Raw genomic sequence first — 230000 nt, 5'->3', positions numbered from 1 at the left:
TGGAACAAACTTGGAGCAAAGCCTAAACGATACAAAGATAACGTGAAGTCACCTAAAATACAGCTCACCAACAGATTTTTACCACTTTCAGAGATGGAATTAAATGAAAAAAGGAAAGATGACGTGGCCAAAATACAGCAAGGAGGAACTGTGCCACAAGCCAAGGTCACGCAGATTGTTTTAGTTGGGAACGGCGCGATAAGTCACGTGACGCATGAAAAGATAAACACACATTCTTTTCCAAGCGCCACTGTTTCTGAGATAACGTCACTCCTTCCAAATATTATGGCTAAGCATGGAGGAGCTAAACAGCTGATTGTGCACGTGGGTGCAGTGGACATGCGGCGGAAACAGACTGAAGTTTTGAAAAAAGACTTCTTGAAGTTATTCGACGTGCTTGATAAAATGGAAATCAAAACATTCATAAGTGGACCTCTTCCAAACATCGACAGGAGGATAAACAAGTTTAGCCGGCTTCTTCAGCTGAACACATGGCTGTCCAAAGAGTGTTCCCCGAGAGGACTACACTATATTGAGAACTTCTATCTATTCTGGAAACGAGAGGACCTGTTTAAGAGAAATGGCCCCCACCTATGCAGAGGTGGAGTGAGGGTGCTGACAGAGAACCTGCTCCACGCTCTGAGGCATTGGACTGGGCCTGGACAGGGTCCTGAGCAGATAGTCAGAGAAGAGAGGAATGAGAGAAGAATTCCTGCTCCATCAGCCAGAGACCGAGCCAATGTTTCAACATCAAAAGCACCACAACCTCAGCCTCCACCAAAGGATTCATCAGCAGCTGCTCCACCACCACCAGCAAAGGATTCAGCTCCAGCTGCTCCACATTCACCTCCACCGCCTCCAGCAAAGGAACAATCTTCAAAGGCCTTGGACCCATCTGTGACAAGCCCAACAACATCCCTGTCATTGCCCCTGCCTTCACACCAGCCCTGGGTTCCCCCTGCAACATCTACTCCCACTAAAGATTCATCATTCTCCTTCTCATCTCCACTCTCACCCATGGGCCTTCCCAGCCATTTTGAAAGTCTGATCAAATCAGGCATTAAGATGGCTCCACTCACGCCCAATATAGCAAGGGCTATGTCAGTACCGACTACACCAACAAAAGCCCCACCACCCATCCCCCCTCGCCTCTCACCTGGTCTCAAACTCTCCTTGGCTACAAAAGCCCCACCACCCATCCAACCTCGCCTTTCACCTGGTATCTCCCATAGCTAGGATGCACTGGGTCTCAGCGTTGCCGGGACTTATTGTCACATTAAAAATCAAACCAACCCTAGTGCTATTTCTGTAGTCACATCATCACAGAGATGGAAAAACAAAATGCGAGTCAGGCCCAATCTGAGAAATGTGATTCATATTCCCTGTGAAAAGATAAAGCCCAGTCTCACTGAAACTAGACTGAAACTTGCTGTGCTAAATGTCAGATCCTTATGTAACAAATCTCTCTTAATTAATAATTTTATTTCTTCTTATAATCTTGATTTTATGTTTTTAACTGAAACATGGCTTGACAAAAACACAGGAAATGTAGTTCTGATAGAATCTGCTCCACCCAACTTTAAGTTTGAATCTGAAACACGAGAAAACAAAAAAGGGGGTGGAGTCTGTGCTGTCTTTAGAGATGAAATAATTACCCGCAGGTTGTCTTTTGGGGTGTTTTCATCATTTGAGTATGTATCCTTTAAAATGGAGCTAAAACGGTCTCCATCCATTCTCTTCATTGTTTTATACAAGCCTCCCCAGCACTGCCAAAGTTTTATTGATGATTTTACTGAGATGCTTTCAGTCATATGCACAGACTTTGATGGTTTGGTCATTACAGGTGATTTCAATGTGCATGTTGATAATATTTGTGACAGAAACGCTAAAGAGCTTGATGCTGTCCTGTCTTACTCAGCATGTGAGAGGCCCCACCCACAGCAAAGGACACACTCTAGATCTCATAATTACAAAGGGGGTAAATATTTCAAATGTTAATGTGATCGATGTTGCTCTGTCTGATCATTTCTGTGTCTTCTTTGACCTGTCTGTTTCTCCCAAACCTCCGGTTGGTCCTGCAGTTGTTCAGAGGAGACACATAAGTGATGGCACAGGTGCACTGTTTATGGAAATGATAAACTTTGAAAATGTCTCATGTTCTAATGTAAATGATTTGTTGAACTCTGTTACATCTAGTGTTTTGAATGTTCTGGACACCATCGCCCCTATAAAGGCTAAAATGGTTAAAAATAAGCAGAAGGCGCCGTGGAGAAATGATGATTCGGTCAGAGCACAGAAAAGGGAGTGCCGCAGGGCCGAACGGAAATGGCGCAAGTCAAAGCTCCAGGTTCAAAAAGAGATTTACAAAGAGAAGCTGAACATGTACAACCTAATCTTATGTAGAACTAGGGAAAGATATTTTTCTGAAATAATTGGAAGCTGCAGTAACAACTCGCGTGTCCTGTTTGCCACAGTAAACAGATTAACAAACCCTCCAGCTCAGCTGCCGTTAGAACTCATTTCCACATCCAAGTGTAATGAGTTTGCATTATTCTTTAATAACAAAGTTCAGGGCATTAAAAATGCTATAAATCCCACAATGCAAAAAATTACCCTAAAACCACCAAGACACTTAGAGCTAACTCACTTTGCACCAGTAACTGACAAAACTGTCCATGAGATCATCACCAGTCTGAGTTCATCTACATGCTGCCTTGATGTGTTACCCACCAAATTTCTAAAGTCTGTGCTGAACAGTTTGTTAGCACCACTCACTCACATAGTTAACATGTCGCTTCAATCTGGAACATTCCCAATGTCTTTGAAAACTGCGGTCATAAAGCCTCTCCTAAAGAAGAGCAGTCTTGATGCCGCAGTACTGAGTCATTACCTGCCCATCTCTAATCTGCCATTTTGGGGCAAAGTCCTTGAAAAGGTTGTTTACCAACAGCTCACAGATTTTTTCCTCTTAATAAACAACTCATTTGATGTTTTTCAGTCAGGTTTTAGACCTCATCACAGCACTGAGACTGCTCTTGTCAAGGTGACAAATGACATCCGCCTGAACACTGACACGGGCAAAGCCTCAGTCTTAATTCTGTTAGATCTGAGTGCTGCTTTTGACACTGTCGATCATGGGATCCTCTTACAGAGACTAGAGGACTGGGTGGGCATCACTGGCACTGCCCTAAACTGGTTAAGGTCCTATCTGGAAGACAGGAAGTACTTTGTTGAAATTGGTAGCTGTGTCTCAGACCACATGACCCTGACCTGTGGAGTGCCCCAAGGGTCAGTCCTGGGTCCCCTTCTGTTCAACCTCTACATGCTGCCGTTGGGTCAGTTGATACGCAGTGAAAATGTGTCCTATCACAATTATGCAGACGACACTCAGATCTATGTTTCACTATCGGCAGGTGACTATGGACCAGTAGATTCACTCTGTCACTGCATCCAACAGATCAGTTTGTGGATGCAAAACAACTTTCTCCAGCTGAACTCAGACAAGACTGAAATAATCGTTTTTGGCCCACAGAAACAAAGAGAAAGTGTTAGCGGTCACCTCCAGAGTCTCGCTCTAAAACCTACAAACCAAATTAGAAATCTGGGGGTAATAATGGACTCAGACTTGAACTTTAATAGCCACGTCAAATCAATAACATCAGCAGCTTTTTACCATCTAAAAAACATTGCCAAAATCAAAAATATAGTGTCAAAACCAGATTTAGAGAGACTTATCCATGCGTTTGTCTCCAGTAGATTAGACTACTGTAACGGCCTGCTCACTGGCCTCTCCAAACGAGTTGTAAAACAGCTGCAGTACATCCAGAACGCTGCTGCTCGGGTCCTGACTAGAACCAGGAAGTACCATCACATTAGTCCTGTTCTCAGGTCTCTGCACTGGCTCCCTGTGGCTCAGAGAATAGACTTTAAAGCAGCTCTGCTTGTGTACAAGTCTCTCCATGGCCTAGCACCAAAGTACATCTTGGATGTGTTAGTGCCATATGAACCATCTCGGACTCTGAGGACCTCAGGGACCGGCCTCCTGCTGGTGCCAGAGTCAGGACAAAACATGGGGAATCTGCGTTTCAGTTTTATGCAGCTAAAATCTGGAACAGTCTTCCTGAAGATGTGAGACAGGCTTCTACTCTGACAATGTTCAAATCTAAGCTAAAAACAGTTTTGTTTAGCTGCGCATATGACTGAAGGGATTTTTTCTTTGCACTCTTCTCTTTTGTTTGTGATTTTATTAGTTTAGAAAATCAGTTGGATTGATAATTTTTAATTTAGTTAATTTTATTGTAGTTAATTTTTATCTTTGCACTCTTCTCTTTTGTTTGTGATTTTATTAGTTTAGAAAATCAGTTGGATTGATAATTTTTAATTTAGTTAATTTTATTGTATTTCTGTAATTTCTTTGTGATTTGAATGCATTTTTCCTGCTGTGTGAAGCACTTTGAATTGCCTTGTGTATGAAATGTGCTCTACAAATAAACTTGCCTTGCCTTGCCTTGCCTATATCATATATTTTATAGTCCAAGGGTAAATGCAGGATTAACAATTAACATGTAAAAGTATTTATGTGTGATTCACAAAATAATCGGTACTTCTACCTAATATCCTGTGTACATGAAGGACTTTCCATTGGTTAAGGAATTGGAACTATCCCCACACAAAATTGTTTGAGTAGTGTTTCATAATTTCCTATAATTAAGGCTGATTTAGAGAAAAATGAGAATTCAAGGATTGGAGGGTTAAGGTTCAATCTTCCTGTGGTTTATAATGGAATTTTGAATCCCTGGAAAGGTAGACATATAGGGCATTCGGATGCCCTCTTCTCAGGGAAGAGAAAGAGAGAGACTGGGACAAAAGGTAAACAAGAGGCTAGCTTGATAGAAAACAAGAGGGTAAGTTTCCACAAAACAACCTTTTCTTCTACTTCAGAAGGGCCACAGAATATAATAAATATCTGAGTTCCCGGTCTAAATTCGCAAATTGACAATGACTCTTGGATTAGAGTCGAAACGTCTTGTCCAGATGACAACAACTGAACCTTTTTCTACTATGACATGTATGGACAATGCGTTTCTCTAATCCACCTGTCAATGCCCTTTCAATTATACTTTGTCTAGTTTTTTTTTAGAAATATGACAGATTAAAATTTTAATTAGTTCAGATTGTATTGCTTTTATGGCAGCTACCACCCTCCCCATAATGCTATTTTGACAGTAACTACATTTTCCACCATTAATTTGCTGTGTGTTCTCTTGTGCTGCCTTTGGTCTTTTACAAGAATTTATAGATTTCCGGTGCTGTAAGTTCTTTACATTCATGATCCATCTTCATGTTTGTCTTTGTATTGATTTTGTACATGTCCTCCCGCTGTGCCTGTGAGCAGAAGCTGTTAGGTTCCTCTACAGCACATATAGTATCAATGTATCTCACCATGTGGTTTTGTTGAGGGATTTTCTGTAATGTACGTATTTGTACTTTTAGTCAATAAAAGTATTTATAATGTTGAAAATAGTTTGGTAGACCAAATAAATAACCCTGACAGCTAGCACAAGATTCATTGTATTTCATCTGCTGCCTTGAAACCAACTGCTCTGTGTATGTTATATGCAGATTGCATGTTACAAGTCATTACATCAGCCGTCCTCTCACCATGTTACTAGATATGCAGAAACATGTCAGCTCCTTTGTCAGCCTATCGAAGATTCAGGAAAAATTGGCTCTTCAAGATGTAATTCCGCATGCATTTTATTATTATCTGACTATACATCTGCAAGGCAGTTTATGACTTAATCAAACCAGCGTTGTTTTAATTTGTCCCCTGGGATTTTTTTTTGACATTCTGTCCTTTCTCTTTTGCTATTGAAAGGCATCCCAATGCTCGTCACTCATTCTCTCGGACACAGCGGCGCATACTGTATAGGCCCCAGATGTAATGGTGGGGGCCCCCAGAGAGTCAGCAGAGGTATCAAAATTGTGGTGAGATGCACAAAGAAGAGAGCGTGCAGCTATACACTGTTGTGAGTTTCATAAACGTGGGTATACATTTCTTAATGTTTCTGTTTACTTTTTAGCATTTACAGAACTAAACAGTGTTTTAAAACTGCCACAGTTTTTTTTAGTGATGAATCAAAATGTATCCTCAGGCAACTATCAGAGTTGCTCTTAAATTCAGATTCCGGTACATGTTTTTGGCATGAGCCTTTTTGTTTTCCATTTAATCTTTGTTTTGTGTTTCTGTAGTTCTTGTGTTTGTGTGCCATGTTCAACCAGAGTTTTATAACATTAACAGAAGCAAAATCAATACAATTAACCCATTGGCCTCAGAAGTGTTACGAACCAAATAAATGATAAATAAAATATGAACAAAAATGAGAAAAGAAAAAATAGACATTATATATTTACAAGAAACACTTTCAAGCAATATTGACTTCAAAAATGAACCAATTCTGTTTAAATTTTTTTACTAGTCATCATACAAAACACAGGGGAGGGGAGTTGCAATATTAATTTCAAACTGAATAGCTTAAAGTTTTGAATGCATTTGAAGACAAATATGGCAGATGTGTACTGGTTACTGGTACTATTAATGGAAAGGTTTTTACTCTATTGAATGTGTACTAATATTATGGACCTGATTGCAAACCACTCTGAGGGAACCCTAATCTGTAGCAGCGATTGGAATCTTCACATTCAACCTACATTAGATGTATCAAATTCAATTGGCACTGGGGGAGCAATAAATAGCAAATTCCGTAAATTAAAGAATGTTAGACTGATTGACATCTGGGTGGGTAGATCAACCCAGTATACCCATTTTTTCTAATTCACATACAATCTACACCAGAATTTCTTTATCTTCACTAAAGACTAATTCAAAGTCACTCACGCAGATATAGGTGCTCAAAACACACTCAAACGCATGGCATGATTTACCTCCAAACCCTTACGTTTTTTTTCCCTTTTTTTAATGGATATAATTTTTCATTCATTCATTTTCTACCGCTTGTTCCCTTTCGGGGTCGCGGGTGACTGGAGCCTATCCCAGTGAATTTGGGCCTTAGGCGGGGTACACCCTGGACAGTGGCCAACTCGTGTACATACATACATACATACATACATATATATATATATATATATATATATATATATATATATATATGTATGTATGTATGTATGTATGTATGTATGTATGTATGTATGTATGTATGTATATATATATATATATATATATATATATATATATATATATATATATATATATATATATATATATAAAATGTAACACCCAAAATCACAACAACAGTTGCCTCTGAGGACGACAGTGAAAAATTTACTAAGCAATGTCCGTGGGGGCGAGGGACGATGTTCCAGAGTCCTCTGTCCTTAGACCCTCCTTCTCGGCCAGGAAAAAGTACAAAAAACCTCCTTGGGAAAAAGTAGAAACCTAGAGGAGTTCCATAGTGAAGGAGAGATCTGACTCCTACAGACGGACGCGAGGGAGACAGTGGAGCTGGACCCACTTTAGGAGGAGAACCAGTTCTTCAGGAGGAGAACCAGATCTTCAGGAGGAGAACCAGATCTTCCAGGCAGATGAAGCACCGTCCATACGGGGTAGAGACCGCTTCACCAGGAGAGGAGCATCTGGGTCCACAGGTCCTCAGGGATAGAAGGGAGTGAGAAAAAGAAAAAGCAATGAACAGTTTGCAAGTGGAATTAAATATTAAATATTGTTTGAGATATATATATATATATATATATATATATATATATATATATATATATATATATATACATTCCAGTTGCCGCCACTGACAAGGGTTTCATCCGAGTGGTTTGCAATCAGATCCATAGCGTCGCTTCCTGGGGATTTACATTTATCAAAGTAAATACATAAATTGATAGTTCCTTTGACCAGTACAAATATGCCATCTTTATCTTTGTGTTCAAATCTCCATTCAATGGCTTTTCTGCTTGAGATCAATATAGCTTCTCCCCTCTAATGTTTGACTAATAAAGTCTAATATAATCAAACTCAATACATCTTTGATGTCTTGATATCTTTGAGTAGTAGTTAATTGGACTAAATATGGCATTGACATTGAAAGATGCTATTCATAATTTTTCAGATGCCATTTTATTAACCATGTTACACATCTCTCTGTTTGAACACAACACATAACCACAGAACACAATGGAAAATGCAACAACAACAAAAAAGAGTTCATGCTAAAAACGGACCACGGACTGATCCAAAAAGAGAAATTATTTCATTTCCTAGGTAAAAAAAAAATGCCATTATCCCACCTGATTTAAGAACTATGTATTTGGGCCTCAAAACCCGGGTGTGGACACATTTAATGGATAGCTTTGGATACGCCTTCCCACAGGAAAATGGATGACTCAAACTGTACCGTCATTCAAGGACTGGACCCAAATTATAACAAAAAATTGCATTTGTACTTCATTTGAAAAACAACCTATTTGAAAGACCCTGGACTAGATGGGAATAAAAAAATGGAAAGTTTGACACTTACAAGTGCTCGGGGTGAGGAAAACACACCCTTAAGTTAAAAAAGTGTTCTATTGAAAAACCTGCTGTACCCCAAGTGCCGAGGGGTGAACTGAAAAGGCGAGTCTCGGTTTGAGTAGTGATCAAACTGTGTTTGTTTATCACTGTGTTGGCAGTCAATGGGCGTCATGTCGTTACACAATCAATACCAAAGGTTGAGAGGTGCAGATGATCTTTTTGCAGTGCTACTAAGCTGGGCTCTCATCTCAAACATTTTCATCTAAAATAAACAATAGCATTAGGTCCAATTATGTTTTTCATTAGTCCGTAAGCCACAGGTGAGTTAAAAGACATCATGACTTCAATACAAACAGCGGTGGAGGAGAATTTCTAATGCAGATTTATAGGTGGCACTACTTTTAAAGTCAAGCCATACTAAAATGTTCACAATGTCTTTGTCAGATCCCGCTCTCATTAATGATCACATCTCTCCACATGTGCCTTCGCAGTCAGTGTGTGTGCTCACATCTATCTTGGTGAGAAAAGGAGGAGAAAAAGCATGCATTTTGTTCAAAGCGGAGTGTATTTTATGTAACACAGTAGATCAGAGTACAGAGCATGACCTATTTTTATGGCTCTGCGGAGACAATGTTTTCTGTTGGAATACTGAATCCATGACTCCTGCCCTCGGTAAACACTTTACACAGCTTTAGACATGTTCAAATGTATAGGGCTGATAGATGTTAGCCTCATAGATGTTGTGATAATTACATGCTATATATATATATATATATATATATATATATATATATATATATATATATATATATATATATATATATATATATATATATATATATATATATATATATATATATGTATATAAGTGTATATATATATTCATTCATTCATTTTCTACCACTTGTTCCCTTTTGGGGTTGCGGGTGTCTCAAGGATCACTGCTGCTTGAGTTGTGTATCAGCTCATTGGTTTCAGTGATGGTTGTCATAGGGATAGCTGTCAATGCTACATTCACATCCTCTAGAAAACTTTCTGAGAGTACCTGCTTCTGTAATGGGCATTTGTCATCAAGGTGCTCTGGTTCACCAGCACCTGACGCAGACCTTGTTTGGCCGGGCGACGTCTGAGCCGGCATGTCCTTCATTTAATTTCCTCTCATCATGGTATGAGGTAGGCTGTCTAAGGACCCACACTGGCACTTATGGGCTTTAATAAGAAAAAAAGCACAAAATACTGTAAAAAATTAAATAGAATGCGAAAAAAGTTCAGAGCTGTGTCACAAAGTTGTGCCCAGTTTGACTTTGCAAGGGAATTCCAAAAGCCCTGCTCTATATCACATTGAAAACCTTTGGGAATTTTACAAAAAAATTATAAATTCCAGGCTGTGTCATTTTTTGATCTTCATCGAATAAAGTATTCTCCCATTTTATTGTCCCTTCATGGGAGATTTCTCTAGGGCACGTAGGGCTAGGGTGCGAAGTCATAATGAAATACAATCGTAATAACACATTCATCAGATGAAAATCGATACAATCAACGAAACCATAAAGTACAAATGCAGAAAAAACTAAAGTGACATGTACACCAATAGCTTAGGTCTTGGACGTCAGTCTTAGATCTCAAACTAACTTGTCACATCTAAACAGAGTCAACAAGGCTCACAGGCCAAAGTTATGTTTTTTTCTTAACTCATTGTACTGTATTGCTATTTGCAGACCTCCCAGTGTTAAGCTTTGATTTCCTATAATTTCATAGAGACACTTTTATATGCTTTCTCTCTATATACCATACATATTGCATACAATGTTATGCAGTAGGCGTCTTTGAATAGCTCCATTATCCCTGCAGAATAAAATATATGAACTGTGAAGATGCAGTTTCATATGCATACTTTTATCTATCATCTTTCCAGCACCTCTTCATCAATGTCCTCCTCCTCCTCTTCCTCATTGTCTTCACTTACATGGTGTCAGTGTGAGGCTTCTCTGCGTGGGCCACTCTGTGGAGGAGGGCTGTGGCACTTCAAGAACTTCACTAACTTTACTAACCCTTCCAATGGCCTGCGTATATGTTAAATAATTGTTTATGAACCACCTCCAGTTGTTTGCACATAATTGTAAATGTACCATAGTTCATATGACTCTTTCTCTCAGAGACAATAGAGAGTTATTTTTAACATTTATTCTTGCAACAATTTATCCATATAATCGGGTTCGGTTGCCTGCATATGCAGGCTGCGAAATAGACGGGGGCCCAGGGCCTGTAGGCCCTCAAATCGCCGGCGGGCCCGGGGTTTAGATTAGGAGGGGGCCCGCCGTGTCCCTGTATCGAAATTCCTCGAAAAAAACAAGATTTAACTAGTAATTTGTAAGTTTCGTTTTGACAGACATGCCACTTCGCAGTATTCTCGCTTCTCAGTAGCCGAGCGGTGTCCGTGATCTAATTTGCGTGAATCGGTGTTCGGATGTACTCGGAAATGCCCGGTCTAATTTAGTCCCAAAAGTGATATCTAGGTTGGCGGGCGTCAATCTACTCAGTCCACAATTCAGTCTTTTTAAAGTTGTTTGCAGCAAAAGCTGTGTCAATGTGGAAGTATCCAAGGGCCCCAAGGGCCCCGCCCCCTTTGGAGTTGTTAGCATCGGGGCAGTGTATATATTATGTTAGTAGTTTATTTTGTAGGCTATGATTTTATATATTCCACAAGATCTCCTTGTGTCAAATGCTGTAAACAGTATTTATTTTGTATCTAAGAAACATTATTATATTGAATTATACAGTATTGAAAGATCATGATCTCTGGTTTATATGATTCAGTATTTGTGCTCTTCATATCAAATAAAAGATAAAAGTACTTTAAATTGTTTTACATGCTAATAACGAGGTTTAAAACAACAAATGTATCTTGTTCTTATGACGCCGCGATGCCGTGCGCGCTTGTGGGCCCCTGAAATTGCTGGGGGGCACCTCATTTTTTTAGATAGGGGGCCCCCCTGGCCCCTAACTTTGAAAATCTATTTCTCAGCCTGATTTGTTTCATTCATAGTCTCCTTTGAAAATAATGTATTCATATACATGCATATATTTAAGAAGAGAAGAGAGGGAGAGAGAGAGAGGGAGAGAGGGGGAGAGGTAGACTTTATTCTTTAGGCTTTATTCTTTAGTAGTTATCGTGATGGAGCCAGTCGAGCGAGAGAGAGAGAGAGAGGGAGGGAGGGAGAGGGGGGGAGACGCAGACACTCCAGCAATGGCTTCAGCCATTGCAGATTTTCTAGTTGATCTTGGACTATTTATGTAGCTTAGACATTTATGTCAAACCTTGTTTTATTTAAGTACATTTAACTGTTAATCCTTTTTTTTAAATTTTTTTTTTACTAAAAGCATATTCCAAGTCAAGGCCCTGATTTTCTCCAATGCTACTGTACACCCAGCCCTCCTCTTTCTAAATTGACTTTTAATCAAAGAATGAAAGATTTTTGTCTTCAGAGCATTACTGTCATATTATGTGTTCAGCTGCTGCACAGATGTGGGTAAGTGTTAAGTTAGAGAGAGCTCCTGGTTTGAATATGTGTCAGCGGTGGTCCTGAGGAGACAGCCTGCAGGTCCAGATGAAGACAGACTGTTTCCATGTAACCTGGAGGATTGGATTAGTATCAGCACTTAACAAATGAACAACATCCTTCATACTAATCTGTGAGCTGTCACACAGGGAGCATACAGCAGCAGATCAGCTTACTGCTAATGACACACCCACTTCAGAATTTCAACCCACGAATACAAGGACTTTACAGTGTCTTAGAAAAGTGGAAAGTAAGGAGATACCTCAACTTTAGTAACATTTCAAAGAGCCTATATCAACGTTTTAACTTATTTATGTTTTACTGTAATGATGAGGAGTACAATTACACTACATACATGTTTTTCTTTTCTATGTGTTAAGCTTTACAACATTGCAGTGGCAGTAATAGCTATGTTTGCAGTTTGTTTAGAGCCCACCCATCTGCCCAATCCAAGAATCTAATTTGTGCCGCAGATTCGAAACTCCATCAAATACTTCATGCTTTGTACTTGAAAATGTCTCCATTCCATCCCCCCTTTTAAGCTTTCTTCACCCAAAGGAATTTACAAAGATGATTTAATGCTTATGTTTATTTCTCCCTGCCTATGGTAATCAATTTAAAGCACTTAGCCGAGGAGCAATATCAATCAGTGCATCGTTAGTCATCAAACAAATTCAAGCGAAATAATTCACAGGCGAATGATGAAGTGGCGACATTTTCCTTCCCTTTGTCACTAGGGGCTAACACTGCTCTCGATCTGTCCTTCTCAGCCCAGGACCCAGACATTTCACACAACACAAGTGATTATGGCATGTCTATTGGTCCATAGTTTACAAAAAAGGTTTACTAAAATAGTGTATCATAATAAAAGATGCCATGATTCTGAGCACTTTTGCTGACAGTGGTCATTATGTCCAAGAGCCGTGTCAACCAGCAGGTCGTAAGTTAAGTAACCTCTCAAAGTTGGGCTTAGCTACACCCAATGTAGTATCTAAAGTCAGGGCCGAGTGCGCCGGCTCCATTTAAGAGTAGCTGCGCCTGGTGTTTCACTGACGGCAGGTGAATATGGACCAGTGGATTCACTCTGTCACAACTTTCTCCAGCTGAAGTCATCGTCTTTGGTCCACAAAAATAAAGAGAAAGTGTTAGCAGTCACCACCAGTCTCTTGCTATAAAACTCACAAATCAAGTTAGAAATCTGGGGGTAATAAAGACTGGAACTTAAACAGCCACATCAAATCAATAACAATAGCAGCTTTTTACCATCTAAAAACATTTCCAAAATCAAAGGTTCTGTGCCCCCGGACTGAACGTTAGCGGAAGATTTTCCTTGGAGCAGTTCCAGGGTGCTATTTTGCTACCTTCCCAATCTTAACACTGGTGTAAAGAGGCTGTACTTGTTTACTGGAGGCTGGAGTGGGATAGTGCCTGTCCATATAGTGATAGTGTTTTATCCAATGACTGATAACTGTGGCATTCAAAAGCACTATCTGTGTAGGAGATGTTTGTAGTCATAAACAGGCAATGAAAGAAGTTCGCAGTAACATTGTTTGATTTTCCATTTTTCAATTTGTTCTCAAAATTGAAAAAATAAAACAAGCGTAGCGGAGCTTTGTTTCTTTACTTAATTCTTGTGCACAGACTAAACCCAGAACCTAAAGGTGCAGAATGCTCCTCAGTCCACGCGCACATATCTGCTTATAAACTTGAATTGTGCTCCATAAACAAGGGCAGGCAGCAGCAGAGCCACAGGAGCAGATGATCCAGAAGCGCACACCCCCAGACTGCTGCAATGACCCGCATTAGTCCCAGTGCCAGGCCTCTGAGCCTCCAGTGATGGTTGTCCCCCAGCGTGGAGAGTTTACAGACAGAGATGTGTGCACGGACTTCTTGTGCGTAACCATGTGGCACTTGCCCTGCTGCGAGCTTAGTCCCAGTTTCCCCCGTGATCGGAGCGTATGTCCTCAAGATGGGCTTGTGCCAATTTAACCGGACTAACAACCCAGGACAACAAGGTCTGCATGACTCGTGCATTTCGGCACTGCACCAGTACGCACAGAACGGAGCGAGAACGGAGCGCACACTGTGGTCAGCTTTGTCTGATCGTACATGCGGATCTCGTGTTGTCAGACTGTCCTAGTTTTACGCAGACTGGGACAAGGATTTTGGGTAAATGGGACGGTGGGGATTTATCCGGTTTCCCAAATAGACGGTCCTCTCTAAGTTGAGCACATGCAAGAGTGCAATGTCTGGCCCGGACCACGCAGTACCATGTGCCCAACGCCGGAGGTGGTAGTGTCCAGCAACGAGCTTTAAGAGCCGCAATGTTTACGTGATTGGCAGAAAAAAAAATAACCACGTAAATTTTGAATTTGCACATTGAGGTTGAGGAATTTTACACATGAAGGTTGTTATATTATGATTATCTCATCCATAAGGGGATATTGACATGACTCCAGTGCACTCGTTTTAAAGTTAATTAGTTACGATTCTGGCCATTCACAGATTCCCCCCTCCACGCCCTCAATTTGCTTCATTCCATCTCATATTTTGTCATGAACACACCTCTTTTTTAGAATTCCATGCCCTGTGCTGTCATCAATTGCACCAACGCAATATGTCAGGAAATGAGCTCCGCAGCGGCCAAGTTAACGCTGAGACCGGGGGCAAAAACATGGCCTATAGTTTCTAAACCAGACTTGGAGAGTCCGTGCATTTGTCTCCGGTAGGTTAGACTACTGTAACGGTCTGCTCACTGGTGTTGTATAAAGCATTGTGAATTACCTTGTGTACGAATTGTGCTCTACAAATAAACTTGCCTTGCCTAATGCTTGTAACCTAAACAGCACAAGAAGGGTGTCACTTCTGCAGTCTTTTGCTCAAGAGTACCTCTCACACTTCCACGTCCTTATCTGTTCTGGCAGCTTTCGAAGGGTTAGTCGTGTGCAGTATATACATTAGAACTTATTACGATTTTAGCATACCTAATTAATCTTCCTTTTGGCAACTCCTCTCCTGAATATAAATGTATGTTGTTGTGATTTGCAGTTTAAATCTTATCTGAAAAAAGGCCTATTGAAATTGTAAGGATTTAAAACCATTAGATGGAGATTGCACATTAAATAAATCATTATCTGAAAAGACAGACCAGTAACTGTATTAAAGGTAATTTTTAAACATTTTAATTCGAGCAAACTTGTGGTTGGGGGTTAGTCATCAGCAGATGGTGAACTCACATGTTACAGGGAAGGGGTTGGGTTAAATGGAAGAGGTTGAACACTTGCTGATGTGATTTTGAGTCTCAAACCTAGAATAGAAGATGTTGAGTTGCTCAGCTAGTTTCCGGTCATTTGCAGCATGGGGGACTCTGGGCTTGTATTTGATGAGAAGCCGGAGCCCTCTCCACACAGAGTTGTTGTTGGAGAACTGCTGCTTCAGACGCGTATTGTACTGTGATCTAGCAGTGACACCTCTCTGCTGAATCCATACTTCGCATCATTAGAGCGCTCTCTGTCACCGGCCCTGTGCGCTGCCTCCTTCTGCTGCCTTAAAGATGGAATGGACGATTTTTTGGCCCAAATCTGAGTCTCATTTCCTGGTTGCGTGGACTGCCGATTAGTCCTGCCACATATCAATCATAGGATGCACCTACTGTTGGCTCGTCCCCAGGTGAGCAGCATGTTTCCCTGTGTCTAAGCGCATGGATCTATCATAATATAGTTATTTCAGTGTACGGGACAAAATTAAAACAGAGAAAGACAGTTCGAGCTGGCTCAGAAGAGACTGAAATCTACGGGAGACGAGAGATGCGATACGATCCGTCGTGCTAATAAACAAACGCATGTGTGGCAACGAGGCTTTTCTCTGCTTCCGCACTGGGGGGAGTGCGCATGCGCACTTCTGCTTGAATTCTCAAATCGGCGAAAAATTGTCCCTCACGCCTTTAACTGCCTCAGTTTCTGTAGGAACGAGGGTTTGTCTTTATTGAAAGTGACTTTGGTGTGTGTTGGTATAATGCTGTCCTCACAGAATAGAATGTATGACGTCACAGTGTCCGTGTTCTCATCCAAACTATCTGTGGCAGCTCTGAAAACCTCCCAGTCTGCCTCATTTGTCCACTTCTTAGATGTCCTCACTACAGGTTTGGAGAGCTTCAGCCTCTGTCTCTACGTGGGGATCAGAGGAATCATGACTTGATCTGAAAAGCCCAAAGCAGCGCCGGCCACAGCACGAAATGCATTACTTACTGTTATGTGACAGTGATCCAGCGTGTTCTGCTCTTCAGTCGGGACTCTAATAAACTGTCTGTGCTTTGGTAGATCGTGGCTAAGATTCCCCTTGTTAAAATAGCCCAAAATAATACACAAAGAGTTTGGGAAGGTCCGCTTCACACTCAAAATCTGGTCCGTGAGCGTGTGCTGTGCCTCCTGCACGTTTGTGCTTGGTGGAACGTAAACAGCAGCCAAAATGAATGAGGTGAACTCACATGGAGAGTAGAATGGTTTGTAGTTAATGGAAAGAGGGCTGCCTCTCCACAGATCTGACTTGTGGTCTGGTGATGTCACCTGCTTGTCTCCATGAGATGGATATGTTTAATGTCATACAGTGGGATATTCCAGGCAAAGCACATTATATCTCTATGGAGACAGAAGGTGGTGTACCCCTCACCAGTGCATCTTTAACACGCTGTGTATTGTGACATTGTGTACAAAGCCACCATAGATTTAGTCTTTCATCTGTTTTCCTTCACTTAGGATGAGTCTGACCAATCTATGTATGAGTAGATTGGCAGTGAATTTAAGGACTGGCTTAATGACTGACTCTTGGCCGACCTTGTGTTCCGAACTTTGCTTTAGAGCTTCAATTGCTGCTCGTCAATTTCTATGTTAATGAATACTAGGGGCGATAGGGAGGGACGGACAGGAGGCTTTTGTTTATGCACAATTTGTCATTATATACTTGGAAAGTAACCTTCTATTCTAAAAATGCTTTTTAGACATTCCATTTAACTTGACTGCTTATGTCCAATCCACCATTTAAATCTTTCGAGGGTCCATTTTCCTGTCTTACTTAACTTTTCAAATCACCCCTTGATACTATGTATTTTTCAACAATCCAACTGTGCACTGTTCACACTTCACGTGAGATGAAGGGAGATTTCTCTATACCACCTTAGCTTTCTCTTTGTAAAATGCTGATCCAGCTCCAGTCTTTTGATTAAAAAGAAAAAACTCAGTTGGGAATAATAGGAAATGTCCCCTGATGACGACGGCTCTGATTGGCTGCTTGATCTATAATTCAAGGTTGGACGTGAGAGCTGTAATGAGACAGTCTAATGATGTTGATGAGTGAGTGATAACTTAATGATGTTCACTGCTTTGACTTGATTTGACAGTGGGTTTTGTAATATTGTACCTTCATTTACGTTAGCAATGACGTCCATTTATGGGGCCCTAGTATAAAGGCAATTAAAACAAAGATCACATGTGTCAACACTGATAATCGGTTATGTCTTTCCAAAATATCACTTTTAAATCCAGATTTTCCCCCCTCTTTTGTTATTTATTGTATTTTAATAAACTTTTTTCAATCATATAACTAACATTATATTGTTATTTAGCAAAATCTCTGCCCCAGGGTAGCTGTGGCTACAATAGTTGCTTATCACCACTGTGTATGGGATGAAAAATAATGACAACAGAGTAGCGCTTGGAGGGATGTGATAAGCCTTTAAAGCGTATTATAGATAGTATATTAAGACATTATTATTATCATATTAATGTTCAAATGAAAACAGTTTTTTCAGGAGAAAACACAAATGTTATTGCTTCATAAGGGTCCTTTAGGGAAGGAGGCTGATCAGATATTGAAGTACAGGAGAAGAAGAATTTCTGAAGATCCATTTGAAAACTAAGAAGAAGTCATAAAAACATAAAAGTATAATATATACCTAGTCAAAGCAGTTAATAGCAGGAATAGGATCAAATCAAAATAGCAGGAGATTATCGTCTGTCTGGAGAATGATCTTGTGATGATTGTCTTTATTAATTTGACCCCATGTAGGTTAGGTCACATGAGATACCAGAATATGCAATAAATATGATAATTTGCCGTGAAGCCAGTGCTTTTACTAATCATAATCCATACAAAATATGTTATGCTATGAAAAGTGCAATAAATTGAACACACAATATCACACATGAAGCCTGCGTAAATTCAGCCTGGAAGACCTGACTCCACCCATCTACGTCAAGGCCACCATGGAAGGACCCCTCTCCCCAGCCCCATCATCGCACTCAAGCGGCGCCCGCCTGTCCGTCTGTGAGAGTCAGATCCCTCACTTCACCATGGACTCTTCCAGGTTTCTGCGCTAATCCCAAAGAGGTTATGCAGTTTTTCCCGGCCAAAGAAGTAGGGTGAAAGGTCAGGGGGCGTCTGCACCATGGCCCTCCTACCTGCTCCTCATCCCCAATCAACGCTCCCAAGTCACTCCTCCCCGCTCCCAATCAGTACCAGGCGGTCACATTAAAGCCCTGAGGCAGATGGCTCGGCCGCTTCAAACTGTACTGCGACCCACTACCTCCCCAGCTCCTCCTCTGCATTCCCCTCATCCTCTACCTTCTCTTCACATCTACCACCACCAGTCTCCAGGCTCCGGGGGGAGACATCTAATTCAAATAGATCATGGAGTGCCCATGATCGCAACGTCTTCCGCCGGGGTCTGAGCGCCAAATAACCCACGAATAAAGCTTGCTAAACAGTCCTTTCTCGTGGTCTCTGTGTCTCTCCAGGGTGAAATAGTATTGTCTCGTGGATTTAATTTTTTGTCCGACCCCTAGTTCAAATGTATCATCAAGTGTTGAAACAGTGCTTTTTATACTGCATTTGTGACAATACCTTTACTGCTACACTGACAAGGTTGTTTTGAAAACACTATTATTATTAGAATTGACCAAACAGTGTCAAAATACATGCGTAGCTCAAGGCGATTTAGCCTTGCCAAACCCCAGAGTTGTCGAATCAAGGCAAGCCATTATCATTACCTTTTCTGCCAAACGGTTCGGACAAAGGCCCCCTCAATTTATGTTCTACTGATTTGCAAACCAATATATTACATTTTCAATATACTGTAGATGTTCTTTTTTTAAATTAAGATTGTCCATTTATTTTACAAAAAATCCTACAAGACCATATTTTGCCTTTTTAATTGTTTAAGAACACCGTCTGGACACTTAAATCTGTGATCATTTCGAGATGATTTGTTGAGGCACTGCAGAGGGAGTAATCTAGTTCCCTGTTGAAATATTTAGTACTACTCCGCATGCTTAAAATTCCAACTGCACAATTCGATAAATGTTGCTTCCAGTACTAAGCACATTAGCAAGTCGGGGAAATGCACTGGCAGAAAAATATGAAATTTAGCAGTACAGTTTGCAACTTGCTTTATCCCACCAAGACAAGCATGGTATTTGGATGCTAATTGGCTTGGTTATATGCTGCACAATAAAGAATAACCTTATATCCTTGTAATTAAATTGCAATTTATCCAAGCATCCTGGATTGATTATCTATGTGTGTTTTGTCAACTTCTGAATTGTTGGATATATGGCATATCAAGCACTGTTACCTTGCAGAGCTAAGATACTAGGGTCCTTTGTTAAGATGTGGGCTTGGAGCTTGTGCTGCTGGTACTGTCGCATAGGCACAGATGTGTACACCATGAAGAGGATAAATAGCATCATCTCTGCAATTATGGGAAGGTCAGAACCTGCCGTCACAGCAACCACTTGGCATCCACTATGGAAACGGCTTGGCACCCATAACCTGCGGATTTCATAGACTTGCAATAAAGCAATGGGCATGTATCATTCAGCACGCTCTGGGAAACATCTGCTTACCATCACAGGAGGGTGTGAAAACGAGTGCATGTTTGTATGTGTGCAACACAAAGATGGATCACGAGCAAAGTCGGACAAATGACAAGGATAAAGAAAGAAGACAAGATTGATATTGTTAAGCAGAAAAAAGAAGAGAAAGGAGCTGTGAGATATCAGGATAAATTATTGATCTGATTCTTAAACTTCAACTCTCAATCAAGATCAATATGAGCAAAGATATCCTTAGGCAATGTTTTGAAAGAAAAAGGGTGAGGTCTGGACATGTGACTTCAAGGAGTGGTAATGAGGAAACAATAAAAAAGTCGGATCGAACTAAGAGTGTAGCGCTTGTGTTGTAGTCAAGTATTAGGTATCTTAAGCATATTGCCCCAAGTGCGGATATAAACAACAACATCAACATTTAGTAAAGATTTCCCTTTGTTTGACATGTTGGAATCATGCTATCACTTGTGCATTCTTGATTTCTATCTCCTACCAATTCTAAAAGGTAGTGTGTAGGCTTGGTCTCCAGACTGCAGTCCTTAGTTGTATGCATTGCTTTGTTGTGTTTTTTTCCAACACAATGGGACACATTTTTTTCTTTTTGCTGTAACCTCCCCCATTCTATCTATGCTGTTTCTTTGCTAACAGAAAGTACAGCTTGTGATTCGCTATAGCTTTTTATACATACAGGACAATAATTCCCCTTTCTATCCAGAAATGAAACTACACCAAAACCAGAGCCAAGTAAACCAGGATGTGTTGGAATTAGATGTTTTTGATGAGTAGTGATTCATCCAAACGTGTTGTCACCAGCTGGCGCTGCATGTGCCAGAGAGAGGAGCCAGAGTCCTATTTTCTGTTGGGCTGCTTCTGTTACCTGGATGTATCCCTGTATTTGAACATGCTCTGAGCAGGCATCAGGAGTAGCTGTAGCCACAGCCATCATGTTTTACTATGGTTAGTATCAGGTAGATCTTAACTTTGCAGTAACCAAGCTGACATGTGTAGCTGTAGTAGTTGATTTGAGTTCTACACTTCATCAATCTGGGATTGCTTCTGGCTGAAAGTGATCAGAAAAGGGTATTATGTTATAAAAGCAGAGCAAATCAAACTTTCACTGGAACAGTTGAGAGAAAAGTCCAGACATATGCCCCATTCACAAATGCTCAAAGCCCTGCTATATTTCTGCAACAATAGATGAAGTATGTCTATTGGTGTTGCCATCTTTGTCCTGGCTTCTGCCCAATCTACAATGCTGCTCTGTGATTGGTCCAATATCTGCCCCATTTGTGGGTCTGGGCTCAAATGCAAACAAAAGTATGGGACAAGATTAATTCTAATGAGTTGGGAACTCCCAAATATCTCAAATTCATCTTGCTGAGAAAGGTATGTGTGCTTTGGTTTTCAATCAACACTATACACCGTTCTTTATATACGTTTACCTTTCTTCACAAAATAATTTAACTTAGAGTGATTTAAAGTCACGCAAAATCAACTGCATGAAACCACAAATGGTTTGATTAAATTTAAAATGTGTGGTCTCCTGTCTTTTGGTCTGTTTTTTTCATTGTATAAAATTATTGACATGTCGACTGAAAACACTTGAATTAATAAAAAAAACAATAAATTTCAACTCACAAAAATATTAAGAAAATGTTTTTTTTCAAAAAATTATATATTTTAATATTGGTTTGAGTTTGACAACGAAGTGGCACAGAATTTTACCATTCAAATGATTGCTTATTTTAAATGTAAGTCTTATGAAGGTTTCCCACCATGTTTTAATGACTCAAGTTTTGTCAAGACTATCAGAGAGGCTGATGTGTCGTTTACTGAACAGAAGGCGTCTGGATGGACAGCACCGCAGCAGCAGTAAAAACATCATGAGTAGGAGGGAGAGGCGATGGATCCTATGATCTGGCAGCAGTTTCTATTGCTCACTAATATATGTGATGTAAGATATCAACTGTCTGTTCAACTGATTGACCAGGTGAGACTTTTTAAAGACGAGGATCAGAGCTTTGTCACAGTTGGAGCCTGTGTATTTATCCAACAGTTATCAGGTCTTCATTCACGACATGTTTAATACAATGAAGTGATGCAGTGATTTCATTAAGCAACACACAATGAACTTCAGGGCACCAGGCTGCTGTGTGGTAAATTAATCCAAATGTATGGTGTTGTTATACTTTTACCCATGTGTGCATTCATGCATTCTTTACAACGCCGGAAGATGCTTCAAAATGTGCCAATAAAACAAAATGTAGTTTCACTTGCAGGAGAAACATTGGACATCTTTTTTTGTGCCTTTCATTGGCAGTAAAACGTACAGATTTTTTCTTCCACTGTTCTCCTCAAAGAAATGTTGATGGCCATTCAAACATGTCGCTGGGGTAACGGTGCAGTGCATGTTGTTGCATGTGTTTCTAAATTAAACAACAACAAACAGTCTGTATATTTTCTATAATACACTACTACTTTTATCATATATATTTATATATTTTAAAAAAAACTTACTCTAAAGAAATAATTGAAATCCAACCCACAAATTCTGAATTCCTGCCACAGGGTGAATCGTTTTATATTTCATTGTGCAGTGTTATGGTAGGTTGAGGGTGTTTCTTTATAACGGGATACGTTCAAACATGAGCTACTTCATGTTGCATCAAACCAAAGCGGAACAATGTTTAAGTTCAACAGGAATTTCTAACATTTTACATCTGCTTGTGGAATCCAGCACAGCCACTTGTTCAGCATCATCCTCGTGCCATAGAGCAGCATTTCGTGATTCTGTGAGTAGAATCCATAGTTGTCCGCTCCACCTTCTCTCAGCCTCCACTTGAGTCGCACGCGTCTGCAGGAATTCTCTCCGCTCCGCCACCATTTCAGCGTCAAATCGATGAGTGCAGATACAGCGCGTGTTGGGCCCCGCAGAGGACGGTGTGTGGTGCACTAGGACCGGGGAGAAGAGGAGAGACAGAGCAAACACAGAGAGGAGAGAGAGAGAGAGAGGTACTGCGCGTCGTGTGCATTTGCAACTACAGAGCGGAGCAGTGGAGGAAACCCCCATTGGATTTGGCCCTTATATCCATATATTTCTTTTCGCCATCTCTACAGCGGCGAGTTGGATGCGCACCAACAGGAGCGGCTGGGGAGGTCCAGCAGCACCGGCCCGGATTAGGATTCGATTGTAAAAGTCTGCTGTCACTAATGTTGGTCCCTCAATTGACAGCTATAGTGTTGTCAAGCACATGCCTTTTTTGATTCGGCAACTTATGTTTTTCAATCTTTCTATCCATCATTCTGGTTTCCGAGCGCGCAAGTGACATCTGCGTGTAGGAGAGAGGTTGGCGCACTTCTTCAAAAGGGACTGTTCCGTTCCAATTGGGATTTTAAACCGGACCGTTTGGCTGAATGGGTGATGCTGCCGAGTTGCTGTCTATTAGTGGCTCGCTTTATCGCAAGGTGTTCTGCTCATTGTTGACCTGGAGCTGTGATGTCCAAAGCCCCCCTCGTTGACTAACAAGAGACATTTTTTGGAATCGAGTTGAAGGTAAGCCGGTTTCTGTCAGATGTTCTACGCGGGGCTCGTCAAAGTTCGGCCCTTTCAATTGAAGTAACTACTTACGTGTAGACCGCACAGTTAAAAAGTCAGAATCTAGATGTTTAGACACGAGTTAAACGATGCTTATGGTGAGATGTCAGAGAAAACGGTCTTCAAAGACCCGCAAATAGCCGGTGGAATAATGTCGGTGGACTGGACATGTGTGCTTTATTAGACTATTTGTTCATGAGCTCAATCATTGCGAGAGGAGCTGGAGAAGCCCTCTGCAGTGCAGTCTCTCTCTCTCTCTCTCACACACACACACACACACACACACAAACACACACACACACACACACGCACCAGCCGCCGGGCTCACTGGAGCTCACTAAGGAGAGGATTTAGATAAAGGTGCAAACCAAGCGGCAGCTCTCCCTGAAGGCAGTCTGCCAGTATAAGCCTTATTATGCGCACGATCCCGCCTTTATACTCCAAATATAGGCTACTGCTTGTGCCGAGGTGACGATTTAGCACCGGCTACAATGCACTCCTGTTCATGGATGCACCACAATAACTTATCAATTTCTCTGAGCGTTCACGTGAAGCAACATTCTGTCTGTTTGATGTGGCTGTCACGTTATCATCATTACCCTGTCGTGTTTAAGTCCAGACAGTGACACATGTGCACGTCATGTATGTGGATACTGTACTGTAGTTTCTCAGAGCGCGCTGCGCGTTCTGCGGGGCGGAACGGTGCTAAATGCCGACGCATGACGCAGGAATTTGACTGGATGATGATTGATGAGATTTGAAAAAAAGAACCTCCTCCTAAAATAAAACGTTTAAACTGTTGGGATATGTCTAACTAAAATCATTTAGTTATTTACCAATGGTAGAGTTTAGGAAGGGGCATGAGATCTTTTATGGACTTCAACGTGTGCGACTCTTTTATAGCCTACTGTTAACTACAGTCTCCAGCCTAGTCGTTATTTGGTGTGCACTGCTCGTGAAAGCAGTTTCCCCTACTCTGTCAGGTGACCTATATCCCTCGGTGCTGGCAGGGGTGACATACCCGAGGCCAGCTGGAGGTGAGCCACTTCCCAGTTCACGTTGTTATCCAGCCACAATGAAGTCCAGGCCTAGAGGCCACAGGTCCGAACAGCAGCTGCAGCCGATCATCGGGAAGGGATGAAGGGAACTGTCTGTGGTGCTGAACTACTCGACATACATGGCATTGTTGCTCTTTGCAGTACAGTGCCTTTTTATTTAGTTGACCTCATGATTGGAGCCACAGTTACATGACACACAGCACTTTTTTTTGATTAAGCACTAGCAGACAATATACAGCTATGTAAAGGCAGATTAACCCTGTGGGAGTCATAGGCCACAGTCTGCAGACCTCCCTGTGGCCATTGAGCCACAGTATCGTCCAGCGTAGCGCCATAGATCATGTGCTTTGTGTGTTACAGTCGTCTGAAAGGGATTGCTGCTGGACTGTGTCTGCTTGTATCTTGTGTTGGTGATGAATGATAAGTGTGTTTTCTCCTACTGCTGATTGAATTAGTCCAACCCAGAGACCCCTCACTTTCCCAAGCAGCACTCCAGGGCACTTCTGCAGCACAGTGTATCAATAAACGGGTGGATGAAGTGTAAGTGATGGTGGTGCAGGGACAGCCGGTGTGAGGCGGGGGACATGCTCAGGGAGAGCCCGCTGATCACACAGCAGATTGGAGCCCTCAGTGTGAGCGTCTGTCAGTCTGTGCCGTGGGGGAGAGAGTCTCTGCTGACCCACAACACTGGGTAAACTCCAGCTTCATTGTGCCACTAAGGCCAGCTCAGACTTGTATTATGAGAGGCTTGTCAGATCAACCTGGATCTGTGCATCAGTGGCTCTATCTGCTGCTGACCGACATGGCCGGCCTTTTGATGGCTTTGTTTTGAAGGCTGCGCGCTGACGCAGACCCCATGAGGCCAGTGGCAGCTGAGCTCCTACTGTGGCAGATTGATATTTGTAATTTAAGAGAAGCTGTCACACAGCATCCTCCAGATGGAAAGACCCGAAGAGGCATGCAGTCGATTAAACATGGTTTGTTTAGAAATAAACATTTTGATGTGGGAGCTGAGATTCATTGGAGGCATATTGGCTTAAGGGTTCAGAATGTTCAATTATACAAAGATGCATATACAATTACAATAGTAATGTGGATGAGAAGAGTGCAGTGCTCTGAGGGAGGGCTTTTAGCTTGTCTGTCAATGCTGAGAGCAGAGGGGGGCCAGTGATATGTGTGTGGGGTGCAGGGTGCTTTAGGCAAGTTCAGAACATAATTCATTTCTCAGCAACCGACCTGCTCTCATAAGCACAAGGCTCCAATCATGCTTCTAGAAATTGATATTTGGACGATGGGCATGTTTGAGAAAGACCATCCCCTCCTCATCACATTGATTGACAATAAAATAAGAATAAGCAGCACATGAAGAACAGTACTTGATTAAGTGCCCTTCAAAAGCATCTAACAAGTGCAATAAATCAGCTTTCCATTTCACAAATGAGGACAATGGTATTTAGATGCTGACCTGAAAACTCCGACATTTCAAGGTGTTAACTAATATTCAGTGCATGTACAATAAACCATGATACAGATTATTTGTAGGTTAAACTTTATGTTGAATTCTCCACCTTTACTTGCAATGTACTCCATAAATGGACAATGCACAGATAGAAATGTGATTTGTACAACGTTGGTCACCACGGAAAAAAAAATACCAGGAGAGTAGAACCGTGTGGATGATTCAATGAGTTTCCACTGGTGCTGATGATAATAAACATGGCCAGGTCATTTTATAATTCAGTATTTCTGTCTCCTTGTATCTTTTAAAGAGACTCAGAGTGGCCCCCAACAGCTGCAATGGAATCATTCTCTGAGCTGTCATTTCGAATAGTTCAGTCCCAGTCGTCTCTCTAACCATGGGCCATAAGGAGAAGATGACACGCACACTCAGCAACATGCAGTCCAAAAAGGCAAGAGGCTTAAAACAATCCTACAGACTCAAAAACATATGAAACTTATATCTGTTTGAAGTAAAAATACAATCGCTGTGCCGCTTGGTGGTGATTTTCAGCATATCCTTCCCCAGTCTCATCCCCATTTCATGCTGCACTGCCCTGTAAATAAAGCTTATGGGCCAAAAAAGAAACAAATTCCCCTGATGAGCTTAGAAATTACTCACTTGTGATTTGTAATTTGATCTAACTTCTTTACAGTTTAAAAAAAAAACTCTTGCATTACGTTTTACAGGGCCCTGGCCTCAATCAAAATCTATTACCTGAGCAATCTATTGGTGGTTTTACAGATACGAGAATGCACCTATGTCAAATTCTCAGATGGGGAGCAAGAGCAAGTTTTTGCTATTAATTACATTGTACTTTAATTAAAAAAAAAATAAATGCAAAATTTAGATTAAAAAAATGTTGAATTTGCAAATTTCTATTAGAAACTAGATCTCATAACTTCCTATATCACAACAAAAGCTTACATTTTAACACTATTCATTTCAGCTGCCCCCCCATCTGTATAAAACTGTATTGGCATATACTATAGGCCAATATTCATATTATGACCTTATACAGATGGCCCTATAAGATGTCATATGAAACCCATGCTACACTTTCAATCGAGGAGTTAAACTATGAACTCTAGACCACACACGAGTAACAACAGGGCCATGTTTGAAAACATTACCACGTATTTCAGCTCTTATCGTTTTTTTTTATTTATGTAGCGATTAGCGCTGAAAATAGCATACAAGACTTCAGTGGTGTTTGAAGGAATTGGCCTAGCATTTTATTTTCACAAAAAAAAAGCAAAATAAAAACAGCCCCTGTCAAACTGTACAGTGAGACTGATACTGAGAATGTACTGATACTGAGTACATTTGTGTGGATGAGATGATGAGATATTTCAAGTGTTTCTTGAACCTCAGGCTCCTCCTTTATTATGTTTCTGGTTCTGGGGCAATGAGTCCCTGTGGAGAAGCCCTGCACAGCTGCCGTAGCCAGATCGTTTTGTTCAGAATGTGGGCTATTAGCACCACTGGTCAGTAATAAGTGAGCAACAAGTCCTAAACGCTTGAGCTCAGCCGTGGCCTGAAAGATTAGCTCAATTATTAGAGGCTGTTTAGGAGAGCTTTTAGGCTGTGTTTATTTGCCTTTTCTAGAGGATGTTTAACAGCCAGCATTTTGCAAGTTATTTCTCGAGTACACTACCTACGTTATACTGTATTTGTATGTCACAAAGTCATTGTAATTCAATGGCGTGAGAATTTACCCTGGTACAAGTAAGTCAAGTTTGAGTCCAGTATTTGGTTTGATGCTTTTCTTACGCTTTTTTCCAAGACTATGATTACAAACTAAAAAAAAAACAATGACATTGTCCATATTGTTTAGCTTATACTCACCCTTTTCTTAATGACATTGTTTTTCATCACTCTTAAGCTCGTTTCCAGGCATACATAAGATGCGCCTTGATTTGCAAATGTCTGATCCAACACACAGACCCAGTGAGTCCTGGCTCCATGCCGTGACCTGGCTCTGGTCCTGTTTCTGCGGTCTCGTACCGTGCACCCCCTCCTCCCCCCTCCTCCCCCCCCCTACATCATCTCCTTCATTAGACTGGACTTCTCAGCACGGCTCCGCATGTCTGCTCTGATCCTGACATGTTCACATCACACCAGTGTCCATGCCAAAGCGACCTAGTGAGAACTCCCATTGGCATATTACAAGACCTACATATGTCGGGTCTGCATTTCATGAACTTGGACTCTTGATACACCAGTTTATCCTCTTCACACAGCGAGGGTCACAGTCATACATTTCAGTTTTACAGTCATTGTGAAAAGAAAGATCACAGTTTGACGATTATTCACACTGATTTACACCATGACCAAATAGCAATGAAATTCTTATTCTTTCATTCTCATTACCATTCCCGAGGTTTCTGAAATCAAACTTTGAATGATAAAGTTAAGTGAATGTGACAAAAGCACAGATAAAAAAGTACATCACATATTGGCTACTTTTACTTTCTTGTAAAGATTGAACGGTGGAAAAAATCAAGTACATCGTTCATAGCAAAGAAAATACTACAAACAGAGACATTTCACTGTTGTCTAGTTATTAAACCTCAATTAATGCATAGACATGTTTAACACATTTTTATTGGATTGACATAATCAGACTATTGTTAACAGGATTCAAATAAAAGATTATATATTCATTTTTGTCCATATTGCCCACATTATAAAATATATATTATAATAATAATACTATTATTGAACTTGATTTAATTAACTGAATAATTGTCATGGAATTAGAAAATGTCCTTGGGAGGAGACATACACCGATGCTATTCCGCAACACATTGAGAACACAATTCAACTTAGAATATGAAACGACACAGAAATATCAGACATTTGTATGGCAAGCTTGGGAGAAAACGCGGGGACTGATCACGCAAGCTGTTGTACGCAGTCTGCGTGATCCTCCTGCGTCTCACCCCGTTTTTTCCCATGCTGGTTGGTTTTATTAGATATTCTGGAATAGGCGGGTCACATTTCTCATTGGTCAGCCTCACATCAAGGCACTTGGTATTTTTCCGTTGAGATAAAGCCTGCAAGGGGGGGTGCAACTCCCCCCCTGGGGCAACATTCTTTGGCCCATCTTTACGACCCCGTCACACACCCGTTCTTCTCTTAGACTAATGATGCAGATAAAATATCACTTGTTATGCAGATAAAATACATCACAGAAATATAATCATATATTCACATTTTATCACATTTCCCTCCTGTTTATCAAAGCATTATTCTACTGTCTCATATGCCAATCACATTACTCTTTTCAGTTTTCAACATGTCTTTCATATTGTTGTTAAAATGACACTTTTACACACAAAAAGTTAATGTACATTTCTCAACATTGAACACACTCCTTTTCTCTCGGCCCACAACATTTCTACATGTCTATATTACTGTCCTAAATTTTGAGTCAGATTGGTCAATCTCTGTAATTTGACAGACAGACAATTTATCTTGTCTATAATTTGTGCGGTGTGATGGGAAATATAGAAGTACAAGCGGAAAGCCCTTAAACCCGCTGCTCTCTGGTCAGTCACTTTGACTCGTCAGGGACCTCTCTGGACACCCCAATAGAATCAAATACGTAGTATCAGGTGCTACTGGGACCAGATTGTCCACTAACCTCTCAACCTTGACCCTGCGGTATGGTTCTGGGTGATGCTGGTCTTTGTTATGACCATGGCTGGCCACAAAAGGGATACATAGGCACAACGTCCCACAAGTGTCCCCACATCACCATACGTCCTCGCTTGGTTTCTTAAGAGACTTTCTTCCGCTGCTCGCTTCGGTCACACCTAAGACACATATGAACTGATAGTAGAAAAAGCTTCAGTTGTAGTCATCTGGACTCAGTTTGAAAAAATAGACGTTTCGACTCTCATCCAAGAGTCATTGTCAATAACAGAATTTAGGTCGAGAACTCCGATATTAATACTGTTCAGTGGTAAGACCCGCCCATTGGGAGGAGCCTTCCTGAAGTAGAAAGAGTTGTTTGTTTCAACAGAAACTCCCCCTTGTATCTACCGAGCCTATTCAGAATCTTAATGGGCTATTAGAAACCTCTTTGTCTTTGTGAGACCCTGGCTCAACCACCCTGAGTACCTGATTAGCATCTGAATGTCCTTTACCTTTCCAGGGGTTCAGAATCCCATTATAAATAACAGGAAGATGAAACCTAAGCCCTCCATTTCTGTTTAAAGAAGGTCTTTCTTTTTTAACAAAAATAGCTTCCTTGACTCCTCTTTCAAACCATCTTTTCTCCCTGCTTAAAACCTTCACCTCACCGTCTTCAAACGAGTGATTAGAGGCTTCAAGATGGAGATGCACGGCGCTCTGAGGTCCTGAACTAGTATTTCTTCTGTGCTGATAAAGCCTCTTGTGTAGAGGCTGTTTCGTCTCACCTATGTAACGTTCTTTACAACTTTCTTCACTGCATTGGATCGAATAAACTACATTGCTCTGTTTTTGAGTCGGCAACTTGTCCTTTGGGTGAACCAGTTTTTGTCTTAAAGTGTTTCCTGGTTTAAAATAAACAGGGACTTCGTGTTGTCTAAAAATTCTCTGCAGTTTTTCCGACAGGCCAGACACATAAGGGATAGAAACACCCTTCCTTCTCTGTTCAGTTTCCCTTTTGTCCTGCTTCTTGGTTCTCTTCACTCTGTTGAGAGCCCAAGCGGGGTAACCACAGGCTGAGAGGGCATTTTCGGACATGTTTGTTGATCACATCAATGCGGTGGACCCACATATTAGGTTTACAAGAGAAGACGCTAAGGAGAATCGCTTGGCCTTTCTTGATTGTTCCACGATCAGAGGAGAGGACGGGAAACTCCAAATAGAAGTATATAGGAAACCTACACACACGGACCAGTATTTGCTCTTTGGTTCCAACCACCCACTACAGCATAAGCTGGGGGTGATCAGAACCTTACAACACAGAGCTCAAGGTGTGCCCACCAGCTCAGAGGGCAAGAAGAAAGAGGAAAAACATGTCCGAAATGCCCTCTCAGCCTGTGGTTACCCCGCTTGGGCTCTCAACAGAGTGAAGAGAACCAAGAAGCAGGACAAAAGGGAAACTGAACAGAGAAGGAAGGGTGTTTCTATCCCTTATGTGTCTGGCCTGTCGGAAAAACTGCAGAGAATTTTTAGACAACACGAAGTCCCTGTTTATTTTAAACCAGGAAACACTTTAAGACAAAAACTGGTTCACCCAAAGGACAAGTTGCCGACTCAAAAACAGAGCAATGTAGTTTATTCGATCCAATGCAGTGAAGAAAGTTGTAAAGAACGTTACATAGGTGAGACGAAACAGCCTCTACACAAGAGGCTTTATCAGCACAGAAGAAATACTAGTTCAGGACCTCAGAGCGCCGTGCATCTCCATCTTGAAGCCTCTAATCACTCGTTTGAAGACGGTGAGGTGAAGGTTTTAAGCAGGGAGAAAAGATGGTTTGAAAGAGGAGTCAAGGAAGCTATTTTTGTTAAAAAAGAAAGACCTTCTTTAAACAGAAATGGAGGGCTTAGGTTTCATCTTCCTGTTATTTATAATGGGATTCTGAACCCCTGGAAAGGTAAAGGACATTCAGATGCTAATCAGGTACTCAGGGTGGTTGAGCCAGGGTCTCACAAAGACAAAGAGGTTTCTAATAGCCCATTAAGATTCTGAATAGGCTCGGTAGATACAAGGGGGAGTTTCTGTTGAAACAAACAACTCTTTCTACTTCAGGAAGGCTCCTCCCAATGGGCGGGTCTTACCACTGAACAGTATTAATATCGGAGTTCTCGACCTAAATTCTGTTATTGACAATGACTCTTGGATGAGAGTCGAAACGTCTATTTTTTCAAACTGAGTCCAGATGACTACAACTGAAGCTTTTTCTACTATGGAACACGCCTGGACGAATGAGGGATTACACCGACATATGAACTGATACATTTCCCATCTCAATTCATAATCTCATTAACATTGCATGTAGTTATGTTGTAGCAGATAAAAAACTCTCTTAGTTAGTGCAAACAACAGTGGCTGTGGTGTAATATGCCATTGTGTTTCTTCAGCTACTGTCATGTCAATTATACATTGTACATTATACATTTCACATTACCTTTCTTCAAGTTGATCACTTATTTTCTTCCCTCTGTTTTCCATTTCTGTGTATGTTGATCGATTGTCCCGATTGCATAATGCAGGTGTTCAGCACCCATATTACCGTCATCGCCGTGATGATGATAACTCGTTGATTCTTTTAGTAGAGTATGGTACTCTGCGCACCGTAGCCTCTGGCTCTCGTTCATCGTAGCAGAGTATAGTACTTTGCGCACTGTAGAATCTGTGTTCACATCCATTGTAGCAGAGTATCGTACTCTACCGTAGACTCTGGACAAAACGCATACAAACGAAGTCCTGCGTCTGCGATGCTATGGATCTGGTGCTGTGTTGTCCAGACATTTCTCTCACTTTCCCATGAGAGCACCCATGTTCTCGTCCCTCCAATGGTCGGTGTGAGGACGACACGGTGTGGCTCCGTCCACTTGGCTTGTCCACTTGGCTCGTCTCTGTAAACACCACATCTCCAACACGTTTTGCTGCGGTGATAAACAAAGTCTTTTCGACAATTCAGTGTATTTCAAACAGTTTTCTTGTTTACAATTTTTTTTTTTTTTTAGTAATTATTGATTCGGAATATTTGTTTACTAGTACATATCCCTCCTTTTTGAGATATGGCTTTGCCCATTTCTCAAACTACTACACAATTCTACATTTAAACAAAATTTAATTAAAATTAAAATTAATTCAATAATCCAGATAGTTTACAACGTTCACTAATCCAGGATGTAATCAAGGAAGAGATGGAATTGCGTCTGTCACTCCAACTCCGCAATGTCACCTCTTGACCTTTCACAGTTCAGTGGTCACATCCCTGGCTGAGCCCCCCCTGTCTGTGTCTGTAATCCGACCCTGCCAAACCTATCTGTTTTACCACCATTTGTTTCAAACTCTAAATGTTTCAAACTCTAAAAGTCTCAAACTCTAAATGTTTCAATCCACGTGTGCGCGCGTATGTGTGTATGTATGTATGTATGTATGTGTGTGTGTGTGTGTGCAATTCAAAATACATCAAACTATAATAATTATCTCAATAATTCCCCCGTTGAGCTGGCCATAAGGGTCAGTTCACAACTTAGACCTTCACATACTTAACATAACATCTCCTCTGTGGGTGTGGCCTGAATAAGGTCACACATCTAATGTAATATGTTCTAATCTTCTATATGTGCTTCAGGTGAGTTTCAAAGTCAATCTCTCACACCTGCTCATGTGATGCTTTACAAACATTGTGTATTAGTTTGTTCTAGCAAGTCTATATGTGTATTAAAAATCAAAATGATTCTAAACCTTCCCCTTGTCCATAAGGCACATCTATTGTATCAACCTGTTTTCCCCTTGTTGCCTGCTTTCTTGTCTTTTCTTTGTAACGCATCATCTTCCTCTCTGTCTTCCTCTCTGTCTTCCTCTCTGTCTTCCTCTCTGTCTTCCCCTCTGTATTCCTCTCTTAACGGAGGAAACACCCATTTCCAAATTTCTAAACCTGCTTTTTCTTTCTCTCTTTTCACTTACTCTTTACCCTCACTTGTAACCTGCTTTTACTTTCTCTCTTTCTTGTAGTCTAACCATCTCTTGCCTCCGTCCTGAGTCCTATAATGTTTAAGTCCTGTTATCACTGGTTTCATAACTTCTATAGCGTCTAAATTTAGATGATATTGTCTAATTTAAATCTATTCAATTCTTGATTGAATCTCCACAATCCTTCAGGCATTTACTTTAGAATGTCAAATTCTTTCCCTGTTAATGTTAACTTTTCCCATTACTCATCAGTCAACCCCCCCTAAGGTGTAACCTCTTGGTGTCCCTGTGATGCGTAAAGATAACAACATCTGCTCCATCCTGAGTCCTCTCCAGATTCTTTGCCAGTCAATAGCCCCTTATCTCTGACTATCTTTTATGACTTGATGTCCTGTTGTCACCCTGTTAGTTAATAAACACATGTATGTCCCATGTCCCCCCACTTCTGCGTCAATTGCCCTAGTTAATGACACAGTCATGTCTTTCCTGGGTGGGCATTGGACGTCACTATTTAACTTATTCCCTCACTTACGTCTACATGCAATACGAGGTTTCCTCATGATAATACAAATAAATAAGTTACTGATATACTTTTACTATCACTTTACTTACTGCCCGTTCTATGTCCAAAAACTTCAGTAGTCACTAATTTACCCATATTATCACTCCCCAGGCCTGTGCCCGTATTTGATTCTAAATTTAAAAACACTTCTGTCTTTTCGTCCTGTACTTTCATCTAGTCATGCATTAAGTCCAAAAAGATATTTTTTGTCAAGTCCAAAATTAAACAAAACAAAACAAAACAAAACGTAGGTTTGTTCTGTGCACTCAAAAAACACGATACCGTAAAAACACAACTTTTGTATTCGATGTCGGGGACAGGAAGTGTCCTGTCTGTGATTACATTCCCCCCAAAAAATTGGCCATCTATGAAAATCTGAATTCATCTTCATCTCTTATCAAGTTTAATACAATCTTTATAATTTATTGTTGTCAATCAAAACAAAACCCTTAAAATTTGTTCTAATACTAAAATTTAAAACCATCTGGGTTTAGTTCCTAATTTATTCCTTCATTCAGAGCGTCCTCTGAACTGCTTTCCCTTCTCCTGTGTTGTTGACCCCCCTTATCTCCCCCTCTCTGCCACGTCATCTGAGCACACTGGAAGTCTCCCTCCAAAATCCTCTTATGACTTTTCCTTTGTCTTTTTACAGTTTGGGGTGATAATTTTGGCATTATGTGGTCTCGATCGTCTGAGAGAAATGCTACTTGCTTTACAGTCACGGTCAATGTCAAGCTTCTAGAGAAAATTCCATATTAGATTCCTCCGGACATAAACGTGGTGTTTAAAGATTCACCCGTGACTGCAAATTTTAGATCTCTCAGAATAACGCCTTGTGACCCTTGTATGATTAATTGTGATTCACACTTGTTAGTTAATCACTTATTAATCCTCATTCACACATTCACACTTCTCTCTTACTTACTTCGCTCGTGCACAGCGCTTACATTCACACATATTTCCTCAGTAATATCAAACTGGGCATTTCCTCAGTAATACCTAACTGGGCATTTCCTCAGTAATACCTAACTGGGCATAAAAGCCTACGATATTTCCTCAGTAATATCAAACTGGGCATTTCCTCAGTAATACCTAACTGGGCATAAAAGCCTACGATATTTCCTCAGTAATATCAAACTGGGCATTTCCTCAGTAACACCTAACTGGGCATAAAAGCCTACGATATTTTTTCCAGTAAATATCAAACTAATGCATAAAACGTTTTATGGCTAACTCTTTTTCACACACAATGTTTTGTCTGACCTTCTTTGTCGCCTGTGTTCTCCTGCTGCTTCGAAACGACGCGCTCTCCTCGCGGAGAATGAGGTGCGATGGGCGGCCACGGGGAAAAGTGGACTTCTTTCAGCTGTGCACAGACTTCACCGATTCACCCGTCAATCTCCGCGAAGGGCAGCTGGTCGTCCGGCTCGATAGGACCAGAAAATGTCATGGAATTGAGACATGTCCTTGGGAGGAGACATACACCGATGCTATTCCGTAACACATTGAGAACACAATTCAACTTAGAATATGAAACGACACAGAAATATCAGACATTTGTATGGCAAGCTTGGGAGAAAACGCGGGGACTGATCACGCAAGCTGTTGTAAGCAGCCTGCGTGATCCTCCTGCGTCTCACCCCGTTTTTTCCCATGCTGGTTGATTTTCATTAAATATTCTGGAATAGGCGGGTCACATTTCTCATTGGTCAGCCTCACATCAAGGCACTTGGTATTTTTCCGTAGAGATAAAGCCTGCAAGGTGGGGTGCATTCTTTGGCCCATCTTTATGATACCTTCACAAACAAATGCAGTTTGTCACACACCCGTTTTTCTCTTAGACTAATGATGCAGATAAAATATCACTATTATGCAGATAAAATACATCACAGAAATATAATCATATATTCACATTTTATCACAATAATCTAAACCTCCTTAGCCTCTCCAAGTAGGCTGGTTTCAACTACATTGTGAGTTCATTTGTTAAACTTGCATTTATAAATTACAGATTAATTATGTCCTTATTTTAACTGATTTTGTATACAGGGAAAATAACATTTATTTTAGCACATTTTATGCAGAAAAAACTCAGTGGAAAGCACATTTACACTAACTATAAGACCATTTTGTCCAGGTTTTGTCCCAGTTCCTATCATAATTATAAATATTTTTTTATTATTGCTTCTTGTAGAACTGTAATGAATTTTCTAAATGTTTAAGGTCTCTTTTGGAATGAAAGGGCATGACTACATTTGAATACGGTACATCAGGAGAATGATCTATGTTGGATTTTAAAGTCCGAGAGATAGTAGTGAGTTAATCGTAAAACGGATGCTGTTTGCCAGGCTGTAGTGAGGGGAGGACCCATAATAAATACAGATCTATCAATACGGACAGAGCTACCAAAAAGTATCCATACTTTAATGAAAATGATGATATTTAAATTTTCATACGATACATTATGTAAAATTCCAATGTATTTTTGCACAAAATTCATTGGTATCAAAATCAGATTAATATTGTGATATTTGCCATAGTTTTAATTGGTATCGGAATGGAATGAACAATCAGTGGTATTGCCCATCACTACCAGGCGGTTTAAGACCAAAATGGAGATTTGGATGTTTTGAAAGACAACAGTTAGGTTTGTTTGAGAAAATATATACAAGAAGGTGTAGGCAGGTGCTTTTGCTGTGGCAGCCTTTGAAAAGGAAAAGAAAGATACTTTATTGATTATTCTTTATTCTTAGAAACATTTCAGACTGTCAAAGAGTCATACACCACTACATAATTAAAACAAATACTTGTCAGCGTTGCAAATTGAACAATCTAGAGAGTCAATCTGCAGTACAACCCAAAAATATGCTCAATTTATAAGTCTCAAGAACATCAATATCCCCCTAAAGACACAATGTGCAAGTGCAACATCCGTCAATTTATGGCCCTGGTCCTTGGGCTAATGGTGAAAACTTTCAGACCGCTGCCTCTGTAACGATCGCAGTCTCTCCAACTTACTGTCCCACAATAGTTTCTGCTCACTGAATAGGTCATAATGAGATTTCATCTGAGGTAACTGTACTGCTCCCTTTAGGGCCCTCTCCCATCTCTGAGGCCCTCCGGACTGTACAACTGAGGCAGAGCTGGTGGAAGAGCAATCAATGAGGCTCTTTGTGTGTGTGGGTGTGTTAGATTGTGTGTGCGATTGTGCCCTGCTTTGGACATTCTGTTTTTTTATTATTATTATTTTGAACTAAAATGTAGGTGTAATGTTTTCAGGAAAATCTATCAACAGTTAAAAGTTGGACACAGAATCCATCTCAGTTAGTTTAGTCTGTTAGATTTGGAAAAGCCAAAGTATAGCTGGTTTGACAAGGTGCAAAATTCTTCGCTCCGGTTGCCACTGGAAGGGCTTAACAAAGTTGGCAAATAGCTGAAATTTGTAGCATCACTTGATTCAAAATAATTTATAGTAACATTTGAACAGGCAGTTAATGAATACTAGATCATTTGGAAAGCATCCAAATGTTGTTCTTATTATATCTTATATTTATCTTAGTCTTCATTGTGTTTTCCCAATATAATTCAACATCTTACATTCAATACACGCACTGTCCCTCTGTGGTTTCAGCACAGGTTTCAAGCAACAAAAATATCGCAATAAATAAAAATATAGCATTACACTGATGAAATATTGATTGTTGTCTGGGTTAGCTTTTATTAGGCCCGAGCGCCACAAGCTGGCGAGAGGCCTATTAATCTCGTAAGGCCGTGCGAAGCACGGCTGCGAAAGTGCGCACGTAGTGCGCACGAAATCGAGCGCGAAGCGCTCGCCCACTTCCAAACACTCACTAACGCACTCCTCCACTCATGCACGCCCCGTGCATACTAATTAGTTGTAGGAAAATGGAACATTACCGTTGTAAACGGGCGAAGCCCGTGCAAAAGTTCGCACTAAACGAGCACTTTACATTGGGATGACGACCGCGAAGCGGTCGTCATCCCCATATAAAGCACTCATTTGCGCTAAGTAGCTCACGAATACGTTCCCCATCTCTTGCATGTTCCGTGCATATAAGCATGTAATGCAAAAATTGAACATTATTACTGTATAGAGGGCCAAAAACACAAAGTGGGCGGAGCCCACTCAAAATTATCGAAAGTACCCGTCAGTGACCAGGGACCCACACCATGAGGTAGGAAAGCGCGAGCGCTTTCCGAAAATGTATAGTTTATGATATTTGAAAAATGGGAAACATTGTTTTCGCATCGGAATATTATTCTTTCTTTCTTTCTTTCTTTCTTTCTTCTTCTTCTTCTCGGGACCAACCCCCCTATTTTTCACCCAGTGAACATTGACGAAAAGTCACAAAAATTTGCACACCTCTAAAAATCGTGCCTCTCTACATTCTGGCTATTTCCCTTTTCTAAAATAAAAAAAATTGGCGCGTCAGCGCCACCAAATGTACCAAAAATGCATTGAGAGATGGGAAATGACCCAAAAAACATCTGATCGTAGAATCATGAAATTTGGCGCAGAGGTAGATGGTGACAAGAGAAGTAAAAAATATTATTACGGCAACGCCGTCCCCCGAACCAAATGTCGGCCATATTGCTTCAAAAATGGCTAAACATGACTTCGGAGTTTTTCCAAACGTCGTACTTTTACGAACTCCTCCCAGGGCGTTGGCCCTAAAAAGCTGAAATTTGGTGAAAATGCTACTGAGGAGTGGGACATCAAAAGTTATCCAAATTACATTGATACCTCTCACGGTCTCGGTGCGGCGAAGCCGCAAACTGTAGCTAGAATTTCAGAAATCTCCCATATTTAAAATTTCTGCCGTTTGCGCAGATAAAGTCCAAATTGCGTCAAATTAGAATCAGTTGTTAAACTCTTTGCCCTAAACCTACTTGAAGTGAAATAAATTCATTTGGCGCCACAGCGCCCCCTACAGCTTTTATATGGAGGTTAAATGTTTAGTTTTGCGAAATTATATGAAATTTGACACACAACTCAATTTTGGCATCCCCATCAAAAAATTCAATGAGACCCATGTCATAATTGTTATGGCGTTGCCGTAACGATGATCGAAGCCTTTCATGTTATTCCAATGGGGAAATCGCCAGAACATGTTTACACTTTAGACTTTCACAAACTCCTCCCAGGGCGTTAGACATATTAACCTGAAATTTGGTGAGACTCATCTTCAGGACCATCAAAAGTTATCCACATTTTCATTCAAAGAGTCACGGTGTCTGTGCGGCGAAGCCGCACATTTTGCCAAGAATTCAAAATAAAATAGCTTTTTGATGGTAAAACAAAGGGGAGAAGATGTGACAGCGTCACAGATTCAGCAGTAGGCGTAATAAAAGGACAATTGGGGCACGTTAGCGCCCCCTCCTCTTGCGGCGTGGCGGCGGTGTGGCGGCGGCGTGGCGAGGGCCGATCATTGCCACTTGCGGCTATATTTAGCTTTTATTTTTAAACATGGCGACTCAATAGACTCAACACAAAAAGTCTACATTGCTCAAATTACAATTTACCAAACTCAATATACAGTGAAGTATTGATCAACCAAACAAACCCCCAACAACACCCCCATATTTTATCTCTAGAGACGTCATTCTAGTACATCTGCTTTTACTTCTGTTTGTATGTTTTGTCCTAATTGGCCCTTATTTTTGGGGCTCCCTTTTCTCTGTGGAGTCATAGATGGCTCAAGGTCCTGCAAACATGCCGTATAGACTACCACAACACTGTGTAAACAAACGCTCAAAATGAAATATTTATTTAATCCCAAATCACTTGAGCTTGAAACTTTTGATTGGCTGCCACTATTGTTCCTCCCACAAGTCGCTCTGACTGGTCCTGGGTTAGAAACAATGCCGTATATATCTTTAGCAGCCAAAAGTGACAGGCGTTTCTGGCTCCTTCTCTTTCGCGAAGAGACGAATGTTCCACCTCGTCCTGCAGCTCTGTTTCTCTGATATGCAGTTATAGCATCGCTTTGGTAAGTTGCCATTGTTTTCTGTTGTTTCCTTGCTTTGTAAATAGGGGCCTGTTTAGTCAGTTGAGATCTTAATGAGTAATTTTATTGCCACAGTTTTGCAGCGCATGACTTGAATGCTTGGCTCACTTCATTTTCTCCAAATCACTCAGAGCACTTTTTACAGTTAGGGTCTAATCCATCACTGCGGGCTGCATTGTCAGAACGGCTATAAAGTTCTTGGATGTACTGTTTTATTCCAGAAAAAGTTTCTTAATAAGGCTCATGCAGAAGGAACAATGAGAGAAGGCGCAGACCAACTTAACGTTTGCTTTTTGCTTAATTGATTTCATTGTCTATGGTTCATCAACAGCCCAATAAAAAAATACAATAATGGCTTTTCGCATATAGTGCAGCTATGTACTTATACTTGCATTAAGTTCTGTTGTGACGGCGTTGTACAACCATATTGCTGGTAAATGAATCTAACTCTCCATTATTCTATATGATATTTAAATAACATCTGGTTCACTCAAAATACTACAGCATAAGAGTAAGTAGAGGCAGTAAGGAAAGATAAGATTGGGAAACTCATTGTCTTATATACAAATGATGTGAGCCTTTTGTTGTGATGGTGAGACAATGTACAGCATGATACTTTGGTAAATAGTATACATCAGCTTTCAGAGAAGGATTAAATCATTTCTTTCTTTGAGCGATACAAATATGAACTATAAAAGATAAAAAGACGCCTGAACCATCTAATATTTAACTCAAAGTCTGTGCAGTCATAAGCATAAGTGTAATTTAAGGAACAAGGCCAAATTGTGAATTGGCCTTGTTAAAACTCATTGTAGTAAATGCAATAATTTTAACATATCCACAGGCTGCAGCTCATAACATCACGCACTGCCTTGTACCTGGCCCAAACGTGTAGCTGGTTGTTGTTATGTATCTGTATCTCTTGCATGTCTTGTAACCTTTGGTAACCCTCCTTTCCTCTCTATTTCTCCCATTGCTCTCTATTCCCAGCTTGTCCCCAGTCAAGCAGAGAATCGATTTTTAAACAGGCAAGACTCTGGGGACCGAGCACAGGACCATTATTGGCCTCATTTAGGCTCCATTGCCACCACGATGGCTTCTCTACACAATAGAATAGACTGTGTCACGGATACCAAAGCGTAAATGCACATTCCAGCTGAAAAGCGCTCAGGCAGACATTTCCTATCTACTGTGAACTTGAAAAAAGCAAACAAAAGGAAAGAAAGGGAAAAAGGCTGTTGGTTTGAAATCACGGACCACCCTGCTAATGTAGGCACATTTCACAGCCAGAGGCAAGAGCAGACTATAGAAATGTATGGCCTTTTCTCCAAGCTCCTCATGACAAGCCACCTTTACATTTTAACACTACTACTTTCTGCAAAGACAGCAACATATGGCAATCTGTTTCCAGTGCAGCTGATGACTTCTGATTCTTCATCGGCAGCTGTGCCCATCTCAGGCAGCTGTCAGGCTGTGAGTGTGCTCTGAGACCGTTCTCCAGGAGGGAAATGTTTCACACTAGGACCTTCAGCGGCTACAGTGAGCTTTGGACAACTAGTTCAAATTGAAGATCTCCTTCTGGACTCATCTCACCCATTGATTTCAGTGCATGCATGAAGAGTCACTAAGCGTTTAAAGATGCACATTTGTGATCTCTCTGGTTTCTGTTAAGCTTCTGTTCTGTTGTATTTGGGACATTCAGAACGTAGATCAATATTAAACCAAATATTGTACAGTACAGTATTTTTTTCGAACCATAGTTCACTTGACAAATCTAATTTTGAGCAGATGTCTTAGAATTGAACAATGTTTCTGGATGAAAAAGTCCGTTTGAAATCATTTTTAAAATAGTGTTGCCCATTGGTCGAGTGGTTGGGGCGATGGCACTGGCTGTGGCATTGTGGGTTCGGGTCCCGGCTGTGACGTTTTGCTGCATCTTCCCTTGCCCTAATTTCGCATTGGGGCTGTCCTGTCTGGTGAAGCCTATGGGCCAAAAAAGACTTCATTACAAAATAAATTGCCGGTAAATTTGTTATTCCAACCCTGTAATTCATGCTTAATTTATAAATTATATATTGCCAGAACAGGAAGTAGCTTTGGGACCAGGGTCAAAATAAGATCAAAATATTAAAGAAGACCTATTATACTTTTGTCTGCTCTACAGTTCTTATCTATGACATTATATTTTGGACACCTCAAACTGCAATATTGATTTAAAATGACTTAAAATAACTTCCACTTCCAGCTTGAAAATCTCTGAGCTGTTTTTTGCCGGCCCCTTTACAGTACGTCACTCTACGTCGCCCTATTGAGAGCTGGCGTTCATGAGCAGACATTTTTTTTTTTTCGATTTGTGCCACACCGGCTGCACGACGCTGGTAAATCCCACGTGTGTCATTGTTTAAGGAAATCAAATTGCAGAAGGAAGTAAAGAGCAGTGACCGTGACACGGGGAGCGGTGAACATGAGGACTGTCGGCGCATTGGCGTCTTGTCCGCTGAAGAGTAGGAAAATTACTGAAATATTCATGAATCACTCCAAATACAATGTTGAGTGGTTAAATTAGACGGGGAATCTTAATATGGCTAAAAGCTCCTAAAAGTTGATTTTGCATAATAGGTTGCCTTGGACAGAACCCAGATAAAAAGTGAGCAGTTGGTACTCAGAAAAGCTGAAATACAATGTAACTTCCATTCTTACAAAATATTTAACAATGTAAGGTGTATTTTATTTGTCATACACGCTTTAATGCATGTGTTGCCCCAGCATTTTCAGTGATTCTGTGACACGGAAGTCACAGAAGCACTTGCCTTCTTCTGAAGCCCATTCACAACAGGATGCTCTTTCTCCGCACCAGTGCATCAGCGCCTATAGCAGCAGTGCAAGCCAAATGTGTGACTTTATACCTGGATCACCGTCTGTTTGAAGGTCTATAGCTGCAATGTGAGATTTCCTCATATCCTTGTCGGTCCCTCTTTGTCATCAATTCCATTAAATTTCATGAAATGCCAAAATAATCCTGCTGTTTGTGAAAGTTTATAGCCTTATTTACCCTCACACCAGTCTGCACTGGAGCGGGCAGAACCGCTTTCACAGACCGAGGACAGTGGAGCAGGCCTGCACTTTGATTGACAGAGTTAAGAGATACGGGTCAAATCTGCACATATAAATGTGTTTTGTTGGTTTAATTCTCTATGTCTATTTTATACAAGGCCTTTAACAATGGCATGTGAAGTGTGACAGGATGTGAAAATGGCAGGGAAAAGGTGCCACTGAGTCTGGGCCCAACCTCTGGAACATGAGCAGTGTCGGCTGGAGTCAGACTGCGACATGCTTCTCCTGTGTCCTATGGTGGAACTGGGACAACCTAAATGGAAAAGCAGGAGCAGTGATTTGTTTTTGAATACATATTTAAACTGAGTATCTGATCGTTTGAGAAGGCACCACCTAAACAGGGTTGGTGTTAAATAATGTGTGCTGTTGGCACTCTCTGGCGCCGCGTGTGATGTGTTTGTCAGCAGTGGTCCTCTGTCCCAGTGGGGTGTGTACACTAAGTGGGCAAATGCTTCACTGGCCTCTGCTCTCCATCAACACAGGCATTGAACAGAGGCAGGCCACTCTGAACTCAACAAGCCACTAAGTCTCCTCACTGATCTCAAGTATTTACATGCTCAGTAACTGTGCTTCTGGGTGAACAACACAAATCGTCCTGTTGTGAGAACTTTAACTACTAACATAGAAATACAAGAAGTCAGTAGCTGAGTCAAGGGGAATGCTGGAGGTTTTGACCATGCTTTGTTTTAAAAAGCCTTTTGGTGTGTTATGGTGGCCAAACCTGCATTTGTATGTCCTTGGGCAGCTGTGGCTACAGAAGGTGCGTACAGTGGCAAACATTTCCACATTTTGTCACGTCACGACCGCAAACGTAAATAAACTGTATCACCATTATTTGTGACCAACACCAACACAAACTGGCACACAATTGTGAAGTGGAAGAAAAATTTGATTAGACCAGATTTGTTTTATTAAAAAAAAAAGTTTAATAAAAAACGGAATACTGCAGAGTGCAAAAGTAGTCAGGGCCCCAGAGTCTCTTGGTTTGTCTCTAACAGCTTTACACACCTACAGACTAAAAAAATGGCCAATTATTCTTTAAATAAAAGCTCAAGCTCAGTCAGATTTCATGGAGAGCGTCTGTGAACACGAGTTTTACGATCTTGCCACTGATTCTCAATTGTATTTAGGTCTGGACTTTGACCGTTCCAATTTAGATCTGGTTTTATTTTTAGGATCATTGTCCTGCTGAAGGTAAACCACTGACCCAGTCTCAATTATTTTCCAGACACCAACATGTTATTTTCCAAGATTGTCCTGTATTTGGCTCCATCCATCTTCCCATAAGCTCTGAGCTGCTTCCCTGTCCACGCTGAAGAAAAGCAGTCCCACAGCATGATCCTGCACCATGTTTGACAGTGGGGATGGTGTGTTCAGTGAGTTAGATAGTGCTTTCCTTTTAGGCCAAAAAGGACCAGAGCACCTTCTTCCACATGTTTGCTGTGTCCCCCACATTACTTCTGGCAAATTGCTAACATGGCTTCTCATGGTTCTTTTTCCACAATTGCTTCTTCTTGCCACTCTTCTATAAAGATTTGTGTACAATTCCCTGTTCATTTGAGCTGTGGATCTCTGCTGCTCCTCCAGAGTTATCATGGGCCTTTTGGCTTCATCTTTGATCAGTGCTCTCTCTGTTTGGCCTGTGAGATTGTGTGGTTTGTAGTTGTGCCATAATCTTTCCATTTCTGGATAATGGATTGAACAGTGCTCTGTGAGATGTCCAAAGTGTGTGAAATCTTTGCATAAACTAACCCGGCCCTCCACATTATTCCTGACCTTTCTGGTGTGTTCCTTGGACTTCATGATGTTTGCTCACCAACATTTTCTTAACAAACTTCTGTGGTCTTCACAGAACAGCTGCATTTATACTGATACAACCTTAAATCCTCCAGTTATGGTTGTGGTGGTCCCTGAGCGCTGCTCCTGAGGAGAGGCCCCAGCGGCTTTGAAGAAAGAGGACAAATTTCCCTACTGGGACAATAAAATGCACCATACCTTACCTTACAATTATGTGCCACTTTGTGTTGCTCTTTCACAAAAAAAAACAGTACAATTTAGTTTGTGATCATGACAAAATGTGTAAAAGTTCCAGGGGTGTGAATACTTTTGCCTGTAAACCAGCGTTTCACTTCAGAGAGAGTGAGTAAAAGCACTCTGGAAAGCTGTAGGCTCAATGCTAAACTAATCCATTATTTCATTAACAGTAGTCATACCAGATAAATAATAAGTGCCACTGACATTTAGAATTAGGTTAGATTAGGATTATTGAACAATACTGTTTTGATAATAGTTCACTTTAAGGGGCCAACACTGACATGTTATTCAAAAGTATTTATCCCAACCATGTTATAACAGCAGGGAGTGGGTTGGCTCAGAAATGTACGACAATTAATCTCTCCTGGTGAAGAGGTGCATGTTGGGACTAAGGCTCGTTAGCTCTCCCACCTCTGACCAGCCTCCTGAGATTAACTGGAGGGGCCTATGGTCAAAGGCAGTCAGGAACATTTAACAAATGCACAGCCTACACCACCAAGTGCATTTTTATTCTGTGGCAGGCGGCAGCCACTCACATTATACTGCCACAAAGTAGTCCTCTGGGGGCTTGACTCACACAGTGACACATCTGGCAAATCACAAACAAAAAACACAAAACAAATGCACTCACACAGTCATGCACACACACACACACACACACATGCATGCACACACACACACACACACACACACACACACACATGCATGCACACACACACACACACACACACACACACTGGTGCAGGGGCAGGAACAGGTTACCATACTAATGTGAGTAAGCGAGTACAGGCCCCAGCAGCTTTTGACACTGACACTTTTGCTGTGCTGCCCTCAGCTAAGGGGGGTGAGAATATACTTTAGTGGCAAGTCAAGCTATCACTTGAGAGAATTCAATTTCAAATCATATAATTTACACAGAGGTCTATGCTATTTCTAATTTTCATGGTTAAATTTGATAATTCGGTTGTAATTGTTTTTTACTTACTTGTTTTTTCTACCCTTATAATACATGACACTAAAAGACATTTCACAGATTACGGCAAACACAAATAAAACAGAAGGAGGGCATCGGAGATAAAAAAAAAAAAAACAGTAACACTTTCCGTTTTATTTCTGCAATCGGAATTTGAATTCATTCTTGAACCTGAATAACTTACTGAGTTGGCCATCGCAGTCAGAGCTTCATAGACCCTCACTGTTGTGATACCATATGAATTATGTATTTAATCGATCTATGGCTAATTACTCATCTAAAATGTATCAAAATCATATTACGTCATTAGCATTAGGTTTTCACAACTCCGAACAATGCGGCAATCAACTGTCTGACACAGAAACATTATTCTTTCCTTCAGCTTTTCATGAGGAATTCACCACATTGTCAGTGAGACCCCTGTACAGTATGTTCATCATTTATTATATTATAAGAAATGGACCAGAATCCACAATGACTACTCCCTGTCTACCACTAGTTCATTGTGTACTTCATTCTAATAACAGGGCAAAAACACATAACATCTGTTCCATTACATTTGCATATTTGCTCCTTCCTGGGGACTGAGCTACATCTAATGTAATAAATGCTATAAAGATATACTTTTTCATAGACTGCTGCACTCAAATTGGATTAAATCGCTAAATCACATGATCAATCATCTACAGCTCACTTGGCCAATACGGCACTGCATTCCCCTGCCTCAAAATGGTACAACTGCTCCAGAGCTTTGGTCTTCAGAGCCTTCTAGACACAGAATAATCTTGTGCTGTTGCTGAAATGTGCCTTGTGCAACATAGGCAAGTCCAAACAAAACAATTACTGTTAGAAACCAGATGTTTGGGACTGCTTAATGTGTGATTTAGTATTAGCTTATATAGACTACATCAATATACTTTACTTATTTCACAAAGATTGATGTTTCAGTTTGTCCAATTTTAAACTAAACATTTTGTCAGGTCTTGTCACCTGAAGTGAGCAAAGTTGTAATTGTCTTGGAGAAACATTAGTAGAAGTCCGACACATTCCCATCCCTGGAGCTGTGGTGCTGGACCAGGGGCCGCTGCTGCTGACAGACAGTAAATTCCTGTGCTGTGTGTGTGAGGTGAGTCAGCAGCAGGCAGAGCAGGACCTCACTCTCACTCTGAGGGTGGAGGGCGGAGGGTGGAGGGCGGAGGGCGGAGGGCGGAGGGTGGAGGGCGGAGGGTGGAGGGTGGGCAGACGGTGAGTGCTACAGCGGCTGATGATGTGTAACTTCATGCATGGCTGAAGTTTCCAACTCAAGCCAAGCTCTGCATGCGCCTCTTCAAACACACCTGTTCCCGAGGCCTTCGAGAAAAAATATGGCTGCAGTTAATGACACAAGTAATGGCTGTGGCTTCGGAGGAGCACCCAATCTAAACACACTGAGGACAGGACGCTTTCACTGGAGGATTTGATTTTCATATTCATCACTATTGTTCAGCTGCTTCAGCTTAGTATTGTACTATTTGACTCATATATACAATATTTTGAGTATGATAAGTTCACTTTAGAGTATATTTATGACGGATTATTACTAATTTATCGAACTTGCAAAGAACTGCTGTCAAACTGGGCCTAATCTGCTTTTTCACACTGACACGCTTATGTGCATTAAACTAAAAATATCTCTAAAGATTGTTGAATAGTCAAATGTTGTATTAAATAATTCACATCTGAACATGTCAGATGAGGTTGGGTGTCGCTTGTTGAAGCAGTAAACGCAATGACTCAAAAAACATCCATCAGAGACCTCCATGCTTGCAGAGCTCTTCAATTAGCCTCATTATAGCTCATGGTGTTTGACCGGATTTGGAGAAAGTCACGGAAGACCCAGTTTGATTTTGTATGACAACAATGCTCCACTGTCTGAGGGTGGCAGGTTGGTGATGTCATGGCTGGCAGCACCCAAAGGCTCTGAGCTCTTGAAGGCACAACATGGCGGCGACACACTGGAAGGAGGACTGACTTTGTTCGGTTTAATTAGAGTGTGACCGAAGCAGAAACACTCTCTTCTAAAACCTGTCAATCATTACGACTAGCCAAGACGATTACAGAGCTTGGGCACTGTGGAATAACTTAAAAAGAATTTCTCACACAAAAAAAGTTTCATTGCAAATTGTCAGAAGCTTAAAGTAGAATGGTGACATGTTATGATAAACGCCTCTACTATGCAACGGAGTCAACAAGCCCATTTCTCTTGCAGCGCGAGTATGACACAGAGTTGGTGGATAATGAAGCAGCAGTCGGTGTTGGAGGGCTAAATGATTGAGGGTTTTTACACAGGTGCAAGTTTGTGGAGAACAACACGAGAATGAGAACGTAGTTTCTTTACAATTGTCCTTTACTGCATGTCCTCTGTCTCTGCCCAGGAAAGGCCCACTGGCACGTCAGTATGAAAAACGCCAGTCCCTTTCTTGCAATTTCCACAATTATGCTAAAGCGCTTAGAAATGGTTCTGCAGAGACAGGGGAAAATGTTTGTGTGTAATGAGGGATACAGTCATTAGGAAAGAAAACCTCTACGATGTTTGGACTTCTGAGGCTGCTTAAAGTCGATGGAAAAGTTCCAGCTACAACTAACAGCACCTGCTCACATTTATGTACTGTAAGAAATGCTGCTTGAAAGTGGTTTGAATTCTATCCTTATTTTTATTTGACTAATAATGTCCTGTGTTTCTGCCCTATCCATTCAATTTCATTCATGGTTAATTTATTTTTCATCTGGACAAAACATCAAACCAAATTGGCATTTCATTGTAACAAACAGAAACGCAAGAAAAAAACAAAAACACAGACAAACTCATACTCATCTATTAGAGAGGTTTTCTTCGCTTTCCAATTTCCATATCCCAACTGTACTTTTAAAATGGTTGTCAGTTTCTACACTGAAAAGGTGGTCTTTATTAGGACTGGAACATGTTAATAGAATAATTGCTACTTTAGCAATTGTATAACTGTTATTTGGACTATTCACTGACTCCAAAACACGTCATGTGCTGAGAGAAGAGGTTTTATGACTCAGACAAAGCAAGATTTACATCCAAAAAACAAAAACCTTTGTCTGTTCATATACTCCATCAGGATGTCCTCAAGTGACATCACTTCTGGGTCAATCTTAGTAAAAAAAACAACTCATATTTGCAGGTCTTTTTGCAATCCAAAGGACAATTTTTTTAATTGAGAGAATATTTGTTAGATTTATTAGATTAATTGATTAGAAAAATAATCATTAGTTACAGCCCAAATTATTATTTTAGTTGCAAACAGTTGCATTTAGAATTTCAGTTACTGTGTCCCATTTTGCTACTGTAGTTTTAAATCCTTCCAGTGTATTGAACGGCACTTTTGACAAAATTAATTGGCTGAAAGACGTGCGTTCAGGTTTGCCAGAGTGTTATTGGCAGTGCCGCTGTTTGTTTCCAAAACACAGGGAAGTGATGGAGGAGGAGAGAATGGAGGCCCTTGTGAGTGCGGTGTAAACAGGTCTGGAAGAGAGGCCCCTTTCATGAACTATGCTAATCTGCAGCCGCTCGTGACTGACCGCAGCCTGCCTCTGCCTCGTGTGAGATAGGACAAGGTGCTCTGCTTTCTACTTCACTGCTTTCATTCACTCTTTTCGTCTGGTTATAAATAAATGATACGTTGCTTTCGGCCGGTCTCTTCTGGGGTTGCTACAGTCAATTGTCTAGCTTCAAGTGAGCAGTAATTGATTTGGCATGTGCAATGTAGGTTTGCTCTTGCTTTACAAGTTTTCAGAGTTTAATGGTGATACAAAAAAGCCTTGAGGTATGTTTCAATTTAGTTAGTTGAAATAATGTTGCTTATAATTTTATCATTACCTCTCAATTTATTTTTATTACAAATGGTTTCTCGTCTCCCCGGGGTCCATATACTATATTAAATATTTTTATGTTAAAAAAAACAACAGATATTTATTATAGTTCAGTGTTCAGAATTTAAATTACTGAAAGTGTTATTAATTTTGTCACGCACACAATTATGGATGTAAAAAAAAGAACAGTGATTGTAAAAGTCCTGCCCTCACAGCTTTTATGAATTAATTTATTTCAAACATGCAAGCGTAAATCTCGAGTCGTGTCACAAATATTGACATCACAAGAGCTCAAGTCAAAATAAAAGCTGCAGGCTACAGAGCTTTAAGTTCACATGTTCAAAAAGGAGTGGGAAGAAGTATAACTTATTTAATCTAACCCCCTTTCCTTTCCTTTCATTTTTCTTTCCCTTCAAATATTCAGCTTCCTGTTACATGTTATGGATGTATTCAATAAATTACAAAAACGTTTCATCGTTTTCATAATTCATAAATATAATGTCTTTATATTTCTTCTTAAATGTCATATGTGTTGTATGGGTGATATGTATTTGTTGACATTTCCACTAAAGGTTGTAGATAATGGGATCCAGGCCAGTGTTGCTGTTTTCTAGGGCCGTAATCCTTCAGTCGCCAAGTCGATTAATTGATCAACGGTGTCGAACATTCATATTCGTCGATCAATTTGATTATTAAAAAAAATCTATGGGCTAATCTAATAGCAGTGAGCTGAAGATTTTGGAGTGAATCATGAGTTTAATCTATTTTACACTTCTCTAGCATATATACCCACACTGTGTACGAGTACTTTTCTGTATAAATATCTGTTGTCTTTAGTCAACCACATCCTTATTGTTTTGTATAAAGAATGTTGCTGTACTCTGAACCAAATTTGAGGGTTTGTGTTCAGGTTAGAGTTGCAAATATACTGCTGTGATAGATACCAGATCGATAATTCTTTATAATTGATAAAACACCCAAAAGTGCTCTGACTGTTTCTTGCTAATGCTATCGGTCTCACCCTTCACAAAGAGCTGTGTTAACTGCATCCTACTTTATAATATGGACTGGCTGTTAAGAGACAATTGCGCCGTGTTGGATGCTGCCTTCAATCTTGCAGGATCCGGGTGCTGCAGAATGAGTCACCTTCATCAATTACATGGATATACTGTATGTACAAGTGAATAAGGGGCAGGGATGTGCCATTCACCAGGTGCTCATCTCAAATCTCTTAAAAAACTGTCCGATTTTTAATGAAGCTGATGTTTCTTACACATGTAATTATTTCTTTATTGATTTGTCAACTTCCCGGGGAACGGTTTTCATAAAATATATCCATGCTGCGATAACCTGTCTCAGTTGCAATGATGAGAGAAAAATCATTAGAAGGACGGCCCCCCAGGGGGAATGGAGGCGGCTGTTTTGATGTGAGCTTGTATCCTAATGTGAATAGTGGCTTTGTGGCGCGTGTGTGTACGATCCTCTCACTGACTGTTCCTCTGTTTCTTCTTTTCCTGTGGTTGTGTGTGTGGTGTAGGTTTGAGGAGCGGGAGGAAGATGAGACCTCCTAGCCCTCTGCTGATCCTCTTCTACGTCACGCTGTCCAAGAGCGTCAAGGTAGTCTCCAAGAGGGGCTCAGGTATGGAAACGCACACGCCCGCACTTACTGCTATTTTGTAACTTGCATAGTATTCAGCCGGCAGCAACTCGTGTAAGGAAAACTTTGACTTTTTTTGACGGATTAGATTAGATTTGCAATTTATGAAATTAAATTAAAAAATCAGGCTTTTAACTATGAATTCCATGCATTCAAGAATACATTTGCAGAGGTTTAAACTGCAGGATTAGCAGGTTCGATACATAATGTCATCATAAAGATATTATAAAGTCATCATTAAGTTAAATAAATGCAGTCTTTAAGATTTGCTGTGCAACCATTTAAGTTGTGATTGCTATTTGATTCAATTGCACGTTTTGCACTGTTCTTTTTACTGTTATGATTATTGGCACGAAGACAACCTTGAAATATTTAATTTTCTCTCATTCAATTTGTATCACAACTCCTCTAAATGACCAGTTTTATTAAATCAAATGTTCTGAATGATACATTTAAGTTAATTAGAAGTTACAAAAGAACTGAGACAAATATTTTTGTTTCTGAAATGTTCACAATTATCAATTAATAATCTTGACATGACACTTCACGCATAATGCAACAGATTACATTATGATTACATATTTCCTAATTGTGGTTCAATACAAAATCCATGTAATTACAAATCAATACGTCGCACACTAAAAGCAAAGGCCAATATTAATTTGTCCATCATTCCACCATTGGCTTGTGTCGCCTCGGCCCTCGTCACCATGTGGTATTTGGGCCTCACTCCCTCAGACGTGGCAGTGGAGCTGAGATGAGTGAGGATATCTAAAGACTAAAGACCTTTAGCTGGGGTTGTTATTGAAGGAACAACACTGACACGAAGAAAACTGATGGCAAACTTATGAACGAGAATGCAGTGAGGCCAAGACATGGAAAACTATGTGCAATTTGTTCAGCTTGTCTTATAGAAAGAGCACACTGTGTAGCGTTAGATAAATGCCACTCAAATAACATTGATTCTGCAAGGTTAGAAAATCAATAGCATAATAAATACAATGTATTCAGTACGTTCATTGCAAACGGGATATTAATTGTATAAACAGGCTGGCGGTCTTTACAAGTACTCGCTAAAAGACAGCGTGGCAGAGTTGTGTAACATTATCTGCTGCAGCTCCATCACTCGTTCTATTGATTGAGTGCCTTTGTGTTGGGCCCATTGTTTATCCTTATGAATTGGCTCCTTGTTGTTGTTGTTGTTTGCTTGTATCGCACCTATGTGGCCGTTGTTTTCGGTCTTTTGAGGATTTCCATATAGATTGGATCTCCGGACAGCACACGGGATCAATCAAGTGGGTCCACTGGGTGCTTCACTCAAATATTGATAGCAGCGCAGTCAATATTACGGCCCGGCCAAGAGGTCAAAGGTGATGGAGTGTCAGCAGGCAGTTTAGCTATTTAATGGCTGTTTGAGAGGCTTCAGCGTCAGTCTGAGAAATCGTAAAAGAGGCGTGTGATGGGTACAACAGGCTCACGTGATAGTCTACATGTATTTTAGGTTAGGGTTAGACTTGTGTGTCATTGGTCAAACAAAATGCAAAAGTTGTACAATCTACTGAAAATCATCCAGTTGTGCTCATAACAACACAGACAGAATCCTTTTTAAATCAAAGCCTTCAATGACAAAGATTGTGGTTGCTAATTGCTTGCCTGAGACAAATAATTCTAAATTTAGCAATTTAGCAAAAAAAAGGAAAGCTAATGCTATGTTCAAAATTATTACTTATTTTTAAGTTATTATCGTTAATGCTTCGTTAAAGTGTACTATGTAACATTTCTGGTGTATGTTTTTGTCGCTTGAAAATATGCTGAAAAACATGCATTCTCACTATGAGCAGGCTCTCCGCATCAAAGATCTGACCTGTAACTTGGCCTGCTTGTCTCCATAAAGATAAGTAAGTTTAATGCCATCCAGTGGAACGTAACAGGCAATTTAAGTGACGGACCCTCCTCTAGAAAAGTTACATAGTTCACCCTTAAGGCCCCAAGAAAGACAAATGGATAACATTTATATTGTGCGTTGTGTCTAAACAGGTTGTGGAGCTTTTCCTCATTGTTCTATACTGCCTTGTTCTGTTGCTGCAGTATTAGCTTTTGACAAATTGAAGTGGATATATATGAAGTGTCAGTGCCGGGCACAAAATGCAGCGGTAAAGATGATTAATTGCGGGATAGGGCCTCGGGTGGGTGATTGTTTCTGGGTCAAAGGTTTGGGACATTACTCTTCATGTGTTCGGGGTGAAGGAGATGAAGCAGTTGGTCTCTCATGGCTGCCATTATATTAACTTCCGATGACCGTCTTTTGGAGCACCCAGCCGTCTTGTTGAAAGAGCCAAAAAGATTCTTATATATTTTGTGCCTCACGTGGGACTAGTTTGTGATTTCTTGCAGGTTTGGGTAAATACACGGGAGTTTCATCTCTCAACCTTGAGGAGGTATGGATAACGGATCAGCTATAAGGACTTGATTAGCGAGGCACTGGATAAAGCTGCACTTCAATTGATTTTCTCCCCACAAGTGTCCACGGCGGATTCCTAGAGTTGTAGCTTTTTGAAATCCTGTAATTATTCAATGTGGAGTCAGCCCGGGCCTGTATTACCTGAATTAATGAGTTTCCCAAAGGTACTAAGAGGCACTGCATGTGCCTCTTATTCCCTCATTGTTTGTGCCACACCTTTGCACCGCTCATGTTTTTAATGACCACTCAGCCACTGTGGGATAGCAATGGGACTAGAATGTAGAGCTGCACAATCGAGGCAAAACTACTGAGCAACAATAACAGCTATACTGTTATTGTCTTTATATCTGGATATTGTTAAGAATGGAAGTTGTTTTTTAAACAGCGATCACGACTAAACTGAATCAAAAGACTGAAACCAAACTAGTCCTAAATATGGAATTGAAATGACCAGTTATGTTTATTTATTTGTATTATTTTTTTTTTTAATTTCTTTTTTTTTCTTTTTTTTTTTTCTCTCCTTCTTTCTCTTTCTTTTTCATTTTTGACAATGTTACTGGACTGTATCTTTATTTACACACAAGTATTGATTGGTCTGTGTTTATTCTTTCAATAAAAAAATAATAATACAAAAAAAAAAAATACTAGTTATGTTAATGATTTTTGTAGACTACCTACCTTAAAATCTAAACCCTAACCTTAACCTATTTGATATTGTATCTTAAATTTAAATCATGTCGTTGATATAATGACATAGAATTTACGTCAATGGAATAGGGCTGCAGTCCATTAGTAGTTTAGTGGTCTAATTATTTTTATTTGGGTTTTAAAAATATATTTGACTACAATCCCTTTGCGTTGCTCCTTCACACACAGCAAAAAAGGTAAATCCTGATGCTAAACGAAACCACACACAAGGGGGCGGGCCTGGCGGCTTGGCTTTCCGATATAATAATTAACATTAACATAGCAAATAAACAAGCAAAGTAAATGTGTTTGACAGAGCTTTATTTATCTTTTATATTGATTACCACAGTACACTGCCGTACAATAAGCGAGTGTAGGTCTGACAAAATTAATGGATTAGCAAGAGCAGAGACGCACAACAATAGAACGCACATATTTTAGGCCTATAGCTCATTTTAATCAAACTCACTACATGTACTCCTCAGATACAAAATAGCGGTTATAACGACGGATAAGGAGTTTCTCAAACGTGCATCTGAAAGTTTATTTCTCTTTGGCATGAATCACGATGCGCATGCTCACAACATGCCGAGTGTTTGCTGCTGCGGCTCTCACTCGACTGCAGCTGGGAAACAAACCTGGCTCTGGGAGATGAGACCGGCACAGAGATGATGACCTGACCAAAACTAACGTGTTACTTTATTTGAAAAAGTAAGATGGGGAGTACTAGATTATGTGGGTGCACAAAACTAACGTGTGACATTCCTCGTTTCTCTAAAAAAGATAAAATAAAATTTAAAAATAAAATAAAAAATATGAGCACTCTGCAAACAATACATACACAATTAGCGTTCTAGTGCTTCACTCACTTCTCTGTCAGTGGTCCAAATTTTACGCCTGGCCAGCTTATTCTGTGTAAGCCCATATACTACATACTGCCCATATGCTGCCTAAGTAGCTGAAATGTTTGCTCGGTACTGCTGTGAAATGAATGCTTTAAGGCGGTTGTATTTTCGCAGTGCAGTGACCAAGGCCTCACTGACTGTGTGAGATTTACTCCAGGGGACTTTGAGGACAGCTCTGACAGAGACAAGCTGTCAGGCCCCATCCATCAGCCTCCAATAGTGTCTATCTCTGAACCAGCTTGGCCCAGTCAGACCTGAGAGGGCCAGTTCCAGCCTCCTCGGTCCCACTGATAAGACCTGTAGTCAGAGGAAGTGTAATGAAACAGGACAGGCTCTCTTTAGTGCACAAACACAATTACCAATTTGCAGAAAGCTTGACGCCCAACTATGTGTAGGAACCTTTTGGAACTTCTCAATATCAACTTTTAAATGTGATAGTTACAAAAAGGGACTTCTGAAAAAAATCTGATAAGGCTTAAAAATAATGATTACACTTTTGAGGATAAATTGTTTTTCATTAACTTTTGCAGATTTAATTTGACATATTTTGTTTCAGGCAAGTTTTAAATGTAATTTAATACAAAAAATATAACAAAGAAATCAGGGGACACTGTTAAAAATTTAGTGAATTAACCTTCAGCCGTTTGAGGCTACATAGTTGATGCTATTAATACCAAGATTAATTTGGCAAATAAATATGTTTGTTTGCCTCAGGTTTTCATGCCATTAGCACATTATTATAGCAAGTTGCCATGGAGACTGTGGTGGATCTTTGATAATTGGTGATAAAAGTTAATTGTCCTGGAAGAGCCACATTCGTCCTGGAAGAGCCACATTCTAGAACTAGTATATATATATATATATATATATATATATATATATATATATATATATATATATATATATATATATATATATATATATATATATATATATATATATATATATATATATATATATATATATATATATATATATATATATATATATATATATATATATATACTAGTTCTAGATGGATATAATACCAATGGTACCCAGTATATTTTACCTTAGTTTATTAGTTTTGCCTTAAATAATGTGGGACAGTGTTTTTCCCAAGGCTGCCATTGCTAAAATGGGAACAGTGGTTACACTAAACATTTTGCCTTTGGACAAAAATGATCATTGCTTCTCTAATCTTGTTGGGAAACCATAAATCCAGGGCTAATTGGATAATTTAGGACCAGCGCCTTTTACATTGCCTCTGTTAGCAGCTGCAGCGCCCTTAAAAACACACTTTCATGCTCCACTTCTACCTGAGGGTTTCCCCATTAATCACTCCAGCTCTGGGACACTAGCACTGGCTCTCCCCGGGGTCAAAGGTCACATGTAGTGTATCATTGTGGGTTTGCCCCATGGGTGCTGCTTGTTTGTCTACCACCAACAAACGTCCCCTTTCACACTCGAGCGAAAACATCTGAGTCCATCTGATTCTGATGTATTGAACACTGTTGGTTGTTTTTGAAGGTATAATTTATTTTATTCATATAGTCTTTCATCTTTAATGTTTTTTGTTATTACTCAAGGGTAAATGTTTGGAACTACAATTATTATGTTGTAATAGTTGCAGACAGCGGTGTAATGATAGTATTAGTGACAGCTTTGGTAATAAGGCATGGAAATCAATGTAGCTGTAGCAAGAATTATAATAAAATGGCACATAGTAGATTTTGCAGTAGTGATAGTAGTTTCACTGTTCAAATAAGAACCGTCTGATAAATATGCGACTCACTACTCACCATACATCGTCTTTGCACCACTTCAAGATGCCGTGTGCACATTTGGTTACTTTCTGACTGTGCGTAGTGCGCCAAGCCGAGTACATTACTAAACACATCTATGGCCTGCTGGCTGGCCTGTTAGCTGGAGTAATGGCTTTTAAACTCTGCCTGCAGGGATGAGTGCAGTGGAGAACCAAGGCATTTAAGTTCAACAACAGAAACCTTCTCACTTAATTTGTCGAGGGCTGGAGAGTTTATTCAATTGCTCCTACATTTTTTTATTTTTTTTATTCTTTAATCAAACCCACATTACAGGTACAATGTAAATAATAGGCTCGTTCAACAGCGAAAACTACTGAATTTGAATTTTCTCCCTCCAACCTTTAAGTGTTCCGTGCTGCTTTTGTAAATATGACTTGTAAACACTAACACTATCTTGTTTTAGTCATGCTTTCTATACTTCAAACTATTGTTATCTTGTAAACAGAGCTGGGCTTGTACAACTTATGCTGCAGCTCATGTTCAAAGTACACAACAGAATTGAAAATAATGTTCATAACATCAACATACAGAGAAAGTTCATACCCAGGGAACATATGGTTGGTTTGAAATAGAATAAATAGGGCTGTTTGTAAGAGTAAAATAGAGTTTGAAGCGGTCTTTAATTGTAGTTTATTTAATTGTAGTTTATTCAAGGTTGTATAAACCTGTTAAGTAATGTTGTTGTTCGTAAAATGTAGTTGGCAATGCTGGTGGAAGTAGCAGTAAAATAAATATAGATAAAGATAAATATTTCAGTCCAGTTTGTGACAAACCTGTTCAATGTTCTGCAAAAGAAACAAGGGCTGCACAACCTGAGCAGAGCCTGTTAAAAATAGAATGGACTTAAAGAGTGAAACCAGCTGTGATGTTGGTGTAATGTAGCATAGTGTCCCATAAGCCGTGGTGCTGTCAACTCACTACGTGCCCAACGATCCCCACAGCACACGTCATGGAAGTGTGTGTTATATTGAAGATTTCCGTATGTGTGATCTGGCAACAATGACCCCCTGACTGTTTCTCTGATATTGCGACGACGCGGCAAAATCGTGCACCAAATCTCTGATAAGGGGCTGTCAGGGATAACTGTAAATCTGACATGGCCCCGCGGCATTGTGGGGGATGAAGTTCGGTAGCGCTGACGCTTGGATAACCCCGCAATAAGTGCAGCGAGTCAGTCATTCACTTAATTTATTTGTCAAGGCACTCTCTTCTCATTTCACAAATCATTTTGGCACGGTTTCTCTGACACTTTTAAAAACCAAATGTGTCTGTGAATAGGTCTGTTCTGTCAGGCAGATGTACAAAATGACACACACAAATAAGATGTAGAGGCTCTTAGTTGTCATGCCTGTCTCGTCGCCCTAGTCCTACAAATGGCTCTATTGGAGGTTAAATCCTCCAATTTCTGGTGAAGGAAAACACAGTAATAGTTTATTGACAGATCAAGTATCCACATTGACATTTGTCCATGGTTCTATGGTCACAGTCTGTCTCAGGTTACATGATTGATCACCCAGAACCGTTAATGTGGCGAGTCTACTGTCATTCTCTTCATCTATGTGTTTACGCTCCGACATCTCCATAGAACACGCAGTCGGAAACTATAGTCAAGAGTAACTCTATTTACTTTGAGGTCATCTGTGTTTGTCTTAGTCAATGGTCTTTGTAAGTACTTTCTCTTAATGGACAGTTTTTCTGAAGTACTGTAAAATAATGAACGCTTTTTCAAGTAATGTTAACAGTAGTTTTGATCTGTGATGTAATCGTGCAATAGGAGACTAGGACAAAGTTCAGTTTTAATAGCACCTGACCACTGAATGTTTTATGTTTATTCTTCTCTTTTAAAGATGCACTATGTAACTTTTCTGGTGACAAGTCCGCTGCCTCCTTGTTTCTTCTGATGTTACAGAATGTTCTACCGTATGGCAATTCACTTGTCGATCTCCATGGACATAGACAGGTTCTGAGGAGAGGCAAGCCCACTCACTAATTCAACTATTTTTTAAATCAATAAAAACACCTGGAATTTAAAAAATACAAGATGGACTGCTCTGGACTATTCTGGACAAAGCAATAACATCTCCTTGACAACAAGAAGGTGCTTTTTTGTAAAAAATAATATACATTTGCCTTGACTAGTAAGTAGTAAGTTGAAATTGAAACTAGGCACAGCATATTTTATACTGTGTGGTTTCTCTGTGTTATTGGTTTGGCCTTTGCTGGAAGGAAAAGAACTCTAAAATAAGTAAATCCATTGAAACCAAGCTTACTCCAGGCAAGGCCAAAATGTATTTACATGTATGTTTATGTATCTCTCTCTCTCTCTCTCACACACGCACACGCACACACACACACGCACATGCACACGCACACGCACACGCGCACGCGCACACGCACACACGCACACGCACACACGCACACACGCACACACGCACACACGCACATGCACACGCACACGCACACACACACACACACACACACACACTTAAATTCCCAATGCCCTGAATTTACTGTACACATGCCTCAACTTTTACTGTGGGTTTACAAAATCCACTACAGAGGCTGTCTTGGACCAGTCAATAGCTCTCTCTCTAAATGATGAGGAATGGGGCGCGCTGCAGTAACGCTGGGGCCGGAGATTGATCACATGCAGACTACTGAAGATTAAATGGCTTCTTGTGGAGAGCCGGACTGCCCCTGGATGGTGCAGTGAGGAGGTAGGAAGCCTTTTTGCCTTTTCTGCTCTACTCGCCACAGCTGCACAGCCTTGGGACAGAGCAGCTATGCAGGAAATCAAGCACCAAAAAAACATACTATATAAGTTTATTGAATCGCTCAGTATGTGTGGGCTTTAGGAAATGCTGGAATATATTATGTAAAGTAGTCTGGGGTAATGTTATCGTCGGTGCAGTTTTGCTGATTTGCTTGGCTGATGTGATCACTGGAAACAATTTGTATTTTTGATTAACCCTGTAATTTTTGTAGCTACATATTTTCACATCTGAATTATGAAAATAGACATACTTTTGCCTTCATTTGAATGATTGCTTGGAGTCAGCAATAGCAATGATACCGGTTCAAATCCAATTTAAAAACTGTGAAAAAAATCTGACTCAAATTGCCTCCAAATTAAAAATATGTATGTTTACATTGTATTGTATTAGATGGTGCGGTAACTAGCGCTTTCTCATCAAAGCAATAATATGCAGTGTGTATCATGATGTGTGTGTGTATGACTCTATTACGATGGGTATGGACTAACTGCATATTTTAATAGCCAACATATGAGGAGGAAGAGGCTTAAAATTCCTGTGCTGCTCTCGGCTGATAATGGAGTAATTATATTTATGTTATCCACCGCAGCGTAAATATGTCGATCTATAAAGTGAGGGGGTTAATCCAGAAATAGTGTTCCAGGTAATTAAATGATTGTAAATGAGGAGAAGTGCAGGGCAATGCCTTTATGAAGATTAAGGTAATTTAGTCATCAAAATGTGATATACAGGCACGTGTGTTCCTCCATCCCACCACAAGTATGTTATGAAAGAAGCTGCAGACGGTGCAAACATGATGCCAATCTCATTTCAAATTCCTTCCTATTGATTTCAATATTCAGTTTTTGTGGTGTGTAGTGGTGCCCAGTTATTTTGGGAGGACTCTTGAACATTTATCCCGGCTGCAATGTCACTATTAGGCAGTTCCAGGCCAAATTGTATTTTATGGTATTATAATATTATACGAAATTATAAATAGGATTGATTAACTTTTTAATGACACCATATTTTTTCTTTTGAGGTTAATGATTGAGAGCCACCACAGTGACATTTTTCAAATTACAGGGGGTTACAAAAATGATCAATTAATTATAGGCACTTGAATAATTAATGCGAGCCAGCCGGAGCGGCAGCTCTACCTGACATATGGAGGTGTGCTTGATTGTGCTTTGACAGTGATTTTAAATGTGGCTTATTACATCAGATGCCTTTGGAAAACCCAGAGGTTAGACTGCAGGCGCTAAAAACTACAAAGACCAGCGTTCTAGAAAGCCCTTCAGGCCATTTAAACTACAATTACCCGCAGTCCTGTGTCATCTCCTGGTGTCAAAGTGATCCACCCTCGCGCACTGTTGTTAGACCATCACAGGCACAAGCCGCACACATCGGAGTAAACGCTTTGCTCTGTGTTCTGGTGCTGCTTTCGCTCATTAGGCAGAAACTTCGAAAAAAACCTGCTTCATGCTGAGAATGTGGGGGAGGAATCTGAGTATGTCTCCAAATGCTAATGAGAGAAGGCTCTTCAAGAGACTGCTTTGTCTTTGGCTCTATTCATCCTCGTATGTCAGTATTGTTTTGTTTTTTTTCTGCTCGCAAAGGTAGGGCAAATTCTAAACCGTTATTTTTATATGTCATTAGTAAGTAGCCTAGTGCAGCCCCATCACCCTGACAACTACATCCCTTCTGTTTCCCTTCTGCTTATCACCATAACAACTAATCTGCTGTAAATAGTGCTGTCTCCTCGTCTGCCTTTATGCTTCACTCCACCAGTTCTTGTCAGCTTGTTTGGACCATGGCACCACCCTGCTCCCCCTGTGCGCTCTACCCGTGTTCCTATTTATTGCTACTGCTTTTGGGTTCATTTTTTCTGTGCCACTGCAGATGTGGGTGGTTCTGGTGACTGCACAGTAACCTTTCCCCTGCCTCCCCTGCCTCACATTGTCAAGTGCAGGAACTCTGATAGCGATCAATAAAAAGAAGCTGCAACAAGCAAACTTGGAAAGGCTTGATTTTATCCTCTTCGCTAAATAGATTTTCTTTTGTCTCTGCATTGGGGAAAGTGCCTGTGCTGGTGTGATTGTTGGTATTTGATGTGCATCGAGGTGCGTCTCGGGAGGATCAGGATTGGTACATGCCTTTGTGGTTGACCTAAATGTGTTATTGACAGTGAGCCCGGCTTGACAACTTGATTGGCCTACTACGCACCCGGATTAACAGCTCCGGCTGGCAGGCTTTTTACAATCAAAGATCAAGCCAACGCCACGCAGGTTGGCTGAGTAGCGGTGGGATTGACTTAACAGCCTGATGTGCTAATGCAGAGTTATCCCAAGGTGGAGCACGATTGCAAGGACACACAAAAACTCAGGAATAGGCATGGAAACATTAGGTGACAAACTCCATTATCACACTGGGGCAAAACAACATTCAAATTGATCCCATTTTGAAATCTCCTCTTCTTCCGATCTTCTAATCAGCCGCACCAAACATCCGACCCTGCAACACCTCTCAACCTATTTCATGTTTTCCCACCATCGTCTGATTGGATTTGATTATTTATTTATTTTTCATGGAACGCTCAAGGGAAGCCCTCCTGTATTGCAGGTTACAACCGCCCACCCCTCACCTACTCTCCTGATAAGTGCATGTTCAAGCACTGCAAGCCTTAAGAGGTTGTGAGAATATTGATATCACTGCTTATGAATGTGTAGGAGGTGGATTAGTTTTACATAGTCACAGAAATGGACACCTATCCCGCAGAGTCCATAATTCAAGTGAAGATTCTACAGTTCCAGTGTAAACACTTCTCCTTTAAGTGCATATTATAGCAGGTTTTTATGTTTTCCTAGTTATGACTTTGTAAGGTGGGATAGTACATCTGGTAAATACTTGTCACAGCTTTACAGTGAAGTGGTTTGTGAAGAGAAGATTTAGTTGAATATTACAAGAAGTGGTGTTGAGTTTTAAAACACAATCCCTCTATCTGTTATCAAAAAGCAACATTTCGTCCAAAATGCCGGGACAATTTACATGTTACAGAGACAGTTGAACAATCATTTCACCGAATAAAGGTGTTATCGTGTATCATTATTTGTCAAATCCTAACTTAACATAATCTAACCCAATATGGTTGCATGTAGTAACAGTTGTGGAAATACCTCTACTTATGTCACATCTGCTGCTCATGTCCAACCAGGAAGTAACATTATATACTTCACCAAAATTGTCAAACTGAGGAAAATTAGGCAAAATGTCCAAGAAATATTTTATTTATTCTTCTTGCTGACACCGTGTGGCTATAGTTACAATTTGAATCTATATCTTGTCATGGTAAAAAGCTAACAACAGACAGAGTAAGGGTTAACCCAAAACTAACAGGTCTAACTGTCAGACCTGAAAATCTTGAACCCTATTAACCTTCTTCCAGTAGTGCAGCGCAAGGAATACAAGGTTTAAAACTGTAAAATAATTTTCATCTTTCTAATCGTTATAATCTATCGCAGTAGGACTCTCTCACAATTCAAGGCTAAGTGTTTTAAAATATTGCCCTTGAACCAGTCAGAGGATTCATTACTAGAAACATTTGAAGTCTCTTTCAGCCGTCACACAAACACTGCACTTTAATTTTAACGGACAAGCAAGTGAGCCACATTGAAATGTTTTTTTTATCCTCGCTCTGATATCCCAACAAAGGTTTGTCACGCTGTAGCCTTGATTTCCTGCAATGTCCTTTCTATCTCCGTTTCCCATACATCTCCACACACGCTCCAGTGCTATGATGTTGAGTGATGTGTTCGTCGTGATGGAAGGGCTCTTTGCTTCTAAAAATGCACCCGCGCTCGCTTTTTTCATTCCTCTCACTCATTAAGAGGTTGTCTTAAGCCACACAGCTTAACGCTATTTACATTTTCATTATTGCTGCGTTGCCGGGAAGAAATGGCATGAAATCCAGCAGTGTTGAGGACATTAGACAAGCCTCATTCTCACTGCAAATGGATTTACATAAATAAGGGGCTTGATACATGGGAGTGAAGGGGAGAGGAATGCTTTTTAAAATGGCTCAAGCCGCTCTACAAAATGGGCAAAGGGAGATGTAAAAGTGCTAAATGAGTGGGGTTGTTGTAGCGCTGTAAAGTGGGCGCTGAGGGACTGGCAGAGGTCTTCTGATCCACTGCGTGTGATCAATACGGCTCTGCATTGGCTCATTACTGGAGCAGACCTCGCCGTGTTTACCATACAATGGACTAGGGGGATCACCAGCGCTTCGTGTGCGTACGCGGCTTTGTGTGCACTCAGGCATAATAAGGCACTTAAGTTCTCCCTCTGTTCCCTCGTTCCATTTTATTTGCCCGTGGATGTGGTCCAGCAGTGAATATGAGTTTTATAGTCGGACTGGACAGTGAAATAATGAAGTATTAGTAAAAGCATACATATTAAAAGTTTTTATCAAGCAAGTTTTTGTAATTGTTTTTGTTTCTTGGGCTTGTTTGTATTCGAGCAACTCCAAGGATTTTGCAGTGGCTCAAACACCCATGTTAAAGACAGATGTGTACTAAAACCAGCAAAGTGAGTCCATACATTCTTTGCCATTTTGAGATTGAATGCCTTTGTCATAAAACATACGTAACATTTACCGCTAAATTATTATAAGAGTTATGATTTGTGACCAGGCCAAAGAACCTTTCATTGATGAATAATGATCTAATAATGCCTCAACAATATGTTCTACTTTTTATTTCTTTTTTTAATATATTCATCAACCTTTTTACCAGTTGAAGTTAATATTTATATTAAGTTCAAGCTAATATTTCTATATGATATGATCTGAAAATATTGATCAAGTGCATTTACCAAAGGTTTACAGTAAATGTATTTATGTTATTGTGTACTGCTTGAGTTGCCAATCAGACTCACAGCAACGTGTGAGCAATTCTGTGTTTTTTTTCAGCCTTCACTTCTTTAGAATGCTAATGACAGACTTCGCCTTGGAGGTTTCTTCCTTGAGCTTAAGTCTCTTTCCTTCAAGCAGAATTTCAGCCAATCAGATGCAAGCATTTCCTCTTTCCTGTTTTCTCTTTTCACTTCAGATTCCTCTGAGCGGTGACCCCAAGACCTCATCTTAAAAGCATGAATAAAGAACAAACAATAAGGAAACAAACACTTTTAGTTAACACCTTTTTTGAATAATTTTCCAGTCTTCTTATTTTATTTATGGTATTCTTGGTTTTATATGTTCTATGTATAAGGACATCAGTAGGAGCATTCTTAACCTATTCAAGAACTCAAATGTGATTAAAATGTTATCTACTAACATTACACCATACAAACCCCTCTTGGACTTGGCGTTATCTTACAGAGAATTACTATTGCATCAACACATCATCAGACGGATAAAACTAGCCTGTCTCCCGACGGCCTAAGCAGAGCTCAGATCTGGATCAACCACAGAAGACAGTTTACTGAACGGGTGAAGGCAATTCATTTTGAGTCTAAATTTAAAATCCTTTATTGAAAAAACATACCATTCGTACACTTTTTAGCTTGTGCTAGCATCACAACGGTACAAAATCCTTGTTCAAGCTGAGTGCAGTTGGTTTTCATGAAGTATATAAGTATACTAGCAATATAATTATTCTCTCAAAGAAAATTGTCTTAAAAGCTATTGAGAACATTATTGGTGAAGGTAATTACATTTTATTTCATTTCACTGGATTTTCTCCATATTGTTTGATTATGATGAGTGAGCAGAGTAGATTATAATGGAAAGTGAACATTATAACTATGGCTGCTGTGGGTTTTATAGACACATCTCCTGTTTTAATGAAAGGTAAACAACATGAACACACAGTCGGGAGGCATGTGTTGTGTGCTCAAGGGCTATGTACACAAGGTTGCGCCGCTCTACAAACCCTCTAGTATTTGAGTTTGGGGTCGAAGGTCGCTCCTTTTCGCGCACTGGAAGATTGAGATGAGAGTCTGTGTGTCCGTGTGGCGGGCGCCTCTAGGACTCGTGGTGAACAAATTATCAGTATTTACTTTGAAATAAGTCTGACAATGGGTGTTTTATTCATGCCATTTCTGTATGAACAATGTGGAGGGAAATATTTGAGGGACATATTGAAATATCATCCTATCAACATTTTGATCTAGAAAACGCAGTCAAATTCAGTTAATAAAGCATTTATTTGTAACATATTTTGCCCATAACAGGAATTGAATCACAATGTATCACAATCACAATGTAATGGTCAACGTTGGAAAATCAAGAGATCTTCTAGTTTAAGGTAGATTTACTCAATCTGATGAAGCTGAACCGTTTATTTTTTAAATCTAATCTTTACAAAGCTAGGAATTCCTAAGCTAGGAAATGCATTTAAAAAACAATTCTGCATCTACCACTGTGCAATCGAAGCTCCGGTAGGTTTCATTTCGACCTTGTAACGTAGTGGACCAGAACTCTAAACACATTTATTTACGCATCATTTTCCTGAGTACAGTCGATGTTGTGCTTCTTTAATAACAGACATTCTAATTTCTACACCCCCAGACCCAATTGAAGTTTGTAATTCTTGTTGAAATTGGACTAGGCCAGAAATCCAACTCTCCATCAAACTCAGAATCAGAAGAGGGTTTATTACCATCGTCAGTGAACATGACTCACAAATCAGGAACTTGCTTTAGCATTAAAGTACAACATACAACAATGAATACGTTACTTATAGTAGCAAAATTAATCAAAAAGGGCATGCATAACATTTCGAATTTACAAATAAAATAAAATAGATCTGAATATATACACGATTCACAGTTATCAACGTAGTGGATGGAGAAAATGCATGGACTCACTTATCCTTTTCATTCTTAATCCTAATCCAATACTGGTAACTGAAAGTAAATCTGAACCTAACCTTTTGACTGAGGTAAAGATTTCCCGGAAACGTCTTTCAGTGAATTAACTGACTGATGAACTCGGTCAGAAAATGATGTGTATTAAATGTGGCTAAAATCCTTAGATCTTGCGCTCTACAGCTGAGCGCTCGTGCTGAACTGAGTCTGTCTGTGTCACCTCAACTCTTCCTCCATTCATCTATTATTGAACCCACAGATTTCATCCAAATTAACTGAAGTCGCTCGATGCTGACTCTTTTACTAATGGGCCTGGTGCTTTTGGGCAGATGTTTTATTGAGAAGCAGAGTTTTTAATTCACTTTAAATGTTTGATAAGTGGTGTTACTTTTAGATTATATGCAAACACATTTTCCTTGTTGAATAGATGGGGAAACTGTTGTATCAACTTAACAACAAACACTGAATGCTCTGGGGCTGAAGCACTTTCACTGCCGCCCATAGAGTGGAAAATTTCTGTTTTTGAAAGATTGTAAGAGACAGTAATGACCATAATTGCCTGCCAAGACTCATTCACATCCACAGCTCAATATCCTGCAGTTTGTATTTGCTCCTCTGTGCTGATCTCTTTTATATTTATCCTGGGCCTGTAAAAGTACTTTTCCTCTCGCTGCAATGCATTAAATGAAAGCTTTATGTTTACATTGCGGTGTAGTGTCTATGATGCTGCTGAATCCCAGTTGCGTTGTTGCATGTTGGAGCGAGCGAGGTGCAGCTGCAGTGGAACAGAGCAGGCACGAGTCCAGCCGTGCTAGCAACTGGATTAGCGTCGCAGGCATTAGCATTTGAACTCCTGTAATGTGACAATATGACAGGGATTATGCCATTTGAGGGTGAGTGGCAGGAACAGCAGAATGGGGCTGAACTGGGAGGCAGGTACTTGTTAGAAGTGTTAGGTAGAAGTGTTCACACAGGGAAATCAAATCAAATTGTAAAATGAAAGAGCCTGGATCTCTAAAAGAGGGCACAAAAGGTCAGGAAACATGAGGACGTTGTGATGTAATTTGCAATATTTTTTCCCAAATATATTAATTTACTTAAACAGACGACAAACATGAAAATAAGAGAATATTAAAAGCCCTCATAAATGTCCTGTTACATTTCGATGTACTTTATTTTTCTAATGGGAGGGCAAATAACACCTGTTCAAATGTAGGTTTATAATAAATCTTGATGTGTCCACGAGGTCACAAGGGTCCGCGATGTGAAATGTCGTTGGCGTCAGAGCAAAATGTGAAACTATGCGGACGGTTCCGTGTGGAAATGTGCAGAATTTCCCCAGCAGCGAGCTCAGATTTCTACTGTCGACATCATATGAACTATGCACAGACTATAAATACTGCCAACATCATTACTATGCGGAATTTACATGCTGCAACTATAATCCAAGCTTCATCCACTTTCTTGAAATGGGTCAATGATCTTAACACCAATAGAACATGTATTTGTTCTCAGGCCTTTGGGTGATGGTGATATTTTGGTTTTCTCCTTTATGTTTGACTCATTACAACATCTTATCCATGTTGATAGGTCTGTGCACTCCTATTAGACCAACAAAAAGGGATAGTAAAAAGGTTAAAAATAACACGAACCATGATTATTCTGTATAACTCGCTATATACAAATGTCTTTTACAAAATCAGAACTGTGTGGATGTTTGAAGTGGAACTTGAGAGAGAATACAAAGCCACATAATCTTGCTTCTGAATACTTGAGTAGTGACCTTTCCCGTTGAAGTGCTCAGTAGTTGCTGTGGAGACCAGTTCTCCTTTTGGCCTCCTTGTCCTCTGCAGAAGTGGGTCAGGTGAACTTTGGACTGCAGATGCCCCACGAGTGCTGCACTGGCCAGTGTGTGATTGCTAAACACAGACTGACTTCCAACTGTATCTGCCATGACACTGAAAATCAAACCACTTAAGCTCTGCCACCAGTAAACAATGTACAGTATTGCGTTTTATTTTATTTGTGACACTGAAAATGTTGAGGAAGCTGCAGTTTTTTTTTTTAATCATAGATTTGCAAATGTATTAAATCTACATGAGATAACACTTTTTTTTTTTTTTAAAAAGCTCAATAAAAGGGCATTTGTTTCATTGATAGGTCTGCCTTATCCACTAACAAATGACTAGTTTTGAGAGTTATTTTGACTGCATTAAAAGTTTCATTTGAGTATTCTACATTATAGAGTTGATACATGCAGTGCAGTACAAGTACAGCAATATAGCAGTAGTAAACATTTTACCAATGGCAAATGAATAAGAATAATATGAAGTAATAAGATTCTTATTACTTCTCATTCACCGGATTAGCATACTAAGATAAATTAAAAACAGAAATACTTAATACAGAGACTGGCAGCAATTACTTCAGTGTTTCTAGGGGGCAAACATCAGTTACATGTTAAACTACTTCTCCCTGCCCTTTTCTAAATCTCATGTCTTCCAGTCGTGTGTGACCGATTTTCGTCTTGGGAAGTTACTGTTAACATCTTGATCCTGTATGTGAATAATGTCCAAAGTCACTTTCATGTAAAAGTCAAAGCAATGATACGTAATCTTTTCCTGCACGCAGTTTGAACTTCTCCCATTCATTATCTTTTCAGTTGGAATGTGGCAATAACCTTACAATGTCAATGCTATTAAATTACAAGGATGAGTGCATTCTTAGATACAGTTCCTTGGCGCTTGTACCTGACCGATCCCGATCCGTTCATTCATCTCCTCTTTGTGACCAGTTGTCAGTCCCGACCTAGTAGTGGCTCTCGTGGCTGCTGGCCCGTTTCCCCACATCCCCGCGGACTCCAGCGCTTGTCCCAGGCACGAGCTGCATTTAGATACAATGCTCCATTACATCAATTATGAATCTGGGGATGAAGGAGCAAGACCAAATGGGATGGGACAGCTCACTCAAGAGTAGATGACAAGCGAAGATGAGTAGTGCTCGTGTGCGCGCTCCGGTCTACGGACAAGGAGCCGATGTAAGTGCACAAGATGACAAGAACTAGAACGCAGAAAAATATTGACTGTACTGGGTTTCTACAATGACGGCAACATTTAGGATCAGTCTGACCCACTTCCGGGAGAGCCCATACATTTGAGATAATCCCTGAGGAAAATGTAGTTTGCACAGTCGGCCTGGCCTTGACTTGGTTTCTTTTTGTTAGCGTGCATAAAGGCTAGTGGCAGCTGTGGAACTAAAAATGACTGGATTCCTGGACAGGATTGGATCTCTCCTTCAAATTGGATGATTTTGGACAGTACGTTATCCATTAAAAGTAATATGTCATGAGCAATTACTTGACTATTTTTAATTTAAGCTGTACATTCACCTTCAATTGAGTATTGAGGGATGTAACCACATTTTGTCATATAATTTTATTGCGCTTTCCATCTCTGACAAGTGCAAAAATGGGGCTCCTAATGCTAAATCACTTGGTTAAATTGAAGACTTTCATTTTTTAGCTAAAGTGCCCGTCCCTTGCTTCCTTCCAGCTGGTGGTGGTAATATGGCGTCATGCGTCAGCCATTTAAATCATTACCTTTCCCACATTGATCCAGGCAGAAGGTAATTGACTCAATCAAGAGAATTAAAAGCCCGGGTAAGATGGAATAATTCGGCTCACAGATCAAAAGAGGGAGAGAAAAAAGAGCAATGGGGGGAGGGGGATGCCAATATTAGCACTGCAAGTATAGAGGAGGGCCAAGAGGAATTAAAGCAGGTGATTAGCATATGAATGAAAGTGTAGAAATAGGTGAATCAAAGTGGGGCAGGATACAACAGACTGACAGAGAAATGATTAAGCAGAAGAGCTCGATTGGGCAGGGGAAGATAATGGAGCAGCGGCAGGCAGGTAAAAGATGTAGAACAGGATAGGACTTCAGTTGTATTCACATATTACATTATATAAAAGACACATTTGGAGCTGGATATGAACTGAATGTTTCACTATAACATTAAAGGCCTTGATGGACAGTAAAAGTCCTTGCAAGATCAGAAGTCAAACAGGAAATCTTCTAGTTAAGCAAGTGGTGTTCTCTCCATAGGCATATGCTCCATTATCTTCAGCTAAAACACATTTCATTCTTGGCCCATTGATCACATTTCCTGCAAACACCAATTATATGCAATGAAAGCCTTATGATTGCGGTAGTTCAATCAGATATATTGTTCTTTTGAGGTACTTTGTATTGAACTATAACACAAGTAGATCAGTACTGTAACCATAAAATGTATTCAAAATAGTTTAGTAATAGAAACGATCCATTGTGAGACTTCAGGTTATGGTGGCGCTTTGGGTGACAGCCCACAAGTCTGAAGGTTCACAAGTCCGAAGGTTCACAAGTCCTAAGGTTCTCTAGTCCGAAGGTTAGGGGGTAGGGTTAGTGTTAGGGTTCGGACTTGTGAACCTTCGGACTTGTGGGGTGGAACCGCGCTGTGAGCAGACGCACCTCACTGCTGCTGCAAAACATAAAAGAGAAAAGAGCAAAGAAAATCCTTTCAGTCACATGCACGGATAAACAAAACTATTTTTAGCTTAGATTTGAACATTGTCAGAGTAGAACCTGTCTCACATGTTCAGAAAGACTGTTCCAGATTTCAGCTGCATAAAACTGAAACACAGATTCCCCATGTTTAGTCCTGACTCTGGCACCAGCGGGAGGCCGGTCCATGTTTAGTCCTGACTCTGGCACCAGCAGGAGGCCGGTCCATGTTTAGTCCTGACTCTGGCACCAGCAGGAGGCCGGTCCATGTTTAGTCCTGACTCTGGCACCAGCAGGAGGCCGGTCCATGTTTAGTCCTGACTCTGGCACCAGCAGGAGGCCGGTCCATGTTTAGTCCTGACTCTGGCACCAGCAGGAGGCCGGCCCATGTTTAGTCCTGACTCTGGCACCAGCAGGAGGCCGGTCCATGTTTAATCCTGACTCTGGCACCAGCAGGAGGCCGGTCCATGTTTAGTCCTGACTCTGGCACCAGCAGGAGGCCGGCCCATGTTTAGTCCTGACTCTGGCACCAGCAGGAGGCCGGTCCATGTTTAGTCCTGACTCTGGCACCAGCAGGAGGCCGGTCCATGTTTAGTCCTGACTCTGGCACCAGCAGGAGGCCGGTCCATGTGTATTTACAAATAAGTAGTTACTGTCCTGGGATGGAGACATACACCAATGCCATTCCTTAACACACAGAGAACACAATTCAACTTAGAATAGGAAACGACACAGAAATATCAGACGTTTGTGTAGCATGCATGGGAGAAACCGCCGCGCCGGGTCAACAAGGCTGTTGTAAGCTGCCTCCTGCGTCTCACACCTTTTTTTCCCATGCTGGTTGGTTTTATTAGATATTCTGGAATAGGTGGGTCACATTTCTCATTGGTCAGCTTCACATCAAGGCACTTGGTATTTTATGACAGTTGGTATTTTTCCTTAGAGATAAAGCCTTGGTGAATGTTTTACCCATTCTCCCCTAGGGTTAGGGTTAAGGTTAGGGTTAAGGTTAAGGTTAGGGTTAAGGTTAAGGTTAGGGTTAGGGTTAAGGTTAGGGTTAGGGTTAAGGTTAGGGTTAGGGTTAAGGTTAGGGTCAGGGTCAGGGTCAGAGTTAGGGTTAAGGTTAGGGTTAGGGTTAAGGTTAGGGTTAGGGTTAGGGTCAGGGTCAGGGTCAGAGTTAGGGTTAAGGTTAGGTTTAGGGTTAAGGTTAAGGTTAGGGTTAGGGTTAAGGTTAGGGTTAGGGTTAGGGTCAGGGTCAGGGTCAGGGTCAGAGTTAGGGTTAGGGTTAAGGTTAGGGTTAAGGTTAGGGTTAAGGTTAGGGTTAGGGTTAAGGTTAGGGTTAGGGTTAAGGTTAGGGTTAGGGTTAGGGTCAGGGTCAGGGTCAGAGTTAGGGTTAAGGTTAGGTTTAGGGTTAAGGTTAAGGTTAGGGTTAGGGTTAAGGTTAGGGTTAGGGTTAGGGTCAGGGTCAGGGTCAGAGTTAGGGTTAGGGTTAAGGTTAGGTTTAGGGTTAAGGTTAAGGTTAGGGTTAAGGTTAGGGTTAGGGTTAGGGTCAGGGTCAGGGTCAGAGTTAGGGTTAGGGTTAAGGTTAGGTTTAGGGTTAAGGTTAAGGTTAGGGTTAGGGTTAAGGTTAGGGTTAGGGTCAGGGTCAGGGTCAGAGTTAGGGTTGGGTTAGGGTTAAGGTTAGGGTTAGGGTTAGGGTCAGGGTCAGGGTCAGGGTCAGAGTTAGGGTTAGGGTTAGCCATGAGGCTATATGGCAGTGCCGCGGTTCCTGAAACTGCTGGGCCATTTGACTGCCCCGCGGCTCTGCAGCCACTGCCTTTGGGAAAATGTGTGCACATTATGTGTGGCAGATGTGTTTTGAGCAACAGAAAAATGGCCAGTACCAACATGGGGTTAATCTCTAAATAAGAGAGAGCAGTGGGTCAGCCTGCCTCTGTGCCCCTCACACACGTCTGCCGCGAGTTTAGAACGAGTCATGGCTTTGGCTTCTATATAAGCAATATGCACTCTGTCTCTCTGTGCACCTCTGTCCCTCTGGCCATGCTTCTGTCGTGGTTTCTTTCATGCCCGTCTCCTCCCTCCCCTTTTCGAATTTAACTTTTAAACTTGCTCTGTTACTCACCGCTCATTTGGCAAAAAAGCATATCTGAAGAATATAAAAAAGAATGTCTGTGCATTTGCTTGCTTCCTTTCTGCTTTGCTCCCATGCGGTTTTCATGTTAAATGTGTAATATTAACACAGTGGTATGAGTCAGCACAGTGCAAATAGCAATCTGTGTGTGATCTACAGCGAAGAGAAGTAACGCAGGTGCGTCTTCTCCTTGAAACGCATCATCAATCGCAGTGAAGAGCCAATTCTGCACCGTCCCACTGCAGCCAGGTGACTGACCTGCCTTGTCTGCGCAACAGAGCAGATACAGAGGGAGGGGAGAGCACTCAGAGAGGCTCATATATTTGTTGAGCAATGAGACTCTGTGTTGTGCTATTCCTTAATAGCATCATGCACAAACCAAAGAAAGACAGAAGAAAGATTTAGCATTAAATGTCACCTTTAGTTATGAGAAGTTAGTAGTTGTGACCCGCCACAGAAAACAGAAAATGTAGTTTTCATAATCTCTTGGATGATTAAATAATTAGCAGAAACAAATCTACTTCATTCTATTAACATGAAATAACAAGACAGATTGAATGATAATATCTCCACATACAGAGTCACGAATTGTCTCTAAATCTTACAGGTCTAAACTGCAAACTGGCCACTTGTTCCACTGCATTGCTTTATATTGAAAAAGTCTAGTAATATTCTTCCTCCATATCTTATCTACCCAAGCACAGTTGCAGCGTTTAGTGATGTTGTCTTTCTGTCCATCCGCTAAAGCTGTGGTTTTATCTTGAATTCGGAAACAGATGCACAGACTGGAAGAAGCCATTTGAGCCTTGAGCTGCTGCTTTCATGTGTAAGGCTTCTGTTCCTCCTCAGCAGATCTGCATTAGACTCACCGGAGTCTTCCTGTCGACTTAACTGGGCTCCCCTGTTGTTCATCGCTGCCTGTCAGGAGTCCCCCCCCCCCTTTTTTTTTTCCAGTAGTAGTAGTGTCTCATGTTCCCCCCGCTGCGTTCCCCTGGATGCTCTTCACACACCAACACAAAAACCTCCAGTAGAGACCTCTGCTCCTTCAAAGCGCCATCCAGCCAGTCTGAGAGAGTTAGCACAATGAGATAGATAAATACACCACATACCACATAAACAGCGGCTAATCCAAACAGGTTATGTAAGCCTTCACGAGTGAGTGACGACGAGGATAAGCGGGTAATGCTAAATGGGTTCTTGTTTATGGATGGATTTCACTAACTCGTGTAGTTACATCAGATCGTTTTCATCAGATCGTCCTCACAGTCCTCTGCATCCAGCCCTGCTCTTGCACCAATCAGGCTCAAAGTTAAGTCCACTGTAACTGACGATCAGTACTTCAAAATGTCATCTATTTGTCAATTGATCAAGCATACTGGAAAAATGTTATGGTAAATATAAACATTTTAAATATTTAATAGCTCTAATAAAGCGTTAACAACAACAGTTTGAGGCTTAGTAACTACTTAATTAATTTACCAACCCCTAACCCCTTAATTACTAAGCCTGAATCATTCTTAATAAACTATTTGTTAATTATGAATTAAGTATTAATTTTGTTTGTTTAATTTGTTCATGTTTGTTCAAGGCTAATTAAAGTGTAGTTATTTTAATGTGTTGCACGATTTAATCTTAAAGGTGACTGGATTCGAACATCTCCAAAACAGCAGCTCTTAATTTATAGTGTAGAACTAGCAATTGTGGTCCATTCTACAGTAAATTGCTAAAGAAACTGATCCTGGTTTTGACTGCACCAAATTGAGTTCCAAATTGGACACTAACCAAAGATAATGTCCAGGTGATCATAACGGCAAGGCAAGTTTATTTGTAGAGCACAGGGCAATTCAAAGCACTTCACACAACAGGAAAAAAGCATTAAAATCACAACGACATGACAGAAATCTTAAGACCGTCATTTCTATTCATTTAATTTAACAATTTTGCTGGCATGAATCATACATTTTGTCCGTGGTTATCCGCCAGATGAAAACCAAATCTATTGGACCACACTGGCACACTCCAAGCAGTCTTTAACATATTCATGGGGCATTGCCAGCGTGACAGGCGTCTCTGGGATGGGCACATCGCTTTAGGTTGAATCTTTCCCTAATGGTATAGATGATGTCACAATGCTCTTTTTGTTTGGGAGATCAAGTAACCAAGTCGACGGAGATAGAGAGAGTAGAGGTGGGAAATATATCCAAAAATGAAGTTGTTGGATATATGCAAAATTATACATTAAGTATATTGTCGATAATTAATCTATAGGTTCACAAGCACATTTAAGGACATTCCTGATGCGTTCATGACAGTAGCCAAAAAATGTGTTGAGTAGAAAAAATGCTTAAACAAAAAAAAAAAAAAAATTGGGAAAACTACTCAAGTAAGGGACATTGTAACATTTAATTTCTAATTTGAAGTTAATAAAAAAAAAAGATATTTAGGATTCTGCAAAATCTGGTATTGTCAAATAATGAAACAATAATATAATAATAATACAAATCTGACATAAATTACATCTGCTGTTCAAGATATCAAGATAAAACTTGACTCACAATGTGAAGAATAACCAAAACTTTGACACAAGTTAATAGTACTGTTAAGCAGTAAAAGTACGGCGTCTGAACATGTACAATTCTACTACACCATCTCCTCTTCATACAAACCAGCATGGATACATTGAAAGGACATCCAGCCGAGCGCGTCACCCTTATTTAATATTTAAGACTGCACTTACGATGCTCTTGTTGTTCCACTTTCCCGAGTCTGCTGACCCAAAATGTCCCTCCTTTCTGCAAGTATCAGCACAAACTCGATCGTCGATGTTAGTGCAACTTGTCAAACGAAATGGCTCATGAATTATGGACACGCTTCATACATCATCGACAGTGTTCACAGTGTCTGGTGCACACTCACAAATTTACATAGGAGATTAGTTAAAGCTGCTTGACCTCTAAACCAAGGGCGTGATGGGTGGCTGGCTGGCTGGATGGCGGGATGTGGGAAGATGAGGTGCTAAAATATGAGTCAATTTCCTTTGGGGGCTTATCGGAATCGTTTGACTGGCGGGGGAGCTGCGAGCAGGCGTCACTTGTCAGGATTTAAACTTAGAGAGGAAATGAGCGACTAGGGTGTGCTCAGAATTCGCTCCGATGATAGGCTAAAAATGTCTGAACAAGGCAGATAAAAGCCATACGTTTTATACAAGAGCGAGCTATAACTGTTAGCATGTTCACATCATTCGCACAGAAGCGGTAGGCTAATCTGTGGCGAGGTATTAGCGCGTTAGCTTTTCCCCCCAAGTGTTTTGAATAGATCCAAGACTTTAGCGGTTAGCTGTGGTGGTGGTGATGCTGGTGGTGGTGGCTGAATGACAGACACATCTACCCCCTTCATTAATCTCCGTTTAGTTCTGCTCTGGAGAGGAGACGAGGAGCGGAGAGAGGGCAGAGGGGGAGAGATGGGGAAGCGGGAGATTATAGATATGTCTAGCCATGAAATCAGAGAGGAGATGGCGGACAGGGCAGGAAGGAAGGGCCAGGATTAAAAAGGCGACTACAGAGAGGTGAATAGGATATTGAAGGAAACTCGGAGATGTCAAGTCAATAAGAGAGATTGCGATGGGGAAAGTAAATCAGTCTTCTAACAATCAATTCCACATGTATATCAATGGATCCAGTGTGAGGTGTGAGGGCCCTGATGTTAGATAAAAGTGCAAATGTATTGTGACATCGTGGCAAAAGTAAAATTATGAAGATGAGTTGTGTCATTTATTGTGTCATTTATGTTGTTACGTCAGTTGTCCGCGTTCTTGCAAAAGTGCCTCAGCAATTATTTTGTAGTTGCACTGCTTTATTTTTTTTCTTGAATTCTGGTAATTACTCTTCAAGAAAGATGGCAGACATTTGAAAGGGGCCACAGTAACATATTGGTCCAAAAGTGATAACAAAACTGCTGAGATAAAGCTTGTAATGCAGACTGCAGCTCTAAAAAGTGGAAATATTGCAGCAGGAAGAGCCTGCTGTTTGATCTTTAACAGGATTACTTTCCCCTGCTGTCCTTATTTGCCCCCTTATTTATTTGATTTTGCCTCATATTTATTCATATGTAAATGTTGGCAGTGTTCCAGTGGAGGAGCCATATTGGAGCGAGGCAGTGCTGAGCCCTCCCTGTGACTGTGCATCAGTGATACTCACGCAGCACACAGCCAAACTACGCCACACCCAAACTACAGGCCACTCCTCAATGACTGAATGAGATTGAATTTAGATTTATTCATTTTTATTTTTATTTTTTTCTTAAAATCTTCATTGATTTCCAAACAATATGGTTCTTGCTTCATCAATTTTCAAACTTACCTTGAGTCGTTAGTCTCTATCAATCCATGTGTGAGGGATTTGTCTTGTTGGCCTCCAGGAGATTTTTGAGTCGGTAAACCTTCTCCTGAGTGCAAGGTGCTGGCTTGTGTAGTGGATATTGATTTGGCCTTTTTCTCGGATTATACAAGCCTGGCTCTGTCATCTTGTCAATAAGACCATCATTAGAGGACAATACACGATCTGTGTGACCTGCAGCTCCAACATGAATTTGTAATTTGTATCCCTTTGTGCTGGTTAGGGGATGATATAAACGATGTTGACAAACTGGTCATTAAGGCGCCTCATTCTAATATAGACCATTGTCCATAAATAAAAGTACAGCTCCAAAATGGTTTATTTTATTATTTGTTTTCAGTGTAAATATGTTTAAAGTCACAATTTGTTTGTTCCTCTTTCCCAGGGAGGTTTTTTCTCATTTTGAGAACATATGAAATGTTACAATACAGTTATTGTGATCAAGTAGCCTTTTATAAATTTCACTTGTTAAGTAGTACATATTGTAACATTATATGCCATCTTCCATGCTGCTCCTATAATTGACTGTTTTCTGTATGCATTCTAGCTGAGTGCATATGTTCTATTCTTAACCTCTCATATGGGATGCACTGTGTGCCATTCGGGTCACTAAGCAGCAGCCAAGAGTGTTGTCCTCTGTGCTGTAGCGGCATGCTAGCAGGCTGTGTAAAAGATTCAGCATACGCCTGCACTGAATGGAGCAGTCCTACATACATACATACATACATGAATAGTCTCTGCTGTGACCTGTAGACCCACATATGTGAGCTTCGTTGCATCACTTGACTGCAAAAGCAAGCAACCATCACATTGTTAGGTCTATAAACTGCTAACTTACTGTATTATTCACTGACATATAGTTAGAAACACAGCCATTAGAGTGGCATTGTATCATAGGCTGCTTGAGGTCACAAAATACAATTAGATCCTTCTATAAAATATTTTTTTCCTCAACACCTACAGCGCACTGAAGAGAAGTCTTTTCCCGCTGTGCACTTAAATATGAAAATGCAAGTACCGCATACAGAACAGACCTGGGGGACGAGGATACGGCTCGTTCGAACAAAGAGCCTGTGCGCCGGCTTTTGTGTGCCGCACAATATTAAGGGCATGGTAATATGTGACTCCAGGGTGAGAGTTTTCATCTGTATTTGCATCTGAAGGATTGGAATGCACTTTTGCCTCAACAATGCGTTGTGTACTATAGTGGTTCGAATATTGTATAAGATCTGGTTGATTATACAGATCACATTTAAATCTGTAAATACACATTTCTTCAGCTTTGCATACAATGTTTTTTTTTGACACTTCCCTCTGCAAGTCCTCTTCATCATGCAGTTATTTTTCACACAAAATTGTGAATACGATTATATTTGTATGTTTATGCTTTTTGACATGACATGCTATAGTTTCATAACACAGGTTGTTAATGTTGTCAATGAATCCAAATAGTAAATAGTCAAGCTTTCTTCCCCAGAATTATGTCATGTGTCACTTATATTATATCAATTATATTAATTATATCAATTATGTCACTTTTCAAATTGTTGCTGACATACCAGGTTATGTGAAAATAATATCTAAAAGTTGATGAACTTCAATGAACAATCACAGATTGCTGAAATATATACTGTTCTTCAAGCTGAGAGTTGGTAAAATACACCGAGTCCTTTATAGCTGAGAGCTGCTGCTGCTCAGAGCCACAGCACCATGTGCCTGTGTGGGCGGCTGAGGAGAAAAGGAGGGAACAGTTCATACAGAAACCACACTCTGGATGCCATAGTTACTGTAATCACAGGTGGCTATAGAGCTATTACAGTGCCCATGATCTATAGTGCTGTTGCTTATGGATGGCTCTTATAAACCAGAAATAGCCTGTGTAACGTTGCATTGTGCAGTGGTGATGACACTTTTTTTGTGTAAGTATATGTTAACCGTCTTTTATCAGATTGATCAGAAGTATTGTGGTGGTAACGTTCTAGTCTTGTGTGACTCATGAAGAGAATATTCATCAGCAGAAGTCCAGCCCTTTAACACCAGACTAATTTGCCCTGTGCACAATAGTTGGACATACCCAAGTGGCCCTCAGGCGCTTGGTTTATCTAAAGGGCTGTGCCAGACAAACCTGTGAATGGAAAAACTCATGGATGGTCTCATTCTGTAGCTAAAAGTGTGAGGAAACAAACATGTGTGACACGCGTTTGTGAAAGAAGGAGAGAAGTATCGGACATATTTGTGAGTTTTTTCACCGAAGAAAGCGCTGTTTACTGGACAATTCCGCCAAATGGGATTACTTCATGAAAATGCAAATTAATACTGTTTTTCTGTGGATTATTACGGACAGAATGAGTACAGCTACTGATGGATAGCAACCCGTTGTGTCCGTCAGAACCGGAAAAGTAGATTTTTATCACAAACAATTGGTAATTGTTATTAATAGGCTGAAACAGCTTATTTAATGCCTATTCTACATTCTAAAAGTTTATACTGAAACAGCTTTACATAAACAGAAATTAGCATAGCATAGAGGATTTTCATTTTAGATAAATATTTTTTTTAAATCTAGTCACTGATGCATTTCTTTGAGACTTTAATTTTAAGATAGTGGTACATAATTCTAATATAATAATACATTATATATATATATATATATATATATATATATATATATATATATATATATATATATATATATATATATATCACCTTATCACCTCACTCTCCGCGGGTGGACCCTTGAGGCCTGGGAGCTTGAGGGTTCTGCGCAGTATCTTTGCTGTTCCTAGCACTGCACACACACACACACACACACATATATATATATATATATATATATAATGTGCATTCAGTACATTTCTATTACCTTTTTCAGTTTGGTGTACTTGCAAAATACATGGACAATAGACATAGTACTTATGTGTTGACGTGTACAGGGAGGATTACTATAGATTTACATGGCCACAGTAACAATGAGCTGTCCCACGCTGAGGACCCTCTCTCAATCACAGCAACAATGAAACACTGCTAATTCCTCTTTAAAGCTGCCACACAGGCTCTGACCGCCCCGCTTCCACCGACCACCGCCGAGCCAATCTATATGATAACTCCATCTGCACTGTCCCATTCGTCCTATTCACATCCTAATCTCCATTGTCTGCATTTCTTTTACGAGTTAACTTCCTCACAGTAATTTCTGTCCCGGTCAAGCGCTGCGCATGTTAGTGTCATCCTTCTCCAAAGTGCTCACCCAAAGGCGCTCTGCTCTTCTCTCTGGCGCTGCATCTTGTTGGCAAAGCATTGAATAATTCAGCACTTTGTCATGTAAAGGAGATTGCTTTAATTCAAGGCGGGCAGGTTAATGTGTGGACTCAGTCACTGCATTAACCGCTGGCAGTCATTTACCATGTCGGCACATAGAAGGGGCTGTAAATAAACACACAGGAGGGATATTTCTGTGCATTTGTATTGGTGTCGTTTATGGGCACAAGGTGGACCCCAATGTCATTTAGGGAAAGTCGACATTAAAACTGCAGAGCAAAGTGCAGTGCTGTGTTTGCTACATTTGCCGACAGTGGCAGCTTCCCTTTTCTGGCGTCTGCACACCAGCAGCAAATGCACATTCATTTAGAGAAGAGCTTTAATTGGGCCCTGAATTAGAGACGGCAATCTTGAGCTACATAAATATTTTAGAGGAGCACATCAGACAAGGCTGCCTATCTGCTTTTCCGTGTTTTCCTTCTCTTCGCTTGCTTACTGCGTATCCTTTTAACTTCCATGGATGCACATTCACAAACACATGCAGCTGCTGCATATGCGAGCATACAACATTCAGGCGGACATCTACTTTGGATAATAGAAAGGCGATTAAACTGGTAGTTAATAATTTCCTTTACAAGATGACAAGAAACCCGGGATGTTGCAAGCAAATGCATGGCATGTATTTCAATTGGGTCAGTCCCGTAATAGGTCTAATGTTTTCTGCATTAATAATAGAGCAGCCTTCGTACCCATGAAATCTTTCATCTTTGCTCATTTATCTTTTTCCCTTTATGCATGTATTGTAATACTTAGCAATATTCAGTGATATTAACCTGACCACATTATTCATAACATGAAAAATACATAATGCTTTTTCCTTGTGGAAAAGAACATACAATCCCATCGAGGTGGACAATTATATCACATTTTATTTAATAATGTGAATGTTGCAAACATGATTATATTTCTGCACTTCTGTGATTCATTTGACAGACTTTTCACACGTCTGTTGGATTGACATAATAATCGTCTGACTGTCGTTATCAAGAGACTCAAAATTCCAGGTTACTCCAAAGCATTTTACTTCTAATTCCGATGTCACAAGAATTCATCTGCTTCCCAATGTGCGACAGTTTGATGTTATCACATGCTCTTAACAAAACCTCACAATGTTATGTGCTTGGAAAAGAAACTAGTTTGATAATCTGTTTGATGACATACATCTTGGAATTGTCTGCATCAATTCTACTGTTGTTATATTGTACTGTTTGTTTGAATGCTCAGATTCTTTTCTTTGTTAATGTGACCTTGAAGAAATCAGTGGCACAGCAGATTACAATGGCGCTTGATAGCAGCGGCCCACCTGCTGTTCAAATTGAAGTGAAACGTTGTTCGGGGCCCGTCATAATACGGAGTACGCGGAGGCAGAGGGAATGTGAGAATGACAGGCCAGTATTGACCTCTTCCACTTGTTATCAGTCAATGAGCAGCACGTCAGGTGATGTCAGGCTGGATGTTTGTGGTTTTCCTCCCTTGACTGCAGCTCAGTCCTTCATGGTACTTTGGTTTTGATAAAGGGCACATCGGTAAACTGTATGTGCACGGTGTTCCGCAAAACGTATGGGAACGGATTGGCAGAGGTCAGTTCCATCCAAAGGTAGATAAAGGAGTCAATAAAATGATATGTTGAGAAAAACTGAATTTGAGTTGTTAAAAATAGAGCGCTCATAAACTGGTCAAAAGAAATACTCCTAAATGTAAAGTAAAGTAAAAAAAAGCTTCATTTTGTCATTCAGAAAGTTCAATTTTCATAAAGCTGGTCACAAACTTGAGGAATAAAACTATTTGGTTTTGGTTTCAGTAATCATAAACAATGTTAAATCATAAACACTAACATTCTATATGATGACATCCCTACTTTTTGTTAACTGTTGAGTTGATTCCCAAATAACCATACACATATTAAGGATACATTTAAAAAAATAGATCTAATATCCAATACTTGTGATTTTCATGGAGATCTCAAACGGTGAGCGAGGGCCAGTGTAACTCTACGGCGAATTTACTGTTTTTGAGAGAAATAGAAATCCATACATTTTGAATATCATATTTTTTTAATAATACATTTTAAATGAATCTTTGGATTTATATTCTGCCTTTAATGACTCTCAAAGCTCTTTATAGTACATTATCCATTCACTTCATATTTGGTGGTAGTGACCTACACTTATCATTATTTTTATGGGATTGACGCCACAAACTTGTCCAAACAATCTCATGGTTTAATGTCCCTTCCACTGTCAACAATCACACAACAATCACAGTTGAATAAAGGCACCACATTCTGGGGCTAATGTGAAAAAAGATTCACTTATATTTATTTACACAGAAAAGACTTTGTACTGTGCTAGTTTTTGTTTCACATTGATCGGCCCAGTAACTACAGAGAAATCAACCACAAAAATGATCAGCAAACCTGCAATCTTAACAGTTAAGCAGTGAATTCCCCCATTAAACCTGACCTGTTTCACTCACATGAACATCGGACATTTTACACAAATCAATCGAATTTATTGCATATTTTCGTGGCCTCGTTCAAGTGGCTGGAGTTCCCGCTCGACCGGAAGTGCCGTTACAATGGAAGTTCTGATCCCTGGCGAAAAGAGGCAAAAGTGGGCGGGGCAGAATAATGTCAGTAGGGATTCTAGAATGTCTTTATGTCATGTGATCAATAACATCTCCATGGAAACAAGCACTCTCCCAGTCAAGTTAGATATTGCACCTATAACTCTGCTTTATGCCATTTTATTTTCCCTCTACTGAATTGTTCGACCATGTTTTCTGGAGATGAACTGAATCTGTTGCCTCTGTCCCTCCCTCTGTCCCTCCCTCTGTCCCTCCCTGCTCCTGTATTCCAAGTCTTCTCCATCATCTTCACTCAACATAAAAAGCCATCGTTCAGGCGCGCACACATTTGAGTTCTTTTTGCCCACATTTCCTGCTTTGCCTCTTCTCCTCTTATCTTGGATCAAAATAAACAAGCAATCCCTTCTCCTGCCGTTGAAAAAAAAACATTCAATGGCATGATTTAAACATGAAATCACTCGCGCATCAGAATACAAATCTGTAAGTAGTCTAAAGAAGTGGACAAAATGGGGACATGCAGAATCCCTCTTTAGAGTTGAGTGAGTCCATACATGTCGTATCAGTAAGACGCTTGATTTCTTACATGAATAAATTATCATAGTGTATTATGAAACATGGTAAATAATGCACCGTGATCACTAAAGTAACCACTGGATGGCAGCTCAGCGAAGCCGCACACACATCAATGAATATTACATGTGTTTGGCCTGTATACAACCCATTACACCCCTGAGGGTCCGACACACTCACTGTGCTCCCGTGCACTGAGGGCCGGTACGCGCCGCAGATATCCTGACTGCTAACAAGTGTATTGCGGTTTTCCACTGTAAGTAATAGAGGCCAAGGGAAGCAGTCTAAAGCCCCAAGGATATAAATCTCAGTGGCCCACTAAACTTCTCAAGAGGAGACGCAGTTTGTATAAGTTTGGAGTTGTGTGCTACATTCTCGATTGCCCAAGTTTTGGCCTCTCCTTACATCTACTTTCTTTTTCTCAAACGTTACATAAAGGTTACAAATAGAGTTGCTCCAATCTGATATTTGGGTCGATCACATATCTGCTGACACCGATCACATTGACTTTGTGTCCTTTTTTTAAAATATTAAATAGACGTAACGTAGTTCATTATTTATTTATTTTAAAAGCCTTTGATAATATAAAGTTCCACCAAATCTATCTAGTTTTTAGGATCATTTTAGGCACTAATGTGCTTCTGCTCATCAATGAAGCGCGTGGGCTAAATGAATACTTGCATCTGGCGCTGCACGAGGCCAAACAAAGTGGAGATTGGATCAGGCTTTCATCCTCTGAGGAGTTTGGACAGTTGGAGGAAGGATAACGAACAGAAGAGAGCATTGAGGACGACTAGTGTTTGTAAGGTGCCACTTTTAATCGCAACTTTGACAAAACCATGATGTGCTTTGCGCTTTCACTTTCTATACGCAGCCATTTGGCAACTGTGCAACTTCTAAAAGCACATTTTCTCAGCAAAATTAGATACGACCACTTTCACAGTCCCATGGCTCTTGTTACATTTAAGGCGTGCATTAAATCATGGCTTTTATTGAGTAAATCACCAGCGTGTGCGAAACGTCCCCACATACGGCTGATAGACGACACATTCAGCTCTGAACCCAACAGCTTATTGTTTTCACTCAAAGACCAGAGGGAGAGTTTGTAGTGCCGGGCGTGGCTGCTCCGTGTGGTCCGCTCCGTGTGGTCCGCTCCGTGTGGTCCGCTCCGTGTGGTCCGCTCCGTGTGGTCCGCTCCGTGTGGTCCGCTCCGTGTGGTCCGCTCCGTGTGGTCCGCTCCGGGAGCAGGCGAGGTGCGACCACAGCAGAGCGTTTTAACAAAGAGGCTTTCATAAGGTGGGTAAATGACACCGCAATAACTTACAGATCATCTAACTCAAGACAAATGTAATGAAATTATACAGCGTGATCGTTGCGTCTGATTGGCCCATTTGGCAGATCACAAGATTTTTGCCATGATCATGATCTAGGTACAATTAATTTCAGCACAAAGAATGATGGAAAGAAGTACTAGAAAATAGAGGTGGGCAGTACGTCAATATTTGGTTATGTTTTGAAGAAAAGTTGAAGATCAAGAAATAGTTTATAGTAAAAAGTGCTTCAAAAAAGAGCCGATTGAAAAATAAAAAGTTAAGTTGTACACTTTCAAAAATGTGTATGAGGTTAAATGTCTGCTATTTTGTGATTTCATTTCAACATTGTGACATTTCAAATTTGTCTGATACTTAAAGAAATGTTCAAACCCATTTCGGACATAACATCGACATAACATCGTCTGACTATCGTTATCAGGAAGTATGAACATTACATATGTTTATGCCATTGGTGGTATTAGTAGAAATTAAATGTTCGATTTAAAATACACGGTTTGTCCTTAATTCATGGCAAAGTGGGCTACAACGCACATCTTGAGGGTACATTTTCCATTTGCAGACTCTGCCTACAGGATTTACCTTACAAAGCAGCCATTGTACTTAAGCCTGTCATTGTGAAGAAAATCAACTTGCTGTTAGAGATTCTTGTATTACGTGATTATCCAGAACCAATAAGCGCAATGTTTTGTCTCTTCCATTCCATCTCCCCTTCTTTATTTTTACGTCTGGGTCCCGCCAAGAGGCAAGAGACTGAGGAGCGCCAGTGATAATGACTTGTCAAATTAGGAGCGATGGAACCTGCAGCGAGTGTAAACACGATTCCGAATGTTGGGATGACATTTTCCGCGCTGTATTTCTACTGGGGGAGATTAGCCGAGTGACAGCTCAGCCTGAATCTCATAGATCACAGCTGCACAATGCAACCGCACACACCCAGTCAGAGCTAGAAGAAAATAAAGTCTGGCATTTTCACTCACTGAGGACGGACACCTGCAACAACAAACAATGAGATTTCCCCAAAGTCAAATGTGCTTGAAAACACTTAAGGGATTTAAAAAGCGTCTACTTTATACTCTTTTCTCGACTTGCTTCTACGTGATGGATGCTCATGCTGTACTGACTTGCAATAAAAATATACAGAATTACCCAAGCCTTTCTCCCCATAGATTATTGTTACAGTGCAGGGACTATTTTGCCATGTGGGGAAAGCTGCAGGAGTGTCGTGAGATTTGACTTCACCAACTCAGAAAAATCCATCTTGTTGGGATTACTATATTGGACAAATGCAATAATCCCATCAGTGGACGGATTTTACATTTTCTTTCTAAACATTCACGCCACACACACACAAAAAATGAAGGTATGGTGCTTAGAGCTGCTAAATTTACCACGTTTTAATCAAAATGACCCTTTATAATCAACATTAATACAATTAGCAAATCACAAAGACTGTATTATTCAAGTAAATCAGTTTCCTCTGCAAACATATCCAGTTTTATTCTGTATAAAAGTGACATATCCTGTATTTTAAATGTCTGAAATGCTTGAATAGTTAAGCATTTCAGCTTTCAGTCTTTTCGCAAATACAGATGTTACTGCTACTCACATAAAATATGAACTCTCAGCAGAAGTATACGATTAAAACATAAGTCAATATTGACTCGTAATTGCTACGCTTATCAGGAAAAAGACTAAAATAATGAGTTACTCAATAATATTTTGTTTTTAGGTCCAATTCTCACAAATAATTTCCTTGGGAGCAAATTCAGTGTAACTAGCACATTTTGGGGAATTCTGAAAAGCTTCTTGCTTACTTTACACTAACCCTACTCTAATATTTTACCCATAAAGCCACTATATCTCACAATGGTATATGGACCTTGGACAAACTCAATTCAATCCAAATGACCTCTACCGCTTACTTTTTCTCCATTCATTCTCAGGGTCCCATGAAATGTTCACAGAGCTTGTCGACTTGATGGATGTTGTGCTCATGCATTCCTGATTTTATAACTTATGGGCATCTGGATCTGCATGTGTTTCCATTTCCAGTAAATATGCATGTAACTGGATTCTACTTGTTAACATTAAGAAGCCTATGTTTCTTAGCTTTCTATTTTACGCTCGACTGTGCCGCAAAGTCACAAATGCTCAAGCTCATTCCCTTTAGCTTCGGACTATGAAATAAAGCACCATTTACAAGGAATAAAGTCCCGGTTGGTTGCCACTTCTTCCCTCTATCCCATTCTGCCCACTTTTGCCATTGGTGAGATAGTATTGAGAGTCGAACAGCACATCAATTTAGGGCCTCAAATGGCTTTATCCAGCTGGCCAAATCCTGACAAGCTTTCTGTTCTCCTTAAAAAAGAGCCCTTTATTGTCAAGAGAAAAGAAGAAAGGATAAGAGAGACGGAGGAGTGGAGGAAGAGGAGAGCAAAGTCAAAAGCTAATGTCTGTGTGACACCCTTTCACACACAACAGGGAAATTTCTGTTCTATTACGGGTCCTGCTTAATTTGAAGTCATTTGCGTGGGAGTTATTAAAAGGAAGTGAGTCGAGCTAAACTTGGTCAAGGTCAACAAAGCTTTAATTTTAGAGTGGAACGCGTGAAAACAAACCTTCAAGGTGATATGAGTATCGCTTAAAAGTATACCTACCCACTTCATTTTGTTTGTATTTGAATTCTTTATCATTGCAATTGCAGCACAAGGAGTAGAACTAGCCGTAGTTGTCTGTTGCTATAAAACGATGCTTGTTATTTCACAAGATTGTATTTTCTAACGCCGCCTGTTTGGATCGCTTTGCTTCCGTGTCGTGCCTATAACAAAAGAAGCATCGATACATTTCTTTGCCAATAATAATATCCATGTTTTAAATATCAATAGTTCAATCCCTTATATCTGTTGAAGGTCATACATAACACATGCAGTTTTCTTTAACATGGTGAAAATGAACTGGTTTATTTTCACATAAATGTACTGCAGTGTGTGACAATAATCCTGTCTATTACATAAATCAGATGAACTGGGCATTAACAAGCCTTATATGCCTGTAACTTGGTCTCCTCTGCTGTTCCCATCTAAACTCCCATTTTGATCGTTCCTTGTAAATCTGGCTTTGACGGATTTGCTACAGTTGTAGGTATAGCTTCTATTTTATCTCTTGTAGCTTTAAGATGCTTTTGAATTCGCTGGGCCAATATGTATGCAAATGTCAGCCTCGGCAATCCACAAATTAGATTTAGTGCATTTCCCTATTGTTTTTGCAGTGGTGTCGGCCGTACACATGCAGGTTTAATGTTGCGCTGATGCGTTATGGGACAATTTGCTGTGTGTGCACAACAAATAAGTGGAGAATGGGGGGGGAATTATAGTTGAGACTGCAGCAAAACACAGGCACTAAAAGAACCCACCTGCTAGATCAAAGAACAAGCTGATGTGTTTTAGAAATTGTCTGGTATCATGAAATGGTACAATACAAATTTGTAAACTGCGACATGGAGTCCATGTTATGATGAGAGCGCATCGCTGCCATGTATCGTTCAATACCTCATAACCATAGCTACATATCAAACATAAGATCTTGATTATCATGGGGTAGTAGAAGGCTCAAAAAAACTATTTCTATTATAATATATCTGAGTTTTGTGGTTCACTGAGTGCGTTTACATGCTCACAAATGTCCCAAATATCATATCCTATAATATATATAATATATAATATCCTGGTTACTGGGATAGTCCGATAGTATCCAGAGTACTGTATGTGAACGCAGTATCCTGATTCCTACTGCTGAGCCTGTGAGAACAAAAGAAACACATTTTGCAGAAGCAGAATTTCCCAAAGTTATTTAAACTTATACCAGAACATTATTCATTTGTATTTTTTTTTTATCATCTTAAAGCATTAAATAAGTCTACTGTACAGTACAGTTTACTTTTAAAACACTGTTGAACTGACGGTCCGGGACTGTGCCACATTTTTACACTGTTAAAAACACCTTTTATTGTGCTCTTCAGTATTATTCTGTTCCTTGAATGTATCTCGTACTTTTGCTGCTGGAAACATGTTTGAATTATTAAAGTTAGTTTGATGTTCAGCTTCATGTCATATCTGTACTATAGTTTCCATAGTTACGACTCTAAATAACCAGGAGACAACTGCATCTGCATAATATACACAGGGATATGAGTACCCTTGTTTCTCTGAGCAATGTAAATGTCATATCCAGAATACTGTAACCCTAACCCTAACTCATAACTGGGATACTTCTCATAACTGGGATACTTCTCATAACTGGGATACTTCTCATAACTGGGATACTTCTCATAACTGGGATACTTCTCATAACTGGGATACTTCTCATAACTGGGATACTTCTCATAACTGGGATAACATGGAAACGCACTCATTTACTTTTACCTTCAGTGCTGAATAAAAAGATTAGAGATTAATGTTGCCTCCTATAATTCATTTCAACACAAATGTATAGTAAGATTAGATCTACCCTGACCTCTCCAGGGTTAATATCCTGATGGTAAAATAATGGTGCATTTAACAACTCAGTGTTATTTCATGTGAGTGGTAAATACTCACAAACTCACAATATAGGCAAGGCAAGGCAAGTTTATTTGTAGAGCACATTTCATACACAAGGCAATTCAAAGTGCTTCACAGCAGGAAAAATGCATTCAAATCACAAAGAAATTACAGAAATACAATAAAATTAACTAAATTAAAAATTATCAATCCAACTGATTTTCTAAACTAATAAAATCACAAACAAAAGAGAAGAGTGCAAAGAAAAAATCCTTTTAGTCATATGCGCAGCTAAACAAAACAGTTTTTAGCTTAGATTTGAACATTGTCAGAGTAGAAGCCTGTCTCACATCTTCAGGAAGACTGTTCCAGATTTTAGCTGCATAAAACTGAAACGCAGATTCCCCATGTTTTGTCCTGACTCTGGGCACCAGCAGGAGGCCGGTCCCTGAGGTCCTCAGAGTCCGAGATGGTTCATATGGCACTAACATATCCAAGATGTACTTTGGTGCTAGGCCATGGAGAGACTTGTACACAAGCAGAGCTGCTTTAAAGTCTATTCTCTGAGCCACAGGGAGCCAGTGCAGAGACCTGAGAACAGGACTAATGTGATCATACTTCCTGGTTCTAGTCAGGACCCGAGCAGCAGCGTTCTGGATGTACTGCAGCTGTTTTACAGCTCGTTTGGAGAGACCAGTGAGCAGGCCGTTACAGTAGTCTAATCTACTGGAGACAAACGCGTGGATAAGTCTCTCTAAATCTGGTTTTGACACTATATTTTTGATTTTGGCAATGTTTTTTAGATGGTAAAAAGCTGCTGATGTTATTGATTTGACGTGGCTATTAAAGTTCAAGTCTGAGTCCATTATTACCCCCAGATTTCTAATTTGGTTTGTAGGTTTAGAGCGAGACTCTGGAGGTGACCGCTAACACTTTCTCTTTGTTTCTGTGGGCCAAAAACGATTATTTCAGTCTTGTCTGAGTTCAGCTGGAGAAAGTTGTTTTGCATCCACAAACTGATCTGTTGGATGCAGTGACAGAGTGAATCTACTGGTCCATAGTCACCTGCCGATAGTGAAACATAGATCTGAGTGTCGTCTGCATAATTGTGATAGGACACATTTTCACTGCGTATCAACTGACCCAACGGCAGCATGTAGAGGTTGAACAGAAGGGGACCCAGGACTGACCCTTGGGGCACTCCACAGGTCAGGGTCATGTGGTCTGAGACACAGCTACCAATTTCAACAAAGTACTTCCTGTCTTCCAGATAGGACCTTAACCAGTTTAGGGCAGTGCCAGTGATGCCCACCCAGTCCTCTAGTCTCTGTAAGAGGATCCCATGATCGACAGTGTCAAAAGCAGCACTCAGATCTAACAGAATTAAGACTGAGGCTTTGCCCGTGTCAGTGTTCAGGCGGATGTCATTTGTCACCTTGACAAGAGCAGTCTCAGTGCTGTGATGAGGTCTAAAACCTGACTGAAAAACATCAAATGAGTTGTTTATTAAGAGGAAATCTGTGAGCTGTTGGTAAACAACCTTTTCAAGGACTTTGCCCCAAAATGGCAGATTAGAGATGGGCCGATAATGACTCAGTACTGCGGCATCAAGACTGCTCTTCTTTAGGAGAGGCTTTATGACCGCAGTTTTCAAAGACATTGGGAATGTTCCAGATTGAAGCGACATGTTAACTATGTGAGTGAGTGGTGCTAACAAACTGTTCAGCACAGACTTTAGAAATTTGGTGGGTAACACATCAAGGCAGCATGTAGATGAACTCAGACTGGTGATGATCTCATGGACAGTTTTGTCAGTTACTGGTGCAAAGTGAGTCAGCTCTAAGTGTCTTGGTGGTTTTAGGGTAATTTTTTGCATTGTGGGATTTATAGCATTTTTAATGCCCTGAACTTTGTCATTAAAGAATAATGCAAACTCATTACACTTGGATGTGGAAATGAGTTCTAACGGCAGCTGAGCTGGAGGGTTTGTTAATCTGTTTACTGTGGCAAACAGGACACGCGAGTTGTTACTGCAGCTTCCAATTATTTCAGAAAAATATCTTTCCCTAGTTCTACATAAGATTAGGTTGTACATATTCAGCTTTTCTTTGTAAATCTCTTTTTGAACCTGGAGCTTTGACTTGCGCCATTTCCGTTCGGCCCTGCGGCACTCCCTTTTCTGTGCCCTGACCGAATCATCATTTCTCCACGGCGCCTTCTGCTTATTTTTAACCATTTTAGCCTTTATAGGGGCGATGGTGTCCAGAACATTCAAAACACTAGATGTAACAGAGTTCAACAAATCATTTACATTAGAACATGAGACATTTTCGAAGTTTATCATTTCCATAAACAGTGCACCTGTGCCATCACTTATGTGTCTCCTCTGAACAACTGCAGGACCAACCGGAGGTTTGGGAGAAACAGACAGGTCAAAGAAGACACAGAAATGATCAGACAGAGCAACATCGATCACATTAACATTTGAAATATTTACCCCCTTTGTAATTATGAGATCTAGAGTGTGTCCTTTGCTGTGGGTGGGGCCTCTCACATGCTGAGTAAGACTGAAGGTTTCAAGGACAGCATCAAGCTCTTTAGCGTTTCTGTCACAAATATTATCAACATGCACATTGAAATCACCTGTAATGACCAAACCATCAAAGTCTGTGCATATGACTGAAAGCATCTCAGTAAAATCATCAATAAAACTTTGGCAGTGCTGGGGAGGCTTGTATAAAACAATGAAGAGAACGGATGGAGACCGTTTTAGCTCCATTTTAAAGGATACATACTCAAATGATGAAAACACCCCAAAAGACAACCTGCGGGTAATTATTTCATCTCTAAAGACAGCACAGACTCCACCCCCTTTTTTGTTTTCTCGTGTTTCAGATTCAAACTTAAAGTTGGGTGGAGCAGATTCTATCAGAACTACATTTCCTGTGTTTTTGTCGAGCCATGTTTCAGTTAAAAACATAAAATCAAGATTATAAGAAGAAATAAAATTATTAATTAAGAGAGATTTGTTACATAAGGATCTGACATTTAGCACAGCAAGTTTCAGACTAGTTTCAGTGAGACTGGGCTTTATCTTTTCACAGGGAATATGAATCACATTTCTCAGATTGGGCCTGACTCGCATTTTGTTTTTCCATCTCTGTGATGATGTGACTACAGAAATAGCACTAGGGGGGGCTCTTTTTACATAGGGCCCCGGGTTGGTTTGATTTTTAATGTGACAATAAGTCCCGGCAACGCTGAGACCCAGTGCATCCTAGCTATGGGAGATACCAGGTGAGAGACGAGGGGGGATGGGTGTGTGTGTCCATACACATGGACACACACAATTTTAATGCAACTACCAATCTTACACCAGCTTGTGCACATTCACTTGATAGTTGCAGCTATAATAATGACAGCGGCCTTATCTTATGCCATGACTGACACATGGAATAATTTGCACACAAGTCGTCTTCACAAATTTCCCACAACGTAATGAATGAATTAGAAAAAAACTGGCAGATTTATACCAAGCAGAGTGACGTTCCCTGTCGGGCCGAGAAAGTTTTTGGCGAGACAGCCAAGGTGCTTCATCACCTTCTTTAGAGAGAAATTATCAATAATGGTGTGCATTTGCATATAAATGAACTATGGTGAATTGTAGGACGGAGACAATGATTTGGGTTTAGAGGAATGTGGAGTGGCAGACCCAGAAGAAAAGATTCAAAAAGCTGATAGAAAGTCAAAGTACATTAAGAAGAGAAGGACATTATGAAGGCTATATTAGACAGCATCACGGTGTTTTTTGCTGCTGGTAGTAGTTTCTAAAAGTTGAGGGATAATGTTGGACACTTTGTAATTCTACTGTAATACTCAAAATGCATTATAGTTTAGCAAATGTTCTTTCCAGTGCTATATTAGTTAGCTTGTTAACTTTTCCTACAGCGTTTGCAACAAAACGTGAGGTAATAGAAGATAATGAAGACCACTTCTGCATTAGTCCATTGATGCACTTTACAACTGTGACTCATTCACACATATCCAACAATATCCACTCTGTGAGATTCCTCTCCTCACTTTCACTTTCACTGGCAACAGCACAGGTCACGTTTAAGGGCTGCATTAAACACCATTCTAATACAGGGATGTAAATATATTGTGACAAATTGGGACACAGTTATAAGTAAAATACTGGAGCCGACTGGGCCCATGTCTGTGTTTCCGAAACAGCTCCATTTGAAAGTGTCAGATGAAAGGCTGTGTGAATTCAAAGTCCAGGCACAGAACAGGGACGCATCGTGGAAGTGTGCGCTCCAGACAAAGATGGTGATTTAGAAAGACAGCCCAGATTCTAGCGTTTAGTCTTGGCCATTTCATGTGTAGCTATCCTTGAAGTGTCTAATAATTTTGCTGATCCTTTTAGATATGCTTCCTATTAGCTCCTGATGTTTCTTTATAAGGGTGTGTTACTTGTCTGGTTTGTTAGTGTCATAGCAAGATAAGGAAGAATTGTCTGTTCCGTTCGTGGTCCTGTGGATAGCACACATGCCGAACCATGTGGGGCAGGCCACAGCGTGAAGGGCACAGAAGTATTTGGATTTGGCTCTTTACGACAATTGATAATTGACTGCACGTCCTTTCATTCCTCAGTCCCACCCTCATTTCCCTGTTAAATACAACCAAAGAATCCTCAAAACATAAAAGGAATAATTGTCTGCAATGAGATCTCTTTGTATGTCTAGAATGCCATTTAACACAAAAAAAATGACTTGCAAGTAAGTTCACACAATAAAAGTTTAGGTCAGTAAAAGTATACATAATTATATATTGTTGGGGCTCTCTAACAATTTATTTCTCTTAACATTTCCCCTTGTGAGTGAAATAGCCAATCACGAGCCTCATAGTGAGAAGTGATGAGGAACTATGTGTCCAAATGTTTATGCTAGAACTATTTCTTGTGGCTTTGTTCTTTCCATGGGCTTTTTTAAATCCTATGTCCAATTGTGTGACCGCCAGTGACTTCCTGCTTTCTGCTTGTAATCTTTGCAACATTGGAATGAATCACCGCATAAACATGATCTGAAATGAAGCTGATTAGGGAGCTGGGGAGAGATGTTGATCGCCGATAGTGGGTGTAAACTGAAGGAGAGCGAGATGGAAAGTTATTAACAGTGCTTATCCACATATAGTTCATTGAATATCTCCGTGGCCTGCAAGAACCCAGCCGCCCACCCACCATCTGATCATTACACTTCATTAAGAGAGCAGGTAGCCATGAGGGAAGTGTGGATGAGCACCGCGGCTGCTGGGAGACACGGAAAAAGGCACGTAAACATACAGACCAGGCAGGCTACAGGGCCGGGATGGTAAGAATTTGACCAGAGGGGGAGTCTTGCTGATCCAAGGGTGTGGGTGGACATTTGTGTGCTTCATGCATTAATACAAGGAAATGTATTCTACCTCACAGCGCTGTATTTATTGTCGAGGTTTAGTGTCACACAGAGAGTGGCAGGCCTGGTCTGAAACATGTAATAAGCCCTAACAGGCACACATCCATTGGCTTGACATGTGGCCATTGCTGTTCTACTCAACTGTCTAAACCACATCATGTGTCGGAAAAGCGCAGAGAAGATGGAAAAGGGGCTGGAAAGAGTTCAATATGTACCATAAGTAGAAAATCCTTGTCAGTGATGTAGAATCAAATCAAAACACTGAGCATGTTGTGGCTTACGGTTATGGAATCATGATCTGATCCTGTGACAATCTGCTTTTTTTGTGAAATCGCCTTATTTTGATTCACAAATTTTCAGTGTAATGCAGCTCGATGCTAAAGAAAATCTCTTTTCCACACACCCAAAGCAATACAACTATAGTAAGTACATGAATGAAATACATAAAATTGTTGAATGTTGATATTCATTTATTGTCATACCGGCTACCCCAATTGTGGCTCATGCTAATACCTGAGCAGCCATAATGCTGGCTGAGGAAGAGCTGTCAGCACTAAATACTAATAATTACAGATAAAAACAAGTTATATTTGTTCAAACTGGGACATCATGTAGTGTACCGAGCACCATTTTACAAAGCAAATCAGCCCACAAACTGTGCTCAGCAAAAAGATTGTTGACTTTCATGAATATTTCACCAAAACACTTTGTCTAAGCACTGAACAAAACTGTTTCTGCCAATATGAGTCCTCACAGCACACTCTTAAGTATTATTTTAGCTACTAATCATACTACTAATTCATTTTCAATTGCTTTAACTACTTCCCCATTGATGTCTAATTGTTTTCAAATTAAAGTAAAATTTTCATTCCAGGTTAAATGTGCTCTTTTGAATTTATACAGTAAGTCCATCATGTAGTTCATAAATGACTTGAGTATTAAAGCAGTATCTTGTTACATCGTCCCTCTGCAGTTGTGCTGGTGTTGCTTGTGTGTATTGAGTCAGAGGAGGGGACTGCAGTATTCCTCCAGTGGGATGCATCGATTTTCCTGGGCCCAGTGTAGGGATGTGGGAAATGTCAGCCTCTAATTGAGTTGATAAAACCGTTTTGAGTTTCAGACGTAAATATGGCTCTCCCACCGAAAAGCTTTGGCGCGGACAAGTCCCTTGGGTGGGCTGAGGATGAGTGAAAGAGCCCCTTGTGGCTCTGTTGTGTTAACATGTGCATACACTTAGCACGCACTGTTTATATTGCACCAGATTATATTATAAACAGGACACGAGGGTTGCTCCGCATTGACAGCACTTTCATTGTGAATCCGGACACAAGCTCATCAGATTGAATGGTTTTGTTGTGGGCAGAAATGGACAGGCAGAGAGAGAGCGGCAGAGGTCATTTCCATTAGAAGTGCAGTGAGTGAATAAAGAATTGGCTGAATGGGGCCGCGCTGCCAGAGCTGATTAGCAGATTGCTATGCATAGAGAGCACATAACTTACCTACTGCCGTCAATAGAAATCTCCTCCTAATATCAGCTCAAAGTGGGTCAGAGGTGCTCTCTATTTAAGCTTTAAATCATCTGACATGATCGTTATTGCAAATGATAAGTAAATAGTGCTGTCTTCATCCTTGTGAAATAACATATACACTGCTGCGAGTTGTACAAATGTATTCAGATTCTCATTAGCTTTGTCAAGAAAATCTATGCTATCTATGCTTCTATCCTATTATCACACAAGGGAGTATAGATATAATACTACAGTGAATATAAATATTGCATTGTTTACTACTTTAGTGGAAACATCTCATGTTGTGACAGATACAGCTACAAAAAGTTGTAAATTCAATTCAATTCAATTGAACTTATTTTTGTGACACCCCAACTCACAACAGCGGTTGTCTCGGAGGGTGACAAATATATCTATATAAAAATGTTTGCACATAATTATGGTTAGTTGCAAGTATTTCACATTATTTAAGTTATAATATATTCTATATATATATATATATATATATATATATATATATATATATATATATATATATATATATATATATATTATTCAGATATTTTGAATAAACAATGGTGTTATTCATTGTTACCTCCCACCGAATCACCAAAGCAAGTTTTTAGCCTGTGAATTTTGTTCACTGACAATGCCAATAAACGTTTTCTGATTCTTATTATGATTCTGGTTATGGTGTATTGTTAGATTTGTCCTCTGGAACCTCATTTTTACTTTCTACAGAAATGACTCGCATCAAGGGACTTTTAGCCTCATTGACAGAGATGAACTAAAGATTATCTTCTTCACTTCATCATTCTACCATTATGATGCAGCCTTTTCCCAATCAGATTTAAAGTCGCAACACATCAACACATGAGGTGGTTTGTATCTATAGGGCCTCCTCTCTAATTATTCGTTGGGATAATGAGAATTTCACACATTACTCCATCGCACACACAGCACAGCTCTGCTTCTCTCACTTTCATATGTAGGCACACACACTTGTGGCAATGCCTACTGGTAATTAACTGACATAATTAGGCAGACAACCATTTGGATAGGCACACACACACACACACACACGCATTACCTCCCTGGTAATTAAGAGTATTAATTACCGGCGTAGCTGTCCCTGTGAGGCTCCGTATCACTCTCTGCCTTGCACACAGCAGGGCTCTTATTGCCTTATCTGTGCTCACCATCACGTCTCTCCTGGTGTCGGCACTTGCACACATGTACTCTCAAATACTCTCCTGCTGGTGAAACAAATGGCGGCTAATTAGTCACAGACTGATCGCTGGCCATAGGTTAACTTCCGGTGGCCTGGGACTCTGAGAGATGTGAAAGAGCTGAAAAGAATAGATGAGGAGCATGAAAAGAATAGATGAGGAGCATGAAAAGAATAGATGAGGAGCATGAATTTGTTTGTGTTTTCAGTATTTGTTAATAATTTGGTTGCATATAATTGGCAGTGAGCGTCGAACAGTTCTTTGAGACCAAGTTTTTCTTACTTGAATGGGATGTCAAAGTCAGTGTCAGTTAAAGCTTGTTTTATAAAGCACAGCTGCCCATTCCATTGTCACATATTTGCTTCTTTTATTCATAATTTGTTTAAAATGCCTTTTAGCATAACTATCTTTTCATGCCAAGGATGTATTTTCCCATATTGATGACAATAAATGTCATGGATTTTATTATATGATACTACAATTATTCATATCTGAAGGTTTTAAATACTTTTTTCTATAATTTTTATTCTGAAAAGTTATACAAGCCATTGATTTCATACCACTAAAGACCCACAGTTGAATTAAAATACTTTCTTCCCTGTTTGTTTTCCAGTTGACGGCTGTACAGACTGGTCCATCGACTACCTGAAGTACCAGGTGCTGGTGGGAGAGCCTGTCAGACTGAAGTGTGCTCTGTTCTATGGCTACATCAGGGCTAACTACAGCCAGGCGCAGGGCGTGGGGCTCAGCCTCATGTGGTACCGCAGCTCTGGACTGGGGCACAGTGACTTTGAGGAGCCCATCTCCTTCGACGGCGTGAGGATGAGCAAAGAGGAGGACTCCATCTGGTTCAGACCGGCTGACTTCCAGGACGTGGGGCTCTACTCCTGTGTGCTGCGGTAAGGGATAAGGCATTGAATGGATTCAAGCACAATTAACTTTTGTTTTGATCGGTTTGAATTGAGTTCTGCTTAGGATATGGCTTTTACTTTTGAGCCCAGCTGGATGGTTTACAAGCTAAAGTAGGGTTAGGGTAAAATGGGTATCTAGCATCTACCTTCCACAGACATTGTCTGACTCCACAGACATTGTCTGACTTCATCGCCACCACAGACATTGTCTGACTTCATCGCCACCACAGACATTGTTGATTAATTTCTCCCTGTGGCCCTCAGAGGCAACTGTTGTTGTGATTTTGGGCCTTACAAAAATAAATTGATTTGATTTGATTTGATTTGATTTGATTTGACCTTGAGAACCATTAAAAACACTTAAATTTAACAATATTCCAATGTAATATCCCTGTTCTCTGTGTTTAAGTGTCCTGAGGTACTTTCCATATAAATGCCACGTGAGCACAATTCAAACACACACAATACTGTATATTAGTAAGCCGTTGCACTGCGAGTCTTCTAATACAGGATGCATAATTATGTGGCAGTAACTTATTAACCTTTACAGTGGAGAACATCCCTCTGTAAACGGCTCATTGCGGCGCCTCATCTCGCAGAGTTTTTAATAATGCCATTAAAGGCCCCTTAAAGAGCTGGAGATGCTTAGAGAGTACATGGAGTGTGACTGGAGCCGGGTGTTTGTGTACAATGAAACTCCAGCATATACTGTGTTTCATTACAGCTCTGTGTTGGAATAAAGGCCCTTCACAAACATTGTACCATCCCCATAGTAAGCCTTTCTCTATTCATGCGTTTTACATTCAAAATGGCACAAAGAGAAGAGGAGGAGTTTAAAGAAAGAAGAAATTAAATGCTGGATAGAATTGTTGAACTTACACTGAACATTGTCATCTGAAATGTAAAGAAACAACCCGTCTCAATTTTTTTTAAATTAATACTAGATACGACCACATTTGTCAAATTCAGTCCAGATTTCCTTATTACAAAATAAATGCTTGCTCTGGGTTTCTTTAATATTGTCCACACTTGTCCAATGCCAGAACATTATTCCGACAAACAGTGACACAATGTTGCAGCGCACTGCATTATTTTGTCATGGTCCCCAATGTTTAAAAATGAAAAAGTGCCTCTAGCTCTCTATTTAGCTAAAAGTAAGGTTTCAGGCTATACCAACAAATCAGTCAGGTTTATTTAAAATGCAGGCTGTATTTTACGTATTCAAGCTTTCCCTCCATGTAGTAGGAATTGCTTTATAATGTGCATATCTTGGTTTAGCTTTCAGTTTTCTGAATGGTAAACAGCTGTTTTTTGCATCCTTTTAATATTAAATACCCTGAAAGGTCGATATAACATAGAGACGGATGCACACACAGTACAGTTTGTACAAGATACTGTATGGGCTGCATTTTCACCTTGTAGTACCTTCTTTCAACTTGTGTACCATATGTAATCGAATCTCTTCATGTCAAACCATGTGAAACCTTCCAGATGTTTCCCTGGTTAAGAGATATAGGGGTGCATAGAATCTGTGAAGTGTATATTCTGCCGACTGTATGTGCACGGTCACACTTATCTTTGTCCTTCTCTGTCTTCAAATTTCACTCTAATCGCTGCTTTCGTGTGAAGGTGACTTCATTTACATAGCAATCTCTGGGCTTTTCTTTTGCCCAGCCTCTCTCTACTCCTTCCTCCCACATGTCAGCTCTCGAGTGAGGACCAAGGGTGTGTACCGCACCTCCAGATCCATCAATCTTACTTCTTCTGTAATTCATATGCCATGGTACTTCCATTTTTCACAGGATAAATAATGTTCTAACAATTCTGGTAATAAGACACAGTTGAACCACTTGTATTTGCTTCCTGTGATCATGCAATAGGCGGCATAATGCGTGGAGGATTACAGCTAATAACTCCACGGAAATAGAATGTGACAGACGTGAAAGACTTCCACAGAAGCGCGCGTCCACCCCCTGGCTGTCCATCAATCAAACACCACCTCTGACATGTTTCCCACAATGCCACGGGGGGCGCCTGTTGTGAATATTTAACATTCAAACGCCGTTTCACCGTTGACTCCCGGTAGGATTTGGACAGCTCAGGTGTGCGACTGTGAGAGGTCAGTCCTGAGCGTCAAAGATTGATTCTGGTGGATTTGCTTCTGCATTAGCGCTGCACAAAATTGAAGATTATCGCAATATGTGATATGTCTGTTAGGGGCTGTGACATGAAGTTTATTGTGATATTTGATTTTACCTTATGACACAAAAATTCCAGTTACAGTAAAACAATCTCTTAATGTATTCATTGCATCAACCGCTATCAAAATTAAAATGTAATGGAGACAAAAGCTAAGGTCTTCATTGTGGTCATTGCTGGTTCAGGACTAAAATGAGACCAAATCCAATTTATATCAGAATTGAACTGGGCTCAAACCCGGACCAGAATAGTAGCAGTGTGAATGTCGCCTAATCAACTTAGACTGAATAAGAAAAATCATGGGAAAAAATCTGCCTTTGTCAAATATTTCCTTTTAAAAACAGTACATTCCTCCCAGATACATTCATGTCATTTTGATGTATTTAGTTTGTTGCGCTTTATTTTTTTGTCAGCCTATTGCAATATCGATACTTTTGCTGTCCTATTCTTTAAGTATGTCCAAATGTGGTCAATGCAATACCACACTTTCTTAGTTAAAAATATACTCAACTTCGCTATCCTTCCACTGGGAATCTTCCCACTCTGTTCGCTTCAGATAGCATTGGAGTCGATACCGTTAGATACCAGCTCCAGGAGGGCCGTGCTCTGTTGAAATACCTGCATCTCACTTTTGCTTCCCACAGCATTTTCAAGATGTCCTTTGAGGCATCTTCTCTGTAGTAGACGCATACACTTACTTCTTTCCGTTCCCTATATTATCCTCCCCGTGTGCTCGATGCTAGCTCGTCTCCAGCAGCTCTGCAGACAGCCGTAACATTAGTCAGTGAAGGTGTAAGGTGTGAGTGTGTGTGAGTGTGTGTGTGTGTGTGTGTTTGTTTGTGTGTGTGTGTGTGTGTGTCTGTGGTTTATGGCCGCTGGGGTCAGAGGTGCTTATACGACTGGGGTGACTCCCTTATTGCTTCCATAACCTGAGTAGATCATATGAAACCCTGTCATTTACACTCAATGGAAGCATCTGGCACACTGCAAATGTAATGTAATGAAACTAAAGCCCTTATGGCCGGAGCACACAGGTTGCTTGTACACGCTGACCAAGTCTTGACACATCCAAAGACCACACACCACATTCCATCTGTTTAGTGCGGGATCAGGGTTATATTTTGACTTGTTGGTGTGATCGTGACCTCTTACTGTTCTTAAAGCAGTACCGCTATGTATTTTCTGGATTGTGAAGAACCTCAATGCACTCAACTGTCATTCTTTATCATTATGTAATTCACTGTGCAAAGCAGGCTATTGGCTAGTACGTAAGAAGGGCTGAGCTGACAAGGCATTAAAAAAGACAGCTCCATGGACTTAGTGGTGAGTAGTGCTTAGTCACGTTTTCTTTACTATTTGCACTTCTCTTTTAATTCTACTTGAACAATATATTTGACAGTCTATTAGTACTCTTACTTGACTAAATGTTTTGGTTACTCCTCCTACTTTGAGTAAGTCTACAATGGACAAAACCTTTACTGTATGTTGACTATTTTTCTTTTTCTTTTTAGAATTTTTTTTTACACCTCCTTCAGCTTTGATTAACTTTATTCCTACTCAATGGCTTTGTCCTTCCAATTGCATTAATGTCAAATTATAAATCAATGCGGACAATACATTATATTTAGGTAATGTTACACCAAAAATGTTACATGTACAGGTTGGTCCAGCGGCATTGAAGGTTGGTTCGAGGACAAATTTCCGGGGACAATAAAATATACCTTAAACATCAAAAAACACTCTTCAAACAAGATTACCTTTTATTGCGAGTCATTGTAAAAATACTGTAATCTGTCCTCAAACGTCAACCAGAGAGGGGCCACGGACAGAGCAAGTTACATAGTGCTGCTTCAACGAATGAGTCATGACAAGTGATTTATTTGGTCTTTTTGTCACTTCCGCCATGACACGGATCCGCCATGTTGAAAAAGGAGCATTCACCGCTTCTCCATCACGGCACCTGAAGCCGGTTTATCACCTTTCCCATTGACTCTTAAGTGTGTCACAAATATAATAATGTCCCATGGGGAATGCCATGTCCTGGCAGCACTGGGACAGCGTTATGTCAGCACTGATGAGCTCTCAAATGATAATGATTGCAGCCGCATTTATAAGAGCATCACAAAGGAGGGGGCGGCTGTACCTCTGCCTGCGTGAGACAGTTGCCCAGAGATGATGCATGGAGTGGGGGGGGGTGGTGTGATGATCAAGCTGCTTTTCTCGTCTTGGATGAGGCCATCTAGTGTTTCTGTGATTAGCAACCACCGGCCCAGATAACTCCCCCCATAAATCCAATAGAGGCTGCCCTGAGCACGAGGCATTGACTCAGTTAAGCTGCTGAACGTGTCATTATTGCTAACCCAGCAAAGCAAACCTTAATGTTCAAGGCAAATGCAGGAGCAAACATGAAAGGATAAGGCAAAAGAAAATTCAATATGCAGTTTGTACAAACAGCAAACAAATCTTAGATATTATCAACATCCAGATATCAATGGACTCAAACACAGATGCATTATTTATGGTTAAATGTGTCAAGATTAAAAATAATCTACTGGCATTAGCCCTACTTTTGCCAAACATCAAATAATCTAAACTCCAAAACAAATGCATTGTTCCATTGCCCTTTACATTTTCCAAAAACGTCAAAAACAAGAATTCTGTTCAAATCACTCCTGGATTCATTTTTCACACTGTTTCATCTCTTTGATAATATTTTAATCAGACGTAAAGTTTATAGTGAACGAATATAGAACTGATGATTTGTTTCTATCCTTAGGAACTCTACTTACTGCATGAAGGTCTCCATGTCTCTCACTGTGGCGGAGAATGACACAAACCTGTGCTACAACTCCAACATGAGGCGCATTGAAAAGGCTGAGCTGAACAAGACCAAAAACATCACCTGTCCCAACATCGAGGACTACGTGGAGCTGGGCAAGGAGCTGGAGATCACATGGTACAAGGTGGGCAAACATTAAATATAGTGTGCCCTTTAGCTTTTTAGTAAAGACTATTATTTTAAGCACATTTTTAGCCTCATTAATTATCTTTTTCTTCAAACATCGCTTCTGTGGGGAACTAGAACGGCTATGGTAAGGTTAGGTGTCTATTTGAATCCATTTAAAATCCCACTGGTTTTTACTTTATGCAGCATTCATTGGTATTCATACTTGTAGTTGCATAGTTGTAGCTGTAGTGGTAAAGCTGTTGAACTAGTTATGTTAAAATAAAATAAAAAGTACACTGATTATTTAATAATCCCTGGTAAATACTTTAATCTACGTACTGGTGCTAGTTTTGTGTACTTTTTTCCTTTTCCAAAATCCATTGTAGAGTACTTGCAACTAAATCATTATTATTAGAAAAATTATTACTATTTTTAATCATTGTCCTTCCTCTAGTTTTCCAGTCTAAATTAATTAGAGCCTACCCCAGCATGTATGGACCTTTGTCATATTGCCATTCACTTCACTAATATCGGCTATCGACCGTAAATCTCCAACATAGGCCAATATTTACCGTACTTTTGACCAGGAAAAAAAACATATCGGTCGATTTCACATTTTCTAGACAAAGGAGTAGGATGGATTGTATGTAATCAGACTTTGACTTTATAGTGGTATGTTTATTACCATATTAATATTTTCAGTCTTTAAGTAATGAAATGCTGTGGAAACCTGTTGTCATCATCCGCCCTGAAACGAGTGCCCTCTAAAAGCTCCTTGTCCCTTATTGTCCCTTATATCTATTCAGCCTACACCTCCCTCATGTCACCTGGCTCATTCTCCCTGGGTCAGATATAGCCGGCGGTCAACACCGAGTATTCTCGAGTCAGGCCGAACTAATCACAGGTAGATTACCACTTGATTAGCCTGACCTCTAGATTTTCCCCACAATTCAATTAGGTCCTGGGTAATGACTGGGAGCATTGGAACATACAGTTATTCGGAACCAGCGTCAAACCAGAATGATTGAATTTAAAGGATTGCCTGAAGCGGTGGTGGAATAGGATACACTGAGCCATCGTCTTGGGGCTGGAAAGAGGATCATACTTCAGCCCACACTCCGGAAAACACACACATATCAATGCAACGGTGGCGCATCTATTTTGCCGATGGAGACCTTGGTAAATAACATTGCACGTCCTGGGTGGCTTTACCGGATTATTGAAAGGAGAATATTCTGTTCAGTGCAATACATCTTAATCAGATAAACCGGATAGTCGCCTAAGCGTTATCGTTTTAAAATATAGGATTTTACATAATAGTATCCTTACTCCAAATGGTTTGTGACATTTTATATGCTTTGGGAAATGCTCATGGGCAAAAAGTCAATGGTGGCCAAGTGTGGATCAGCTGCCGTTCTGTTTGGATGACAATTTGATGGATTGTTCAATTGCTAACTATGGTTTACCTGTGTGTGTTTGTGTGATGTACAGGAATGCCGTCCGAAGCAGTGGCGTGCCAGCATCAGCTATAAAGGAAGCAATCTGACTTTTGAAGAGGTCACGGAGGACGACATTGGAAATTACACTTGTGAGGTGCAGTTTGGAGGCTTTTGTGTCAGAAGAACAACAGAGCTCATAGTTACTGGTAAGTCCCAAGAGTTACTGGATGCTAATGGAAGACAATCCACACATTTCTTTAAAATGGCTTCATAAATTTCAAGATTTCAAGATTAAGACTTTGGACAAAATAGTTGGACTACACTGTCAAAGTTTTACAGTTTGTGATGCTTAAATAAAAGCTTGCATGTGATAATGGGGCTATCCATTGCCGCAACGCACTCAGTGGAGGACACCGCAGTGACATCCCGCAGCTCTGTTAATTGCTGGGGGAAGTTGAACGCTGTGGTCTGGCTTCTATCACTTCTCCCCAGCTCAGCACTTTGCAGCCAGGCGAGCTACTGTGAAATATTTAAGGCTATAAGCTAAACCCCCTAACACATAAAGCTAAAGAGTCAGGACCAAGGTCAAAAGATTTACAGTACTCTGGCTTGTGTGTGGTTTCTATCCATCTCTCTCTCACACAGCGGGAAGGTGAGCAGAGCGGCCGTAAATGCACTTGTTTGTGTTTTTCAGCATGAGTGGCCTCCAGAGCTGGGGCTCGGACCAGTGCTTTTAGCCCTGGTGGTCCAGATGGTCAACTGTTATGAATAAGATATCTACTCTACTTAACAGTGGCCGTGGGTATTTTGTAGCAGGGTAAAAAATGAAAGAAAACAAATAATATTCTTGAAAGCACTGCAGCTATAACAGTAGGCATCAGGTTAAGTAGTTGTGGTAGTAGCAGTAGTTCTTATGTACTTATTCATAGAGAAAACACACTTCTAGAAATGAAATCTGGCATTTAATTTAAAGAAGAAAAATATTGCATGCCTATGTTTTTAGCCTAACCAAAGTTTTCTGATATTTATGATGTGTTCAGCCCAAGTGCTTTTGTGTGATGAGTATTTGGGCTGGTGTTTATTAGGCCCGAGCCCCAGCAGGGCGGAGGGCCTATTGCTCCCGCAACGCTGCAGGCAGCGTTGCAACTGTCTGACCAAACATGTTTGGTACCCCGTCGCCCCTGGCAAGTACAGTGAACTAGCCCATGCCGAAGGCATGGATCATGCATACTTACTCCTGCTATGACAGAAATAGTCAACAATGAGTGAATGGGCGTAGCCCATTCACTCATTGTTGACAACAGCAGCGCAAAGCGCTGCATTCCTCCAAAAACCCTCCTGGCATCGTCCCGCACGCGAGAATCCATGCCGCAGGCATGGGCCATGCTTGTATCTGCTCAAATCAATGGAAGTCTATGGGGAGTGGGCGGGGCATCCCGACGGAATAGGGAGTGACGAGCGCGTAAGCGCTCGTAATGATGATTCCACCCCATGGCGGCATGGGGAAGGCTTAGAGCTTTCAAACGATGTATAATTTGTTGTTATAGTGGAAACGGCTATATTGTTTTTGCTAAAAATATTATTATTAGGCCCGAGCGCCACAAGCTGGCGAGAGGCCTATTAATCTCGTAAGGCCGTGCGAAGCACGGCTGCGAAAGTGCGCACGTAGTGCGCACGAAATCGAGCGCGAAGCGCTCGCCCACTTCCAAACACTCACTAACGCACTCCTTCACTCACGCACGCCCCGTGCATACTAATTAGTAGTAGGAAAATGGAACTTTACCGTTGTAAACGGGCGAAGCCCGTGCAAAAGTACGCACTAAACGAGCACTTTAAATTGGGATGACGACCGCGAAGCGGTCGTCATCCCCATATAAAGCACTCATTTGCGCTAAGTAGCTCACGAATACGTTCCCCATCTCTTGCATGTTCCGTGCATATAAGCATGTAATGCAAAAATTGAACATTATTACTGTATAGAGGGCCAAAAACACAAAGTGGGCGGAGCCCACTCAAAATTAACGAAAGTACCCGTCAGTGACCAGGGACCCACACCATGAGGTAGGAAAGCGCGAGCGCTTTCCGAAAATGTATAGTTTATGATATTTGAAAAATGGGAAACATTGTTTTCGCATCGGAATATTATTCTTTCTTTCTTTTTAGGCCTGAGCCCCAGCAGGGCGGAGGGCCTAAGGCAGCGTTGCGGGAGCAATAGGCCCTCCGCCCCTGGCAAGTACAGGCAAGTACAGTGAACTAGCCTATGCCGAAGGCATGGGTCATGCATACTTACTCCTGCTATGACAGAAATAGCAGGAGGGCTACGCCCATTCACAAATTGTTGACAACAGCAGCGCGAAGCGCTGCATTCCTCCAAAAACCCTCCTGGCATCGTCCCGTACGCGAGAATCCATGCCGCAGGCATGGATCATGCTTGTATCTGCTCAAATCAATGGAAGTCTATGGGGAGTGGGCGGGGCATCCTGACGGAATAGGGAGTGACGAGTAATGATGATTCCACCCCATGGCGGCATCGGGAAGGCTTAGAGCTTTCAAACGATGTATCATTTGTTGTTATAGTGGAAACGGCTATATTGTTTTTGCTAAAAATATTATTATTTTTATTTTTCTTGTTCTTCTGCTTTTTGATCTCTAATTTGACCCCCTGAACATGCTCAACTCAAACTTTGCCCAAAATTCAGAATCGGCGAAAAATTTTGTTTTTTCTGGGCCATTTTTTTTTCCCTAAAAAAATGGCGCAACAGCGCCACCGACAAAAGTCAAAATACATTGCGCCTATGGGAGACGCCCCGAGGTCAACTTTGGCGTAAAGCTACGAAATTCGGGACACGCATTCCTCTCGTGAGGACAAAAAAAATAAATCATTGTGGCCACGCCCCCAGACTTACCCTATGGCCGCCATCTTCCTTTGAAAATGAAAACACGCTGTGTTAGCCATTTTGTTCACGTCAAACTTTGACGAACTCCTCCTAGGGCGTTTTGCCCACCAACTTCAAAATCGGCGGACGTCCTCTGGACAAGTGGGGCATCTAAAGTTATCCAATTTTTTGAGATACCTTTTACGGTCTGTGTGCGGCGCAGCCGCAAAGTTGGACAACTTATTTTGGGATATTGCAGATCTAAAAATTGCTCCCATTTGATCAAAACAAGTCCGATTAGGACCAAATTTGAATCAGTTGTTAAACTTTCTAGTTTGGACCAGTTTATGATGACAAAATTGAAATGGGCGCGATAGCGCCCCCTACAGAGTGACCTTTAAATTAACATTGAAGGTCAATGTTCTAAACTTTACCCAAAATTCTATTTTGCCGTCCCGATCAAAAAAGCCAATCAGACAAATGCCTTAATTTTTGCGGCGTAGTCGTAGCGATGACAGAAACCTCCCATGTTATCCCTATGGGAAAACCGCAAAATCTCTCAAATATCCACATTTTTATGTTTCACACTTTAATGAACTCCTCCTAGTGCGTTTTGCCCACCGACCTCAAAATCGGTGTACGTCCTCTAGACGTCTAAAGTTATCAAAATTTTAAGGATAGCTTTTACGGTCTCTGTGCGACGGAGCCGCAAACGTTTCCCAGAATTCTGACTATTTGGCCTTCAGAGTGGCCTATAAACAATAGAGTTTTTCCAAATTACATGATATTTTGAACAAAATTCTAATTTGCCATCCTGATCATAAAAGTATGAGAGCCAAAGTCATATTTTGTACGGCGTAACCGTAGCGTTGACAGAAACATCCCATGTTATCCTTATGGGAAAATCGTAGAATCGCTCAAATCACCACATTTTTACGCTTCACACTTTAACAAACTCCTCCTAGGGCGATTGCCCGATCAAGTTCATATTTGGAGAATATCATCTACACAAGCGGGGCATCAAAACTTACCCATATTTTGATTCTAAGTGCTACGGTCTCTGTGTGGCGGACCCGCAAATATATGTCAGAAATGGGAAAACAGCGAAATCTCTAAAATGACCACATTTTTACGCTTCACACTTTAACGAACTCCTCCTAGGGCGATTGCCCGATCAAGCTCATATTTGGGGAGAATCATCTACACAAACGGGGCATCAAAAGTTAGTCATATTTTGATTTTAAGTGGTACGGTCTCTTTGCCGTGGAGCTGCAAATATACTGTCACAAATGGGAAAACGCCAAATCCTTGAAATGTTCACATTTACGCTTCACACTTTAACAAACTCCTCCGTGGGCAATAGCCCGATCAAGCTTTACTTTGGGAAATATCATCTACACAAGCGCGGCATCAAAAGTTATCCATATTTTTATTCCAAGTGCTACGGTCTCTGTGCGGCGGAGCAGCAAATTTGACTGACACTTGTGTTCATTTGCACTGGATTGGCCATGTCCAATGTGTCGCCGTCTGTCAAGTTCTTTTTTAATTCAACACAATAAGGGCGCCATCTTTATCAAGTCGAAAGCGCAGAGTCGGAAGGCCGGCGGCCGGCGAGGGCCGTTGGATGCCGCTTGCGGCTTTAATTTTTATTGTTCTTCTTCAGCGCTTTGAGCTCTAATTTGACCCCCTGAACATGCTCAAAAACTCACCAAACTTTGCCCAAAATTCAGAATCGGCGAAAAATGTGATTTTTTTCTGGTCCATTTTTTTTTTCGTTGAAAAATGGCGCGACAGCGCCACCGACAAAAGTCAAAATACATTGCGCCTATGGGGGTCAACTTTGCCGTAGAGCTACGAAATTCGGGACACGCATTCCTCTCTTGAGGACAATTTTTTTTTTTTTTATTGTGGCCACGCCCCCAGACGGACCCTATGCCCGCCATCTTCCTTTGAAAATGAAAATACAAGCTGAGTTTTGTTCACGTCAAACTTTGACGAACTCCTCCTAGGGCGTTTTGCCCACCAACTTCAAAATCGGCGTACGTCCTCTGGACAAGTGGGGCATCTAAAGTTATCCAAATTTTTGGTATACCTTTTACGGTCTGTGTGCGGCGCAGCCTCAAAGTTGGACCACTTATTTTGGGATATTGCTCATCTAAAAATTGCTCCCATTTGATCAAAACGAGTCCGATTAGGACCAAATTTGAATCAGTTGTTAAACTTTCTAGTTTGGACCAGTTTATGATGACAAAATTGAAATGGACGCGATAGCGCCCCCTACAGAGTGACCTTTAAATTAACATTGAAGGTAAAAAATATTAGTTTTACCAAAATGTTCTAAACTTTACCCAAAATTCTATTTTGCCGTCCCGATCAAAAAAGCCTATCAGACAAATGCCTTAATTTTTACGGCGTAGTCGTAGCGATGACAGAAACCTCCCATGTTATCCCTATGGGAAAACCGCAAAATCTCTCAAATATCCACATTTTTATGTTTCACACTTTAACAAACTCCTCCTAGTGCGTTTTGCCCACCAACCTCAAAATTGGTGTACGTCCTCTAGACAATTGGTGCATCTAAAGTTATCCAAATTTTAAGGATAACTTTTACGGTCTCTGTGCGACGGAGCCGCAAACGTTTCCCAGAATTGTGACTATTTGGCCTTCAGAGTGGCCTATAAACAATAGTTTTTCCAAATGACATGATATTTTGAACAAAATTCTAATTTGCCATCCTGATCATAAAAGTATGAGAGCCAAAGTCATATTTTGTACGGCGTAACAGTAGCGATGACAGAAACATCCCATGTTATCCTTATGGGAAAATCGTAGAATCGCTCAAATCACCACATTTTTACGCTTCACACTTTAACAAACTCCTCCTAGGCCGATAGCCCGATCAAGTTCATATTTGGGGAATATTATCTACACAAGCGGGGCATCAAAACTTATCCATATTTTGATTCTAAGTGCTACGGTCTCTGTGCGGCGGCGCAGCAAATTTGACTGACACTTGTGTTCATTTGCACTGGATTGGCCATGTCCAATGTGTCGCCGTCTGTCAAGTTCTTTTTTAATTCAACACACAATAAGGGCGCCATCTTTATCAAGTCGAAAGCGCAGAGCTGGAAGGCCGGCGGCCCGCGAGGGCCGTTGGATGCCGCTTGCGGCTTTAATTTCCCATTGCTTTTCTCTGATGTGAAACTAGACAACGTGTGAGGTCGATAATGTGTTATCTCCCTAAGATCCAACATGAAGATAAAGGTTCTTGTGCAGGGTTCACAGACCAAGCTAAAATGCCAGCACTAATACAAGATTATCATCAGAGTTGCAAGTAACTAGATCTGGACAAAAGTTAGAGTTAAACACTAAAAATTCTAAAACTATACAACCACAACTAGTACTTGGCTATTTGCCGCGTAGCATTCCTGTGACTGACACAAACTGCAATTACTGCACTTTTTGGGCTATACAGCGCTCCTGAATAAAAGCTGAGCAGACGAAATTTACGAGGAAAATAGAACTTGTACATATACGCACCTGTCAATAAACCGCAGGTAACATTGTAACATGAGATATTTACACAAAAATAAATGCGGTGGTGATGCGTCTTTTGAACCAAGGTTCTTGCGGTGCACCTGCAGTCCGCTGTGCTGCAGGACTAATTAGATTATATTCTCAGTGAATATAAGTTGGATTGTAATAAAACACACAGCAGTTTGAAGTTTAACAAACAAAGAACAAATCACATCTGTCCCTAATGTCCCCTCTGTCCTTGATTACTCTGTGTGATCCGTATTTACCTGTGTTTGTGTTTTCACATCTGGTTCATCTGCTCGTACTTATCGAGGGAGTGTTGTGTTGTAACATGAGATATTTACACAGAAATATGGGCCACAGCAGTGATGCACAGGCCAAGAAAGTCTCATTTCACTACAGCAGGTTCTAAACTGCAGACCGCCATATATCGCAAGTATGGCGGTCTGCAGTTTAGAACCTCAGCGTCTATCTTTGTACTGCAGGGCTATTCAACATAAGGCCCGGGGGCCAAATCGGGCTCTCCAAGCAAATTAATCCAGTCCAGGACCCATCGTCTAGGTATTTAAAAACAAAAAAACTTGTTCATTCATTAATTCTGGGATAGCGCTAGTTTAGACCTGGTTTGGTCTTGGTTTAGTCTTTATTTTATTCTGCTTTAGACCTGTTTTGATTCTGGGCTAGTCCTGGCTCATTTTGTATGTTATTTCTCACACAAATCTAATCTATCAGATGTTGTTGGGGGCATTGTGTGCGACCCAAAATGTTGTTACAGTTTTGGTGTGTTGTGTACTTGCCCAGAGGCCTTGGCCCTCCAAAAAATGTGTCCCTCTTGAAATTAAGTTGAATTGCCCGGCTGTACTAGGTTGATTTGTGTGGTGCTCTGAGCATGTTTGTAAATCCATTCCACTGTCTCTATGACCCCAATGTTCTGTAATGACACTGACCATAAAACTTTATCGGGTGATAAATTTATTGTATAGCTCATGTTCCAAATGCACAATATGGAGGCGGACATGGGCAGAGGTGAAGAGTACTTTGTATACTAGTATTGCTTTATTATGAATACAAATTAGCAATGAAGGGTAGTAAATACATTTATTTGTAGTTTTTATTGTCCTTGCTGGCGGCTTGACCTAAACTGGAGTACCCAGTTGAGAACATGCAAACTCCACACAAAAAGTCCCAGAAATAGTAATAAATGATCAGTCCAAGAGAAAACATGTCTTTAAATGTATTAGTTTAAGGTTTAATCATCAGACAAATTGGTATTTTTGGTGTGCATTATTTACTACAAACAAACAAACAAACAAACAAACAAACAAACTTATAAATAGACACACAGGCCTTTATTCACCCTTACATTAGATTAGATTGATTCTCAATAACCTATGTATGTATTTGAGTAAACTCTACAGCCTGCATCCAACACAACCCCCTTGTACAGCCTTATTGCGTGCATATTACAGCTTGTTTTGGTTCCCACATACACACCTGCAGTCCCGAGATAGACGCATGTTCTCCATAATGAAACATCAATAAGTCATCAAACTACAAAAAGTAATTTTACTTGACAGCCACATTGCTATGCTCGGCTGCTCGAATCCTGCAGAGAAATCCTCCGCGTTGGCCGTGTATGTTGCGCAGTGTGATCCAGATTGAACTGTTTACATAAAGAACATCATCTCAAATATGAAGTTAATACTGCTCTCTCCAACAAATATTCTTATCGACTATTGACCCTTTTTCTTCCACATTGGTTTGATAACTTGTTACCCGTAATTAAAAAAGCAATTGTGTTGAGGAAAATACGCCAATTTTGCTTCAATAATTCTGCAGCAGTCGCAATAAGAATGTACCCATGCTTTATCACTAGAGCATTCTACCTGATTACGATAGCAGATATTCTTTAAAGCTGGAGTTTCTCACTTGAACCGTTTTAGGCCCGTTCTGGCTTCAGGCTCATTTACTTTAATAAACCTACACATCATCATCCCCTCAAGTGGGCGTGAGATTACCCACTTTTTATAACGGCCTGTAAAAACTGACACTGCCTCTGCCTAAAGCATAAAACTGAAAAAAGTGTAGTTTTGTTTGATAGGGCAAAGAGGATGAATGGGGTTGTTAAGTTCAACTGATCTTAAATATAAGGCAATAGACACTGGCCTTTAGCGTGACCCGCACTGTGCTGCATATTGCACTTGCATCTTCAGCTCTGATCAGGCCACACTATGTAACAGCCCCCATTAGGGAGGATGGAGAGGACGGGTGCGGCGCTATGGGCCCGGGTCAGCAGTGTAATAGAGGTTAACTATGGGCATAAACAGAGCGCACTTCTGCAAGCAGCTTAATCAAGAGTTGATACTTGGCGACTTAATAGAAATGTAGAAGAAACACTGACCTCTCTCCCCTCATTTCATGTACTCTCACTTTATTACCTGGAAGCTAAATTTGTACAATATGATGTAGCGGAAATAAATTGATAGATTTCTTTATCTAAAGTACATGCTTCCTGATAACTTGGAGACCTCTATTTGACCTCAAATATCTTCTAGTGAAGGGGGAAATGATTCATAATAGCACTTATATTTGACAATTTTAAAGAAATGTCCAAAAGAGGTCCACCTTGCCTGGGACTACAGTTTTAAACTAGCTAAACTACAGCTAATACGAGCACATTTACAGAAATGTTGAGTAATGTGCATCGTCCCAGTTCAAACTAATAATAAATGAATAAATAAATAGGGTGCCTGGTGGCAGAGGGGTGAGAGCTCTCGCCTCCCAATAAGGACATCATGTGTTCTATTCCCGAGCCAGACCAACATCACATGATCTCTCTGTGTGGAGTCTGCGTGTTCTTCCTGCGTTACCCGTGTCTTTCCTCTGCCCAAAGACATGCATGTTTTAGGCAAATTGGCAACGCTAAAAATTGCCCCTAGTGAATAAATGTGAGAGGGAATGGTTGTCAGTGTGTCTATGTCTCCATGTTAACGCTGTGACGAGCTGGCCCCTGTCCAGTGTGAGGTCGCTCGTGGCCCCTAACAGGGACGAGCGCGGAAGATAAATGAATGTGCAGCCGTGTGATATTGACAAAATGAATGTCACACTTTTTGTTTGTTTTGATATTTTAGTGCTAAATCAACACTATATGTATGATTTTAATCAACTTTTTGCTGCATTTTCTCGATTTGCACATGATTTTTTATTTTTTTTCACTTAAAAACATCATGTAAATTGTTTTGCAAAAGCAGCTCTTATGGACAAAATGAGGCCGTCGTGTGCATCTTATTATAAAGGGTTTTATCATTGCACTATTAGGTCTACAGTATGGTCGGCAAGCAGACTTTAACGTAAACTGTTCTTATTGGCTACTCGCGATAGCTGTCAATCAATAAAAAGCACTTCCTTTGTGTCATTCGTTCTTTGTCTTGCGCTCTTCCTCAGTCCCTCTGTGTCGCTCCATGTCCTCCGCTCTCCAGGTAGTTATCGTTGTCTTCTTTAGTTAAGTTTAATAATGTAGTTTGGATCCTGACGTGAGGTTCAGTGTGTGATCTCAGCTGTTGTAGGGATAGCTGTGCTCTCACTGTCATTGCCCCGCAACGCTAATGTGGTACGCTCGGGGCTACAAACCTTTGGCGCCGGTTTGGTCATGGGGTTGGCTGTTGGTTTCTGTTTCTCTGCTCTGGCTTCTGAAACTATTGGAAAGCACTTGAATACATTTATCATGCTGAATAACAAGGATAGGAATACGTTACAAAAGTGAGCAATATGTTTGAATTGTTGCAAATTGTTTAAAATGAACTTGTTTTTCAGGTTATTGAGACCGTAAATACCTGGTACAGTGCCTTTGTAACACATCTTTCTAACTTTCTGTCTGCTTTGAAAGTAAACATTCTCACTTCAGCCTTGATGTTCCTCCCAGGCCTCATTCTTGTGTTATGATCTGTATGCTGCAATATTTGAATGTCAGAAAGGCACCTTTATTCAGCTTATGTACAGTATAGTGCCCCCTTTGCATTCTATAAAAACGGACCAGAAAAGGACGAATGGAACAAGGGAGTGAAAGAGACTGATAATGGGGAGGTGGAGAGAGACGTGACTGAAAGAATGAATAAGACAAAGAAGTGACTTCTCCTGTATCTTATCTGTATTCGTCTCCAGTGTTCCCCAGCACAAACAGTGTGTCTGGGACCATAAACACACTATTATCCTGGTGTTTATCACAGTGCACATTACCGTTTGCCTCTGTCCGACTTACTGTAATGGAGTCGTTTGGTTTGATGGATGCCTCAGGCGTGGCGTTCTATCTATCGCTCGTATTATACCTCGGCCTACACTCGCTCACCGGCTTCCTCTTTAAATGTCTGTGTGCACATTCACCAGAGCCCTGAGCTGGTGATTGAGGTTACGGACAATGAAAATGTACCATTTGGCACAGAGAATTGGAGGTGCAGAGGGCAAGAGGAAATGGAGGGGAAGAGAAGGGATAGTCTACTTTTTATGTTTATGTGAGTGCAGGGACTTATACAGGAACCTATCTTTAAAACAACACAATTAGAGAGCACATTACACCTCACTCTTATCATTTCTCTAGTGTTTATTTTTATATTTTTTTATAAAATTGTATATCTAGATTAAATTATTGATGCAATGTTAACAAATAAAATATACACATGGACAATGTCACCTTCTCAAGTGAACTTATTGTCTATTACAGAAGAGAAGTATTTCTATTAGATTTCTTTGCTTTTGCTAAAACCTTTTTTTAAATCTGCTTTAGTTTAATATATCATTAGATTTCCAGTTCATCTATTTTGTTTGACTGTCTAAACACTGAAACTTAGGGACTCATGAACTGCAGAATGTACCAGACTGTTATCATTTGTCCTTAATATGATCGTGTCTCCAGAGTCACTTGTTTCTGTCTCATGATAGGACTCCTGCTTGCATACAGTATTTGTAATCAGTATGTGTTATGGAACTTGTGGCTGTGAGGGGATCTAGGACATGGTCTCATTGCAGTAAAAGGCTCCATGTGTAGGGTCACCTTCAGCAGCATGAAGACTTGACAGCCTTGTAAAACATTACTGCCTGGCTTACAGAGCAGCATACATATCTGCGTGTGCTGTGTATTTATCTGGCTCAGGCTTTAGGCTGGAGCTCTACCTGACCAGCTGGTGCAATAACTGGAGGGATGCAACACCAGGAAAGAGAGCAGCGGCATCCACACCTCCCCCGTGTGTTCCCCCGTGCCGTTCATCACACCAGCGCCAGAGAGAGGCAGAAAAAGGCTGCGATCAGTGCAGATATTATCCCAGAGACCGGAGTGAGGAGCAAGTGAGGCTAGATAACACAAAATGAATGAATAGTTTTACTCCTGACTGAAGGAATCTCTCAAGCCTACACACTGTAAAAACAAGCATACTAAAATGAGTAGGTTCATTGGGTTATGGGAGATAGTTACAGATTGACAATGTACAGTTCGAGAGATCTTCATCGCACTTCTAGGCTTGTCGGAAGAAAAGTAAAGATCAAAGCATACAGAAAGAAATCAGGCTTACATTGATAACTTGCATGTCATTTGTACTTGTAAAGATGACGTTTTGTGCATATTTTTGGGGATTTAATATTAACATACATCATTATTTCATATTTTGTTCTTGGAAACCGCATCATTGATCTAGCATGGCTTAATAACAGAAATGGGTTTATTGAATTCCTGATGAAAATTGCAGTTCAGATGGAAAATTCATTGTAGCAAGCAGCAGATTGAGTTTGAATTTGAATCAATAGTGATGAGTAAAAACAAAGCCGTTTTCGGCAATAGAATGACCCTTTCCCTTCTCTTTTGAACATTTATTTACTTCTATTTAAATTTTTGTTACTGAATGTTTGACTTATAAAATGTAAATGTAAAATGTAAATGTATACATAAGTGAACAGCCTGCATTGGAGCTGAATCATTATGGTGATGTTTTTTACAGTGCATGTCTGAGCCGCTGCCATTTACCGTGCTCTCTATGTGTCACGGTCATGCTAAACACCGTGCGGCCTGGGTACGTACAGCACTTGTCCTTGGGGATCACATGATGAAATCACACCTGTGATAAGTGTTACTCCAGAGTCTGGATGTGTCCTCCTGCACATCCAGCCCTGACACACACACATCACTCACACCATGGCAGACACCCTAAAGACCTGAGCAAAGAGAGCTCCGCTATCTTCCTTTCAGCAACGCATTTAGAAAAGATGGACTGAGAAGGAATCTTCAATCTACCATTTGTATTGGAGAAAAGTAATGTAACAAACACAGTTTATTACTTGGAAAATACAGTAAAGATGCTTCCTGTGAGAAATTGGTTATCAGTCTCCTGGGATTACTTTATCTGAGGTCCTTGCAGCTGGACATGAGCCGTCCTCACTTAGGAATGTCCCAATATTGAATTTTAGTGAGAAACATCTAGATATAGCGATTATTCCCAACTATTGACAAATAACAAAACAAAAGTGATGCCCTTAATTTTAGTATGCATCCCTATAGTATAGTAACATTCTGAAGGCAAAAGTGAAGATATTGTAATACATACTACAAATGTAGGTGTACTTTCTTTGTACGGATTGAACAAAATGATTTAAGTCACGATTATTTGATCATATCGCAAACTAAATAATCACAAATAATCTTAACATCCCCATCCATCCCCAATGGTTGAATAACATTTTTTATTGTAAAATGATGATCAGATTGTTGGAATTATTTCAAATTGTAACCTTTATTTATTAATGAAATGTTTACATCAGCATGAATTTTGAATCAGAAATAATAAGGATAAAGATGTCACAGTTTGAAAAGCACTTTCTGTTCATTTATTAATCGTCACAGTTGCTCATAAAACAGTAGTATAGCAGTAAAGGGTAGGGCAGAATGGCTCATTAGCTTAAGGTCAGCCATAACTTGCTTTCATTAACTAATCTCTCTCTGTGTGTCTCCGTTAGTCACCCTCACCTCTCTCTACCTCCCCTCTTCAGCTCCCTTCATCACTATTCACCAGCTGTCCTCCTCGACTCCAGGCAGGCCAGGGTTCACATTGTTTTAATTCAATTAAAATCGACATCAATCTGTATGTGACGAATTAAATTTACATCCCGCACAATTAATATATTCTGACCTCCACCACTCCACCCACACAGACCCTCAATCTCTGCGTATTATCGTTATGAGCTGGCACTACGGCACAAGTAAAATTAAAACCATAATTCTGTGTTCTGAAGCCGTTAGTATAGGTCAATAATTAAACAGTATTGTACCAGAGTAGCTCCGTACATCTGCTGCTGCAATTTTATGAGACAAGAATTACGTCTTTTCAAACAAACCTCAATTTTCACTGTAAACTCTGCTGCCACTTGGAGCTAATCACAATTCTTTTCAATACTTTTCTTAATGCAACGGCTCACAAAATAGTTTATATTTAAATGGAAGTGGCAAGAATGAACTCATTATGACTTCACAGTATAATTTAACTTAACAGACTCAGACTGATGTCTTTGTATTCAATGATTTCAGTACCAGCCCTGACTTAGGCTGTGTTCGGATGTCCACACTCCTAGGCACTATTTAGGGGTCATGCCATTTTTTGTGGCGTCCGAATGTCCAGCAAGTGAAAGAGTAGTGCACTCAAAATTTCCCACAATGCATCTTAAAAAGTAGAGTAAAAAAAAAAAAAAAACAACAGCAGACAGTTTTTAAAGGAAACTGTCATGTAAAATCACCTTTTAACCATGTTGTAACAAAGTTGTATTTTGTTTGATACATGATGACTGAAAAATCCTGAAGTGTTCTATATTTGTGGTTTGAGTTCTTGTCCCAATACTTGCACATGTGCACTTCAAGACGAGCCGCAGTGTGTGCAGTTTCTTTAGAATTCTTGATCTGCAATTGACCACAGGCGTATCTCTGCACTTCCAGGAGGTGTGGAGCGATATGATCTTCAGGCCAGTACATTCCCCACAATGCATTTCACTGTAATTGTTTCAATCGGCGCAGCGCTTCTGCCTTAGCAACTTAGCAGTGCACGCTAACAGGAAACAATGGAAAGGACTGTCTTAACTGTTAAATAAGTTAAATAAAAGTGACTCTCCAGCCAACAACACTGTAAAAAAATTGTTTGTGGCCAATTTAGCAAATGATCATGTCTAAACTGAGCTGTGGCTTTGTGATGAATTCAAATGCAGTTTAACAACACCACGACATCTATTTACGTTGCTTTTTTTCTTTACTGCATCCACAACAATCGTGCGGACTGTAAACCTCCCCTGAGCATTTGTGCACATAACGACTTTGTACACTTTCAGAACATGCACACTTTAGTCAAGTGTGTGGTGGGACAGGGCCTCTGAATCATTTGGGGTTCTAAAATGTCAAGTAACCATTTAAACAATAAAAGCACGTAAATGACGGTACGGTGAAATGCCACATTAAAGAGGTGATGCTTATCAGTTTTGTGGTCAATTTCTATTGTATTATTAGGTCATTTGGATCAATTTGACAGTTTACAATGAACAAAGCGTAAAATGATGATTTGATTATTTTATAGTTCAATAATACTTCAAAAAAGCATAATACGTCTCATTTAACTATAGATACTGCAAGGCTTACATAAAGATATGTAAGAAATAACACTTTTTAAAATGTATTATTCAATTCTGGCTGTCATTTGCAAACGTTCCATGTATTAAGGTTCTGAGAGAGAATGCGGGCCTGTCTTCTGGTTGGAACTTTGGACCTGAACTCTATGTGAACAGAAGGACGTGAAGTCGATCAGAACAGTTTTGGCTACGGTTCCCATGACAAAATATGAAGAGGCTGAAGGTCACTGCTGCGGCTCTAAATAACCCACTCATTATGCAGTGTCCTTAAGAGAAGAACACTTGAGAAACCCTCCTACCAATTAAAAGATAAGAATATGACCATTAAGCACCACTGGGGAAGGTGACAGGACATAGAAAGGTTGTTAGACATTTCATTTCGCACTTGTAACCAGAATACACACTTTTCATTTATAGACCTTTGTGCACAACCAATTCAAACATGGCATAAAACTGATAAGTAGCAGATACACATTTCACTAAAACATAGTGAACATATTTTAGATTTAAAATGTTGCCTTAGTTTGATCATTTTGGTGATGTTTATAATTGTATTTGCTGGTTGGAAATGGGCAGCAAATATGACATAGGTCGAGGTAATTCCACAAAACAATGATTTAACAAATAATATAGCATTTAGGCGTCTGCGGTGTGTACGTACCGTCACATATTGCCTCAGCGTTGTCAATTGATGCCAGCGCAGGGCGTGGACATCTAAACCAGAGGTGGGATCATGCCAAAATATGAACTGGAGTGAAGCAAATTGAGGGCGTGGTGTGGTGCGTTCTGTGAATGGCCAGAATCGAAACCAATACAATTCAAAACTAGTGCACTTGAGTCATGTTACTATCCCCATATCATAATCAGAAAAAGGTTTATTGCCAATTGTCAGTGCACAAAATTCACAAACATAGGAACTTGTTCCACATTAAGGTGCAACATAAAACAATTAAAATAATAGCAAAGAATATAAAATCAGATCAAATAGAGCATGCATAAATTAAGAATTTACTAATGAAATGAAAACATACTTGGTCTCAATATGTTCACAAAATGTATTTGGCAGAAATGGTGCAAAAGTGAACAGTGCAATGTATATGTCGGTGTAATCCCTCATTCGTCCAGGCGTGTTCTATTGTAAAATTCTGTTATTGACAATGACTCTTGGATGAGAGTCGAAACATCTATTATTCTAACTGAGTCCAGATGACTACAACTGAAGCTTTTTCTACAGTGCAATGTATAGTTATAAATGAATTTGTAGCGCTCTCTGTCACCGGCCCTGTGCGCTGCCTCCTTCTGCTGCCTTTACTGCCTCAGTTTTGGTGTGAACCAGGGTTTGTCATTATTGAGAGTGACTTTGGTGTGTGATGTATAATGCTGTCCTCACAGAATAGAATGTATGACGTCACAGTGTCCGTGTTCTCATCCAAACTATCTGTGGCAGCTCTGAAAACCTCCCAGTCTGTAATGTCCACACACACAAGTAGCTCCTCCACTGCCTCATTGGTCCACTTCTTAGAGGTCACAACAGGTTTGGAGAGCTTCAGCCTCTGTCTGTACGTGGGGATCAGGTGAACCATGACGTGGTCTGATGAGCCCAGCGCAGCTCGGGCCACGGCGCGAAAGGCGTTATTGAGCATTGTGTAATAGTGATCTAGAGTGTTCTGCTCTCTGGTCGGGACTTAAATAAACTGTCTGTAGCTTGATAGTTCGAGGCTGAGATTTCCCTTGTTGAAATCACCCAGGATAATAAACAAGCAGTCCGGGAAGGTCTGCCAGCACGCTGTGCCTCCTGCATGTTCGCGCTTGGTGCAGGGGATAATCATAATAAAACACCCATAATATAATTATCATAATAAAACCCTTTATGTGCATAAATAACACACATTATAAGTTATAGAATAATTAATATTATAATTAATAATGAATGAATACAGTCCAATTTTAGGAGATTTATATATTTTTTCTCCCACTCATGTAAACAGCGCAGCACTGTTACGCAGAAGAAGTTTGTGCAGTACATATCTGCCTGTAAACTCTCCATGCTGGGTGACAACCATCACCGGGGGCTCAGAGGGCTGGCACCGGGACTAATGCGGGTCATTGCAGCCGCCCAGGGGTGTGCGCTTCAGGATCATCCGCCTCCGTGACTCTGCTGCTGCCTGCCCTTGTTTAAGCAGAGATGTGTGTGCGGACTGCACACACATCTCGATGCTCAGTGCCTCCGGGTTTTGGACCTGGTTTAGTCTTAGTTTACTCCGGGTTTAGTCCGGGCAACCCCGGTTATTGCTCACTTCTGTCATTGCCTGTATATGAGGCATGACTGCAAACATCTCCCACACAGGTGCTTTTGAATGCCACAGTTATCACAATCACCATAATGGACAGGCACTATCCCACTCCAGCCTCTCCACATCAACGTTGAGGTTGGGAAGGTAGCAAAACAGCGCCCTGGAACAACCCCCAGTAAAAGGCTCGGGGGGGCAAAATACAGCCCTTAGAGTTGCCGACAGCAGCCCTATTAATAATATTTTTAATTACAGAGGCAGTGATAGGGCGATGACTGGTTTAAGTGACATGGTGCCAGCAGGTATGTGGGCTGAAGTGTGGCTGTTGTTGATTAATGTCTTATCAGAGCAACATTATTTTTCCTAATTTCAGAAATCATGTATCTAGATTTTTTTTAATTCACAGAACAGACCAAACTTGAGCCATAGGGGTTTAAAAAAACTTTAAAATACTTTAAAATAGACTTTTAAGCTTCATGTTACCATTTTGGGACAAATGGGGAGCATAGCGTGACGCTTTGTTGTGACCAGAAGCAGCAGACATGTTTCTTTATTGATTTAAAATGTCATTTTTTTTTCACAGGTGTCTAAATATAGCAGACAAAGGCATAATATGTATGCACAGTGTCACAGTGACCCATATTAACAATTTGCTTGTACAAAACTCACAAGTCGTACTAAACCAGGAGCTCATAGACATTCGTGGAGTGGTGCACAGTTTCTTACAGCCTTGTAAAGCGTTTATACGTCTTCCTTTCAATTCTCAATAGCAACTCAATGTGTTCTTGAGAAATCAAAGCCGTATGATGTTCGTAGAGCTCATTGTTCTCTAATGCACTGTGGAACATTTCGAACGCACGTTTACATCAGTCCTACTGACAACACAGCCGCTGTAAGTCTTGTCTTTGTGCAACTCGAGGCGCTGTCAAGTCGTGCTTATAAAGACCTTTATAAGTTGACATTCTTGCGGTGGCTATTAATGGCAGAATAAGCGCACTTTAGGGCTTCATGTGGTTAAATGTGTTAATGTTTTACCTGCGTATCTCCTGTGTCAGAAGCCCTTGTTTCCTCTCTTGCTCTTTTTTGGCATCTCGTTTGGACGGATAACTGTGGCGCTCTCGCTCTCCTCCTTTAAAATAAATACATTATTTTTTGACGGCGCCACATTTTTGTTGCTTGATTAGAGAAAGGAAACTTGTTTATGCAAAACATTTGACATGGTCACACTTTTAATTATTACATTTAAAAGTTGTGCAAGTTGTGTTTTAACAAAGAAAAACTTTGTCATTATGTATTGGGTTCTTTAAAAAAAATAGGAATATATCATAAATCATCATGAGCAATATATTGATAATTGCATGCAACACTGTAGGAACAAAAAAATCACTCGTAGACTGTTCGTACGGGCCATTGTTAAAGGTGCAATGGACGATTTTTCGGCGTTTTGAGAACGCAGGCGGAAATGCGCATGCGCACTCCCCCGTGTGGACCGATACAACACACACGTGTGTTTGTTTATTAGCGCGACGGAGCGCATCGCTTCTCTCGTCTCCAGTAGATTTCTGTCCACTTCTGCGTCAGCTCGAACTGTCTTTCTCCGTCTTCATTTTGCCCCGTACACTGAGGGAACTATATTATGATAGATCCATGCGCTTAGGCACGCGGAAACGTGGGGACGAACCGCACGCGGCTGCAGGTGAGCGATAGGTGCGTTTTATGATTGATACGTGGCAGGACAAATTATTTATACACGCCACGAGGAAATATGATAAAAAAAAATTCTGAAAATGATCGTCCATACCACCTTTAAGATAAGTATTTTCCCCAGAACTACTGAATACTAGATACCTATTTTATATATATATAGATTTTTTTTTTTCTCGACTATAAGTTGCAGCGGAGTATAAGTCGCACCAGCCAAAAAATGCATAATAGAAAGTTGAAAAAAACAACAAAAGTTGCACTGGAGTATGACATGCGGTGTGAAAATAACAAATAATATCACATATAAGTCGCTCCAAAGTATAAGTATAAGTATATAAGTATAAATATAAGTATAAGTCGCACCCCGGCCAAAATTATGAAAAAAGGTGCGACTTATAGTCCGGAAAATACGGTACTTCTAGTTTGGATAGTTTTACTCAAAAGTAGGTCAGAGCGATTGTTAAATCCTGACTTGGCATTTTTCTTCAGAATGATGTGAAATGACATCCCTATAGTAAGTCCTCATACTGCGGGAGGTAGACAAGTAATTACAGCAAACAGTTTTATTTTTGTTTGTACAGAATATTTATATTCTCTCTGAAGCTGTTACTATTCTGTTTTTCAGACGCTTTCACTAGTTAAGTTAACTTTAAACTTTAACACATTGCATTGACAAAAAATCTCAGACAAAATGTGTTCTTAGTATAATGATTATCAGTTTTAACTACAGTCCATTCAAAAAATAATACATGCATAGCACCGTGAAAAGAGTCTTTTTTGCAGTTATTTAGGATAGTTCATTGAAGTAGACTTTATGCTAATTAACTGCACACATTAGATGGATTCTACATGACCTTTGACCTCTCAAAGGAGTTCGAGGCATCTCTTTTTAATTAGGCAGAAATTGGAAATCTATTAGTGCATTCAGAATGGGCTGCGCTCTAAATGAGAATGCCTCTTGCTACTGTGTTCATAGTCACTGAATTGTCATGGAAGAATGAATGTTAAAGCTAAAACGCCACATGTACTCCAGAAATAAAAGTATACTATTACTTTATAACAGTTATTACAAATACTACTACACACTAGCTGCCTGTGCACACCGAGGACCACACTGAGCAACATCAGATGTGCACGCTGTTCAAAACCTTGCATCATAGCAAGTTACATTAAAAGAATCAAAGTACAGCAGCAATTTTGATTAGTTCACTTTTATTACAAGAAATTAGGCCCACTTAAAGGTGGTATGGACGTTTTTTTTCAGCAAATTTTGTATCATATTTCCTCATGGCGTGGATAAATCATTTGTCCTGCCACGTATCAATCATAAAACGCACCTATGGCTCACCTGCAGCCTCGTCAGGCTCGTCCCCACGTTTCCGCGTGCCTAAGCGCATGGATCTATCATAATATAGTTCCCTCAGTGTACGGGGCAAAATGAAGACGGAGATAGACAGTTCGAGCTGACGTGTGTTGTATCAGTCCGCACGGGCTGCGTTCTCAAATCGCCGAAAAATCGTCCATACCGCCTTTAAAATGAAAAATACAAAAATCCTGTTGTTCATGAGATGTATAGTAGTTATTTGTGAGAGTCCTGCTTTGGCCTGGCTGTGGTCCAGTGGCACAAGCCATTCCATCCTAAAAGAACCGCATTTCTTTTTTACTTTGGCTTGGTGTCCCTGGCGCTGCCCGTTCGTTTCGCCATGATAAGGCGTTGCGTCTTTTAATTCCCTCGCATTATTGTTAGCTAGAACCTGCAAGGTGTGTGTGGGCAGGGCACTTATGCACTATCAATGCTCTGATTGGCTGTGTAGCGAATGTAAACCGTATTGTATCATTGGCTGGACAGGTGTCACTGACAGGTGTCACTGACAGGTGTCCAGCCAATGATACATACAGCGCTCCTGAATAAAAGTCGCGCACACAATATTTACGAAGAAAATATACGGGCCGCAACTGTCAATAAACCGCAAGTGCCCACGTTGTAACATGAGATATGTAACATGATATTTACCCATAAATAAACGTGGTAGTGATGCGTCTTTTGAACCGGGCGCACCCGCCGTCCACTGCGCTGCGGGACTAATTAGACTAATATCTCAGTGGATATGAGCCTGATTGTAATAAAACACACAGCGTTTTGAAACTAAAAATATATAGAACACGAGTTACACGACGTGTCCCCTGGACAGTGCTTCTACTGTCCACTAGAGTCTTCTACTGTCCACTAGAGTGTTCTACAGTCCACTAGAGTCTTCTACAGTCCACTAGAGTCTTCTACAGTCCACTAGAGTCTTCTACTGTGCACTAGAGTCTTCTACAGTCCACTAGAGTCTTCTACTGTCCTCTAGAGTCTTCTACAGTCCAGTAGAGTCTTCTACTGTCCACTAGAGTCTTCTACTGTCCACTAGAGTCTTCTACTGTGCACTAGAGTCTTCTACAGTCCACTAGAGTCTTCTACTGTCCTCTAGAGTCTTCTACAGTCCACTAGAGTCTTCTACTGTCCACTAGAGTCTTCTACTGTCCTCTAGAGTCTTCTACAGTCCACTAGAGTCTTCTACAGTCCACTAGAGTATTCTACTGTCCACTAGAGTCTTCTACAGTCCACTAGAGTCTTCTACAGTCCACTAGAGTCTTCTACAGTCCACTAGAGTATTCTACTGTCCACTAGAGTCTTCTACTGTCCACTAGAGTCTTCTACTGTGCACTAGAGTCTTCTACTGTCTGCTAGAGTCTTCTACTGTCCACTAGAGTCTTCTACTGTCCGCTAGAGTCTTCTACTGTCCGCTAGAGTCTTCTACTGTGCACTAGAGTCTTCTACAGTCCACTAGAGTCTTCTACAGTCCACTAGAGTCTTCTACTGTCCTCTAGAGTCTTCTACAGTCCACTAGAGTCTTCTACAGTCCACTAGAGTATTTTACTGTCCACTAGAGTCTTCTACAGTTCACTAGAGTCTTCTACAGTCCACTAGAGTCTTCTACAGTCCACTAGAGTATTCTACTGTCCACTAGAGTCTTCTACTGTCCACTAGAGTCTTCTACTGTCCACTAGAGTCTTCTACTGTCCACTAGAGTCTTCTACTGTCCACTAGAGTCTTCTACAGTCCGCTAGAGTCTTCTACTGTCCGCTAGAGTCTTCTACTGTGCACTAGAGTCTTCTACAGTCCACTAGAGTCTTCTACTGTCCTCTAGAGTCTTCTACAGTCCACTAGAGTCTTCTACTGTCCACTAGAGTCTTCTACTGTCCTCTAGAGTCTTCTACAGTCCACTAGAGTCTTCTACAGTCCACTAGAGTATTCTACTGTCCACTAGAGTCTTCTACAGTCCACTAGAGTCTTCTACAGTCCACTAGAGTCTTCTACAGTCCACTAGAGTATTCTACTGTCCACTAGAGTCTTCTACTGTCCACTAGAGTCTTCTACTGTCCACTAGAGTCTTCTACTGTGCACTAGAGTCTTCTACTGTCCGCTAGAGTCTTCTACTGTCCACTAGAGTCTTCTACTGTCCGCTAGAGTCTTCTACTGTCCACTAGAGTCTTCTACTGTGCACTAGAGTCTTCTACAGTCCACTAGAGTCTTCTACAGTCCACTAGAGTCTTCTACTGTCCTCTAGAGTCTTCTACAGTCCACTAGAGTCTTCTACAGTCCACTAGAGTATTTTACTGTCCACTAGAGTCTTCTACAGTTCACTAGAGTCTTCTACAGTCCACTAGAGTCTTCTACAGTCCACTAGAGTATTCTACTGTCCACTAGAGTCTTCTACTGTCCACTAGAGTCTTCTACTGTCCACTAGAGTCTTCTACTGTCCACTAGAGTCTTCTACAGTCCGCTAGAGTCTTCTACTGTCCACTAGAGTCTTCTACTGTCCACTAGAGTCTTCTACTGTCCTCTAGAGTCTTCTACTGTCCACTAGAGTCTTCTACAGTCCACTAGAGTCTTCTACAGTCCACTAGAGTCTTCTACAGTCCAGTAGAGTCTTCTACAGTCCACTAGAGTCTTCTACTGTCCACTAGAGTCTTCTACAGTCCACTAGAGTCTTCTACAGTCCACTAGAGTCTTCTACAGTCCAGTAGAGTCTTCTACAGTGTCAAACACGTGCGCTTCATTCTAGATTGCTCCCGGTGGCCGTTTGGTAATTAGATTAGATTAGGTCTAATATTAGATATTAATTAATAGGTTTATGGTGAATACAATTTTCAGCTTAGAGGGAACAGTGCTTGTACTGCTAAATCTATTTCATCACTAACAATTAATACTGCTTTTACTGTCTTGCAGAGGCCGGTAGAGTAGCAATAATATGTTATTAAGTAAGGGTAATGTTACTTTAAAGTATTAATACTCAAGTAGAAGCAAAAAATGTTGGCCCAAATAATTACTCAAAAAGTATTAGGTGAAACAAATACTTCTGTAGTTCAAATGTACGATTTAGGTTCATGTCAGATTCTGGTATTTCCAAAGAATATGCACAAAAAAACAATCTGAGGTAAGATGTAAGAGTTGCAGGTGTTTAATTTTGTTCATAAATATTCAATATAGAATTACTCACACTGGGAAGAGTAACCAAAGCTATTAAGTAAGAGTACTGTTACTGCAAATTAATATCACTCAAGTAGGAGGACAACTATGGTGTTAGAAAACTACAGGTTACTCAAGTAAACTGAATAAAGAGGGCGGGGACAGGCTGTCATGCATATTTTAAAAATATTGTATTGTCCTGCAGCTGGGGCTTAAGTACTCAGAATCAGCCTTCACCTTCTCCCTGTACTGTGTCTTCCTTGCCTGACAGACCAGTCACTCCTACATTCAATTCAGTCCAACCACAGTCGCCAATTTGTATATGTTTCTCAAATGTGGAAGAATTCTCCTCTGAATAGCCTCGTAATATTCACAAAAAATTATAAAACGTGTTTCACCAGTGTTTAGTGCATCCGGTGTTGACTCTGCAACAAGCAGTTTCTCAGTTCTTTGTTATTTTTCTTTCCCTTTCCTTGTAAAACACCATGTTTGTTTAGACACGAACAAACCTTGTGTTTCTCTGATGAACGAATTTTCTTTTAAATCATGAGACTTATGATTCTTGACCAAAACGTCTTTGTGAAGTATTGTAAAAGCCTGTGGTCTTGGCTGGTCAGGCAAAATACCCGCTCACTTCCCTATACTAACTCGCATTTGTAGGGTCTCAAACTACATGTATTCAGTTTATGATTAAGGAAGATTTCTTAGCAGAAACGAGACAAGACGGGGCACCAGGGTTAAACCCAAAGAGCTAAGATACGGTCCTTAATCGCGCTCGTTAAAAAGGTCTGAAGGGTGTTTCACGATTCAGGGACTTACACATAGTCTAATCAAACAAACAATAGTCAATAACTCTTTCGTGTAGTTTATTTATCAAAAGGGTAATCAAAACACCGGAGCAGAAATGCGCACAGGTAAATCACAGGTGACGTTATATCAGATTTAACAGCAGATTTCATGCAGATAATGTTAAACCAGGGTTTTGCCTTTGATAACCAAACGTGTCTATGCCAATCTATATCAAAAAGAGGGAAAGTGAGAAGCTAAAGGGAGGAGGAACAGCTGAGCTCTACCCAAATCACGCCACAAGAGAACCTCGCAATGGACTCGGCTTACGGTTCTGTAGAGGCTCGGTCCGACCGGTCCTTGTCCGCGGACGAGGTCCGTGACGAGGCGTCGCGTGGAGCGGTGTGGCGGCGAAGGTTCGTGAAGCGGGCGGCGGCCGTGGAGCTGGCGGCGGTCGGGTAGCGAGGCGTCGCGTGGAGCGGAGGAGGCTGCGACGTGCTGTAAGGTCCTTGGCGCCGGGGAGCGGTGTGCGGTCCGGGGAGCGAGGGGTCGCGTGGAGCTGTGTGCTGCGACCTCCTTGAAGCGGCGGCGGCAACGGAGTCGATATCCGAGAGTTCCTGAGCGGTAGAACGCTTTAGCGGCGTGTTAGCTCCTCACGCGGCCTTTACTCAGATGAGGACGTAGCGCTGATCCACGTGAACGGCGTAGATTACTTCAAAAAGAAAAGAAACGAAGTAGCAAAGAAAGTCTCTGTCCGGTTGAGCGCTTAAGCGTAGTTCCAGGTAGTTCCAGGTAGTTCCAGGTGGTTTCAGGTGGTTTCAAAGTCCTGGGCTGGCATGGCCTTGTCGACCACGTGACGGACGGATTTAGGAGGACGGTAGGGAGTTGATTCGCACAAACATTCATGGCATAATCACATAGAACATAGTTTATCGGGGCGTCCTCCTGTAAGACTGTGGGGGAAAAGATCATTTATCACACAAGTCACAGCGGCTCCCCTGCGGTGAGGGACAGAGGGAGAACGAAAAACCCCCAATGTTCAAAGAGAGATTTTCTGTTATCTGGCCGTGGAATGTCCATCTCCATTCCCCTACACATTCATTAGAAAATATCACATACAAAATTCTTCCAAAAAATAACACCCATAGGATAATTTTCTGCATGTTGAAATGCAACGATAAAGAGGCAGGGTTTATCAATTCAGATGCATTTTTTTTATATTATTAAGCCATTTTAGGTACATTTTGTGGTTCACATTTAACAAAATATTAAATAATTATCTTTAATTATTATATTAATATATATAGGTGGAGCAGGCAACAACAGAAAAGGATCTTGTTCAACCTACAAGATCCTGGTCAGAGGAGTTCTATTTCATAATAATGACATGTATACAACAACATGCACTGTGTTTGTGTGCGACATCTGTACTCTGTGGTCAATTTGTGATCTCTTCATCTGTTCTAATGGTGGGCCGAGGCTCAGAGCCACAGCTGATGCAAATATATTAGGCCACACTCAAGCAGCGTTTGTTTCTAATTCATCCATCAGACAGAACCAAGCCAGCGTGAGCCTTTGTTGTGCACTATAAATCCCTTCACTGACTGTCATGTCACAGTCAATCTCATCCCCAATACCTTCCATTGCTTCTTAGTCATTAGTTAGTGTAATGCCCAGTGATGAATAAAAGAGCTTTTATACAATGTTTTATTTATTTAAACATGGGGGGAAAGCGTTCCCTTTGCTTAAGTCACATCATGGTCTTTTTTGCCAAAGAAAATTGTCCATTTTGAATATCCACCGGGAAGCATCTGCTGAATGATTAATTCAATGCGCCTTACTTTCATAAAGGAATATTTGTTTACTAATGAGCTCAAGTTCATGCAAGGATGGTCCTACTTCTAAAATAGGGGTGCAATTTTTGCGTTTTCCGGCCTGACTGCTCCACTGTGTTTCTCTGCCGTTGTGATGCAGAATGCTAAAGGCAGACGTGAGACCGCAGCACTCCACAAATGAAGACTCCTTTTCTCACAAGCGTGTCTCCTGACATCTGGGGTGTCTTACTAGGATAACATGTTACATAATTAGCACCAAATTAACACTCATTTAAGCGGGCCGTGTAGAGAGGGTGGGGACAGGCTGTCAGAGAATTTATATCTCGCATTGGGGCTGCTAACTCCACCTGCGTAAAAGACAGATTACGGTTTAGATTCACGAGTGTTTTAATGGATTCGGTGCCCTTCTGAGATATGGACTGAAGATGTTAACTAAAGAACAAATCCCTCTGTAGTTGAGGGTTGTTGCCAGTAGTTTTAGCATCGGAAGCTGTAGTAAAATTGTACAGGTCCAAACTCCTTGATTTTTTTGTATATAGACACACATATATCGTTATGTGCATCATCTTTCCATGGTTCGTGGACAGGGAACAGCCATGACAACCATGTAGAGCTGCAGATTTGCCTAATATCCAGCGTAGGAACTTGTATGAGAAGAAGTCCAAGAGTTAGACTTTTCAAACTTATTGAGCTTAGTAGATTTGTTTTGTGTGTGTGAATAAATAGTGTTTGTGGCGTGCCGTCTCTGTTGTAGGAGCTGTATATTTTCACTGTGCGTCCCTCATGAAGAGACACAATTAACATCCAATCATGGTGCGGCAGTCCCAGCTGCACTGATTATTCCTTTATTATGCTGCCACGAGATAAGACTAACACAGCAGCTTAAGAGAGCAAAGTTTTGTTTTTTTCTAAAGTTGAGCAGCAAAATCTGTGCAGATAGTACAGCCTGTTCCCATTCTAAATCGTCACTTCAACATCTTAATCCTGTCACATGTCACACTAATTTAGTTTAAGTGATAACTAAAGACTAATTTGAGTGACTAGTGACTAATTTGATTGACCGCAGTGTTAAATATCTGCAGTAATGATGCCCATGTTGGCACAAAATGATCTTGTTTTATACTCTGGGTAAATGGTTACACTAACAATTAGCATTTTCAATCTTTAAAAATAAGTGATTATTTTGATTATGTAAAACTGCTTTCCAAAAACTTTGTGTTGGAAAAGTCAGAATAAAGAAACACTTATATAATGTTTGAAAAAATGTGGGTGCACCAGTTGCTTATTAAAACAATGAGTTTTAGTCCAATTTTGGAGTTTTTTACAAATTAACATTGAGGACATATTATGACATTAAAACTTTCTTTGCAAAGCACTTTTTGTATTTTTGAAGCTTTTAACATCTTACCATTTCTGATGATAAAAGACTCCACTTCATATCTCGAGAGTCATTACTTCTGCCTCTCTACAGACTAACAGCAAAGAAGTATTATTTTAAAATTATAGGAAAAGTCAGGTAAGATAATTATACTAGTGAAATATAGATGAAAAAAATATAGGGGTTCTGAGTTGCCAGATACACGGCCTAGAAAAGGACCACGGTGATGTATAGATTGTACTATTGCTGCTGCAGAGAAAAGATATTGAAGAATTGACTAAACTTCCTGGAGTAATTCCTTGCGAATGATTGTTGTTTATGCTGTTCCAGACTTCACGTGTCCAGCTGTGTACAGACACCTCCACATCTTGGATAGGGCGGAGTGCTTTATTTCATTATCAGCCGCTCGCATGCCAAAATTCATTATGCCAACCTTCTGTTCTAGCGCAACCAAGCATGCCAAGCTAACGCGTGGAACAAATTCCTACCCTTCGTCTGGTATAGCCTTTCCCCCCCCGCCTCTCCTCCTCCTCTTTTTCTCTCTCTTCTGCTAATAAGTATGTTTAGGACATGATTCACCTGCATCAAAGGACTCCTGTGAAGTGGGCCGCTTTGTATTGCTGGGCCGTGATTAGTCATTACTGTCATAGCCACAGTGTTTCCCTTCCATTTCTCCAGCTTTGAAGCCAACAGGTGCTTGTAGCTCAAATGAAAATTCACTACGCTGATATCATGCATTTTTCTAGTGCATAGTCAAGAATGTGGTATTCAGGGGCACTGCGCTCAGTGGCGATCGGTCACTTGCTTTCATTAGAGCTGGGAAATGTGTTACATGTGACACAGGTTTCACATGGGATTTGCAGCCGGTGCATCAGACTGTCAGCCAAATACATACAATCTTTAAGTCGATCTGTTGTCTCCACCTTACTTACATCTTATTTCCCAGTTCATTCACTAAATACTTCCCACATCCACACCAAAGCCATCAGGTTGCCATGGAAATTGATAGGGTGACACCATGGGTATGTTTCTGCACTGTGACAAGTTATTCCAACTGGAATAAAAAGGGGCTTTGTTCTGAAACAAAGAGGTGGCTTAGGAAGGCTTTGCACCGCTCAGGGACTTCCCTTATTTATGAGACCACAATGAAAGCACAAGCAGAGAATTGAGCAGCAAAACTCTGCTGCCACTCACCAGCCGCCCCACTCTTTTTGTCACTACATGTCCAGTCTGCCATTGACGACAATCTGCAATCAAAGGAGTTTTGTGACTACTGGCAACAAGATGAGTACTTACAAAGCACACGGCAAGAGTCTGAATCTGCACCCCATTTAACACCGAAAAGAGAGGTCAGACCACTCAACTTTTTCTTTTGATCAGCTCGAGTTTGAAGCACAGGTCTTACGTGGCTAGACAATTCTAAATCAATGGAAGAAAGATGTACAAAATGATGTGCTTTATGTGCACCGTCTTATCAGTACAGTTTAATGAACTGAAACGCCCTCCTAATCACATTTTGTTAAAACATTTTATTTATTTAAATCATTGATGAAGGGCATCCTAACCTTTACAGTCGGATGTATATGATTGCATTATCATGTTGACTGGTCAGCTTTGTTAAACAATATAAACTGTTATTTTACACTTGATGGTGGTAAAGAGGTTTTGTGAAATCTAATTTTTACCGTGACGCAGGCTCAGCGTGACTGCCAGTTCTCACAGTGTCATAATGAGGCACAAGGACTCCGCAGCGCTTAGGAAATACATCTGAAAGTGATGGATTTTGTCCAGATGGTCACTTGCACAGGACGGCCAGTAGGAGCTCTGTTAGCATGTCAGCAGAGATACACTGCTAACTACAGAAACGTAGTGCTCCACGCTATTTGGCTAATGACAGCGACTTGCTAATCATTGTACATTTGACGTGTGATTCACTCTGAATTTGCACATGGCAACATTTTGGCAGCCGTGGATTTGATCGGCGCTTGTTGCCGTGGCCCTGGTAGTGTGAGTGTGTCCTCATGTGACCTGTCTGTTGTTGGGATTACAGGGTGGCAGTGATGGAGGCCCTCTTCTTCTGTGTAGGATCAGCACAGTCTAATGGGCACTCATCAATTCTTGCTGTCCGGGGAAGTAGGTGTCACGACTCCTGTAACTACTTTTGACAAGAGTGATGAAGCACTTGTTCAAGTTGTAAGATTGCAGTTGAAACCTTTCGATATGACTCTGAGTGGTGGCGCACGAACAAGGGCTCGAGAAAAGACAGTTGAGTGAAAGAGCGTCTCGGAGTAAGCGACAGGAGGAGGGTGAGGGAAGTTAATGACGGCCATCTGTCTTCAGCCGGGAGAGCAACTTTGGGCTTATTGGAATAAAACAAAAACAGGGATTTGCTGATCTGGCCCTGGCGTGGTGTGCTCCATGGCTTGGGTGGATGGTTGAATGAATGGTTTTGGTGTGGAGAGAGGCTTGTCTCGCACTAATGATCGCTGCTCTTCAGTGAGAGGCCTCGAGTTTGTTCAGCGGATACTTACTGTGTGCCAGAGTCCACAATCGGGAAATATGTTAGCGTGTTAGTCCATGTGCTTACCAGCTCACATGAGAGATCTCTTGGAAGACGGGCCCGGCTGATTGTCTCTTCAGCTGTTCGGACTCAATAACAGGCTTCTTTTTAACACCAAATTCAAGAACTTGCAGCTACGACTCATTTAACACTCATTTAATGTATATTTATATAAACGTTAATATGTATTTGCTAAGACACACCCTCCGAGCAAATATCTGTGTAACAGGGTTTGTCGGTTGACCTACTGTACTGCTGCAAACATATAGAGAAATGCATGTTGTTATTTTCAGCAAATCGATTCCTACATGGCTATTATAATGTGTTTTGTTATTTCATGGTGTATAAATTAACAGTTAGATTACTCTAAGTGCGATGTAAAAATCATTCGCGCTGAGGAAATTGCCCCTGGTGACAATCAATTCTCACAGGTTGAGGAACGCTAACTTCCTATTGATTAACGCAACGAGTCTAAAAACTTAGCAAAGACAGCAACCTCACATAACATAACACAATTACTCACAAACATAACCATTACATTAGCTAATAATAATAAAATGTATACAGCAAAATAAATACAGAAGGGAAAAGTGTTACAATGCTTTCTCCATGTAAAGCTTTTCTACTCACAAGGGACGGGTTTTGGCTCATGAATTTTTAAGGTGGAATTGCTATCAGCGGGAAAGTTAAAGGTCAACAAGTCAATAGTTTCCCCCATTGTGCAGCCGGCTGTTGGTACTAGAAATTGTGTGGCCATTTCAAACGCTTTACTCGCATAGTTCTCACCAGCGATGCAAAAAATATATGATTATTTTTATCAGTATTGCCATCAGGTAACAGAAGTAGAAGTCAGTGACCCTTGAAAAGACATCAACAATATAAATGGAGTGTAGTGTACGGCTGTGATAAAGTGCCCTGGTATCCACTGCTCATTCTTCACCTACTCTGTTATTTCTCTCGCTCCCGTCTATCTCTCCCATTCAACCAACACAACAAACCCGACTCTCAATCTTTTTTTCTTTCCTTTTATTTCCCAGGAAGGTCACAGATGCTGTCATGTTCACCAGCTGTTCCCCGCACTCCGCCGTTTAAACTTTGACTTCGGAACTGTCATCTTTTTAGTTACTTTAGTTTTTAGCAGGACAAACAAAGTAGAGAATAGTTTGCACCTCAGTTACTGTGAGCTTGTGTCCCTTTTTATGATGAGTTAGTAAATTGGGTGTATCTCAAAAGAAAACCTTTATGTTTTTGATAAATTGATTTCAATCAATTAACTCCAGCTACAAGGGATAATAAATTAATTCAAATAATGTACTTTTAGTAGATACATCTATTTTGAAATATCAGGTCATTGTCATTGATGCACTAGATGTGTGTAAAAAGACAAGACATACACACTAAAAAGGATGTTACATTTCCCTGGACTAAGAACCTGATTGTAAAAGAACAGTTTACATTGTAAGTAGGTCCAGTCATCACAGAAATATTAACCATAAATTATGTTGTTCTCTCAGATGGGGGCAAGAGCCAGATTTCCCCATGAAATAACGTAGGTATGGGTTTCAGACACGGATTTGGCTTGGCTATGGTCCTACATTGTTATGGCAATATCCCAATTCTTTCCACATTAAATTCTTTTGAATGGGGAAATGTCCTCACGAAATCCCTCAAATCAGGAAGGAAACATTTGCCTGAAACCCATGAATACCTTTTATATTCTGAGCTATTCTACACAAAAAGTATATTGCACTGAAGTATCATTTCTAACACACAATGAACAGGTGCGTTGGTAGTGCTCAGGTTGCCGTGGCGACAGGTCAATGGGAGCCCTAGGAGCAGATGGCCGGTGTGGCGACCCCGCAGGCTGCTATCTCCTTCTCGCAGCTCTGGATGTGTCACTTCAGGTAGTGTGTGTTGGCACGGCACACCTGGGCAGCCCTGGGACTCCTGCACACTGTACTCCGCCACAGACAGTGCGCCAGGACTGTGTTAATCCTGCCCCTCAGCTGTTTCACCCACCTGCCACCCCCTTTTCCCCCCACAGATAACATGTTAGCCTGCTCTGACCATGGAGCATAGGGGACAGAGAGGGCTTCCCTTTGAATTACCTGTGGAGATGGACACCGATTCAATGACTAATCCTCCGTCATTACCAAGCGGCGGCCGGTCGCTCTCCATGTTTCCTGACTGCCCCATTGCTCAGTGACATGTTCTCCCCTTGTGATTATTTCCTGTAAAAGCTTCACAAACATATGCAGGAACGACCTATTGAGGTGAACGCCTGGGTTTTGTTATCGAATGCGCACAGGTTATTTTCTCCCGTGGCTGCAGGGCGCAATGTGTCCAAAGGCGGCTTGCGTTTGTGTGGCTCCAGAAGTTAAGCATGGACCTGCATTTTTGAGCGCGCACGCCGTCTGAGAGAAGGGCCCTAATGGAAGAACACTATAGTTTACACTGAGGCCACAGGGGAGCTTTAAAGTTCACTGTGATGTTATCCCACACAAGATACACACATGTACACACAAACTGCAGAGCTATGAACTGGTACGCTTCACGGAAAGAAAGGAAAATACGGTGTCTGGACAAAAGACCCTAACCCAAGAGTTAGAAAGTGGTGCATTGTATTTTCTACATAGTATACTAATAAAATGTTTTAACTTAGCTGTTAAATACGTTATATGTATCTTTATTTGTATTGTAACTTTTGTTTTTTTTTCTCTATGTTACTATGTGGTATTTTGCTAGTTCTAATAAAGCTCAAGATAATTCTAAAATTGTTCAAGAAAGGTTGAATTTTGACCCGTTTGTAACGATACTTGTTCAAATGAGTGGTGTGATCCTCATTATTCCAAGAGTCTTCCATTTTTAGACAAATATTCCGTTTATTTCAACAAAAACAGTGTCCAGATCAGATTCAGACTACAACTGAACCTTTTACTACACATCTGAGTATCGACTTTTCATACTTAACACTAGTTTGTGTAATAATGATGAATTACAATGTTTTGAGAGCTGCTCTTGCTTTGAGTCAAGGTCCTGCATATTTTAGTCCAGTTGTCACAATATTGTTTCCAAGTCCCATCCATTTTGAGACGAATGGGAAAATAAGTAGACCGGTCTATAATTGTGCATCTGATGGTCAGCTCAAATATCACATTTATTCATTGTTGTTCATAGAATATAACAGCAAGGAGAACACGCTTTGATATAACATGGCTTTATACTGCACTTGGACGCAGCTATGGCACTGATTGACATCCAGACCTCAATAGAATGAAATAAATATAATGTTTAAATCCCACCTCTCCCCTTACATAAGCACATGTTTTGTTTTGCTTTGGACTTCAATTAGCCTTGTTACCTCGTTCCTTGTTCATCCATAACCACTGTATTCCTTCCACTTCAGATCCAACTCGAGCTCCTAAATGCAGACAGCACCTGCTCCCTGGAATCTGCTCTAAAGCCTCACAAACCTCTTTACTTCTGCCATGCACACTTCTCCTGGAAGGCACGTCTGGCTGCACAGAGAAGCACTGGTTTGGAAGATGGAGGCAAACGCTAATATAAACTTTGGGTGTTTTTGGTACTTGTATATTTCCTTGAGTCTTGTATGTGGTCAAATACTTTCAGCCACATGTTTTGTAGATGCTTGAGATTTTGGCGCGTTGGAGAGGAAAGAGAGCTAAGGAAAGTACTGGGCATAAACTTTCCCCCCTTTTCATAAATAATTCTGCACATTTTTGTTATTGAACCTTGGCCAGTAGTAGTGTTTGAGGTAGTGGTTAAAAATCCTCCCGTCACTCACTCAGAGCATTGCTGAGGTTGACCAATGTGAGTGGGAAAAAGTGTCTTTCTTTGTGCCCAGACAGTGGTGGTTTTTGGGGTGATCGAGGTGGGCAGCAAGAGGAGACGTCAGATGCACTTGGGCAACACGACGCATCTGCCCCATCATGCAGCCTTCAGCCTTACCTTCTTACATAACATAAAAATCCTCAACCTTAGGGGTGTTTTGAAGCACACTCGACTGCTTACAAGCTTTTCCCAAGTTTCATGAATATAGACCTCATATTCGCAGATCTGTGATTATTTCTGTCTTGAAACATACAGTGGTGTTTGAGAGCCTCTACAGTGCACTGAGTCCACTGGATCTAGGCTGGGAGGTCCAGGGCTGATGGGGGGGGGGGGTAATTCAACCAAGAACCATCACTGTTGAGCAGCGTGCATAGTGATGCCACTTATTGTACATAATAGTGTTGCAGCCTTGTATTTTGCTCTACTTTCAGTGCTGATTTTCATCTTGATTTTTGATTGTAAGTCTCTTTTCGCCTGTTGTCCTTGAACTGTTCTTTGCTGGAAATTCCTTCTTGTAGGAAAATAAAGGTTCTATTATCATCATCAGGTACTATCTTACCAAACTAAGTAATGGTTATAAAAATGTGAAAAGCTGCTAAATGCACTTTACACTCTGACAAAGAGACGGGCAGTAGAAGATGAATTAAATAAGAAAGCAATATTGCTAAATGACACTGCGCCTCATGCTCTCATTACATCTGAATGTGAAGTCATTTAAACATTGAACCTGCCTAATGTCTGTAATAACATGTCCACTGTTTCTCTTAATATTCCCAATTACATTTGCATACCTGTGAACATGCATAATTACATCTCCCTCCTCTTCAGGCCCACAAAGCGTGCTCTATAAGGACACCTCCCGCCTCCTCTCCTTCTCTTTCTGTACTTGCTGAACAAAAGCTTCTCATTCATTTCAAACGCTCTCATGACTACTTAATTGAGCCTCTTACTGCAAACACAATGTGAGTTATTTTATCAACCTTTGCAAAAAATATAATCCTTGTGGAGAGCCAGAGAAAACAAATTAAGGTAGAGTTTTAGCAAGGTTCCATTTAATTAGATAATAATGCTTTGTAAAACAAGAGGCCCAGGTATTTGTTTTTCTCAGCCGAACCTGTGAAAATTCTTTATCTATTTAATGATTATTTTTTACATGAAGTGCTTGTTAAAAGTTTGTTCAATGGGAACATTAGTCACAGTTCTTTGCAAACGATTGTACATTTATTGAAAACATTAAATCAGCAGCAGAAGTAAATATAGTTGTATATTTGTAGCATCTATGCCTCGTATCATTGGTTAAGTATTTCCTTGAACTAAAATTATTAATATGAAGTCAAAGCGCATTTGATTCGACAGAGTGTTTAAAACTGCTGAACATTGACTGATAGATATTTGGCTTTTAAAGAAATATTTGAACAGTATTTCTGAGTCATGTTCATCTGGGTTAGCGAAAGGCAGAAGGTCTTCTTCTCACAAAACAGCAGACCTGTATCTATTAAAAGGATGGCACAAAATATCACTTCCAAAAGAACATGGACTTTATAACATTACGAACACTGAACTACATATTTAGAAACATAAATCCACTCTCGTAATGTTCAGATGTCCGGATATTTTCGCTTAGCCAGAGGCACTTCTTGGAAAGCCGCGCGGTAGGAAGTGTGCTATGAGTCAAGTTGAATAGGACTCCTTTTATTAGCCACCTCCGGATGACACCACACAAGTTTTCGCTCATCTCCTCGTGTGTGGGGAGCGGTGGGCAGAATTGAATCCAGCGTATAGAGGTGGCTTTTATAAGGGAACCATAGAGGGCGGTTATTGCACCATCAGGGCGTAGTGAAAGCAGCACAGGGGGGACAACGGAACAGAAGAAGGTCACTGTTAATACATGGTGATCCGCCGCTGTCCGTTATAGCCTGCCAACCAGAGAGAGGAGTCAGGCTTAAGTAACTGACTCCTACCCAAGGCTTGAGTCATCAGCAGGCCATTCTTTTTCTGTAACACTAGTGCTGACATCACTTTGTGTAATATGTAAGAGGAAGTGTGGGATATGCTTGAACTATAGATAGAGGGAGAGATACTTCATTCAGATTCTGGTGTCTGGAGCCTGACATGTTCAACGGGCCAGAAAAAGACTTTAAACCGGGTTTGGGTTCGGAAGAACAGGCATGGATTAAACGACACCAGCTGCAGGAACATGTCAAACTAGCGGTGAGCATCAGAATCAGAATCAGAAAAGGTTTATTAGCATTGTCAATGAACAGAATTCATAAACATTGGAACTTGCTTTGGTGATTCGGTGCAACATAAAACAATGAACAATGATAAAAACAACCTGTATAAAGTTAAAAAGAAAAACTAGTAAAATTTGCTATTGGATCAGAAATAAAAATAGGCTTACTATGTACACAAATGTACAGTTGAATTTACATATGCAGTGCAGAAAGTGAACAGTGCTGTTGGCATGATCAAAAAATCTATAATTTTGCCTCTGTTTTGAATATATGCTAAATTTGAGTACATTGTGTATAGCAGAACTGATGTAAATGAAAAAAAAAACATTCAAGCAAGAGTATAAAGTGTACTTGTGTGTGTACTTTTGTCATTTAATATAAACTTGAACCTCAACTAAGTTTAACCTGTTACCACCCACCTGTCCGCCGGCGAACATTTTCTATATCTCAAATATTCTCTTACATCATCACTTTTATTTCCGTGGTCAATACCAGCAAGCCATACATCATTTTAAAGCTTATTTTCTCAACAAAACGAATATGTCATTGATTTACATTGAATAATATGCCCCAAGAAGCAATTGCCAATAGTTTGTGAGAAAGTCTCAACTTTTACAAACGCATGTCCTACCTGTTTGCTGTTTATGACGGACGAAACGGCTTTAATTCTGTACATCCATGTGCTCAGTCTGTCCGTAAGGAACCATTGAAAAACAATATCCACTTGTATTTTTCCTGAAGTTATCCGATTTCAAGATATTGTCAAGTAAACAAACTTTTCTTCGTTTCTCGCGGGACGAGAATGCGCTTGTTCGGCGCATTTCTCCGTCCATAACAAATGACTTGTTTGACCTATAAAATAATGTTGGGTATCCTTCTTTTCTTCAGACTGTTTCCTACAGAATGAGACCATCCACGAATTTTTCTGTCCACGGGTTTGTTTGCTACAGCCTCCGCAAAAAAAAATGCGCCGCTTGCGACGCACATGTATTAGTCTGTTTACATCTAAACAGCGCCGCGTGCGAATGACGTAGCTCAGATTGATTGACAGATTATTCTAGCCAATGAAAATAGCTTTAAAAAGAGAGGCGGGACAATGGGGCTGATTGACACAGAATGTTCTGTATTCCCGTGCGTAAGGCTCAGGGAAGGCTGTAAAGAGCCAGATTTCTCGGCAGGATTTTGCGCATAACGTTTTCTGATTTTATTAGCCTTTTGGACGTGCATATTGTTAGATATATGTATTATTATACCAATACAAAAATAAAATAAAAATAATATATATATATATATATATTTTTAACCTCTATATGGGAAATTCATGGGTAAACTCATATTTACACATTTTCACATATTTTTTTTTTAGCAGTTATAATTGCTATTAGTGGCCTACAAAACATCAAAATGTATGTTTTATGATCATAGAGGTGCTAAAATTGTAATAAAACAGTTTGGCACAGTTGGCACATATTTGGATCACTTGTTCCGAATATACTTTTTGATACAAAAAGGTCAACAGCACCAAAATGCCTGTTCCTAGAGATCTGAAACTGTACACAGTTGTTGTCAACAAGATAAACATCATGTACAGTGAACAGCATATGCACACAATGAAGTATGTCATGCTCAGGACCATTACAAATTAACAATATTCAGGCGAGACTAAAAAAGGATGTTTTGTTTATGTTTGGGCCTCTGTAGTGTAAGTTCTGAAGCCCTAACAGTGTCCATGTGCACATCTGCAGAAACTAGAAGGCCTAAGCTTTCTAATGATGCATCACACTTGCATGTGGAACATAAGATCCTCTTTTAATAAGCAATGCCATTTGGGTATGTCCAACCATTGTGCACAGGGCGAAAATAGGTGGATGGTAACAGGTTAAGCATGTTTCTTTTGGATTGGTCAGTGCTAAACTGCTCTTGTGTCCTTAGGCAGGACACTTCACCCCCATTGCCTAATATGAAAGTAAGTGTGTAATTGGTGGTGGTCGGAGGGACAGATGGTGCAGCATCACAGCCTCGTCAGTCTGCCCCAGGGCTGCTGTGGCTACACTAGTACCTTACCACCGCCGAGTGTGGAGTGAATGAATAATACAATGTAAAGCTCTTTGAGTGTCATGAAAGCCACTATAGAAATCCAATAATGAATGAATTAATTAATTGTCATCATTATTACATATTATCATCTCCATATCACTACATCCGCCAAAGCTGTTTTACAGAGCTGTTGTATCCACACTAGCAGAAGGGAGCACAACCCAATAATCTCTATGTTATACCTTTCAATAAGGTGTTATTATCGTATATATTGTAGCGCCATATATAATTTCACCCTGGAGAGACTCAGACACAAAAGCAGAAAAGATGTTTTAGCGAACTTTATTGCAAAATTTATTTGGCGCTCAGACCCCGGTGGAAGGCGTAGCGATCATGGGCACTCCATGATTTGATTGAATTAGATACCTTCCCCCCGGAGCCTGGAGACTGGTGGTGGTAGATGTGGAGAGAATAATAGATGCAGAGGAGGAGCAGGGGAGGTGGTGGGTCGCAGATACGGTTTGAAGCGACTGAGCCATCAGCCTGAGCGCTTAAATGCTGCCGCCTGTGCGTTGATTGGAGCGGGGAGGAGTGACTGAGCGTTGATTGGGGATGAGGAGCAGGTGTAGGGGCCATGACACAGACGTCCCCCGTCCTTTTACCAATCCTTCTTGGCCGGGAAAAACTGCATAACCTCTTTAGGATAAGCGCAGAAACCTGGAAGAGTCCATGGTGAAGTGAGGGATCTGACTCTCACAGACGGACAGGCGGGCGCCGCTTGAGTGCGATGATGGCGCTGGGGAGAGGGGTCCTTCCATGGAGGCCGACGCAGATTTAGGTTAGGTCTTCCAGGTGAACTTACGCAGGCTTCATTTTCCAATCTGAGCTCATGCACAAACATGCTCATAATCCACGAGAGCCTCAACATTCATGGCCTTAATGTCAATTATTTTTTCATTTGATTTATTTCATCCTTCACCTTTGACAACAATATGATTTTTAAATATGACTAGAGTGTGAAATGTTACCGGAGCAGCCCAGTGATCCAAGTGTGTCAGCTCCATCCTTAATTCATTAATTTGCTGTATCCCCTCAGTCACTCAGCCAGAATAATCCATCTGGAAAGTCCACTGAGCTTTTCTGCCACCAAGCAGAAACGTGCCGCGCGGTCGAGTGCTCACAATGCCATACACACGGTCACTATCTGACTTAATGTCTCTATATACTACTGACTATTCAAGCACAAACTGTGAGCACACCACGTTATGTGCCCAAACATACAGATCCTGCCATATATGGGACTGCGTTTGACATACAGTATACAATGTGAAGAAAACAGTCCTTTGGAGATGCACTGAGCTTCATGAATTCAACTTGCATCAATGATTTATTCTGAATAGTGGCTCTTGAAGCATGCATTTTACAAAAGCAGATTCTACAACGGTACCTATATTACATTTTTTTGATTTAAAAATTATGATCAGTTGCATTGTTAAAATTGTAATTTTTAGATTTTCTTTTGGGTTTATTTACCTGTGAACTACTATATGACATTTTTACTACAGGCTTGTGTCTTTGCCATTGCAGGATAGGGTCTCTAATAGGGTCTATCTGAGGATGAGATTTCCAGGAGAGAATCCAGACTGATTGAAAAATTGCTTTGTTTTGTATTGAATGTGCTTTATGTTGTAACTGTCTGAGCTTCTTATCTCGACTCCACACTGCAACATCTGCTCCTCTCCTCTTCACCACGCCGCCCGATAGTCTGTTTGCCCAGTTCATAATTAACTATATGATCACCCATTGTGTAATTATGTATAGCTGTTTGATATGTAATTAAAATGGTATCAGTATGGAGTGTAATTTGTGCAGTCTGATTACCTATTAACAGTGTAAACAGTCGTGGTTAAAAGCCCGTGACCGCCTCTCTCCTCCATGACACTGGGCCTGATTGTGACACGGGCCAAATCTGAGCAGCACTTTGTACCACAATTTACTGAACTCTCACTCTCTCTCTCTCTCTCTCGCTCTCTCTCTCTCTTACTCACTCTCTCTCTTACTCACTCTCTCTCTGTCTCTTTCTCTCTCTCTCCTCCCTCTCTTTCTCTCTGTTTCCCCCTCTGCCTCTCTCCTCTCCATCTCTCTTTCTCCCTCCCTCTCTCTCTCTCTCTCTCTCTCTCTCTCTCACTCTCCTCCTCTCTCTCTCTTTCTCTCTTTCTCCCCTGCTGTCTCTCTCTCTCCTCTCCATCTCTCTTTCTCCCTCCCCCTCTCACTCACTCTCTTTCTCTCTCTCTCTCCCCTACCCTCTCTCTCTCTCTCTCTCCTCTCCATCTCTTTTCCCCCTCTCACTCACTCTCTCTTTATCTCTCTCTCCTACCCTCTTTCTCTCTCTTCATCATTTAGATATAAATGTACATCTTTTAAAACCCTATTTTCTTACATTTGTCTATGTTGCGCTGGTAAATTCTACCGGTGAAATAACACAAGTTGATAATCACCATGAATAATTTAATTGTGTTTCTTTGTCGATCACAACAGAAACATTACCCAACAACTCAATCCATTTTTCCATATCTATTTTGTCCTCATTTTGAACTGTTGGTGATTGGACCACACAGAGAGTCCGAGTGGGACACTGCCCTCCTTGTTCCGTCCAGATACAGACAGTAAACGAGCACGGCTTACAAACAGCTTGATAGAGGGCCCTTTATAATCGGTTTAAAAAGACAGGCTGCTGAGGACACTCGAAGGAAAAGTGTTAATAAAAGCACTGGGCAACAAACTGACCCAAATAAGCTGCATTTGCAAATTCCCTTGTTTGTAAAGTTGGGCTTTGTCTTATTCCATAAAAGTCTCTTTCATTGCTGTAGTGGGAGTAGACAAATTAACCTGTGTAAGCTCAAATATGCTGGTTAGCTTTGCCCGAATAGCCAGAGGTCAACTTCTTTTCAGCATTATACAACTCTAAATACATGCATTTAGGTGGAGTGCATTTTGATAAAGACAAACCAAGGTCTATGATAATGTCAATGGCGCAATATTGGAGATAACAAGCTTAAAAGTGGCCCAATTTTCTCTCATGATGTAACAGTGCAGCAAGAAGAGACTGTGCCTTGGGCTTGAATGGATCACTGAATGTACTAAAATGTGGAGAAGTGGTGAAATTAGTGGAGGGGAAATGCAGCTTTATTATTCTGCCATTATTATACAGTTAACTTTAAAGGAGTTACTGACTGGAGTATGACTAAATGTGTGCATGTTTTTTGTAGGTCCGAAGGGACTTGATTGTAATTGAGCTGTTTAATATCCATTTATTAGTGGCTCCATGAATTTGATGTGTCCAATAGGATTAATCTTGTAGTCTAATTTAATCTCAAACTGATTTAGTTTTTTTATAGGGAAGGCACTTCCCTATAAACTAGTGCTAAGTTCTGCTTTTGATTTTGGTCAAACGTAAGTCTCCTTGTGTTGTTACGATGGTAACATTTCAAACTCTATTCGATACTGAGGAAAAGGCTTGATAGCATTTTTATTACAAAACCTTTTATATAATTGAATGTAATTTTCATTACAGAATATTAGTAGTTTAATTTAGGGCTGTGGTCTTCTTGTCGTTTAGTCAATTAATCGGCCGATGGTGTCAAAATTTGTATTAGTCAACTAATTATATTACTGGGAAGGACTGGGGGGTAAATTGTGCGTTTATTTATTTACTTATTTTACATGTAGAGAGCTAGATATTTCTCAATAAAAAAATTCGAAATCCTGGGAGCTTATGGTCGGATCATAGAAACTTCATAGTTTTGAGAGCTTTGCCAGCTTCACATCACACACATCAAGCCCATTTTAGACAATTAATCGACACATGAGGAACGTCTTTAGACGACCAAGAATTTAAATAACTACTTTAATATAACCATGTAGGGTTATAGTAATTAGGATATCACCGATTTATTTGCAACTATTCAGAAAAGGTCAGAATTTGTACTATTTTGTTTTTTAAGTATTGATAGTTATATAATAATCAATAATAATTATCTAGTTTTGACAATAGTCTGGTGTGTCTGGAAATAGTATATTAAAAATGTTTGTATTGTTTTTTGGGCAACCCTTGTTTAGATATTGGTTTGTTTTCATTCTGATCAGTGCAAGTTTAGTTCTTGTGGAGTCACACACACATTCACACACCAGTGTAAACTGACACTGGGGGCAATGCGGGTGAAGTGTCTTGCCCGACGACCTCTCGACCATTGAGCCACTGCTGCCCTGGTAAAAGTTTCAGTATTATTACATAGTACTGTGAAGCTAAACATTGTATTAGTGATTGTATTAAATATATATCATCAAACTCTGCAGTTCAGGCATATTTATGACATTTTATTTTGAAAGGTTTGTTGTTCTTATGTGCTTTTATGGCAAAAGGTAATGTCTTTTCTGTCGCTGTGATTAGATATCGAACCCTACAATTTATTTAAAATGCAGACAAACTCTACAGGACCCCTCTTTTCTTCTCAGGATGTCTCAATGCTCAGGAGCACAGATCGTTTGAACATAGAAAAGCTTTTAGCAACTATAAACTGTAGCATGTTTTGCTCGTCTCATAAGGGGGGCTTCAGACATGTTTGACACTACGTATAGATGATTAGCGCCATTAGTGAATCAGCTGCTCTTCTCTCACACAAGATCACACTCATGAACATTTAATTGAAGCTTGTTCCTGGTAAAGCAATGGTTAATTTATCATTTGAAGTGAATTAATGGGATTCGAGGTGTACAGACCGCTCTGCATGTGTGGAGTATGTTTTTGAGTTTCTGAAAGATGCTGTCCATGCGTTTCAGAAAGATGAGTAATTAGGACCATAGCAATGGAACATTTTAAAGTAATGTTATATAATTTGATGGTCTCAAAGACTCCAAGTTGGTCCTGGTTTATATCTAGTTTAATGACATTTATGTATTGATTTAGAGCAGGATTGATGCTGCTTTTTAGCTTGGTTCAAACTGGATAATAATATTAATCTCATTGTGAATCAATAGTTAACCTAGGGAAAAGACTCAAGTGTCTTGCTCAAAAGACCAACAACAGTATAATGCATTTGGGTCACTTAATACCATTATAGACTTTCAAACTAAATATAATGGAGTTATTATAGAAGTATTTGGTGTGGAAAAAGTTTGAGGGACACGGGTTGGGAAAGAAAACGAATCAAAGACCAATTTGAAGTTGTCATAGTAACATTGTTCAAATAAATGTCATCCTCACTGCATTGTGTCTCCTCTCTCTTCCAGCTCCTTTGACCGACAAGCCGCCCAAAATCCTGTTCCCGTCTGAAAACAAGATTAGCACCATGGAGCTCCAGCTAGGTAAGAGCTTCAGCAGATTTCCTCCAGCTGCACTCTGTGGAGCTTGTGTCATTTCCAAACGACAGGAAACAGATGACTTTACAAACCTGTTCCAGCACACCTCTGGCTGTTTCTGGGTAGATTGATGATGACACTTTTATTAGCTATGAGAAATGGCAAAAAAAATATATTTGTAAGTATGTTTTCCAGCCTTATGCTAATGGTGAAGGCTAATATCCCTGGGCTGTTTTGTCAACAATAGTGATCCCATATGGTGCCACATGGAGAAGCAGTCGCTGCTGTTTGTCTTGTTTGACGTGGGGTCACCATGAGCCCGCAATGTGTCTCGGCCAGAGTTTTTTCTCCCACTGACAGCATATTGCCGCTTGATTTCTGGGCACACTTGCTTGTCCACATGGCGCCCGCTGCTTTGTGAATGGCTAATGTGCCTGTCGTGGATGAGGCTGATCGGGCGCGACCACTCGAAACTGCAGAAATGAGAGCGTGGACAGAGGAGAGGCAGCTGGGAAGAGGAACAAAAGCCTTAATGACAAACACTGAGGTTACCTTTTGTCTTTTGTCCAGGGCTGTTTAAATCCAGGTACTTGACTTCTGGCTGGATGATCAAGAGTGAGAAATTACTGCTGTGTATAAACTGACAAGCACACCTGAACCATTTGGCAGTTGACTTTTATTGGAATCTGTTTTGCAAATAAGGGTTACAGCATTGTCAAGCAGCAAACTACATGTCACAATAGTGTTTATTTGTGCACACATTACATTGTTTATACTTCATAGTTCCTAATATGTTTCTATTGTCCATTTGAAGCTTATGTTGAACTCCATGATGACAGCTGACAGGCAAAATGACAAGTACAGATTACATTTTATATACAAAAGCAAGCATTTTGTTTTAAGTTCATGCGTATGTGGCAGTACGAGTGTTTTGATATTGTTTAAATGGTAAGTTGTCCAACAACGCCACCCCAATTTAAACTGGGGAAAATTAGTAAGGCACGCAGATAAGGATTACTGATGAGACAGAGACAGTTCCATAAAGTACAACATGTTTATTATTTAAATAGATAATGCTAACAATCTAAAACACATTTTTAAACAAGACAATAATATTTTTAAACAATCTAATCTAAAAGCTACAATGCTACCACTCAACACCACGCACACCCACTCGCACATACACATGAATAAACTCAATAAGACCGTTGGAGGGGGCGCTGAGGTTTAGCCGTGGAGGTAAACAAATGGGGCAGTAACCTAATAAGAAAACGCCAAAACAACAAAACAGTGCACCACAAACCAAAACGCGGGAACCACCACCAGGGGAATCCACCACGGTGTCAGACCATCAGCCCCTATAACACAGAAAAATGTATTAAAAGCGGTACATAATTTGAGTCCAGTGTAGGCACGGCAAAGGGATGTGCAGGTAGAGCAGCAGAAAAATGTCTATATCGCGCCCATGCGCGTTAGCGCGACACACCCAGCGCAGAGCTGGTACAGACCACGGGAGAGCACCATCGGGCAGCGTGGGGCACAATCAAGCGCCGGCCTGCGCCGTCAGTCCGACCAGGAGGATGTTAGTCTGCGCAAAGCGGGTTACTCCGAGCACAGCGGCAGCGGCAGCGGCAAAGCGGAGCGGCAGCTCCTACATACACCGGAGGAATCAAACACTGAATTTGGTTGTTAACACTAGTTTGCCACTGACCCAGGCATACTTACACTTCGGAGCGCGACTTAGAGCTCCGATGAGGGAGAGGCGAGAGCGAGCAGCTGCGTCAAAGCCTATAAAACACGAGAGCCTAAGCGCGTCAGACGATCGCGGATCTTAAAATGAGGGGCGCTTACCTAAGCTTGCGGTAGTGAGTGACCCGCATCTGTGGTTACCGGTGACTGTCCGTGCTAACAAAAAGGAGTCTAAGATTAGAAGACAGTCCACAAAATTTAGGAGGGAGACAGAGCTCCGCTTACCTGCTGTGAGGCGCTGGAGGAATGCGGAAGTGTGACGCCGGTGGGCGGGCACAATGCGAGAGGCCAGAGGGAGCGTAACAATCAGGGGGGGCATTTTTATGAATGGCGACCGGCATGAATGGCCAATGAGAACGCGGGCTCAGATCTAAGGGCGGCCCAAAATGCGATATGGCCACACGTACAACACTTTTTATTTTAATTTCCTTGTCTGTAGTCGTCAGATCCAGCAACAGGTTGAGTAAACTCTGGTCCATATCTGAATCAGCAGATACGCAAATATAAAGATAACTCAAATGGAAGAAGTTGATGCTGGTTTTGAATGTACTACCAAGCATTCCGTATCCCAAAATTCTTTTCATCTTTACCCAGCTCTTTAAAGAAGCAGTTTGATTTTAAAGTGCTTGGTCAAAAGTATTTCTTATTTCTTCAGCTCTGACACATTGGTCGGAGTTGACGCCTGGTCATTTCTGTATATTTGCCATTAAAAAGACCCACTGCCAGGATCTGCTGTTACTACATCCTGAAATCAGAGCCGCAAAAAGTGCCGGGTGTCTAGCTTTTCTTTCATGCCACTTGAACTACAATATGCTGAAAGCTCGCTAGGGAAATTGCAGCCAGCTATGCCAAAAAAGTGTCACTGGCTGAAGCTTTAAGCTCTAGTGGGCTCCAGGCTTCACTATTGATGAAGGGATGTCTTGTAAAGTCCGGGACTGTTGAGAGGCACATGTTGACTTGACATGGGAAGGAGAACGTTAAATGTTGGTCTAAACTCAGCTCCGCTTCTCACAGTGTAGTTATTTGTGAGTTGTACTTTCTTGACTGGATGTCCTGCAAAAAAATTGTATTGACATGAGGGAAAATGACTTGAAATCAGGATATCTATCTTAATTTGAGTAGTTGTAATAAGTTAAGATTGATTTATTTGATGGATTTAAATACTTTTTTCCCCCAGTTTTAATATGGTTTGCACTTGTTTCAACACATAACTTCTTATTTAAGGTAAAGTATTTGCTATTGGGGTATGAACTTATACTGACAGTGCTTGTCAGTGGTGCAATGGTTAAGGGTGTTAGATATGTGTGGTTGCTTTTACCGAGGTGTTGTGTGTTGGATCTCCGATCTTGACCAGGCTTGGAACTGGCACAAAGAAGTGCCTTGTGACTATTTTCAAATAGTCATCCTGTTGTTTATCACTTAATTTGAGTTGCGAGTTGCACCTTTGCGGAGCCGTAGTTTAATCAGTGAAAGTTACAAGTTCCTTTGCATTGGAGCCACTTTCAGATCTACTCTGCCTCGCAAATATTTTCGGGAAGTCCAACAAACAATCTAGTGTCTAGAGTCATTACTGTGTTACAAGAGTCACAGCGTGGGCTTTGTGAGCGAAGTTTTCTCCACTAAAGTCACTGCGTGAATCTTGTCTTCTTGAAGTAAAGAACAAGCAGAAGCCCTGTTCTGGCTCCGCCCCTTTTCTCCTGGGTGTGAGTTTCCACGACGACGCTACACGAGACGTGCAGCACATAAACTTTGAGATTTGAGACGAGTTTACGCCTGACAGTAATATTGTGCTGAGGACAGGAGACAGGGCAGTGAATTCAGAAAGACAAGAGTGAGGCCAATAAAGGATTTACAGAACGATGAAAAACGATGAAAAATCAAACAAGCAAATGTAAAAAGCTTATTCCCATTAACCAATTTACAATAAACTAAAATGGACTATAAGCACATTTATATGCTTTATAAATATCAGGCATATTAAAATGTTATGAGCTTCACTAAAGAGCAGCATTGATGGTGATTTTTATTCAAAAAAATGACTGAATAATCAAGATTTTTTGGCCTTATCGCTCAGCCTTACTGTTCAGACAGAAATACATTTTTACAACAAGCCCCTCTATTTGGTGTGTTGCAGAGTTGTTGCCCTCTGTACTAGACTTTCATTTATTTATCCTGCTCTTCCTTAATATTTGTTGAGTCATGCCCTGAGCAGCTTTATGGAGGCCCGTGGCAGATTTATGGTGGTCAGAACGTGCAGGGAGAAAAGAGTGGTCGCTCCCTCATGGCAAGTGTGAGACAGAAAGAGATGGGTTCCAGGGGAGGCCGGTGAATAGGCAGTAAAATGGGAGCTGTAAGCAGAAAGATAAATCTGCAACACTGCTGGGAAACATAGTCCCACTTTATCTCCCCAGCCTCTGCTAAACCCAGAGCTTCTCAAGGCAGCCGCCATCTTCAGCTCAGCGCTACACAACAACAGGCATAAATAAAACAAGCCTTATATAAAGGCAGATGCACAGAACCTGCATTTCAAGCAAATACAACCGACCTGTATTACAAGCTGCTCTCTGATCAGCTCTGGGGCACGAAGGGAAACAAGATATACTGCAAATCATAATATAATATTTTATTCATTTTTGAACAACAACAAAAACACCAGAGGTTTATTTTTTACCATTATGAAATTATTTTATTTTTATATGTTGGCCTGTTGACTGTTTTGCAGCTAATTCAGTTCACTGATGACAGTAGTATGGCTGTTGTAGAGAACCTTTTAGGCAAGGATTTAGCGACCTTGCCTCGAGTGTTCCTTACATTAAGTATCGTACTTTTCGGGCTGTACAGCGCTCCTGAATAAAAGCCGCGTGCATGAAATTTAGAAGTCTTACATTTACAGGCTGCACCTGTCAATAAACCATAGTTGATCACGTTGTAACATGAGATATTTACATATATACTACACAGTAGTGATCCGTCTTTTAAACTGGGGGTCTTGTGGCTCGCCTGAGGTCTGCTGCGCCGCGTGACTAATTCGACTAATTTCTCAGTGAATATGAGTTAGATTGTAATGAAACACACAGCATTTTGAAGTTTAACAAACAGAAAGCACATCACAGCTGTCCCCACTGTCCCCTCTGTCCTCTCTGTCCTTGATTACGCTGTGTGAGCTGATTCACCTGTGTCTTCAAATCTGGTTCATCTGCTCCTGAGCTCGTACTTATCGAGGGAGTGTTATGTTTTAACATGAGATTATTACACAGAAATATGTTCCATGGTAGTGATGCACAGGTTGTCTTTTGACTTGTGGGGCAGGTCTGGCCAAGAAAGTCTCATTTCAATGCGGCAGGTTTTAAACTTCAGACCGCCTAATAATGCATTTCCTCTCTGCGTCTATCTTTGCGTTCAGCCGTGCCTAAATTCACTTCCTCATTCTCCTTGAATATGAGTCTGATTTTAATAAAACAAAACACAGCATTTTGAAGCTTAAATTTTAGAAAAACACGATGTGTCCCCTGGACACTGACCACTTTTCACTGACGTCTTCTTCCACAGTGGGTCAAACGCTTGCTCTTCCTGCTAGATTGCCCCCTGTTGGGCCGTTAGCCAGTAAAATCTATAAATTAGACGCACCGTTGTATTGACCGCTGGGTTCAAAGCGTGGGTGAAAAAACGGCTTAAAGACCAAAAAGTACGGTAAATGGGAACGAGCAGCCTTCAAACCTGCAACATGCACTGGGACTGTTTGCAGCCAAGTGTGACGCAGCTGGGATGAGAATCAGCACCTCCAAATCTGAGGCCATGGTTGTGGAGGAGTTCAAGTATCTTTGAGTCTTGGCTCTGAGCAAACAAAAATATACATTTTACACTAAAATGGACACAAACAGGACTGTTTTTTATCAAGAGCAGCACATTTTTACTTAAGTTATCAAAAATCTTTGCATGATACCGTTACATTTTACTCTAAAATTAACATTAATACACATACTTCAATACTTTTACTTAGATTACTATTACGTGAGTAAATGTTTTGTATCTGTACTTACTTAAGTAACAAAATATAGCACCACCACTGTGAAGGAGTAAACGGTACCATGGGTCCTAGTGACTTTGGAGAAGCTTTAAATATGACCATTGATTCAGATTTGTGTTTTTATAAAAATAAGTATAAAGAGAGTGTCAAAAGGAAGAATGGAGAGATGGTAAAGAAGTTGCATGGGACAAGATTCGACAAAGACAGATGGTGGTCTAATGGAGACAGTCGTATCAGAGACACTGGTCTTATGGTCGTCCTGTCACTTTTTACCAAAGAGTCTATGTTGTCAGTCTGAACTGCTACACTGCCTCTGTGCTTCTGCTGCTGCTGTCGCACTCTTACAAAGTCCTGGAGCCCATGGGGAGGCCCCCGCAGAATTGTGCCTGAATGCTAAAGGCGGCTAGTCCTGCCGAATAGAAGTTAAGAAGACCTTTTCTGTTTTGCTGTGGCTTAACAAAGTTTTTTAAGTTTGGGTTTTTGTTGTGGAGTTGCAACCGTTTCCAAAACGATTTATTTTTCATGATTTTTATTTATTATTATTTTTTGAGGGTTTCTTCTAGTTTTAACAGGGTAAGACATGATACTCAAAACCAGACACATCTTAAAGGTTGTGTAGCCGACGTAATTCCGACGTAAATTCCGACTTAAATTAATAAATGTATTTTTTCTGCATCGAGTATATTGCATAAGCAGCACTTCATAACAAAATGTGCCTCTCATAACTAAATATTGGTTAAATTGAGTTAAGATAAATGTTATCTATTGCAAGAGCGGAAGTGAGAGTCAAGAGCATTGTTAGGATTGATTGAGCAATGACTGAGTCTTAGCTTCATTCCATCTGAAAAAAACAGTTCTAAATCTGTGCACACGGCCAAACATTCTTAATACGAGCAAGATGTTGATAGCAAGGAACTAGGTTTAAATGCCTAATTCCTCCTTTTGTGGTTCGAAAATCAGGTAATGCAGCTGTGTGAGTTTATTCATTCACTCCTGAAATTAATGTAATATTGTTTACTGTATAGTTGACCATCTACTTGAATGGCAAAGCCCGGACAGTCATTTTCCAGCCTGGACCCTCCATCTCAGCCTCTTCCTCCGATATGATTGAAGAAGATGCTGACGATTCAGAATCCTCTGCTGTTTTTGCAATGCTTTTTGACAAGCTCAGACAAATTGACAATGTGGAAATTGCCTTGAAAAGACTACATTTGTACCTCTTTATTTGTTACCCCTGATACTCAATCCGGTAATGCCTCTCTGTCAGACACCAAACTGTGACAAGTTGTTTTCATTTCCATGGGATTGCTTGTGTCAGCAGATCCCTGGTACATTCAGGAGATTTGTTGGGCTCAATCTGGGTAAAGACTGAGGGAAATAGAGCTGACCCAAGCCTTATTTTGGAGCCATGTTTTTCCCAATTTAAAAGTACCTCTATTCAAAATAATATGACCAAGGTTGATGTAAGGTTTCTCAACAAAATGTACTTTTGATTAATTGAAAGGTGCTTGATACAGAAACCATTACTGCTACCAACTCTTAAGATACTTATAATACAAGTACTATTGATTTTTATCATTTGCACGCACAGTCAACAAATCATAAGAAAGAAGTATATAGTTAATACTTAAGGCTGAGATGAAGAGATATATTTTGGCTTTCCTGAAGTAGTATAATGTATCAAAGCTGTCTAAATCTAAGTATAGTGTTAGAGCATAAGCGGAATCCACTTTTTCTTACGGATTTGCACTTGTGTTGTTTTGACACTTCCACAGTTGAGCGGGAATTCCGTTCATTTAAGTGGGGAATGAGCAAAAAAGTCTTTCCACAAAAATATGATATAAAGTAGTCAACAATGCAGCGGTTCTCTGTGTGGCCTTGCAACAGCTTTGTGTCTGTGTAGAACATATTCTCATGAGTCGGTGTAATCCCTCATTCGTCCAGGCGTGTTCCATAGTAGAAAAAGCTTCAGTTGTAGTCATCTGGACTAAGTTAGACTCTCATGCAAGAGTCATATATTCTCATGAGATAGACAGTCCTATCTAAACTAATACTTGCAGAAGGGGGAACGCAATTCACGGCGGCGTCTGTGACAACTTCCGGAATAACGTGAATATTGACTGCAAATCTGGAAGGAAGAGTCTGTATGTTAAGTTTCTGGTGAACGCTTGTTGTTGTGCTTTGCCATGGCATCCGACAAAGCCGTGGACAAAACATTTCAAAAGATTTGTGAGAGGCAGGAACAATTTATTGCCATGACTAAGCAACTTCCTTTTACTGTTTGAAAATGGGATAAAATCAGATATCGCAGCTTTAAGGTAGAATATTAAGCTTTTTTTTCCTGGTACTAGTATCGAACTATAACATAGGTAGGTCACCATTTTACATTTAGTTCATTGTAAACCGCAAATGTGATTTAAAGGCTTAATAATAGAATCATGCCTATCCACTTCCTGTTTTAAACTGCAGAAGTGATAAGCCTTATTTATTTATTTCAGAGATAGCGCATATTAACATTTCTGTAAAGGCTATTTTTAATCTGTAGTCCTATTTTCATATGGACATTTCACAGTAAAAAGCAGCAGTTTAAAGCAGCAGTCATTTATTAAGTTTTAATTTTTCAAATAATCACAATAGGTATGTGGGTGGGGATAGGGGGGAGGTGAAAACAAGCATTTTCTGAGCATTCGAGCCTCAGTTGCAAGACCACATAGAATTACAGTGAACCCTCGTTTATCGCGGGGGTTACGTTCCAAACCGAACCCGCGATAGGCGAAATCCGCGAAGTAGAAACCTTTATTTTTTTACAGTTATTATACAATGAAATACTCCATAAAACATTGAAGCTCACGCGCGCCTCTCACCGGCCTCTCACGCGCGCCGCTGCTCTCACTGGCGTGTCCCGCAGCTCACACGCGCGCTCTCACTCTCAAGTGTACATATTAATCCATAACGTTATTGACACACAGGTAGAGAAGACGCGGAGAGACTGTTTAGCCAATCAGAATGCAGAACACGATGCATGGTGAAAATCCGCGAAGCAGCGAGACCGCGAAAAGTGAACCGCGGTATAGCGAGGGATCACTGTAATCAAAATACAACTTAGAGTAAAGTAATGACGAAGAACACTGTTCAACTGTAATCTATGTACACACAACCAAAGTATAAAACATAAATAACGAATCACGTATTTGTTTTCATTGCATTTAGCCCCGGCCTCCGCAGCACAATGACCATACGTTAAGTAACTCGCAGCGAGCTCCATGCTAGCGGGCTACGACAGCCAAACAAAGCTAAATGTTTAAGTGTGTGAACGGTCGTCATTAATCACACAGTCTGGAGCTGAGAGCGCGAGTCTGGCCTTATGATAAATGAACCGGGGCCGCCTCTGCGCACGTCTAACAGGGAATCTGCGAATAAGGAAAGAGCACTGTACAGGAGCATAAAAGGAAAAAGAGAGAGCCACATAGGCTATTTATTTCTGACTCAGCATTAGTCACCAAACGGAGTCATTCTAGAGAAAGATGTGAATGCTTAATACATGCAAGATGGATTTTGTTCCCCTCTTCCGAAGGCCGTACAGACGCTGATGCCCAAGCGCTCTGTCAGACTCTGCAGTTTTAGTGCGGGTATTTTTTATCAGCAGCAGCCTTGCAGCCAATTCAGCACAGGAAGCGGTTGGGGAGAGGGAGAACTGTCTGACTGGCTTCTCTGCACATCCAATCAGTTAGTTCAACTATTAAATGTGGATTGTTTTTACTTTGTATCTCTCTTCTACAGTACAGCAGTGCACAGCAAAGCAAAAACAGCATTGTGTCAGTGCAAACTTTCACATGACATGTGCTCCATTTGTACTTCATTAAACTTAAGTGGGACAGGAATCTGTGCATTTCCTTCCACATGCAGACACTCTGCAAGTCATTGCATGAAGCTATTGTTGCTATTGCAATTAAGTAACATGGAGAAATGTCAGACCAGACATGGAAGTGAAGCCTACTTATAAAGAGAGTACAAGAACTCTCATACCCATTATTAAGGTATATTTTCTCTCTGCATTTGACACATCCTTCAATCCCACTGGAGAAACCTGTCAGGTTCTTTAATGACAAACACCATTTAGAATCAGTGCCAAAGTCCATTTAAATGGTTGAAGAATGTGTTAAAGGTACTTAAAAGTATTTAAGTAGAGTATAAGTAGATCCATATTTTACATTTTATTCATTGTAAACCACAATATTGATCTAAAATTTGACTTCCTGTTCAAAACTGCATAATTAGCACCTGCCACTTCATAGTGGCAACAACCAGCAGATTGTCATTTACAGTATTTAATATAATTCAGATAATGTGGGCGGGTGGGTAGGTGAAAACAGAGATTTCTAAAGCACAAACATGCATAGATCAATCAAAATTGAGTGCACTAATGATGAGGGAACATCACTGTAAAAAGCTTAGAAGCTCACTAATATTGATTTTGCCCAATATGTCCCATTTAAAAGCATGTTATTATAATATATATATATATATATATATATATATATATATATATATATATATATATATATATATATATATATATATATATATATATATATATATATATATATATATATATATATAATGTCAATTTCCTGATGACATGACAGATCTATATTATAGATGTGTCATGTCATCAGGAAATTGACCTGTCTCAAAACATGACAATTGACCATATTCCCGCCATATTCACAAAGACTACCATGCTCGCCTGTAGTCCACTGGCCTTCCCCATTGGTCTGTCTGTTAGCACGCGAACATTTCCACACTACTTTCAGCCCCGGGTTAGCACTAAAGAGAGATGATTTAGATAATGGCAGCTTTAGACTTGCTTGTGTCTGAAGCGCACGCTCACTGACAGGTAATCAAAGAGAAGGAGCGCCCCAGTCATCCCTGCATCACTCTGATTTTAACACAAGTGGGCCAGACATGAGGAAGAGGAGGCTGACATGATGAAGGCCTCACAAACTGCTCTTCACCCAGAAACTGCCACTTCTGCTTGGTCACGCTGTTAACAACCTCAAACAGGAATAGACTCTGATCCAAAACAATTTGTCAATGCTGTGAATGGAAAATGTATTGTTCAGTAAATTAGTTGGGGCGATGAATATGCTTTTATACATAAGACTGGGTAGTTATGTCCAAGAAAAATGACATTCAATTATTGTGGAAATCACAGGCTAAGGCGTGTTCACACAGAGTTGACCAGCACTAAACTAGGACTTAAACCAGACCCAACCAGGTCTATTAGGAATACACTTGGCTCAAACCCAGAGCTAAGGCTCATTTATGCTATACGATGCATATGGATAAGCAGAGAGGCTTCTGTCCGTCCTCTGCAATGTCCATCATTTGGGCCATATGTGGTTCATCTCCTTATTGCTTATGAATGCGTAGCAACGTAGCTGTACTCAGATGTGCTCAGCCCTGGGGACATTAGTTATTAGTGATCTTTTCCAACAACTGCAGTTGGTGCCTCCATGTTTGTTTTTTTAGTTGCCGTTTTCTTCCCTTAGGTCAATTCTATAATTGACTTTGAGCGCCCTCTGTTGCTTATTTACCAGAACACAGCATTGACATTAGAAACTGTTGGAAGTATATGAGCTTCGGTAACCACAAACGCTTGGAGCTTTTTACATATGAGAATGAAGCATTAATGAGCCTCAAGACAAAGTAAATCTACCCTAATATATGTACACATAGATCTACTAAACGCTTTCTATTCAGATACACAATTATAACCCACTGTGGTATGATGTTCCGTCGTTAATTTGGGGCATTTTGTCCAACATAAAAGTGTTAAAGTGTTTGTTTAAAATGTACATAAAAGTGGGAAAACCATTAGGGACTGTACGGAGGATGCGTCAGAAGATGGTGGAGGTAGTAGTGAAGAGAGCGGTGGTGCTGGAGTGACATGCATGAACAGCAAAGCGAACAAGGGAAAAGACAGCTTTGCCATTCACTTTGAAGCCTGCTCTACTTCTGTCTGTCTTATGTAAGAGAAAAACGCAGAAAAACAAGTGCCAAACACCAGACAGGGCCAAAAGGAACAAACAGGCGGCGCTTACATTCCCAAACTTGAGACTGTACTGCCAGCATTCACTGGCTGTCATGGCAAAAAGTCACTAATCAACCACAATGAGCTTATGACATAATTGAAGAAAAAAAAGTAAAATTAGGGTTGGTAAATATGGGATTTGGAGCTTTCCACCTGTCTGCCTTTCCCCACAAATGTGTTAGTTGTAAATCACATGGTCTATTTAAAATGAATGGGAAATAGAAGGAAACTGTTATAACTATGCTCAATAAAGAAACATAAAATATTATGCATCATAGTTTTTTATAACACCATGTCAAACTTAACATTATTCATTTGGAAGTAATGGTTGTTGGGGAAAATTTGGGACTGTCCTCTTATTCATTAATACTGGACTGAGTAAATTAAATTCACTTTAACCTGATAACAGCCTATTTTGCCCCGTGCACAATAGTTGGACATACTCTTTAGCTCGCTGGCACAGTCAAAAGACTAAAGACGCAGACGACAAAAGGTGTTGCTTGGTTTATCTAAAGGGCTGTGCCAGACGAACCTGTGAACGGTAAAACTCATAGATGGTCACATTCTGTAGCTGAAAGTGTGAGGAAAACAAACATACCCAGCGCCATATTGCATCTGGAATCAGTGTTTGGATATGATAACATGTGCCTTTATTCGTCCACACAATGGGGAAATTTCGGGACAGAGAATCGAACAAGCTTTATTTGTGAGTTTTTTCACAGAAGAAAATGTTATTTACTGGACTATTTTGGAGGAATAGGAAAGTACAGTAATACAAGTGAATGTTATTTTTCTGTGGATTATTACGAACAGAATGAGTACAGCTACTGTTGGGTCCGTCAGAACCGGAATAAGTGTAAGAAATGTGTAATGAACAGTTGATTTTTTATCACTAACTATTGGTAATTGCTTATTGGGGCATATTATTCAATGCAAATCAATGACATACCGTATTTTCCGGAGTATAAGACGCACCGGAGTATAAGACGCAAAGCAAAAAAATGCATTATAGAGAAGAAAAAAACATATATAAGTTGAGAATAAAATGCGGTTGTAAGTGTGAAAATAACAAATAATATCACATATAAGTATAAGTCGTACCCCGGCCAAAACTATGAAAAAAGGGGCAACTTATAGTCTGTAAAATACATTTGTTTTGTTGAGAAAATAATCTTTAAAATGATGTAAAGCTTTCTGGTATCGACAATGAAAAATAGTAGAGCTAAAGTCTGGTTTGCTCCCGTGTGCGGGCTGGTTGGTGTTAAGAACAAACAATGTAAAACTCCAACAATTGAAATTATTGATGAATTCCAATAGAAAGTGCTTTTGGCTCCAACAAAAAAAACAATAACAAGAATATAGCCGCAAGCGGCAATGATCGGCCCTCGCCATGCCGCCGCCACACCACCGCCACGCCGCAAGAGGAGGGGGCGCTAACGCGCCCCAATTGTCCTTTTATTACGCCTACTGCTGAATCTGTGACGCTGTCACATCTTCTCCCCTTTGTTTTACCATCAATGTAAAGTGCTCGTTTAGTGCGCACTTTTGCACGGGCTTCGCCCGTTTACAACGGTAATGTTCCATTTTCCTACTACTAATTAGTATGCACGGGGCGTGCATGAGTGAAGGAGTGTGTTAGTGAGTGTTTGGAAGTGGGCGAGCGCTTCGCGCTCCATTTCGTGCGCACTACGTGGGCACTTTCGCAGCCGTGCTTCGCACGGCCTTACGAGATTAATAGGCCTCTCGCCAGCTTGTGGCGCTCGGGCCTAAAAATGGATGACAGGACTATCAAGGACTGAACTGATATAACTTTGGACATTTACAAAATGCCAAATTTAACTTTTACTTTGAACTTGAATATAGGCAAATTTACAGTCAGTAGAAGCAGATAATATATTTTTTGTTGGACATAAAATAAAATTCAGACGATGGTTAAAAGTTGTCCAGAGCTGTCGGACAAATAAAAGGAAATTAAGGAAATGTGTGCTGGTCGATACCGGGGAAGTGCACTGCTCATCTGTTGTTCATTAGCCTGTGCAGACCCCTCACCCCCTGGTGTGGCGCTCCAGAGCACACCTTCAACACGGCTGGCCTCTGCTCACTCCTGTGTTACTTTTTATGACAATCAATCTTCATGATGTCACCGCAGTTGCCCACAGCAGCCAATGTTGCTATGGAGATGAGTGGATGTGTGCCGAAGTGCAGCCGCGGGGAGAGCTGAGGCGTGGACGTGTGTATGTGTGTGTGTGTGTGTGTGTGTGTGTGTGTGCGTGCGTGCGTGTGTGTGCGTGTGTGTGTGTGTGTGTGTGTGGTGTAGTGCGCATGCCTCATCTTTAATTGCCATCTGCAATCTGCATCCCGAACATAGTCAGTAATTTGAGAAGCCTAGCGTGGGGTAAATAGCTGAGACTCACTTTCTCCCCGACTGTCTCTCCTACACTCTTTTTTCCACAAACAACTCAACACTTTACTTGACCTCTACTTTTGATGTCATCACTCCAACCTTGCTGCATAAAGACAACTGGGCAACGCTAATGTGCGCCAGCTCAAATGCTTTGAACATATACTGCATGAATCTGGTACATTTTTCACTCTACAATTTACTCAGTGTGAAAGGGCTGATGGCTATTTTCGCCTCCCTCTAACTTCCCTCTTTCCTTCCGCTTGTAACTGCAGCCTCCACCTCCTGAAGTGTGTTATTAGTATTAAACAATGGCAGGCATTTTAACTAGCTGCTTTACTTTCCTTAATCACTACCTTCTGTGATAATAATTACTCCTTTGAAACAAAAGAACTGCAGCTTTTCAAGGCACAGTGCAGCTGGGACCAGGGACAAGCCTCTGATGCATATGCAAAGAGCTGATCACGTGCTCGGCAGACCTCCACCACTCTGATTGTTTGTTCAGAAGACAACAGCTACAACAAATCACTTAAATCAGTACTTTGGTACACAACTAAAACAATATTATCAACATAGTGTTATGTTCTTGTGTTAGACATTCTCCGCACATTGTCTTCTATAGTTACACTGTGAAGCTGGTTTTCTGTTCATGCACCAAAAGGAGAGAAAGTTAAATAAATGAATCAATTATTAACGGTTTGATTTGAAAGATACACACTATAATTTAAAAGATGCACAATTGTGATAGAAAAGTGATGAAATTATCAATAATCTTTGGAAATGTAGGGTTCATTCACACTTCAGACTATTCCTCAAATTTGTGACCAGATTTACAAAATCCAACTGAATACAACAAAGTTAACGTGACAAAAACAGCCAGTAATTTTAACTATGGATAATAATATACTATTGTCACAAATAAAATTCTTTAGAATAATCACAAATATTGATTAACCTAGCACAACCTAGCATAAGAGTACTTTTGATCAGGAAAAACTGTACTGATAACTATGTGTCTGTCTTAGGGAACTGTATTTATTGTGTTTTTAGTGATTTATTCAAGGATGATAGGTGTTTGTATATAAGCAGCTGGCCGCGTTCACGTTTCCTCCAGGATTGATAACGTTTATATCTATCTTTGTCTATTTATCTATCTATCTCTTGACATCCCTAAACACAACAAAAAACTATGACTTAACCAAGACTAAACTGAGAACAAAACACTATACTTAGGCTAAACCAGGCCTAGAATATGAACAAAACCTGTATTTTTGGCCTAACCGGGCTCAAAACAGGACCGAATCATGACAAGAATGAATGCACCCTCATTTTTAAGATGCGCGCCCTTCTCTTGTTTTAAGACGCCAGCAGCCTGATAATGGACCGACTGAAATATCATCCTCATATTGTGCCCTTTTCCACTCCAACCCCACAGTGCTGACGTGTTACCATACTGTATTATTCCAGCCCTTTCTTTAAGAGTCATTGCCTTTCTGATCGCATGCATTCCTCCATTAGAGATAACAGGACCTTTGGAGTGTTGGCAGTTCCACGTGTGACCTTTGTTAGTGAAGCCGACTGCAAACAGCTGTGAATTGAGTGGAGCATAATGTGAGGCTAAAGTGGTCACCTTGATCAGGCTTTAGTCTGGGAGCGCCTTCACAGTCTTTGTTCTGATGTGGAAAATGAGAAAATTAGTCACCTTTACATATTCGCCGGTGTGTTCAGGCTCACAAAGACTCTCCTGACCTAGCCTTGTATTTTCCCAGTTCTGCCGTGTTTCACAAGTTATCTGTCACTTTCGCTATGTCTCGCCGTTCCTCCTCATCACTGTTCTTTTGCCGCTCGTTGGTTTTGGATTTGATCACCTATATCCGTGCTTTACTCCCATCTATACCTCTGATTTCTATTCTTCTTTTTCTCAGTGTTTTTAAGTTGGCAAATTGATGCAATGTCGACCTCATCAGACAAATTATAGACCACACCATTCCCGTCCGACTGTTCCGTCCGAGGGAGTCGGATCTCTCCTTCACAATCTACTCCAGGTTTCTACTTTTTCACAAAGAGGTTTGGCAGTTTTCCCTTCCCGAGAAGGAGGGTTTAAGGACAGGGGATGCTGGGACATTTGTCTGAGGACAGGGGATGCTGGGACATTTGTCTAAGGACAGGGGATGCTGGGACATTTGTCTAAGGACAGGGGATGCTGGGACATTTGTCTAAGGACAGGGGATGCTGGGACATTGAAAAGTCCAGATGAACATTAATCTTTTCTCATTGTCGCCCTTCAAGGAAACCGCTGTTATGATTCCGGGTGTTAGTGTACGGGAAAGTAATGAAGTGCACAATTAACATGTTGAAGTACTAACCCTAACCCTGTACTTTACTAAATCATGTTTACTGTGGATACTTTTTACTTTTACTTAACTACATTTGAATTCTAGTTTTCAGCTTCAATCAAAACAATCAATACATAGGCTATACATTTAAACAACCATAAAAATTAAGTTCTCTACGTTTACTGAAGTAACAGTACTTCATCCACCACTAGTTACTGTGCAGTAGTGTCGCAGTAGTTGGAACTATCGCCCACCAAGAAGATGAATGGCTCAAGCCTTTCTCTATTTTAGCTTTGTACTTTAGATCATGCTTCATTTTAAGTCGCGAATACATTTCAAATACATGCCACGTGCCACATGTATTAATGTTTATTTATAACCAGGAAAGTCGCAGTGATATTTAGAGTATCTCTATCTTTTTATATAGTATTCTTGACAGTAATTATACTGATCTTTAATGTTTTACAACCTCATCAACCAATGCTGTTAAAATCATTAAAGCAGAGAAAATGTGCATGTTTTTACTGCTGAACTCGGCACGTTTATGTCTCTCAGTTCAATATTGAGCTGTTCTCACATTCATAGAGCAGGCGCACAACAGCTTTCTTGCTTGTGATTGTTGTTGCTTCTGTGTGATTTGGCCAGAAAATTGTCCATTTCCAATTATTTTGAATTTCTAGGTCTTTTGGGAAAATCCTTTCTGGGCTTCATGTCATACTGCAATTAGCCATTTGATGAACTGGCAACAAGGTAAAGGATTCTGTCCATTGTCCAGTTTTTATGTTTATTCTGTGGCTTAAAACGCTACAAAAAAGAATTTTAAATATAGGTAAATAAAGGTAAAATGTGAAGGGGTGACCAGGGGTGTCCAAACTATGGGGTGTGGGCCTAATATTTGTTGGCCCTCAGGTTTCCTGCTAAAATGGTCCAAACAACCAGAAGTAGTAGTTTTTACTGTACAATTTGACTATTTCTGCTATCATGACCTAAATAACAACCAATTTGATGTGCTGCAGAACTAATATCAATGTTCTAAGCCTTATTACCGAGGCTCGTCAAAACCACATCAAATGCAACATTTCAAATTATTCACTTCATTGTCAAAATGTGGCCCTTTGTGAAAAAAGTTTAGACACCCCTGGTTTTGACAGTAGAGTACACATTTTTCAGTGATTAAAACCCAAGTTTTGAATATCAAACTATGCGATTTTAGTAATTTGATTCATTTTAGAGTTTTTGCTATGGTCTGTTTCCCCTGGTGACCTAACAATCATTGCTCCCATTGCATGCAACTTTGAGAATTTAGACTTCAAAGGTAAATACATATTTTTTCAAGTCTGTTGTCTTGTCTTACAATGTTAAGGTGGACAAGCACAATGTTTTGGGTCCTTTTCTTTTTAGCCAGTCTTGAAACACGTATCAAAATTGTATTATGTATAGTTATATATAGAACCATTTGGATGAATTCCCACCCAACTGTATTCTCAATCCATGTATCAGCAAATAAACATGTGGAGCAATTTCCCAGTTGGGTCCTGTGATTTTGAGTTTGATTCTTTCTGTTGCTCTGGAGTGATGCGTCTGTGCGTGTGTGTGCGTCTGTGTGTGTGTGCGTCTGTGTGTGTGCGTCTGCGTGTGTTCATGCGTGTGTGTGCGTCTGTGTGTGTGTGTGCGTCTGTGTGTGTGCGTCTGCGTGTGTGCGTCTGCGTGTGTGCATGCGTGTGTGCGTGTGTGTGCGTCTGTGTGTGTGTGTGCGTCTGTGTGTGTGTGCGTGTGTGCGTCTGTGCGTGCGTCTGCGTGTGTGTGTGCGTGCGTGTGTGCGTCTGTGTGTGTGGGAATATTACAGAATGGTAATGATATCCTATAGCACAAGTTCCGGCCGCGCAGCGATAATCATTTCTACAGGATTAAGACATGACCCACATCGGCCAAACATATTAGTATTCTGAGAGTGAACGGCGGCACACAGGGATCCAAAACCAGCAGCTCACAGGATGGAAGAGAAGAAGGAATAACGTGGGAATGAAATGTGCTGGAGGTAAACAGAGCTGCTACTGACCCTTCTGTGATACATGCAGTCCTGGGTGGTTTTGATGTCAGATGTGGTGTTCTTTTGCACCGAAGAGGGAGATGTTGCTTATCAAAGTATTGTTATATCAAGAAAATGTTATTCAACTAAAATATATTGTTTTAAATACATAGATAATTTATTAGCAACAATTAAACCTGTTAAAGAGCTTCCATACGCCTCAATAACAGTTGCTCCTCACAAGGTATATTACACTTAAGATAGCTAATTTGGGTCTTAACTTAACCAACACTTGCGCTTTCAAATACAGAAATCACTTTCTATCTTATGAAGAAAACCAATGGATCAGTATGATTTGAAAGTGGCATATTTCTACAGCACTTTGAATTGTCAGTGGTGTGATTGAAGACTTGATAGCACTACATCTTGTAATTAGAAAGTTTAGCAAACAGCTTTTCAGTGGGCCTTGTTCGGATCTTTGATTTGCATTTGTGGTGGGTGTGAGCGCGCGGCAGATGGGCTGTTAAAATATAGACAGCGCTGAACCACTGGCCTTCTCACCGTGCTCCTGAGAGAACGTATTGTATCTATGGAAGATATTGTGTGCATTTTTTGGAAGTGTCTTTAATTTACTTTCCTTGCATGGTCAATGTAATTCATTTTGACACATAGTCAGGGATGTAAGATTTAGTGCAAGCTACTACAGTTAACTATGGTAGTGTGTATTAGTAATAAATTGTCAGCATTTTTTCTGTCTTGGTCACATGGGACTTTTAAGTATGGAATTTTGATCTAAAACCCACAGTTTTGAGCCCCACAATCAGAAATCTTTCGTCGCAGATGGTCAATCTCGAGCTTTGTCAAAACAGGCATCATATCAAAGGAATAATATCCCCAAAAACATTAACACAAAAGAAAATAGGACAACTTTTTATAAAATTCTAGAATTATCATAATCATTTACACATTTTTTGCATTATAGTTAAAGCTTTGCTGGCATATTTTTATGGGTTACGTTCTAATGAAAATGGTAAACACATAAATATTGACTTTCTTTTTTGTCTTCTGGTCACAGATGTTAAGTTAAGTAACACTGCTTATTAATGCAGAAGATATGCGGACACTTTCATTTAAAGATAGTGGAAAACATTTGAGAGGTTTACGCACTATAGGACCTCCTCGAAGACTAATAGCTCTGAGAAGAGTCATCTGTGCCGCACATGTGATTGATCCTTGTGTATGTTTTTACAAGTGGAGCTCAGGGCCACTTGCCTTTGAAATGAATTACATAGACTCACTAGTACTACCTGCCTCTTTATACAATCAATTAGAGTCCAGCAGGCAGCGCCGCATCTGTTGTCACACACAGAATAATGGCTTCTCCCGAGCCCAATGGAGCGTGGGTAAACCTGGCTTATTGTATATTTTAGTGACAAAACTCTACTTATTCATCATTTAAAGATTGCCCATTGTGATAGCTGTGTGTTTTGGTTGGTGCATATGGCTGATGTTGTTTTTTCAGCTGATATTCTATGTTATGTTGCTCTCTGGACGCCTGCTCAGCAAAAAACTTTTTTTTTTTTACTGATGGGTAAATGCGTATAATTCATGTAGGCTTTCACTCAGGATTAAACACACACACACACACACACAAATGTACAGTAGTAGTGCACAAGCATGCAGATCTACTTTTCATTTTCTTTTTTGGGCAAAAATTAAATGTGTGTTTCTGTCTGGTGGCTTCTTTAAAATTGAACTTTGCAGTTTCTATAGAAACCAGAGCCAATTGTATGATTTTATTGAAATAAGCTTCTGGGACAAAAACAGAAGTGAATGTAATGTTTGATTTTATACAGGTCTGTTGGATTTCTCAGTTTGGTTTATAAAAGATATAAAGCCAGACGTTTTCTAAATTGGATAATGAAGCAGTCAAGAAGTGGAAATTGGAGTGAGACATCATCTTGGAAGTAAAGACAAAATGCTGAAACTCTGACTTAAACTAATTCAAAGCTCAATGCTCCATCCATTGAGCCTCACAATAGCGGTAGATCCACAATGCATATACTTTTCTGAGTTTCCCGAGCCACCTCAGCTGGCTCCTCTCAATGTGGAGGAGCAGCGGCTCTACTCCGAGCTCCTCTTTTGTGACTGAGCTCCTCACCCTATCTCTAAGGGAGAGTCCAGCCACCCTGCGGAAGAGACTCATTTTGATCGTTTGTATCCTTTGTCTTTTCGGTCATTACCCAAAGCTCATGACCATAGGTGAGAGTAGAAACGTAGATTGTCCGGTAAATCGAGAGCTTTGCCTTTCGACTCAGCTCCGTCTTCACAATGACATTCCGATACAGCGACCTCATCACGGCAGACGCTGCACCGATCCACCTGTCAATCTTATGCTCCATCTTTCCCTCTCTAGACCGTGAAATACTTTTACACCTTTTTCCGCCATGGCCTCAGATTTGGAGGTGCACTCAGCTGCGGACTGGGACAGATTTGCTGAAGCCATCAAGACAACATTATCTGCAAATGGCAGAGATCAGATCCTGTGATCCTCAAACCAGACAGATCCAGGCCCCTGACTGCGCCTAGAAATTCTGTCCAAAAAAACAATGAACAGAACCGGTGACAAAGGGCAGCCCTGGCGGAGTCCAACATGCACTGGGAACAGGTCTGACTTACTGCAAACACAGCTCCTGCTCCGTTTATACAAGGCCCAGATATCCTTGAGCTCATACTCCCGGAGGACCCCCTAAAGGACGCCCCGAGGGACACGGTCGAAAGCAACCTTTGAGCAACCGATGAGAGTATAGAGCTGGTCCAGTGTTCCACGACCAGAACGAAAACCACTCTGCTCCTCCTGAATACGAGGTTCGACTGTCGGTCAGAATCTCACATCCAGCAGCCTGGACAGACCCTACCGGGGAGGCTGAGGAGTGTGATCCCTCTGTAGTTGGAAGACACCCTCCGGTCCCCCTTTTTTAAACAAAGGGACCACCAGCCAAGACATGGGTGGCCTTTTTGTAGGAGGCTGTGGCAATTATTCTGTCAGAGGCTTGAATCAGGAAGGGCATCTGGATTAATTTTACAAAAATGCTGCTTAAAGCAAGCAGGAAGTCAAATGTGCTATATGGCAACATCAGAAGAGAAAGCCATTAGGAACAAGATTGTTTTTAGTCTACTAGTCTAGATAAAAACAGACACATAAAGATTTATGCACACAAACCTGTCACACTGAAATATGTTTAGATTATGAGTTGAAGGTCAAAGTGACAGAAATTTGAGTTAGTTAAGAAGATTTGTCGACATGCGCTCCTGTACTGTACATTCTATGCAAATCCACACACAAATCAAAGGCATCGGCAACGTTCTCCCAGGAAATCATTGGTGGTAATTAACATTCTAGCGCTCTCCGTTCCCTGGGCTGTGATTGGCTGAGACTTGATCCACAATCCCAGAGCAGGCTGGTGTACCGCGGGGATGTCATCAGGCTGTGTTAGTGTGTAAACATTTGTGTCCTCCCCTGTGTGTCCGTGTCCCCATGTCTCCTGCACAAGTCATTTATCAGCTTCTATTTGGATCCATCAACACGACGGACCCCCGCTGTTCACAGGCTGATTTGAGCGTGCAGCAGAGACGCTTGGACTTGCTCTTAGCGGTCAAGAGAAGAAGAAACAGCGAGCTACATATGGAGTACAAAAGAACCTATCTCCTCGGGAAGTAAAAAAAATGTGTTGTAGATAAAAGAGAATTTGTAAATGAATTCCTTAGATGTGTTATTCTCCAGATACAGACCATGTGCGTAAAAGTGCCAAATGCGTGCAAAACTCCAGAGGCTGAGCATGAAGGGGAAAAAAGAAGTGTGCATATTCTACTTAGTTCAAATGATACATACATGTTCAACATTAAAAGGGGAAATTATTATTCAATTAATTTGTATCTAAATTTACAATAGATTCCCACTCAGTTTCAAAGGAGTCACTGTGTTCATTCAAAGTGCTGAAATGGAAATAATTAGCTGTCATTACCCTGGACGTAAAAAGCAACAGCAACATATTTCATTTTCAATATAGATCGTGGCTAAATGTTGGGGTAATAATATTAATAATAATGCATTTTTATTTATAACACACTTTTATTTGCACATCATTCTCAAGTTAATACAGAGACGACCCTCTAACATGTATAAGAGGCAGTGCAGTTATAGGCTGTTCTAAACAAAACAGAAATTGTAAAAAATGAATATCTCTTTTGTTTTTGAGTATTCTGATAATGATATTCAAAAGATATTATCTCATTTCAACGGAAATGTGTTGAAACATGTTTTTAAAAATGGTGGTTGAGGTTGAATTATCTGACAAATGTACGGCATAATGTCTATGAATCACAAAAGTGCAGAAATATCACCTTTCATATGAGAAACTTTATCTTTCTCTTAGTTGACAAAGGCCTGTCTTCAGAGTTTTCATGAAACTCACCTGCCTTTCAACTAAAACTAACCCATCTTTTGTTTCCTGCCAGTCCTTTTATGGGCCATTACAGTCCTATTGTAATCCGACTGCAGCTCCTTCCCCAGTGTAAAGAGCCTGATAAGGATATGACTTGGTTCCTTCACTCCTCTTTCAAAGAAGAGTTGCTTTGAAAATAATGGATAAAGTCAAGTTTCCCAAGTTTCAGACCAGTTCAAAGTTAAAATTACTCTCTTTGAAACCTTGGACAAATTAGGAATAACACCGTATTTATCACCTTTTACCCTTATTTGAAAGTTTAGTATGTTATCTACATTTTGATACATTGCCCACCTCTTGCCTAACACATAGTGGGTTATTTTAGTCTGACAATAAATTACCATAATGAATTTATTGTGGTCCTTGTAGATAATATATATGGGGAAGCGACTGAACCAGGTAGAACAACGAGGTGGAACACATGGCATTTTCATTGTGTTATTATTATTAGCAGCGTGAATGTACTGTCAGAGCTGCTGATGTGATGTGTCAGCTGAGAGAGTAATTGTTGCCACTAGCAACTAGAACAATTGTTGGTTCAAGCAACACAATAAATTACGATCCACCGCCATGACTCTCCTTATCTGATTACGATCCTACTGTTTTTATTTGCACCGCTGCATCACTATTTAGATGAGACATGGAGTGATGTGATTCCATTAGACAGGTTTGACTACACAAGACGCAGTAAACATACACAAGATTTTATTTTTTGGCTAAAATCTTGCCTAGTTCTTTTTAGTTGGACAAATTCCACAACTGTTACTAACTGACCACAAAGCTTGTCATAATAACGTACTTTTCAGACTTTAAGCTGCTACTTTTCCCCCACGCTTTGAACCCTGTGGTCATTACAACGGTGTGTCTAAATTATAGATTGTGTGCACGGCTTTTATTCAGGAGTGCTGTATACCCCGAAAACTACGGTAGTTATGATTTGACAAATGATAATGCTTTGATTGTTCTTAAATTAATATTTGAGACAAATGTGTTCTTTGCTTGAGAGACTCATTTTTAAAACTTAACGGAGCTCTTGTAACTTTTTTCTTCATTTTTTTCTTTTACTACTTTTTCCCCCTCAACTTTTTGTCACGCACTGCAACTTGATTGGTGTAAAATTATCAATCAATCAAAATCCATCATTTGTTGAGCATAAACAATTCAGAACAATAAAAAAATCACAATACAATATTTATCACAACACAATTGCAATGCTGAAGGTTGAAGGTTCTATTCCCAGTCCAACACTATTCCAACATATTCTGGGGGTCAACATTGTCCACCCATATAGATGAACGTGTGAGTGAAAGAGTTCATCGGGTCTGACTTGTACTCTTCCCTTCATCTGGCCAATTTCCCACTAATCTGTGAATCTCACTTTTTTGTGTTTTCCCTTTTTCCTCCTCTGCTTTTGTCTTGTCATTTTTCCGGCTGGATGCGCTTATTTCCTTGTCGGACTGTTTTGTCACCGCGGCCAAATTGTGCTCCCGTCCTCCAAGTCTCCGAGAGCGGGATGTTTAGAGGCATGTCACCCATTGTCACACAGGCAGAACTTGAGTCCCTTTGCTCTCATTCGGGCCACAAAAGGAGATTTCACACGAGTCTACAGTGGTGGGAAAAAGCGAGTTGCTGAACCCGCTGGCAAAAAAAATGAAAGAGCAATGAAAGCAAAGGAGAAGGGAGCCTGCAGCGCTGATAAGACTTGAGTAACAAAGACACTTTTGTGAGAGTGACTGTTTTTGGTCTAAAAATCTGAGTTACACTTTGCTGGAGTGCAAAGAGGTTAGCGAGGCAAAAGTTCAGTACAGGAACTGTTGAGGAATTCCCCCTAATGAACCAGTGAGCAAGGTCAAAGGAATCTGATGAATAGACAGAACGCTTCTTGGATTTAGTGGATAGAATTGCTGAACAGAGAAAGAACCGTTTATTTAGCTCATTATCTTTTCTTCAGGTTAAAAAAACATTGGCTCCTTGGGTTTAGTCTTTTGTTTCCATGGACACAGACTCTATTATGTCATCAAAATGGGACAATTAGAGATGAAAGAGGAGACAAAGGCGGGGCATGAGTACCTGTTCACTGAGAGGTCGTTTTTTGCCATAATTAAAGACTCGCATTTCCCAACTGCACCATTGTGAACGCACAGTTTGAAGGAGCAGAATTCTGCTCGATTAAGCACTTCCCAGGCTTGTGATGATAATTAAGGGCCTCTATCCAGGGGCGGCCATATTGAGGCTGTAAGAGAGGGAAGTGGGCCCAGATATTTTTTCAATTTTTTTTTCCAATTCACTTTTGAGTTTTGTCTCCTCATATTGTATCCAGTGGTTTCTTGTTCTCATCTCAAAGGAGCTTAGGTTACTATAAATATTCACTATGTTATGAAATGCTTATATGTTACTTTAGTGAGAATTTAGTTTTCTTATGCAGCCTGTATTTTGGTGATGAATTAGTATTTTTCAGTTTTTCTCTTGTAAACACTAATTGCACTTCAACAATTCAAAAACATTTTGAGGATTTATTGCCATTATGGATTCAAAATACTATAGTAGTTCTTCACCAGAGGTGGTTCGTTTTTATTTATCCATTAACATTTTCTTGTCATACTTTTACTCCTACCTGAGTAATATGTTTTACAGTGTTAAAGTACTTTTGTATGACTATACATTTTGGTTACTCTTCCCACTGTCAGTAAGCCTCAGTGGCAAAAGGTTTATGTCAAAAATATAAAATTATTTTAACATTTGTATTTTTTGCAGTGATCATTCAGATATAATGATTTTTTTTTGTATGGCTTTTGAGTACCTGCATTCCTCCAAAAACATTCCTGGCATCGTCCTGTACGCGAGAGTCCATGCCGCAGGCAAGCGCCATGCTTCTATCTGCTAAAATGAATGGAAGTCTATGGGGAGTGGGTGGGGGACCCTGGGGTGGGGAGTGACGAGCGCATAAGCGCGGCATGGGGAAGGCTTAGAGCTTTTGAATTAGTTCATTATTGAATGTTTTATGCGTGATATAACATTAACTTTAATAATTATAATTATATAATAATTATAAATCAGGTGTTACATACATACATAAACTTGTACTTGACTTGAGTTATGTTATTTTGAAGCTCTGACACCAGTGAGCGACGTTTCACTCTTTACTTCTAATGTAACACAATGTTGTCCTGAGCATGAATAAATCTAAAAGTCAAATACAAAACGCTGTGCAGTACCTGGGCTGTTTCTGTGTCCTGACAAAGCATGCTGCGCTGTTCCTACATCAAGCACAGTAGGCGTTGTCATGGCAACCCACAGGCGGCTATAGGAAAAAGGAACGTTGACGGACACATTTAGACTTCCTGAGCACAGAGCCCCTCGCTGTGATAGAGCCAGAGTAAAAGGCTTTGTTAGGCTCCTCTGGGGAAGGCAAAGATAGATCTCACATTTTTGGGCTCAAGATCAATGTGAGCCAGTGGTGGTTTTATGTGTAGAAAATACATATCTTCAAATCTGAAATAGTGTTAAGATTTATAGGTAAAACTGTTTATTTTTGCTTTGGTGAAATACGGAGACATTCCTTGAAAACAAAATTATAGAGAACAAACTGTGAAGCTGCAGAGAAAATGGTTTGCAAATAGACAAAGTAAAGCCTTCAACTTAAATAAACACAAATGAAGCCTGCGTAAATTCAGCCTGGAAGACCTAACTCCCTACGTCCACTGCTACGCCAGGGCCGCCTGCCCCTCCAGCTCAACCAACGCACCCAAGCCGGGCGTCCGCCTGTCCGTCTGTGAGAGTCAGGTCCCTCCTTCGCGCGGAACTCCTCCAGGTTTCTACTTTTTCCCATGGAGGTTTTTTTGTAGTTTTTCCTGGCCGAGAAGGAGGTTCTAATAACAGGGGACTCCCGGGACATCGGGCCTCGCACCTGCTCCCCATCCTCAATCAAAGCACCCAAGTTACTCCTCCCCGTGGCACGGCACCGCCTCTGCTCCCAATCAGCGCACAGCCGGCCTCATTTAAACCCTCATGCAGTTGGCTCGGCCGCTTCAGACCGTACTGCGATCCACCGCCTCCCCTCCTCCTCCTCTGCATCCCTCTCATCCTCTCTACCCTCTCACCACATCTACCACCACCAGTCTCCAGGCCCTGGGGGAGACATATAATCACGATCAGATTACGGAGCGCTCGTAATCGCAATGTCTTCCGCGTCCCTTCCTCTGCGGTGACAGTGCAGCTGTGTGTGAGCCCGTATAGAACAATGTATACAATGTACAGTGGTGCATATGTTGTCACGTGCAGTTGAGACTTTCTTCATTCTTCTTCCCATCCATCTGACTTCAGCTTCACTCTCTGTCATAAACAAACTCATACGCTCACCAACTTCTACACTGTAATTCTTAAATAAAAAGTGATGTCAAATAAATCAGGAATAAACTCAAAAAACGGTTCGAGGTAGCATGGCGCTTGTCTATTTGTTGCTTGTCTATTTTGTTCCCCCCCGGCAGATCGATGTGCAGAGAAAGGATTCTCCGCCGCTCTGTGCACTTTTCCATGCTTGTTTCACACTTTGTGGGGGCAGAATCATGAGTGACAGGGGCGCTATCAGATCCTCCTGCCGAGAGCGCCACACGAAAGCTTCACAAGCGTCATCTCCCCCCACCACACACAAGAACTGCCATTTTAATTATTGCACAACACCACCAATGTGTCAAAATGCAGAAATCAAGATTGAGATATTGTCATATGTATTAAAGTACATGCACTGTAGTGATTTGTGATTGATAAAAATACTGATTTTGCATAAAGGCTAAAATGCGCTCAAATTTAAGCAATTAACAGTATTAATTTGGAGTTGTTTGTGTTTCTTGGATTAGAAGATAAGGGAAATGCAATAGAGTAAATAAAAATTGTAGATCAAAACAAGCTGAACCAAAGATGATACTACTACTACTACTACTACTACTACTACTACTACTACTACTACTACTACTACTACTACTACTACTACTACTACTACTACTACTACTACTACTACTACTACTACTACTACTACTACTACTATAATGAGTTATAAAGATAACTTCAGTTAAGTAATATACTTTTCAGCAAAATAATGAATGGTTATATCAACATAATAATAGCATAAATAAAATTGCTCAATCTTTGCAGCGATGTTCATCTAGAGAAAGAGTAAATATAATCTAAGGGAGACATGTATGTTCAACATTACGAAACACTTTTAGAGAACATTGTTTTTCAAGCAAAGGAGTTAAATCATGGAACAGCTGCTGTGACGAGCTTAAATTAGCCACCTCTTTTTTTCAGTCCACAATGACTATTAAAAGATGAATGGATAAATAAATGATAGAAGAACAACGCATAGTATTGTGTTAATTGAAAGTATGTAGGTAGCAGCAGATATGGAATACTTACAATGTAGTCTTCAAGAAATATTTTGTTTTTTTTAAATAAAGAAATAGAAAATTGAGGTAATTCATGTGCTGAAGAAATTGTAGGATGACTTCCACATTAGTTATAGTTATTGAATGGGGAGAGATAAGTATTTTTACTTTTGAGCGAGCAGCATCAAGTCCTTACGTTAATAGAGGTACATTGTTTATTATTGTGTTATTGTGTGTTCTGCAAATTATTAGATTATTTGTTTATATGAGATACAAATTATACTTTGCTCCTATGCTCTACATAAACATTCGTTCATTCAAAATTAACTGGACAAAGTTTTCAAGAGTGAATAAGTTTTGCCACAAGTATCTTCTTCAGTTCTGACTGATCTGATGTGGACTGACTTTACACAAAAACCAACACATCCTAGTTTTGGTCTAAGACATGTTGTTCTTCTGACATCGTTTGGGATGGAATCACTGCTGTAGATCAGAACGCTCTCCACTGCAGTATCCAACGAGCTGCAGAGAGGCCGTGTTTGAATAACAGGCTGCCAAAGGTAAACGGAGTAAATGGATTCTCACAATGGGAGTAAAAGAGTGTTAGAAACAGATTGACAGAATATTAACATATTAGGCATCACAAAACAAGAGGCGACTGCCAAACATTGACTTGGCAGTCAGGCTTTTATATTCCATCTTTCTATTTATCTATTTGCTCTTGACATAATGAACCACAGGTGTACAATCTTGTGTTGCCTCTCACCTGACTGTGGTCGGTTTCAACAAATGTATTTGATCCACATTTTGAAATGGAGATAAGTTTGTTATCTTAAGTTCGGGAGCAGGACCACGCCCCTTCCTGCGGCTACACTACTTAATCATCCAGATCACACACACCTGTGTTCGTGATTTTCGTGCACACTCTCCACGGCGGCGGGAGCCTCGCTCGAAAACACACTCGTTCCCGACCTTTCTATGGATCAACTCGACCTCGTTCCTTTCGATGCATCGGCCCAGCACAGGCGAGCCACACCGGGCCATCCTCCACTGGTGTCCCACTAGGACCGGTCCGGTCCCATCAGCTGTTCTCACAGGCTCGGCTCTCGCTCACGGCCAGGCTCCCGTCAGCAGACCGGCGTCCCACCTCGCATCACTTCTGCTAGTCCGGTATTGAGATCGCCGTGCGTCCTGCGCCCTCCTCCCAGCCCTCCGGTCTTTCCAGCGCCCGGGTCATCCCAGCGCTCATCCCGCGGCCTCGCTCGTTAAGCGCCCACCGCACGCGCTCGTCATTTCTCTCTACACTGACCGTCCGCGTGGACGGCGGCAGGTCTCCAGACCACGGCACCGTCATCAAATCATGATGTTTTAAACTTCTCTTTTGCGCTCACAATTCCCGTTAACTCTCGTTCCACTGCGGAGCGCGCTTTGCCCCGCCCACTTTTGCAGGCAGGAGCGGCTCCTCCAGGTAAAGTATCCTCACCCTCGTCTCCTTCCTCCTCCGTCGTTTCCTTCCTCCTCCGTTGTCTCCTTCCTCCTCCGTTGTCTCCTTCCTTCCGCACCGAGCTGCCCATCACTCAAGCCTTGGAGCCAGACTCTCTCACCTCTTTCAAGTAATTAATTCACCTTACTTGCTCACCCCTCCCGCATCGCTCAAAATAACAATAAATAAATACATACAACGTATGTATGTTTGTTATAAAATAATAATGAAAACGTATATTTAAAAAAAATAATAATAATAAAACTTACCCTGCCATCTCTCCCCCCTCCTCTCCTTCCCCATCGTTAATCTTCTGGCACCGTGTCGCCAAGTTAATAGTTTTATCGCGTTGCCACGTTCCGGCAGGTTCTGCGTTTTATCCTCTAGCACTGCGTTGCCAGGTTCCTGCGGTTTATCCTCTGGCACTGCGTTGCCAGGTTCTGCGTTTTATCCTCTAGCACTGCGTTGCCAGGTTCTGCGTTTTATCCTCTAGCATTGCGTTGCCAGGTTCTGCGTTTTATCCTCTGGCACTGCGTTGCCAGGTTCTGCGTTTTTATCCTCTGGCACTGCGTTGCCAGGTTCTGCGTTTTTATCCTCTGGCACTGCGTTGCCAGGTTCTGCATTTTTATCCTCTAGCACTGCGTTGCCAGGTTCTGCGTTCTATCCTCTAGCACTGCGTTGCCAGGTTCCTGCGGTTTATCCTCCGGCACTGCGTCGCCAGGTTCCTGCGTTTTATCCTCTGGCACTGCGTCGCCAGGTTCCTGCGTTTTATCCTCTGGCACTGCGTCGCCAGGTTCCTGCGTTTTATCCTCTGGCACTGCATCGCCAGGTTCCTGCGTTTTATCCTCTGGCACTGCGTCGCCAGGTTCCTGCGGTTTACCCTCTGGCTTGGCGTGCCAGGTTCCAGCATTTTATCCTCGAGCACTGCGTTGCCAAGTTCTAGTGTTTTTATCCTCAAGCTCTGCGTTGCCAGGTTCCAGCATTTCATCCCGTTACCGCGTTTCGGTCTGACTCAAAGTCGCCAGCTTATAGCTTCGGTTACAGTCTTTACCAGGTTCTAACGTTTCCATCCTTGGGCACCGCGTTGCCACGTTCCCGCATTTTATCCTCGGGCACCGCGTTGCCACGTTCCCGCATTTTATCCTCGGGCGTTCCGTCATTTTATCCTCGGGCGTTCCGGCATTTCATCCTCTGGCACCGCGTTGCCACGTTCCGGCATTTCATCCTCGGGCACCGCGTTGTCACGTTCCGGCATTTCATCCTCTGGCACCGCGTTGCCATGTTCCGGCATTTCATCCTCGGGCACTGCGTCGCCAGGTTCCAGCGTTTCATCTCTGGCTTTACGTCGCCAGGTTCCAGCGTTTCATCTCTGGCTTTACGTCGCCAGGTTCTAGCGTTTCATCTCTGGCTTTACGTTGCCAGGTTCCAGCGTTTCATCTCTGGCTTTACGTTGCCAGGTTCCAGCGTTTCATCTCTGGCTTTACGTTGCCAGGTTCTAGCGTTTCATCTCTGGCTCTACGTCGCCAGGTTCTAGCGTTTCATCTCTGGCTTTACGTCGCCAGGTTCTAGCGTTTTATCCTCTGGCTTTACGTCGCCAGGTTCCAGCCTCATTCCTTTTCCTCCCGTCCTTTACCCTCGCTCTCGCTCACCCGCGGTCTCTTTCTCCCCCTTCCTCCTTCTCCCTCCCTCTCGCCAGGTTCATGCCAGGCCCCGCTCTTATCCAGCGAAAGGTTGCAATTTTCTCTTCCTGGATCACTAGGCCTCACTTTTTCTCATTTATTTCTAAATTAAACCAAATCCGAACAAGTGTGTCTCTTCTTCATGCCCCCTCTTTCATGCTCGCTCTCTACCCCCTCATGCTCTCTCCCCCAGGCACCGGGATGCCAGATCTCCTCCTCGTCCTCCCCCTAACCATGAACTCTACCTTTACTAAATATTTCTCCCTCAGGCACCGGGATGCCAGACCTCCTTTTCGCCCTTCTCCCTAACCGTCAATACTACCTTTACTAAATATCTCCCCCTCAGGCACCGGGATGCCAGATCTCCTTTTCGCCCTTCCCCCTAACAATGAACACTACCTTTTACTAAACATCTCTACCTCATGCCCTCTCTTATGCTTCCCCTGACACCGGGATGCCAGGTCTTTCTATTCCCTCCATTTCCAAACCCCTCCCCCTCGGCACCGGGATGCCAGGTCTACTTTCTTTCCCCCTTCGGCACCGGGATGCCAGGTCTACTTTCTTTTCCCCCTTCCCTCCTCGGCACCGGGATGCCAGGTCTACTTTCTTTCCCCCCCCGGCACCGGGATGCCAGGTCTACTTTCTTTCCCCCCTCGGCACCGGGATGCCAGGTCTACTTTATTTCTCCCCTCGGCACCGGGATGCCAGGTCTACTTTATTTCCCCCCTCGGCACCGGGATGCCAGGTCTACTTTATTTCCCCCCTCGGCACCGGGATGCCAGGTCTACTTTATTTCCCCCCTCGGCACCGGGATGCCAGGTCTACTTTATTTCCCCCCTCGGCACCGGGATGCCAGGTCTACTTTATTTCCCCCCCTCGGCACCGGGATGCCAGGTCTACTTTATTTCCCCCCTCGGCACCGGGATGCCAGGTCTACTTTATTTCCCCCCTCGGCACCGGGATGCCAGGTCTACTTTATTTCCCCCCTCGGCACTGGGATGCCAGGTCAACTTTCTTCCCACCCACCTCTAACCCACTCCCCCCCCCCCCCCCCCCCCCCCTTCCCCCCCGGCACCGGGATGCCATGTCTCCTCCTTCCGTGAGGTTCATGCAGCCTCTTCACTCTTCCCTCATGCAGCCTCTTCACTCTTCCCTCATGCAGCCTCTTCGCTCTTCCCTCCTGCAGCCTCTTCGCTCTTCCCTCCTGCAGCCTCTTCGCTCTTCCCTCACGCAGCCTCTTCCCGCCTCTCATGCAGCCTCTTCCCGCCTCTTCCCGCCTCTTCCCGCCTGCAGCCTCTTCCCGCCTGCAGCCTCTTCCCGCCTGCAGCCTCTTCCCGCCTGCAGCCTCTTCCCGCCTGCAGCCTCTTCCCGCCTGCAGCCTCTTCCCGCCTGCAGCCTCTTCCCGCCTGCAGCCTCTTCCCGCCTGCAGCCTCTTCCCGCCTGCAGCCTCTTCCCTCATGCAGCCTCTTCCCCCTTCGGGCACCGGGATGCCGCCTCTTCCCCCTTCGGGCACCGGGATGCCGCCTCTTCCCCCTTCGGGCACCGGGATGCCGGTCCGCCATGTTTTGGAGTCCTCCGAACAGCAGCTGGTTATACCAACTTTACCATGCAGATCATCCCCTTGGGACAAGCCCTGTATCTCCCACCTCCCGACCCTAACGTCTTCGGTTCATCACTCCAAAGCGTCGTCATTCTCATCCAGTCCATCAAGTTGCTGCTGCACTTTGATACACCGTTCTATCAGCCGGTTTGGGGGTTCTTTAAGACCGATGCTATAAGGATTGCTGCCTTCCTGTCGGGCCATTCATGTTCATGGCCGTCCAGTCCGATGACCCTGTATCATCAACAAATACTTTCAGAACATTTACTACCGAGGTGGAACATCGACCCCAGTTCCTCCAACCTCAGCTACCACGTTTCACAAATAGGCTCCGCTTCAGGTGCTTCAGTCTTCCTAGACCATCCAGCTCAGTTAACGTTCCTTCCATCATGGCTTCGTTCTACCCTCACCACGTTTAACCTTAACTAATTACTTCCCATTCACCTTCGACTACCAGTCACATTGCAAGTACTCAAGCCTACCCGAGTGGCATCGACGTCTCTTCAGACGCGTTCCCCTGCTCAGAGGCTGTCTTGTCCACAATAGTTCTCCTCACCCCGACATCAAGGACCTCCAACCAACGCTTAAGTCTTCCCCTAAAACGGCAGGACTACTGTGGTAACATGATCTATTCCGAGCCCCTTTGCAATCCGTCCAGACCTTGTGCACTGGTCGTCAAGTGGCACTTCCCAGCAGGACTCAGGATCTGGTTCATCCTTTACTTAAAGTCGTTCCACGCCTGGTCCCCACATTTCCTACCAAACTTTTCCCACATTGGCGCTGCCACATCTGCCTCCAGTTAAGGCGTCGTTGACCGCCTCATTATATTGTGGAGCACTGGTTCTCCACGACTTTCCAGGTCTACACACACCATTACCTCCTCGTCCTCCATTCTGCCAATCCGCACTGCCTCGTTAAGCTTCTTTTGGGGGTATCGAGGCCCGGGAGCCTTCAGCCCTCATCGCAAGAAGACCCAAAACGGCATTAACTTCGTACATTCGTGTTCATGTTTCTCCCCTGCCAATAAACACCTTGCATCGTATCTGGGGTCGTGGTCCTTGCTAGTGAAAACAGGAAAGTAAAAAGCACGTCAAATGTTTATTGGTTTATTCTAGATTGTACTGAAAATTATGAAGATGGCACAGTATAATGTGACTTTTCAGTTGTCTAGTTGAATAATAAAATATATCAATAGCTATATTTTACATATATTTATGTTTTATATTGCTATATTTGCATTCACATTTGCTATGGGTTACTTTTTTTGCAAACGTGTCTAACTTGATTACAGCAAAGACTTCTTCTTCACTTGTTGATTGGTAAAGCTTATTTGCCTCGTACTTGTAGTTTTGGCTAAAACTAGGCAAGCTGAAGTTGCAAATCAGTTGTCTGCACTTTGAAGTAGACTCCAGATTGCTGCTGAGTCTGGGAGTTGATCAAGTAAAAACTGCTGTCACATCCATCTGCTGGTTGTGACTATGAGACTGGACATATGTGACATCACAACTCATGCAGACACCAGCCATATCTTTCAGCTTCCCACGGCCTATAACATCGAGCAGAGAATATAGTGTGTGTCAAATATCTCTTCTGCTTCACTACAGAAATCTATTTTTCATATGAAAGGCACTACTTTCTAGCACCCAGTGTTTGTGAACTCCTGGTAAACTTTTGCTTTGACTCGAACAGTGTGTGTTGTGATGGGAAGTGAAGACTGGTGATGTGGAGCATTAATACAGTAGCTTTTACTTCATTATCGTGTTTTTGGCTAGAGCTGCAAGATATATCGCAATCAAATTAAAATTGGAATGTGAATGGTTGGAATTACCAAATGGCAAAGACTGATAAAATGATCACCAAATATCAGAAAAACTGAAAAATCTGTCACATGGCCTTTGATATGCTAATATGCTTTAATAATAATTGATAGCTGCAGTCCACCTCGCAATACAAAACGTTTCCCCAATACAGGGTCCACGATACATACAAATCCTGAAACCCTTAACCTGTGTTAAAAGTAGTAAAATGATGTTAGAATTACACAATCCTGTCCTTAAAATCCGAATACAACTGTCCTTTGATTAAGTCCAATTTTCAGCCTCGATGCATCAGTCTGTAAGTTCAGAAGTGTTGAACTCTGCCATTTATAATTAATTTATGTCATTTAAAGTATCACGATACGCATCTCTGTATTGATACAGACATTGCCAAGAACTCATCATCATATATCACGATTTCGATATACTGTGTACAACCCTAATAACTTCCCTGTATTTTTGCAACTTATATACCATCAAACCTCAAATTTACTCCATAACTCTCTTTACATGTCACTGGTTATGATGCTATGGTTACTGGGATCATTTTCTTTCATAAATGTGCTAAATGTAGTACAATCCAACTCCACTTTTTCCTTTCATCACACTTGTGTTAGAATCTTTTCATCTGTCCTCTGTGCGCTCCAGAAGACGTTAGCTTAAATTAAAGTGTTGAAGTATTGGGATCTGCTCTCTCTGTGCCAGACACTGTGGTACTTTGAGAAGGCAGCACCAGCAGAAGACCCAAAAAGTGTTATTAAGCACCAAAGACTTTGTGAATATGATTTATTCAGAATGCAGTCTGGGTTGTGGCTTCTTCTACAAATAAAACATAGTGGTGGCTGTCACGCTGAGCAGCTGCACAATGGACTGGAAACATGCAGAGTGTGACTTGTTAGTCATATTTGTGTCTTTAACACAAACAGCTTTTTTATCGCTTTGTTTGTTTTCACTGTCAGAATTTGCCTCTAATGAATCAAAGAGATGTTTTGATAAGAATCAGCATACATTTTAAAGACATGGTATCATTGTTGGTAACATTTCTGCTGCCTGCTTGTCTCCATGGAGATGGTATTATGTTCCCTTGTTTGTTTGTTTGTTTTTGGTCTAAAACCCTGATACATTTAATGCTGTATTGTGGAACATTCCAGGCAAAGCAATGAGAAATCAATGGAAACAAGCAGGTGGCGGACCCTCCACCAGTAAAGTTAAAGTGTGCCCCTTTAAGCTAGGGTTGTCAAAAGTATTAAAAATCAGACATTAATCTATACTAAAACTAAAAAGTATTCAAAGATATTAAAAAGGCGATAAACAGGACAAAATACGCCCTCCCCAGAACTGGTATAATATCACATTAAACATAAAGAAAGTGTAAAAAATACATTCTAAAAAAGAGCACTTTTCTTGTATTTTGGTATCGAATTGGGTATCACACCTATTCCTTAGTATCAGAGTTTGAAATGATACTTAGTTTAGACAGCGCTACGTTAAGATAAAAATCATCAGCATCAGAAAAGTTCCCGACACAATCTTCAATGCGGCTCTCGTGACCTGATTTTGGAAAAGCATCTAAACTGAATGGCATGTTTTTCTATCGGGCTAAATCATGTTTCTTTGGTGATTCTTGCCTTGTCTGTCCTTCTGGTCACTCAGCATCAGTCTTACCGGCTGCTCCGTGCGTCTCTGGATATTGTGGACATTATCTGCACTCTCTTTTCCAAGCAGCATTTGTTTTTGCTTTGCTCCAGCTCGCAAAGTCAATTTTCTTTTCCTGTCTAAAGTGAGTGTCGGTGAAGCCCAATTACCCCAAATACTGTGAAATCAGCTAAACATACGGCGAGGAGCGAGGACAAACGGAGCCTTGACCCGCTTTAACACACTTCCTTTTATAGCTTGCCATACACACTTCTCTATCACGCACCATCCGTCGCAAATGTACTTTATTTCCCCATTTATTAAGAGATTTCATGTACCTACGATCTTGTTCTGTTTCCTTTTTGACGTGCTGTTCAAGATTTTTCATATTTTCATGATGACTCTGGACTCAGTTTTGATTGGCCCTTGTGTTAGTAACTGTATTTGTATTTCAGAGACACTTAAAATTAGCGATTGCATTGTGTAGTTTGTGTTCACGTTGGAGGGCAGGGGCCTAAACTACTCAGATTTATTGTTTTTTGGAAAATATATCCAAACTTATGATCCGTATATGTTGAACTGTATCATTCTTTGTCAAACAAGAATTATGTTTTTGAGGTTGAATAATTGCACCACTTTCTGTTTTATTTTTGTGTTTTGAACAACTGGTTCACATTTTTATTTTTAGCGTTTATTTTCAAGCCAAAATTTGAATAGTGCAAATTATTTGGTAGTTTATGTCCACAAATGATCCAGACTCTCGAAGATGACCTGGTTTTATATTTTCAAACAGCAAGTTAAAATCACCAAACTGTCAATTGTAATTACTCCATCGGGATTGTGAATGGAATGTTGTGTTGTCACGGGAAAACAAGCTTTTATTAAAGGTTGAATGGACAATTTTTTTGGCCCAAATCTGAGTCTTATTTCCTCGTGGCGTGGACTGCCGATTAGTCCTGCCACGTATCAATCATAAAACGCACCTACCGCTCACCTGCAGCCGCGTGTGGCTCGTCCCACATTTCCGCGCGTCTAAGCGCATTGATCTATCATAATATAGTTCCCTCAGTGTACGGGACAAAATGAAGACGGAGAAAGACAGTTCGAGCTGACTCAGAAGAAGACGGAAATCTACGGGAGACGAGAGATGCGATGCGATCCGTCGCACTAATAAACAAACGCACGTGTGTGTTGTATCATGCGCACTTCCGAAAATCTCAAATCGCCAAAAAATCATCCATTGCGCCTTTAAAACCATGTGTATCATGACAGTTGGGTCTGAAACGCACAAATGTGTCACCTTATTTGGTACATTTGTTATCTTTTACAGTTATTCAACCTTTATGGTCAAAATGTTCTCTCCCGGTGTGCAGCTATTCTTGAATATTGAGTAATTCCATTGTGCGTGCAAATTCACTAAAAGGTCAGCTGTTTAATTTGGTCAATTAAATACCAAATCTACTGTGGGAGAATACAGGAACAAAACTCTGAAAATGGTCTCATTATCTAAATATTTCCAGACATAAATAGCTGCACCGACAGTGGTGTGTGCAAATTGAGTTGGCGATCTTGGCATATCGGACCATTTTCTACCACTCCTGAAGAAAGGGGCCCATCTAACAAAGCGGATTAGCCCATGTTACTGTGTCCTCTCTGACCTGTCACCTGCTCCTTACACCCACTTATAATTAGCTTCAGGAGATGCTGCAGTGGGAGACCAGAATAATCATGATTTTTTTTTTCTTCTTCTTCTTCTTCTTCTTCTTCTTTCTTCAGCGAGTGTCATGGGAACAAGAAGAAAAAGGGTGGGTCTTATTAAGTCCATAATCCATCTGTGACCACGTTCTGGCTGTGGAGATGTGTCAATCACTCCAGATTACATAAATGAGCTCCACGCCCACGCAGGCTCGTGGTCCGACACACACGCCAAACACACGCATTTATCCAAGATCTCGTTCCCACTCCTGACTCAGCGGGACACGTTCACACTATTATTTGAAGAGGTGTATCGTCTGTGTGTGAATTCATGCTGTGTGTTTAATCATGCATTAAAGGCAACTATAAACATATGTGAATAATGTCTTTGCAAAAAATGTGTGGGTTATTATTCGATGGTACTTTGAAAGAAATTATAGATTATAGCCGGATTTTGTGCATCAGGGTGTATTTTTTTCGGGGGTTAGTAATGGATTGGTAAAACATGTTTTTACTGGTTATTGGTAAAACATGTTTTTACCAATTAGGTTTTAGGAGTTCAGTTGAAACAACATTTATTTACCTCTTAACTTGAAGATCCACCTTCAATTTCAAATCTGGGCAGTGGTTGAAGTACAAAAGCAAAAATATTTTATGTATCTATACTTACTCCAACAGATCAGTTTGTGGATGCAAAACAACTTTCTCCATCTGAACTCAGACAAGACTGAAATCATTGTCTTTGACCCACAAAAACAAAGAGAAAGTGTTAGTGGTCACCTCCAGAGTCTCGCTCTAAAACCTACAAATCAAGTTAGAAATCTGGGGATAATAATGCACTCAGACTTGAACTTTAACAGCCACGTCAAATCAATAACATCAGCAGCTTTTACCATCTTAAAAACATCAAAAGTGTAGTGTCTAAACCAGACTTTAGTCGGACTTATCCATGTACGATCACATTAGTCCTGTTCTCAGGTCTCTGCACTGGCTCCTGTGGCTCAGAGAATAGACTTTAAAGCAGCTCTGCTTGTATAAAAGTCTCTCCATGGCCTAGCACCAAAGTACATCTTGGACATGTTAGTGCCATATGAACCATCTCGGACTCTGAGGACCTCAGGGTCCAGCCTCCTGCTGGTGCCCAGAGGCAAATAAACTTGCCTTACCAGGGCACTATTTTGCCACCTTGTTGACCTTAACACTGGTGTTAGGCCGCTGGAGGCTGGAGTGAGATGAGATGAGATTTCTCGTTTTTCAATCTGTTTCCAAAATTTTAAAACGTTATAATAAATAATTACATAAAATATTGAAATGTAGCCTTGGAGCTTTGTTTCTTTAAGAAACCCCTCTCCACCTCCCTCTCGTATGTCCGTGCTCTGCCCGAACCAATGCATTTTGTGCATCTAAATTCAGTTCCTTGTTTGGCTTGTTTGGCTGTGAATATGCGACTGATTGTACTAAAACATGAAGCATTGTGCATTGTGTGTACCACTGTCTTCTCTCTCCACCATCGCTCTGTGTGTGTGAGCTGGTTTACCTGCTTCCTGCACATCTGACGAATTAGAAAAAGTGGACCCGTTTTACTCAGACTAGGACAAGGATTTTGGTTGAATGTGATGTGAATGTGTTTTGCAAATATAGGTTCCTCTCTGAGCTGAGCACATGAGTCTGTACGGTTCAGTCTGGCCCAGACCCGCAGTACCAGGTGGAGGTGTTCAGCAAAGAACTTTAAGAGCTGAGTGTGTAACGACACTGCGCTGTTTCAGTAAATTTGACTGTATTCATTATTCTATAACTTGTAATTTGTGTTATTTATGCCCATGAATGGTGTTTTATCTATCTCATCCATATGGGAATAGTAACATGACTCCAGTCCACTAGTTTTGAAGTTTACGATTCTGACCATTGAAAGATTGTACCACACCACGGCCTTAAGTTGCTTTACTCATATTTTGGCATAATCAAGCCTCTTAGAATTCCTCCCTTGCGCTGTCATCAATTATGTGCAAGGTGTGACAAAATGAGCTCTGCTGCGCCCCGATAACGCTACCTCTGGCGGCACTTAGAGTTCAAGTTGGTTTTGTACTTTTTTGCCCATAATCTTTACTGGACAAGACAGTCTAGCGTGAAATTGGGATAATCGAAGGAAATCAGCAAATTGTCTTAGCTGGTTTCAAACTCACAAACATGTGGCCGGCTGCCTAAGGTGCAATCCAAATCCAAGTCTTCAGTATTCAAATTGTTACTGTTCACATCACATTTCTTTATCAAAACACTACATTTATCCTAAATAGTTTTTCAATCTTAAAGAACATTTAAACATGTACTTCAAACTTTTACTTTTTAATTTTTTGTATGTGCTACTTTTCCTTTTTATGTTTTGCTCCTGTATCTGGACTTTTACTTGAGGAGAAGTTCTTCCACCATTGAATCTGGGATTACGTTCTTGAAGAATAAGATACACTCAAGCTGGATGGATTTCACTGTTAAAATAATTGGACTGTAAAATCACAATAGGAGTTAAAGGGAAACTTCCAAAGTGTAAATGAGTCCAACCAAGATTTCAGATCCTTCTTTGCCTTGATTGCTTTGACAAACGTTTTATCACAAATAATTCAACAGAAACTATTGCCAATCACCATTCAGTCAGAGTGTGATGACAAATAGCTGCAGAATCACAGCACATTATGATAATAGAATGCCTGCGTAATTCAACAGCAGGGGAGAATGGGTAGCTTAATGGTGCTGCTGCTCCTCCTCTGTAGTCTGATTGTGTGAGGATCATTCACCTTATTGTTTCAGAGCTGTTTAATAGTCATGTTTCCATCTGCTCAGACTTGTCTATACCTGCAATAGCACTTTACTTGCCTGGGCAACAATACGTGTCAGGTTAAGCAGTAGTTTCGCTGTGCAGGGTGATGATATCATGCTGTATGTTGTTGCTATAGATTATTTTACCAATTTGCCAACAACACCCCTGGATCTTTGTTATGTGATCTAAAACAACTCCATTTACTTCCGGGATTTCGGCTGCCCATTTTCAGTGTTGCCCTTTGGAGAGCTGCTATTCACAATAGTGAACAGAGGATTTGCAATGCTGCTGAATCACTGATGAAGAAAATAAAATGACAGGACATAGTAAGTAAAGAGCAGTGGTGAATCTGGGGATTAGTGAAACTGTCAGTAATAGCGTCTTGTCCATTGGAGAATCAAGATAACTCAAACATGCATGAGTCACTCTAAAGAAACATTTGAGTGATTTAATGAGGACAATTATTGGGAAAAAAATACAAAATGGTTAAAAGCTCCTTAAAATAAATTTTGCGTAAAGGCTAGGCCAACAAATTCAACAAAAGTTATAGTTTAGTTCATAAAATATATTTCCTCTTATTAAATCTATTTTATTTTCTCCAATATGTTTATTCTTGTACTTTTTATATTGATCAAGTAAACATACAGTCCCCCCTTTAACCTCATTACTCCTCTATTTATAAATAAGTAGAAATAACAATTTTTACCAATATCCACAATATCACTAATATATCAAGAACATCCCTCCTCAAAAACAAGAACACTTTGTGCCCACATAATTGACTGCTACACTGTTTTGTATAGTCAACATTAATGTATGGATCAGAAACATGGACTAGTTAAAAACAAATGACAGATCGTTTCAGAACAAAGTTCTTATACAAAGTTACCAACAAGGAAATCAGAAGACATATTGGCACTAAAGAAGATATTTTCAAGAACATCCAGAAAAGAAAACTGAAGTATTTTGGCCACATTGCCTGTCGCTAAGAGTCCTTCTAGAAGAGAGCAGAGCAAAGAGGGGCAGAGGCAATCCATGGTTAATATAGACCAATGACATCAGACAATGAACATGAATGAATTACATCGGTGTGATCAGAAAAGCTGTGAACCGAAATGACTGGTGAGTTGTAGTATCAAACCCCAGAACACAATCATGACATTTATGAAAGGCATAAACAATGTCATAGTGTTTCCATAAATAAACAATAACAGTGCATACTATACAATATGTTGCACAAATCAAGTACACATCTATTGTCTTCATTTGAGAAAAAGGAATCAGTATGAATATTACAACTTGTATCCATCAGAACAGTTTCCAACTTGATGCCTAAACAAAGATGGCTGCATTTTGATGAACTGCATGTGGCCTCTGTGGTTTCCTGTCAGGCACATGGAGCTCAGTGGAGACTTCCTCCCAGCAGCGTGACATTCCTGTTCCACAACTGCGGCGAAAAACACAATCAGAAATTATTTTAATAATAATACATTTTCTGCATCTGTGATCCAACCAGTCCAGAAAATGATGTTGGAGTGGATCTAAAGTGGTGCAATGCATCGTAAGAGCCCTCTTGTGTGTGAGCGGCGCTCCTGTTTCATAGGTACAGCATGTATCCTTTGTAGTGGCCGACTGTGCACAAATACCAGGCGCGGAGAGGCTGTTGAACTTTGAAAATGTCAGCCAGCTCCCCTCACACAGAGTACTATCAGCCCAGTCCGCCTGCCCCCTTGTTCATGCGCATCTTCAAACTTTCATTGTGTTTGCAGTGACCTAGCGAAGTCCCCTTTTGAAGCTGCGGCTGAGCTCTAGGCTTGAGGAGAGACCAGGACAGACAGCCTCAGTTCAAACAGTAGTTCAATGGTAACCTTGGTGGTTGAGTTCCAGTGTCCGGATGGTGACAGGACAAAGCGGGAGCTTGTTAGGGCTGTGACCAAAGGCAAAGCAATAAAAAGACTGTGTGATTTGGTTAAATATGTATAGGAGAAATATGCTTGTGGAACTGTCCGTGGTGCTGAAACACAATGCGTTATGCTGTTTCAGTGTATACCGAACCACTAGTTTTTTAAGACACTTACATTATAGGTAATAAATTAACTATTTTTGCAGGTGTATCAATATTTTGAAATTGTATGGCTTCATACAAACGTGTAAGGCTAAGAATCTGGTAACTTAAAGCAAATCTAACTTTAATGAGACAATGCTTTTCAATAGTATGCAAAACGGGTGCAGTTGTTAATTTCATAACTTTGACGGACAATTTGTTTTCTTCCTGTCACTAATCTAAAAAGAGTTCTCATTTATGGATTTTGTTTTTATTCAGTTTTTTTATACATACTTCAGTCAATCCCAACATATTCCTGTGGTCCCTCAACCGTTCTTTTTCAAGATGATTTTCTTTACTGTTTATGCGGCATTATGCGTCTCTTTGATTGTTTACATGTTTTGATGTATATGCTACAACAGGCTGATCTCCCTTGGGTCAATGCAGAGGAATGCAATATATACACACACCGTATAAATATAAAAACAGTGTAGTTTTGTCTTACACAGGGCCATTGAAATATAATTAGCTCATACAACATAATTCTTTCATTTCGTTCTTTTTTTGTGGTCTTTGTTTTAAGCTACTTTGTCACGGTGCCCTCCACTGGACAAAAGCCCTGATGATAGTTTGATGACAGTGACTTTTTCTTCAACATATTAACAGCGGGCAAACAGCAGTTGTTGACTCCTAACACTCGCTGATGGCCGCTAGCAGCTGTAAATAAAATAATGTTATTGTGTGAGCCTCCCCTTCACTCCCTAACTTCCCTCTCATTTTCTTACCCAGTCTCATGGGGCGCTTTGTAAAGCTCTTGAGTGCCCCCATGTGGTCAGTAACTGCACTTTAAGCTCCCTGTGTGACCTCTATGCTGGGGGAAAAGTATGTTTTAATTACAACTTGATTCAGACCTCAGGTGGAGGAGCATGCTAGCCTGACTGTGGATATAATGTTGAACTGAAAGGGCTAACCGAGAGGGAATAAATTCTTGTGTATTATATCTTGTTAGTAATCAATATGTTTGTGCTCCATAACATGAATATGGTCATGAATTAAATTAAATGAACATCCCAAGGTCACTACGCTCAATTAAAAAATATTTTATATACAATGAATTAAGCACATTTTTGTCTGATAAAGTGTTTTGCAACTCTCTAAGTATCTCCCCGCCCCGCTCACTTACTCTTCTTGTGTGTTTTGTCTGTGCAGGTAGCACCCTGAACCTGACGTGTCGAGCTTTTTTCGGCTACAAAGGAGAAGCAGCGCCGATCATGTACTGGATGAAAGGAGAGAAGTTTGTAGAGGACTTGGATGAAGAGCGAGTTCAAGAGAGTGACATCAAGTAAGACATCTCAACTTAGCACCGAAAAGCTTTAACTGTTTTTGGAGCTGTCCTAGGGCCTGAAACAGTCTGTTTTTGAGGGTGAACGTATTTATCTCTCTTCTTTTTGGAGCAAGCGCAAATCACTGCCAGACATTTAAGAGATAAATAGATGTTCAGAGAGGGTTTGACTGTTTTAGGTCATTAACTTCATATTTGAAATGATAAATGCATGGAAAGATTTTGTCACCATCTTCAAAAGCAGCCATTAGTTTCTATTTTGTTCTGGATTTATATCATGCAGATCATTAGTTAAACTGAATATGTATTTTGGCACTTTTATTTTTATTCAGCACAATAAACATGTCAATTGCCAAGGAGGCTCCGTGCAACATTGTTATCTTTCATTGCTCAATGAGAAGCAGTGAAATACAGTTTAATGCTAATGACAGCCGGATAAGACTATGTGTATCTTCATTCATTTGATGCTGATGGCGTGAAGGCTATTGTGAAAGGGAAATCTAGTTGAAAGGTTTGCTTATACTGCATAATAGTATATAAGTAACTTTGATTTGTATTTGGGTAGTTGTTGTAGCAAGCAGTGAGTTATTGTTGGAAGCAGTAATTGTAGTAGCAGTAGTCAACTCATTAAAGTGTTTAATGGAAGGAAAAGTTTTTCTTGATTAGAAAAGGGATGGAATTTATTACACAATAGTACACAATATTCCACAACCTTTCCTTTCTACCATGCTCCGCCATCGTATGTTTGTACAATATTTTAAATACTAAAATGCATATGACAGGATCTCATGTTTTAAGAATTATTATTTTTTTGTTTTGGGGTAAATATTAAGTATAGTTTCACATTTTTACAGTTTGTCAAGAAATATATACGTAGAAAATTGAGAATTCCAAACGGAATTAAAACGGAATCTTTCTGTCAGTCAACAAGCGACAATCATTGGAAATACAGGGACAATTTACACAAAAAGGACATTTTCTTCTGACAACCTAAACACGTATTCATGTCCAATCAGGAAGTGTCAAACATGGTGAAAAAAGGAAAAATTATTTTCAGAATCTTAAATTAGACTTCACATTTCACTAAAATGTCATGAACATGATTATTCATGTTCATGCCATTTTAGTGAAATGTGAAGTCTAACCTGTCATATGCGCTTTAAAATGGGCGACTGCATTTGTAGCATATAGGAAAGTTAAGCGTGCATATACATATATATATACAGCACCCTTTTTCCTTGTCACCATTTGCTGTAACATTTTTCTTTCGGAGCCTTGGACACTACAAACAAAGCCATCTCCGTGTCATTTCTCCTTCTCCCGGTGTACAACACATTTAAACAAGTGGCTTTCCAAGTCTGTGTGCATGTTTCCCATTAGGCCTGTTAGGAGAGGCTGCAGCTCTGGGGAAACGGGCCTGTCAGATGGTTAACAACCACCATTTTTCACACCACTGCCACTATTTCCCTGCACTGCACCCACCTATACAGGCATGCAGATGGGCCACGAGGGGAGGGTGACAGGGCACGGTGGAGGAAAGTTTGCAATATTTTACATTTTTAAGATTGTGTGTGTGTCAGTCGCCATTACTCGTTGGCCTCAGGATTTCCAACAGGCTAAAGGGAGTTGTGCTTAATAATTCATAGACATTTCATGCAGTGGCTCAATCATTTGCTGTATGCCATCAGCTTCTCCTTTTCCTCCTTTCGTAACTGTTTCTATCCAAAGATTTGAGACCACGCAATCCTTACTGTTTACTGTCTTTTTTGTCAATCCTGTCATTTATTCATTTTTTGCATAATTCAGATTTTAACAATGCATCAAGAATGTGCTAAAATGTAACTGTAAATGAGTTGATTGAGGTTCAAGTATCGCACAAAACCTGAACCTGTCCATAACATTTACCACAGAAAAGCAGACATATCACCTTACGTATGGGAGATTACACTAGATGTTTGTGTCTTTGTTTTTTTGAATCATTTTAACTATAGACGTTATAGATGTTAAAATTTTACACATTTACAATGAGAGGTTCTGATTTCACGCCGATGTGGGAACATAAAATCTGTGATGTTATGGTTTTGCCACTGGGGCTAAGGTGATGGGCAATATATTTAAATGTAGATAATATTGTTGTTTTGAAGATATGCCAAATGTGTTTAAAGTAAAAAAGAGCGGAAAAAAAGAGTGGATTAAGTGCTGCCCGGTGGTTTAAAGAGAGAACGGATTAAAAATGAAGTCAAGTTAAGTTTGAAACTGGTTTTAAAGTAAATCATGAACAAAGACTTAATTCATAGTGAGCAAATAGTTTTTAAGAAAGATTTAGTATCTACTTAACTACTACTTAAATACTCTAACCCTAACCGTAAGTAGTTACTAAGCCTAAATCATGCTCAAAAAACTATATATTCATTATGAATTAACTTTTTAAGACAAATCAAGGTGTAATTATTTTAAAGTGGTACCTGTGAACTTTGATATTTCTGCTTTTGTGAATAATTGTACAGACATTTCACATTTGTCTGGTAGTTAAACCTCAACAAATACGTTTGAAGACACATTCAACAAATTCCACCCCAAGCTCCAATACAAAAACTGTGATATTATAAAAGAAAATAGCTAAATAATGCTTGTTTTTTCACTGTACATTAAATATATTTGATATATGTTTTGTTTTTAACGTATCATCTGCCTGTAGTAATGATTTAAAAATGTGGGCAGACTTTTAACCACTGCCTGTAAATAACATTGACTTATATATGTCGTTGTTTTTTTTTTAACCAATGCAGCACTTTCTTGTTCGGTTACAATAAAGAAACAAAGCGGAACAATATGACAACTATAAAAACATAATACTGTTCTCTCCTACTCAGCCCACACGCAGACACTTTTAGCTTTCTTTGTGAAGTTCCAAAAGTTGACCTGAGAGGGAGGAGCACCTCATTGCCCGGGTGCGAGTTTCCTTAGGCGTGTGTGTTTGCCCAACTTGGAGCATATTGATCTGGAGGAGTTCATTTCCATGGTAACCTGGCTCCATAAATTCACATTTGCAGAAGGTGCTGAAACAAGGCTTTTTGTTGGTATCATAACTCGCGTGATTGGATATTAGCATAGGCCGGTGCTGTGATTAAAATGAGCAATACAGATCCAAGTCAACATGAAACGCCTGCGGGACGAGATCAATATGAAGCAGGTGAACGGAGGAGGAATGTTAGAAATAGATCATACGAGTTTTACAAAGAAGGCCTATTTTAACAGTAGGATTTCTATTCATTTACTGCTATTAAGACTTCCTCAATTATGTTTTACAAATACTGATACGCAGCTCTAAAGACCGCGAGGGTGGTAAAAAAAGAAACAAAGAGAAACAAAGACGTTACTTTTACAGTTTTTTTTTTCTGATTCAGGAGAAAAGACAGAAATGTGTTCATGATATTATTACCCAAATAGAGCATATTTGTTTATGCGTCAATGTCCTTAATCTCATGCTTTTTATTAGGCTCATGAAAAATAGGCTGTAGCTAGCAATTATTTTAGTAGTAGAATTGTAAGCGATAATTGCCGACTAGTCAAACCAATATTATCATTGCATATTGAGACATTTTAAATACATTTTGTAGTGAACTGAAGTGTTTGAGGCAAATCTTTTTGGGCATTTTGACCTAATTATGCCGTTAGTTTTTGTATGTGTTTTAGAATGTATATTCCAAATATTGATGATTCTCAAAATATGACTACAGCTATTTTTTTGTATAGTTAACTCATCTTGATTAGTTGATTTGTTAGTGAAAAGATGAACTTAATTTCAAATGAAACCAATCAGGTGGCTGTAAGTGCTTTATTTGTGTTACAGAAAAGTACACGGTAGCGACAGTATTTGCTTTGAGGTCGTTGCTACTTAGCGCTTGCGTCTGTGTCATATTCCTCGTGCTTTTGATGTGTATATTATGGATTAACTAAATTATAAAACAACATGGAGTGATGAGCAGCTAATTGCCCATGTAACTAACCTAGACCTGTCTCTTCCCGCTTCACATGTGAGCCCCACATTTAGCTTTGGTGCGGTCATTATCCGTCGGGCTGTTCCCCATCTGCTCGAGCGTGTGCTAATATGAAGAGGCAGGCTTCAAAGTTCCCCGCCTTCCCTCGAGATCCATGAATTATTCCCATTGCTCCTTCTATCTCAGCGCCAACATTCCAGAGAGGCTAAATTTTCAGGGGAGAAAAAATGACAAATAAGCATTTCCAGCCACTCACGGTTAAAACTCCTGATACACATTCAATTACCGATTCTAAATCCCCTCAACAAGGCGTCCTTATGTGCAGTTTATCAGCATGAAGCAGTGAGTGGAGAGATGCTTGAAAGTCATTATCCTCCTACTTCTACTCCTCTACCTTAATGTTGATGCACATGATGCAGGCGGAAGAATAAGGCGGCACAAATATTAACAATCAACTTTCTCATTTGCACATTGTTGTTGGCCATGCATCACCGGTGCAGCGGAGGGCGCCGTACAAAGTGGGATAAGTAGTGTGTATGAGGCTCAAGCAGCCCAGCGGGGGCCACTCATTGACTTTATGGAATATTACTTTTGCTCCTTCCTTCCCCGTTACCATGGCAGCCGCTATAAAAAGATTTCCTCCTCATGGCCATTATTTGATTTCCCCTCCCGCACACGCCGAGGAAGAGCCCTTATTGATTTTCATTTCTCATATGTTTTGAGTGCAGAGAAGGAATTAACATAACGTGAAGTATTTACAGTAGCACCAGAGGAGCACATGCTGTGGTCACTTTAGAGGGGCCATTTTACTATGAGCACACTAACAGTGGGTCTTTTACTTTACATTACATATTGTGGGCCCCTGTATGACATTGGATTGATGTTGTCTATTGCAGGTGGATAGCAATATTACACTTGTTTTATTACACGGACCAATCTTGGAGTAAAAAGTAGTTTGATCATTTAGTCGCTTAGTGAGTTTGAGTAGTAGCATCAGAAGCAACTCTAATATCAGCTGTTTAAAGCCCCAGTATGAAACTTTTTAATCAATAAATCAAATCTTTTTTTTTCTTTTTTTCACTTTTGATGTTTTTGTTGCAGAACAAGCATTCTTACTCTCAGCTCGAAGAAGCCTCCTCCTGCTTGTTTCCATGGAAATATTCCCTTAGCTATAATATTCTACAGTATGACATAAACATATGTGTCACCATGGGGAATGTTGCGAAGTATGGGTTTAACTAGCGAGGAGGGGCCCTTCTGAAAGCATTACTTTGTTCATTAGAATCTTATTTAGCAGACACGCTCCGCTACTCTCTCAAATAGAACAAATGGAATTATTGAAAACAAAGTTCATAATATTTCAAAGCTCTGTACAAATATATTTCATGTCGATGAAACACCTCCATGTTATATTGTTGGAAAAAAAACAGAACAGCTTTTTTTGACTAGAACCCTGTCACTCAGTGTTTTATGTGAAGATTCTGAAGTTTGGTTTGTGTTCCAGAGTGGTAAAGGAGCATCTGGGTGAACAAGAAGTGGTCATCTCCTTGACGATAGACTCACTGGAGGAGGAGGACTTGGGCAACTACACCTGCTACGTGGAAAATGCCAACGGCCGCCCCCACGCCACCATCCAGCTCCTAAGACAGAGTGAGACCTCTTTCTCCACTCACAGCTCTGTCAAAAGCATTGCTCAAACGTTCACACACTTCACACAGTCGTATGTCCTCATTAAAACTATGTGAAAGATTAAATATTCAAGGCGGCTCCGTCATCCCATCACTCAAGTGGGAATACTGCTCTGTGGATGTCTAGAGTTTCACAAACAGTTTCTTTTACATGTTTGTGATCTTGGCTTTCTTGAACTGTCAACAGCAATACATGTAAACAGTTTTATAGAACGTATTAGAGAGAATCATCTCAACAGCAACAGTTTGTCCAATTGTGGATTGTCATCATACCCCAATTATCGTTGCTCATATTTTTTTTTTTTTTTCAAACCTAAAAGTGAGTCTTGTTTTAGAAGTGTCTTTGGGGCTGCTTCCTGTCGCCTTCAGAAGCAAGTTGTGGCATTGTGTTAAGATTATTTTTGCCAGACAATTGTGAAAAACTGTTGTAAAGAAGGCAAATTTGATGAAAAGGCAGAGGAATACAGTAGCTCTGAATTAGTTTGAAAATACATTCACAACTAGTTTAGATTCACGTTAAAAAAAAAATGCTTGACGACGACAAAATGGAAAACGTTGAGCTCACTTAAACCAAAAATGGCAGAAATGTAAAACTTTGCGCCAACTTTTCAAGGAAGTGTTTGCGTGAGAGAAAATGTTTTGTTAGTCATCTGGAAGGACACTTCTCAAATTGTGCCGCGCTCACCTGTAAAAGTAAATAGGACATCTTCACAGCTTTTGTTATGAGCTCGCTTTGGCAGTCTCCGTGCACAATGCCACGTCTCTTTTCTTTCTTATTTGTCTAAAACTGTTTGCACACACTGGCTGTCACCCTTAAAGACTCACAATTTGATGGCTCTTTAAACAGCAAATTGGTATTTTTGAGTCCCACGATTGCACAGCCTTTTTTGCCCACTACAATTACAATTCTCCAGCGCTCACGCGTCTGTCAGCGAGCTTTAATCTACAGCTCAGTAAACCGCTTCTGTCGACCAGTTTCCATGTGAGTAGCTCTCCATCTATTTCAAAAGCTGAAGAGGGACGTTTCAAGATTCTTCAAGTACAAACGCCATCTTCCTCGCCAACAATATTCTAATGTTTATTTCATGTATCTATTTCCCGGAAGGCTTCAGTGGACAGTTGTATGACCTGCAGCAGAACTGTGGCGGTCTCTGCAGGCCTCCCCTCTTCATATGGAAAAGAGGAATGCTAACAAGGAACGACGGGAAGTGGAGGCTTCGCTTAGCAATTATTTAGAATTGCAATATATTACTCATAATATAATATTCTTATAGTTTAGTTTCTTGAGTAAAAGTTTAAAATTAAAAAAAAAGTAGATGTAAAGTATCTGTGCCATTTCTGCAGCTACACATCCATCTATCAATTTGGGATGTGAGAGTTATTGGCCCCTGTATCGGCCCCAGTATTGGCCCCTGTATCGGCCCCTGTATTGGTATCGGAAGATTTTCACTAATTTCGATAGCTACTGATATTCTTTTGCGGTGCCCCAGTCTGTGTGTGTCCATGTGTCCTCCTCTGTTTGTTCTCAGTTCATCCAATGTGTCTTTTTAATCAAACTTATGAGTAAAAATGGAAATAGAGCAGATATCACGCCAATAATATGACTGTATTTTTACACAAGCATGTCGCAAATAATGTTATACCCCAGATACATTTATTCTGTTCTGAAAAGATAATTTATGATGATTTTTGGGTATGGATATCAAAATATGTCGGTATCAGCAAATTATCTGTGGCCAAATATATCGGCCACAGCAGCAAGACAATTGTGAATAACACTCATCAAGCATCGATACAGTAATATCGGTATTGGCTGAACAAATCTATATCAGACCATCCACCTCTGCTAGTATTACTGGTACTAATCGTATTATTAGATTCTATAGCTACATAGCAGATACAATATTGCTACTACAACTAAATATTACTAGCCCTGTTTGTACAATCCCTGACACACCATTTTTGTACCTACAGCAAGCTGGATGTACATGTAAACCCCTCAGTGAAACCTGAAATATTTGTGGTTCTAATTTTCTTTCTTTCTTTTTTTTTTAATTCTAACACTTAAAACACAAAACAAGCACATGACACAGAGAAAAAGTAAACGAAATTAAGACATCCAATTAATGAAACTAAAATGACAGCAGATCTGGTCCAGAGTCGGTCGAAAAAGTAACTTTTCAAATTGAGTCCAAATGTAATTTTTTCAATGTTGCAAATTTCAGTTATAATTTAGGTCCAGTTCAGTTGGTGATGTTTGAGTCATGTTCGTGGCAGGAGTTTTGAGGCCCAAATACAAACAGTTCTGAAATCAAGTGGGACGGTGGTGTCAGAGAAGCTGTAGCGCTTTATAATCTGTACTTTGACATTGTGTTGTGAAAAAATGTTTACATTTTCAAACTAAATTCCTTCCAGACCTTGATGTTTTTCAAAGTAGTTTTCAATCTACAAATGCAAACTAAACTAAACCACCATAAGAAGTATATTTACTTACCGTAAGTACTGTACTTAAGTTTACTAGTACTTTAGCTTAGTACTTATTACTCTGACTCAACTACATTGAAAAACTGTGCTGGAGTTTGTCTTATGTTCGGCCTTATATGGCGCTCACTCCAGAGACTTGCTTCGTGCAGATGTTCCAGACACTGAAGCGTTTCCTCTGCACATGTTGTGGCTGCTATGCCACCGATCACACCGTCTGTTGTAAATGTTTAAAGGTCTTTAACAATATTGACAGTTCTAACAAGCTTTAAGTCGGCTTTTTCTTGTTTTTGTTTTGGAAACAATAAATGTACAAAATATTGGCTAATTGAATCCTTCTTTTCTAATATTTTCTTTTACATAAATGATGCTAGTTTTAGATGGTGGATGAAAATACAATTCACCTCTTGTCTTTTAAAAGGAGCCGACTATTTAAGTTTTAGTTTTGAAGCCGCAACTGAAATTGATTTGTAAAAAGTACTTTTGATACATAAGTAGATTCTACCGCAAATACTTCAGTACTTTACCTTAGGTAATCATTTGATTGAGTTACTTTTACTTGTATACGAGTACTATTTGAGCAGGTGTATCAGTAGCTTTACTCCTCTGGTGTTCAGTTCAGAGATGGAGACACATTCTTCTATTATCTAGCATGTAAAGTATACAGCACTGCCATGCACATAATCTAGTAATGCAGTGGTTGCATAGGCGTCGTCATGGTAACATGTGAGTGTTGCAGCCCTCAGTGACAGATATATAAGGTGAGCTGTTCAAGCAGAGCCAGGCAGGTAAATGCTGCTTTAATACACAACATAAGTCATCCTTCCTTGAGCTGTATCTCTGGGGTAAACGCGATGAGATAATAGAGAAGAAGAAGAATGGAGAATCGAGAGGGGGAAGAGAGCCAGAGCTAATACTTTACACAGAGGGAGTGAGATAAGTAGTACAGTTTTAAATACAATCTAATCCAAAAAGTGTCCCTGTGTGGACGGCAGCCAAAGTGCAGCGCTTGTGTCACTGCTGCTCCGCTCCACAAGAAATCAAGCCCTTTTCTCATTATCTCTTATATTCTTGTATAGACCTTCTCCAAAGTTAATACAGCCCTGCTTCTGTGGAGGTGTTTTCTGTTCTTTAATCTATTATTGTAAAGCTGATAAAAGTTCTAGTCCATTGGTGGCCCCAGGTCTTGTTCTGTTTTTGAGTATAAAAATATATTTGTACTCTATACTACTTTAATGTCAGATCACAGATTTGGTGCTATAGTTTATGGTTAATATCTCTGTAAATACGACTCTATAAATGGAAAAAAATAGCTTCAGAAAGTGATGACATTATTCAAACCCAAAGACGTGATTATTGTCAGTTGAAAGGACTTTAAGATTAATATATTTAATAGAAGTCCAACATTTGTGGGTCATAAGTTTGGATGTTTCCCATAGAGTTACAGAAGCATGATATTTTTTTTAATATGAACCCAGCCTATCCATTGGTTTCAGAAGGATAAAAAAATGTAGGCCGTTGCAATATGATCTAACAATTCAAAACTGAGTATCTTTTGAATGGTAAAATGTCCTCAATATGTCGCCTATGACTGGAAGATGAATAGTTTAATTTGTAATTTATTTGCCAGAGATCATGCACAAAAACATTAATCTTATCTTAATCGTATCATCATTAGGAAAGTGACAATAACCAAACTATTGTGATGATAAATTGTTGGCTGTCACAATATATCAAATTGCTTAAATGCATTGTTTGGTTCCAGCAACAGCTAAAAGAAAACTGAAGACTTGATTGTTTTTTAGCACTTTTGTATTCTAAGTCTGTACTTTTTGTATCAGACGCTTGCCAAGGCCTTTAAAAAAATATGTAGAAAAATAAATCTACTGTTCTCTTTAAAATATCACATTAAATTTGGAGAGAATTGCGCATCATTACATCCACAATCAGCCTGGCAGTGGGTTATACAAGGCAATGTACCCAAACAAAACTGAAATGTGTACAAAAAATTACATCATTCATTTTTATGTTTAAACTTTTGCAGGGAGTTATTATTTATTTAGGCTGTGTTATGCTTTTTATGGGCGCTTGAAACGTACCGTTGTTTTGGCCTGTGTGTTTCAGCAGAGTTGATGTACACGGTGGAGCTGGCAGGAGGCCTGGGAGCGATTCTGCTCTTACTCATCTTCCTCATCTCCCTCTACAAGTGCTACAAGATCGAGCTCATGCTTTGCTATAGGAGACACTTTGGCAGCGAGGACATTGATGGAGGTAAAGAACGCTCTCCCGCTTTTTTCTACCATTTTAACCTGTGTGTTTCCTTATTCAAGAAGCTCATGACGACTGGATGAGTTGATTTATCTTCCCAATCCTGCAGCCCTGTGCTTGTGGTGCTGCCCGGGTGACAGCCGACCATTTTTCTGTCTCTTCATTCTCCCCTTCTGGTTTGTTGCAGCGGTGGCGTGTGTGATTGTGTAGGTGCAGCAGGCGCATAGGGAAGAGCCAAGACAGATTTTCAATTTGTTTCCGATTTAAAAAGAGATCAGTCTCAATATGTCACCTGATGATGTGTCCACCTTTCTCTGGTGTAGGGCCAAGAATCAGTGCACAGAGACTAGTCAGACATAAAGCAACTTCCCTATTGAGGCACAAGAACTTTTGCAGTTTCACTGTGCAATTACCTTCTTGCTGGTAATTGGAAATGAATACACACACGGGAGAGTAGAGAGTGGCCCAAAAGCTGCGATAACACCTCTGCTGTTGGTATTTACACAAACTAGGGCTGCATGATTTGGGAACAATATCTTATTGCAAAATTTGGCAATTGCAATTAGATTTTACAAGTCTGTTCAAAGTTGAAAAGTGTCATTGACAAATGACTGAAATAAGCCCCAGAACTGACTTAGATCAGCACCACATGCATTTGAGTGCTTGTACAGATGTAAACTACAGGGATAGCAGCTTTTATATGCAGAATAAGACAGGAAATGTTGTTTGTGGAGAAAATGATGATATTTCAAAGATTGCAGCCTTTGCAATTTGCTACTTGCGATGCTAATGGAGCTCAGCAGTGACTGCCCACCATTTGGTTCCGGAAGTACATTTTCCATTAATTTTCCCCATAGGAAAAGCGGGAGAATCTTAATTGAATGTTTGAAAGCTTGCTCGGGGCTAAACAGCCACAGTATGTGATAACAAATGAGCACAAGACCAATAATTGCATATAACAATCTGTTTCTGAAACATTCAGCTGAATTGTAAGTATTACATGTGTCTTTTTCAAGACTGAAAATTATGGACATTAGTTCGTACAAACATTAGTTCGTACAAACATTAGTTCGTACATACATTAGTTCGTACTGAACTTTGTGTATCGGGGCTTTCCGGGATGAGGCAGAAGGCGAACTTGAGGAAGTTTGAGGAAGTTTGAGATTTACCCGCAGATCGGAACATTTAGCTCGGCACACTCACATTAAAGTGAAGGTTTCCGATTCATTTCATTGATAACATGAGCAAAATCTGTAATACTATGTAGTTATGCAAATTGAAAACCGATTTCTTCAGGCTCTCGAGTATTGAGACAGCCATTAAACTTTACTGATAACCATTGCATTGATTGCATTTAAGGCAAAGTTAAATGAGGCAAAAATGTATTGTCCCTATTTTCTACGAGCAACTTTTTGTTTCCTGCGCAGAATTTGTCAAACTTTCCTCCTGTCTCTGTCTGTCTCGTTCTTTGTAGTCCCACTCAGCTTTAATCAGAGTGTTGTTTCTTTCTACAGTAGCATGAATTATCTATTACACACTGTTTTGTTGACTCAAACTTCCCCATGATTAAGTCTGGGACGAGTCAGAGAGGAGCGTTTGATTCCAGTCTTCCAGGTGCTTAATTTGCAGGAGCTGGTTGCCAATTTAAAAGCCATGTTTGATGTGTTTGGAGCACAGCCGTGGCCCCTCCACTTTTCAAACTTGCTCCTGTTTCCCTTTGTCTGGCCCATTTTTGGGTAATAACTAGGACCTGCTCATGTCACCGCTGCTGCTCCTTTGTCTGTTCACATTGTCCTCTGGGAAATCAGTCAGAAGTGGGGAATGGATTTGTATTTTTTGTATTTGTAATAAGTACATCAAATAAAATGCCATCATGTCCTCTCAGAGTTACTGCGGTTTCATTCTCGCTGTTCATAACTCAGCAGTGTGTCCTTGGTAACTTGACATACTTAGTACTTACTTAGCTGTAGTTGTGTGTCTTTGAGATTAGCAGAATGTGGCGAGAAATATTATTATCAAGGAGAGAATCAAGCAGATGCATGTATTTGACAATATCTGGACACAATGTAACTCTTCTCGTGGAGGTTCTGCCATCTTCTTTTCCTAGAATGTATGGCATTAAAGTTATCCATCTCCATGGAGACAAGGAGGTGGCGTAACCCAGCAAAATTACAGGTCAGATCTGTCTTTCAAGGTTGAAATAATAACATGAAATAAATAACACGCAAAATACAGATTAATACCATAGAGTGGGACATTCCAGTCAAAGCAATATCATCCGCATGAGAGGATACCCCCAGTTACCCCCAGCAGAAAGGTTTCGTTGTGCACATTTAAAGATTGGCCGGCCGCTTGTTCATTAGCTGTAGGCGTGTTTCAGATTAGATTTTTGCTTTATTTTGCAGATAACAAAGACTATGACGCATACCTGTCCTACACCAAAGTGGATCCGGACCAGTGGAGCCAGGAGACCAGAGAGGAGGAACGCTTTGCCCTGGAGATCCTCCCAGACGTTCTAGAGAAACATTATGGATACAAACTCTTCATCCCCGATCGAGACCTCATTCCCACTGGAAGTAAGTCAAACCAGGTGTAATTTACTCCTGTTTTTACTTATTAGCAGCACAGTTGTCTATTGTTTTGTGAAGTTTAATCCATTGTCACTGTCTTGTGTTTCATGTTTTCTGTTAGAGATCCAATCATGATCTAATTTACTGGCGAATTGCTGTGAACTCAAGTCATAGGCACATAAACGCAGTCTTTATCTAATAATACCAAGACATCATCGTGGATACTGTTCACTGATATATTGAACAAATGTATTAAGCTTTTGTCCATGCATTAATACATTCCTTCTGAACATACACTCATGTGCGCTCTTCTGTTTAGTAGTCCATCAGTGGCACAGCGGTGCACTGCTCTAGTTAGAAGCGATGCAGTGTTTGTACTCAGGGCTTCATGAGGAACAGATAAAACGCAAACACACATCCGACTTCGGCCCAGACAGAATTAAACATCAGCTCCAAAAGTGAGCAGCCTCTGAGCCCCGCTGACTGAGCTGCCTCCTTCCTTTAATCAAAAGAAAATTGCCGCCAGCGTCAGTGCCAAGCCAGAATCATTGTAGATGAATGTCCAATCAGGGGAACATGGTATCTGATTAATCAAACTTGAGATAAGACAGGGGCAGAGAGGAGATGCTTTTCACCACTGTGTCTGTTTGTCCGTACAGTCTTCCTCCCGTGACTTCACTGTCTAAATGTTTATGTTCAGGTCTCACCAATGAGCATTACCCGGATGACACCCGGCTCTTTGGAGGTACTCGTCGTCAGTCTTTTTCCTTTTGTATCAGCTGCTGTCATTTCTGCTTCTCTAAAACACACTTGAACAGCTTCACAGTTAAACAGCCATTCACAGGACACATACAGCATTCTGCGCACATTTTTCCCTTGGATTACAGCACTTGTTTAGTGGTGGTCCATAGCGCTGGAAGTGACAGCAGAGCAGTCACAGTCATTGTTCTGTGTTGTGTGTACATGTCCTCATCCATGCCACAGTGTTGGATGTTACTTATATGCACCTGTTATTGCATTCTCTTGTCATGCGTTGTAAAGTTCAGTTCTAAATGCAGTGGATAGTGCTGCAGTTTTTACTTTGTGGGCTACAATGTTGTTAGATTTGTCAGTTTCACAGTAACGAAACATTGCCTCTTAAAAATGTCGTCTTATTCAACATATTAACTAATAGGCTGTTTTTTCCCTTATCTCTTATTGCTTTAGCGTACATTGAAGACGTGGCCCGCTGCGTGGACCAGAGCAAGCGCCTCATTATAGTCATGACCCCAAACTACGTGGTGCGTCGAGGCTGGAGCATCTTCGAGCTGGAGACCAGGCTTAGAAACATGTTAGTGACCGGAGAGATTAAGGTCATAATGATCGAGTGTGCTGAGCTGAGAGGCATCATGAACTATCAGGAGGTGGAAGCGCTCAAACACACCATCAAAACCCTCACTGTCATCAAGTGGCACGGCCCCAAGAGCAACAAGATCAGCTCCAAGTTCTGGAAGCAGCTGCAGTACGAGATGCCCTTCAGGCGCACAGAATCCATGCTGAGTCATGAGCCGGCGCTGGATGTGAGCGAGCAGGGCCCCTTTGGAGAGCTGCAGACCGTCTCTGCCATCTCCATGGCAGCTGCCACTTCCACAGCCATGGCCACGGCTCACCCAGAGTTGCGCTCGTCCTTCCACAACACCTACCACACCACCATGCGGCAGAAACACTACTACCGCAGCTACGAGTTTGACATTCCCCCCGGAGGCACCCTGCCACCTCTGTCCTCTCTGGGGAACCAGCACACCTACTGCAACATCCCGCTCACACTGCTCAATGGACAGAGGCCCCCAGGAAAGAGTCGAGAGCACAGCCTGGAGGAAGCCCACCCCAACAACGCCATGCTCCCTCTGCTGCCACGCGAAACCAGCATCTCCAGCGTCATCTGGTAGAACAACTGTCTCAAACAGCTCAAAGGTCAACTGTCTGACAAGGAGAGTTGTCACAGACAGCGTTAACGCTATGAAACGATCTGTAAACGAGCAGCACTGACTGGGAAACAACAGTTTTGGACGTGTCTTTTCTATGTGGACCACACCTGTGCGGCAGGTGAATTTTTTATGTGGAATTACAGGAAACACTGATTGATTAACAGTGAATCACAGACATGTAAGGAAATGAAAAAGGACTTTATGGCATTTGTGCACACTAATATGATCCATGTCCACGTGCAAACATCCAACTAAAGGAAAACAGGGTCCTGTACATATATTTCAATTTATTTGTAGCATCAGTGTTTTCCTATTTTGTCCTTTCATATGTTTTTTGAGTTAATCATATTTGTTGCCTTCAGATCTTTAGGACTTTGGTTATCTAAAATGTTAATATTTTTTACAGACTTTTCTTTTATCCATTCTTTTTTTTTAAGTTGCACATGAACATGTATTTTGGGTATTTTCTTTTTTACAATGTGTAGTTTACATGAACTTTACACCTTCAGAATTGCCTGGACAATACTCATGAAAGGTGTATGTTGTTTCAAATAATTCTCTCTTTAAAAAAAATCATAGAATATGCAAAAAGACGGAGGAGCAGGCCGAGTGTATCAGATTGGACCCAGGTGGAGCGGTTGGGAGGCAGTGCTAGTCCTCTCCAATCACACAAGCTCACAGATTTGTCTCTAAAGCTTCATATTTTCTATTGAAATAAACAGCCTTGCTGTTTTAGAGTGATAGTGAAATGCCTCACCTTAAAATAAATCTGTAGATTATTTTAAAAAGAAGTCTATTTTTATAACGGAAAAGAGTTTGCTTGAGAAGTCATACTTATTTGCATTTCATTGATCATCAAAGGGGTATGTGTATGTGTAATGCTGGTTTTGTACACTTGCAATGTGATTTTAGTTTGTTCGGAGATTAAGGTGGATTTTGAGACCAATGCCAATAAATAATATGTCCTCTACCCTCTCAGATTCTAAAGTACAGCCTTTCCAATGCTTTGATTTGACCAACATACCCCGTCCTCCTGATTCCTTTGGTTCATATGGATACTTTATGTTTAAGGAAAGAAAAGAATACATTTGTGTTTTGAGAGACTTTTTAAATATATTTGAAGGTGTGATTTTTGAGTATGCATAGCAAATAGATACGTATTCTATATAATATAGCTATTTATATAAATATATAAACACAATTTTCACTTGGAAAGAAATGTCTATCTTTATAGAAACACAATCATTATCAGTTGTCTTTACTTTCGCACTGCACATTAAAACATTGATTTTTCTTTTGATGTGTTTTCTTCTGTGTCCTTGTGTGACCAGTTACTGTCAGCAAAGCAAACGGAATGTATTCCTCTTTAGTAGAGTTTATTACACTCAAATATGCATTAGTCAGTGTGACCTATTTAGTGCGGTCTCAAAACAGACTAATGATAGATTGGCCCTTTGAGTTTGTGTTTTGGCTGAAGGGGCTGGAGTGTGGAACGCTGCAAACATCATCTTGTTTCACTCGTGGCTCCGCGCGTCGGCCTCTGAAGCGCAGCCGCGCCTCTCACGCGCCTCTCAGTCACGCGCTTCTCACGCGCTCACGCGCATCTCAGTCACGCGCCTCTCACGCGCCTCTCACTCACGCGCCTCTCAGTCACGCGCGCCTCTCACGCGCCTCTCACTCACGCGCCCCTCACCCGCCTCTCACTCACGCGCCCCTCACGCGCCTCTCACTCACGCGCCTCTCACGCGCCTCTCACTCACGCGCCTCTCACGCGCCTCTCACTCATGCGCCCCTCACGCGCCTCTCACTCACGCGCCTCTCACTCACGCGCCCCTCACCCGCCTCTCACTCACGCGCCTCTCACGCGCCTCTCACTCACGCGCCCCTCACCCGCCTCTCACTCACGCGCCCCTCACGCGCCTCTCACTCACGCGCCTCTCACGCGCCTCTCACTCACGCGCCTCTCACTCACGCGCCTCTCACGCGCCTCTCACTCACGCGCCCCTCACGCGCCTCTCACTCACGCGCCTCTCACGCGCCTCTCACTCACGCGCCCCTCACGCGCCTCTCACTCACGCGCCCCTCTCACTCACGCGCGCCTCACGCGCCTCTCACTCACGCGCCTCTCACGCGCCTCTCACTCACGCGCCTCTCACGCGCCTCTCACTCACGCGCCCCTCTCACTCACGCGCCCCTCTCACTCACGCGCCTCTCACGCGCCTCTCACTCACGCGCCTCTCACGCGCCTCTCACTCACGCGCCTCTCACGCGCCTCTCACTCACGCGCCCCTCTCACTCACGCGCCCCTCACGCGCCTCTCACTCACGCGCCTCTCACGCGCCTCTCACTCACGCGCCCCTCACGCGCCTCTCACTCACGCGCCTCTCACTCACGCGCCCCTCACCCGCCTCTCACTCACGCGCCTCTCACTCACGCGCCTCTCACTCACGCGCCTCTCACTCACGCGCCTCTCACTCACGCGCCTCTCACGCGCCTCTCACTCACGCGCCCCTCACGCGCCTCTCACTCACGCGCCTCTCACGCGCCTCTCACTCACGCGCCTCTCACTCACGCGCCTCTCACGCGCCTCTCACTCACGCGCCTCTCACGCGCCTCTCACTCACGCGCCCCTCACCCGCCTCTCACTCAAGCGCCTCTCACTCACGCGCCCCTCACGCGCCTCTCACTCACGCGCCTCTCACGCGCCTCTCACTCACGCGCCTCTCACGCGCCTCTCACTCACGCGCCCCTCACCCGCCTCTCACTCAAGCGCCTCTCACTCACGCGCCCCTCACGCGCCTCTCACTCACGCGCCTCTCACGCCCCTCTCACTCACGCGCCCCTCTCACGCGCCTCTCACTCACGCGCCTCTCACCCGCCTCTCACTCACGCGCCTCTCACGCGCCTCTCACTCACGCGCCTCTCACTCACGCGCCCCTCACCCGCCTCTCACTCACGCGCCTCTCACGCGCCTCTCACTCACGCGCCTCTCACGCGCCTCTCACTCACGCGCCTCTCACGCGCCTCTCACTCACGCGCCTCTCACGCGCCTCTCACTCACGCGCCCCTCACGCGCCTCTCACGCGCCTCTCACTCACGCGCCTCTCACGCGCCTCTCACTCACGCGCCTCTCACGCGCCTCTCACTCACGCGCCCCTCACGCGCCTCTCACTCACGCGCCTCTCACTCACGCGCCTCTCACGCGCCTCTCACTCACGCGCCTCTCACGCGCCTCTCACTCACGCGCCCCTCACGCGCCTCTCACTCACGCGCCTCTCACTCACGCTCCTCTCACTCACGCGCCTCTCACGCGCCTCTCACTCACGCGCCCCTCACGCGCCTCTCACTCACGCGCCCCTCACGCGCCTCACTCACGCCCCTCTCACTCACGCGCCCCTCTCACGCGCCTCTCACTCACGCGCCTCTCACCCGCCTCTCACTCACGCGCCTCTCACTCACGCGCCCCTCACCCGCCTCTCACTCACGCGCCTCTCACCCGCCTCTCACTCACGCGCCTCTCACGCGCCTCTCACTCACGCGCCTCTCACCCGCCTCTCACTCACGCGCCTCTCACTCACGCGCCCCTCACCCGCCTCTCACTCACGCGCCTCTCACCCGCCTCTCACTCACGCGCCTCTCACGCGCCTCTCACTCACGTGCCTCTCACGCGCCTCTCACTCACGCGCCTCTCACGCGCCTCTCACTCACGCGCCTCTCACGCGCCTCTCACTCACGCGCCTCTCACGCGCCTCTCACTCACGCGCCTCTCACGCGCCTCTCACTCACGCGCCTCTCACGCGCCTCTCACTCACGCGCCCCTCACGCGCCTCTCACGCGCCTCTCACTCACGCGCCCCTCACGCGCCTCTCACTCACGCGCCTCTCACTCACGCGCCCCTCACGCGCCTCTCACTCACGCGCCTCTCACTCACGCGCCTCTCACTCACGCGCCTCTCACTCACGCGCCTCTCACTCACGCGCCTCTCACTCACGCGCCTCTCACGCGCCTCTCACTCACGCGCCTCTCACGCGCCTCTCACTCACGCGCCCCTCTCACGCGCCTCTCACTCACGCGCCTCTCACCCGCCTCTCACTCACGCGCCTCTCACGCGCCTCTCACTCACGCGCCTCTCACTCACGCGCCCCTCACCCGCCTCTCACTCACGCGCCTCTCACCCGCCTCTCACTCACGCGCCTCTCACGCGCCTCTCACTCACGCGCCTCTCACGCGCCTCTCACTCACGCGCCTCTCACGCGCCTCTCACTCACGCGCCTCTCACCCGCCTCTCACTCACGCGCCTCTCACGCGCCTCTCACTCACGCGCCTCTCACTCACGCGCCCCTCACCCGCCTCTCACTCACGCGCCTCTCACGCGCCTCTCACTCACGCGCCTCTCACCCGCCTCTCACTCACGCGCCTCTCACGCGCCTCTCACTCACGCGCCTCTCACTCACGCGCCCCTCACCCGCCTCTCACTCACGCGCCTCTCACCCGCCTCTCACTCACGCGCCTCTCACGCGCCTCTCACTCACGCGCCTCTCACGCGCCTCTCACTCACGCGCCTCTCACGCGCCTCTCACTCACGCGCCTCTCACGCGCCTCTGCTGCTCCTCTGCGCGCTGATGCCGCTCACTACACACGGTAAATCATTACAGGTTCAATTCGTTTTAATCCTGCAACTAAGCCGAAGTCTGGGGGACAGGAATGCAGCGGGTTTGGAACCAGTCGTCTCTATATTATATTTATGTCCGATGCCACAAACTAGACATTTTCCACTATGTACTGGTAAAGCTATTCTAACAAACATTCTGGATGAAATGAGCTGCACGTATGACGGAACTGCACCAACAATCTCACCTTATATTAATCCTTAAGAGGATCGGGGGGTTGTTAGTTGCTTAAAGCTTCGGAGACTTTTTCTCATGTCTGGTTTTATTTGGCAACGTAAACACAGCGGCAAGTGAAATGCTGCTAAACAGTGCCCTCTCCTGGGGATCAAGCGTAACTGCAGGGGATGTTTGTGATTGAGGCTGGTAAACACTGAAAAATTACTGTTTCCCCCTCAACCCCACGGGACGCCACGTAAGAGGAGAAACTGGGGCAAAAATAAGACGCACCGAGACACAGCGGAAGTGTAAAAGTCAAACCAGAAAATATATATGTCACCGCTGAGGGCACGTTGTGGACATTTGTTGGAGGGAAAAGAGAAGAACGAAACCCCTGGGATTTTCTTTGACCAGTGATTTTGAGCATATATGCCTCTGGTGCGTTCCTTTTTACGCACAGCAGTGTCACACAGTAGTGGCTGATGGTGAGTATCTGCAAACCTCCCTCCAGACAGATGTAGCTTTATTCACAAACAGAATTTATGGACTCTTTATTACCGAGGGCAATTCAGGGCCCAATTGGAGGGGAACTGGGCCCCGACAGACAGACTGGACCGAGCCCAGTGCGTAAAGATGTGACTGTAGTACCATTTTGTATCTGAGGAGGGAGTTAGAGGGTCACTAAAGTTCATACAGGATTAAAACTGAACTTTCTCCAGACCAAAATAACTGACAGTGCTTTTCATTATACTCATGAGACAAGTGTGCATCAGAATTACACAATAAGGTAATTAGGTGATGAGTCAAGATGTGCCAAAGAAATTAGGAATTGCACCGATTTTTTTCATAACCTTGTCTTCATTAGGTCATAAGGACACATTTACAAACTGTAACTATTATACTGCATTGGACAAGACAATGCATTCTCAATCAAAACTGAAACTAAACTTTTTCAGAATATTCAGCACTTAAAATTGTTCTTTTGTCATAATATTCCGTTAAACTGAGGAATAGATACAGACATTTAATCTTTAGCCATTAGTGGATTTGTGGTACATACTGCATGTTAAATTAGATAACATTTTAGACTTTGTGTGTTCTTGGATGTATATTGAATAGTAAGCCCCATCTAATCAGTTTTTTGTAAGTGATTAAATCCGTCCAATATCTCCTGCAGATGTTGTCTTGTATATTGTACAAATACACACAATCCAAAAGGACAGGTACAATTCCAGCTCTGCAATAACATCAGCATTTTGAGGGGATTGATTTGTAGTCAAGACCACTGTCAAATGTAGAGTTCTGTTGCACTCTGCTGGTGTAAAGGGGCATTTCAGAGCTAAAACCCCATTGCTACATCCGAGAATGTGCTCAAGCTTTTAGGTAAAAACTGGTGCTGAAATGAATGAGTGTGAGTCAGATTATTCAAAGAGAGCTGCGTCATTTGTGAATTCAGTTATCTCTGCTTACGTCTTTGTCATATCTAAGTACTGAACAAGATGCTTCAAGTGGAAATGTCTCAGTAGTGTCAATACATGCACATTATACAGAAAGAAGGATGGTAGCAAGCAACGTAGAGAGAATTATTTTATTAAAAAAATAGTTTGTATAAAAAACAATAAGTTAAGGATTTTAGCAGCGGCATCATTTTCCTCCTAAACATCTTACATTCCTTTTTCTGTCAAGCGCAGTGTTTCATTATAGTCCATCACTTGTAAATTCCGCCCTAAACAATAGTCCAGCTCTATTCGATCCTCTACTTCCCATAGAACATCTCCATGAGCACCTCCTCAATGTTCACAGCCCCGATGACTGGTCTGAAGAAGAGTTGTGCGACCACAGTGGGGCTGATGGCTCGGAGCATGGACAGGGCAATGAGGAGTTTGGCAAAGCGTGTGGAGTCCTCTCTGTGCACCAGCCTCACATGTTCATTCAGAGCCTGGTGCGCCTCCCGCCGCAGAGACTGAATGTAATGAAGGCACCGCAGACCTTCCACATCTAAAACAAGGAACAAACCATACATCACAGCACTTTGCAGACAATATGGTAAACTAAAATCACATTTAGTTTGAATAAGATTTGCATAACAAATGAGTTAATTTTGGGCCTATGAATAACTGGGAACAGAATATAAATTGTTGCAACCTTTACATTAAGCTTTTTTGTGTCACAAAGTCTAAATGTCATATAGGCCTATATTATATTGTACTTCAAACATCATTTTGATGTATACCTTCACAGCAGGTAATAAAAGTGCAGGCAAAAGATATTGTGTAACATTTAAAGCCAATTGTTGTAAAGGCACGTGTGTAACTGTAATAGTCTGGAATAGTGTGGAGCTCTGATTCTCACCTGGGTTAAACAGCACAGCTCCCTTCAAGTACGCGTACTCTTTAGTGCTGATATCCACACTCCAACACGTCTTTAGAAAGGCTTTGATGGACTCGATGTCGACCACAGAGACCCCGGCCGCGGCTCTGTTCTGCCCCGCCAGGAGCTCACTCTGCCGGTCTGGCACTCCAGTGAGGATCCGCTGCAACATGCTGGGCTCCACGGTCTCTGCCGTGTCAAAGTCCACGCGGTCCTGTGCCAGCCCCAGCACGAGCAGAGGAGCCCACCCGCTGCGAATGAGCGCCAGCTGGTCATCCTCAGGAAGCTCACGAAAACAGGGCACGTTTTTCACAAAGCGCAGCGTCTTGACCAGGACGGCGGACGCTGCTTTGCATGTGACCTGCGGGGACCGGAGCACGCCTCTGCGGCGCGTGGAGCCGCAGGAGCACGGCTGCTGCTGCCGCGCGTCCTGCGCGGAGCCAGCGCCGGGCGAGCTCCGGTGGAACAGGTGCTGCGCAGCTTGCTGCTGGAGTTGAGGCTGCTCTTCTTGGGCAAAGGCGAGGCTGTCACTCTTCAAAATGTTGTAGAGAATACTGTTGTTGTTTCGGATGGCGGTGCCCCGACAGCGGCAGCCCTCCAGCGCGGCCATGGCGTCTTCTACATGGGCAGAGCTGCAGTCCGCCCCACAAGCTCTGTCAAAGCGTGCGAGGTCAAACGGAAGCTGGTAGTGCAGTTTTTTCTCAGTTCTGATAGCCCCAGAGTGAAGGGCGCCTCGAAATAATAACTCCTGTTTGTCCCCGAGCTTAAGAGGTGTTTGAGCGTGTGTATGTGCTCCTCCCAGACTCTAGCGCCGCCTCAGCTCCACCTCCTGCTGCTACCGCGCTGCACACATGGCTGCACCGCCACACTTGACCTGCTGAACCGGCCCATGCTGCACGGCCCATGGCCCATGTTGCACCGGCCCATGCTGCACGGCCCATGATGCACCGGCTCATGCTGCACCGACCCAAGGCCTATGCTGCACGGCCCATGGCCCATGCTTCACCGGCCCATGCTGCACTGGCCCAAGGCCCAGGCTGCACCGGCCCAAGGCCCAGGCTGCACGGCCCATAGCCCCTGCTGCACGGTCCATGGCCCATACTAAAGCTAAACTCTTGAGCAACTTTCATGCACTTTTCATGTCAAGCTGTAGATATTATTACATGATTTTAAAAATGTGTTTGTTTCTTTCAAGTCTCAAAGGAATGTTCTTGTTTGAATTGATTTGTAGATTGTGGTCATAATTAGCCCATTAGCTCATTGTAGTGGTCAGAAATCCGTGCCTTGCACATCCTTTTATATTAGCCATTTATATGATTAATGTTAATTTAGTTGACTAAATCTGTAAAACTTTAAGTATGAGAAGGAAGTACCCTTGTGAAAAAAATGACAAGGAGAAGCAGATAAGAATTCAGTGCCCACTTCTATTCCCAGCATCACCTTGACTCTGTGGCAGTGCTGTTTATCACCAGGCTGCCAGTAAAAATATAGGGCATGGACGGATCTGAAGGCTTAATTATTTTAGAGACAATTTATATGATTTTCTATTAGAAAGAAGTAGGAAGGAGCTGAGCTGTGAAGGCCAGTCGCCAACCTTGACTCGGACACACTGATATTGATTTAACCGTGAAAACAGGAGCAGGTGAATTATGATGTCATGACTCAATGCTCCCCTTCCCTCTGTCACTGAAGGAGGATACGGAGATGGAGAAGAGGCTCAGAAAACTAAAGAGGCTGCAGACTTGGAAGAAGAAGCCAAGGAATTTGAGCTTTTACTTGAACGTTCTGCTCACTTCAGTCACAGGTAAGAGTGCTCAGTGCTGTGACAAGGTGAGGAAACAAAAGATTACAAAGTCTCACTCAAAACAAAAGATAACATGTGTAGGCCTATCATTTATGAATTTAAAATATGTATTAATAACTTAATTAATCTCACTGCAAAAAAAAACTATATTTATAATTTAGTCTACATTGAATAGAGTATGAGAAGTCTGCATGTAATCAAAATCATGTTAAAATTCAAGATATTTATAATGATAATACAAAAAGTAAAAAGATGTGCGTAATGTTAAATGATCAAAAGTGAATATCAGTTTAGCAGAAGTTGTTTAGTTTAAAGTGGTTTATTTCCAGAGTTTGGTAGTACTCAGTTACATTTACTTGAGTAACTTTTGAAGAAATTGTTGTTTTTTTCTTTTCATTTTTAAGGGTTATTTGGCCCGTAGACTTTATTAGACAGACATTAAAGCTGTGAAATGTGGGTGAGAGAGAAGGGAGGGCATGCAGTAAACAAACTCACAAAGCTGCACATGGAGCCTGGCATATGTGCTGCTGCCTTAACCACTCCACCACCGGGCAGCACTCTGTAGACACTAGTTTTCTAACACACTTACGAGTAATATTGAGTTTGAAGTAACAGTAACTTTTTGGTTACTCCCAGTGTGAGTAAGTGTATCGTGACCAAAGCTTTATCTATGACTCTTTTTGATTATTTACATTCGATTAGATATTAAATTAGATGTTGATTAGTTTGATAAGTACTTAAAGGTTGCATGGAGGATTTTCATTAGTTTTTAGTTTTCAATATCTCTGTAAAAAGAGTCTAATAAATGTGCCACAGGCTTGTACTTATGGCAAACTAAAAATATATATATAAAAACATTGCCTCGTCAATCAAACTCACAACGTTCCCACAGTAACTGACTAGATTACATGCTTTGAGTATGTCATTTATGTCATCCGCCTGCGTATAACGCCGTTTAGTTCAGCGCCGCAGTTCTTAGCAGTTTCTTCGAACCGGGGAAGAGGAGCAAAGCATTTAACCCGGCATGAGAATTATCTTTTATTATGCTGTATATTTTATGTTGTTTTAATTAATTTTTATTTGCTTTATATGTAGTTATTTAGTATTTTTTTATTCTTTGTTGTTTTAACATATTTTGCTTTTGTTTGTTTTGTACTCTGTGCAGCACTTTGGAAACTTTGTGTTGGTAAAATGTACTAAACAAATAAAATGGATTGGAAAGGCAAACCAAAGTGATTCTCTGAGATCCTTTCCAGTGATGGCGTGTATTGAAGCAGGCGAAAGGGTCAAAAAAACAAATGCGTTGGTCTCTACATTTCTACTGGACTTTTTATTTATCATTCGAAAGCTTGAGTGAATGTGTTTTTTTATTACACCCATGCGATATGCTTTGAGGTAGAATTATGTAACAGTAGCACCGGCTCCAGTTGAAAACACAGGAAGGCAGCAGTGGAGGAGGAGGAGGGTACTTAATGTTAACGTTACTTTATTTGTAGGTAACATTACTCCTTCTTCAGTATACATTTTGGCTGCTAATCCTACTTCAGGCTTGTTTCCTCCCGGTGCGACATCCAATTTGCACAGAAGCCACTCTTTGATGTGGTTGAAAAGATGACCCAAAGTGCACGGCCACATTCATACAAGAGCAGTAACCAGGGATCCATGGCTGTGCGCGCTTTGAAGGACAGTGCTGTGAATGAAGTCAGGATGAAAAACTTTTGCAGTAATGCTACAACATTGTTCAGGGGCTGAATGTCTTTGTATTGATTTAGCCGAGAGAGATTTTTCACATGTTTATATCAAGGACGAGTGCGGAATAAACAGCCTTCACTCAGCCTGTCTCTTCTGCTGCTCAAGGCCTAGCAGCGCAGGTTATAAAAATCCTTCTGTCTCAAGGAGAGATTACATTATGTCTTGTTGCAAAAGCACAGAGCAGAAAAGACAGGGCTTTGTTGCTCATTGTTTTGCTCTCTCAACCTCCATTACTTTATTAAAAAGATGTATTCACGTGTCTATCTGCTTTTCTGAAAAGTTCCTTATTTATTTCCGTAACCAAGAGAAACATTTAAGTATGAATAGCGGAAATTTGTTTTTTATTTTGTTTTTTGAGTTAATTCAGGCAATCTTTTGTGAATCAGAAATGTATAGAAATCGTAAAGCCTTGAGCTGCTTTATTCATACTTCGTCCTTGTCTTGTCAAATTACATTTTTCTGAAGAAGCTATAGGTCATTCAGAAATCAGGAAATTTATTATTTTAGAGAACATGTTTTCGTTCCTTGCAGTCTGCTCATAGATTGACAAAATTACAAGTTGAATTAATAATAATGTGTTATTGATTTCATACCAGAGAAGATAAGACAAGCTGAAAAGTTTTGTTTATGTTTGATATTATCACACGTAGATCCGCACTCCCCTGGAACCCTCTACATGCCAAATAGTTCACATCAATGTGTAGCTGATAACTTTGTATTTTAGCAGCTATAAAGAAGTGGTGCTCAGGTTTGTTTAGGATACATACTACGCAAAATCAACCTTGAAGTCTTGAACATCTTGCCCAATATTGATTTTTGTGAGGAGATGTGGAGGTAGGCCAGCAGCAGAGCATCACATCGGCAGTTTTGAACACGAAATCAACAGATACGTTTCTATTTTGAAGTGATTATAGATCAATATTGTGGTTTACAATAAGCAAATGTGAAATCATTCTTTCACAATAGCCTCACAAATTATTCAGCTCCAAAGATGTTGTTGTTGTCAGTTGAAAGGACTTAAAGCCACAAGATTAATATAACAAGTGTTGTAATTAATAAACATTTAATATTGCAATGCATTAATAAACCTTTTAGGGTTATGCATATTGGACACGCACGCACGCACGCACACACACACACACACGCACACACACACGCACACGCACACGCACACGCACACTGCACATTCTTGCTCTGTCTGCTTGTGTCTGTTTCTACTTCCCCCAACTCCAACCAACTTCTCTGTCTGGGTCAAGGGTCACAGCTCACGACCATAGGATGTCCTGGAAGGTACAGACTGGTACGACTGGTGCCAGAGAAGATCCACCTTTTTATGAATATTCATATTCTTTGTCCTGTGTGTGAGAAGCCCCCAGCGCTCGGGCAGAGGTCGGATGGGAACTTGTGAGGGACAGGACATGCGTGTTTGTTTTGTAATCGTAGGGAATAAATTATTTTATTTAAAGGACCATATCTTGTCTTGTTATTCTCATTATATTAGAACCGACAAAGGTTTGTGGAGATTATTACAAACAATGATTACAAAGTTTTTTTTTAAACCTTAAACCTCCCAGAGTTACACAGTGTCCATCTGAGACTATGAGATCACATGAGCATGAACACAACCTGTTGAATAGATTGTGTGACAAAATATTGCTGTGTCCTAATGGATTGAGCAATTACTTCTACTTACCGGTACTAAAAGGCAAAACATATGAACAATGGGCTATCCTGAGGAAGAACAGAGCACAATATTTAGTTATTTCATGTCATTTTTTCAGTGTTGGTGCCAGCTGTAGGAGCTCATTGCATCTAACTTTCTTTGACAAAGTACAGATCTTATTTCTGGCCATGAGCCTGGTGGTTCTGGTTTCAGCTTTAAATGGGTCAGTATGGAGCGACACACAGAGATGCAGCTCATGCTACAAGATTACACAAACAACACAACGTCTTCTATTCATTCTCATGTCTCTAGTTAATGACTGCGATGTAGTGTGACTTTCCTCTTTATTTAAATTAATAATATTCACAGAGCCGTAAGCTGACAACCAGTGCAGCTACTGAGGCCGACATGGGTCATGGGACAGTATGAAAGCTGTTTTTTTTTTTTTAAAGGTCATTTTGTGGCGAGCTGTTTGATGTTTTTGTGTATGATTATAGTGTTACGTAGTGCATCTGTCCATAACTAACAAGGTAGATCATTTACATTTGAATCCAAAACATCTTTAAGTAGCCCGCCGCAGCTTATTAATGATTAAAATATCATTGTATGCCTTTGCAGTGGTAAGCGTTTCCATAAAGGCTGACACAAATGAAATCCTGAGGTTGCCGTGACCCAAAAAGACAGTTCTTTGGCACATTCAACTGAACTGTCCTTGAAACACAAGTAGAGAAAAAATACAAAGTTTTTCTCTCTCTCGCTCTTTTATTTTTTACACTGGGGGCTTAAGAGACACCCACAGCCTCTCCGAGACAGGTCTGAGAAACTTGAGAAGACAACTTTGTATGATTCAAGGCTCAGCATTAAATCGCTGCCATGGAAAAAAGTCTTGTACTGTATTGTTTGTTGATTTGTTGGGTGCTCTTCTGGCGGTTGCTATAGCGACTGCCTCCATTTTCTCTCTGTGGCTGCTCTCATAAAGGGCCTCGTCCTTGTCTCTATAATAGTTACAAATTGAATACTGCACTTTCCAAGGACTCGTCACCAACTTACAGCAGAATGAAAGTGTGTGCGTGCGTGTTTATGGCGCTGTGAAGAAGACAAGTTTGCTTTATATTAGCTGGGTGAATACAAGGTAAAATATTGCAGTTAGTTCGATGGTTATCTTTTATGTATTTTATTAAAGGAAATTAAAACAACGAGAACATTTAATCACAGTCTAATAATGTATATGAGCAGAAATAAAAGGTACACCACCTGTTTTAAATATTAATTTATCTATTAAATATTCTTAGTTATAATATAGTCTACTATTTTACCATTCAGTTCATTGGGTTTAACTAAACTCTGTATTGTACCTTTAAGTCACCTGGGCATGAGGTTTTAACCATTATTCATCACAGCGTGGCCATTTGTTCTCAGGTGCATTCTTTTCTGCTGGTGAAGCTGCCCTCCCTGGTAAGATCAGGGATTCAATTCACTAAATGACACAATACCAGAATCAACCTTGGAGGTGAAATTGTTGTGCTTGGAATGTGCATTCACCGTATAGGGCAGTACATAACTATTCAGTTACAAAGAAGCTGTGAAATGCTTGGATTTGTCTGTTTGTGAGGGTTTCACTTGTAGAGGCTAATCTTTGTTTCCGTTCTGTTCCATGATTCTTAATTTAACCTCTTCCATGAATAATGACTGCAAGCATCAGGGGAAAACGACTGTGTGGCTCCCGCTCTCTCTTTATTTTCAAAGTTCAAGAGTAGAACACTTCTTCACATGAGCAAAACAACAAGGTAGCAGTGGTGCGCACCCAAATGTCCAAAACATGTATACATGTTTAAATTATTTTTATTTCTATTATTATGAATTGTAAAGGTCACTTTAACACTTTTACATTGTATTATAAGGTTGCATTTTTTGGTAACTTTCTGTGTGACCAGAAGTAGCTGTGAAACAGAAATGTACTTGACAGAAAAAGAAAAGACGCAAAGTAAAGTGAACTACGGCTAATGGTAAAAACATGGACAAAACATGTTGAGTGTTGTTCAAACACAAGAATCTAGCTACAGTCGACAGGGGAACAAGGTGTGTATTAGATATGTATGTATTTTTGAGTGATTTGAAATGTGTAAATTACAAATGTGTTGTTAAATGTTGTTTAATGAATCATGTAAGCATATTTACCATTTAAAAATGGCGCTTACATTCCGGCTCCTAATTGTTACAACTGGGGAATAACAATGACCAAAAACCAAAATACAAAGCAACATTTCTGTCTGTAAATAAACAAAACTTAAATCAAATGTTTCACCCATACCATATATTTATGGCTTTAATGAACACAAAATACCTTACTCCATTTCAGACAATTTGTCAACTGGTCTTTCCAAAACACTGCTTTTAGTTTTTACCAAAACTCTTCTCACATGACCTTTAGAATCACAGATACATTTTTCAACTTCTCCCATTATCCATGATCTTCTATAAGAAGACCATCACCGGGTTTCAGGTTTCTCTAGACATTAAACCATTCTTGTCTCTCTTGCAAAAGGGGGAGATACTCTTTGGTCCAACATTTTCAAGAAATATCTGACAGGAACTGGACCTGACGCCATCGTCTCCTTGAGTATAAATCCTCTTTCTGGAACACACCAGGTGGCAATACTGGTTTTATTGTCAGGAGAAGAAAGACATTTCGAGTCAATGCTTCTGATTAATTTGAATCTTTAGACACTCTCGGAATCGGTCTATTCACAAAATAAAGTGTGGAGAGGCTCATCACCAAGAGTTTTCAGTCTCAATAACTGGGTAAGGATTCTTCTTACAGAACGTATCCGTCTTTCCCAAATCCCACCAAAGTGAGATCCAGCTGGTGTATTGAACGTCCATGTGACACCTTTTTACTCAGAGATTCAACCACATTTGACTGATTCACACATTTCCTTTTCTGCACTTTTTCACACTGGATGATAATGCGGATTGATGTGACCTTCCTCCTCTTAAAGCACCATTATCCAATACTTGATCTAGTTTGACAATATGACTCATTCTATTAACCTTTCCACCCTTTTATGCAAAGTTTGTGTCTCATCTTTGTAGCTTTGACTTTGACAAAACAATATAAATTTCAGCATTTTCCATTTCTGCTACTGTCAAATAACTTTCAATCTTGTTCAACTTAAGCCTTTGCTTTTTGTTTGTGACATTTTTCTTTTGACGATGATTATCCCTAACTTTTGACAAAGCTTTTCTCTCTTGAGTCTTTTCTGGAAGAAGCTGTTTTAGTCTTAATATTACTGGTGACACAGGCCAAGGTTTACTGTCTTTACTCAGAAAGTGCGGTCCATGAATCCAAGAGTTGTTTGAAAGGAACTCACATGTTTTCATGCCTCTCGAAGCGTGTTCAGCAGGGTTCTACTCATCAGAGTTCACATATCTCCACTGACAGACATTGGAATGATCTCACTGACAAAGTGACACTCTGTGTGCGACAAAAGTCTTAAATCTGAGACTGTCATTTGCAGTGTACCTTAGCACTTGCCTGACCAGCCATTCCCAACACATTTTGACAGACTTTACAAAACCTGAGGGTCTGGAATCCAACCCAGTCGCGCCAATTTCCAAAGGGAGTGATTGACAGGCGGATTAACCAATCAGACAAACGCATTGTCCGTTGGTGTCTAAACAAACATGGTGGATTAAGATGAAAGAATAAAAATAACACAGACTGAGAATCGTTGCCGACTTCTGCCGAGTCAACAAGCGACGCACTAAACTCAGGTAAATGAAGTTATATATTTTGTTCTGAATGTTCCGAAAATATTTGAGAGACACGTGACACAAAGTCTTCCGCATTTGAGAGACACGTGACACAAAGTCTTCCGCATTTGAGAGACACGTGACACAAAGTCTTCCGCATTTGAGAGTCACGTGACACAAATTAGCGGCAGTGGTTGGACCGGTAAATGCTGGAGAGTTTTTTTGACGCCCCCCAATGGTCCGAATCCAGACCCTTACGCATTCGAACAGAATGTGGGCGGGTCAGGCAAACTTTACACTGTAGAACTACTACAGTGCCACTTCATCAAGAGCTACCACAGACAGGCAGTCTGAGGCAGTTAAGGCAGCAGAAGAAGGCAGCGCACAGGGCCGGTGACAGAGAGCGCTACAAAGATGCAAAGTACGGATTTAGCAGGGAGGTGTCGAGAGCTAGATCTCAGTACATCTGAAGCAGCAGTTCTCCAACAATAAACCTGCTTCTGTGTGGAGTGGGTTCCGGCTTCTCACCAACTACAAGCCCAGAACCCCCCATGCTGCAGATGTCTGGAAACTGGCTCAGCAACTCAACACCTTCTACTCTAGGTTTGATGTGACCTCCCCCACTGTGGCCAGCTTCCAACCCAACCCCGGTCACATCGGCCCATCACCGTGTGGTACGCTGGGGCCACAGATAAGATAAAGATCTTAAGCCTCAAGATAAGATAAGCCTTTATTGGTCCCACAATGGGGAAATTCCATGTTGCAACACAAAGTAGGTACAGAAGTAAATAATAATAAAAAAACAGATAACTTATAAAAACACTCTTATAGAAAAGCTCTTATAAAACTCTTGTGCGCTCTGCTGAGAAGGTGATCGGCTGCAGACTTCCATCTCTGCAGAACCTGTACGTCTCCAGGGCTCTGGGACGAACAGGTCAGATCACAGCTGACCCTTCTCATCCTAGACTATTTAAGCCACTCCCCTCAGGCAGGAGGCCACTCCCCTCAGGCAGGAGGCTACGGTCCATCGGGACCAGAACCTCCCACTACAAGAACAGTTTCTTTCCCTCTGCCGTTGGACTCATGAACACTTCTTAAACACCTGTTACTTTAACTAATTTAATCAATTACTTACAGCACTGTTCACTGTCCACTACATCTGTAAATGTAACTGTAAATTTTGTGTACATAGCCTATTTTTATTTTTATCCTTTTGTTTTTCTTTGATGCAAGCCCTTTTTGATTTTGTACAGGTTGTGTTATCATTGTTCATTGTTTTATGTTGCACCGAATCACCAAATCAAGTTCCTATGTTTGTGAATTCTGTTCATTAGCAATGGCAATAAACATATTCTGATTCTGATTCTGATCTGAATCTTTTGCAGTTTTTTTTAAGGGAAAATTAGCACAACTGGCTGAAGATGCTGCACCAAACAAATGCGCTCTCATTTTAAACTCCTTAAAGCGTAGCATGTCGGTGTCCTCTGGCTGTACCTTAACCTTATGATACATCGCTTCTATGTCTGACATTAAGGCAATGTGGTCATGTCTGAATCGAGTTAGAACTCCTATTAGTGCGTTTGTCAAATCAGGACCTTGTAAAATTCCTGGTTCAGCGATCTGCTCTGATATGAGATGGTACAATCGAAAACAAAACAAAGGTTTCTGTGGGTGGTACACCCCGTGATAAGGTATGTACCATACTTGTCAAGTTGTTGTTGTGGCAGAGGCCCAGCATATCTTTTGTCTATGAGGTCAGACATGAATGCCTTGTACTCTTGTGTAAGTCATTGTTTTGGTGCATTTTTCTTTTGAGGCTTTCTGCTCTCTGCACAACTACTGAGCGATTGTTTGGTAGTTTGATAGATTTGTTCTTTAGAGCTAGGCCAACACAATAGTGACTGTCAACCTTTTTAACAGAGTCTTTGACAAAGTCCATGAATTGTAAATACTCACGAAACATCTTATGCCTCTCCTTAGAGGCCTTTTCTGGAAAGTTGTGGTTAAGTTGTTTCAAACACAGGGTTTTATTTCTGACATTGAAATGCGATTTACAGAAGCATTTTGGTCAGTTTCGGAGTAATTTCTTTTCAATGGGCCATTTATTACCAGATTGTTTTTGCTGCATAGGGACCATCATCTATGCTTTCCCAAGGTTCTATTGCACATGTATCACATGAGCAAAACAACAAGGCAGCAGTAGTTCATCCCCAAAGTCCAAAACAAGTTTTCATGTTGAAATTCCTTTTAAACAAAACACACAATAGTTATAATGAATTGTTAAATGAATCATGTAAACATATGTAAAAATAGCGCTTACATCACTACTGGACGAACTTCAGATTCCTAGTTTGTATTAAATAAAATCTGCTTAAAGTATGCATAAATGTCTAGGGAGCATTTCGTTATTACATGATGATTACATTTCTACTTGCACAAAATGGTCACGTTCCTAAAATGTGCTTGTCAATATTTATAGCAAGGAAAAGGCTAAATATTCTAATACCATAATGATTGTAAAAAAGTGACAAAATACTTTTGTCAGTACAATAATGTGGTCTTATGCTAGTTCTCATATAGGCCTTGATCAAGACCATTGTAACATCTTCCAGTAAAGGTCTAATTTGGTCTCATTTATTAATATTTCTTTCAATACCAATGCTTGCTCAAAAGATTATCTGTTGTTGTACTATTTTTTATATAGATTAGTAGTAAAGAAACATTCCTAAATGCTCATGGAGATCCTGTCAAAGTTTATCAAGGTTGAAGGTGCTCATTGGTATCTGGATGTGTTTTGTGACAATACTACACATAAATAAAGCTTTAATAGTTGTCATAATCTTGATTTGGGCTGTTGTTTATGTGGAGTGTTTGTTGTTGAATCCCTCTGTGGAGGATGGACGGTGGTGACCATCTTCAGGGGCACAGTGCCCCTGGCCTCTCTCTCAGGGCGTTGTGCCACATGGGAGTCTTGAATGCGAGCAGACTTTCTGACAACACACTGTCAATAAAAGCCACCTGTTTCCTACATGTGCAAATGCCTTGTTGACTTATTTACTGGACTTGATTTTGACTGTGAGTGAATCCAGATATACTTTTCAAACAATGGTTGTAAATATTTTATAGTATTTGCTTGGGACAGTGGGACCTGCAGGAGTGTACATCCATAAAGGTACTTACCTATTTTTTGCCATTGGATTTGTGGGACAATTAATGTATCCCTTACCTAAAGACAGTTTTTTTAAAATCCGTCTACTACTCAAATTTTAGAGTAAACCAAAAAGACTAGTGCTTAGAAAAGGTACTGTAAAGTAGAAAAAGAGGGAAATGTCTAATTGCCCTAATTAACAAAACAAATATAATATCAGGAGGTCCTGCCCTGTGGACAGGATTTACCCAGCTCAGAGTAGGATTAATATGAAAGTTCCCAGACTAAATCCACACATTTAAAATGCCTATTGGCTGAGACTCATTCTCAATGATAGTGATTCTCCTGATAGTATGTTGTTAAATAGGCTTATAAATAACTGGACATAGCGGTAGTGGTGAGGCAGTTTGAATTTGCCTGGATGTTTCAGAACCTTCATTGCAGTGTGATGATGATGATGATGATGATGATGATGATGATGATGATAATTCATTCATTCATTTTTTACGGCTTGTTAGGGGCCGCAGGTGACTGGAGCCTATCTCAGTGACTTTGGGCCTTAGGTCTTCGGACGGTGGGAGGAAGCTACGGTAACACGGGGAGGACATCCAGACTCCACCCAGAGAGATCATGGGATGTCGGTCTGGCCCGGGAATCAAACCCACAATTTCCTTCTTCTCCCCTTGATGATGATGATTATCTATTTAATTAGTTAGTTAGTTATGTTAACACAGCTTTGTTTAATATGTTTATTTTTGAAAGGAGAGTTTGAAATTAGGAGTGAGAAAAGACCAGCCTGTATTTAAGCATTGCACAGAGCCAGGCCTTGCAGCCAGGTTGACAGGAATTGAATCTGATTGTGATTGTGAAGCAT

General features: G+C 41.1%; 2 protein-coding genes across 5 annotated transcripts; one reads left to right on the top strand and one right to left on the bottom strand.

Annotated features, from left to right (window-relative positions):
• Window positions 1-22989: 22989 nt before the first annotated feature.
• Window positions 22990-211103, top strand: il1rapl1a (interleukin 1 receptor accessory protein-like 1a). 4 transcript variants are annotated; one of them, XM_072444776.1, is made up of 12 exons: window positions 22990-23532; window positions 51904-52005; window positions 99714-99999; window positions 104987-105173; window positions 106649-106802; window positions 150135-150209; window positions 194703-194835; window positions 200341-200486; window positions 205133-205276; window positions 207679-207849; window positions 208544-208588; window positions 209050-211103. In XM_072444776.1, exons 2-12 carry the CDS (start codon window positions 51924-51926, stop codon window positions 209769-209771), a joined length of 2145 nt encoding a protein of 714 aa, XP_072300877.1. In that variant the 5' UTR covers window positions 22990-23532; window positions 51904-51923; the 3' UTR covers window positions 209772-211103. The 4 variants fall into 4 exon arrangements, with proteins under 4 accessions (XP_072300877.1, XP_072300876.1, XP_072300879.1 ...); XM_072444775.1 differs by having other exon boundaries at window positions 205130-205276; XM_072444778.1 differs by lacking the exon at window positions 208544-208588 and having other exon boundaries at window positions 22991-23532.
• Window positions 211104-216215: 5112 nt separating this feature from the next.
• nr0b1 (nuclear receptor subfamily 0, group B, member 1) lies at window positions 216216-217784 on the bottom strand. Its single transcript, XM_072444781.1, has 2 exons — window positions 216989-217784; window positions 216216-216634 (listed from the first exon to the last, which is right to left on the bottom strand). Exons 1-2 carry the CDS (start codon window positions 217614-217616, stop codon window positions 216393-216395), a joined length of 870 nt encoding a protein of 289 aa, XP_072300882.1. The 5' UTR covers window positions 217617-217784; the 3' UTR covers window positions 216216-216392.
• Between the last annotated feature and the right edge of the window lie 12216 nt (window positions 217785-230000).

This window comes from Eucyclogobius newberryi, unplaced genomic scaffold, assembly GCF_026437365.1.
Source record: "Eucyclogobius newberryi isolate DKJ021-1_F unplaced genomic scaffold, fEucNew1.0.hap1 SCAF_14, whole genome shotgun sequence".
NCBI lineage: Eukaryota > Metazoa > Chordata > Actinopteri > Gobiiformes > Gobiidae > Eucyclogobius > Eucyclogobius newberryi.
The sequence above is the reverse complement of the archived record's forward strand: the minus strand, read 5'-3'. Positions and strand labels throughout refer to the sequence as shown.

Bases quoted from the DNA above. Each gene is read 5' to 3' on its own strand.
- nr0b1 (XM_072444781.1), bottom strand. From the start codon at position 217,616: ATGGCCGCGCTGGAGGGCTGCCGCTGTCGGGGCACCGCCATCCGAAAC. The intron at 216,635-216,988 runs GTGAGAATCAGA...TCCTTGTTTTAG, and splicing joins AGCTGTGCTGTTTAACCCAG to ATGTGGAAGGTCTGCGGTGC.
- il1rapl1a (XM_072444775.1), top strand. From the start codon at position 51,924: ATGAGACCTCCTAGCCCTCTGCTGATCCTCTTCTACGTCACGCTGTCC. The intron at 194,836-200,340 runs GTAAGACATCTC...TTTGTGTTCCAG, and splicing joins GTTCAAGAGAGTGACATCAA to AGTGGTAAAGGAGCATCTGG. The intron at 200,487-205,129 runs GTGAGACCTCTT...TGTGTGTTTCAG, and splicing joins CATCCAGCTCCTAAGACAGA to CAGAGTTGATGTACACGGTG.